The sequence below is a fragment of the Physella acuta genome, unplaced genomic scaffold (genome assembly GCF_028476545.2).
Source record: "Physella acuta isolate Inbredline_101_S28 unplaced genomic scaffold, ASM2847654v3 ptg000721l, whole genome shotgun sequence".
NCBI lineage: Eukaryota > Metazoa > Mollusca > Gastropoda > Physidae > Physella > Physella acuta.
Genome location: NW_026732239.1, coordinates 6536 through 294893, shown reverse-complemented (window position 1 = coordinate 294893; position 288358 = coordinate 6536). Strand labels below are relative to the sequence as shown.

Below are 288358 nucleotides of genomic sequence, written 5' to 3'. Positions count from 1 at the left end.
CCCCCTCGCTACGCTACTGCAGTGTCACTTATCGTCACAAAAAAAACAAACCCCACATTCAAAAATATGTTTTTTTTTATCTTTTAAAAACACCGAAAACACCGATTTCGGACTATCCCTTCATATACTGACGTCACAGGTGACCTACTCAACTCTACTTCGCCTGCCCAGTGTCCCGCCAAGTCTCAGACAACATGTTTTTATCGTTTAAAAAACGATTCCAGCCGAGCATGTCTCTGACCACACTATCTTTTCATATGCTTAGGACAAAGAAACAGATGAACTCTACTTCACCTGCCCTGTATCCTGCCAAGTTCAGATAGGCAACTTTATCATTCACATCTAAAAAAAAAACTGAAACAAAATATCATTGACATATTGGTCTAGAACCTGTGCCGCCCACATGAGAGCCGACTACACTACCAACTTAGCTATTTACTCGTGACGTCACAAGTGAATTTTTATACTATACTTTGAGACTCCTCATGCAACTTGATTTACGCGCATAGATCTAGAACTAAGTCTAGTAGCAGTGACTTTCAAATTAAATTTTATCTTAAATCAGCCAAACAAAGATTTATATAAAATAAAGAAGGTCTGAAATTATCTAGATCTAGATAGAATTATCTAGATCTAGATTCTACGACTCGTTTGCTTAAGTCTTAAGTTTAGTTTTTCTTGCTAGATCTAGAATCTAGATCTAGATCTAATCATTAGCTACACTAATAGGCCCGGAGCGAGCATTTCAAAATTACCATATTCCAAACAAAGATTTATATAAAATAATAAAGGTCTAAAATAGTTTAGTATATAGAAAATCATTATTAACTGAATCTAGATAGAATTATCTATATTTTAGATCTACGACTGAGCTATATTTAGAATTTACGTTTATAATTTAGCAAAATTAGCGGTATCGAAGCCGCGTATGAATCTTAAGCTACGCAAATAGGCCCGGATCCAGCATTTCAAAATTTGCATAGTCGAAACAAAGATTTATACAAAATAATAAAGGTCTAAAATATTTTAGTATATAGAAACTCATTATTATCTAAATCTAGATATAATTATCTATATTCTAGATCTACGACTGGTTTGCTTAAGTCTCGTTTTTTAGCGCAATTTCCATTCTGGAGAATTGCGTTTATTAACTCGTCATTTCTGGGAATGGATGAATCAATGTATGAATGTATGGATGTATGAATGTGTGTCCGGACTTTAAGTCGTATCTCCTCCTCAACGAAGCAATATCGATGACTAGTTACAAAAGCAATTATGTTAAGCAAGTTACGAGGATGAACATAGGCCATAAAAATTACGGGTTTCTTTCATGGATTTCCCGAAAAAGCCAAAAAACCTCGAAAAAATGCAGTTTTTGGCCCACATCTCGGCAACCAGACCACTTAGTGACTTGAAACATGTACCAATCGATTCCTGCCATAATTTAGAACAATATTGCCGAAGAAAGTTTTCAAAAATATCCTTTCGTTCGGTCACAAATTATTTTTTGAATTAATTAAAATTTGGACCGAATTAGTAGGCATTGTATGCAACCACACCACACGCGTCATCACGTTCAATAGCTGCGCCATCACGTTCAATGGCTGCGACGTCACGTTCAGTAGCTAGGCGCGCAATGGTTTTTAGTCATGTTACTCTATTGTAAATAAAACATGTAAAATACTGAAACATTTTTTAATAAAAAACGTTTTAATAACTAACCAATGGTTTTACTAACCCTGCTCTTGATTTACGCTAAGACAGAGCTATTTTTAGATAACACAAGGAAATTGCGCTAAAATTGTCACTAGACTTTTTTTAATTACTTGTTTTGGATTGTATTTAGATCTATAACTAATAAATCTTTTAGATCTATAACTAATAAATCTTTGATTTGACCTAGATTCTAGATCTAGATCTATAACTTTCTTGGACAGATTGTAGATCTAGAGAAATTTATCGTAAAACTAAATGAAAAAGACAGTTGAAAATTGATATAAGTGTTGGAACGTAATAAATACAGCAAACGGTTAAAGTTAAAGCCGACAGAAAATTAGCTTTAGAACGCGTTAAACATTGGAATGGGAACATAATCTTCTTCGATAGGCCGCCATTATTGATGTAAAAAAAATAAACACATCATGTGACGTCACTGTTTCCGTCGAGTCTAGTGGCTTTTCAAATCTTTTTAAAAAAATTGTGGTTAATCTACCTATGAATAAATCAAAAAATTAATTAACGTCTTGAAATAAATTTGTGATTTACAGTCTGTCTGCATTAAAAAATTATTCTCTACTTACATACTATTTTACAGCTCTCCAGATAGAGTAGAACTTATCACAATACTCGATCAGCCAAACAAAAAAAACAAACAAAAAAATAAATATTCAAACATGTAAATAAACTTGACTTTTAGTAGTATACTAGACTACCCGTTATCTAGTTAGATAACTGTGGGTTTCAGGGGGGGGGGGGTCATCCATAAATGACATCACGTCTGCCAGCCAGAGGCGTAGCGACCCTTCCCGGCGCCCGGGGACAAACTCTTCGATTTGCACCCCCCCTCAAGATTTTGATTTGCACCCCCCTCAAACTTTCGATTTGCACCCCCCCTCAAACTTTCAATTTACACCCCCCCTCAACCATTCAATTTATTTTTCCAACCCATTTTGGCGCCCCCTAAGGTCGGCGCCCGGGGACATGTGTCCCCCCCCACCCCCCCCTCGCTACGCTACTGCTGCCAGCACTTATCATCCCAAAATAACCAGACCCCACATTCAAAAAGACGTTTTTTATATTTGAAAAACTCTACTAAACTCTACTTCACCTGCCCAGTGCCCCGACAAGTCTCAGACATGTTTGCATTTTAAAAAAAAGATTATCCCTTCATATGCTGAGAACATAGAAACAGGTGAACTCTACTTCACCTTCCCTATGGCTCGCGAGGTCCTGATAGTCAGCCTTATCATTAACATCAGAGGCGTAGCGACCCTTCCCGGCGCCCGGGGACAAACTTTTCGATTTGCACCCCCCCTCGAGATTTCGATTTGCACCCCCCCCCCCCTCAAACCTTTCAATTTATTTTTCCAATCCATTTTGGCGCCCCCAAGCTCGGCGCCCGGGGACATGGGCCCCCCCCTATAAACTATTACTATAGTCAATGTTCTAAACTTTTATAATAAATGTGGTTAATCTACCTATGAATATATCAATAAATTAATTAACGGCTTTAAATTAGTTAGTAATTAACAGTGTGTTCAAGAAAGAACAATATTTACCACCCAAAATCCTATTTTACAACTCTACACATAATGCAGATTCTCCCCAATAACAAATAAAAAAAAACAAACAAAAAAATGAGTTATCAAACGTCACTATTCACTCAAAATTAAGCCATTGTTCTAAAACTTTAAAAAAAATGTGGTTATTCTACCTATGAATAAATCAATAAAAATCAATAAATTAATTAACTTCTTTAAATAAATGTGTGATTAACAGTCTGTCTGCAATAGAAATTGTTCTCTACCTACATACTATTTTACAGCCCCCCATGTAGAGCAGTTTCCTTACAGTACGAAATCAGACAAACAAATAAATATTCAAACATGTAAACAAAGTTGAGTTTTAGTAGTATATAGATAGATATCTGAAATAACTGAAATAATTCTCAAGTTATCGTGTTCCAGTTACTGGAAATAGTTGAAAAGTTTACATAAAACCGACGCATACAATTTAATAATTATATATATAAATTAAAACAACATAACTAAAATGGTACTTTTATTATCGTGTTAACAGACAGACGCACACAGACAGACAGACTCGCAGACAAATTACATAACTAAGTTTTTCCGACCCAGGGAGGTGTAAAACGTTGAGATTTATCAAAATATCTTTTTCGATTTTTGCACTATCACAATACTTTTTCTATACTCTACGAGACAGCAAAAAATAATAATGAAATAACAGGAGATAAGCATCTTCCAGGGTGGGTTTAAATCTATATCACAGCTTCTGACAATTAACAAGGTAAGATTTCAAAGTAGTCAAGATTAAGTGTGTTTTTTTTTTAAGTTAATTAAGCTTTAAAAAAAATCATTTTACTTTTCACCAGTACACTTTACATTAACGATATTTTAGTTCGAGTTATTTCATGCTTTTCATGCCCCGAATTATGTCAAAAACATGTAGACAAAATGAGCATGGGTGTCAAGCTCTGCCATATCTTAACACCTACACAACATTCTTGACAGAACCTGTTTGGTCATGAAGTGAAAGTCGAGGTACACAAGAACTGAATAACAGCGGCTTCTGATTACTGCAGGTAAGGCTCTGTGCTATTTCGTAAGAAGGTAAGGCTTTATGTTATTTCTTTAGCAGGTACGGCTTTGTGCTACTTGTTTAGAAGGTAAGGCTTTGGTTAGCAGGTAAGACTGTGCTACTTCTTAGCAGGTAGGGATATGTGCTACTTCTTTAGCAAAACAATTGAAGACACTAACGTAAAGTATACTGTTAATTAAATTACTAAACAACAATTGATTATATATAATTTAGTGAGAAAAGTTTGTTTTCATTTTGGTATAGCAATCATATTCTTTATTTCTCCTAATATTTAATTTCACTTTATATCTTTCGCAGCTTTGCTTAAATTGAAGTTAACTTTTATTTTTAATAGAATTATAATAATGGTATGGTATTTCTTAACATCAGTTGATTGAATTGTGAAATACAAAAAGTTTGCAAATTGTGAAAATAAAATAAAAAATTAGTTGATTTGAGAAAAAAACAAACAAAAGAAAACATATTTAACGGAGCGTAGATTGAAACACAAAAACATGAAAACAAAGCAAAACAAACACAGAATAGAACAAAAACAGCGCATCTAAAAACATAATTGAAAAGTATATCGGCCTGTCTGAACCAGCACATAGTTACACTAAGCGTTGTTATAAAACTAAAATTTGAAAAGTAGTTGCCTAGAGAATAGAACAAACAAAATATAACAGAAATGAACAAAATAGATGACAGAAAAGAAAAGTATATAATAATATACCAGAGCAGAACGGAACAGAATAACGGTCTGCGTATTAATACACAATGATAAATGGTTCTAAAATTTGAACAGAACAGAACAGGACAGAACAAAGAAGATCTGAACTGAACAGATCGGAACAGAATAAAACAAAACAAAAATAACTAAAAAAAAACAGTTAAAAACAAACAACAAACAAAATAAACTTTAATTAATTTTTTTATAACTAATTTTTATCAATGCTTCAATCGAACTTGAATGATTCACCCGGTTGTGTGCAAAGAATGTTTTTCTCATATTGATTGAAGAGTGCGTAGCTGTTCCTCGGGTTTCAGTCGATCCATCAAATGTACTTCCTGGGCGTGCGCTGAAGTTATGGGCGCGCGGTGAAAGTATCACTTTCAGTACAAAATATTGAACGGAGTCATTCTACCAGGTCGACTGACTCCAAGTGAACTACAATTCGAGAAAATTATCGAGTGCTTGAAAGAATGCGCCAAACATTTTTTTTATCTAAGGCATTGACGACAAAATTAAAACAACAATGTTCTCAACACAAAGACTAGGAGTCGGCATGGAGACTTAAATCAGTTTTAATTGTGTGAACACATTTATGAATGACTCAATAGCAATTTAACAATTCTGATAGCAGACATGTTGCAAACGTCATCATATTCGAATCAAACCAACATAACTGTTATAAAAAACCCATCTACGCATTATGATATGCAGTGCCGGCGCCATGTTATTTAGCGCCTTAGGCAAAACTTATTAAACGCCCCCTTTCACAAAAATTAATTACTAAAACATATGTATAAGAAAACAATTAATTAAAAGTGACATATTAATTTATTATCAATTGCATACACGTTATAAGTAGACATCAAAATAAAATTTTACTTGCCTCCTTCGTCTAAAAAATTTGTACTAATTCCTTCAATTCCAGTTTGCAAGCGTAATCACATTTTATTGAAATTGTTACTAAGTCCACGAGTCTACTTTGTACTTTACAACATAGTCCCCCTCCCTCACCCTTAATTTTTTTAAAGTGCTCCCCCCCTCCTCCCGGTGGTAATAAAGTCTGGAAAAAACCCACTAAAAAGTTCTTGTATTGTTGGACTCTCTGCAATCCTCCCAAGGTGAGTTCCAAAACGGAACATACCTGTTTTAAGCTTGACTGTCTTTAGTTATAATTGTAAAATGTCTATATTTTGTGACTATGTAACGATTTTTTTTCTGAAAAATAAAAGGTTATAAATGTTATTGATTCCAGCCTAAAATTGTTATATATAAATCTTTTAGGAGAGGGTTAAAAATATGAAAAGACAATTAGATGTTTAATTTACGACTAAGACTGTATGTCTACTAACATTAAGTAAAAGATTAACTAACTTACAAAAGTTGTTGAATGTATTTAAAACTTTTTGATTTAATAATAAACAAGTTAATAAAAAGTCTAGTGACAATTTAAGCGCACTTTCCTTAATTAATTTTTTGTGACCGAACGAAAGAACATTTTTGAAAACTTTCTTCAGCAATATTGTTTTAAATTATGGCAGAAATCGATTGGTAAATGTTTCAAGTCGCTAAGTGGTCTGGTTGCCGAGATATGGGCCAAAATCTGCATTTTTTTGAGTTTTTTTTTGGTTTTTCCGGGAAATCCAGGAAGGAATTCCGGGAATTTTTTTGACCCACGATCATCCTCGAAACTTGCTTAACATATTTGCTTTTGGAACTAGTCCTCGATATTGTTTCGTTGAGGAGGAGATACGACTTAAAGCTGCTAACACACATCCATCCATCCAGAATTTCGAGGTTTTTTGGCTTTCCCAGGAAATCCAGGAAGGAATTCCGGGATTTTTTTTGGCCCACAATCATCCTCGGAACTTGCTTAACATATTTGCATTTGGAACTAGTCCTCGATATTGCTTCGTTGAGGAGGAGATACGACTTAAAGCTGCGGACATACTGCGGACACACATTCATCCAGAAATGACGAATTAATAATCGCAATCCCAGTATGGAAATTGCGCTAAAAATCAGAATCTACTTGGTAGCAGCAACATTTTTGTATGTATCAGTTTAAAATTGCTGGTGAGAAATATTTTATTCATGGTTACATTTTATTGTAACTAATACACTGCTGTTCATTAGCAAAACTTGTATGACTTATATTCTTATATTCAGAGGTTTTGTGTTACAATGTCACATATGATATTGATATGTATGTATGTTTTTTAAATATAAAACAATATTACAAAGATACAAATATAAAAAGCAAATATTGAGAAAGAAACAACAAAAGACACCCCAAATTGAAATGTATTATGTACACATTGTACAAGTTAAAGGTTTTTGTTGAACAAACCGTATCGTTATTTGTAAGCGTGGAGAGGAAAGAAATTTCAGTTAAGTCAAAGCTTTAGTAGCATCTCTATCAAGGAGCAGCATAGGCAAAACGTGGTGTGTTAGGGCGCTTACAGCATTCTTCCTTCTGTAGTGGTTAGGAACTCAGAGCCTTCCTTCTGTACCTTTGTCGTTTTTAGGTGAAAAATATTCATAAAAACTTATAAACATAATATATTAATTTTTTATGACCAGACAACTAAACATTGAAGCTAATTTTAGTTGATTTACATTAGAAAGAAACAAAAATATACATTAGTGAAAATTTTTAACATTAAAGGCCTATGTAATAAACTAATTGAAAAAAACAGATTTTTTCTTTTAGATAAAGATCTAGTATTGTTTAAAAGATAATTATAAAATGTATCACAATGTTTTGATGAAAAATTAAATATGAAGTATACCCACCATTAGTAATTTCATTTGCATAAATCATCTTAATGGCATCGATTTCTTCATAGACTTCTTCAACTTGCTCTATTTCGTTATAAACATGTAATCAATCATGTTTTAGTTTAGTAATCTAAAATCAAAATATCTAGTTTTATAATTAAGATATAATGTATTTTATTTAAGGTACAGTAACATTAACTTTATGGATAGAAGGACTTCTATCCAGATAATTATTTTTAAGTGTTGTTTTTTAAAAATTGAAATGCATATGGTAAAATCATATTACTTTTCTGCTTTATAAAATTGGAGCCATCATTAGCATTGTGTACTTTTCATATAAATAGTATTAGCCTCTCCCCTCACTTTCTCTCTCTCTCTCTGTAATTATGCAGGCCTATGTACACACACACACATACACACACACATACACACACACACAGACACACACACACACACACACACACATATATATATATATATATATATATATATATATATATATATATATATATATATATATATATACATATGCAAAATGTAAGCATCTCTGTAAAGTTTAATGTATCTGTGGTATCCCCCATTTAATTATGTGGGTGTGCTAAAAACGTATTGAGACATTAGTTGGTGAAGAGAATATAGTTTCTTTAAACACACCTTCAGTGACGGAAGCCTCAGATTGATGGTTGATGTCCAAAAACCTGGCATACTTGTTAGATGATTCCCTAGCTGGACAGTCTCGCTTCAATGGCCTCGTCTCAGCTCTAAAGGAACACATTGAATACCAAGTATAAAAAAATGTATTAATACGTAGAAAACTGACTGTTTTTTTGGTAAGTAAAGTAAGGTGGTGCTATTTCCATCGAATTCATGTTTCCTGAAGGGATGGCGTGTTGAGCACTATGCCTATTCGCCTTTATTTTCCCCAATCTTAGCCAGGTACCCATCTTAGCTGGGTTGACTCAGTAACGTCCTAAAGTCACAAGTACTAACCTGGATCCAAACTCGATACGTTCGGGCTAGCAGCCAAACGCTCTACCATTCGACCACACTGTTTTTGTTTTGCTAAAAGTTGATTTGGTGGTTCCCTTTATACTGTCAGACCCCATGAAATTAGTTTTAAGAACCCTACAGGTTAGACTGTCCCCATTATGTTAGCACTTCTAGTACGTAAGTTGACACCGGCACAGATCTACTCCACCCACCTTATGTACTACACAACATACGACACTGCCTATACAACCCACCACATATAACGCTGTGTAACATTTTCAAACACCATCACCGGACTTATTCAATAAAATTTCCAGGCCATCATTTCCCCTCACAAAACCACGTCACAATTTGCTATTAAAAATGTAGGTATTTTAAGAATAAATACTGGGAATTATATCTGCGTGTTATTTCTTCGTTACAAATAATTTTAAGTCAGCCGCATTGGCGTAGCTAGGATTTTCGGGCCCCTATGCAAAAATAATCATCGGCCCCTTCTTCGTTAATTTGTAAATTTTGTATTTTATACGTCCTAATTGTGTTTTTATACGGTATTATTATGTAGTGCCCCGTAACGAAAAACAACTGGTAAAAGTATATATTATTCTCTATATAAATTCTATTTCGTTCGAGGGAGGGGGTAGGCTTTTTTGTGGGGCGGGGGGGGGGGGGGGTGACATTTAAGTAATCAAACACAGTGGCGTAACAAGGTGGGGGTGCAGGTGACACAGTTTAGGCGTGACACCATGACAAAAACTCACACTAAACGCACAGGGTGTTATCAAACACAAATTAAAAAAAAGTTGCTAATGCTTTATTTAGATTTGTTTTTCTTTCTTTTAAGTTTGCAAAATGATTTATATTTTTGCCAAATTAATTGATATTTACCTTGAGGTCTATGTTAGCTGGCCAAGTTACTGATCATAAGGGCTTATATCGTTAAAACAAGTATATGCGCCGTAGTGCTCACGGGAGAACACGGTGCTTATGCAGTTTGACAGTTCAATCTAGCAGTAACCCTGACCCCTTGTGCAGGACGCCCAATCAACTAACCTAAGGTACTAAGAAGGCAGTGGGGAAATCCGGGGTGGCGCTGCCCTCCGAACGAAATAATATATTTAATGGCAGAAAACGCTACAGAAGCCAGAGTTTCTTTCTAGCTTCTCTTCGAGTGGGAAGCACTGCTCCTCATGTGTAGAGGTGGGGTAGGAAATTTCACAGTCAGTTGAGGTTTATCTTGAGTATTCTAAACGACTTCCCAATGTTTCATGGCGATGTGGATGATTATTGTATTAATGCATAAAGGACAGGCAGACAGACAAACAAAAATATGTAATCATGGATGGATGGAATTTTGGGGAGGGCAGACAGTTTAGATGGGGATACAAGTTTGTGGGATATGGGTAGAAAATCTTCCAGTCAATTGAGGTTTGTAGCGATGCGTGTAAATTTTCGAGTGCCAGATGCCAATCTCACAAAGAGTCAAGGTTCAAGTTTATTTAAAGATTAATTCTCCCAATGGCTTGTACGACAATGTTATTAATACGGATGGGCACTGTACGAACCCCCCCCCCCCCCACCGCTGAATACCACTGCCTTTACAGTAAGAAACGACGGGGGGCCTTTTTGGAACTTTTGATTATTTCTAATATAGAAAAGAAACCGAATTTCCAATTAAAAAAATATTTTTATTAAAAAAAATATTAAAATTTCAACTTAAAAGTTTTCATTTTTTAAGAGGGTAAAGGGCCCCTATTTTCCTTGGGCCCATATGCCTTGCTTACGCTAGCTTTACGGTAGCTACGCCACTGGTCAGCCGTACCGTCGAAAATGTAAAGGTAAACAAATGAAAATATATTTTATACCACCACTACCCCCATTTAGCACTATATAGCATGCTGATTAATAAGACCTAACCTCTCTCACAGTGGATCATTTTTAATTTTACCTAACAGCAAGAAACACTCACGTATTTTTAGCTTTGATGCCTCCGCTGCTTATGTCGGCACTAAACTGTGCTCCACACGATTCCACGAGAAAAATTTCTGGTTTAGACGCTGAATCATTCTGCACACCACAAAAAAACAACACACATTGTTAATTAATTAACAAACAACATTGTTAATTAATTATGCCATTGAATTTTAGGTTAACATTTAAATCCGGTGAATATTCAGTTGGATGACATTAATGCAGTGGTTCTTAACCTGGGTTCGATCGAACCCTAAGGGTTCGGTAAGTCAGTGTCAGGGGTTCGGCGGAGGCCAAGACACACACCCGACTCTTGTGATTCACGATCAGATTTTGTCAGTGCGGACAGTAGAACTATACATGAAACTTGTGGGGTTCGGTACATTCAAAATGGTTGGAACCACTGCATTATTGTTTTTGTATTGCTACTTAGTTAATTCCGTTTCTTGCAATTTTCGTTTAATTGTAGCTACATATATAATGTATTGGTACTTTGATAGTTTGTTATGTATGTGATAATTTTCATTGATCATAACTGAATAAATAGTACTTGGTTTCTTTGTATGTTGCAATTTTCGTAGTATACATAAATGTTATGGATTTATTTTTTTTTTTTTTGTTGTTGCCTCAGACATATAATTTACAGCATCAGTTTGCCTTGCCATATCCGCTTTGGTATTATTATCTTCACTATCGGCTTGTGAGGACTGATACCGATTTAAAATTGCGATAATTCTTTCTGACAAGTAGTTTCATTCATTGAAAATGGTATACGTATACATAATGCAAACCACCTAATTTCAGTTGTAACATTCATATTTTTTTGTTTTTAAAACTTTTTTCAATTAAACTTTATTTTTCTTTTATGATCAACATCAACATAGAGATCTAGATTTCTATATATTTCGCATATTTAGAAAAAAATATCTGAACAGAAAGAAATGAAAGTAATGATTGTCACCTATATATTTAAAGCAAAGTGGTCGGGTGCTCGATAGGGCACTTTCCGGCGCCGATGGAGCGTCAAATTTGGCAGGATCCTGCCTTGGGTCAATAGAACACGAGGGCCGGTGTCGGTTGGCCGAAAATCCACGAAGACCTCTACTGACCGGCGCCTTATATGGGCTATATATCGAAAAAAAATTCCCAAGTGGGAACCTTTTCATAACTCCTAAGGTCGTAGACCGACCCTCGTGGGTGGCAAAAAAAATCATTATATGTTCCTGAAAATTTCCGGAAGACCGTTAGAACTGACTGGTCGAATTTTCCCTAAATAAACATTGTTAATTTTTTGAAAAAATGATGACTGTTTTCAAAACAATGTTTTGGAACTTTGGCTCTGGACATCTGGCTCCTTTTCTCCATACACCTGGGTAAATGAATCGGCCTTATGGATAAACTATTGGTAAGCTTCTGCTCGCGCGGCGAGGGCTAAAAAGTGACCGCGAGTGAAATTCTCCTTATATGAGCTGTATACCGAAAAAACTTTCCCACGTAGGAACCCTTTGAAAACTCTTGGGGGTGTACATCGGCCCCAGGAGGTCAGCAAAAAATATTGCTACCTTCGGGAAAACCCCGGAACAATGTTTTAACTGACCAGAGGCCATATTTCCTTATAATGCCTTATATAAACATAGTACCGTTTTTGTAAAAAGAAATACGAAAATCTGGACGTACAAAACCATTCGTAACTTCTGAGGTCGTAGAAGTACCCACTGGGGTCACTATAAGATAGGCGTTATCTTCGGGAAAACTTCGGAAGGACTTTAGAACTGACCAGTCCGAATTCCCTATAATATAAACTTTGTTAATTTGGTGAAAAAACGATGACTATTTTCAAAACAATGTTTTGGAACTTTTTCTCTGTACATCTGGCTCATTATTTGCATAGAGCTAAGAAAATGAATCGGCCTTATGGATATTGTATCGGGCAGCCTCTGCTCGCATGGCGAGGGCTAAAAAGTGACCACAAGTGGAATTCTCCTGATATGAGCTATATATATAAAAAAATTGCCGAATGATCCCCCTGATATTTTATGAGGTCGTAAACCGACCCTAGAGAGTAACAAAAAAACTTTATTCCCGCCAGAAAAAAACATTATAGTCGTTAAATATGTCCAGATGTCGTATTTCCTTATATAAGCATAGCAAAAAAAGTAAATAAATACCACGTCGTTCTTTCAATTTATAAGGGAGGTAACTTTTTTAAATAATTATTTTTAAAACTATTTTATACTTTTTTAAATACAAACAGAAAATGACGAAGTATAGCATTCATTTGATTAAGATTTTTGTTATAAATTAAGGTACGTATCCTAATTAAATTATAAGAATTAATTTTAAAAGTTAATGTAATATAAATGTTGAGTTAAACTATTCAGGGAACCTCTGTAGTTTTAATTACCTTTAGATTAATAGATTGCGAACATTCCATAATAGATTACAATTAGCATTTCTGTTTAATAAACCTAAGCACTCCACAAATCAGCCAATCTCTAATTAATCAAGCATTCCAATTCTCAAGCGAACACACAACTGACGCTGTAAATTACATGTCTGAGGCGGAAAAAAAAAAGATACCAATTCTCAAATGTTTTTTGAAAACCTAAGCGAAGCTAGGCAGTATGCCTAGTTAGAAATAAATATGACATTTTTGCTAGTGTTAAATTTTTGGTCCCACCATAACAAATATTTAAAACAAATCAAATAAACTCACCCGAGCAAACAGCTTAGACCTGTGAACATTTTTAAATTTTTAAATAAAGAAAACATTTGATGAGAGGCGTTCTACTCAAATAAAACCTGTATGCACGTTTATTGGAAAATACATATTTTCTTACACTTACCTCCCTTTGATGACATGTACAAGGGTAACAACCAGGACGAAAACAATAAGTCCACCACCAGCAGCTACAGGAGTAATGGCCCATGTTGGTAAAACCATAGGTTCCTTAAGTGAGGGTAGTCAATACATTTATGAATTAGAATAGAGGAATCTAAACCTATTTAAAAAAAAAAAAAAAAAAAATTAGTTATATGTACCGTGGGTTCTTGCTGGTTTGGCACCGAGGATCTGCTACCTGTAAGATAAATCGAAAAAAATACATAGGCCTATATATATATATATATATATATATATATATATATATATATATATATATATATATATATATATATGTATATGTATATATATATATATATATGTATATATATATATATATATATATATATATATATATATATATATATATATATATATATATATACACATGAGCTCCTCAAGGCTTAAAATTTTTTTAAACGCCGAAGAAAGAACTTGTTTTTTCCCCCAAGAAAGCCGATTAGGAAAAATACTTTTCATGTTGATTCCAACTGTAGACGTGCCGTAGCTGCCATTTGTTGTGGGCGTGACTGTCTGATTAAGCACTTGTTCACAGCTAGCGCCACCATGTTTCCCCACACACAAGCAAGTAAAATTTTCTCCGTTAGCTGAGCTGATTGAGGAAAAATATTTTATAATAGAGAAACAGGAAGAATAATAAACTTTCTCGAATATTCTTATATAAAATAACAGGGGATGGGAACTCGGGCTATAGACATGATTTTTAATCCATGTTAAATACTTAAAGTTTTAAAAATAGAATAAAATCTCGTAGACAAATTAATTGCACACCAAGTGAACGCCAAATAAAAAAGCGCATAATAGTGCGCAATATTATTAGTACTTCCGGTTATCGAAAATCGCTCAAAAGTTGATACGGATCTACGATTTTGATAAAATACTTATATATGAAATTTCATCAACCTAGCTGTAACGGTACTCAAGTAATCGTGTTTACACACGGACACACAGACACACAGACACACACACACACACACACACACACACACAGACATACGGACAAGATTGCAAAATTATGTTTTTCCGTATCAGTGAGGTGTAAAACGTCGAGATTTGTAAAAATCTCGATTTTTTTTTTTGCACGATTACAATACTTTCTCTATACTTCGTATATACGAGAAAGAAAAAAAATGCACGAAAGACGTTTTAATGACAAGCTTTTATGTAATAATGCACAAAAAGGAGAAAAATATATAATAATACTCTACTATTTAAATACCTGTAAAGAAAAGCGCGGGCCTCTCTGTAATCTATTGGATACCCTTACTATTATTTAAGAAAAGACCCACGCTTTTCTTTATAGGTATTTTAAATACACTAACAAAAGGCCCCCCCCCCCCCCTTGACCGTTAACAAAGTGAGAATTTCATTTTCATGAAGGTTGCAAATGAATCACAAATGAACCGCATTTAGTGTATTTATATGATTGTGTTAATATTACTTTGTTTCTCCACTAAGCTACTATACGTTTTCTTCATGCGTTCTTAATCTGATGACAGCTGAATCTGGCACTGGACAGATTTCTTGTTTACATAATTACTCACTCGCTGTTACAAAGTCCGCCATTCAAACATGGCTGACTGTCGCAGGGATTTGTCCTCGTCTCACAGTGATTTCCCTCCCACCCTGCAGGACACCTGCACAGGTAGGTGTACTCTGTGGGGTGGGCGTAGCAGGTTCCTCCATTCAGGCAAGAGGTTGACAGGCATGGGTTCTTCAACACTGAGCAGTTTTTTCCTTTGCAGTTATATTATACATACAGAAAACGCGTACATCATTTCATATATATATATATATATATATATATATATATATATATATATATATATATATATATATATATATATATATATATATATATATATGCCTATATATATATATGCCTATATATATATATATATATGAGAAAAATGGCCCGTTGAGGAAGGACACAACGGGCGCTAGGTTGATAGTGCTGTCTATTTTCTCTAAACTAAAACCAAAACCAAAATCATCACCTTAATTATATTTAAGCGGAAACGAAACATGACATTGAAAACGGATTTTTATCCAGAATCAGTACTTTATATTATACAAAATATAGTCATAGGCATATCCCTAAACCATGCACCTAATCTCATTCATGACAAAAGTTGCATTTAGAGTTTCTTTCAGGCAACTCTACTTGGGAGGAGGGGGCTCGGCCCCCCCCCCCACACCCCAAATCATATCTACCGTCCCATTCAACGAAATATAATTATATACTTTTTCCAGTGTCCACTCCCTCCCCGAAAAATCAACCCCCGCTCCCGAAAATTTCAAGTACCCCACCCCTCTCTGGGCAGGAAAAAGTCTGAAAGAAACACTGGTCGCATTTGTAGATCATGCAAACTAAAGAAAGAACCTGGGCGGGGCTTCACCCCTACCGGAAGAGATGCATGAAAAAAACTGTGCACGCTAAACACTTTTTAGGTTAGAAAAAGTTCCTCCCTCCGGGGAGAAAAAAGTCTGAAAGAAACACTGGTGTCGCGCTTAGCCATCACCCGAAGAATTGCATGAAAGAAACTCTGCACGCAAACCACGTTTTAGATTAGACACGTGAATTAGGCTGTAATTTTATTATTGAGTATCGATGACGACATTTCTTTTGAGTTGGGGGGGGGGGGGGTCGGCTTACGCGGGGCATGGGCTTCGCCCCTACCCGAAGAATTGTTTGAAAGAAACTCCTCACGCAAACCACTTTTAAGATTAGACAAAATTGGCTTTTTAATTCAATATTTACTCGAGAATCAATGACGTCATATTACAGTGTGCACTCTCCGGCTTGAGATTATTTTCTACTATATGTTTCAATGTGACGTCATATTTCGTTTCCGTATTACTATGAAAGTTTTTAATTTGCTTGTGTTTTCTCTAGAGCGTTCTTGTCAGATAGATACACAGATAGATAGACAGACAGCGAAACTATTAGTATTAATATATATATATATATATATATATATATATATATATATATATATATATATATATATATATCCACATTTCGATTATAGAACTACACTGATTCCAACAAACGCCTTTTAAAGAAACCCTAACCACGCCCCATAAAACAGACCCTAATCACGCCCCTCAACCCCTTAACTATTGATGTAGCAATTAAAACTAAAGAAGACAAAATGTTATTTGTTCACAATCAACAAGTTGTGAAGAAGATCAATTAAAATCACATTTCACCTGTGTAGTTTTGTGGGCAGGTGCACATGTAGTCACCAGGTAGATTAGTGCAGTTTCCCCTCCAACAGAACCCCAGGGTACACTCGTTTATATCGTCACTACACGACGTGCCATGCCAGCCTACACACACGTCATTACGACATGAGAAAAATTTTCTACTTAAATTCATTTCTTCATTTTTTTTTAAAAGAATCAACATGAGCTAAAATAATTTGATTATCACATGGACAATATAAATACATTAATATTTTATAAGTAACCAAATAATTGTAAAAATAACAATAAATGAATCAAATAATGACTTTTGCGTTTATATTTCCGTTGTGATTATGCTTGCGTTTATTTTTGCGTTTGTACTACTTCTTGCGTTTGTGTTTGCGATTATGTTTGCGTGAATGTTAATGTTTGCGTTTATGTTCTATTTTATGTTTCCATTTATGTTGTAATTACGTTTGCGTTTATGTTTGCGTTTATATTCGTATTTATGATTGAGTTTGTGTTCAAACGTTCATATTTGCATGAAGACCTTTAATTAAAAAAATTATAAATGTCCAAACCCCGGGGAGCGCAGGGTATTTGCTGCTAACTGAACACACAAGTCACGGTCCTTTACAGATAGGTTTATCTAAAATGTCAGTGCATTGCCTGGCCGATTCGGCTAGTGTATATATATATATATATATATATATATATATATATATATATATATATATATATATATATATATATATATATATATATATGGGAGAGATTGAGAGAGGGGTCTAATGTAACTGTTATATTGTTTATTTCCGTGTTTGTAAAAAGGTTCTGACATTCGTCTGGGCTTCAATTAGTCGTCACACAAAAGAAAATAAACCAGTGTTTCTAGTGCATTGATTATATGGCATGTAGCCCCACAAGCCCACCTTGCATGCAGATTTTCTTCCCTGTGCCGGCCTGACAGGTGTAGTGACCACTCGATGTGTTCTGGGAACTGCAGTTCACGTTACACGAGGAAGTGAAATAGCCTGGGTCACAGTAAAGGCGGATGTTAAATTCCATGCTGAAACAAAACGGTAGAGGTTTGCTGGCTGTTTCTATAAGAGTATTTTAAGTGGTGGTCGTGCAGGGGGGAGGTGGGGGAGATGTATTGAGTTCAGAGCTATGTACAGGTCATATTTTGGTGGAGCTGGGAGTTGTGTACATGTCATATTTTGGTGGAACTCGGAGCTTTTCCGGCTTTTCTTTGGTATTTATTTAGGCCGCAAATCGTTGTCGAACCTGTCCCACCCCTTCCTTTCACTATGACCAAGACGTCCTTAAATTAATTTCACCAGATGTTATATGAAATTGAGCGAGATCTTTACTTAGAGTACATTGCTAAACACCATGTCGATGTGTCGAAAGAGGATTAAGCTTGGATTAGGTTGGATTAGGTTTCAGTATCGGCGATCATGTTTAAAATGTGAGAATAAACTTACATTATATTGATGATTGAACATGAATCCGGGTCTAGCGATGGTTTACTTAGCTATCAATTTATTTTATTTATTCGTAGCAGTGTCGGGTGTCACCCGGTGCGGCACCTGATGGTATCACCCCCCCCCCCTCCGTAAGAATATATATATATATATATATATATATATATATATATATATATATATATATATATATTCCATATACACTTGTAAGTATGTGTATACGCATGTGTATTATTATTTAATTTTTTATTCTTCTGCTGCATGTATTTAATTTTTACCCCCCCCCCCCCATACATGGTTTAACATATAGCTTATTACGATTCTCAACCAAACCGTTTTCCTCAGGCATATATACTGCATCCCCCTCGCCACCCCCACGGTGATTGTTTTAAACTGTGCTCAGATAATACTAACGATTTGTATCTATATTCGGTTACACTTTCAGCTGGATGTTGTATGTTTTCTTTACCATTAGCAGATTTACGTAATGGTGTCCACTTTGCTCTTAAAAGACTATTTAATGCACTCTAATTAATCATTTAATTAAGTGAAAATATCATTTTTCTGTATAAATTTTGCTAATTTTTGCCTTGGTGTCACCCCCCTAAATGGTGTCACCCGGTGCGGCCCGCAACACGCCCCCCCCCCCCCTCGCTACTGATTCGAAGCCAGCTTTAACTTACGAATTCAAACCTTCTCTTAAAGTTTGGCTTGACCACTGAGCTTGGTTTTTTGATTGGGCTACTGTGACCGGGAATGAAGAGTAAAAGAGAACTATATGGTCATCTATCTTAAGGGTATCATCGTCATTCACATCCACCGCAATGATCACAGTGGGATCCTAGTTAAAAAATAGTTTTTTTTTCATTCTTTCATTTTACCAAATCTGGACAAACACGCTTTAAACTTTGGTTATTAAAAATTACAAAAGAAATGTGCACGAAAGTATAATACATACAAGTAAAATTTGTAAGTCATTTGCCAAATTTTAATAGCGAAAATCACGTGCTTTATAACCAAAATAAAATATTACATAGAAATTATCTGTAGTTATGATCCATGGGTTAGCAAGTCCACCGATACTTGTCTTGTCAGCAAGATAAAGATATTTTGCATCTGTATAGCTGGTACTCCATGGCGTCTTTCCATAGTTGCAGAAATAATCCTCGAAATATGTTCTGTGTGAAGGTTTTTAAAGCATTATTTGTAATGGTATTTGTATTTAAACATGGGAGCCCGGTAGCGAACTACCGACTGCAGTAAGAAATGGTTAAGATTATAAAATCAAACTGCTTGCTTTTAGAGAAGCCGTTACATATATCCAAGTGCATCTGGGGGTGTTCTTCCCACTAGGTATAACTACTTTCAGGTTGATTAACGTATTTATGTTGTTTTGTTTTAAACCCAAGGGGACCAACAAAACGAACACATCGCTTTATGAAAACTCCTTCTTAGAAAGCATTCAGCGTTCATTCCCAGAGTCCCACATTTATACACTAATTAACTTTGCAAAAGAAACTATTGTTAGGTCTTTTCAATTTAACACGACATATATTTTTGAAACATACAACATTGAACTTTATTGCCGAGATGCATAAATTAGAAGTAAGATTTTTAAATAGTAGTTACAACCATACGTGAAACGTCAATGTTTTCTTTTGCTTTTGGTATATTATAAGATTTTTACAAGCTTTTATTTAACTCACTGTCTCTGTCGTCAGTCTGTATGTCTGTCTAGATAGAAACGACTGTTTAGATGTTTCAACGTTGGCACGTGAGTCAAGACATAGAGACAAATCAACATGACATTAAATTTGACGTAACTGGTTGCCTAATTAATTTTCTTATGAATTAATTAATTTTTTTTCCAACTATTCCGCGCTATTTTACACGCGTCATCAAGTTCAATAGGTGCCAATGGTTTTTAGTCATGCAACTCTAGTGTAAATAAAACATGTAAAGTACTACATTTTTTTTTCATAAAAAAACGTTTTAATAACAAGCTTTAATGTAATAATAGACTAAAAAGTAGAAAAAAATTATACACTACTATTTAAATTACTAAAGAAAAGCGTGGATATCTTCCTAAATATTAGTAAAGGTATCCAATAGATACTAAAGTGACGCACGCTTTTCTTTATAGTAATTTAAAAAGTAGTGTATAGTTTATTTTCTACTTTTTAGTGCATTATTACATAAAAGCTTGTAATTAAAACGTTTTTATGAAATTTTAAAGCTTATTTTAAATATTTAACGTTTTCACAATCCTGAAACGACACAGATTTGTATTAGTATATTTTAAAAAAGTCAAGTATGAGAAAGTCTTATTTTAATGTAATAGCCATATAAGTTCTCTCTGTATATTGCGTTATGACCCATGGGTCGGAACACGTGACTCACCGAGCTGATTGTGGGCTGCCCATACAGAAAGAGAAATACGGGTCACACTCACTGTATGTGTCCTGTTCGCAGTTGCTTGAATAACTCAAAAACCAAACCTCAATCTGACCAGTCCCTACAATTTCCTGTATGTAATGCAAAACATTTTTAGTGAAATTTGTATCATACTTTTTATTTTCTCGTATACGAGTATAGAGGAAGTATTGTGATCGCACAACAAACCAAGAGCAATATTCCTTTACATCCCCCTCCCCGTTAGTCGGAGAGAAACGTAGTTTTGCAATTTTGTCTGTCATTTTGTGTGTATGTCTGTGTGTCTGTCTGTCTGTCTGTAAACAAGATAACTTGAGTACCGTTAGCTAGGTTGACGAAATTTCATATATAATATTAAATTTGTAGTTCTGTATTAACTTTTCATCGATTTTCAGTAAATGATAGTGGAACTTATTCTACTTTAAAAGTTTTTTCAAAAGTCTATAGCTTGAGTACTTTTTCTGCAAGATAAACGAAACTTATTAAAAATCTAATTTTTTTCCCTCAAATTTTGATTAATTTCTGGTGACCGGTAATAGTACTTTACTGATTTCTTAAAAACGCATTATAATTTATTTTCAAGTTGATTCCCCTTTTTATACTAGACCGAGTTATTTTAAACTTTTCGCGTAGGTGAAATTTTACATATTTAGATGATTAACTAACATTCAACGCATTTTAATATATAAAAGCACATGTGTGCAATTCTCTCCACCGCCGATCCCATATTTTCCCAAGCTATGAGATCAGTCTCTTAAGCAATATATAAAGAACTTTCTTCTTCTTCGTCTTCTTCGTACTTAATTTTAGATATTCAGAGATATGGACTTTTGGTGAAAATAATATGTAGGATGTATTGAATGTATAAATATTTTTTTATAAAGACGGAAAATAAAAATAAACGCATATTCGAATGTAGAAACACATTTTTAATTATGCTATTGGAGAAGTGTTTATGGTTGTGACAAGATCACTCTTAGAATATAAAAACTATCACTGACAAAAAGTATTAAGTCACATGAAACAAACAAAAACATATCACAAATGGCGTCATTGATTGTAGGATAAAAATAGAATTAAAAATTGAATATAGAAAATTACACACAATACCAATTAAGTCATGTTCAATATGACTCGCATCCCGCATCTTCCAATTTTAGAATATAAAGAAAAGAACTTTTTCATTCAAACTTGATTTAGATCTATAGATCTATTTATCAAGACGTACGACATAAAATTTATACAATTTTCTCGGTCAAAAATAAAAACATTGAAAATTTAAAAAAAAAAAAACAACCAAAATACCATTGAATAGCGGGTTTTTAACGGAATAGTTTAAGTCAACTGTTCGTTTGGGCATTAAATACGATTTTGCGTTGACTAGTAATGTAAATAATGTTTTTTTTTTCTAACGGGTATTGTTAGCCTATATTGTTACATTACTTAAACACACACAGGTCTCTAAGTTAACCTTGGTACTTTATTCCTATATACAGACAGCTCAGACGACACGTCCTGTCTCGGACTCTACACATCAACTACACATCACGGCTAACACAGTGAACACTCAAGGGACGTAAACTTAATACAAGGGACGTAACAATCACTAACAAGACATACTATAACATATATTATATTAAATGTGTCGGATTTTTAGCTATTTGGTTATTTTTTTTTTTGCTTTGTCCCTAATATTGTTAAACGTATAGTAAAGTACATTGCGTTTTAAGCAATAACTATTTTATAAAACATTTTGATCAAACATTTTAAAAATATAGGCCTTAAATTCACGTATAACGGGTACCGATAGCTAATAATATTATAGCGACCCTCGTTTTTCTTTCTAGTTATTTAAATAGTAGTTCATTATTCAATATTTAGAGGAAATCTTTCTTCTCTTTTCTCCATTTTGGTGCATTATTACATAAAAGCTTGTTATTCAAACATTTTTATGCCTTTTTTTCAAAAGCAATTTTTTCAATACCTTCAATTTTTAAATACAGAGGTTTTTTTTTTAGAGTTCCATGACGAAAAAAGGTTGTGTGAAACGGGGCGTTTTAAAAAGTTTTGCATAGGGCGCCAAATAACCAGGCTCAGGCACTGTAAACAAAATCACTGAACCGCACCCCACCCTTTCGAGTGTGATCGAATCGTTTGTGTAAGCAGTAATGACTGACTGCATTCACGCGATCTGGGTCATAATTAAAAGCCGAACCTTCCCGACATACATTTTCATCTTGCATCGAGATTTTTTCCTGTCGACCCACCAGAATTTTCCCGGTTTCCCCGCGGCCCAGCCCACCCAAGTTTGTGAGATGTGATGTAGCTTTATTACATCAAATCGGGGGAATGTGCTGGTTTGCATAAGATTAAAAACATACACATAGTAGAATAGTAGATCTATATTTCAGAGGCGTAGCGACCCTTCTCGGCGCCCTGGGACAAAGTTTCAATTTGCACCCCCCTCAAACTTCCGATTTGCACCCCCCCCCCCCCTCAAACTTTCGATTTGCACCCCCCATCAAACTTTTGATTTGCACCCCCCTCTTTCGATTACTTTTTCCAACCCATTTTGGCGCACCCCCCTGCCCCCCCCCCCCCCATTGCTACGCCGATGCTATATTTAAAGGTTTTAGAATATTATCTTTGTTAAACCCTTTAAAAAAAAAACTACAAACTTTGCATTTATTATATGTCAAAGTCTTAATTTAGTGGGTCATATTTAAGAAACTGTCAGCAATCAATTTTCCAAAAAAAAAAATCTTCAGAATATAACTTTAAGACAGTTACATTCATATTAGCATAGTTGTGCATTAGAAATATTTTTAAAATGACATTTCTAAACTGGCATAAAATATGAAACTACATGCTATTAGCTATTACATTTTCTTGAAATCTCATGTGGCGGAGTGCGTTTATATTTGAATACTTTTTTTTTTAAAACTGATGTTAAAAACGAAATTATTCATCTCTTTTTGTTTTCTTAAGACAGGTAAAAAAGCAACTTACAGGTACCAGGAGGAGCATCATCAGCAGACTTGTAGCAGAGAACATGGCACTTTTGGTAACGTAAAGCATTGAGGTGTTGTGGTTTTCTATCGTAATGTATGCTAAATTATCGTACTCTATTAATGTAAAGCATAGTTGTTATTCTATTAATGTAAAGCATAGTTTTTAATATGGTTATGGTTTGGAAACGTAAAGTATGCTAACATTTTATTCTATGAATATAAAGCATAGTTATTACTATGTTGTGGTTTAGAAACGTAAAATATGCTAGCATTTTATTCTATTAATGTAAAGCTTACTATAGCTGTTGTTTAGAAATGTATAGTATGCCAAAGTTCAATGTTCGTAATGTTGTATGCTAAAAGTGTAGTTTACATATCTGTTTGTGTTTTACTAATTCTCTGTATCGACTTGTCAAAAATTAATGTAAGTCTGGAAATATTGATATTTTAAATGTCTGAACAAAAAGCAGTGCCGCTATCTTACGTCTCTTAGAGTCTGTCGCCCAAGTGCAAATACCGTCTTTAATTTAGTTCTGGGAATAAATATCTGGTCGATAAAAGTTTGCGCTATCAGACCCTCCACCATGATAATGAGATCATGATCTCACCCTCCACTCCAACCCCGAGACTGAAGTATGAGTCATTCAGCTACAGCTCTCTGCTACCGATGTACACATTAATGACCGATACTGATATAGTCAAATTGAAGTGCAAAATGTATGTGTGTGTGTGTGTTTGTGTGTGTGTATGGGGTAGGGAGAGGGGGTAGGGAGTAAATCTTGTAGAATAAAAGCTTAGTTTAGGGGTTAGAGGTCATTAGAGATTTTTTAAAACAGCTTTGCTGTGGCGAGGAAAAGTATCAATCCATAGGTCAATTAGATGTTCCAAATCCCAAACTCATACTCCAGTCACCAAACCCCAGCAAGACGTCATCAAATCTTTTTATTGAACTTGTTACCCCTTTAGGAATCTTGTCAATAACTTTTTATCAGCTCAAGGTTGCAAGTAATTAATTAATTAATTATTAATAAGCAAACAAAATCTATAATTTAAAAAATAGAATTACCATTAATTAAAAAACTCGAATTGCATTTCCAAATAAATCGACGGTTTAAAACCCATGTAAGAATTTCAATTAAATTTGGCTGCCTGCATTATTGTATGACATTCATGTGTTTGGCTAGCTGCCAAATCTGGACTTTTCATTATTTAAAAAAAAACAATAAAAACAATAGAGGAAGTTAATTTTGATTTTATTCTGCAGCTCTATTTGTGTGTGTGCCGAGCTAAAGGGAAACGAGAATTTGATAGTTATCATTGATTTGAAGTAGATTCTATTTTTAAATAGCACTTAAAATTAAGAAGTTTAAAAGTTCAAAGACAATAAGGACATGTTTTTTCTTAAAACTTTAAGATAAAGAAAAATTCAGTTTAACGACCTTACTTTTTCTGTTATTGTGAACGGGTTATTTTAATTTTACGATTAATACATATTAAATAATAAAAAAAATTAAATAAAACCTTAATCATTTTTTTTTAAATGCACTAAAAATACAAAAGTAAAATAAAAAACGTTTAATATTAAAAAAAATAAATAAACCGAGACTGATCTCCCCTAACCTTTCTCGAATATTCTTATATAAAAAAATCAGGGGATGGGAACTCGGGACATAGACATGAATTTTAATCCATTTTAAATACTTTAACTTTTAAAAATAGAATAAAATCTCGTAGAAAAAAGAATCGCACACCAGTGAACGCCAAATAACATGTGCATAATAGTGCGGAATATTATTAGTACGCTATTAATACGCTATTTTTGATTTCTCAAAAAACGCATGTAAATTTATAAAGTACTAATAATATTGCGCACTATTATGCACATTTCATTTTGCGTTCACCTGGTGTGCAATTCTTTTTTTTCTACGAGATTTTATTCTATTTTAAAAAGTATTTAAAATGTAGTTCCCATCCCCTGTTGTTTTATATAAGAACTAGGCATACTGCCTAGCTTCGCTTAGGTTTTCAAAAAAGTTGAGAAATTGAATGATTAATTAATAGGCGAATGGCTGTTATATTAAATGTCTAAATTTATACAGTGGGGTACTTTTTTAGTACCCATAAATTGATAGAATATTCGCAACTTATTACTCGCAAGGTTATTAGAACTGAAAGGGCTTTCATAAAAATTATCAATCAAATATTATATTAAATTACTTTTGCAATTAATTTTACAATTACAATACAATACAAAACTTAATATATAACACAATATCCATTTAAAACAATGCTATACTTTATGATTTTTGTTTTTTCTTAAAAAGAGTATACAAAATATTAAAAAATTGTTACATTAAAAAGTTACCTCCCCTGCTCATAGACCAATTGACCAAATTTCGTATAATGAGAATTTCACTCGCAGTCATTTTTAGCCCTCTTCGAGGGCTTTAATGCTGACCAACAGGTTTTCCATACGGCCCATCTATCTATAGAGGTGTATGCAAAAAATTAGCCAGTTATACAAAGAGTAAGTACCCTAAAATTTGCGTAGAAATTACCCAGTTTTCCCCATAAAATACAAAGATTATATAGGGAAATACAACTGGTCAGTTTTGACCGCTTTACGAAGTTTTCCCAGATATGCCGAGTTTTTTGTGACACCCCTAGGTGTTCTTCTACCACCTCACAAAATATCAAGGGGGGTCGTCGGAGGAAATTTTTTTTCGTAATAGAGCTCATATAAAGAGAATTTCACTCGCGGTCACTTTTTAGCCCTCGTCGAGGGCTTTGAGTGTAACCGACAGTTTTCCCTAAAGGTCAAGCCATTGACCTAGGAGCATGCAAAAAATTAGCCAGATATACTGAGCTTAAGTACCCTAAAGTCTGCGTTGAAATGACCCTCTGTTTTTCCCATAAAATACAAAGATTATATAGGGAAATACAACTGGTCAGTTTTGACCGCTTTACGAAGTTTTCCCAGATATGCCGAGTTTTTTGTGACACCCCTAGGTGTTCTTCTACCACCTCACAAAATATCAAGGGGGGTCGTCGGAGGAAATTTTTTTTCGTAATAGAGCTCATATAAAGAGAATTTCACTCGCGGTCACTTTTTAGCCCTCGTCGAGGGCTTTGAGTGTAACCGACAGTTTTCCCTAAAGGTCAAGCCATTGACCTAGGAGCATGCAAAAAATTAGCCAGATATACTGAGCTTAAGTACCCTAAAGTCTGCGTTGAAATGACCCTCTGTTTTTCCCATAAAATACAAAGATTATATAGGGAAATACAACTGGTCAGTTTTGACCGCTTTACGAAGTTTTCCCAGATATGCCGAGTTTTTTGTGACACCCCTAGGTGTTCTTCTACCACCTCACAAAATATCAAGGGGGGTCGTCGGAGGAAATTTTTTTTCGTAATAGAGCTTATATAAAGAGAATTTCACTCGCGGTCACTTTTTAGCCCTCGTCGAGGGCTTTGAGTGTAACCGACAGTTTTCCCTAAAGGTCAAGCCATTGACCTAGGAGCATGCAAAAAATTAGCCAGATATACTGAGCTTAAGTACCCTTAAGTCTGCGTTGAAATGACCCTCTGTTTTTCCCATAAAATACAAAGATTATATAGGGAAATACAACTGGTCAGTTTTGACCGCTTTACGAAGTTTTCCCAGATATGCCGAGTTTTTTGTGACACCCCTAGGTGTTCTTCTACCACCTCACAAAATATCAAGGGGGGTCGTCGGAGGAAATTTTTTTTCGTAATAGAGCTCATATAAAGAGAATTTCACTCGCGGTCACTTTTTAGCCCTCGTCGAGGGCTTTGAGTGTAACCGACAGTTTTCCCTAAAGGTCAAGCCATTGACCTAGGAGCATGCAAAAAATTAGCCAGATATACTGAGCTTAAGTACCCTAAAGTCTGCGTTGAAATGACCCTCTGTTTTTCCCATAAAATACAAAGATTATATAGGGAAATACAACTGGTCAGTTTTGACCGCTTTACGAAGTTTTCCCAGATATGCCGAGTTTTTTGTGACACCCCTAGGTGTTCTCCTACCACCTCACAAAATATCAAGGGGGGTCGTCGGAGGAAAATTTTTTTCGTAATAGAGCTCATATAAAGAGAATTTCACTCGCGGTCACTTTTTAGCCCTCGTCGAGGGCTTTGAGTTAAACCGACAGGTCTGCCCTACGGTCAAGCCATTTACCTATAAACATGCCAAAAATTAGCCAGATGTAAACAGGGTAAGTGCCCTAAAATCCGTTTTGAAATGACCCTCTGTTTTTCCCATAAAATACAAAGATTATATAGGGAAATACGACTGGTCAGTTTTGACCCATTTCCCGATTTTTCCCGGACATGGCGAGTTTTTTGTGACACCCCAAGGTGTTCTCCTACCACCTCACAAAATTTCAAGGGGGGTCGTCGGAGGAAATTTTTTTTCGTAATATAGCCCATATAAGGCGCCGGTCAGTCGAGGTCAGTTTTGACCCCTTCTCCGTAGACTTTTCGGCCAACCGTCACAGGCCTTCGTGTTCTATTGCCCGAAGGCACCATCGTGCCAAATTTGACGCGCCTGCGGCGCCGGGAAGTACCCTATCGGGCACTTGACCACTTTGCTTTATATATATAGATATTCGAGAAAGTTTAGGGGAGATCACTCCCTGTTTATTTTTAAAAAAAGTTATGTAATTTAAATTTTAAAATAACTGTAATGCAGCTTGAAATAAAGTTATGCGGGAGTTATCTCCCCTAAACTTTCTCACAAGGTCGTGACTAACCGAGCGGTTTTCGAGAAAACGCATCGAGGTGGAAATTTCTTAGAACCTGCTGCTTTGGAAAAGAACAATATAAAAATATATCAATTAATATGGATTTTTGAGAGATCAGAAGTAGCGTAAAGTGTAACTTCCGATCACCGGGAATCACTCAAAAGTTTTACATAAACCTGTGAATAAGAACAGAAATATAACAGAAATGAACAAAACAGATGACAGAAAAAAGTACAAAACAGAATATACCAGAGCAGAACGGAACAGAATAACGGAGTGTCTGCGTATTAGTACACAAAAAAAATGGTGTTAAAATTTGAACAGAACAGAACATGACAGGACAGGACAAAAAAGATCAGAATTGAACAGATCGGAACAGAGTAAAGCAAAAAAATAAAAATAAATAATAAAAAAAAACAGCAACAAAATATACTTTTATTAATTTTTTTATAACTTATTTTTATCAATGCTTCAATCGAACTTGAATGATTCACCCGGTTGTGTGCAAAGAATGTTTTTCTCATATTGATTAAAGAGTGCGTAGCTGTTCCTCGGGTTTCAGTCGATCCATCAAATGTACTTCCTGGGCGGGCGCTGAAGTTATGGGCGCGCGGTGAAAGTATCACTTTCAGTACAAAATATTCGAACAAAATATTCTACCAGGTCGACTGACTCCAAGTGAACTACAATTCGAGAAAATTATCGAGTGCTTGAAAGAATGCGCCAAACATTTTTTTTTTTATCTAAGGCATTGACGACAAAATTAAAACAACAATGTTCTCAACACAAAGACATGGAGACTTAAATCAGTTTTAATTGTGTGAACTCATTTATGAATGACTCAATAGCAATTTAACAATTCTGATAGCAGGCATGTTGCAAACGTCATCATATTCGAATCAAACCAACATAACTGTTATAAAACACCCATCTACGCATTATGATATACAGTGCCGGCGCCAGGTTATTTAGCGACCTAGGCAAAACTTATTAAACGCCGCCTTTCACAAAAATTAATTACTAAAACATATGTATAAGAAAACAATTAATTAAAAGTGACATATTAATTTATTATCAATTGCATACACGTTATAAGTAGACATCAAAATCTAATTTTACTTGCCTCCTTCGTCTCAAAAGTTTGTACTAATTCCTTCAATTCCAGTTTGCAAGCGTAATCACATTTTATTGAAATTGTTAGTAAGTCCACGAGTCTACTTTGTACTTTATGACATAGTCCCCCTCCCCCACCCTTAAATTTTTTTAAAGTGCTCCCCCCCCCTCCTCCCGGGGGTAATAAAGTCTGGAAAAAATCACACTAAAAAGTTTTTGTATTGTTGGACTCTGCAATCCTCACAAGGTGAGTTCTAAAACGGAACATACCTGTTTTAAATTAAGCTTGACCGTCTTTAGTTAAAATTGTAAAATGTCTATATTGTGTGATTATCTAACGATTTTTTTGTTTTTGAAAAATAAAAAGTTATGAATGTTATAGATTCCAGCCTAAAATTGTTATATATAAATCTTTTAGGGGAGGTTTAAATATATGAAAAGACAATTAGATGTTTAATTTACGACTAAGACTGTATGTCTACTAACATTAAGTATTGCAATCTACAACGGCTACTGATGATTTTCAACTTGATAATGCTAAAAAAACCTACCAAACTATTTTGTTTAGAACATAAGTTAAGCTCTATATAATTTTTACAGTAGCAAATAATAACTTAAGGTTGTATTTGTATGTAAGCGGTCAACCTAAGGTGCAGGAATTTGAAATGAATGTAAGTTAAGCAACGAATTATCTCCCATTTGGAAATCCAAATAACACAATTTTATTCAAGGGAAATAACTTTCACAAAAATTGCTAAATTAACCAAGTGTAACTAAGCCATGTTTGAAAAACACAATAAAATGTTCTAAATTTCATTATTTAATATTTATAACAAATCTTTTTTATTATCTATGTAACCTTGTGAAAACAATACCTTTCACCTATTGATTACTTAACTGTATGTTTAGTTTGAAAGTCTAAAAACGGTAGCTTTATTATAACAAACTACTATTCAATTTTGATGACATTCATGTACTCATGGATAGGATGATCATTCATGCAATTCAAATATAAATATTGGATACTTCTGACACTTTCATTTGACCTTCACCCCTTTTACTGTCATCCTTTGCAATTTTTTTTTATAATCAAACGAGCCGGCCCGCGGCATAACATACGCCGCTATTTAGTTGTTTCTAATTTTCAATAATTCATAATTTGTGAATTCGACAGTACCAACGCTGACACTGAAAATATTTCTTTAAAACACTATAAGTAGCTCGTTAAGGACCATAACCCCCCCCCCCTTCCTTCCTCCCCCCTCCCCCCCCCCCCTACGTTTAAAATCGTTGGCTCTGCTTGTAAACATTTAGAGTGAACACAGCTCACTAAAACCATGTAGGGGTGGGGAGGTAGGGAGAGCGTTTGCAGCTTGTTTTCTAACGGCTCGAAGAGGAGAATTATATATATAGATACATGACATCATGTAAATATTCATTATGTACATTTGCAAAACCTTTCGTTTTCATTTGGTGTTCAAAATTATGTTAAAAAATTTGATGTTGATGTACTTGTTTTAATTGCAAATAAAAGTATTAAAAAAAAAAAAAAAATGGATGTCTTTCAAAAAATCAAACATGGATATCCCTTTTAGACATAGCTAGAATTATTTAGACATAGCTAGAATTATTTAGACATAGCTAGAGTTATTGATTAAATGTAAAAAAAAATAATTTGAAAAAAAAAACCAACAGTTTACAGTTTGTTATAGATTCCATCCTATTTAATAGATATTAATACGTTAAGAGTGGTAATATAGATTTCATAAAAAACTAAAGATTTTTCAACTAGAGAACGCCTACCTTTCTTTCTAGTGTGTTCCGTCCTGAATTTAAGTAATTTAGCTTACGATAAACTCGACTACTCGATATACTCTACTACATTCACAACACATATCAAACCTCGATACCTAAACATAACTAGACTCGATGCTCCAGAACTACGACACCAACTGGTTTACTTCACCAAGCTCTACAAAATGTTACTTCCAATCAACGATTTTACTGGACCTACTACTTCACTTTAACAGTCAATATAAATCGATACCTTAATACCATAAGAATCAATACTCCAGAACTATCATACTTCATCACCTGCATTCTCATTTCTCTACTACCAATCGGATTCCACTAGACCTTCAACAGCACAACAGCCAAATAAAAAATACGACACTTTAACACTTAGATACTTTATACCTACGAAACCATATAAGCAACAGCCTTCCGCCATTACTCCCAAATCTAAACGAGTCATCAAAACTTACCAAACAAGTGACAACACTTTGAACACCCGTCATTACAAAACTCTATACACCAGGACAGATTTCTAATTCAAAGTCAGAGAAAACGAGACTAAGGGGTCGTCCATCAATGACGTCACACTCGTAACAAGGAGGGGGGGTCCATAATTTTGTGACGGTGTGTGATGAGGAGGAGAGGGGGGGGGGGTTCAGATGGTGCGACGTCACACTTTTAGAAAACGAATTTTAGACATTAATTCGCGTTTTAGACAACTGTTTTAATAAATTGTAATAGGAATTTATTAAAATACTTTATTTTGACAGAGTTCAGACAAGATTTTGGAAAAATATCAATGTTTAAAAAAAATTCAACTGCAATTTTGAGGGGGATTGCAGGCTGAGGTGTGACGTCATTTTAGGAAGGGGGGTCTGGCTTTTTTGTGATGATGTGTGATGGAGGGGAGGGGGGGGAGGTAAAAATCGTCAAAAAAAGCGTGACGTCATTTGTGGATGACCCCTAATTTAAATTACGAACTTAAAAATGTAACGTTTTTGTTCTCGTCTATCAAATGTACTATTCTTCCTCTGTTACTCGCTCTCAGTCACAGACGATCAAAAATGATGAAGAATAAGTCGTCTTCTGCAAATTTTTGTTTGACTATCTTTCTTGAGCGGGAATTGTCTGTGTGTAGCAGCGCGCATAAAAAAAAAAGACTATAGCGCCAACACGCGTGATCGTTTCTTACATGTGACACCAAATTAAAAAGGCAAAGTGACTGGTAAGAAGCGCCCTGACCTTTCCAAATTAGGGAGGTGGGGTTGGATTTTTATCAAAGCGAATAAATATAAGCCTATATAGACCTAATTTGGGGGTGAGGGTGCATAATAGATAGTTCGTCCTGGGCGCCGAAATAGATCGCTACTCCTTTATAAAAGTTATTCATTATTAGGTACTTTTTGATATTAGCGATTAAACCTTTTGCGCCCCCTCCCCCAGGGATGGCGCCCTAGGCGACCGCCTAGTTTGCTTTATAGGTAGCGCCGGCCCTGATAATATGATAAAATGATACGTGTTCGACCATAAAAGTTGACGCTTAATATTTTAACCGATTAGTTATCCATCATGTATGATGTCTACAAATAAATAAATAAATAAATAAATAAAAAACTTCATTGTTCACACGCGACCACTTAGGGCGACACCTTCCCACTAACGATTTATACGTCCAAAATTGAAATAGAAAATATATAAACAACTTTATACTCCTAGGAGGGTAGGGGAAAGGGGGGGGGGGGGGGGGGGAATTCGATATTTCGTGACGATGTGCGACGAAAAGAGAGAGAGGGGGGAGGGGGCAAAAAAGTGCGACGACATACTTTTGCATTTAAAAAATTAATGTTAAAAAATGAAATGTAACCGTAATTTCACTTTTTTTTTTAAAAAAAGGCCTTTTTGATCTAGCTAAAAATATTTAGTATGAAATGGATTTTTAAAGAAAATTAAAGCTCTAAGGAGTAGGGATGTATGGTGAGGTGTGACGTAACGTTAAGGATAGGGGGTCTGGCTTTTTGTGCCGATGTACGATGATGAGGAGGGAGGGGCAACCCTTTAACTACCTTTAAAAAAACTCGAGCTCTGCTTTTGTACACATGTTACATTACGCAGTTTCAAATAAAACATAATAATTTGAAATGGAATTTGGCTGTTATACAAATACATTGCTAAATCTGGGCGGAATTTTTTTTTACAAAACACGAACTAAATGAAAAGCAGATTGAAAGGAAGATATTTTTTTAATTAGCAAAAATATAAAGGCCAAATTTTAATAAAAATTCAAATCAATTTCATTTTTGAATAGCATTTTATAGATTAAAATACAAAATAATAAAATCAATGAATTAAAAAATCAAGGATAAATAACTTATAATTTAAAAATTAAATAAATTAGTTCTAAACAATCTATTCGACTCAAATTTAAAAAGGTATTATTATTTTTTTGAAAAAAACTGAAAATCAAATTGAAATTATTTTCATTAAAAAATCACCACTTAGAGACAGTTTTCTACAATTAAAAAATTATAAAATATGGTCAACCAAGGCCGCCTTTCTCTTTGAGTAAAGAATAGGCTAGATCCAGAGTGACCATGATGGAAAACAGGATATATTAAATTAATATTAATTATACAAGTAATTTACATGTATATAATAAATGTATATATCATAACATTATTTACAAAACAAGTCAAAACAGTATTTTACATATATTGACTGAAGTGTAAAAAATTTACAGTAACAATTTTGACCCCATAACTGGAGATTTCATAAACGGTAATTACCAAGCTCATCTGTTAAGAATGGTTAGAAAAAAGATGTTATGGAATTTTGCAACCATCACCATTTTAGCATAGATCTAAATACCTTAAACAAAAACAAAAAGAAAACGACAACTAAAAAAAAGATCCTCTAAATTGACGTGACAAAGCTCCACTCAACCACCCCTCCCTAAAGTATAGCTAATTCCAAACGAAAAGTTTACATTTAAATTTTTAAGAATGGCACACTGTATGCTGAACACATTTTTATCCACATGCATAAAAAAATCCCTTCCCTAACCTCACTATTTCCAAGTCACAATGTGCATGAAACCCCTCCATTCTTAGAGTTCTTTTTTAAGTATAAAAGAAGAAAGTAAATAACCAATTACATGGTTTAGGCCTTTGAGGTTAACTTTGTCTCGTTTGAACAAACGTTGAACAACCCAAGTTTAGTGGTAAATTATAAGTTACGTCCCTTTACAATACTAATGATGTTGGCATTAACATAAGGATCAGACTAAAGCCCTGCTATTTCATAATTGTCAATAAACCATCAATACATGTGTTTGAATGTATGAATAAAAAATTGGAAGAATATTACAAAATAACGTTACAACTCATGTTGCTTACGAAAAATAAGTACATAAACATATTATGAATAAAAAATATGTACCTACACTACTTTATTTAATTAAGTAAGAATATATATATATATATATATATATATATATATATATATATATATATATATATATATATATATATATATATATATATATATATATATATATATATAAATGTCTTAAAAATAAACTTAATTTTAAATATTTCTTACTACATATTTTATAAGAACAATATCACCTGATCACTTTAATACTACACACATTCTTAAATAGCTAAGGACGTTCATTAGATAACACTAGGCATGCTGCCCAGCTTTGCTTAGGCTTTCGAAAACATTGAGAATTTGAATGCTTAATTAATTCGCCCGAGGGTCGGTCTACGACCTCAAGAGTTTTGAAGAGGTTCCTCCGTGGACATTTTTTTTCGATTTATAGCTCATATAAGGTACCGGTCAGTCGAGGTCAGTTTTGACCCCTTCATCGTAGACTTTTCGGCCAACCGGCCCCCGTGCTCTGTCGCCCCAAGGCAAGATCCTGCCAAATTTGAAGCGCCTGCGGCGCCGGGAAGTGCCTTATCGGACACCCGACAATCTAGATCTAGATCTAGAATCCTAATTGAATTTTTTTTTTAAGTTTAGTCCGAGCAAAATAAAAAAAAATACATTAACCAAGTTGACTTGGTGGGTCTCGAACCCGCACCACCTGCGTAGTTTATAGTACACTAACATCTCCGCTATTTAGGCACCTTATAAAATACAGAGAATGAAAGACGTATTTTAAAATCTTAACTTACGCGAATATGCCTATTCTTTCAAATTAATTTTTTTTATCCCAAATTAGCCAGTTCCAAACAAAGATTTTGTATAAATAAATGTTATGAGTTTAGGCCGGAAAAATTGTATTGTATACATTTCATAGTGTACGTAGATCTAAATCAAATTTGAATGAAATAGTTCATTTCTTTTTTATTCTTAACACGGCAGATGACGTCATTAGTAAGCAATAGTGACGTCACAGTTTCATGCGTTCTTTTTCACATCCATTAATGCTTTTCCGGTTGCATAAATAATACTGTTTCTCTACATTCGAATACGCCTTTATTTTTTATTTTTCTTCTTTAAATAAAATTGTGGTTATACATTTAAAACATCTAACATATTATTTTCAACAAAAGTCCGTATAAAGTTCTCCATATATCGCTGCCGTTTCTGACGTGATGTCCGGCGAAAATATTTTGCGGACAGACAGAGAGAGAGAGAGAGAAGAGCGCACACAGCCTTTTATATATTAGGATTATAAATAAATGGTTTTTGTAAAGTTTGAAAAATAAATTCTGAGTCAGCTATTTCAACCTGATTTATAATAAGGCATAAAATAATGTAAGTTATCTCACATCAGTGTATTATAAACAACAACAATAAATTTAAATCTGAGGTTTAGACTAAAGATTAAAAGGAATGTTTTCTTTGAGAAAATGTGGCCAAACAATAAATTTAAAACTTTAAATTAAGTTTAGAAAAACAATAAAATGAATGTTTTCTTTGAGATCGTAAGGTGGCTAAATTTAGTGTTTTTGTAGAAGTTTCTAAATCAAGTCAATTGATTTTTGAACCTCCTGAAAAATTTCGTCTCTATTTCTATATAATAATTATTCCTATTGATTAGCTGATTAAATTCCAGAATAAAAAAAACATGGAGAACAAATCCGATGGGTTTAGATATCTGTGTCATCAAAAGTGCTCAGTCTGACATGTTTGGGATCTGTTGGGTCATGGGGCAGATCATCCTCTGAAAATGGAGACAATAAAAGTGGTAAAAGTTGTGTTAGAAATGTGTAACTAGACAAAGATTGTTCAGAATTAAAGTGTTAGAAATATGTTAGCAGAGAAATATTGTTCAGAATTAAAGTGTTAGAAATATGTTAGTAGACAAAGATTGTTCCAAATTAAAGTGTTAGAAATATGTAACTAGACAAAGATTGTTCAGAATTAAAGTGTTAGAAATGTGTTAGTAGACAAAGATTGTTCCAAATTAAAGTGTTAGAAATGTGTAACTAGACAATGATTATTCAGAATTAAAGTGTTAGAAATGTGTAACTAGACAAAGATTATTCAGAATTAAAGTGTTAGAAATGTGTAACTAGACAAAGATTGTTCCAAATTAAAGTGTTAGAAATATGTTAGTAGAGAAAGATTGTTCAGAATTAAAGTAGAGAATGACTGCTTTACCAAGGTAAAAAATGACGGTGTATACAGAGGTTATAGTATAACATAGTTAAGAGGAAATAAGGTAGCTCAATTTACAGATTCTATATTTTATCAATTTTAAATTCAGCTCCGTTTTTTAATTACAATGAATAAATTTATACTAAATTAAATTAATGTAAAAAACTGTACTTTTTACATTGACTAATAAGGATTATGGTTGTAAAAGTTATAGCATGTCTACACTGTTTAAAAATATAATAAGAAGCCAATCGGACGTACTAGTTCTTTTTTTATACAAGTGACTGAAATTAATTAAATGGTTGGAGTGAAAAAATCTATAACAAAATATTTTGTGTGCCCATTTATTGTGCACTGAATAGCAGTTTTATAATTTATGAAAAGTACTTTATCTATTAGGTATTTAGTAATTGAATTGTCAATTGGATACCTTTACTAATGTTAAGGAAGACACCCAAGCTTTTCTTTATAGTTATTTAAATAGTAAGTCTATAATTTATTTTCTACTTTTTAGTGCATCATTACATAAAAGCTTGTTATTAAAACGTTTTTTATGAATTTTTTTTTCAGTACTTTACATGTTTTATCTACAATAGAGTTACATGACTAAAAACCATTGCGCGCCTACTGAACATCACGTTCAGTAGGCGCGCAATGGTTTTTGAACGCAGCCATTACGTGATGGCGCAGCTATTGAAGGTGATGACGCGTGTGGTGTGGTTGGCTAGACATGCCTACTAATTCGGTCCAAATTTTAATTAATTCATAAAAAATTAATTAGGCATCCAATTAAGTCAAATTTAGTTTCAGATTGCATTGTCTTCATGTCTTGACCCACGTGCCAAATGTGAATCGTATCGGTCAAGTAGAACTGTCCGAATTTTCACTCCTGCGTTTCCGTCTAGACTGACGACAGAGGAAGTGAGTTAAATAAAAGCTTGTAAAAACAAACAAAAAACCCAACCAATTCTCGAACATTTTACTCACCAGATAATGAGGAAAAACTTGAACATTTAGAGATTGTAGAGGAATCATCTTTGCTTTTGTCGATTTCTTCATATATTTTTTCTGTTTTGTGTTTTCAAAATGACAGTTATTTTCTCAACATAATAGCATTTGCAATCATATAATTAGAGGTTAAAATTATGTTTAAAAAAATGAAAGAATAAAAACAAGCAATAACAGGTATAACTGGTCGGTTTTCATGTTGAAATAATAATTATTCTGTTTAGGCCCTATTCCTATTGGAGAAGTTTTTAACTAACACGTAATAAAAAAGAGGGGTACACAGTACATTGGTAGCATTGCTCTACTTTCAATCAAGATATCAATACCAATATTTAAATATTATACTAGTCTTAGCCCAACAACAGACATTCCCTCTCCATACCCTAGCTATACTAGTGAACCCACTAACATCTGTAATTCTATACTGTGAAATTTTTGTGTGTGCCAGTGGTTACATTTGTATTAGTTCTATTTTTTAAATAGCTAGTGATTGGTCAAAAGCGAAGCCAAAATATTATATTCACAAACCTTCATTATATCTGTTTTGGCTGGCAATGTCATTTAGTGTAGTGTAATGGTTAGCTTCAGCTCTCACAGGTTTGGCTTGCAGACTTGGCACTTGTAGTGTGGGGGTACTGCTTGTTATCCTAGAGGGGCTACATACAAAATAAGATATATAATCACAAATGTTAAAAAAATAAAAAAATAAAAATCACAGCACACAAAGGACATAATTCTACTGTATTCCCCAAAAGAAATTCTCACAAAACTGGAACTTAAAATTTATATGCCAAAAAAATAAAAATTATTAAAATAGAGAGAGATAGAGACAGATTATGATTATTATTAAAAATCTAGATTTATATTTGGATTTTTTAAAACGCATTAAGAACCTAATGATATAATTCAGCAGATATTAACAGGGTCAGTATTTTATAGTGTAGTGTATCAGCTAGTACTTTAAGTAGGTATGTCAAACGGCCTTAAAAACGTTTTCGCACGCGTCACCCAAATGTAGTAGATTTTCACTTCATAGTTTCTATAATAAAAAGGGCTTGTATAGCAATAAGCTTGGTACGATTAGGAAATACATTTACGCCCTCTAATTCTAAGTGACTTTATTGTTACATAATATATCTCATTTACCGATTGAAAACTATCACCGAGATGATTTTTCAACGGCAGTCGAGCAACGGATTTTGACTTCTCTCCCTTTCAACTCGCGGGCATTTTTTTGACCATTCAACGTATTACTTTACAAATAGGGCTGGTAAGTAGGTCACCAACCAGTTCTACGGCTCAATAAAACCTGCATGAGCCACAGGACTGGTTGGTGACCTACTTACCAGCCCTATTGAGATTATGCTTTTACAGATATAACCTCTCATACATGGCACCTTTTTAGGGTGTTGAAAAAAAAGTTAAAACCAACTTTTAAAACGTCATAACGTTTTTACTACTTGAGGTATATGGACAAATTTAGTACCCACTATCTAAGAATCATGAGTTCTTGACATAGCAACTTAAAAAAAAAAGCTCTGGTACCATTTAAAAAATCATTTTGACACCCCTACTTTAAGTTGATACTAATGTAAAAAAAATATTTCATTACAGCTTACACGTGATGTTAATTAAATAAATGAATAAATAAATAAATACATACAGTTTTGGTGGTTTAGTCTCGTCAAATGTGTGAGTATAGACGCCAGCTTTAACATGAAATGGACTCAGTAAAGACAAGGGTGGTACAGGGGGTGGAACTTCCTGCACTCCATGGAAAAGATAGATATACAATTTAGATTTTTACATTTAAAAAAAAATAGGAGCTACTATATATATATATATATATATATATATATATATATATATATATATATATATATATATATATATATATATATATATATATATATATATATATATATATATATATATATATATATATATATATATATATATATATATATATATATATATATATAAAGCCAAAAGTTGCTTTGACACTAGTATTTTATGATCAGTTGCTTGGTCTAAACTCATTTAAAAGATTCTAGAGTAAGGTTTTGATAACAGATAATAAGATTTTTAAAAATCATCTTCCAAAGATGGCGAGGCTACTTGAAGATGAGGATTTGTTTAATAGTGCTATTTAAAACTGGTAGTTAAAACAACTGTATTCATAAGTCAGAAAGTGAAAGTCATAAGTCAGAAAGTGAAAGCTACTTACAGTTAATGTGTCATTTTGTCTTTGCTTGGACCTGTGGGAATTTTAATAAAATTTTATTGAACTATAGGTAAAGCAATAGTTTACTTTAAATATTAATTGACACTGTCTTCAACAACAACCAAAAATAAACTCTAATGTAAAAATCTCAAAAATGTGTTATATCTTGTTGTGTTGATACATAATGTGGTTAACCTTACCTCCTCCTGATGAAACAGAGGAGTAGCACCACGAGCAGGATAGCTATGAGACCACCAATGACTATCAGGGCAATGACCCACACAGAAAACTCAGATTGCTTCTGAAATTAATTTAAAAAGCTAGTTTGAGCTCAAATACATTATTTCATTTTAAATTAGTTAATAAATCATTTAGAATTGGTAGAAATGTTTTTATTTTGTTTTATTAAAATCATAGATTCGATTATTGTAAAAAAACCAAAAACACCTTAAGTTCAAAACTCTTAATAGTTTTAAATTTTTGCCATATAATTTAGTAGACTATTATCACATATTGAATTGTGCACAATTGTATTTACACTTGCAGTTTCTATAAAATAAAACTATTCGGGCAAGCTCTGATAAAAAAAAAAATTATAGTTTTTAAAAAATTTGTAATGGGATTTTTATTTAAGATTTATCTCCCATAAAAAATAAAGTCTTAACTCCCAAGTATATTTGTAATGAAATTAAGAACATAATATAGTCTATAGTCTAGGAAAAAGTAGTAGGCCTATGTGCATTAATTAATATGAAAGTTGACAAAAAGCACAGATGTGACCTTACCGTTGAGTAATGTTGTTCTGATAGTGAGCCTACTGAAGTGCTATCTGTGGTGGAAGATAATTAGGAAATAAGTGAAAGCAATTTATAATTTTATAGATATTTTGTAACTTTTAAGGCCATGAATTAGCTTAGATCTAGAGTAAATATTGTTTTGATTTTTTTTGCCAGCTTTATGGATTCAACAAATATTGCTTTGGCTTAATTATGACTCATACATTTGTATATACTTTAAATATAGTATTTAATTTTGTACTTATATTAAATAGTGATTTAAAGCCTTATAGAGTCAATTAAATTTCAGGTCAACTAATATTTTCAGTTTCAAATATATGTAAGTTTGTATTTTAAAAAAAAGGCCTACCCATATGTGTTGTGCTAACTATGGTAGGCAAGTTTGTAGTGGTCTCTAGGGTAGTGGTCTCTGGCATAGTGGTCTCTTCAAAAATATCTTCTGGTGTAGTGGTGTCTGGTGTAGTGGTGTCTGGTGTAGTGGTCACTGTGGTGGTTGTCTCTGTGGTACAAATAAATATGGTCTCTAAAATCAGTTCATGAATTCTCTGATATGATTGGGATTGCAAGTTTTTACTATACATCTTTATACATAATAGTTAATGCTATAGGCTAGAAGTTAAAACCTGAGTGTTCTTCAGAACCTTAAATATATCAATTATTCAAAGGGAGTTGTATGTATATAATTTTAAAAAAATCAAATCATTCATGTATTAAAAACTAGACTAATACGGCTAGTCCCCCCCCCCCCTCCCATCTTCCACTTTTAATATCTTGATTCAATTTTTAGAGTTATCTGAGTTGAGAAAAACAGAGACGTAGCTAGGGGAAGGCGGGTGGGGAGGCCGCTCCGGGCGCCGATCTTTTAATGGGGAGCCGAAAGGGGTAGGAAAAAATTTAAACTGACCTAGCTTTACGGACTTATTGAACTGTTTTCTACATTAGTTGTTTAACACCAACAAAAAAACCGTTAAAGGGACAATGACTGGGGGAGAGGGGGGGGGGGGGTTAAGTTCTGCCAATATGAATAACTATACAACGGGGGGGAGGGGGCTTTTTGCCAATGTGACTACGTATATGAATGGGCGGGGAGAAGGGAGCAAAGTTGATAGTTCATACTGGGCGCCAGAATAGGTCGCTACGTGTGTAATGTATCAAACTTTGAGAATTTGTGTGTAGAATGGGCCTCACACTGTCTTGTTAAATAAATCAAATATTCACTTGCCTTGAGGTGTGGTTGTAGAGGAACTCAGAGGTGTGGTTGTGGAGGTTGTCAAAGGTGTGGTTTTCAGAGGTGTGGTTGTAATTATAACATTTTCACACAACATTCCAGTGTAGGACTCCAGGCAGGTACAGGTGAAGGTAATTCTTGTTGGGCTGGTAGTATATATATAATGATAATAAAAGTGATTTAATATATATATATATATATATATATATATATATATATATATATATATATATATATAAACATACATATATACATATATAGAGAGAGAGATAGGGAGAGAGAGAGAGAGGGAGAGAGAGAATGATAAAGAGAGTAATTATAAACTAAATATATACTTTATATAAAATTTGCTCAGTATTTTATTGTGTTAACTTATATTTTGGACGTTATTAATTGAAGCATTCTATTTAATGGCAGAGTGGAGGTTCAATAACAATAAAATCATGACTCTTTTAGGCCAATCAAACACGCATTCAGTCTAAAAATTTCAGCTGTCAAAAGTGAATTTAAAAAAAATTTAATATTGACTTGCCACACATCATTTTCCATCGACTAAAGTACATGTATGCAATCTCTACTTTATGAATGCCTTAAATATATTAATAGAAATCCAACTCATTCTTTGACTCGTCTACTTCCAAGTTTCTAGTTTTTAATTGACCAAACTCACTCGCTGTTACAAAGTCCGCCATTCAAACATGGCTGACTGTTGCAGGGGTTTTTCCGAGTCTCACAGTGATCTCCCTCCCACCCTGCAGGACACCTGCACAGGTAGGTGTACTCTGTGGGGTGGGCGTAGCAGGTTCCTCCATTCAGGCAGGAAGTTGACAGGCACGGGTTCATTAATATTGAACAGTCTTTTCCTGCAGCAATAATTCATCAAGAGTGCAGGTTATTTTAAAATTTAATGTCACAGGCAACTTGAAAATGTTATATTATCCATGCAGCAGAAATAATAATAATTATATATATATATATATATATATATATATATATATATATATATATATATATATATATATATATATATATATATATATATATATATATTAATATAATATTATGTTCTTAAAATAATTAATTTAACAAAAAAAAAATTAGAATGTACAGTTATAACATCCTTTTATGCTTTAAAATTTTTTTTTAACGAAATTTTAAAATCTAAAAATAAATTGTAACAAAGGGACGCAACATATTCCAAATTTAAATGTATCTATTTAAATGATGTAGGCATATATATTTAACATAAATAATATTTTTACCTGTGTAATGTTCTGGACAGTCGCACCTGACGTCACCAGGTAGGTTGGTACAAACCCCCCTCTTACAGAACCCCTGCTGGCACTCATCAATGTCCTCATTGCAGTTAGCTCCCGTCCAGCCTGTGGTGGGGAATTGACGTTGCAATCATTTAAACTAATTGGTTTAAATTAAACACATTTGACCTATTCTACTAATGAAAGCATCTCTCTGATATTTTACACGTTAATGATCGCCAGTGTACACATTAGCAGCTAGGTCTGTCTACAAATTAGAATAATTAAAGCTCTGATGGGCACCTAACTTACATTAGGGAAATTATAATTATGCGGCTGGGCGCATTATCCCTTTATACATCGAGGTCACTGAAACAGGTGAGCTTTACTTCATCTGCCCTATGGACCGTAATGTTCGAAATGATACTCTAGTTGCTACTCGCAAATATTGAAAATTACAAAACAACTGTAGGTAAAAACATGCACGCATCGTCTTATTTTCGTTACAAATTGACCACTGCATTTTCGGTTTGGCCAACATTTTCCTACCTGGCAAACACATCTTTTTCCCTGTGCCATCCTGGCACGTGTAGTGGCCAGTTGATGTGTCTTGAGCCTTGCAGTACACGTCACAAGACCTGGTGTAGTAGTATGTGTCACAGTACAGACGGATTCTGAACTGTATCCTGTAGAAATTTGTCTTTCTGAATCAAACTACTTTAACACAAATGTCTTTGGTGGCAATTTATAAACTTTGTTTTAGAAGTTGAAGTAAAATAACTGTTAAGGCACAGTTGGTTTTATATTATAAAAATGGCTACACTTGTTAAATTTAAAAGTATATTTGATTGCGAATCACTCATCACTTAAATCTATATTTTTATACTAGCATCCAATATAGCAATTAGTCAACCCTACTTTGACCCCCTCCCCACCCCCGTACCCCACCATTACTTCAAATATGCAGGTTTCATGCATTTTTTCTCGGGGAAGGGGGGGGGGGGAGATGCGGAACGAACGAATGTTAAAGTACATATTTTCTATATAAACTTTATATTTGTTCTATTTCATCTGGAGTGGGGCCTATGACGTTCGCATTCCACCCCACCCCCCAGAGCGATACCAGAAAGTACAACAGCACCCAGGCGGTAACTTACGTGTAGCCGCCGCTACTCATCGTCTGCGAGCTCCACTGGGCCAACTCTTTGGTCGCCGCCACTGTGGGCCACACGGTCTGGCTCAGGGTTTGAAGGTCATCGTCCCAGAACGTGTCGTCATCAACAATCTTCACAACCAGCATCACAGACGTGTCCTGGGAATAAAGTTTTAATGTCATCTTTAACACACAACCAACTTCACAGACGTGTCCTGTGGATACATGTTTTAATGTCATCTTTAACACACAACCAACTTCACAGACGTGTCCTGTGGATACATGTTTTAATGTCATCTTTAACACACAACCAACTTCACAGACGTGTCCTGGGAATACATGTTTTTTTTTCAATTCCTAGACTCAGTGGCATTTTTAGTCCGGTGACACGGAATGCGATAACTAGTATAAGTAACAATAAACATGATGGCACCCATCTTGGAGAGTGTCAACGAGTATTTGAAGGTTTTTTTTACAAGTTTTAAAATAGTTTCATCATATTTTGTTCATGTTTATGTAAAATTGGAGGGGGACTATCTCCTTATTACGTGTTAACCTGTTGACTTCGACTTAAGTTGCTTTTCTTTTCATGATTTGCTTCAATAGTTTTTGTCCAATAAAAAAAAAATCACAAAGCAGCAGTTGCTTAATTTTTTTCCCTCCTATATGGATTGCTTCCCCTAATTACGAGCATCACTTGCTGAGATTCGAACACTGGACTTTTGGGCTTTACAATCATGTGCTTTCCTGCCCAACCACATCTTCCCCAGGAATAACTTCATGAATTTGAAAAAAAAAGCACATTTCCTCAGTATAATTAGAATTTGTACATGCTGTTGTCACCTCTCTAATGGTGCTAGCCTAACTCTTAACCGTTTCTTTGAGCGTCCTTGCTCGTTGACATGGTTCGCCGTAATTGTTACCATTAAACGGGTAAATAATGATAAGAATCGTAACTATGAAGCATAGAAAAAAAATGAATTGTAGAATAGAAATGATTTGAAAAAAAAACGGTCTTTGTGAATGTGATGTTCCTGTAATATAGCTACAAAAAATATAATTATTCACAACATTTGTTGCGATAATTAAACTTCCTCTTGGGGCGACATTTGACGTGGTTATCTGCCTTTATAACGAGATTTAATTATTGCAGTTGCGTCCCTTTGATGGATTTGATTAGAATTTAAATAAACTTGACACAAAAGCACGAACTCCTTCCCAATTCATTTGATTAACACGTTATTAAAAAAAAAATACAATGTTTCGTAAACCATACAGGTTCGAATAAAACGGTACCTATAATTCCTATAGAATGAGTGCTTAAAAAAACGAAAGACAAATGCGAGCTTACATAGAACTTGGGAGTGGACAAGATCCAAGGGTTGCTGAGACCACGAATGCTTCCCTGGTTCTCGAAGTTGATGTAGTTTTGGTCCTGGTAATGTCCACCCTGGCCGGTCAGTCCGTACACACAAGCAGAGGGACTCAGAGAGGGTCTGTGGACAATAGGACGTAGATCAGATAGGTAGATGTTAGTTTGTAGAAGGTTCGTAAGGAGTTCTCTCTCTCTGTATACAACGTCATGCGTCAGTGATTCTGAACTTGGGGACCATGTGCTACTTTAGGGGGAGGGGCAAGGAGGTTAAGATATCTGAAGTAGCATAAATTTGCCATTTGCTTAAAATAAAAAATAAATTTAAAAATTAAGATACGTCGTTTGAATTTGTTATTACTGTTATTATTATTATAATTATAATTTGGTTGGGGTGGAGGTAGATGTATGAGGGGGGGGGGGGAGGCACTAGGCATTGGTAGATGGGAGTGAAAGACTATGACAACCGCTTGACCCTTTGAGTAGGTGTAGGGTATATGTATATGGTTATGTTTAATCGTATGATAGAATTAAATGGTGCGGGTATAGGTTATTGAGTTACAGCTGTTTATAAAGTAGGCATAATGAAAATATTTTATAGATAATAAAATTCACATTTAGTTTTTAAGAATCTTGTAAAATATTTACTATGTTTATAAAGTAATCCTAAAAATGTTCAATAGGTAATGTTGGGGGGGGGGGGGGGTTGGACTAAAGTAGAATATAAGGTAGCGTTTGATAACTTCACATTTGAGTAAGAAGTGGGAATAAACTTGCCTATATTTTTGTTGTTTTTTTTTTTTGCTATCTTTGTCCTTAAAAAGTAGATCTCCTAGCTTAACTTTCTAACACTAAGTCTAATTTAAACCCTAATCCTAATCCGTGCCCTGATCCTGACTCCTTACCCATCCCCCCCAAATAACATTCAGTTGGCGTATTCGCCTATTTGTTTGTTTATTGTTTGATAACATTCTTGTAGCAACCGTAAAATAGTGGGTAAAAAAAAAAAGAAAAAAAAAACGAATTTCCCAAAATTAATAACAGCCATATTGATGCCTCAACGAAACATAGAGCATAGTCCTAGACCTCGAATCACCATTTGGCCCCCACCTCTCACTCCCCCTTCTTAGAATCGTCATTTCTATTTTAAGTTAAACTATTAAAACATGTAGGCCCTATCCCTCCCTCCTAGTATTGTTATGGATTAGGGCTAATAAATTTATATTTGACACGTAGCCTTGAATAGTAGCGCTTGTTTTTAATATTCACGTGATTTTACGAGTGAAAGTTCATACGTAGACATGTTTATGTTCCTCGTTTTCTACCCGTACAAAACAGATCTAAATATCCGTGTTTACTTGGTGGTAGCTATTGACGCGTTACTATGGACGCTAGTCAAGGACGGCAACTCGAAAACATTAACGTTAAAATGGGGCGGGAGATTTTTTTTTAAAATCCCTCGAACATGTTAAAAAAAACGCAAGAAAAACATATGCTCGATAACATATTAAAACTAGATATTTAATTATTTGATGGTATCTTTATCTATGTCATTTGTTCCGTTATGTGGATGCTATTACATTATTTGTAATTTTCATTTTAAGAATGTCAATTAGATCTAGTTCACAATACAGGAACCAGTGGCGTAGGCAGGGGAGGGGGTCAAAACCCCCCTCCCATAGACCTCTCGGTATATATATAAAAAGCATGAGGGGGGTGCTAATCGAAAGTTTGAGGGGGGGGGTGCAAATTGAAAGTTTGTCCCCGGGTAAAAATTGGAACCCCCCCCCCCCCTTGAGACGATCCTGGCTACGCCACTGACAGGAACTGATTGAGAATTTCTAAATAACATTTACCCCAATTATACATAAGCGTCTGATGTAAATTTCTCGTGCATGCTACAGTAAGACCCGCATAACGTCTTAATCTTTTTTTTCCACAGCATAAGCCTGAGATAATGTCTTGCTTTTATAATTAAAAAAAAAAAAAAAGAGCATTTTTGCCATACCATGCTATTTACTATTCACAAGAAGTCAATGTCTATCTATCTACTCCCCCCCCCCCACTCTCGTCCTTCTCCCCCGGGCGCAAGAGCCTGGTACGTATCTGATGAAGTTTGTTCTCCATCTTTAAGATATGAGCTGGAGACACTATCTCAGGTGACCTCTATCCCGGGGGTCAAGGGACGCTGGTTAAAGAATAATTGATGTCGTCTCTTCCCCCCCCCCCCCCTCTCGACCTCCTGTCATTGGGTGTCAAGAAAGAGTTGAATTCATCTTTTAATATTTAAACATTTATAGCACAAAACTTTAAAAAAAGCGACTCAAAAATAACAATAACGTTTCGATCTGTGTTTGTAAAACTTAACAGAAAAACTTGATAAGATTTGACTTTTGCGCTATACATTTTGTTTAATTTAACAAAGAGGCCGGGATGAAATTGTATTAACCTGTCTTTGATTCAAGTGAACTTTGTCAATATGGTCGCTGAGAAAACGGATCCCTAATTTACGACTGCGCTTTAGTAGTCGTACTGTGGGGAAATATATGGAGCCGGTGGGTGTTACACTGAGGTTTAGGGATTTTTGTCTGGGGTCCTTCAGTCGGGGCTGTAATTTTGACCATGGCGTAGAGTGTTGGGCAGATTTGTCAGCTCGTTTTGTCTGGGACGGTCTGGTGCGGGAGTTTAGACGGTGTCACATATAATAAACTGGTACAGCATATAATAAACTTGTACAACATATATAATCATCTTGTACAACACATAATCCACTTGTACAACATACAATCAACTTGTACAGCATATAATCAACTTGTACAACATAAAATCTACCTGTACAACATATAATCAACGTGTACAACATATAATCAACTTGTACAACATATAATCAACTTGTACAACGTATTAACAAATTGTACAACATATACTCTACTTATACAACATATAATCAACTTGTACAACATATAATCAAGTTGTACAACATATAATCAAGTTGTCCAACATATAATCAGCTTGTACAACATATAATCAACTTATACAACATATAATCTACCTGTACAACATATAATCAACTTGTACATCATATTATCAACTTGTACAAAATATAATCAACTTGTACAACGTATAAACAAATTGTACAACATATACTCTACTTGTACAACATATAATCAACTTGTACAACATATAATCAACTTGTACAACATATAATCAAGTTCTCCAACATATAATCAACTGGTACAACATTTAATCGACTTGTACAACATATAATCAACTTGTGCAACATATACTCAACTTGTACACCATATACTTAACTTGTACACCACAACACCATAACATCACGTGACTTACGTTCCGGGTCTGCCCAAGCAGAAAGTGAACTTGGGGTCACATGGGTTGTTGTTGATGTCCTCCCGACAGCTGGCGCTGTAGCTGATGAACCAGACCTCGCTCTGACCGGTCGCTGTCGTCTGCTGAGGGGAACCAAAAGTTGGTGGTGAAAACATTCATCATAGTATTCGGTTTTTTTTTTCAAACAGGGGAACCAAAAGTTGATAGTGAAAACATTCATCAAAGTATTCGGTTTTTTAACAGGGGAGATAAAGCAAAAGTTGGTGGTGAAAACATTCATCAAAGTATTCGGTTTTTTAACAGGGGAGATAAAGCAAAAGTTGGTGGTGAAAACATTTATCAAAGTATTCGGTTTTTTTTTTACACAGGGGAGATAAAGCAAAAGTTTGTGGTGAAAACATGCATCAAAGTTTTCGGTTTGTTTTTTTTTTACACAGGGGAGATAAAGCAAAAGTTGGTGGTGAAAACATTCATCAAAGTATTCGGGTTTTTTTTTACACAGGGGAGATAAAGCAAAAGTTGGTGATGAAAACATTCATCAAAGTATTCGGGTTTTTTTTTTTTTACACAGGGGAGATAAAGCAAAAGTTGGTGGTGAAAACATTCATCAAAGTATTCGTTTTTTTTTTTACAAATGGGAGATAAAGTATTTTTTGGGGTGATTGCCGACTCAATTAAAGGCATGATAAGTTATCGTTAAAGGAGACGCCCTTTGTCATGCTAGACCCGTATGCCACACTTTGTCAAATGCTTGGATATTATTTTACATCCAACGATTCTAACGGCCTTGAATAACAATACGAAAACATCATACCACACTGATAATGTTTAAAAATTCATTACTTCTTTGACCTTGACCCATTCTTTCCGCTTCTTAACACCTCCCTCCCCACAACCAACACGTCATATCCTGCTTACAGTGTCATTTCTGGTAAAATCAGGACTTCTGAGAGTTACGGCTGAGGAATTACCCTACGACAGAACGGAGGCTTCACACTGATGGCGCTTTTGGGACAAAACCTGAGAAAATCCAGTCACTATTGGGATTCCCCAGCTTGCTATATGGAAATTATCCAAGATTGTGAGCTTGGCGATCATATAGAGAAAGTCTCGTGGGCAGAGATTTTCCGAGAAACCAAAAAGATTTAACATCGGCTTTGTCAAACAACAAACTTTCTTTTTTTAATTTAAGAAATTCATAATTCACTCATATACTAATATGAAAAAACATAAATTTTAATAATCCAGAAAACATTTTGTTTAATTACCCACCGAGAGATAATAAAACAAGTTAATAAAAAGTCTAGTGACAATTTAAGCGCAATTTTTAATTTTTTGTGACCGAACGAAAGGATATTTTTGAAAACTTTCTTCGGCAATATTGTTCTACATTATTGCAGGAATCGATTGGTAAATGTTTTAAGTCGCTAAGTGGTCTGGTTGCCGAGATATGGGCCAAAAACTGCATTTTTTGGGAGGTTTTTTTTGCTTTTCCGGGAAATCCAGGAAGGAATTCCGGGAATTTTTTCGGCCCACAATCATCCTCGGAACTTGCTTAACATATTTGCTTTTGGAACTAGTCCTCGATATTGCTTCGTTGAGGAGAAGATACGACTTAAAGCTGCGGACACACATCCATCCATCCTTACAGAAATAACGAATTAATAATCGCAATTGTCAGTATGGAAATTGCGCTAAAAATAAGGACGTGGTTCTAAACTGCGCAAACCAGGCAAAATAAATGAACTTCGTAGATAATCGTGCAAACAGTACCAAATATCGGCTCACCTAAGGTACGGGGCTACAGTCCAATTTGGGCGGCTATGTTTACTAACTAGGCTGTAAGTTTTCAGCCAGGATTTGTTTTAATGAGGGTTTTATTTTTGGATCACATCGTGTCCATGTAAGTCTAAGTGTACCGGGCTGTTGTCAAGGAAGGGAAAACATGTTTTGGCGTTGTACCGACCTCACGATCACACAAGATTTCAGGTAAAGCTATGAGATGTAAAGCAGTTAGATGTAAAGCTATGAGATGTAGAGCTATGAGATGTAAAGCTATGAGATGTAAGGCTATGAGATGTAAGGCTATGATATGTAGCGTTATGATATGTAAAGCTATGATATGTAAAGCTATGAGATGTAAAGCTATGAGATGTAAAGCTATGAGATGTAAAGCTATGAGATGTAAGGCTATGATTTGTAGCGTTATGATATGTAAAGCTATGATATGTAAAGCTATGAGATGTAAAGCTATGAGATGTAAAGCTATGAGATATAGCGCTATGAGATGTAAAGCTATGAGATGTAAAGCTATGAGATGTAAAGCTATAAGATGTAAAGCTATAAGATGTAAAGGTATGAGATGTAAAGCTATGAGATGTAAAGCTATGAGATGTAAAGCTATGAGATTAAAGCTATGAGATGTAGAGCTATGAGATATAAAGCTATAATTAGAATTGTTTCGCAACAACGTTAGCATATTTTTTTAAATTTACGTTTTAAACGAGAATAGTTAAATTTTAAACTGCAACTAAACCTAGTACTAGTTAGTACATCCCACATTCGTTTCGTGCCTCAAATGCTTCTAAAAGTGCGTACCCTTTCGTCATATTTACAAATAAGTACAGTTTGGCAACGTGCCAGAAATTCTATAGAGCTCTCAGTCGATAGAACAGGGTAGGCTGAACACGTCTAGCCAAATATTTTTTTTTTGTTTGTCAGTCTTTACCTCGATTTGAAAAAATAAATAAATTCAAAAGACTTTTCGAACAAAGTTGTCTGTTGTTCATTGAAGAAAAAAAATAGCATTCCTTTACTACCTTTACATAACTTGAACATTTTTCACTGCGTCATGGCTGGCGCTTTGTGCCATGTCATTGGAGACTCACTCAACCGTAAACAAAAAACGGGAATATTTTTTTTTTCGTTTTGAAATTCCCGCATTGGTTGTTTCGGATGAGATCAGCTTTGCCCCCCCCCCCACCCTACCCCCCCCCCCCCCCCACACACACACACACGCACACACACACACACAACAACAACCATCTTTCCCACAGTCAAACACAGCTTATTCACGCCATAAAAAAGCCACCGAGGTTAACGTTTTGGTAGTAACCTTTGACCTTATCGTCAGTACCTGTACATCTCAGGTTTACATTATAGGCGATAGAGGGGCAACAACTCTCGCGAAAAAAACAATCTAAAGATACGATACCGCTGTGGTAATCTGACCACGATATACAATACATAAAATAAAAACATGGCATTGGTAAACATGACTTGTAGTACGATATAGCAAAACTTTAAGGCTTTACATGATTTAAGTGTGTATAGGAGAGGGGGGGGGGTTATTTAACGCCCAGAGACAGTGTTATTGTTTACTAGTGTCTTGCACTTTTAACCTCAGGGGGTTGATAGTTTGTATAAACACTTTTAGGATTTCAAATACAATTTTATGTGTCAACAACAAACACGCAATCGCCCAATCTGCACCAAACTAGTACTTTTAGCCTCCGTGGGGCGTATACTTTGTAGACACGGTTTAATGTTGTCACATACACTTTCATGTCTCAACAACAAGCAGTATGCACCAAGCTAGTACTTTTAGCGCTTCACGGATCTCAAGGTCACACCTCAAGTGTGGAACGTGATCAGGACAGGTGAGGCAGAGTTGACCTTTCGCAAGCCCTTACATTTTTAGGTATTCTTGGATATGACAAAGGGCCATTACATCTGTAGGTACTAAATGACGTTATAGGCAGACGATCATTATATATATATATATATATATATATATAGGTACTGAATGACGCTATCTACAGGCGACAATTACATTTGTATATATTTTAAGATACCGTAAAGAAACACTTACTTGAACAACTAGCGACATCAGCGTTAAGACAAGGAACATCTCGAAATGACGAAGACAGAACGCCATCGTTATATTTTGCTCGTTTTCAAGTGACCTGCAAAATAAAAGAAAGAAACATTAAACTTGTTCCAGTATAGCAGTTCGACCCCTGGGTAGATGGGGACAGCCACTCTTCTAGGAGAAACAACTCCAAAATCAAAACAACTGCTCCAAAAAGAAAAGCAGACTGCAATCGGAGTCAATGGCCTCAATGGCGCATAACCAGTTGACACGTAACGCTTTATTGTGTTGGAGGCGTGGTCGAGTCGGCAAAAAGCTCATGGTTGATAAATTCGAACAAAGTCTCGAGTTCAAACCCACTGGCAGATAAATCTCGATCCCCTTCAACACTAAAAATTAAGAACGAAGAAGAAGAAGAAGAAGAAGAAAACAACTGCTGCCCTGTAGTTAGTTTGTTCTTTATTGAGCAAAGGCTATGGAAGCAAATCCAAAAAGAAAAGCAGGCTGAAATTGGAGTCCACGGCGCACAACAAGTCGACACCATTATAACTTAATTGTGTTGTAAGGAATCACTTCCAACACTAGAATTAAGAATGAAGAAGAAAGTTCCAAAATAGCAATCGCAACATACCGATTTTCATAACATGATTATTGTTCTAACATAAAAATTGATCAAATGTTTAACCCTCAAGTGCATCCTGTTGCAGAGCTGCAACATTCATTACTGGTTATTTATTCTAACATGTAAAGAAACTAAAGTAACAAGGCATGGCGATCTAGATATTACGATGCGTGCACATGCCTAGCTCACCTAACCCTAACTCTAACCCTAACCCTAACCCTAACCCTAACCCTAACCCTAACCCTAACCATAACCCTAACCCTAACCCTAACCCTAACCCTAACCCTAACCCTAACCCTAACCCTAGCCCTAACCCTAACCCTAACCCTAACCCTAACCCTAACCCTAACCCTAACCCTAACCCTAGCCCTAACCCTAACCCTAACCCTAACCCTGTTAATTTCTGGCAAGCAGAACACGATCTGGGACATGTACACACCCTAATACACACCTACTGTCAAAATGAAACACATGCACATTATGTTTAAATGGTTAGATAATTAAATTTAAAAAAAAGAAGAAAAAAAAAGAAATTCCCATGTACTGTTTTTAGCTCTACTAGTTGGTGCAAGTAAAATGAGGATGAGGAAGTTGATAACAAAAGGGCGTGAGTTCTAATCTCACTGAGAACCTTGGGTCAACTACAGACACGGTAAGTCAAATACAATAATTTCCTTCCTCATCGCCCACACGTGGTTAGCCACACCGACTTGATACAAATCACAAACCGCCACACCGACCACAAGCCTAATATTGAAGTATTTAACACCACTAAGAACAAACATCACGACTATATCGTAAGTTGTATGTTTAAAGACCTGTGATTGAGGCTAAGTAAATCTACCTTAGCGGGTTTCCCCAAATGCCCAGTGACGTATATTTATTATCTTTTCTTGAAAGTCTACAGCTATAAAACAAAGGCAGATAAAAATAGACACTAGAAGGAAGTCGTATTTCCTCCTTGTCCATTTCTAACACTTTTAGACGGTCTAGACCTATATATAATTATAAAATACTTGTTTTGACACAAACTATTTCTTATAGCGAAATGCGGGGGTGTAATTAAAATGTTAAAAATGAATGTGTGAACAGTTTTTGTTGACCTTCATGGCGAATAAAATTACTACAAAAGTAAAAGTAAAGACGAATCCTAATTTTTATAATATAATAGTATAAAGACCACATCTATTCAGATTTACTTAATATTTATCTTAATACAATTGCAATTTATTTTCGTTTTTTTTTTAAATTAACAGCTTTTATCCAATCCAAAAAGAAAAGCAGGCTGAAATAGTCAACTGTCTTTCAGCGTATAACAAGTTGACACGTAATACTTAATTGTGTTGGAGAATATCTTCGAACATTAGAATTAAGAACGAAGAAGAAGAAGAAGCTTTCATGTTTTACCTTCAATAAGGGACGTAGTTAAAGCAAGCCCCAAAAAAAAATCAATTTAAAAAATTGCCGAAATCAATGGCACCAACTAATCTGAAACTTCTAGACTAAACCTGCCCGCCGTCTCACACTGCTAAAGATGGAATGATCAAATTTTCTATCTGGCTCTTCTTCTTTACGTGTCCAGTCAAGCGTAGAGCGTCATATTATTGTCACCTCATCACATTTTGTAGCATTCTGACAATTTTTCGAGAATTTCCTCTCTTGGGTTTTCCCTCAATTTGCATTTTTTTTCTAGAATGATGCATAGCTTAATCTTTGGGGGTGTGGGGGGGGGGGGGGGGAGGGGGTGGACTCTGACTAATTTATATTTTATATATAAATTCATTTTTATTTCGAGAGGGGCAGGGGGGAGGGTAGACTTGCTTCGGGGGGGGGGGGGGGGGGTAGTGCCCCGGAGGGATGGCTAAAAGAAAAATTATATCCTTTTCTATTTTACCCGGGGGTTGGAGAGGGGGGGGAAGGGACACTGCGCCGTAGAGTTGCTGAAGAAGCTGCATAGGATGGCGTTCGCGTAATGTTTTCTCGACTGAAGTATTGCGCCCCCCCCCCCCCCCACCTCGTAATCTAAGGACATAGCTGAAACTAGTCCTTAAAAATTGAAATATATTTATACTTGCAGCCGTTAAGTTTACACTATTTACGACAAATGCAATCAGCATGTTTAGAGCCTGGAAAACACAGCATGTTTTACAAGTGTAATAAATACATAACTAGGCAGGACACACGGAACTAGGCAGGACACACGGAACTAGGGGCCAAACTTCTTAAAGATATGAGACACAATAAAACAATATACGCGCTGATAACGAGGTATAGATCGTACATTACAGAGTACAAGCGGGATCCGATGTAGATGGCTAGGGACATAGGCCATAGGCAGTGGGGCGTCAGGGGCTATGGACCAAGGCCGTAGGCAGTGGGGCGTCAGGGTATAGGGACCCAAGGCCGTAGGCAGTGGGGCGTCAGGGGCTATGGACCAAGGCCGTAGGTAATAGGGCGTCAGGAGCTAGGAACCAAGGCTGTAGGCAGTGGGGCCTCAGGGGCTAGGATGCCTGGACTAAATTCAGAGTCTAGGAAACGATGCCTCTTTCCATTACCGATACCCGAAATGAAAAATGTGTGGCGTGTTTCCGGGTCACATGTGTCTTTATATTTAACATTGAAAAGTATTTTATGTCATAGAAAGAACTACTTTACACTCTTAAGTTAGTTATTAGTTGTATATAGGCATATATATATATATATATATATATATATATATATATATATATTATATATATATATATATATATATATATATATATATATATATATATATATATATATCGAAACCCCCAATGACTAATGCTAAGCATGGATGTCTGCAGAGATCAATGAAAATAACAGGGGATGAGACTCGCAGTATGATGTTTCACATGATAATGATATCAGCTTTTTCATTTTTCCCCACTCCCCCCCCCCTCTCCTAAAAACAACGATTAGATAAGACACAAAAAATAAAGAACACAGAGAAAGATAATTGGAGTTTAAGTGTAGGTAAGACAACAAGTTAACTGAAGTTGTTAAACGCCGAGGTTAACTGAAGATATTAAACCCCAAAGTTAACTGAAGATGTTAAACCACAAAGTTAACTGAAGATATTAAACCCCAAAGTTAACTGAAGTTGTTAAACTCCAAGTTAACTAAAGTTGTTAAACACCAAAGTTAACTGTAGTTGTTAAATAAACAACAAAGTTAACTGAGTTGTTAAACATTAAAGTTAATTGAGTTGTTAAACCCAAAGTTAACTGAGTTGTTAAACACCAAAGTAAACTGAAGTTATTTAACACCAAAGCTAACTAAAGTTGTTAACTGAAATGGTTAAACACATAAGGTAAACCGCAGCTGTTAAACACAAAAGTTAACTGAAGTTGTTAAACACCAAAGTTAACAGAAGTTGTTCAACACTTAAGTTAACTGAAGTTGTTAAACACCTAAGTTAACTGAGTTGTTTAACACCAAAGTTAACTGAGTTGTTTAACACCAAAGTTAACTGAAGTTGTTAAACACCAAAAGATAATAGCTGGTGTCAGACACTACGCTAATGTCAACACTAACATTGTAACCCCTCTTTCTTATAGCACGCGGAGGCAACTTGTCTTGTTTTGATTGTACGTGTTGGATAATAATTAGATTAATTTGAGCACGCTGCATTGTAACTTGTCACAAAAGGCAGACCCACCCCTCCCCTTACACCCTTGGCACATTTCAACCTTACACCGTTATAAATAGTATTTTTTTTAAAACGGCGATTTATTTTCCTCAAAAAAGAATTTTTGAGCTGGGTCAGCATAAAAAAAAACGTTGATAAACTTTGATTACAATCTACAAAAAGTTAATAAAAATGTAAGAAAACTGAGACCCTTCCATTTAGGGGTGTGACGATATGTATGCGTGACACCTTACTTAGAGAAAATGTCAACACTGTCCATCTTTTTTCATTGTTTTAAGATTTAAACTGGAGATACGTCACGCATCTTTACCCGCCATATCCCTCCTTATATATCCCCCCTACACACACACATACACACACACACAAAATTAGCCTTTCCAAAGCAGATCATGACAGATACCAGACACCCTCACCCTCCTAGCTGAGCTTGTTATGTAACGACGACCCATTAACAACAACAAAACAAGCAACATTAAACCCCCTCCCCCTACCCACGAGCAGGCTATCAATAGCTTTAATCAATTAAGTAGATTAACAATTAACAAACTTCGTCTTGTGTAGACCCACGTATTGATTTTTTAATTTCTAATTATATAATCCACTGATACAACCTACACTACTGAATTAAAAAAAAACAAAAAAAAAAAAAAACTTTACAAAACATTACATTGTATTTTTAAAACAACGTACCTACACTTTTAAAAAACATTTTCATGAAACAAACACATATAACACATCTATAGGTGAGTTAAGAAAATAACTTACCTCAATTTCTTTGTCGTTTATATCTAATACTTTAAAAGCCAACACAACAGAATGAAATAGAATTTCTAGCAGAATGTGTACCGCGTCTTCATCAATCAAGGTAGATAAAAAATAAACATTACGAGTAACGCAATGGGCCCACAGAGCTGAATGATAAAAGCTTGAAGTAGATCTAGAAAAACCTGTTGATACACAAGTTTTATAGTCTTAAAATGGTTCTTTCCCCTGGCGAGTTACCAATTCTATAAATAGCACGAGAGAGTGGTGACGGGAAATGAAGGGTGACGTCTAATGCAGTACGACTACAGGTAAAGATCTAGACACGGTCATCTGCGGACAGGGAATAATGAAAGGCCCTGGTTAAACACTTCAAACTTGGCAGAGTTTCTTTCAGAATTATTAAGCTGTACCTAGACCTTTATACTTACATAAACCAAGGTGTAGGCCAAGATAGATTCTATTCATGCAAATACCGCATTCTGTTTTCTTTAGGTCGCATTATATGATGTGTTTATGATGTAGGACCTACCTATCTATTGATATTGAAATACTTATAAAAACGTGTTTATTAATAGCATTAATGTACCATTCAGTTAGGTGGTGTAGTGGTAGCTCTGGGTTTACTGTCGATGTGGGACCATTGGCCAGAGGGCGTAACGGGGAGGGTGTGTGTGTGGGGGGGGGGGGGGTGCGGACCGCACAGGGTGACAGCATTTAGGTGGGTGACACCAAGGCGAAAAATAGCAAAATAAACCTATATGAAACAAAAGGGGATCGCAACTCGGGATATAGACATGCTTTTTATTCCATTTTAAATACTTAAACTTTTTAAAATAGAATAAAATCTCGTAGAAAAAAGAATTGCACACCAAGTGAACGCCTAATTATATATATATATATATATATATATATATATATATATATATATATATATATATATATATATATATATATATATATATATATATATATATGTATGTATATATATATATATATATACATACATATATACACACACAGCCAGTTGGTCGGGTGCGCGATAGGGCACTTCCCGGCGCCGCAGGCGCTTCAAATCTGGCAGGCTCCTGCCTTGGGGCAGTAGAACACGCGGGCCGGTGCCGGTTGGCCGCAAAGTCCACGAAGAGAGGGTCAAAACTGACCTCGACTGACCTATATTACGAAAAATACTTTTGCCGAACTACCCCCCTTGACATTTGTGAGCTCTTAGACTGATCTATGAGGTTAGCAAAAAATATTATTCCAATCGGAAAAACCCTTATGGTCGTTAGATTTGTCCAGATGCGGTATTTCTTATATAAACAACTAGATAAATGGCCCGTTGAGGAAGGGTACAACGGGCGCTAGGCTGATAGTGCTGTCTCTTTTCTCTAAACTAAAACCATCCCACCCCCCCACACACACACCCCCACCCCCACCCCCCCCACCACCCCCACCCCCCACCCCCACACACCTCCACCCCCCACACACCACCCACCCCCACCCCCACACACACCACCCCCACCCCCCACACACCACCCCCCACCCACCCCCACCCACCCACCCCCACCCCCCAAAAAAAACATGTCTACCGTCCCATTCAACGAAATATAATTATATACTTTTTCCAGTGTCCGCCCCCTTCCCGAAAATTCTACCCCCGCCCCCGAAAACCTCAAGTACCCCCACCCCCACCCCCACCACCCCCACCCCCCACCCCCACACACCTCCACCCCCCACACACCACCCACCCCCACCCCCACACACACCACCCCCACCCCCCACACACCACCCCCCACCCACCCCCACCCACCCACCCCCACCCCCCAAAAAAACATGTCTACCGTCCCATTCAACGAAATATAATTATATACTTTTTCCAGTGTCCGCCCCCGAAAATTCCAAGTACCCCCACCCCTCTCCGGGGAGGAAAAAGTCTGAAAGAAACACTGGTGTCGCGCTTAGCCACTACCCGAAGAATTGCATTAAAGAAATTGCAAGAAAACCACTTTTTAGATTAGACACATTAATTAGGCGGTAATTTTATTATAGAGTATCGATGAAGAAATTTCTTTTGAGTTGGGGAGGGGGGGGGGGGGGGGGCTCAGACGTTCTTACGCGTGGGGTGGGGCTTCGCCCCTACCCGAAGAATTGTATGCAAGAAACTCTTCACGCAAACCATTAAGATTAGACAACATTTCCTTTTTATTCAATGTTAACGCGAAAATCAATGACGTCATATAACTGTGAGCACTCTCTGGGTTTGAGATTATTTTCTACTCTACGCTAAATGTGTCGACGTCATATTTCGTTTTTCGAATTACTGTGCATGTTTTTATTTTGCTTGTGTTTTCTCTAGAGCGTTCTTGTCAGACAGAGCGTTCTTGACAGACAGAGCGTTCTTGTCAGACAGCGAAACTATTAGTATTAATTGATTGTGAAAAAGTAAACTTAGATTGCGTCATTTTGTACATGTACAGGGGAGGTAATTTTTTGAAGTAATAATTTTTAAATACTTTGTTTACTATTTTGAAGAACAAACAATCATCACAAAGTATAGCATTCATTTAAATAAATATTTCGTTTTAAATTAAGTTATGGATTGTATTCAAATTGTAAAAAATAATTGCAAAAGTGAATTTAATATAATATTTAATTTAATTTTTTAACGAAGCCTTTGCAGTTCTAATAACCTTTCGAGTAATAACTTGAGCTACATGGGTGATGATACTGATGCATCATAAGCGGCTACTCAGAATTTGTACCTGTTTAAAAAGGAACATATCTCCATATTAATGGCTGATAGGCTAACAATGCCTTTCAGAGAAATAGTATAGACATTGTCGTCTGTGATGCACCCTTTAATCTAAAGTATTTGTTGATAATTTACAAGGAATCTTTCTACATGCAGTTTCTTGGACATGCAGTGAGACGAGGAGGAAGGTGTGTAATTTTAGTAAGTCGAGACATAAAAAAAAATGTTGCTACTGCAGTTGCCACTCTCTGAGAAGTTTAACCAAGATAATGTAGAAGTCATTGGCCGAGCTCAAGAAGTTAACCATCAGTTGTAGCCTGTGGCTGTACTGTCTACTCACAATGTTAAACTTTGAGAGACTGAAACTTGTATTCTTGTTTTCAATAAAACTTAACTTTAAAAAAAAGGCCTTAAGCACTTCACATAAATGCCAATTTAACAATTTATTAATCATTCAAATTCTCAAAAGGTTTTTGAAAACGGAATCGAAGCTAGGCAGTGTGCCTAGTATATATATATATATAAACGGGGGGGGGGGTGGGGAGCGACACGATTAAGTGCCGCACCGGGTTACACCCAACCTCGTTACGCCACTGCTATTGGCATAGGAGTAGACATGGGGGGGGGGGCAGTGGGACAGTGACGCCTCTTCCGGAATAAAAAAAAAAATTACTCAAGCTCCGTCTACCTTTGAAGAAACTAGTACTCGGTTTTTTAAAATGACGAATTTGAAGCTGTCTAGATAATAGGCTGGTATGAATGCTCTTACGTTATAATTTAAAAAAAATATTATTTCACGGTATCTTTCTGGTATCTCCCCCCCCCCCCCCCCCGCACCATCGCCGTCCAACGCCCCCCCCCCCCTCCCCTAGGTCGAATTAAAAAAAAAAGTGTAATTTACATACAAAACATACATTTGACAGTGCTTCCCCACTGTATTGTTTTTTAAATGACACCCCCCCCCCCACCAGCAACGTTTATTTTTTAGTTTTGAAATATTTCTGTTTTTATTTTTGGCTTATTGTGTTGAGAAAACTGGTCTATATTTTTCTTTCATGTAATACAAAATAAACAAATGTGGTTGGAACGTTTAGAGAATACATCATCAGGTATCTGGTAGCTCTTGTCAGTCAACATTTGGAGGTAAAGGTTAGAGGCTACAGTTGGTTAGGTTTGTAGATTACGCTAGCTATAGTCAGTCAACATATGGGAGGGGTCAGAGCAGGTTCAAGCAGACTGAAGCTGTTATCAAAAACATACAAACTCTATTCTTATAAAGCAATGGCATTTAATGTTATTTTAGTATATACATACATGTCTTTGATATATATATATATATATATATATATATATATATATATATATATATATATATATAAATTTATTTCCTCACAAGAAAAATTAAAACCTGTAAAACAATACTAGTTTTAATCAAATGCAAAAAAAATGCTAGGAAAGCTTGAAGGTTGAAGATCAAAATATGTATTTATATGTATGGAAAATTTTATAGTTGATTATCATTTTGCTTAAAGTTTTATAACTGTGTATAACTGTGTTGTCAGATCTATAAGAGTTGTAATCAAGTGAAAAGGCACAAACTAACATTAAAATGACGTTTTTAGAAATGATCATTTATCACATTTTTGCTATGGATTACAATCAGTAAGTCCATATAGAAACTATTATATACATTAAGAAATACAATAAAAAAAAAACATTATATTATAGAAAGACTATATTTTTACGGACATATTACTTTTTCAAATGCTGAATAAAAAGACAATTTTTTTACTATTTTAGATGAAGACATAAGCTTTATAAAAACTTGGATTAGCTAACCTAAACATTGAATAATCAGTAAAACCAATTTTTAACATTCTATCTCTAACAAGTTATATACATTTTGTATTATTTTTAATTAAGTTCTGTCTTCTTTATCACAGAAGCTTGAAGTTTAACTTAACGTTTTGTGTCTGCTGAAGAATAACAAATTATCAAAATAAATTATCACACATTTAATAAAATTATTTCATTAATCACAAGGATTAAAATAAAACAGTTTTCTGAAAATTTTAAAACAGTTTTATAGACCTTCTAAAAATCCTATTCATCTTCTTTTACAATATAAAACATAAATTACAATCCATCCATGTTATTTACAATACATACATTTCAATAGTTTAATAGGGAATTATAAAAATCAACAAAGAAAAAAACAAAAATATTATGTATATTTTTGATTATGACAGGAACCTCATAGCATAAAACATAGCAACAAATCATCACAAAGTTCAATTATAATTGAAAAAAAACATCAATTGTTGTAGGGCAAGTCTGTGAAATATTTCAACAACCAACCACAACCTAGAATGTAATTAATAGCTGACCTAGTTATCAACCCAGGAAGACAGTTTTAATGAGGATAAAAATTGAGGAAGTATTTTGTACATTGAAAACCAATCCCTAGATTTCCTGTACAGATTGTCTATTCACATAAAACTCTCTCAAAATGCAGTCAGTTAAAAAAAAAACTAACAGAACAAGTATAGTCATAAAATTTGGATAGAGAAATACATTTTCTTGGGAAACCGGCCCCTTCTCATTTACCTCAAAGTTGAAATCAGAAGAAAACGAATATCATTTATATAATTAAAAACAAATTGTATACAGTTAAGATTTAAAAACCCTAAAAATTTAAAAATTGGTCTTATATTGTTCAATCACAATATTTGAGATGTTCAGATAAATAAGCTGTTTTAACTATATCAATTTATAAGATAGCTCTTCATCCCCAAAGTTTAAATTTTAGATTCCCCTTCAGTTGCATGAAGATTTATCAGGGCATCTTGAACAGATTTCTTGAGCTTGGCTAAATCTTCCTGGTCATTATCACTGGAGTCTTCCTCCACAACATCACTGGTGTCTTCATCAGAGAACTTGGCCCAATCTTCTTGAGCTTCAGGTATACAGCCTTTGCTGTCGATTGTAGAGTAAGCTGCTTCAGCCTCTACTGGCAGATGTTCACTGGCTGTAGCGCTTGATCTTTCACTGGGAGGATAGTCGTAGGTGTTGGCTGGTGTTAGGGTGGGTGCTCCGCTGGAAGGGTTGTTGTATATGTTAGGTGGCAGAGGGATGGGTCGTTGTAGTCTGGGAGGAGGATCTGCCAGGTTTGTTGGTGGGACGTCATAGACATTTCTTTTTGGCGCTGTCAGAAATTTTATTTGGATTACATAAGGATTTATTGCATTTTGTGTGTAATTAAGAATAAAATTATTATCGTACATGAAAATTGTGAAAGAAAATTTTTATTGGTTACATCTATTTAAAAAAAATATTTTGGTTGAGCTGAAGATCACACGATAATAAACCCAAGAGGTATGAGTTTAAATCTCAGATTTAGCGCATTTTTGGCTGAAGATTTCTAATTTATACACAGTTTTTAAAAATATTTTAAAATAGTAGATTCCAACTTTTTAACATGAGTGTTGTTTTTTTGTAGTTAATGTAGATTTCTCAACCTAAGTCCCTAGGTCAATGCATTACAAAATATAGTAAACTTACTCAGGGCATGGGTAAGCTAAAGATGGAGGTTCACAGGCTTATCCTTGCACAATGAAATATGGTAGGCAAATCAAAATGGATTTTTATAATTAAATTCTCTTAACTAACCTGGGATGTCCAAGTTGACTGAATCAGTTGAGATGTTCTCTGTGTACAGATTGCTGTTTGCTGAGGCCATAGCGGCATCGATGCTGTCTAGATCTTGGTACTCTGGGTCATTGCCACCTGGACAGCAACATGTAACATACATTATGACTGACCCAGACCAACACAAAGACAACAACATGTAACATACATTATGATTGGCCAAGACCAACACAAAGACAGCAACATGTAACATACATTACGATTGGCCAAGACCAACACAAAGACAGCAACATGTAACATGCATTATGATTGGCCAAGACCAACACAAAGACAGCAACATGTAACATACATTATGATTGGCCAAGACCAACACAAAGACAGCAACATGTAACATACATTATGATTGACCAACACAAAATACCCTAATTAAAAATAAATTTCTACAAGCAGCTAAAAGAAATAAGACAAATCTAACTTAAAAACTAATTTGTAAGCTATTTTCAACTGCATCTAAATTGTAAATATAATAAGGTTACTGGAATATCTGAGCATACAACTATGGAGAAGTATTTATAAGGAATTCATTTCAAGCTTAAAAAAATGCATTTATCTTTTGATCCCTAAAACAACTTATTTTGGCTGCTTTAACTATTCCAAACTTTGCCAATTTATTTTTTTAAAGTAAAATTATAATGTTAATTATAAGAAGTTTTAAAATACATTCTTTTATTATATTAACATAGATGATATTTAAAATTTAATAATAACTATTTATATTACTGTTTATAGAGTTTAAATTGTGAAATATAAATAGACCTACAAATAAGCAACACATAAATCAAATGAAGCACAAAATATTAGTGTTATGTTAGCTACAGACCTAATGATTCGTTAGAGTTAGCTGCCTGGGCCTTGAGGGTTTTAAAATCAGCATAATTGTTGGTTAGTGCTTTCTCACCATCTGCCTTGGTCAAAGTTTGCAGGTTGGACCACCGAGCCTTGGGCTCACACTCAGTAGATTTGTTCTGCGTCTTTTCATTTCTGAGGATACAAGGATAAATTGAACTGAAACTTGTGTATTAGGGCTTTTTGTGTGTAAATTAAAGTAGTCATAAAAGAATATTAACTTTATATTAGTCTATTTCTTTCTTTTGTTGTAGTTCTTTTTTATTATTTCAATTTTGTAAATTAAGCCAATATGAAGAATTGAGCGAACTGTGCTTTGCATTGCTTTTCAAAATTTAAAAGCTTGTATCTAAGTCTTGTTATTTATTTATACTGAAACTTATCACTGCTAATAAAAGTTTTGTATTAAAATTGATGTATATTTGCTAGAAACTTACACCCTCATTTGACAACATCCACCAACAGCTCCTACTGCTGTCTCATCTACTTGGGCATAAGTTGGGTTTAGGGCATTTTCATTCACATTTACTGGAGGCACGGAAACAGTGGGCACAGGGGGAAGTTCCTGAAGCCAAAACATATACACATAGATCAGTTCTTAAATCAATATTTAAAGTTCCTATAGCCAGAACATATTCACATATATCAGTTCTTACATAAATCTATATTTTAAAGTTCCTATAGCCAGAACATATTAACATAGATCAGTTCTTACATAAATAAATGTTTAAACTTGATTCTATTTAAAGCGTGGTATCTGTATTTTTAAGATTTTAAATTATCAGTGCAAATGTTTGTTCTATAAAATATTTTTTTTTAATAGATCATGTTTGTAAATTTTCAGAATATTTAATATCAGTTGCTTAAAAACTTGGACTTACTCTATTCTCTAGAGCTTGATTGGTTCTGTTATTATTGTGGTACATGCTGTTCTCAAAACTTAAACTTTCTCCATTGAACATAACCGATGGAGCAGGGCTGGGAAGAGAACTGCCACTAGGAGACTTTTCAGATCTTCTGTGAATAAAATTGATAATTGTGTTATTCATAAAATAATTTTAATTGCACTGATCACTGTTCATTAAGTTTACACACAATTTGACACTTATTTGTAAACAGGTTTAGGCGTAACTAATACATTTTCTGAACTGTAATAAAGTAAATTTTACTTGTTTGTCTATGTTTTTTCTGTTGTATTAAAAATGTATTAGCTAAATCACATATTGAAAAACATCCCATGTAACTAGAAACATGTTCTAGACTTACCGTCGTCTTCTCATGACAAAACAAATAATGATGACAACAACAGGGATGGCAAGGCAAATGGCAATAACAGCGCCATACCAGCCTTGGAATGATGACTCAGACTGAAAAACATGACGAGAAGAAAGTAGATATAATTTTTTTGTAAATATGATGATTATATGTTATCTAATTAAATCAACAACAAATATCCAATTTAAAAAAATAACAAATTTTAAAATTTTAATTTTATAATATTTTTTTTTACATTTTTAGTGTTACTTTTATGTTTAAACAGTACAAAAGCATTTGTTTTGCTAAATAGTGTAACAATTGTATTCTAATTAAAAAAAAGAAATCAAATGTTGAACAGAACTTACAATGTTTTCTCTCAAATGTTCTGACTGAGCTGAGTCCAAAGATCTGTTTTCTGCAAATAAAATAATTTAAAAAGCTGAATTGGAAAAATTCATGCACCTAAATTAAATGTTCATCATTAATATTATCATGCATTTGAATTAAAATATAAAATTAGATATTGCAATATTCGTCTGTTTAATTCAAGTTTTTAATTTTTATTTTGAACAAAGATAAATGCTAAGATAAAGCTTTTGTTTTAGTGGATAACTACATCATATCTAATTTAAAAACTTTTTCCTGCTAATTAAATCAGCATTATAATTAGGTTCTTGTATTCTTAGCAAGCTTTTTGCCATCTTTTGTTGACTAATCATTAATAGTGCTAATTGCTTGTGATAATTAAAACTAAAGTGAGTTGTGAGTTTAAATTAACTTGTTAGTACAAGGTACAGTTAGTAAAAATGTAAGTGCTGTTAGTTTATTTCATCGAGGCTCTAGATAGTGTACAGTAAATTTGTAAAAATTACTTTATTGAATCCAGTTTACCAAGATGGTTTAAAGGAAACATGCATGTTAAAAACTTTATTTAAAAAAAAAAAAGGGATGCATTATACAAAATAGTATGGCTTTACAATAGGAGTGGCATCATTAGGTTGGGTGTCAACCAGTGTAGAAAATCAGTGTTCCTCCCTTCCTCATATGGTTTAGCATTTTTGGTTTGGTTTCACCCCATACTATTGTATGTTGTAACTGGATAAAGCATTGTTTTTTGCAGTAATTTTTACTAGTTTTTCAATTTAGTATCACCGTTACACTGTGTAACAGGCAGACCCAGTCCAAGCCTTTTTACAAAAGTAAAAAAAAAACATCCTTCTTGTTTAATACATTTTGCAAGAAAGTTGTAAGATAACATAAATTTTAACAACATTAAGGAGTAACTGTTTGAAGCTACAGATGATAAACTTAGTTCAAAATAAAAAAATTTCTTAAGCTTTTGTAGTCTTAGTCAGTACACTTTTCAGCAAGAATTGGGTTTTGGGGTGTCAATAAAATACCAAAACCACGTAGTTATGTATTGAATTATGTTTTAGAAAAGCAGGAGGCTGGTCTTTAAGTAGAAGCAGTAAATGTGAAGTGGCCAAAGCAGGCAGTTTATGTGGAGAGGGTGGCCAAAGCAGGCAGTTTATGTGGAGAGGGTGGCCAAAGCAGACAGTTTATGTGGAGAGGGTGGCCAAAGCAGGCAGTTTATGTGGAGAGGGTGGCCAAAGCAGGCAGTTTATGTTAAGAGGCTGGCCAGGGATGCTGTAGTGGGATAAGCCATTTTTGCCATGCCAGCGTACAGGAAGGATTGTGAGATATAAGAGACATGGAAACCTTTAGAACCTGGAGGTTTTGGAGAAGTTTGAAATATTTGATCCATTGTGGGTTTAGTGGGGTTAGAAGTAGTAGAAGTAGTGGTAGTAGTGGTGGTGGCGGTAGTGGTCGAGGTGGTAGCCTCTTCAGTTGTGGTGATTTCTGTTGACTCAGTTGTTGTTGTAGGTATAGCTGGTACAAAAATTCAAACAAAACCATTTTTCTCACAACATGCTATAATAAAAATATAATACATTCATCCTCCAGTGTATGATTCTTTTTTTAGATTAGGTATAAAAAAATAACATGCAGTTTTTAGATGATTAAAAGAGTTATGTTAATTAGATCCCAATGGAGGTGTAAACAATTGACAACATACTTGTGGAGGTGGTTGTGGTGGTGACTGTTGTTGAGATGACATCACACAGATGGCCAGTGTAGGGGTAGCTGCATGTGCAGTTGTAAGACAAGTGATCAATGCTGGAAATAATACATGAATTTTAGTTAAAATTATTTGAAAAGGCAATAGGACAATGACTATTCAATTCCAATAGCTAAATTAGTTTTACTTGCTTTCATTAACATTTAGTAATACAAATAGATGTAGATGTATATTGATTAATGTGTTTTGCAACCCAAATAAAATTTAATGCAGTTTTTTAATATGAAGGCTTATTATCAAAATATTGCAAAATAAATTTATTCAAATTGAGTTTAAATATTTATTTAAAAAAAACAACGAACTTGCTGTGGCAGATGCCATTGTTTAAACATGGCTGACTTTTGCAGGGGTCAGCCCTTGTTTCACAGTTATCTCCCTCCCATGCTGTTGTACATCTACAAAAATATGTGTGCTCAGTGTTGTGGGCATAGCAGGTCCCTCCATTGAGACAGGGTGAGGAGCGGCATGGGTTCATCAACAAACTGCAGTTTTTGCCTAATTGACACAAACAAGTTTAGCATAAGTTTAAGATTTTGGGAAAACATCTTTGGATTTAAAGTGCAGCATTTTTATGCTTTAAGTCTGTAACAAAGCAGTGTTTAAAAACTAGGCTTTTACGTTATAAAATATTTGTTTTGTTTTTATAAACACTTGATAAAAATTGATGTTAACCTCATCTTTGATTAGGCTATATAAATTGCAAGACACTGTTAATATGCTTATATTATAGATATAACTTTTGTGTTGATTCATGCATATCAAATTTCACAGCACAATTCCCTGAAAACAAAAAGTAGCGCCCTACATTTTAAACTTTACCTGTGTAATTTTGAGGACAGTCACAATTATAATCAGCAGGTAGATTAGTGCATGCTCCCCTTACACAGAAGCCCAGAGCACATTCATCAATGTCTTCATTACAGTTTGTACCTTTCCATCCTGCATTCAGATGTTACAAAGTTTTAAATTAAGATTAATAGTCTACTTCAACTACACCCACAAAGGTATATTACAACACTTTATAAAATATTTCTTAAAATTCAATATAAAAAACACAGAAAATCAATCAACTTTTCATTATAAAGCAAAATCAAATTTAACTTTAAATATTTAGAGAGAGACATACTTTTTTCCTTTTTAAATAGTTCTTGAGAATTTAAATGGATACACTTCTATTTCCATATTAATCTACAGGCTTATATGCCAGATTTTAAAAAAAAAAAGAATTACCTGGCATACAGATCTTGTTCCCAGTGCCACTCTGGCATGTGTAGTGGCCAGTTGATGTGTCCTGGGGCTTGCAGTAAACGTCGCAAGAACTGGTGTAGTAGTAGGGGTCACAGTACAGGCGGATTTTAAACCGCATTCTGAAATATTTTTATAAAACACATTAAGTCATAGGTAACCTTAGTATTTGTAGCATCTCAAAAAATTATTTCAACCACAACAGCTTTACTTTAATCTGGAGTAATCTTCCAAATATCTCTATGAATTTATGAGTTAAAATAATTAAATATAGCTTATATTATAATAAAATAGTTTGTTGAATTATTTTTCAAGCTTTTTATGATGTAGTAGATTGTATTAATTTGAGTAAAAAAATAAATTTACATTTAGATAATTAGCAATCAAGAACTCAATTTATACTTCATATCAGTTTAAGGAACTGTATAGCTCTTGACTATCTACATTAACAGATAATGGTACAGTACTAACTCATGTCCACTACTGCTCATCACATGAGATGACCACTGGGACTCCTCCTTGGAGGCTGCAATGGTTGGCTGCACCCTTAAGCCCCACGTAATCAAGTGGTCATTAGACCCAAACGTGTCATCATCGACCACCTTGACCACCAACATGATGGCAGACTCCTGAGGAAATGAGTCGATGCATGAACAAGACTTGTCTGAGTATTGAAGTCTATCATGTTACTACTAAATGTGTATGTGTCAAATGGACACCACATAGGTGGAACCTACTGACAGACAAGACACCACTTACATGGAACCTATTGACAGACAAGACACCACTTACATGGAACCTATTGACAGACAAGACACCACCTACATGGAACCTATTGACAGACAAGACACCACTTACATGGAACCTATTGACAGACAAGACACCACTTACATGGAACCTGTTGACAGACAAGACACCACTTACATGGAACCTATTGACAGACACCACTTACATGGAACCTATTGACAGATAAGACACCACTTACATGGAACCTATTGTCAGACAAGACACCACTTACATGGAACCTATTAACAGACACCACTCACATGGAACCTATTGACAGACACCACTTACATGGAACCTATTGACAGACAAGACACCACTTACATGGAACCTATTGTCAGACAAGACACCACTTACATGGAACCTATTAACAGACACCACTCACATGGAACCTATTGACAGACACCACTTACATGGAACCTATTGACAGACAAGACACCACCTACATGGAACCTATTGACAGACAAGACACCACTTACATGGAACCTATTGACAGACACCACTTACATGGAACCTATTCACAGGAAAGACACCACTTACATGGAACCTATTGACAGACACCACTTACATGGAACCTATTGACAGACAAGACACACCTTACATGGAACCTATTGACAGACAACACACCACTCACATGGAACCTATTGACAGACACCACTTACATGGAACGTACTGATAGACAAGACACCACTTACATGGAACCTATTGACAGACAAGACACCACTTACATGGAACCTATTGACAGACAAGACACCACTTACATGGAACCTATTGACAGACAAGACACCACTTACATGAAACCTATTGACAGACAAGACACCACTTACATGGAACCTATTGACAGACAAGACACCACTTACATGGAACCTATTGACAGACAAGACACCACTTACATGGAACCTATTGACAGACACCACTTACATGGAACCTATTGACAGACAAGACACAACTTACATGGAACCTATTGACAGACAAGACACCACTTACATGGAACCTATTGACAGACAAGACACCACTTACATGGAACCTATTGACGGACACCACTTACATGGAACCTATTGACAGACCAGACACCACCACTTACATGGAACCTATTGACAGACCAGACACCACCACTTACATGGAACCTATTGACAGACCAGACACCACTTACATGGAACCTATTGACAGACAAGACACCACTTACATGGAACCTATTGACAGACAAGACACCACTTACATGGAACCTATTGACGGACACCACTTACATGGAACCTATTGACAGACACGACCCATGGGTTACTGAGACCCTTGATGCTGGTCTGACCCTCCAGGTTGATGCTACCCGTGTCCTGGTAGTAGCCACTCTGCCCAGTTACCCCATACACACATACAGAGCTGCTCAGTGTGACACTAGAACATAACACACATATTTTTTACTTTATCAAAAGAATAAATTGATTAAATGAAAGCTAACAATTTCATAACTATATATATATATATATATATATATATATATATATATATATATATATATATATATATATATATATATATATATATATATATATACTATGTTACCCATAGGCCTACATGCTGAATAAATGTTTTGTTTGCCTATTTGGTGCACTAAAGGTTATAACAGACTAAGTGATGACAGGGCTATATGTGTCAGCGTGTGACATGAATGGAAGATTTCAAGTATCAGGAGTGAGTACAAAACCTTACCTCCCAGTTTGGGGTCGACTAAGACAAAATGTAAACATGGGGTCACAAAGAAAACTTTACCTCCCAGTCTGGGGTCGGCTGAGACAGAATGTAAACATGGGGTCACATCTGTTGTCATTGATGTCCTCCCGACAGGTACTGGTGTAGTAGGTAAAGTGGACCTCGGCGTGGCCAGTGCCTGACGTCAGCTGGGGATTGGGTTAGAAGCTAATTATGGCGTGGGTTTGGATCTTTTTGGCATGTATAGGTTTTGGTAGTTACTTTTATCTTACGCTCTCAATCTCAGCAGAGTCCTCTGACTCGACATTTATTTCTACACCTCAGTAATCCTAATCCCACGATAAATAGAATGGATAAACAAAGCTGCTATTGAAAATTAAATTATTAATTAAATAACAAAAGCTGAGAAAATATTACAATTAAACAACGACTTTAAAAACAAATTACTAAAGATGTGAGGATGGAGGAGGAGATGGGCTAGGCTACAAGGTCAACGGACTTAGTTGCAAGACCTGACAGCCTGGCTTTGCCTTATGATTTATAATACTAAATTAAGTTTTTAACCTAAAAGGAAAAATCAGAACTTCTCACAGAGGCGTAGCGACCGATTCCGGCGCCCGGGGCGGACTATACATTTTTGCGCCCCTCCCTCCCATTCTATATATAATTATTCCTGTCTCCGAAAAAGCACCCCCCCCCCCCCCAAATAAATAAATTGGAAAGGTTTGTGGAATTTCTTAACAATGACTATCCCATTAGCTTTTCTATTTCTGTGCCACAAAATTGATATAGAAAACAGTTAAATCCGTGTGAAAAGCCTTGAAGTCGATTATTTTCGTAACTTTGACTGTATATAATTTAATACTTCAGTTTAAAATGTGCTTTTAAATTAATTTTTCTACCCCTTTTGTGCACCCTTAGGGTCGGCGCTCGGGGCGGCCGCCCCACCCGCCCAACCCTATCTACGCCACTGCCTTCTCATTAAAATTAGCTGTATTTTGTTTTGGTGTCACCTACTTGGATGGTGTGAAAAGTGCGTCCTTTTTACACCCCCCCCCCCCCCGCCCCCGTACACACCGCTAATTTCCTGACTTGCTTGTTAGGTTTAAAATAGCGGATCATCAATCGTCTGCTAAACATCAGGTCTAGATTTGACCTGACTTCGATACGCCCAGCCCAGTTGAACTAGCCCAGTCCTGCTGGGTTTGATGGGGAAAAAAACAACTTCATACGGAAGTTCACATGCTGTGAAAAATTCAGCCATCTTTTTTTTCTATTGCTGAGATGAAACTGGATGTTACACCATCGTTTACCGTGTTTAGCTTGTTTTTTTTTATATTTTTTTCAAAAAACTAGACAACACTATGCACCGGTACTATTACAAAATATAATACCGAAGAAAAGAAAATCTGGAAACCAGCTTAAAACTGTCTGGCTAGTTATTAGATCTAGTTGTTGTTAAGATAATCAGCATTGAAATAAAGATAAAATAATGTAGCATAAATATATACCTCATTCCATACAGGGAGCTTGTTAAATCTTTAAAATTACAATAAAATTAGTACTGGAGCAGTAGTTCTTAACTGGGTTCGATCGAACCCCAAGGGTTCGGTGAGTCAGTCTCACGGGTTAGGCAGAGGTCAAGACACACACCAGACTCATATGATTCACGGTCGGATTTTGTCAGTGCGCACGATAGAACTATTAAATAGTGTTCAGTGACAGCGCGTGTGAAACTGGTGGGGTACGGTACCTCCCAGAAAAATTTAGAACCACTGTAATGGAGTAAGGAGGCTGCGTCTAAAAATATATTAAAAAAGTCCTAAAAATGCATCACGATAATGACAGTCGTGTTAATTTATTTCCCCGGAATAAGTTATGCTGATTATCCTGCAGATAATGTAGGCTGGATCTAAATCAGTAACAATGATGATTCACTATCTTTTTAAACGGAAGTAAAAAAATATTTCTTATAGAGACGGGATACGGAAATGGCGGAGAACAACGTTCTACCGGAAATGGGTGAGACATGACCTCATTCGTTACCTGCACGACGCAGCCCAAATAAATGCAACATGAATGGTGTAAAACATTTTGATTTCGTGGAATCAGGAAATCATCTCTCGTCAACACGTCATTGATGATGTCAGTGCGTAAATAGGCTCACTGTCAGTGATAGGCTAAGGCGGTCATATGGTCAGGCTAAATATAGACATAATCTGATGCCGTTGACTTTATCTAGTGGTCACGATATTAACTAAACATCGACACGTTAGTAAGAGCTGCTGACTTGGTCTATGATGCTAACTTGGTCTAGGTGCTAACTTGGTCTAGGATACTAACTTGGTCTAGGTGCTAACTTGGTCTAGGTGCTAACTTGGTCTAGGATACTAACTTGGTCTAGGTGCTAACTTGGTCTAGGTGCTAACTTGGTCTAGGATACTAACTTGGTCTAGGTGCTAACTTGGTCTAGGTGCTAACTTGGTCTAGTGTGCTAACTTGGTTTAGTGTGCTAACTTGGTCTAGGTGCTAACTTGGTCTAGGGTGCTAACTTGGTCTAGGTGCTAACTTGGTCTAGGTGCTAACTTGGTCTAGGTGCTAACTTGGTCTAGGTGCTAACTTGGTCTAGGTGCTAACTTGGTCTAGGTGCTAACTTGGTCTAGGGTGCTAACTTGGTCTAGGTGCTAACTTGGTCTAGGTGCTAACTTGGTCTAGGTGCTAACTTGGTCTAGGGTGCTAACCTGGCGTGTCGAATTCACAAATTATAAATCGTTGATGAGTAGAAAATAAAACAACTAGATAGCGGCGTATGCTAAGTCGCGGGTCCGCTAGTATTATAAATTATAATATATATATATATATATATTATAGAAACGTTCGAGGTTCACCCAACCAGAACTCTCACGACTGTCAATAGTTGTATGAATAAGTAAAGCCTATGCTTATCTATACTTAAAAATGATTCAATGTAGAGTGTTGTAAACGGTTTGTTTAGCTTCGTTTTATACTCGCTCATTATTAAATCATAATGGCTTGGATGAAATAAAAAAAAATCGTATTTTGTTGATATTTTAGTGTTGAGTATAATAGCCGAGAAACCGAAGTTTACATCACTGGGCTTTAAAGGTTGGACTCGAGTGAGGTCACTGATTTTACCGATGTGATTGAGGGTTTCTTTCAGACATTTCACCGCGGCAGGGGAGGCTAACAATTGTTAAAGTATATATTTTCTATTTAATGTAATTTTTCTATCAGGTCGGGGGCAAGGGGGGTAGGTGGGCCTCTCCCCCCCCCTCCCCCACAAGAGATGCCTGTAAGAATTAATATTAGTGTATGTTTGGGAATGACATTTTTTTGTGTAACAGAAAAATTCGGTGGTTGGGGAACTCATAAAATGTTGTGTTTGAATAATGACTGTGTTAAAGTATGAAAAAGGGTGAAAAAGGGTTCTTGTAGATACAACCGAAAGAGTTTCCCGAGTTTTGTTTAGGTCGTCAATGTATGTTGATGCGTCGACAAGTTTTTTTTGTTTGATCGCGTCCTCTGTTGCTAGGCAACAAAACATTGAGGTAAACAAGATCTTCGTGGTTCATTCTCACCCGCATGTGACTTCCTGAAGATGTGAGGACGGTGGAGATGATGGACCTGGCTACAAGGTCAACGGGTTTAGCTGCAAGACTTGACAGCCTGGCTTTGTAAATCACTAGAGAAACCCCACAACCGTGACGACCAGTGTAATTCTCTTCTCACTTCAGCCATCTTTCTTATGCATTGTTGTTTGTTTATGTTTTTATTTTACTCAATAATTTTATTTCGTCGGTCACGCCTAGGCGTGTAACCCAAGTCACAAATTCTGTTGTGCTGTAATTATTCTAGCCACATAGACCGCTATCATTATTTGGTGATAATAGTGAGGTTGGCGCACAGACGAGTTATCTGTCTTGCCGCTACAAAATGAGTTGTGTCCCTTCCTGTGTTTGTCGTCAGAGCTTTGTATAGTGTGGGAATATTTTAAAACCTCGGCTGCATTCTTTGAGAGGGTAGTCATTAAATTTATCTTTTAAAAGTTTGTAAACTCTATCCGCAGGTCAGTCAACGGACGAGACATGTTTTATTGAAGACACATGTAAATCTGAAGCTGTCTACAACAGGTAAACGTAAATAAAAAAACAATACACAATCATTTCATTCAACTTGGCCTAAAGCTGAACCAAACACACGTGACACCCCCCTCCCTACTCCCTACTATTCTACTTGTAAACCCCATATTATACATCGCCCCCTTGTAGTGAGTATAGCTGAAGGAAAAAATGTAATGATCGCTTGTTTAGGGTTGTGAAAAGAATGAAGTTTTGGCTGTGGGTTAAGCGATTTAGCAGTTAGTTATGTGGGAGATTGTCCATATTGTCACACGTTAATGTATTAAACGTCTCTCTAAATACAGACATCAATATATTAAACGTCTCTCTAAATACAGACATCAATATATTAAACGTCTCTCTAAATATAGACATCAATATATTAAACGTCTCTCTAAATACAGACATCAATATATTAAATGTCTCTCTAAATACAGACATCAATATATTAAACGTCTCTCTAAATACAGAGATCAATATATTAAATGTCTCTCTAAATACAGACATCAATATATAAAACGTCTCTCTAAATACAGACATCAATATATTAAACGTCTCTCTACAGACCTCAATATATTAAACGTCTCTCTAAATACAGACCTCAATATATTAAACGTCTCTCTCACCACATACATCAATATATTAAACGTCTCTCTAAATACAGACATCAATATATTAAACGTCTCTCTAAATACAGACATCAATATATTAAATGTCTCTCTAAATACAGACATCAATTTATTTAACGTCTCTCTAAATACAGACATCAATATATTAAATGTCTCTCTAAATACAGACATCAATTTATTTAACGTCTCTCTAAATACAGAGATCAATATATTAAACGTCTCTCTAAATACAGACATCAATATATTAAACGTCTCTCTAAATACAGACATCAATATATTAAACGTCTCTCTAAATACAGACCTCAATATATTAAACGTCTCTCTCACCACATCAATCAATATATTAAACGTCTACCTATTAAACCCACATTTTACTTAATTAACTGATCGATTTTTAAAGTTCACAATTCAATCAGAAAGGAACATCAACAGATTATACAGCATACACGTTTTGTCCCACGCGACGTTATAAACTGTAATATAACACACTACACACCGTATAACTGATAAACCACCACCACCCCACGCATTCGTGTTCAATGATGCTCACGATCCCCACATGTTTTCATGTGACTGGTTTGATTACCATAGCCGTATGATTTTTGCATGATTTGTGTTTTGTATTTCACCGTTCTTTGTTTTCTGTTTCCTTTCATGTTTTGCTAGATCGTGGTTTGTTTCCTTTCAAGAGGCGGACCATTTGTAGTTTTTAAAAATTGAAGTCAAGACCGTATTCTTTCTAACAGCTTTTCTGTTTCGTTTGTTTTGGTATACTTTTGTATGCCCTTTATATTGTTTTTTTTATATTTCCAAACGCAAACGTAAAAAAACAAGAAATCCTCTAAATAGTGAAACGAAAAATTGACAAGATATGATATAAAAATTGTCTACAGTGTTATTGTTATTGTGTTGTTTTAATTTCAGCTTTTGTGTTTATTTAATGCAAGCGGTGATTTTTTTTTAAAACTTTGCACCAATTTATCAATTTTTGCGTAATAACCCAATTAACCTTTTGATTTACATCAACAGCGTTAATTAACGAGGTAGACTTATCTAAACACTGACTAATTATAGTAATTAAAGATGGCCGTGATGCGACAGACCAACAAACAAAAAAGGGAAACAACTCACCCGAACTTGGCAGACTATCAACAAACAGGCGGCTAACCAAACAACAACAGCAGAAGTGGCGTCCGCCATGTTGAATCTGCGTCCACAGTTGGGGCCTCACGACGTCGTGACCTTTGTAACAACCGTTTTCACACAACCTGTTGAGACACACAGGAGGGGTCAAAGGTGTGTGCTGGTGTGCCCGTACCGACACGCGTGAGGATGGGGGTGGGGGGGGGGGGATGGGGGGGCTGTTGGCCTAAATTAGGTTCATAGCGGTTTGGTATAAAAGGGCCTATACTGTATACAATTGCAGAATTATAAGAAATATTAGATGCTAATTTGGTTTGTTGTGAAAGTAAAATAAATCCACGAATTCCTTCTTGATTTAGGTTCTCACACAACATCAGAGTAGCAATAGAAACATAAGAAATATTTAAACTAGTTTAACGTGACCATTGAATGAACTGCCCATCGTGGATATATCTGTGGCCCCATGTTTAGATTTTCTCTTAGTGCTCAATTATGTCTAATAGGATCGTCCATAAGTAACGTCACACATTTGAACTGGATATCCACTCTCCCAACAACGTTACAGGCCGTCACAAAAATCCAGAATCCACTGGATATGACGTCACGGTCTTAACAACTCTCCATCACTGAACCACCCCACTCCACCCATTATTTAATAAAAATATGTTTATATCAATTTATCTTTAATAATATAAAAATAAATGCACACTTCTAATAAAAGCCTTTTTTAAAAATCCTGAACAACTTCTACACCTATAATCCCTGGTGACAAGCGGTTTTAAAAATATTTTTAAAATCTTGTTTTTTTTTTTAAAGTCTGCACTCGGATTTTATCTTCAAACCTCGGTAATCATTGAGGGCCTGACACCGCAAAGAGAGAAAAATAATTTGGTGAAAAGAGAAATTAATGAGAGCTTAGAGATGCTGCACATACAAATAAATGTGATATGAAATTAACGAATGCAATGCAAACATGCACAATAAAAACGAATATGATATTAACAAAAGCTTTACGATCATGCATACACAGATGAATAAGATTTGAATTTAATTAAGGATTTGCGATCATGTACAGTGTACAGGAAAAAATAACTATTGTAGATCTGTAATCCTTGTCGGTTAATGACATATTGTAAATGTAATTGTTAGGTGACTTCTGCAGTCGACACCCGCAGTTTGTAAGCTGCAAAGTTCTACGTCAGCAAGACTGACAGGTGGGCGTGGCTAGCAGGGAAAACAAACACGCGTGGAGAATATAGGCTAAGTAACAAACATCACAGGGTAACGTAACTAAGTTACGTAACGAAGTAAATCTCACGTACTGAGGTCATGAGAAGTTTATTTTTAGTGTTGTAAGCTAACTATCAATCTCAATTAAAATTAACAATTCAGAATGTTTCCTTGTTACAATGAAGAAGGAAATTAATCTGCGTGTGTTGAATAAACTTAAATAAAGAACGTAAATGATTGTAGAGAAATCCTTGGTTGGGATTACAAGGGCCACTACTGTCGGGGTGAGTTGAGCTGAGTTACGCAAGGGCTATAACTCAAGGGATAGATGGTTTAAGACCGTCGAGTTTTAGGATAAAGTACATACATTTAGAAGAGTAGTAAACTTTTTCACACATACAAGATTCGCCCAGGGCCTCTTACCTCCCCCCACCCAACAACGTCACAACGTCACTGAATGGAAATTGGACTTAAATTTAACTGACAGTAGATGGGCATAGATCTAACATTCTCAGATCAAAAGATTTGTTAGGTAGGTCTAAAATGACCTTCAATACTTAATATTGTTATCTCAGTGAGGTCTGAAATGACCTTCCATACTTAAAATTGTTACCTCTGTGAGGTAAAAAATGACCTCACAGAGATAATATTGATTTCTCTGTGGGGTCTGAAATGACCTTCCATACTTAAAGTTGTTACCTCTATGAGGTAAAAAATGACCTCACAGCGATAATATTGTTATCTCTGTAAGGTCTGAAATGACCTTCCATACAAATAAAACAACAAGTTGGTTCCTGTTTGTGGGTTCAACATCTCACCCACCAATGTATGTCTTCACATTAGTACATTGTTATTTGTATTGGCCAGTGTTGGTTGTATTTAATTAGTTGTTAATTAGCAGTTAATTACTCTAAGTCTCACCTCATCCTGTTTAGGTGGGTTTTTGTATTGGTGACTTAAACTTTAAGTTAAAGCTTAGTATTTTTTTGTCTCTCTTGTCGTTACCGTAGTATATATGACCTGATATAAGGTCTCGGGGGTGTCATTTAGGGAGGGATGTCATGTACGGTGGTATGTCATGTAGGGAGGGATGACATTTAGGAGTTGATGACATTAGGGGGATGTCGTTTAGGGAGAGATGTCATATATGGAGGGATGTCACGTAGGCAGGGATGTCATTAAGGATGGATGTCATTAAGGAGGAATGTCATTAGGGAGGGATGTCATCTAAGGAGAAATGTCATGTAAGGATGATGTCATGTAGGGAGGGATGTCGTAGGGAGGGATGTCATGTAGGGAGAGATGTCATGTAAAGAGGGATGTCATGTAAAGAGGGGATGTCAAATAAGGAGAAATGTCATGTAAGCATGATGTCATGTAGAGAGGGATGTCTTGTAGGGAGGGATGTCATTAGGAATAGATTTCATATAGGGAGGGATGTCATGTAGGCAGAAAATCGAATGTTCCAACAAAAACATATTTAAACTCTAATATGTTGAGATTTACTAGCAGATATATATATCCTCCTGGTTTTTAAGTTTTTGTGTATTTTTAGCATAAAGATCATCAGTGTAAAACGTAAGGGGAAGTAATAAATTAGACATTCTGTTAAAGGGTGGTAAGCAATAGAAGCCATCACCACAGTAGCCTACACTGGGATATATTTTTGTGTTTGTGAACAGACACACTGAGCGTAGCCAATCGTGTTAACACTTTTTTTCTGCGGCTTATTGGAACGTGAGGTTTAAAGCATAACGGTGCGTTAAGAGTTGTCCTCCCACAAACTGCGTCATGGGAGCTGCTGAGATATAGGCAAGTCTACATTGTTAATTTTGGCGTTAGATGACCCCATTTATATTCGCATAAAACTGATGAAGGTCTTACATGCAATTATTATTAACCTCAAATTTAAGAAAACATACCATGTAAACGAGAAAAAAAGCAAAAAGTTAATATTTCTGTACAATTTTTTTTAAAAACAATATACATAGACCTTAAATCTATCCACACATCTACCATGGCTTTAAGTAAAGCCCTAAAACTTAAATATATCCACACATCTACCATAGCTTTAAGCAGAGCCCTAAAGCTTAAATCTATCCACACATCTACCATAGCTTTAAGCATAGCCCTAAACCTTAAATCTATCCACACATCTACCATAGCTTTAAGCAGAGCCCTAAAACTTAAATCTATCCCCACATCAACCATAGCTTTAAGCAGAGCCCTAAAACTTAAATCTATCCCCACATCAACCATGGCTTTAAGCAGAGCCCTAAAACTTAAATCTATCCCCACATCAACCTTTAAGCAGAGCTCTAAACCTTAACCTAAAAAAATAACTAAACTGACTTGTGATTAAACCACTATATCCAGCAACAATTGAAGATACAGACTGCACACGATATTGATCCCACCACCCTCAATTACATAAGATCGATCAATCGATTCCCACTAGTGTCCATTATTTATTACGGTATTGGTGAGCGTGTTGAAGATTCTACCTTACGGTAAGATTAATACCACGTTCGTTACATAGAAGCCAAGCTCAACAAATATTTCTATCAAATAACATCAGAATAGTTTTAAAATAAACAAATATTTCAACAAACTTGGCTTGTACTGACAAATATTCTGAATCTTACTTTTGTCTTAGTACATTATAATAGCCTTTCAAGGCGTAAAGGACTTGCATATATACATATTAAGTATGGGGTAGTGTGGTGGTTTATGTATTCATCATGTTGTGTTGTATGTGATAGGGGGTGGAACAAAGCACGCTCCATAACACTTATGTGCTTATTGGAGTGGTTTGATGGATTATTTGATAACACACTTTTTTTACACTTCCTATGTAGAGTAATGTGATTCCCTTATTTCACATAGAAAGTAAAAAAAAAATATTTTGTAGTACATAATTAAGTCGTCGGTGTTGTATTAGTGTTTGTGTGTGGTGTTTGTGTGTGATGTTTGTGTGTGCTGTTTGTATATATGTATATGTGTTAATTTCAATAAACTTAAAATACTAAAATAAAATAAAAAACAGAATTTCATTGATACTTACTAAATACATGAAACACAAAGCAAATTAGCGATGTGTGTTGAATGACAGCTACTTTGTTTGAACAAAAGTAGCAGTAAAAAAACTGTTTTCTGCTACACCGCACACCCAATATATATTTCACTTTAATCAATTTACATCCTAACCTTTTGTTTTTTCACTTTCCCAAACAAACATTTCAAATCAAAAGAAGAAACAAAATAGTTAAGCAACATAATGAAGCCTACCTTAAAGCTTTGTTAAAAAATATGAAACTGTAAGGACGACGAACCTTGTGTGCATAGAGTTACATCCCTGTACGCTTCAATGTGCTTGTTGATACTCGAGACTCAAGCGACGCAATACCGTCTTCAGCTTGTCAACTGTTTTATACCTGGCCTGTTGTGTTTGCCCAAGGGGACGTAAACACGTTCAAGGGACGCAACTGAAGAATTGAAACTGCTGGGGAAAACAGACAATTTTTAAAAATAAAAAAGGAGAGCCTACTTAGAAAGTGTGTATTTTAATTTCTTTTAAACTGGAAATGATCCTTGTATGTTATGTACTGAAGGAAATGAAACATATAAGTCAAGGGCGGCACAACTTTATCAGTCACTAAAGTTGAATCTGACCTACATAAGGCTCACGGGCAAGTTAGGGGAAAAAAAAATGCGTGTGTATGGGGTGGAGTGGGGGTTATTCGGACTATAGATAACGTCACAATACACAGAAAGTACCGGTAAGTAAGATTCTGGAATGGAAAACAAATATCATAACAGACGTATGTAGAGAAAATGAGTTTAAAATAAAGAAAAGTATTAGCATCCAATTATATATATATATATATATATATATAAGTGTGTGTGTGTGTGTGTGTGTGCATGTATGCGTGTAGGCCATATTTAGCCGTAAATAAAACATTATGGAAAATCATGTGAGTGAGGTGAAGTAGAGGTGATCTGAATCTACCACCTTGCCAAATAAAATGATTTTGCCCAAATGCCCCAGCTTTCCCCGACTTTAAAATCAGGTACTTATAAAAGCTGAGTGGACTCGGGGAACACCCTCAGATTCTTATCCAGGAACTGTACATTTTTCAACTCGACATATATATATATATATATATATATATATATATATATATATATATATATATATATATATATATATATATATATAATATATATATATATAATTTTTAAAGTCGTAATGAAGTTCTAACACACTAAGACTTAGAAGTGCTACGTTTAGAGAACATGATGCCGACTCTTTTATGGAGTTGTGTCGTCGTTAGTGTGCACACTGACTTAATACTGGTGTGTTGATCTGTGAGTACACTGCCTCAGTATAAGAGACCATCAGTACTGGTGTTGTATCAATGTGTACACTGCCTCAGTACAACAGTATAAATAGTCTAGAAATGTGGATACGTGTGTATTGATGCTACGTGTGCTTGTTGCGTCTCTTGAAGGTATAGCACTCGCGTTGCTGATTATGGAACATTGTAATCTACTTAAAATTAAAATTAATTAAAAACACAACTCACAGCAACCGGAAACACAGCTAAAACCACAGATACAGAAACAACCATCAAACACAGCAACAACCACCAAACACAGCAACAACCACCAAACACAGCAACAACCACCAAACACAGCAACAACCACCAAACACAGCAACAACCATCAAACACAGCAACAACCACCAAACACAGCAACAACCATCAAACGATGAATGTGGAGATGCTCGTCCAGTGTCAATGACTTTAATTACAGTCATCTTCCTCTCAATTAGCTCTTGTGATCCAGCCAATCAGAGTAATGTGTTTGTGTGACGTAGACCCACGGAAATTTTACACACACGACGGAAATGTTGTGTTAGACCATCAAGTAGGTCTAGATGCAAATTTCGGTTTCTGGGCCAAAGCAATTTTTTTCCACCTCTTATGATGCAACAGTTAAAAACCAGAAATACTTAAGTCAAAAATACTTAAGTAAAAAATAAGTAAAGTAAAGTTCCTTTTCAAACCTGACGGTCTATAGGGCGAGTGAAGTAGAGTTCACTTGTTTATGTGACCTCGGCATTTGAAGAGATAGTGTGGTCAGCACTAAGCCCAGCCGCCTTTACTTTCCCTAACATGTGTTAGGTACCCATCTGAGTTGGGTGGACTCAGGGACGGTCTATTGACTTGAACCCGGATTCGAACTCGAGACACACGGGTTAGCAGTCCAGCTCTCTACCGCTAGACCACTCCGTCAAAAATACTTAAGTCAAAAATACTGAACTGCTAGTCATATCTTGTTGTCCTAGAGCGAAACATGCTCTGTTTGATAGCCAACTATTAAGCTATTCGAAAAGATTTTGTGTCACTGAAATAATGTTTTTTCGACTCTAAGTTACTCAAAGCAGTCCAAGGAGATGAACACAACAAAACAAAACAAAAAGAAAAGAAAATAAATACGTATTCTTCCATATATTTTCCAGTCCATCTGAAGTTTTTTTTTTTTTAATTTAACCCTCTGGGTGAGTCAGTGCAAAATCATTCTAGCGCAAAAATATCCCCCCCCCCTCCTAAAAAAAATCCAAAACAACACGACGGACACGCTGAACACGACAATGCAGCAAACGTTGGCAGATAGGATGGCTGACACCTATACTTATTTGTTACATAACATGTCATTATTAATTTACTAGCTTAACTGTAGGAATCGGCGCGAAGATATTCACTAACAAAGCCTTTCAACGTTTAATAAAACAAATATAGCTAGTATAAAAAAAAAACGCTTAAGGGCCCAATACAAATAAGCCATAGATTATTTGCGCGTTTTAAGCTTTCTAAATTTAGATCGGGATTAACCGGCTGTGTAGTTGAGACAGTTGCATGAACCATTGCCTTGTGGCAGTTCAGATAGTGGACACAGACTGGTATAGTTAACATGCTGGGCATGCTACATGCTGACCTTTGATTATTAGTGTAGTTGAGACAGTTGCACGAACCTTTGCCTTGTGGCAGTTCAGATAGTGGACACAGACTGGTATAGTTAACATGCTGGGCATGCTACATGCTGACCTTTGATTATTAGTGTAGTTGAGACAGTTGCACGAACCTTTGCCTTGTGGCAGTTCAGATAGTGGACACAGACTGGTATAGTTAACATGCTGGGCATGCTACATGCTGACCTTTGATTATTAGTGTAGTTGAGACAGTTGCATGACCTTTGCCTTGTGGCAGTTCAGATAGTGGACACAGACTGGTAGAGTTAACATGCTGACCTTCGGTTATTAGTGTAGTTGAGACAGTTGCTTGAACCTTTGCCTTGTGGCAGTTCAGATAGTGGACACAGACCGGTATAGTTAACATGCTGGGCATGCTACATACGGACCTTTGATTATTAGAGTCAAGTACTACATGTAATCTGGACACTATATCTGTAATCTGGACACTATATATGTAATCTGGACACTGTATCTGTAAGGTCTTAACAGCATTATTTGAACTTGCTCGTTTGAAAAGATGTGATTAGTAAAAAAAAACCTGTTATTTTGAAATCAATCCATACGAAATTTTTAATCACAAATTTTACCAAATTCCCGTGTATTGTTCTACTTTAGATGAGTATTATTTTATTTTATTTTTTGCCTAATTTTGTTTTTTTGTTCACAGCGTTTTTTTTTAGGTCAAGTTTAGAGAAGTGGAATTGGGAGGTTGATTGCCTTCAATTGGCAATGTTTCTTTAGTTTCGATCACGGAAATTGAGGTTCATTAAATTCTATACACCCCCCCCCCTAAATTTCCTATTTGTGGAACAAGAAAAAAACTGGCCATAATGTAGCGGCCACCGTCTGCTCGTGGTTTCTTCTGATTCCCAAATCTGCTACCTCTAGCCGGGGACCACGTGATAGTGACGTAGTTTCCCCAATTATAGACACAGGTAGGCGACACGCTGTCAGATTGTATCACATGACAGATGGGGTTGCGTGAGGAAATATTTCGAGTGAGGTGACCTGTCCGTTCTAATATCACGTGATAACGGTCAGTGACAGATCAGTGATGTATTGGTAGATGTGTGCAGGGAAAAGTTTTTGTGTAGGACACAGACGGCAACATTTTTTAGAGAAAATACACATTTTAGAACTATTTTATCTACCGGCATAAATATATTTTACACTTAACGTTAGAGTTTGGGCATGTGATTTCGATAAAATAAAAAAATAAAAATACTGCAATAAAAAATGACCAGAGTTTTCTAATATTTTTTTTAGAAACAGGTGTGTATGCCTTATAATAAGGGGGTCATCCATACATGACGTCACGCTTTGTTTTGGTGATGATTTTTACCCCTCCCCTCACTCCTCCGTCACACGTCATTACTAAAAGCCAGAACCGCCCCCCCCCCATTAAAAGACTCTCACGCCAGCCTACAACCCCAACACCTCCCGCCCCCTCAAATTATTTTTATGTGAAGTGAATCAATCAATTTCTATTTCAAATTACAAAAACTGTTTTTAAAAAAAAAACGCGAAATAACTGCAACAATTCAGTTTCTAAAATTATTTTTTTTAAATGGAAAAGTTTGTGACGTCAAACCAACTGAACACCCCCATTCCCTTCTCATCACACATTGTCACAAAATGACGGACCTCGCTCCTCCCCCCAACCCCCCCCCCTCAACGATCGTGATGTCGTTTATAGATGGCCCTTGAGAGACGCTATTCGTTCGCTAAGACGCTCTGTTAAATCAAAGAGCCGTTTTACTCGTCAAAGAGCGCCTCTGGTGTTTAGAAATTTAAAAGTTTCCGAAAAAATATACAAACCGTCCCTGGGGCAAAAACTGAAAAAGCCAGATCAATTATTAGATTCGTATTTTCTTTGGTTTGAAATGGGAAAAAAATTCCAAAAGTTTTCTGTCGTAAATAAACCGTCAACGAAACCTCCACTCGAATATTAAATTCCGCAGTTTTGGTTTCATATATGAATCACGCGGCTGTTCGCACAGAAACACTTTACAACCAGTGGTTAGATCTTATCTGTGGGGGCGTTTTTGGAAAATATATTTTGTTGAGTTAAATTATTTGCATTTAGATTCCATAAAAGTGTCAATTTACACGTAAACACATATACACACGCAGGTATGTTTGTATATATATATATATATATATATATATATATATATATATATATATATATATATATATATATATATATATATATATATATATATATATATATATATATATATATATATATGTGTGTGTGTGTGTGTTTGTGTGAGTGTGTGTGTGTGTGTGTGTTATGCATACTTATCGATAAGACTGAGACTAAACTGATGGGACTGCCCCACCCAACAAGTATCGCAGCTCTTCAGATCTTGATTGATACATGTTTCCTTTGCTCACCCATACAACCAATATTTAGGGATTGTTGTAGGTTGCCCATACACTTCTGCACAACAACTAAAACAACTGTCACGGCGTCACTTTTTTCACCACCCATCTCCAATGGGACGGCGTGGTCGAATGGTAGTGTATACGACTGCTAACCAGAAAGTCTCGAGTTTGAACCCGGTGAGTAGAACGTCCAATTGTTCACCAATTGTTCACCAATTGTTCACCCAGCTCTGATGGGTACCTGACTATAATTTAGGGAAAGGAAAGGCGGCTGGGTATAGTGCTGACCACACTATCACTTCATATGCCGAGGTCAGAGAAACAAGTGAACTCTACTTCACTTGCACCATGGACTGTCAGGTCCGAAAGGGGTCTTTACTTACTATCTCCAACGTGTGACTAGCAAGATGGCGGCAGTCAATACACCTGTCAGACACGTGACCTTGATATCGAGGGACCTGGCTGGGTACACCGTAAACAACTGAGGCTATTTACCCCGTGTAATTGTTTACCACAGGTGTAGGCCACGGTTGACGGCACCGTCAAGATTGGAATCACTGATAACATTGTCACAACATTGTCACACTCACAACACCGTTAACATTGTCACACACCACCGTTAACATTATCACAACAACACCGTTAACATTGTCACACCACACCGATAGCATTGTCACAGCACCATTAACATTGTCACAACAACACCATTAACATTGTCACACCACACCGTTAACATTGTCACACCACACTGATAGCATTGTCACAGCACCATTAACATTGTCACAACAACACCATTAACATTGTCACACCACACCGTTAACATTGTCACACCACACCGATAGCATTGTCACAACAACACCATTAACATTGTCACACCACACCGTTAACATTGTCACACCACACCGATAGCATTGTCACAACAACACCATTAACATTGTCACACCACAGCGTTAACATTGTCACACCACACCGATAGCATTGTCACAACCACACTATTAACATTGTCACAACAACACCATTAACATTGTCACACCACACCGTTAACATTGTCACACCACACCGATAGCATTGTCACACAACACCGTTAACATTGTCACACAACACCGTTAAAATTGTCACACAACACCATTAACATTGTCACACTCACAACATCGTTAACATTGTCACACTCACAACACCTTTAACATTGTCACAACAACACCGTTAACATTGTCACACTCACAACATCAATAACATTGTCACAACACAGACAAGTTTGTAACTCGTAGAAAATCTGACGACACATGGCACATTAGTTAGAGAAAAGCTGAATCTTCTGTGTGCAGAAATGTAGGCTACCTTCTCTATACATATGAGTGATTTTTACATTGTATGTTATGTAATACACACCAATTTATCAGAAAAAGTGTTTATTTAATATATAGGCCCTATATATATATATATATATATATATATATATATATGTATATATATATATATATATATATATATATATATACTGGAATATTTCGTCCTTGTTATTCTTATGGAGCTTACATCACCACACTCTAAGTAAAATATTCACGAAAATAAACCAGAATGAAATAGTCGCTTAATGTGATACAGTATGTTCTAATCATAGACATGTGCAGATATGTATGGGTTGCTAAATGATTTTCTACAGGCAAAAAGTTATCCTTTTGGTTAGCATGGATTCGCCTTGTATCCACAAAGCTTCTGGTCATAAAATACATTATTTTTTAACACTGCCTCAGACATGTATTTTACAGCGTCAATTCGTCTTTCCACGGTCGCTTTAGTATTACAGTTTTCATCATCGGCTTGTGAGGACTGATACAGATTTACAATTGTAATACTTCTTTCTTAAATGTAGCCTCTTTTCATTCAAGGTCTTGTCATTGCATTTTTTTTCCAAATATAGATAAAGTCTTTATTGTATTTAGTTAAACAATAAATTTATAAGCACTACTCCTTTCTTTTTAGAGTAAACCTGAAAGGATAATTAATTAAATAAAATAGAATTTTCAATTACTTGCACTTGGATCCGGGCTCTTCTTGCACTTTGAGAAAGTCTTCATAAGATATCATCTGTTCTTCGCCATTCAGTGGCTGTGTGTGATGTTTGTCCACTAAAAACCAAAGTTTCTGAAGTTCATCATTGTTTAGTAGTTCCCTACTCCTTCTTTGAAGAAATAAAGCTCTAGACTCTTCTCTTGGTTTCATAAGCAATGGTTCATCTTCAGATGGAAGTTTTGAATATAGACTAGGTATATTTTTGTGGTCGCTGTTTGTTTGTATACATTTGTAAACATTTCCAATTCTTCTTTTGTAGTCTTAGTTTGAATTTTATTTTGTTTATTTTTTTTAGAAAATCCCGTAATATTTTTTTTTTTTTTTTGTTTTGTTTGTAGTAGTTCTTTTAATAAAATCTTCCAATTGTTACATTTGTAATCTTTTAAAGATGTATTTGTATGTTCATAAATAAAATCCTATGTATAGCAAAAGTACAAAATAAAACTGTGTTCACTGATGTAAGTGCACAAGATCCAAGCATGCATGCATATTTACAATTTACAAAGTTATGTGTAGTGTAGAGCATTGGAAGAAAGATGAGTTTTTTTTTTTTTTTTTTTTTTTTTTTTTTTTTTTAACAATGTCAACAGTTATCTTGATTTTCACCAGCTATTCAGCATTGACTTGATCAAAGATATTGGCTCTTTATATGGCAAACTACTACAAATTGAGTATTTAATCCAACTAATGGTTTTCTATTCATAATAAAGTAATTTTATTGTTCTAAAATTATATACAGTAGGCAAATCGTGCTACTGAAATTATAATACTCAAGTTAACTATAATAATAAACACAAGTTATCATTTTTTTTAAATTTATCAAAACTATATTTTCGGTATTTTAACATTTTGGAAACATAGGCCAGTCGTCTCCCTTTGTTAATTTCTTTTTTTTTATAAATTAGAAGTAGTAAACTCACTTTTAGAAAACAAGGTCTGGCGTCTAAGAATCAGAGTTTCTTCCAGGCATCTCTTAGGGGGGGGGGCAAAGCCCCCCCCCCCCCCGAAATTTTTTTATCGCCCCCCCCCCCCCGAACGAAATGAAATTTATATAATTTACGCTAATCTATATATATTTCTGAAAGATGTTTCGCTCCTCAAGATCTGGTACAAATCCCCATAAAATTGACTCAAAGATAGAACACGTTTTCTGTTTTGATCTAAATGAAATTTAAATATTTGAAACTTTCTATATATAAAGGGAGATAATCGCCGGAAATAATTTATTTTTAAGGTATAGAAAGGTGATAGCCCTTTTGAAACGAATATTAAACCCACTTCAGTGACAATAATATTGAAATGTGTAAAATAAAAATAAATTATAACGATATCATAGAAACTAAATTTACTTTGCCACTACACACCTGAATAAACTGTTTTGTAATTATTTATAACATAACTTTAAAGGCTACTGTTGTATCATAGTTGTATGCTTCCATAAAAATTGTTGTATGCTTCAACAACAGGCAGTGTCAGGTGTAACCTAAGTATCACTCACAAATAGCATCTGATGTATGCTATGACCACAACAAGTTAGTGATGTATTTTCAAAACATACAAAATTACTCATGTGCGCATCAAACGTTGGTGAATCTATCTTCCAATGAGGATTGAGTTTTATTGAGTTTTGTTACTATTAATGTCATTGTAAACAAGTTTTAAGTCACGTGGTTACAGATTACGTTCAAGAATGAGTTACCTAAACAATGTTGTACATGCGGGGACCACGAGAAGACGTCTTTATTGAGCTACTGTACGGAAGGTTGCAGATACTGACGTCTTTATTGAGCTACTGTACGGAAGGTTGCAGATACTGACGTCTTTATTGAGCTACTGTACGGAAGGTTGCAGATACTGACGTCTTTATTGAGCTACTGTACGGAAGGTTGCAGATACTGACGTCTTTATTGAGCTACTGTACGAAAGGTTGCAGATACTGACGTCTTTATTGAACTACTGTACGGAAGGTTGCAGATACTGACGTCTTTATTGAACTACTGTACGGAAGGTTGCAGATACTGACGTCTTTATTGAACTACTGTACGGAAGGTTGCAGATACTGACGTCTTTATTGAACTACTGTACGAAAGGTTGCAGATACTGACGTCTTTATTGAACTACTGTACGGAAGGTTGCAGATACTGACGTCTTTATTGAACTACTGTACGGAAGGTTGCAGATACTGACGTCTTTATTGAACTACTGTACGGAAGGTTGCAGATACTGACGTCTTTATTGAACTACTGTACGGAAGGTTGCAGATACTGACGTCTTTATTGAACTACTGTACGGAAGGTTGCAGATAATGACTACAAATGGGTGCCTATTCTTTTTTTTAATGAGCTTCAATATCCTCGCGTTCCCCTACCCATGCACGCCCCCCCCCCCCCCCCCGCTTACGTCTATCACATGTTGCAACTAGGAGTCTGGTTTATTAGACATTTAATTAGTACGAATCTCTCTCTTTTCCTCCTCCTCCGTTGTTGTTGTTGAGAGAGATCTCTCTCTTTTCCTCCTCCTCCGTTGTTGTTGTTGAGAGAGCTTATTGATTTTGTGAGAATCTGTGTAGGCCTAACCAATAATACGATATATGATATAGAGTATATCAAATCAACATATGTAAAAGCAGGCATCACAGGCGGAGTTTCTTCCCCGAACGAAATAGAAGTTATACAGAAAATATATGCTTAAAACAGAGTCCGCCCCCACCCTCCACCAGAGAAAAAAGTCTGGAAGAAACACTGGCCAAAGTAACGTAACAGATCAGTCGGTGGCCAGCCGTTTTGGACATTGAAAAAAGATTTTATTTTCAACAAGGTCGCTAGTTTAAAATGTTGGTAAAGAGGACAGCAGTGTTTTCTCCGGGGGGGGGGAGGACTTGAAATTTTCGGGGGTGGGGGCTGTCTACATTTTCCAGGGGGGGGGGGGGGCGGACACTAGTAAAATTATATGTTTACTATATAAATTCGATCTCGTCCGGGGGGGGGGGGGTAGACTTTCTTCGGGGAGGGGGGGGGGCTCTGCGCCCCCGAAGAGATGCCTGGAAGAATCTCTGGAGGACAGTATTAATTTTTATTTATCATCAATAATCCATAGTTTGATTATTTGAATGACACGAATACAGTATTTCGAGTGGCACACTTTTTTCTTCATAAAAAATGAAGATAAACTAAAGTATCGAGTCTCGTCAAGATACTCGATTTAATTACTTTAAAAACTCTGAAACCTACGGAACCTCGTAGGCCTGTGGGCTTTGTACACCACGCCACTGGTAGGCTTATTAAATATTAAAGAAAACACCGGATTTTTCGGTTAAATCGCTGTTCAAGGAAATAAATAAAAGAAACCATACCGCGGATAATTGTGTAAATAGACTTTTTCCTTAGAGCATTTTAAAACAAATATTGATTTTGAATTAAAGATTTATTGAATAAAAATTCTATTTCAAGCTTGTAAATATTAAGCTTCTAAGCGGTGAATGATATGGTATTAAACTATTACAGACATTTATTAACATTTTATATCTGATGCTATTTACACGTTGATGAAAACAACCCAAAGTAAAAATGGCGACCACTAAACAAAATACTGGAATGTCGGCCCCAATGTTTTCGCAGAAACAACATGGATCTGGATCAAGTGGAATTGTTGACGACTTCATGTATGGATCTAATGTGGCGTCGGCTCATATTTATATTCGAATGGGTAAGAAAATGTTCTTTTTAGAATAGGTTATTATAAAAAGATCTACAATCTAGGATTCTAGTGGTGGCCAATGCAATACCGTTTCAACGCCACTGCCACTACTGACACAGCTGAGTGATGGCAGTGGACCATCAGCGATCACAGATGGCCCATCAGCATCACATCATGATGAAAAAGAAAACGGACAGGTGGATGATTATAGATACCAGTGTCCGATAATGGAATCTTCTTTTAAAAAGGGGTGTTGGGTTGTTAGTTTGTTAGTAGGCCTACTGAGTAGTATTGTAATCTCGACTAATTTTAATTAAATTTTATGGTTAGAAATTAATTAGGGTTAGTTAGATAGTTAGGCGTATCCAGGGTTGGGGTTAGGGTTAGGGACAGGGTTAGCATTGACATTAGCCAGCCAAGAGTCTATTTAGTTAACTACCAGTAACCTAACACCCTTTTTTTTAAAGAAGATTCCATTATCGGACACGGGTGTAAACATTCTCCCCAGGTTTTTTTTAAGGGTTTTAAATTCTAGCCACATTCTTCTGCCACTTTAGTTTAGAATTTTACCTTCTCCCCAGACAGGTTTGACGCGAAGTGTCTCTAAAGTCTAAATTGAGTCTAAAAAAAAAATCTAAATCATACTAGCTCTAATACTAAATGTCCTAAATGAAAGGTGCGGGTTCAAAACCATCAGTTGCCATATCTTTTGACACTTAATTTTTATAGGTACCCCTATCATCAAAACTTTATTTTTTTCATGTTATTCATGAAAGGGTTACTTTTGTAACTTTTTATTGTTTGTTTGTTTGTGACGTAGGCCTAATTGCTGGAATAATTATAAAAAAAAGGAACTGCCCCTTACATTTTTTTGCTAAGAGAAAAAACTACTTGATAAAAGTCTAAAAGTGTGATGGAAACTGAATTATAGCTGATTCAAAAGGACATCCTGTTTTACCTGATATTTGTTCTATGTGAATTTTAAATGGTAATTGACAGTTGAATAACGATGTGAACTACTAACAAACTGATACATAAATAATATTATTTATTTAAAAATTACTAGATATGTTAGACTTGTATAGGTTTAATTAAGAGTACATAATGATAATTGATCATCTACGACCTACGTAGCAGATATGAGCCTAAAGGCTAAACTAAACCTAAACTATAGTATTTTTTTAATAACAATATAACACAAAAAATAGCACTGCTCTCTTAATCTAAACCTCACTCCCCAGTCACAATAAATGCTTTTATTATTGTAAGATATTATTCCCTGTTGTATTTAGCATGAAATGACAGCCGACTGGGAATAGCCGTATTGGGGCTATTCATAGTCGGCTGGGAATAGCCCCAATACGGCTATTCCCAACCGGCTGGGAATAGCCTTCAGCAGACTAAAAAGAAACTAGCTAACTAGCTAAAAACTATTTTAAAAGTTTTGCAATTGTAATTGTCTAGAGCATGGATTCATTTCAAAATTAAAATGATTTTATTTTCCAACCATTTTTTAAAAGCCCTTCCTTAAGGTAAAGAAAGTTTTTACCTATTTTTTAATCCTCAAAACTCAGTGACCAGTTTTTGTAAGCAATTTCTAATCCTTCCATATAATTACCATTTTAACATTTGCTATTTTCCATGTTTTTTAACCAGGGTTCATGCGCAAGGTTTTTGGAATTCTCACCGCACAGCTCTTTGTGACAACACTCATGTCAGCAGTTTTTATGTTGAGTGAACCAGTGCAAGAGTATGTACAGACCAAGTGAGTGGTGACTTTGTTGTTGAAACAACTTTTGTTGCAATAAAAATGTCAATACTGATGTTTCTCCTTATACCAGGGTTCATGCGACCTCCTGAAATTCCAGGAGGTCTTGGAAAACTCATAAAATTTTAAAAAAATTGTAAAAACCTCCTGGAGTTCTCATGAAATTTTTAAAAATTGTAAAAACTCCTGGAATTTTCATAAAATTGTAAAAATCTCCTGGAATTCTCATGAAATTTTAAAAAATCTCTTGAAATTTCGAATTTTCCACTGATGTTTTCATTTAAATATTTTTGCAAAAAATTGTTAAAAAGTAGATCTATTATAAAATATTGCCGTTCTTTGAAGGACAAATACATCAGCTGAGCCCGGTTCGTGTTTGATACAGCTTGTTTTAGGAAAAAATAAAAATGACCTCACGGACAATCTTAAATAGCAGTGTTATTACTGCTGTGACGTGCGCTCTAGGCCTACTATATTCTGACCTCAAATTAGCTCACTGCGACCTTTGTACCATTTCTTGGGGGTGGGGGGTAGATACCATTGACACATTGTAAAAGCAGTGTACAGACTCTACTACTACCATTAGGCTAAAAGCATAAATAAAGATGTGGTTTGGTTATTATCAAGGTGGTAATTTTTGGCTCCAATGTTTTTTCAAGTAGTTCCTAAACACTGCTTAAAATAATTAGTAGACCCCTTATAATTTAAGCTTATCTGGTCTAGGTCTTAACATTTTCCATCACATGTACTAATACTTTCTTAATTTTAAAATCACCTGGAATTTATTTAAAATTTCTGGAAATCTCATGGAAAACTCATGGAATTTATTTTTAGTTTTGGAGCATGAACCCTGTTAAAATAAAATGAATAGTTGACACTGGTAACCATAAACATGTAAAATTATATATATTATATATATATAAACATTCAAATTATATAAGCATGGTTATCTTTCTTTCAGCCATTGGATGCTTACTGTCAGTATTTTTGGAACATTTGGCGTTCTGCTGGCCCTGATGTGGAAAAGGCAAGAGACTCCCACAAACTACATTCTGCTGGGAATATTTGTAAGTGCACCCAGCTTGTTCAACTGTTTTATTACAGCCACACAGAGACAACTCCAAAATCAAACAACTGCTGCCTTGTAGTTTGTTCTTGGTTGGACAAAGGCTATGGAAGCAAATCCAAAAAGAAAAGCAGGCTGAAATCGGAGTCAATGGCCTCAATTGTGTTGGAGGCGTGGTCGAGTCGGCAAAAAGCTCATGGTTGATAAATTCGAACAAAGTCTCGAGTTCAAACCCACTGGCAGATAAATCTCGATTCCCTTCAACACTAATAATTAAGAACGAAGAAGAAGAAGAACTGTTTTATAGAAAGAGAAAGCTGAATTAATATAAATTTCTAGTAGTTTATCAACTTGTATTAACACTACTCAGTTCTCTGAATCTGTGTTTAATCATCATAAAATTCATAAAAATAGTTCACTTGTGAAAGCACAAGTAATAATATGACTATAAGACTGTTTTTGTATGTGTAGTTTTTTTGTTAGTTCTAAATAATATAGCCACCAGCAGTGTCATATTTACTGCTCTATGATAATGAAATGTTTTGGTAGAAAAAGTAATTGAACTACTTTAAAAAGTCTAAAAGTTTTTGTTTATGGCCCCTTGTCAACCCTTGCAACTATTTGACATTTTCTTTCTAGACTTTGATGGAGTCCTACGCCATTGGTGTTGTAGGTGAGATGCTTGCTTTTTGTTCTTTTAAGTCTGTTTATAATATATTGTATTATAATCTATAAGTTCCCAGCTATCTATAATTAAATCATTTATGATTATATAGTTCAAAATATTCATGGTATACTTTATAATATTTTTAAAATTTCAAATTGTTGGCATTAATGTCATACATGTCATTTACTTGTTTCTCTCTTCCAGTGACATTCTACAAAGTGCCTTCCGTCATTGAAGCCTTCCTGCTGACCATTGGGCTGACCATAGGCTTGACCTTGTACACTCTACAGAGCAAGAAGGACTTCACATCCTGGCATGCACCGTCAGTATTTGAATCATCTCTTTAAGTCTACTGTTTTACTGCCCCGTCAGTATTTAAATCATCTCTTTAAGTCTACTGTTTTACTGCACCGTCAGTATTTGAATCATCTCTTTAAGTCTACTGTTTTACTGCCCCGTCAGTATTTGACTCATCTCTTTAAGTCTACTGTTTTACTGCCCTGTTAGTATTTGAATCATCTCTTTAAGTCTACTGTTTTACTGCCCCGTCAGTATTTGAATCATCTCTTTAACTCTACTGTTTTACTGAAACTGTTCTTTTCAATGTACAGCTTTACTGTAGCAGGTTTTTTTTAAACTCCAATTGGAGAATACACAATTAAGTCATTTTCTGGTATAAGGCATTGGGAAATGTAATAACTGCACTGAATTAATACAGCCTATCTGGTATCTTGACAAGAAAAAATGAATCAAAATTGACATTTGAAATGAAAACACAAGTTTATGGAATTTAAGCTTCATATCTTCAGTTTTATTAGAAACTCATCAACCAAGCCATTAATCAAAACATCCTTTATTTGATCCAATACAGAGAATTACTTTAACTACACAGTTTAAAATAAATAATAAATCATTATAAGTAATACAAGTCCTCTTTACAAATGCTGCAAATTTATTTCTAAAGTAGCTGGTAGAGTGAGGGAATATTTAATATGTATATATGGCATACAGTAATAAGATCAAATGTTTCTTCACAGTGCTGTCATGTGCTTGTATGTTCTACTGTTGGCTTCCTTGATTCAGGTAGGTTTTTCTGTTTATCAATGAGAAAAGTACTCTCTTTTCTTACCTGTTAAGTCTAGTGCTCTCTCCCTGATTGTTAAGTAGTTCAGCTTAAATACCTGATCTCATAAATAAGATTTGACCATTTTATTTAGTGTGAACAATTATGCAAGTAATATCTTTGGGATAATATTTCTGATAAAATAATGTTGGAGTTTGTGACTCAAGCGATTACTCTGTGCCAACTTGTGAATGTTTGACCTAATGTTCCAGATGATTCTACCAATTCCAGCCGTCCACATGGGGATAAGTGTGGCCGGAGCTGTGCTGTTTTGTGTTTTTATTGTGGTGGACACACACATGCTGATGACCAAGCTCTCACCTGAGGAATACATCCTGGCCGCCATCAGTCTCTACCTGGATATTCTCAATCTCTTCCTCTACATTCTGCGCCTGCTTGGAGAGAGAAAATAATTCTCCGTCATTACAAGCCGTAACATCATCAGTGGCTGGAGTAACTTGTTCTTATTTCAGTTTTTATTTGTGTGATGGTATTTAGAGAAATGGGCTCTGTTGGGATAACCTTTTCTTTTGTTTGTTTAAATCTACTGAAACTGCTAGAATAAAGAAAATGAAAAAATCAAATTCCAATTACCTAACCTTCTAAGCAACAGTTAACAAAAATTGAAGGTGATAGTTTAAAAAAATGTCATCATTCCAACAGTTTGAAAGCTACACTGCACTAGTAATAAAATTTCAATCATCTAACCTATACGGCAAGCAGTTTTAAAAAATTTCACTGTGATAATTAAAACAGTTATGATTGTGATAGCCTTCTTGACTATTTCTATTATTTTACTATGTTGGTTCAATTATATTTAGAATTGATTTGTTCTTTTTAATCCAACATATTACTGTTTAATGTTTATTATCCTTTAAGTTCTATTTGCAGTCCAAAATATTCTTTAATCCGTTCAATACCTTATATTAGCCAGGTAATCAGGTGTTTGGGTAGGTTTTTATTCTTTTGTATAACATTTTCATCACATCAAAAACAAATGCACTCGGTTGGGATAAATAAGTATTAAAGCTCATGACTTTAAAACTTTAAATATAAGTTAATACATTTCTTTAATTGGCAGTATGATTTGTGCCAATGTTGCCTGGTTAGCCAATCTGCTGGATTGTTGGTTTCCTCCAGACATTACCTCCTCCATCTTCCAACATGTGTTTGCTTCATGCACTTTTTAAACATTTATTTATTTGGTTTGTTGACACACAACATCATTAAAATATGTTGCACACAAGTTGGCTTCTGATACAGACTAAAGCAACACAAACTATTATTTATTATGTAATGCTAAGGGGTTTTTTTATATAAAAAAATATATCTTTTGTTAAAGTGAAGAAAGTAGAATTTTAATAATATTGTATTGAGACGTATGTTTGATTTGGTGAATGCAGTGGCAGTAGTACTATAAGGTCAAAATAAACATTTCAATTTCATTTTTTAAAATTTGATACAAAAAATATTAGTTCTTTCTCAGGAAGAAAAAAATTGCAACTGTTTATTAAGTATAATATTACTGTGTGCATATACACCAATTATAATGTTTCAGAACTACTTGTGTACATTGCTTGTTTTTGCTTGTTTTAAAAGCCATCACATTTCATTCTGATGTGATGACGTGGGCAAACTCTTTTTAAAAAAAAAATAAAAAATTGCTCTTTTTATCTAGCTAGTAAAGCATTAATATGATACAGTTTTCAAGATTTATTTCTATATTATACATATAAATATAAATGTCTTGTTTAATGCACTGTGCATAATTTTGGTGAATTAAAAGTATTAGTTAAATCATTAGCCGAGTTTATTAAAATTTATTTAATAAAGGAAACTATAGTTGACAAAAAAAAAGCTGTGAATTGTACCTTTACAACGGTTTGAATAAGAAGTAACATCTGCAAATTATGTCAATTTTTAAGAGAGGGTCATTGTACTGACCAACTTCCTTTTCACAGCCAAGTGGGATTCCATCTGCGTACTGGTTTTACCTGGCATTTTCATTTCTCAGTGAAGCGAGTAATTTAAATTTTTAAGGATTTCCAGCGTTAAGGTCCCATTATTGTAGTTAATGCACCATTATCATCCAATTCTCTGCGATCATGACAATCATGATTTTGCAATTAGGAAAAATAAAGGTTGTTGACAGCGGCATGCTCGTTATCTCACAGATTAGTTTCAAATGAGTTTTTTATTTTCATAAGGTGTTGGACATGTCCTTGAAAGAAAAATATCTTGAGGGCAAATATGTTAAACATTGTCCTTGTTGTATAGTGTTAACATAGTCCTATTGTGTTAAAGATTGTATTGGTGTTTGTATAGTTTTAACATTTTCCATGTGCTGGTGTGGTGTTAAATATAAATCAGATATTGATGTGATGTTAAATACTGTCAGAGTAATGATATATAAACGCTGAGCCATGCAGTCTAACATTCTTTGCTCAGAAAGCTATTTTTACCTGAAAACAGATTTTCTCTGTAAGGATTATTTATTTATCCTTTTGTTTTCATTTATGTTGGGGAAAAACATTCTTTTTGCCAATTTGTTCTTGAAACCTTTTCAATGACTTAAAATTTAAATTACTTGGGGATGATTATTTTCTTGGAAATCTAATTAAAATTTTTGCAGAGTAAACATTTGGGTTTTCCTCCTCCATACATTAGGGCGTTGGTCCTGAAATAACGCCATCATAAGGGTTGTGCCCATCCAAGACATTGCGGGAGGCGGACCTGTTGAATTAAATTAACCAACTTTGCTGAACGTGGACCTGTTAGAAACAATATTAACCAACCTTTTCGAACTCTGAAGACATGTCTAAATTTATAAATGTAGTTTGGCTGAAAATGTTTCTATGTATAAATAACTGTAACACAGCCAGTTGCCTTGTCATAGCTGAGAAAAAGATGACCAAACACACAAAAACACTAAGACAGCTACTACAAACACATATACAACTAAATAAAGTAGGTAAGAAGTAATTAAATCCAATGTGCGTTGTTTTAATGCTAACAAAATATTTTATTGTAGTTAAATTTACTTCTGTACTTATATCAACATGAAATATTTTTTTTTCAAAACATTTTTTTTTGTTAAATTCTCAAACATTTTCAAAGTCATATCCTAGTAAATTTAAAAATGTATTTTAAATGTTGTCAATCACAGCTTTTCTGTGATCTTGAAGGCCAGCTCCAGGTTTTTCGTTCAATTCCTACTTGTAATCGATCTAATATTGATTTTATTTATTTTTCTTACATTTTCTTTCATATTCTTTTCAGTAACTTAATTATACGGTTTTAAACTAGTTGCTGTTCCTGTAAGAAAACTTTGGGAATGACTGCTCTATATATATTTTTTAAGACTTACAATCTCTCCCAAAATACATCCAGTTCGGTTTTCAAATGGTCGTCTCATTAGCTAATAGGCACTGATAGATATGGCCTACTTTCATAATGGAACAGCCTTTGATCCACCTGCGTCTGATGTTTCCAACTCTCAAATAGACTACTCTTTCTTTCAACTTGTTGCTCCCTCCCCAAGTGAATCTCAACATTTGGGCGTGAGGGGCATTTCATTAAATCATCGCGAGGGGCAGTTCATTAAATCATCGCGAGGGGCATTTCATTAAATCATCGCGAGGGGCAGTTCATTAAATCATCGCGAGGGGCATTTCATTAAATCATCGCGAGGGGCAGTTCATTAAATCATCGCGAGGGGCAGTTCATTAAATCATCGCGAGGGGCAGTTCATTAAATCATCGCGAGGGGCAGTTCATTAAATCATCGCGAGGGGCAGTTCATTAAATCATCGCGAGGGGCAGTTCATTAAATCATCGCGAGGGGCAGTTCATTAAATCATCGCGAGGGGCAGTTCATTAAATCATCGCGAGGGGCAGTTCATTAAATCAGGGACGACCTATAGTTCCTCTCCCCAGGCATCTCTCCGGAAGGGGACATTATTCCCCCTTCCCCCAGACGAAATAGAAAACCAAATTAAAGTTATATATAAAATATAGATTAACTTAACTATTCCATGTCTAAAAGAGAGCCTGTCATATCTTATCGCTGGGAGTCTCACGGAGATTAGGTTGTACGAATTTGAAGGGTCACCAATTGGTCGTAGTTCTCTGCTTCAGCTGGTGAAGATCAGTTGTCTTTTTAAAAAATTATACGTAATAGTTCTTGGTCGCACACGAACACACGTTATTGTGTGCGTGTGTTGAGGGTGACACGAATACCATATTCCACAGTTCTTGTATGTGTAACATCGACGTCATTCGGCAGCGAGTTCCAAACTTAACTGTTTGAATAACGTTTGACCAATCATACAAACATAGTAAGTGACCTCATAGACAAGACCTCCAGACTGGTTAGCCACTTGCCACACAATTCCCTGTTCATCTATCCACAGATTAAGAGTCAAATAATAATGTAGTGTGTATAATCCTTAGTTCTAATATAAAACAAGCGAGTCCATGATGAACATACATATCAAAGTGTTACAGAGAGGGTATAGCTGCACCAGGAGAAATGTTATTTACTATAGCTCTAAACATAGCACTGCCTACTTGAGTTTTCTATTTGAAGCCTGCTCTAAAATCTACCTGCGATTTTTTTGTTCTAATCCATGTTTTATTAAATGGTGGTTGAGGCGTGGAATCGGAACTCTAAACCCGATTAAATAGGTATAAATTATTGCTTTTACATTTAGTTTTTCTAACAAAAATATAAGTAGAAATGTGCAATCCTGTTCTGTTATTAAAATACTGGTGTAAAAATCATATAAATTTGATAAATAAAGTATTGTGTGAAGTCGATGACACATGTCTAGTGCAGTCGTACGTGCTGCGCCGGGTCAAAGGTGACCGGCTGACCCGTGGGTTAAATAGTCTGGTCGGACGACATGCTCTGGAAGCCTGACGTCACCGTGCTATCGCTGCCCAGCTCGGTGCCGTCCTTGTGGATGGACCCCGCCAGGATGGGGAACGTCTCGTCGTACTGGGAGTCGCCGCTCCCGCCGCTGTAGCTCCTGACGTCAGCCTCGCCCAGCTTGTGCCGCGCCGTGCGGTACTGGTAGGTCAGCTGTTTTTTAGACCGGTACACAAAGTCCAGCGAGGTCACTTGGTCGTCCATGTCCTCCGGTGTGAACGGAAGTGGGTTGGAGGTTTTCAGGCCGTGGAGGTGAAGGTCGATGTATTCCTGAGACCAGAAATATAGTACATGAGTGTGAGTGGGTAGATCTATATAATATATATATATATATATATATATATATATATATATATATATATATATATATATATATATATATATATATATATATATATATATATATATATATATATATATATATATATATGTCTTTTAATTATTAGGATTGTAAAGAAATAAGGATACGGCTGTTTTTATATACTTAAACGTAATTAAACGTAATTCTCAAGCACTGATTAAAAAAAAAAGTAGATTTGTGTAAAGATCGAAATGTGTAAGTATGAAACCAAAGAGTGTTGTATGAAAGAAGGAGAGTGCCGGACTGTCCGTGCACCCTATCTACTGACACTGACCACTTCTTTTGTCTTCTGGATGAGGTTGTCCAGCGTCTGCTCCAGCTGTCTGAAGGAAGGCCTCAGTCTGGGATCTTCTCGCCAGCACGCTCGCATGATACGGTACCTGGTGGGGCGGGGATCAACAGCACTTACATTAGCGTGTACACAGGGGGGATGGACTACACATTAGCATGTACACACGGGATCAACAGCACTCACATTAGCGTGTACACACGGGATCAACAGCACTCACGTTAGCGTGTACATAGGGGAGGAGGGACTAGTAGCATGTACACACGGGAGGATGGACTACACATTAGCATGTACACAGGGGAGGATGCTCTACACATTAGCGTGTACACAGGGGAGGATGGACTACACATTAGCATGTACACACGGGATGATGGACTACACATTAGCGTGTACATCGGGGAGGATGGACTACACGCATTAGCATGTACACACGGGAGGATAGACTACACATTAGCGTGTACATCGGGGAGGATGGACTACACGCATTAGCATGTACACACGGGAGGATGGACTACACGCATTAGCATGTACACACGGGAGGATAGACTACACATTAGCGTGTACATCGGGGAGGATGGACTACACGCATTAGCATGTACACACGTGAGGATGGACTACACGCATTAGAGTATACACGGGGGAGAATCGACTACACACATGTACACTCGGGGGGAGAATTGACTACACACAACATGTACACACGGGAGAATAGACCACACATAACAATTAACATGTACACAGGTGATAATTTACTACACATTAAGATATCACTTATTAAGTGTGAAGTAAATCAATTAGATTTAAAACGTTGAGCTTCTACTTTGGACCTGTCAATAGGGCAGATGAAGTAGAGTTCAACTATTTTCATGCCCTCAGCATAAAAGGGAAATTGTCGGTTGTATACCTAGACATTTGTACATCACAACCATGAGCCAGGTACCCAAGAGAGCTGGGTGGACTCCGTCCAAACTAGTAATCCAGCGCTCTAGCACCGAACAACACCGTCACATTTACATATATGTCTATGATTTGGGTGTTGTGGAGTCGGGTTTGTGGTGTGGTCTGAAACCATTGGTCAAGCCCAGAGGCATAGCGGGGCAGGGGGGGGGGGGGGCGGGGGGTTCGGACTGCACCGGGTGACACCATTTAGGGGGGTGACACCAAGGCAAAAAATAGGAAAATATATAGAGAAAAATTTGAGAGGGGGGGGGGTACAAATAGAAAGTTTGAGGGGAGGAAGGTGCAAATCGAAAATTGAAAGTTTGTCCCCGGGAAGAGTCGCTACGCCTCTGGGGGCGGGGGGGGGGGGGGGGGGGGGTTGACACCATTAGGTGCCGCACCGGGTGACACCCGACCTCGTTACGCCACTGGTCAAGCCCCACATCCCCCGCCCCCCATCAAACACTTACAGCTGCTCTGGACATGCGGGGGGCTTGGACATCCTGTAGCCGTATTCATGCAGCTCTCGGAGCTGTTCTGTGGGAGAACAAGCAGGAGACTTTAATCACTAATTACACACTAATTACACACTAATTACACACTAATTACACACTAATTACACACTAATTACACACTAATTACACACTAATTGCACACTAATTACACACTAATTACACCCTAATTACACACTAATTACACACTAATTACCAACTATTTTCCATCGATCGACAAATAAAATAATAATTTTTTTGGACATATTCTTACAACATTACAAAATACCAAATTTTAATGCTATTCTTAACGGTGAAAATTCAATTGTTTAATTAATTGGTGTGTCGATAATGTATGGAAGAAAAATTTGATGGATTTTTATTCAGGGGTGGGTTTATATCGCATTTAGCTTAGAATATTAGCAGATTATTCAAACAAGAGGATACATTACATTTAGGTAACAAGTTTCGCTTCTCTACAAATTTAGTTTGTAATACAGCGTAAAGTTTTCTGTTTATACTAGAGCAGAGGTTTTATTCTAATTATATATTAAGTATAATGGTTTAACAAAAATCGTGCAAAGATTATTACACCTTGGTTTAAAAAATAAATGGCACGTTTTTAATATTTTCTCTTTTGTGTGGTCTTAATTTTTCTACCTACTACAGTTTTTAAGGAAACATCTTATAGGTTGTCTCCCTTGGCTCTTTCAAATTAATGCAAGTGACGAAGTAGCAAATGTAAATGTTGGAATTTAAAATAATTAATAATATATTTTATTTTTAAACTTTTCAATTTTGCTGAAGTGATTAACTAGTGATGTAATACATTATTATAATGTAATATACTGATTTTACTTTCTCGTATACAGAGTACAGTGGACGTATTGTAACCGTGCACAAAAATCACATGTAACTTTTTAGTTTTACACCTCAGTGTACTTCATCATATACGGAATATAGAGGAATTATTCACAATTCTAAATCCAAATTGATCAACATCTCGGCGTCTTACACGTCATCGAGTCGGAAAAACTGAGCGTTGCAATTTTGTCTGTGTTTCTGTGTGGATGTGTGTTTTTCTGTGAGCAATATAACTTATTACCATTACAGCTAGGTTGACAAAATTTCATAAATAAATATTATGTCAAACTTTAGAACTGTATCAACTTTTCAGCAATTTCCGGTAACCGGAAGTTGAACTTATTCTACTTTTCCGATTACTCAAAAATGCATATGAATTTATTATTTAACTTGATTCGTCCTACATGACCGAATAATTGCGAGCAAAATTTTAAACACTTCCACCGGACCGAGTTATTTTAAACTTTTTGCGTAGGTCAAGAATCGAAGACAATGTGTTGTGACATAACATGTTACTTAATTCGATGATTAATCAACTCTTTGAAAAGAGTACTAATGTTACGTACATATTGTTTGCTGTTCATTCTGTGCGTAATTTTTTTTTCTACGAGATAGGCCTACTGTTATATTAAAAAAAATTAAGCATTTAAAAATTGATTAAAAATTATTTCTATATCCCGAGTAGCAATTCCCCGTAGTATTATATTAGAATATTCGAGAAAGATTGGGGGGTGGGGGGGGGGAGAAATCATTCCCGCTGTATTTAACGTTACAATTAAATAATTTAAATATGTATGTATATATATATATATATATATATATATATATATATATATATATATATATATATATATATATATATATATATATATATATATATATATATATATATATATATATATATGAGAGAGAGGAGAGAGAGACTAAATATGTTGAAAAGTAGAATGTAGTTGGATGATCTTACCTGTGGTCACCTGAGGATATGGAGTGCCACCAAACGTATAGAGCTCCCACAGCAAAATACCAAAGGCCCACACGTCACTTTTTGAGCTATACTGGCCCCACAGTAGAGCTTCAGGACTCAGCCATTTGAAGGGTACCCGGTCCTGTGGCGTTGGAGAGATAGGTGAAGTAGAGCTTAGGTTTGTGGGGTGTGGAGATTGGAGATCAGACGTAGAGCTAAGCTTTTTGGTGACATCAGGTGAAGTAGAGCTAAGCTTTGTTGGGTGGGGAGATCAGATGAAGTAGAACTTAGGTTTGTGGGGAGATCAGGTGAAGTAGAGCTAAGCTTTTTGGTGACATCAGGTGAAGTAGAGCTAAGCTTTTTGGTGACATCAGGTGAAGTAGAGCTAAGCTTTTTGGTGACATCAGGTGAAGTAGAGCTAAGCTTTGTTGGGTGGGGAGATGAGATGAAGTAGAACTTAGGTTTGCGGGGTGGTGAGATCAGGTGAAGTAGAGCTAATCTTTTTGGTGACATCAGGTGAAGTAGAGCTAAGCTTTGTTGGGTGGGGAGATCAGGTGAAGTAGAGCTTAGCTTTGTGGGGAGATCAGGTGAAGTAGAGCTTAGGTTTGCGGGGTGCTGAGATCAGGTGAAGTAGAGCTAAGCTTTGTTGGGTGGGGAGATCAGGTGAAGTAGAGCTAAGCTTTGTGGGGAGATCAGGTGAAGTAGAGCTTAGCTTTGTTGGGAGATCAGGTGAAGTAGAGCTTAGCTTTGTTGGGAGATCAGGTGAAGTAGAGCTTAGCTTTGTGGGGTGGGGAGATCAGGTGAAGTAGAGCTTAGGTTTGTGGGGTGGGGAGATCACGTGAAGTAGAGCTAAGCCTGGCTAGTTATTTATCTAATGTTTATTTACAATTTTCATCCAAGCAGTCGTGTCACAAAGGTTAGATAGGAAAACATTTTGTGCGGCACAAAGGGATTTGTTGATCCTTCTAGCCCAGATGTCTAGGAGCAGTAGACATTTATAATAGTAGAATGTGTGTTGAGTTCATATGTGTGTATGTGTATTGATTAGTGTGTCTAGCATGTGGAATGTGATGCGTGTGTTCATATATGGTACGTGTGTGGATTCGTTTGTGTGTTCACTTGTGTGCGTTCATGTGTGTGTGTGTGTGTTCATGTGTGTGTTAATGTGTATGGGTGTGTGTTCAGCGTATGTGTTCATGTGTGTGTGTTCATGTGTGTGTTCATGTGTGTGTGTTCATGTGTGTGTTCATGTAGTGTGTGTTCATGTGTGTGTGTGTGTGTGTGTGTGTGTGTGTGTTTACCTTTTGAACCCTCTTGTAATGACCGAGCTCGTAGGCGTCCTTGGAGAGACCAAAATCCGATACCTTGGCTATGGGACCTTTAGTCAGTAGACAGTTCCGTGCGGCCAGGTCCCGGTGAATGTACTGCAGGAGACACAAGCAAAACATTGACGTTGATAACAGAACATGGTGGCCTTAAGGCAGGGGTTCCCAACCCCGTGTCCGCGGGCGCCATGGCGCCCGCCGAACGATTCGGATGTGCCCGCCTCTCACTTTTCGACAGAGACAGAATTTTTTTCATAAACAGTATTGAAAGGTTGAAGGGGTGCAAATCGAAAAGTTGAGGGGCTGGGGGTGCAAATCGGAAGTTTGAAGGGGGGTGCAAATCGAAAATTTTAGGGGGGGGGGGTTGCAAATCGAAAGTTTTGTCCCCGGGTGACAGGAAGGGTCGCTACGCCACTGGGTGCCCGCGACCCTACCGATAATTTAGAATGGGCTCTAGAGTAAAAAAAGGTTGGGAACCCCTGCCTTGAGGTATGTACAAGTAGGCTCGGTATTCTACAAGTAGGTAAATATACGTAGACGTGGTACTTTACAGGTAGATAGCTAATGTATTCGTAATGTACCATCGAATACAATAAAAGAAAACCAGAAATGGCAGAAAACAACATCTACATTAGTTTTGTCTTTTAGGATTAGAAATACAGAAGCCGCTAAGGACATTCTTAGTGCGTGAAACTAGAGATTAATTACGAATGAATTAATTAGAAACTGATAATTAACGCATAACACGTTTTAGTGTCACTGCCAATGTTCCCTGTCAGTTGCACGGTCGCGCCGTACTTGTAAACCTGCCGCGCAGTCACTTTGTAAAATACAAGTTAAATCGATTGACAGCATAACACACGCAGAATATATTTAGCACGCGAGCACTTGCTTCGTTGATGGAATGTGGATCACAGTGTAAGTTCAATGTATAAAATATTGCCACGGTCTGAAAATCAAATTCATGCGTGGAAATCCTTGTTACAACACGAGTCGATTTTTTTTTTGTTTCGTTTGTTTTAAAGCTCGTTTAATTTTCATGTCAAGTTTCTGTATTGCAGCTACTAACAATCGACTGTTCTTGCAAACACGTCAACTATTCCCTAATGTATACGAAAATCCCGAGCCTACAGTTAACCGTTCCCCCAATGCAGTCGGAAGCCCTATCTCATAACGTCAACAATTCCGCGATGTAAACAGACGTCCCTAGCAGAGAAGGTACAGACGAGCTATGCCACAGCGTCAACAATTACCCGATGCATCTCCAAATGCCCCATGCCCAAACGTCAACAGTTACCCGATGCATCTTTAAATGCCCCATGCCCAAACGTCAACAATTACCCGATGCATCTCCAAATGCCCCATGCCCAAACGTCAACAATTACCCGATGCATCTCCAAATGCCTCATGCCCAAACGTCAACAATTACCCGATGCATCTCCAAATGCCCCATGCCCAAACGTCAACAGTTACCCGATGCATCTTTAAATGCCCCATGCCCAAACGTCAACAATTACCCGATGCATCTCCAAATGCCCCATGCCCAAACGTCAACAATTACCCGATGCATCTCCAAATGCCTCATGCCCAAACGTCAACAATTACCCGATTCATCTCCAAATGCCCCATGCCCATAACGTCAACACTTACCCGATGCATCTCCAAATGCCTCATGCCCTTGGCTATCTGCCATGCAAACATCATCAAATTGGCGTTGTCCTCCGTCTTAGGGGCGCTCTGCTCCACCATGCGCCCGTCGCTCCCCACACTGACGTACTGCAGGGGGAAGGTGCACTCTGTCTTTAGGTAGGAGAGGAGGTCCCCCAGCTCGGCGTACTCCATCACGATACAGCACTGGCCTGACGAGATACACACAAGTTGTGGGAATAGGATGAAATGTATTGTACACATAAGTCGTGGAAATAAGAGGAAATAAAATATACACGTAAGTCATACAAATAAGAGGAAGCTCTATTTGCACACAAGTCCTACAAATAAGAGCCTATTGTCACATTAAAGTCGTATAAAAAAGAGAATGTTCTAGATCTAGACGTACACAATTCGTAGAGATAAAAGGAAATGAAAGATACACAAGTCGTACAAAGAAGAGGAAGCTCAATTAGAACTAAAGTCGTACAAATAAGAGCCTATTTAAGTTACCTTAAGGTCGTTTAATAATAGTATGTTCTGGATGCACACAATTCGTACAAATAAAAGGAAATGAAAGATACAAAAATAGTCATACACATGAGAGGAAGTTCAAGTTACACAAAAGTCGTATAAAGAAGTTCTAGATACACAACTTTCGTACAAACAAGAAGTAAAACATACAGTGGCAGTAACGAGTAACCGATAACCTGAATTTGGTGCACACTAACAGAGCCATAATAAACACAAAGTGTTGACTTGAACCCACCTTCAAATATCGTGGACCCGTACAGGCCTATAATGTTGGGATGTGGACCCACGTTCATCATTTGCTCCAGTTCATCTCGCAGATTTCGAATTTCGTCATCTGTTGCCGTCTCTTCAAAGGCAACAATACAAAAGATGTTGATGTTTTCAATTGTAAAACAATTTTTTTCTTATATCTTTATTCAGCCCCAACCGATTTAATTTTTAAAATCTTTTCTATTCATAGACGTTATATTTTCAGGGTTGTTTATTTTCATTACAAATTGCTTTTTAAGTCAGAAATCAGAAATATTGTTTGCTTCTGACGAAGACTATACAGCAATACTTTTGAAATGTAGCCTACGTATTTTTTCTATAATGTTTTTAAAATATATTTCCAATTGTATATATATATATATATATATATATATATATATATATATATATATATATATATATATATATATATATATATATATATATATATATATATATAATGTATAATTTGAATTGATCCTTTATACTTGAAAAAAAATGCTTGAAGCTTTCGATCCACCTCTTGCTTAAAATAAATAAATAAATTAACTAACAGAAAGAATTGTTTTTCTCGTTGAAAAAATTCACCTTTCAATCTTTTGATGGCGACTTTGACCGGGTCCCGATCGTGTGAGTTCAGGTAGGCGTAGGCCTCATAGACCTGACCAAAGGCCCCTCGGCCGATCATGTGACCGATGTCCTTGATTCGCAGGCTGTGTCTGGCACTACACCGGCACTCGACGGATGCGGGGTTGACGTTTCCGCTCGAGAACTGGACCTCGTCCTTCGTCACGTTCATGATGCTGGACCTTGTGTTCTAGAGGTGGGGAATACTTAGGTCAGGGACCTTGTGTTCTAGAGGTGGGGAATACGTTAGGTCAGGGACCTTGTGTTGTAGAGGTGGGGAATACGTTAGGTCAGGGACCTTGTGTTGTAGAGGTGGGGAATACGTTAGGTCAGGGACCTTGTGTTGTAGAGGTGGGGAATACGTTAGGTCAGGGACCTCATGTTCTAGAGTTGGGGAATACGTTAGGTCAGGGACCTCATGTTCTAGAGTTGGGGAATACGTTAGGTCAGGGAGAGATCTAGAGGTGGGGAATACATTAAGTCAGGGACCTTGTGTTCTAGAGGTGGGGAATACGTTAGGTCAGGGACCTTGGGTTGTAGAGGTGGGTAATACATTGGGTCAGGGACTATATTCTAAAAAGCCAATGACCTTTGATTTAGTTTTAGATATGCGGAATGATGGTTTTTATTTGTTTGAAGAATAAATTATAACCAATATATTTGTTTCATAAAAAATAACTTAGTAGAGGACACACCAGATGACGACAGAATAGTTGTGTATTATCGCCAAATATCTACCCATACACCCCACACAACAGCTGTATATCTCCCACACGCCTCCCACAACGTTGCATATTTACCCACACACCCCACACAACGCTGCATATTTCCCCACACACGACACACAACGCTGTATATCTCCCACACGCCTCACACAACGTTGTATATTTACCATTTTCCCGTTGTACCTCTTCAAAAGTCGTCGCTTTGTCCTGTAGTGTCGACCAAATATGAAGAGGATGACGAAGACACAAACGATGAAGACGATAGAGGCAGCCACAGCAAGCGGCACAACTGTCAAACCAACAAGAAGAGAGCGTTGACATTTGTATCACTTGTGTTAAAATGTGTGTGACAAAAATATTTTAAAAGTTCAATTTTGTTACGTAAGTGGGTGTACCTGTCACTAAGATCGAAATTTCTAAATGTGATAATAATCAATGCTCATTATCTTCATTAAGTGTAGTATCTACTGTAGTCTCATTACTTCTTAGCCTGATAGTTTGACAGAGATTGGACCTGGTGTCTTGACCTGAGTGCCCTGTTCTGATTGCCCTGACCTGGTGCCCACAGTGTGTACCCCAACCTGGTGCCTAAGGTAGGTGCCCATGAACTAGTGCTTGGGACTGGTGTCAGAATAGTATAGTTGTTTATATTTCGATAGAGCGAAACTCAACAATCTCAAATAAAACCTTTAGATTTAAATCCTGATAAATTCGTCCCTCGGCCCCTGAAGTTAAATCCCCCTCCCCTTTTGGGTTTATAAAAATGTAACGAGAAATAAGATTTGTCTTATCTAGATATTACATTTCTTAATTATTAATTTTAATGAAGGATGTCGTTTATTTTAATCCCATGTGTTGGATGTAAAAAAAAACACAAGATTTAATTCCATTCTTTGTTAGACAAAAGAGCTCAAGGGGACATCACCGTAGGGTTTTGTTGTGTTCACATTGATACACATCACAGGTGTAGGAGACTAAACACCACGTACACCAATCACGTCGCGTGACACACCGCTACATCCCAGGTGTAGGAGACTAAAACACCACGTACACCAATCACGTCGCGTGACACACCGCTACATCACAGGTGTAGGGAGTTAAAACACCACGTACACCAAACACGTCGCGTGACACACCGCTACATCCCAGGTGTAGGGAGTTAAAACACCACGTACACCAAACACGTCGCGTGACACACCGCTACATCCCAGGTGTAGGAGACTAAAACACCACGTACACCAATCACGTCGCGTGACACACCGCTACATCCCAGGTGTAGTAGACTAAAACACCACGTACACCAATCACGTCGCGTGACACACCGCTACATCCCAGGTGTAGGAGACTAAAACACCACGTACACCAATCACGTCGCGTGACACACCGCTACATCACAGGTGTAGGGAGTTAAAACACCACGTACACCAAACACGTCGCGTGACACACCGCTACATACCAGGTGTAGGGAGTTAAAACACCACGTACACCAAACACGTCGCGTGACACACCGCTACATCCCAGGTGTAGGAGACTAAAACACCACGTACACCAATCACGTCGCGTGACACACCGCTACATCACAGGTGTAGGGAGTTAAAACACCACGTACACCAAACACGTCGCGTGACACACCGCTACATCCCAGGTGTAGTAGACTAAAACACCACGTACACCAAACACGTCGCGTGACACACCGCTACATCCCAGGTGTAGGGAGTTAAAACACCACGTACACCAAACACGTCGCGTGACACACCGCTACATCCCAGGTGTATGAGACTAAAACACCACGTACACCAAACACGTCGCGTGACACACCGCTACATCCCAGGTGTAGGGAGTTAAAACACCACGTACACCAATCACGTCGCGTGACACACCGCTACATCACAGGTGTAGGAGACTAAAACACCACGTCTACCAATCACATCACGTGATGGATGGTGCACACGGTTCAAATCAAATTCGTGACATTTGTTTTTGTCGTCCAACAAAAGTTTGGACTACAAAAACTCACAACTTTAAAACAATCGTTGCTGCGTATGTTTAGTTAAAATGAAATTAGGTCCTGGCTATCCAAGATAAAAAAAAAAATCAACGCTGCATAATGGATTATTTACGTGACATCGCATTAAAATATCTCTTTAAATATTTACATTTTTACTTTTGATTAACATTTTTGTCTACTTCTCTAGGTTTGCTTGTCCGTAAAACTAAAAAGTTTTTAATACATTTTGAGGTCAAGAAATTTTTTTAAAAATAATATAGCGTTGTGGTGAGTGGGGAGGACGGAAAGAGGGGTAAGAGGGGTGGGGTGAGGAATTGATTCCTTTCTTTTTTTTTGTCCAGGCATTTAGCCCACTGGGTTGGCACTAACAGGTCAATGCTGGTTTTAATAAGCAGACAAACGATAAAGAAATGGTAATTACATAACAGCTTTACCGAGCTTGTTGATTATGTAACAGCTATTTTATAATGAGAGCGTAACACGAACGTAGTGATGTTATTGTTTTCCTAATTGTTTTTATTACAAGCTTTTATTGAACTTGCTTTCTTGTATGTCTGTCTGTCTGTCGTGCTTAATGTTTCGTTTTCAATCGAAACTGTCGAGCGAAATTTCGAACACTTTTAACCGACACATTTCTACGAAACTTGGCACGTAAAATGCAATCTACATGAATATTGACTTTATGCTTGCTTAATTTTTAAAGAATCAATTAAAGTTTCCTATATCAATAACTATTTACCGTGCGATTATAATTATAAGACTTTTTTCGTGTTCATTTAGTGCCCAACTGTTTTTAATCATGCAATTGTATGATATTAAGATTTTTAAAGCTGACTTACAAAAACCCCCATAAAAAGCGTTTAAATAACAAACTTTTATGTAATAATGCACTAAAAATGAAAAAATAAATTATTTTCTTTAAATAATGCACTACTATTTAAAGAAAGAACTTTTTAAAAAGCGAGGTTCGCTTCACAAATTCTAGCGCAGGTATTCAAAACATAATAATACGACCCAGGCTTTTCTTTTTAGTTATTTAAATAGTAGTTCATTATTATATATTTAAATTAAATAATTCATTTTCTCCTTTTTAGTGCATTATTACATAAAAGTTTGTTATTAAAACGTTTTAATGCTTTTTTTAAAAGTGTATCTGTGATTAAAAATAGATTCAGCTTACACAACTCAGTGTTGTTTCGTGGATGTCTCTCAATCAATTTGGAATCGTTTTCTGTGGAGGAAGAGCAGAGAATTACAACCTGTCTCATATGTCATGATATGTCATGATATGTCATAATATGTCATGTGCGCCGCATACTGTCATTCTAGCTGTAATAAAAAAATAATAACGGGTTTAATCAATATATACTCGTAATTACTTGTAATTAAGATATTCTATATTTATAAGGTGCATGGTAACAAATTCTGGACAACAATTTAGATTTAGAGATAATTATCTTTTGTTAATGAACCTCTCGATAGCCGTAAGACATACTACTTCCTCGTGTACATATCTTATCATGGCCTTCAAACTTTTTTTTTTCAAGAAAATTTGTTTGACAATACATTTGCAAGATTTTGCATTCAAGCAATAAATCGTGTATGTAGTTATGGAATATCAAATGTAAATTTATAAACCCGATGCGTGATTTAATATGTCGTGGGAATAGAACGGCAATCATCTGTTTAAAAACGTAAAAAAAAAAACGTATACAGCCGTAAAATTCCCTAAATACAAGTTAACGTTAGACAACAGCTATAAATGAACTAATCATAGAACATGTTGGAAAATAGCTGGAAATACTGGAAAACAACCGCAAAAGTAACAACAGAATTCACAAACCTCCGTAAATTGACGAAAAAATCATCTCTAAAACAATACTCAGACATGTAAACATGAATAATAAGAAGGTAACGGGTATCTTTGAACTGACAGTACATCTGTACGAGAATGGCCTTGACCTACCTTTGTTCAAGTATGAGCACTGCTCGGCGTGCGAGTGGTCGACGGTGCAGGGGGAGCAGATGCCGACGCCGGAATAGCTCTTGTAGGTGCCATTAGGACATTCTGTGAAGGTGTGGAGAGTCTAGGATAACTTCCGGTAGGTAAGCAGTAAATTGTTGAACAGATTTAGTATTAACTCACCGCCCTTATGATTATTATAAAACAGCGTGGCCTAAGTGGTAGAGCACTAGGCTGCTAACTCAAAAGTCTCGAGTTCGAATCCGGATTTAAGTCAATATAACGTCCCTGAGTCCTAAATCGGCTCGGCAAAGTGCTGACCACACCTTCCCTTCATATGCCGAAGTCAAAAAACATATGAACTCTTCTTCATCTGCCCAATAGATCGCGAGATCTAAAGGGGATTCTTAACTTATACTTATTCCAGAATACAATCTCCTAAAGGTACAATCTTCTTTTCATATCTCCCAAAGGTACAATCCTATTTTCACAACCACCTAAAGGTTCAATCTTGTTTTCATAATCTCCTGATAGAAACGATTTTTTTTCCTAATCAAATTTACGGAAAGACAGACATTTACAGATACAAACTGACTTTCATAATATCCAACATATACTATATGTTAGCACAATCATATACAATCACAATCTTGCTTGCACAGCCCCATACAAGTACAATCTTACTTTCACAAGCACATACAAGTCCAATCATATACAATCACAATCTTGCTTCCACAACCCCATACAAGTACAATCTTACTTTCACAAGCACATACAAGTCCAATCATATACAATCATAATCTTGCTCTCACAACCCCAAACAAGCACAATCTTACTTTCACAAGCACATACAAGTCCAATCATATACAATCAAAATCTTGCTTTCACAACCTCATACAAGTACAATCTTCCATCCCTAACCTCATACAGGTACAATCTTCCATCCCTAACCTCATACAAGTACAATCTTCCAGCCCTAACCTCATACAAGTACAATATTCCAGCCCTAACCTCATACAAGTACAATCTTCCAGCCCTAACCTCATACATGGAAACTCTTACTTTCACAGTCCCCTTGTTTGTTTGTAAAGTACCCCACCCCACAAGCGCAGATGGGGGCGGGGCCCTTCAAGATGGAGCCACCAGACGAACAAAGGCGGCACCGGTCGTTCCCGGGGTGGGGCTTGTAGTGCTGCTGGGGACAGGCTGTCAAAAGAAACAAAATACACTGACATTTGTTTTCACCTGAAACCCTTTCACCTAAAGCAGTAGTATTGTACCACGAAACTATGAATTAGATATGTAGCAGTAGTATTGTACCATGAATTAGATATGTAGCAGTAGTATTGTACCACGAAACCATGAATTAGATATGTAGCAGTAGTATTGTACCACGAAACCATGAATTAGATATGTAGCAGTAGTATTGTACCACGAAACCATGAATTAGATATGTAGCAGTAGTATTGTACCATGAATTAGATATGTATTTAGGACCTGTGCTGACATACCTAGACATTCGAAGTTTCCGTGCCCGACCCCTTGTCCCATGTACGTCCCCTCCATACAGACACAGCTGCCTTTGACCATCCTGTGTAGCGGCTTCTGGTGACAGTTGGTGCACGTCGAGTCTCGACAACCTAGGGTAAAGTTTGGTTGGCTGTGGGGGTTAGACTACACACATCCGGGTATGACATGCGACATATCTATATATATAATTCTCTTCTGGGATACGCTAGAAAACAAGCTGTAAGCGCGCTCCCTACCACCCCACCCTACATAGTCTGGTGAGCTGTGGTTCACGCTAAATGTTTACAATCGTAGAGCCGGGTTTAGTGACGGCTATTAGGGGCAGATAATTTAGTTTGAAACTTAGGGGAGGTAACTAAGAGGAGGCTGCTGTCACGGGGGGAGGGGGTGTAGGGTAGGGGTTGGGGGAAAGGAGGGTGGGGGTAGTATCGTCATTAACGACATACTGATAGTGTTTTAAAGCAAATATTTTCAGTGGCAGCATTGGTACTGTCGAATTCACAAATTATGAATTACTGAAAAGTAGAAAATAAAACAACTAAATAGCTGCGTATGATATGCCGCGGGTCGGCTCGTTTAACATATTGTATTAGTGGGGATATAAGGACGCGTGCAATAGTTTAAATGGGGACGCCTCCAGGAATTAAATATTTCGATGCTACTGATTTTTCCGGTTAAGAAAGAAACAAAACTGCATTTTCTGCTAATTTGGCACCCTAACTTAATAGGTTTTATTTATTTATTTTTTAATTTTTTTTTTCAAAAATTATTTCGAGTCTAAACCTAGCTGCGATACCGAAATTTAATCATCGATACGATACTGTGCAGCTTTAACCGCCCTCATAGAAGTCACATTTTCTATGGCCAGTTAAAAACTGTCTATTGTTTTCTTGATTAAAACCAGTTTTTACAATTACAAAATCTTAGCTAAGTGCGACATAATTTGTTGCGCTTGTCGCGTATTAAGACTTTAATAAACCGGGAGTAATCTCCCCTAAACTTTCTCGAATATTCTTATATAACACTACGTGGGTTGGCAACTCGGAATATAGACATGATTTTTAATTACTTAAACTTTTAAAAATAGAATTTCGTAGAAAAAAGAATTGCGCACCAAGCGAACGCCAAAACAAAATGTGCATAATAGTGCGGAATATTATTAGTACTTTATAAATTTACATGCGTTTTTGAGAAATCGGAAATAGCGTAAATTACTACTTCCGGTCAACGGAAATTACTCAAAATTTTACAGAAGGTAGAGAATTAGATCTTTTACGTACTTGTGAAATTTCATTTATCTATCTGAAATTGTACTTAAGTTATAGGCTTTTGAAAAATTCAAAGAAAAAAAAGTACCACTTTCGGTTATCGGAAATCGCTCAAAAGTTAAAACGGATCTACGATTTCAATAAAATACTTATATATGAAATTTCATCAACCTAGCTGTAACGGTATTCAAGTTATCGTGTTTACAGACACACAGACACACACACAGACACACACATACACACAGACATACGGACAAGATTGCAAAAATATGTTTTTCCGACTCAGGGAGGTGTAAAACGTCGAGGTTTGTAAAAATCTCGATTTTTTTTTGCATGATTACAAGACTTTCTCTGTACTTCGTATATACGAGAAAGTAAAAAACAACAACTCAATCTACAACTTAATATTTCTATCATTCTTAGATCATCTAATGAGATTAAACTCCCTATCTACTCACCATAATTAAAATTTTTAAAAATTGTAATGGATTTAAGTCAAAGTCAAGAGAAATTAAAGTATAATATTTTAAAAGAGAAGCAAGAGACGCCCATCAACCTGATAAACACCCCACGCAAACAGATCGCGTGGCGCGGTACGAGCTGGAATATGATATTTTAAATTAGACGGCACTTTATTTGTTTATATTTCAGGACGCTCGTCTAGAACCTCATTAGGGTCGCTTCCTTGTACATTTTCTTGAGATCTTATTCCATAACATCTTCCCTCGCTACAAGAGCAGGTTGGTTTATCAAAAGCGTCGAGGGACTTTATTGCAAGATGGAGTGCCTTCACCGGTTTTTATTGCGCGCCGGTTATGCGTGGGCCGGTTAGATGCCTGTTTATGTTCTACTTATGAGGGTTGGGGGTGTTAAAGTTTAAACAGTACCCCCCCCCCCCCACAACTAGATACGCCCATGTTTAACTCACCCCTCCCCATCCCCTCCCTCACTGCCACACTTTTAGCTTAAAGCCCACCCGTTCTTATGCAAATTGAGGTTTAAAAATAGAAATCTGGGCTACCTTTATAGACAGGACACGTGATGCTTCTTTCATTAATGGCGGACATCCGGATGTGCTGCGGGGCTGCGCAGGACGTATTAGTGTTACCAAGAGTCGAGCTCTTCACAAAGTGAATCAGAAAGATCAGATGACAGTCGCAGCGCCAGGGGTTGTTGTCCAAAGTCCTGAGAGACAAAAATTACATTGGATATGGATGCAATCGAATGCTGGAAAACATTGGATATGGATGCAATCGGATGCTGAAAAACATTGGATATGGATGCAATCGGATGCTGAAAAACATATTTATGCCAATATTTTTAACCAACACCTACGCGAAGGAAAAACTATAAATTCTGTCAATAGCCAATTTTGGCGATGACAGTAATTATTCGAAATTTCAGCTGTTCTTATGTAGGACTTCTAGAATTTCTGCAGTAGTGTGACTATCAATTTTAGAGCAGAGTAGAACTTGATGAGACTTATCTAACAAGGGCAATTGTTTATTAGAATATCACCCCCCCCCCCCACTCTCGCCCAACGCCACCCTTCTCTAATAGAGTTTATGTCCAACTATGCGGCAACGTCATCATAGACTGTATGTTCAGTATGTAAATGTCCCATCAACCTCATATGTCACAGAAAATCGATTTGAAATTCCCAAAAAAGTTTTAAAACAAAGTGATAAACATTTGATAATATTCAAATGGAACATGGCCTAAAAAAATCAATGCTATTAAACTGACAATTTAATACATTAGAATGTTGCAGATGTCAAATATTACAGGACGAACTTTACAAGATAAATAACACAGACGTAACGTTTGGTGAATTAAATGATAAGCTAAACACAACAGATTTTACATGAAGCTTTTCATGTTAGGCCAGTGGCGTAGCGAGGTCGGGTGTCACCCGGTGCGGCACTTAATGGTGTCACCCCCCAGAGGCGTAGCGACCTTTCCCGGGGACAAACTTTCAAGTTTTCGATTTGCACCCCCTCCCCATCAAACTTTCGATTTGCATCCCCCCTCAAGTTTTCGATTTTCACCCCCCCCCCCTTAAGTTTTTCTCTATATATTTTGCTATTTTTTGCCTTGGTGTCACCCCCCTAAATGGTGTCACCCGGTGCGGTCCGCACCCCACGCCCCCCCCTCGCTACGCCCCTGTGTTAGGCATAGCAAGTCTTAAGGAGACACACATTGAACGCAAGACTTATGTAACATATTTCAGACGACAGAATTAAGAGTTTCAATTCAATGCAAAAACTGAATGAAAAAATGTGCTTTTAGTTTTAAAACATATTTAAAAAAGTGAAATAGATGAAATCAATGGGATAATTGTCTACTTGACGTCACTTGAGTTCAATTATTTCCTATTTCGATTCTGACATATCAAGCAGCTGGATTGAAGACGTCCTTAGATTGGGGACGTCCTTAATTTGAGACGTTCTAAGATTAGAAACGTCCTTAGATTGGAGACATCCTTAAGTTTAAACGTCATTAGATTGGGAACGTCTTTAGATTGGAGACATCCTTAAATTAAGACGTTCTTAGATTGGAGACGTCCTTAGATTGGAGACGTCCTTAGATTGGAAACGTCCTTAGATTGGAAACGTCCTTAGATTGGAAACGTCCTTAGATTGGAGACATCCTTAATTTAAGACGTCCTTAGATTGGAGACATCCTTAATTTAAGACGTCCTTAGATTGGAGACATCCTTAATTTAAGACGTCCTTAGATTGGAGACATCCTTAATTTAAGACGTCCTTAGATTGGAGACATCCTTAATTTAAGACGTCCTTAGATTGGAAAAGTCCTTAGATTGGAGACGTCCTTATATTGGAAACGTCCTTAGATTGGAAACGTCCTTAGATTGGAGACATCCTTAATTTAAGACGTCCTTAGATTGGAGACATCCTTAATTTAAGACGTCCTTAGATTGGAAACGTCCTTAGATTGGAGACATCCTTAATTTAAGACGTCCTTAGATTGGAGACATCCTTAATTTAAGACGTCCTTAGATTGGAGACATCCTTAATTTAAGACGTCCTTAGATTGGAGACATCCTTAATTTAAGACATCCTTAGATTGGAGACATCCTTAATTTAAGACATCCTTAGATTGGAGACATCCTTAATTTAAGACGTCCTTAGATTGGAGACATCCTTAATTTAAGACGTCCTTAGATTGGAGACATCCTTAATTTAAGACATCCTTAGATTGGAGACATCCTTAATTTAAGACGTCCTTAGATTGGAGACATCCTTAATTTAAGACGTCCTTAGATTGGAAACGTCCTTAGATTGGAGACATCCTTAATTTAAGACGTCCTTAGATTGGAGACATCCTTAATTTAAGACGTCCTTAGATTGGAGACATCCTTAATTTAAGACGTCCTTAGATTGGAGACATCCTTAATTTAAGACATCCTTAGATTGGAGACATCCTTAATTTAAGACGTCCTTAGATTGGAGACATCCTTAATTTAAGACGTCCTTAGATTGGAGACATCCTTAATTTAAGACGTCCTTAGATTGGAGACATCCTTAATTTAAGACGTCCTTAGATTGGAGACATCCTTAATTTAAGACGTCCTTAGATTGGAGACATCCTTAATTTAAGACGTCCTTAGATTGGAGACATCCTTAATTTAAGACATCCTTAGATTGGAGACATCCTTAATTTAAGACATCCTTAGATTGGAGACATCCTTAATTTAAGACGTCCTTAGATTGGAGACATCTTATTCTCAGACACGTAACGCCGCCAGCCGGAGACAAACATGTTAAAGACAGAAGGGCTGCCGCCAATCTCGTGTCCGTCACTTACTTAGACAGCTCCCGCAGGTCATGTTTCTCTTCCGGGTTCACGAGGTCACGCGCATGACAGCCCACGTGTCAACAAACATCCAGCCCATTGATGTGGACGTTAACCACGTGATTACTCCATTACAGCACGTGATTGTTCGAAGATTTCCCTAACTGCCAGCCGTTTTATCGATCTACATTACAGCTTTTTCTGACTTACAGCGCAAGCAAGTTTTGATATTAGAAAGAATAATTTGGAGGAATATTTTGTAGTTAATATTATTGTTGTTTTTAATTATTTTAAAACCTTTTTTTTTCGTTTTTTGATTGGTCAACAAATGATGTTGGTCCATCCATCATGGATGACGCAACTAACAATAAAAGTCAGCTATAAGCTTGGGTTGACAGAATCTTGGTTGTAGAAGTATTGTGGTTGACAAAATGTTGTGGCTGACAAAATGTCGTGGTTGATAAAATGTTGTGGCTGACAAAATGTCGTGGTTGATAAAATGTCGTGGTTGACAAAATGTCGTGGTTGACAAAACATTGTGGTTGACAAAATGTCGTGGTTGAAAAAATGTCGTGGTTGATAAAATGTTGTGGCTGACAAAATGTCGTGGTTGATAAAATGTCGTGGTTGACAAAATGTCGTGGTTGATAAAATGTCGTGGTTGACAAAATGTCGTGGTTGATAAAATGTCGTGGTTGACAAAATGTCGTGGTTGATAAAATGTCGTGGTTGACAAAATGTCGTGGTTGATAAAATGTCGTGGTTGACAAAATGTCGTGGTTGATAAAATGTTGATGTTGACAAAATGTCGTGGTTGACAAAATGTCGTGGTTGACAAAATGTCGTGGTTGATAAAATGTCGTGGTTGACAAAATGTCGTGGTTGATTAAATGTCGTGGTTGACAAAATGTCGTGGTTGATAAAATGTCGTGGTTGACAAAATGTCGTGGTTGACAAAATGTCGTGGTTGATAAAATGTTGTGGCTGACAAAATGTCGTGGTTGATAAAATGTCGTGGTTGACAAAATGTCGTGGTTGATAAAATGTCGTGGTTGACAAAATGTCGTGGTTGATAAAATGTCGTGGTTGACAAAATGTCGTGGTTGACAAAATGTTCGGGTTGATAAAATGTTGTGGCTGACAAAATGTCGTGGTTGACAAAATGTCGTGGTTGACAAAATGTCGTGGTTGATAAAATGTCGTGGTTGACAAAATGTCGTGGTTGATAAAATGTCGTGGTTGACAAAATGTCGTGGTTGATAAAATGTCGTGGTTGACAAAATGTCGTGGTTGATAAAATGTCGTGGTTGACAAAATGTCGTGGTTGATAAAATGTTGTGGCTGACAAAATGTCGTGGTTGACAAAATGTCGTGGTTGATAAAATGTTGTGGTTGACAAAATGTCATGGTTGATAAAATGTTGTGGTTGTAGAAATGTTGTGGTTGACAAAACATTGTGGTTGACAAAATGTCATGGTTGATAAAATGTTGTGGTTGTAGAAATGTTGTGGTTGACAAAACATTGTGGTTGACAAAATGTCGTGGTTGACAAACGCTGCATCCACCTTGTAATACACAATACATGTCAGCTAAATGTTCGGGTTGATCAAATGTGCTTTTCAAGTCGAGTGGCTGTCTTTATTTTTTTTTTTTTTTAAAGTTTCTCCAGTTATTTTGTCAAATAAAAGATCGATTAGATGCGCAAAGTGTCGTATTAAAGCTAAAAAAGAAATTGGCAAGTTGAAGCTAAAATTAGCCACACAAATGTGAGAAAATCTCATTTTCCCAGCATGCGCTACTCTGATCACGTGTCTGTGAAGGTCACCACTTGTCTGAAAACGGTGCCGTCCGCTACTTTCGCTTTTCTGTACTTCTTTCAGTCGATGGATCCCCCCTGATGTAATTATCGTGACGTCATATCCGTGACGTGACGTAGGTCCCACCATCTCACCCCCCCCCCCCCCCTGCTGGGGTAATTGAATCGCTGTGGGCGTACGACGGGAACTAAAAGGTCAGCCTCACCGTGTGAGGTCAGCTCATGTGTTTAGATAAGGTCGACCTGTTCTTCGCTTCCCACCATAAAATGGGTGTTAATGGAGCCGGCTGGGATTGAAAGAAAACCGAATCGAATCAGTCTGGGACGGAGACATTTAATGAAAGTGGGCAGTGAGGCTGGAATAAAACTCTCCACTGTACTGTATAGGTGGTACACAATGAGTAGAGTGGTCGAATAAAAAAAAAAGATTCCTCTTTAGACCTAGCGATCCATTTGGCAGGTGAAGTAGAGTTCATATGTTTCTTGACCTCGGCTTATGAAGGGATAGGTAATATGGTCAGCACTATGCCCAGCCGCCTTTACTTGTTCTAACATGAGTTAGGTACCCATTTTAGCTGGGTCGACTCAGGGAAGTTTCACTGAATTAAACTCGGATTCTAGCAATCTATCGCTCTACCGCTAAGCCAAGCGGTCCCACGGGGTGGTCGAGTGGTCAGGTGATACACTCTCTCATGAAGTCTCTACATGGCAGAGATCTCCAGGGGTCCATCCAGCCAGTAACACGACAAAAGTTGGAACTTGTATAATCTCTAACTGTAGAGGCTAACGAGGCATTTACCCCGGCTTAGTCAAGATGTACCATTCTGATAGGTTTCTCTAGTCTGATGGGGTCCGTCAGTCATTTGACAGGCCGTGAAATGTCTAAAGACCGTAGCAATAGAGGCCAGTGTATTCGGCCTCCCCCGAGGATCATCCTGTCTAAGAATGTACTGTAGTATACTGGCTTCTATACATAGAAAGACAACGTTTTAAAAGTTAATGTATAACCTTAGTTCAGCTTTGATCTGCTGGGGACGTTTTTCAGTCCCAAAAAAGAAGTTCCGCGTTTAACTATTTGTCCGTAATACGACAAACCATTTCGTTTGTCAACCGTTGTAGCGAATTCTTAAGCAAGTAACTCCCATTAGATGTAATGTTCCTGGGGCTGCCTCACTATTCAGTTATTGACTGAAAGAAACAGTTCCAAGTTTCAACTTTTGACCTTTTGATCGTTGTAGAGCTGGCTGCGAGTTAAACGGAAGTTCGCCGAAGCTTCTAGAAAAGAGATTAAGTCTACAGGCTTTGTGGCTGCCCGACTGTATTGAGAAGCTCCCCCCCCCACCCCCACCCCCCTCGCTGAAAGATTTGCCTCCACGTGGTTCGATACCTGGACATCATCAGCGTCGACTGAGTTCCGTGATGAAACGCCGACACCGCGATTGGTGCCGCCTGATGAGACGTTTAACAGCGCATGCGCACACCAACGAACTTCTACATCATTCGCTATTTGAATCTTCTAAACCCTAATTTTATTTTTAGTTCAAGTGTCGTGTTGTGATTCTGTGGGTATGAGAAGTGGCTTAAGTAAAAATAAAACTACGGTAAACGGAGCCAAAAGGGGAATAGTTATTGTAGAATAGTTCAAAGAAGGGCGGTAACTAATAATGCAGCAAGGAGGTAACTAATAAAAGAATTTTATTTTTTGAAATTTTGAGGAAATAAATAAAACTGGAGATACTGAACAAAAAAATAGTCAAATTATTTTTTGAGATTTTGAGGAAATAAACAAAGGGGAGTTAACTGATGAAAGCAAAATAGTCTAATTTATTTCTGGAAATTTTGAGGAAATGAATAAAAAGGGGGGTAACTAATTAAAGAAAAATAGTCAAATTATTTTTAGAAATGTTGGAAAAATAACCGTAACAGGGAAGTAACCAATAAAGATTAATCAGTCATTCTATTTTTGTTTTTAAAAAATTATACTATTATACTATTGCAGGAAAACCCATAAAAATGATTTCGTTTTTGTGAAATGGTGTAAAAATATTTGTTTCTATTCAGGGTAGGGTATTCAGAAAGTAGGCTATCTTCAGAGAGTATTTTAAGTAAGACAGATGGTAACTCTATATCTCTGTAGCATACGCAATCCTAAGCTTGAACTGCTGGGATAATAATCTTTTCTATCCATTTATTTACAGGCAAAAAAAAAATCTTTCATGCAGGATGAAGGACGAGCGTCCTTCATCTTAATATTGTATTGTTTCAAATATTTAATTCCAACTGCGCTCTAATTACACCAAGACATTAATAGCAACTGATAATTTTAACCCTGTGCCTAATTGTTTGCAGTTTTCGCCACTCAAATCTCGCTCAGTTTTTTTTTTATCTTTTCAACCCAAAAACATTGGAACATTTTGCATCAGTGTATGCAAGAAATCTCCAACACAGCCGAAAATGTGTTTTTAAACGTACAAAAACACGTTAACGTTTCGTCTTTCTATGCGGGTTTGCGATCTGTAATGAGGTCACACGTCTGAATGGAGGTCTCGCAGTCGCGATCATAATAGAATCATATGAGGTCACGAGTCACAAAGGGATCACGACCCATAAAGGGATCATGACGTATAAAGGGATCACGAGCCATAAATGGATCATTACGTATAAAGGGATCACGAGCCATAAATGGATCATGACGTATAAAGGGATCACGAGCCATAAATGGATCATGACGTATAAAGGGATCACGAGCCATAAAAGTATCACGACCCATAAAGGGATCAACCCGTAAAGGGATCGCGACCCATATTTGAAGATGTAAAGACTAATGTACTCACACATTTTTCATGCTGTTAAGGTGCAACTGGGTCATCATGGGAAGCGACTCCAGCCTATTGTTGCTCAGGAAGCTGTGAATCAGGGGAGATAACAATACTGTGATTCAATTGGGTTGTGAACATAATAAAATAGAATGGATTTCTAAAAAATAAAAACGTTTGTGATAAAAGGAATTTTATTAAATATTTCAAAGCGCATTTTAAGGAATGATTTCTTTTGTCTTACAGATTTGTTAAATCAATTCCGTCCAATGTTCCATCTTCTAAAACAGAAATATTGTTGGCATAGAGTGCACTGAAATAGAAAAAAAAACAGCTTTAGTTTACTATGTTTAAAAATTACGTTCAAAAGTCATTTGCGAATAAAAAGTTATGATTAAAATTGTTTGATTTTTTTATGGCTATTGTTATTAACCATTTTATAAAGGAAAAAAAATAAAAACAACCTTTATAATAATAAGCCTTCTAATGCACTGAATATAAGAGAATACAAAAAAACTTGCCTTCTTCAAAACAATCTTAATTCGCTCATGAGATATCTAACATAGTTTAGCGAACAAAACTTTTTCTAAAGAAACCAAGTGCTTGTCATCTTACTTTCAAAACATTTAAAAGATTAACGGGTTTTTATATTTGTTTTATTTATTTTTCAGATCATTGAGAGCTTTTGCTGACTTCCAATCTTTCGTCTGTGAATATGTTTGTATTTATGTGATAGGTCAAAGTGCGGGGGTCAATATCCCCACCCTAGCAGTGAGTCCCGCACGTGTCTACATACAGAGTGAGTGCACACACAACATAGTGTGAACTCACAGTGAGGTTAAAGTCCTCGGCAAAGACCAACTCCTGGATACTCTCGTTATTTGGTTGAACTCAAGAAATCTGGAGAATAAAATATACAAATGGTATTCTACGAATCTCAAAACAGAAGCTTCGATACGTAACTTAGCTGGTTGAACTCGAGAAATCTGGAAATAAAATATACAAATGTTATTCTACGAATCTCAAAACAGAAGCTTCGATACCTAACTTAACTGGTTGAACTCAAGAAATCTGGAGAATAAAATATACAAATGATGTTCTACAAATCTCAAGAGAGAAGTTTCGATACGTAACTTAGCTGGTTGAACTCGAGAAATCTGGAAATAAAATATACAAATGTTATTCTACGAATCTCAAAACAGAAGCTTCGATACCTAACTTAACTGGTTGAACTCAAGAAATCTGGAAAATAAAATATAGAAATGTTATTCTACGAATCTCAAAACAGAAGCTTCGATACCTAACTTAACTGGTTGAACTCAAGAAATCTGGAAAATAAAATATAGAAATGTTATTCTACGAATCTCAAAACAGAAGCTTCGATACCTAACTTAACTGGTTGAACTCAAGAAATCTGGAAAATAAAATATACAAATGATATTCTACGAATCTCAAAACAGAAGCTTCGATACCTAACTTAACTGGTTGAACTCGAGAAATCTGGAAAATAAAATATAGAAATGATATTCTACGCATCTCAAGAGAGAAGTTTCGATACCTAACTTAGCTGGTTGAACTCAAGAAATCTGGAAAATAAAATATAGAAATGTTATTCTACGAATCTCAAGAGAGAAGTTTCGATACCTAACTTAGCTGATTGAACTCAAGAAATCTGGAAAATAAAATATAGAAATGTTATTCTACGAATCTCAAGAGAGAAGTTTCGATACCTAACTTAGCTGGTTGAACTCGAGAAATCCGGAAAATAAAATATAGAAATGATATTCTACCAAACTCGAGACAGAAGCTTTGATACCTAACTTAGCTGGTTGAGCATCATAGTTCTCCAAAGAAATTATTCATTTTTGTTCACATTAAGCTTAAAATTGTAACTTGTAACTGTGAAAATAAAATAGAAGTTTCGGTGGTGAGGTTCATCCTGTTTTTGATCCAGCAACACCTGGAAGGGATCTTGTTACCAGAATGTCAACTGAAAATCTCCAGTATCTGGCTTAAACTCGGCTGTTATTTATATCTTGACCTTTCTCTTCTAGGTCAGCTTGACAAGAAGGCACTGATGTAATGGAGGTTTAATTACATAACTCCTGTGTTTATCCAAATTTGAATTTTAGCTCGAAATTTCTTAAAGTCTTAAGTTAAAAAAAATTCAATCCAAATTTTTAAAAATAAGCAACGTTTATACATTAAAGTTTCTTTTTTTTTTTCGTTAAAATGTTTTCCCCTCGATTTGCAATACGCGTCATATTAAAAAGCTACAATGCCTTGATGTTGTGACGTCAAATATTTTTTCTTACCTAACTTTGTGATGTTGAAATTTCTTTATGGTTCAATTCTAGAAGGCGTATAACTTATCCTGTTTACTTTGTGTTGCAGTATAGCTTTTAATATTCACTTTGATGTTGTTTTGCGGTATTGTATTTTACTTTGATGTAGCAATGTGGCTTTTGATGGTTATTTTGATTGCGTTGTTTGGCTTTTGATGTTTGCTTCACATTGTAATTTAGCTTCAATATTTTGTGTCATTGGAAAAAAAACCTTGCTTTAAAATTAGAAATCCGAGTGTTGAACATGTTTTGGTTTAGACGTCTTTGACATGAGTACTCACCTAGAACATTTACTCAACTCTTCAAGAAACACGTGTACGCCTACAGAAAAGAAACATGTGTACAGAAAAGAAACATGTGTACAGAAAAGAAACACGTGTACAGAAAAGAAACACGTGTACAGAAAAGAAACACGTGTACAGAAAAGAAACACGTGTACGCCTACAGAAAAGAAACACGTGTACGCCTACAGAAAAGAAACACGTGTACGCCTACAGAAAAGAAACACGTGTACAGAAAAGAAACACGTGTACGCCTACAGAAAAGAAACACGTGTACGCCTACAGAAAAGAAACACGTGTACGCCTACAGAAAAGAAACACGTGTACAGAAAAGAAACACGTGTACGCCTACAGAAAAGAAACACGTGTACGCCTACAGAAAAGAAACACGTGTACAGAAAAGAAACACGTGTACGCCTACAGAAAAGAAACACGTGTACAGAAAAGAAACACGTGTACGCCTACAGAAAAGAAACACGTGTACGCCTACAGAAAAGAAACACGTGTACAGAAAAGAAACACGTGTACGCCTACAGAAAAGAAACACGTGTACAGAAAAGAAACACGTGTACGCCTACAGAAAAGAAACACGTGTACGCCTACAGAAAAGAAACACGTGTACGCCTCCAGAAAAGAAATACGTGTACGCCTACAGAAAAGAAACACGTGTACAGAAAAGAAACACGTGTACAGAAAAGAAACACGTGTACGCCTACAGAAAAGAAACACGTGTACAGAAAAGAAACACGTGTACAGAAAAGAAACACGTGTACGCCTACAGAAAAGAAACACGTGTACGCCTACAGAAAAGAAACACGTGTACGCCTACAGAAAAGAAACACGTGTACGCCTACAGAAAAGAAACACGTGTACGCCTACAGAAAAGAAACACGTGTACGCCTCCAGAAAAGAAACACGTGTACAGAAAAGAAACACGTGTACAGAAAAGAAACACGTGTACGCCTACAGAAAAGAAACACGTGTACGCCTCCAGAAAAGAAACACGTGTACGCCTCCAGAAAAGAAACACGTGTACGCCTCCAGAAAAGAAACACGTGTACGCCTCCAGAAAAGAAACACGTGTACAGAAAAGAAACACGACGTTTAGGGGCCCAATCCGACCAAAAAAAACAATGAATTTTTATTTTATAAATAAATTTTTTTCGTACACCTAGATCGTGGTTTTGTAAATAACAAACAGATCTACTACAGTAGTGATGCTATACAGTAGCTAACACATGCTGTTGCGTAAAAAAATATATATACACATGAGCTGTAGTGTGAAAGATATGCTAACGTTCAAACACCTTCCATGACTTATTTCCCTTTTTAAAATAGTCAAATAGGGGTGCTCATAAGACTTAGTTCTTTTTAATAGATTTGTACTAAACAAAATAAAAAGCAATTACTTCTCCTATTATTAGTTTAAATTTTTTTACTAAAGAATGACATTGTAAAAAACGAAATGTATTTAAAATTAATAATAAAAATACAAAAAAAAAACATAAAATAAGCATAACACGAGACACCATTACTTATACAAAACTTTCATGCTTTATATTCTTTTGACCGACATTAGGCCAATGGAACTTTTAACAAAGATAAAAATTAATTAAACAAATTTTCAAAACAGACATAATCACTCACACACATGACATGTTGTAATTTGTTTTAATAAAATAACAAAATTCTGTTTAAACTTGACATGTTGTAATTTGTTTTAATAAAAAAACAAAATTCTGTTTAAACTCGATCATCAAGAAATGAGTATCCTACGTTCGCATTTTGTGTTTATATATAAATGCATATATATATATATATATATATATATATATATATATATATATATATATATATATATATATATATATATATATATATATATATATATAGGGGCCCAAATTTTTTTCTTGCGGGGTGGCCCTTTTTTTCTAGTTCCGCCACTGGTTATAAATCCATCCACTCTTACTAGACTCTTAGCTTACTCCAGCATTGACCAAAACTAGGACGAAGACTTTGTTGATGTATAGACAATATACATATGTGTATACAATCTACACATGTGTCAGACGAAATATTTTGATTATGGACGTGTCCATAAGTAACACATATGTAAGATAAAAGACTATGATTATGGATGTATTGATAACTTACAGATGTGTGAGACGAAATACTTTGATTACAGATGTGTAGACAACATAGATGTGTAGACATTACAGATGTGTACATAACTTACAGATGTGTAGACAACATAGATGTGTAGACATTACAGATGTGTACATAACTTACAGATGTGTAGACATCATAGATGTGTAGACATTACAGATGTGTACATAACTTACAGATGTGTAGACATCATAGATGTGTAGACATTACAGATGTGTACATAACTTACAGATGTGTAGACAACATAGATGTGTAGACATTACAGATGTGTACATAACTTACAGATGTGTGAGACGAACCAGATCCTCAAAGGCCTGGTCTGGTATGGCTGTCAGTTGGTTGTATGACAGATCTCTACAAGAGAAAACAAAATGTTAGCACACCGAAACATACCGAAACACACCGAAACACACCGAAACACACCGAAACACACCGAAACACACCGAAATAAACCGAAACACACCGAAACACACCGAAACACACCGAAACAAACCGAAACACACCGAAACACACCGAAACAAACCGAAACACACCGAAACACACCGAAACACACCGAAACACACCGAAACACACCGAAACACACCGAAACACACCGAAACACACCGAAACACAACAACCCACAGAATTTCAAGACGCCACGAAAACACAACATCGGAAAGACAAACACACGACACAGCTTATAAACATTCAATAAAACAAAACTGTAAACCTGGAGCCTTCAAGTAGAATGTTTTAGATATTGACTGCCTTATTGATAAAACTACGGTAGTGTTTGTGTATTAATTTGTAGCAGTGCTGTTAATGGAGATATTTTATATAAGTTAAATAATATTACTGATGTATCGCATCAAAATTTGAAAATTAAATAAAAGTACTAATAGATTTGGATAATCTTGAAATTGAAATCAAATATTTTAAATAATTTAAAAAAATGAAACCAAATTCATTTTGATTTTGTTTCCAGTTTATTTGTTCAGTGATGTGGAGATTGAAGAAGATACGTGTGCATTGTTTCTTCCAGGCATTTCATCAGTGTGTGTGTGTGGGGGGGGGGGGGGAGGGAGGAGAGCCTACCGCCCCGAACGAAATGGAAGTTATATCGAAATTATATCCTGTGAACAGTGTTCACCCCCCTCCCCCCCCCCCCCCCCCCGGAAATTTTAGTCCGCCCCCTCTCTCGCCGAAAATTTCAAGTGCCCCCCCCCCCCCCCCGAGAACGTGTGTTTTCCCCCAAAAACTATTTTTAAAAAATATAACTGTTCTCCAACCAAGATAATACCATTTAATATTTTTTCTTTCTGAAATTCGAAAACTGCTACGGATATTTTTCTTCTTTCTATTTCTAACCCAAAACACGAAATAAAACTGATATGGTTTACACCAGAAAACGATAGAAAAATCTGGACACTCTGAGTAAGCAAATGTAAACCAATGAAAATGTTTGACACAATTCAAAGTCAACCAATGAAAACTCGGCTCAGTACTTACAATGTACCCAAGTTTCTCAACCCAGCGAACGTCTGCTTGTCCAACACTGAGATGCTGGCGTTCCTGAGTGACCTGTAATTCGTACAAAGGTCATTATTCAGTGTGCCGGGGGGGGGGGGTAAATTATTAAACAATTAGTAGGTAACTTGAGTACGTATTGTTTTAACAACAGCGGTTGAATTCTCCGATCAGACTTGTAGCAGATGAAGTAGAGTAACTCTGATATAAAAAGATATTTCAAACAGTAGGTGAATGTGTAGCTAGTATAGTGACCAGTTGATCCTACATGTCCTGAATTATGCCAGGTACCCGCCATAGCTGAGTCTACTCAGACAGGGCCTGGTTTAACGAAACCCCGGCCCAGTGCCGTGATAATGACATATCGCTTCAACTCAGCTGTTAAGTACCTTCGATCGGATCAGTTAATACAAAACGCTGTTTGCATTAACCTGTTGTTGGGGGGGGGGGGGGGGGTGTTGTAAGGCAGGCTAACAATGGCCAGGACGGTTATTTCCCTTTACGCGAACAATTCACTTACAGTATTGAGAGGCCGGAACAAGGGGAGAAAACTCCATTGTTTACAACAAGTTGATCCGTGAGTCGATTGTGAGAAAGGTCCCTGCAAAAGAGATCGTAATTAATTTTAAATACAACTTAATCAAATTATTTATATTTTTAATTACAAGAAAATGATTAATTATTAAATTTATAATTAAAAAGAAATTGTATATTCAATAGAAAAAAAGCCCTCGATAAGAGAATTGCATAGTGCATAAACATTGTCATTTCTGATACTAAAGTAATGATTCAGAATGATTGGTCGAAATTATTTACTTTAAAATTAGTTATGTGTGTATCCTCTTCGAACATTTAAATTAATTTTGGTATTGAATGTCCAATGCAGGGGTCGGCAACCTGCGGCTCGCGAGCCGCATGCGGCTCTTTTGATATCAAGATGCGGCTCTCCAGCTCCTTGAACAAATACTAATAATATTAATAAAAAAATAAAATATTTGAAATAAAAAAATGTTAGTGGCTCTTTAAAACCAGGGGAAATTTTGAAAATTGTAACTTTTGGCTCTTCCGCTTCAAAAGGTTGCCGACCCCTGGTCTAATGAATTCTTGTATATAATTGTGGTTTTAATTTTCGTATCTTTTGTAGATATACTTCTCCCTTTTACGCGTTTCATTTTATTAAGTAGGTTTTTTTTTCTTCTGTTATATTAATCTATTTATTTCTTCATTCTTTTTTTAACATCAACATTTATCATCCATATTTTACATCATCAATCTATCGTTTACATTTTTAAATCCACATTTAAAACTGACATTTACAATCCACATCCAACATCCAGATTTCTCATCCACTCGTTACTACAACATCCTTGTGTGCGAAAAAAACTGGTTGGAATTCCAAAACCTTAGGGAAGATCGGAACACTAATAGCCAGATTTTGTAAGCGCTCATCACATTTCGTATTTGTGCCCCAACACCTCCCCCACACCCTCTTGACCTGTCACTGTGGTATCCCCCACCCCTCACTGTCCACTCTGTAACTCTGTAAATATCAGGCACGGCATCTCTCAGTCCCAGAGGAATGCCACGACTTTCAAAAGCATTAAACGACACTAGCGCTGTCTAGCGGGTGTTTTATACTCAGCTTTATTTGGACGTGGGGTGGGGGTGAGATGGGGGGGGGGGGGGGGGGCACACACTGCGCTAGTGGGTAACTGACGTCACTCATCTGGTTAAAAGAGTGGGTGGGTGGGGGTTGTTGATAGTGGCGATTTAATATTGCATACGATTTTTTTTCCTCTGTTTTAATATGGCGAAAATGTGTTAATTTTGGTAAGAGTTAATTATTTTAGATAATAGGTGGAGTTTTACAACGTTTATCATGATACTAGGAGCAGCACTTTGTGACATTCGTCTCTTCTGACGTCATATGACGATAGAAGGGGGCGGTAGTATATTAATCTATAAATAGCCTAATGTTATTTATTGGCAACCACCTCTCCCGTCGGAATGAACTAGTGCCCAGTCAGGTACTATTAATGTTTCACAAAAGTTTACCGAATGTCACTAGCAGTTTAAAAAAATTAACTGAGAAGAAAATCGACAGCGAGATTTAGTAGCTAAAAATCGAATGTTCAAACACAAAAATTCTTTTCATTTGACTGACTTCAGCATTTGATAAGTTTGTCAAAACCAAATTTATTAATTAAAACATATAGCTGTGACATTACTTGTGACAGTGAGCTATTCTGTTCTTTTCCAAAGGTACCTTTAAATAACAATGCCTAATATTTTTTCCAACAAAAAAAAATGGACACAAAAAACAAACAACAAACGCGCAGACAAAAGACACTGTCTGTAATTACAAGGGAGAGAACTTGAAAACCATCAGAAATCAGAAAAGATAGTTGTCCATTTCTCTTCCACTAAACATCCTGTCTCAATGACTGATGTATCCTTGTCTAATACGACAAAACTGGAATCCAAACTTTCCGGCGTTATTATCAAGTTTAAAACATCATGTGAGTACATTTGATGTTGTGGCGAGCCCATGAAAGAGAGGATTTGTGCAAGAGTGGGTCAAGTCTCTGAGGTCTGAACATCTTTGATATACAATGCTGCTGCTTTTGCTTTGAAAGGTTTTTTAAAAGTTTTGTAAAAATGTCAAGTTTTGTTACTGGATCAGAGAAGTTTCAGGTTGTCCTGTTTGTAGGTCAAGGTCACTGGTTATGACAAGCTGTCGGTCGCTTGTTCAATTATTCAAGGGAGGGAGACAAGGGTGGGAGATAAGGGAGAGGGAATGGGAGGGGCAAGGGAGGGGGGCAAGGGAGGGGGGCAAGAGAGAAATAGGGGGGGGGGCAAGGGAGTAGCGATGACGAGAGAGAGAAAGAAGAGAGAGAGAAGAGAGAGACAAGAGAGAGATAGAGAGAAGGTGTACAGGGATTATGTGTCTGTGTAACACGTCACATTTTGAAACCACGTGACAAGCACCGTCGAATTGGCACCTTGTGATAACTGCATTATGGCTGACACTACTGGTTGTGATTCGATGACGTCATCATTATGGCTGAGCCCTGTATGTGTCACACCAAAAGTCAATGTGTTGGAGCTCAAACATCCCTTTCAGCGTCCTTTTGAGTCAGTCATTAACGTGTCATTAATGACAGTAGAATAAAAGATGATATTTTGTTGACGACATCATGATAAAAGATGATATTTTGTTACCACCAGCATAAATTTAGTAAATTCGACTTTACTCCTCCCTCAACAAAATTATAGACTATATAATATCTACATATATAATTCTCTACGTCGCCCAACCATACGGTAAACCACGCACGCACAGCGACCCTCTAACCTTCCACCCGCCCCCTCCCTCGCTCTCCACGCATGCGCAACAGAGTGTACCCACCCACCCTATTTGGACAAGTCTTTCAGGAAGTCTTCACCCGTCACTAAATAGTAAATAGCGGCGAATGCTAGACCGCGGGTCGGTTCGTTTATTTGAAAATGCTCAAATGTAATTAAAAGTGGACGAACGCTTCGCCAAAAATATTTTTAATGTAATATTTTCAGCTCAATATTTTTTCACAGCGCCTACGCCTATAGAGCAGATTGAGAATTATTTTTATAGCCTTTAAATAACTTGGCAGAAAATGTGAGGCACTGTATGACGTAGGACTTCATCACTCGTTTTAGACTTTGTTCATGTGTAAGCGAAAGTAGGAAAAAAAATAAAATAACTCTTTACAACGGATGGTTATTTTTTAAGTCCCTTACATTCAGAGCTGAATTTTAAATACATCACTACAGATGGTGGTATTTTTACATTAAGCTTCCTACGGTCAGGTTAGCGAGTAGCTGCTAATTAAGCAATTTCCTAATGTCGCACAAATTGCATACACTTAGGGCCGAGTATGTATTCACATTTTTAATTCTGTAATGACGATTTTGATAAAAACAGGCAGCCGCTTTTAAAAAAAAATGTGCAGAATTACGGATATTTATATAATTTTTTTTTTCTGGAGAAGGCTTAGCTCAGTCGGGAGCTTAACTTTGCAGCTATATGGGACACCGATGAATAGATTAGCTTTAATCATAGCTTAGCACTACTGTGTGTTATTGAGTGCTTAACTGTTCAGCTACAAAGGGCACTAGTGAATAGCTTAGCTCTAACAATAGCTTAGCTCTATTGTGTGTTATTGAGTGCTTAACTGTTCAGCTACAAAGGGCACTAGTGAATAGCTTAGCTCTACCAATAGCTTAGCTCTATTGTGTGTTATTGAGTGCTTAACTGTTCAGCTACAAAGGGCACTAGTGAATAGCTTAGCTCTAACAATAGCTTAGCTCTATTGTGTGTTATTGAGTGCTTAACTGTTCAGCTACAAAGGGCACTAGTGAATAGCTTAGCTCTACCAATAGCTTAGCTCTGTCAATAGCTTAGCTCTGTCAATAGCTTAGCTTTACAGAGTCTTGTTGAGTGCTGTCGAGTGCTGTTGAGTGCTGTTGAGTGCTCCGAGAGAAGTGATATGGTCTCGCCTAGGGAATTTAGCTCGTGTGTAACAACAACAGTTCACGAAACTTCAACTGAATGTGTTTTCGAGAGAGTTGCTACCTCTAGAAATAGATCATTCCAGAAGGGTAACAAGAAGTCCTGCAGGGTGCGGGGTGTGTTTAGTAAGAACAGTGACCTGATTATGGCCTAAATTAATTACCCACCATTTGTAAGTAATTTTTGTAAGTACATCAGTTGGGTAGTAAATGTGTTATTTCGTTTGGCTTAGAATTTCTTAGGTAACAAGAAATACCTTTTAAGACAATATGTTAGTAATGTAGTAGTGGGCGTCACAAGGGACATAATCTGGGGACAGTCGTGTTATCAAGTACAATCTTGTTATAGGATTGATGGACTTTGTTTTTCCTTTAGGTCAGTACATAACGTGTGGGTGGAGCTTTTTTTTTTTTTCTTTAGGTCAGTACATAACATGGGGAGGAGCTTTGTTTTTTCTTTAGATCAGTACATAACGTGTGGGAGGAGCTTTGTTTTTTTTCTTTAGGTCAGTACATAACGTGTGGGAGGAGCTTTGTTTTTTTCTTTAGGTCAGTACATAACATGGGGAGGAGCTTTGTTTTTTCTTTAGATCAGTACATAACGTGTGGGAGGAGCTTTGTTTTTTCTTTAGGTCAGTACATAACGTGTGGGAGGAGCTTTGTTTTTTTCTTTAGGTCAGTACATAGCGTGTGGGAGGAGCTTTGTTTTTTTTCTTTAGGTCAGTACATAACGTGTGGGAGGAGCTTTGTTTTTTCTTTAGGTCAGTACATAACGTGTGGGAGGAGCTTTGTTTTTTCTTTAGATCAGTACATAACGTGTGGGAGGAGCTTTGTTTTTTCTTTAGGTCAGTACATAACGTGTGGGAGGAGCTTTGTTTTTTTCTTTAGGTCAGTACATAACGTGTGGGAGGAGCTTTGTTTTTTTTTCTTTAGGTCAGTACATAACGTGTGGGAGGAGCTTTGTTTTTTCTTTAGGTCAGTACATAACGTGTGGGAGGAGCTTTGTTTATTTTCTTTAGGTCAGTACATAACGTGTGGGAGGAGCTTTGTTTTTTCTTTAGGTCAGTACATAACGTGTGGGAGGAGCTTTGTTTTTTCTTTAGGTCAGTACATAACGTGTGGGAGGAGCTTTGTTTTTTCTTTAGGTCAGTACATAACGTGTGGGAGGAGCTTTGTTTATTTTTAGGTCAGTACATAACGTGTGGGAGGAGTTTTGTTTTTTCTTTAGGTCAGTACATAACGTGTGGGAGGAGCTTTGTTTTTTCTTTAGGTCAGTACATAACGAGTGGGAGGAGCTTTGTTTTTTTTTCTTTAGTTCAGTACATAACGAGTGGGAGGAGCTTTGTTTTTTCTTTAGGTCAGTACATAACGTGTGGGAGGAGCTTTGTTTTTTTCTTTAGGTCAGTACATAACGAGTGGGAGGAGCTTTGTTTTTTTTTCTTTAGTTCAGTACATAACGAGTGGGAGGAGCTTTGTTTTTTCTTTAGGTCAGTACATAACGAGTGGGAGGAGCTTTGTTTTTTTTTCTTTAGTTCAGTACATAACGAGTGGGAGGAGCTTTGTTTTTTTTTCTTTAGGTCAGTACATAACGTGTGGGAGGAGCTTTGTTTTTTCTTGAGGTCAGTACATAACGTGTGGGAGGACCTTTGTTTTTTCCTTTAGGTCAGTACATAACGAGTGGGAGGAGCTTTGTTTTTTTTACTTTAGGTCAGTACATAACGTGTGGGAGGAGATTTGTGGCAAATCAGGATAACTTGGTTCATCTCGCCTACATGCCATGCTATAATGTCATTCATTACCCTATTTTTGTCTACACGAGCTATGAAACAAGAAAAGTAACAGAGGCGACCGATCGGGGTGGGGGTGAGGGTGGGAGAAAAGTAAAGTTACATTGCAAACCTGACGGCAAATGAAGTAGAGCTCACCTGTTTCTGTGACCTAAGTATATGAAGAGATAGTGTGGACAGCACTATGCCCAGCCGTCTTTATTTTCCCTAGCATGTGTGTTAGGTACCCATCCAAGCTGGGTGGACTCAGGGACTTTCAACTGACTGACCTAGATTCGAGGTTGGGGGAAGTTCGAGGTCAATTTTTTTTTAAAATAATTATTTTACTCTAATAATAACTGCGTTGTATTGTCAAAATCTATTTTAGTCGAATTCCTGGCAATATTCATATTAAGTTGGAGCAAAAAAATGCGTCTTTTAACTTTCTAGAATTGGAAACAGGACCCTGTCGCTCCAAATACGCCCCACCCTTCTTCCCCCACCCACCAGTTGTGATGTTGCATGTGATCACTAGCTGGTGAGTGCATAGATCGTTGCACGTGCAGTGGACAGACTGACCGCTACTGGTCGCATGTTAGGGTTAGCGTCAGAGGGTGGTTTAAAGTTTAGGTACATGCACAAATTAACCACTTAAATCTGCTATTTTCAATAACGTCTTTTTGTGAGTGAGTGATGATTGGAGGGGGTGGGGGGAAGGGAGTGCACAGATGTGCTAGGGTAGCGTGACTTTATTTATGGACAACAGCCTAGTCAACCAGAAAACATGACTTCGTTAGCATGACTGCACTTTATTCTTTGATCGATACTTGAGATAAGCGCTTGGTATCGAAACTTAATGTCGGCATTCTGTATCGAAACTTGTCTTCGTTCTTGGATAATTATTAGCGCTAGGTATCAAAACTTGGTATAATTATAATGTATCGATACTTGAAATTAGCACTTGGTATTGAAACTTGGTATTGCGCTGTGGTATCGATACTTGAAGCTGGCAGGTGCATCAAAACTTGGTATCGTGCTGGGATATCGATACTTGAAATTGGCGCTTAGTATCGATACTTGGTATACCTCTAAGATATCGTGTCATGGTATCATAAAACGGATATCCTGACTAGCAGTGGGACGAAAAGTTTTCAGTACCGAGAGTTTAAAAAAGTCAGAGAGTCTAAATATAATCTCCTCCACCGTGGAGCATAGCGCTCAAGTTTTAACAGTGCAGACATTAATGAGATTCCCTCCAGCGGTCCATGTACATGTTTTCGGTAATTTAAAAACCGGAAAAGTACAAGCCTTGCCAAAGTACATTCAGAATCTCACGTCTGCCATACGTCATCGTTAAATTTGTGCGAGCTTCGGGGTGGAACATAAATTTCAATTCATTCTCAAAATAAGATAATGAACCCAATCCTTAACTGAGCATTAAATAGCTTTCAATACATTGGTTTCATTAAGATATTTATCATGAACGAAAAGCACTGTTTATACGCATTAAGATGTTTACAATTGTATAATAGATTCAAGTGTGTTTGTATAAAGTGGATTGAAAGTGCATGACGTAATTATGGAGAGGGAGGGGGGGGGGATTTGTTTGTTGAATGTTAGTATAACTGTGTGACTACTTCAAAACATTATATTTGCTAACAGATGTCAAAATTCATTATAAATATAGTCTGATTATGGATAAAAACATTATAAATATAGTCTGATTCTGGATAAAAACGAAAAAATAAATTGAATAACAATGCTCAGAGGGCATACGTAGAATGTAATACCCCGGACCGGTGACCCGTCTATAAGCCAGATAAAGTAGAGGGAATGTGTTTATGTGATCTCGGTAAATGGGGAAATAGTACAGTGGAGCTCACATAGAGATTGGCTGGACACAAGATGTGTGTCCTGTAGAACTAAGGCTGGACACAAGTTGTGTGTCCTGTAGAACTTAGGCTGGACATAAGATGTGTGTCCTGTAGAACTTAGGCTGGACACAAGTTGTGTGTCCTGTAGAACTCACTGAACGTGCGTCAATATCAAGTGTATAGCTCTAGAAAAGTTTTAAAATATAGACAGACCAACCTGGTCTAGAGAGCCAACCCCACAGACTACATGCACATGAGAACCACACAACCCATAACAACCACACAAACACACCCCTTACCCACGACAACCACACAAAAACGCATGCAGTTGCCAAACACACAAACCACCATCCAATGGCAACCAATACACCACATGCATTTCGACAACCACACACCACATGTCCATAACAACCTCACACAACCATCTCAAGACAACCACCACCAACCCACCAACGACGTGATAAACAAGACTTACAGTTTGAAGAGTTTAGTCAGGCCATTAAAGGTTCCATTCTCCAGCTCGCTAATACGATTTCTGTTCAACCGCCTGGGGAAGACAGAAGATACACATACATCTTTACACAAGGACACACATACATATTTACAGCTAGGGTAAGGACAGAAGGAACACATACATCTTTACAGCTAGGGTAACGACAGAAGAAACACATACATCTTTACAGCTAGGTAAAATACACGATCTATCCACAAAGCTATAATCTAGTTGGAAGGCTAACGAGCATCACATTTTCTGTAGTTTATTTTCGTTGTTTTGTAATAAATCTTCAATTTTCTTTTATTAAATCGTTTAATTTGTAATGCGTAGGTTTTTTTTTTTTAAATTTAAAATTTTGTTTTTTAAAAATGTTTATAAAAATTAAGGTTAGCGTTTCTTCCAGGTATCTCTTCGTGAGGGAGGGGGGGGGGGGGCGTGTCCACCCGTAGTAAAAAGTCTGGAAGAAACACTGATTAATATCTATATATACTACTAAAAGTCAAGTTTGTTTACATGTTTGAATATTTATTTGTTTGCCTGATCGAAAATTGTGATATGTTCGACTCTATCTGGAAAGCTGTAAAATGGTATGCAGGTAGAGAATAATTTTTTAATGCAGACAGACTGTTAATCACACATTTATTTAAAGACGTTAATTAATTTATTGATTTATTCCTACGCAGAATAACCCATTTTTTTTTTAAATGTTAAAACCTTGACTAAACTTTGTGGGAATAGTGACGTCACAGGTTTTTGTTTACTCTTTAGTACAATAAAATGGCGGCGTCTATTGAAGAAAATTGTGTTCCCATTCAAAAGTTTAACGCGTTCTAAATCTAATTTTCTGTCGGTCATAACTTTAACAATACGTCCGTTTGCTGTATTTATTACGTCCCAACACTTATATCAATTTTCAACTGTCTTTTTCATTTAGTTTTACGATAAATTTCTCTAGATCTAAAGATCAGCTATCGAAGGAAATTTATGAATCTAGCCTAGATCTAGATCTAGCCTAGATGTAGGTCACTAGATTCAATGTAAATTCTACATCTAGAATCTATTTCAGGCCTTAATTATTTTATATAAATCTTTGTTTGGCTTATTTAAGATAAAATTTAATTTGAAAGTTAGTACTACTAGACTTATTTTTAGATCTAGATCTAGAATCTATACGCGTAAATCAAGTTGCATAAGGAGACACATAGTATAGTATAAAAATTCACTTGTGACGTCACGAGTAAATAGCTAAAATGGTAGCGTAGTCAGCTCTCATGCAGGAGGCACGGGTTCTAGACCAATATGTCAATGAAATTTTTTTTTCAATTTTTTTTTAGATGTGAATGATAACGTTGCCTATCTGAACTTGGCAAGATACAGGGCAGGTGAAGTAGAGTTCATCTGTTTCTTTGTCCTAAGCATATGAAAGGATAGTGTGGTCAGATACATGCTCGGCTGGAATTGTTTTTTAAACGATAAAAACATGTTGTCTGAGACCTGGCAGGACACTGGGCAGGTGAAGTAGAGTTGAGTAGGTCACCTGTGACGTCAGTTTATGAAGGGATAGTCCGAAATCGGTGTTTTCGGTGTTTTTAAAAGATAAAAAACATATATTTGAATGTGGGGTCTGTTTTTTGTGACGATAAGTGACACTGCAGTAGCGTACCGAGGAGGGGGGGGGGGACGGTAGGGGAGGGGAGGCGGGGGGTGGGGAGGGGAGGCGGGGGGTGGGGAGGGGAGGCGGGGGGTGGGGAGGGGAGGCGGGGGGTGGGGAGGGGAGGCGGGGGGTGGGGAGGGGAGGCGGGGGGGAAGGGGGGGTGGGGAGGTGGAGGGGGGAAGGGGGGGGGGACATATGTTGGGGCGCCAAAATGGTTTGGAAAAATAAATTGATAGGTTGAGGGGGGTTCAAATCGAAAGTTTGAGTGGGGGGGGGTGCACATCAAAAGTTTGAGGGGGGGGGGTTCAAATCGAAAACTTTGTCCCCGGGCGCCGGGAAGGGTCGCTATGCCTCTGAGTGACAGACGTGATGTTTTTTGATGGATGACCCCCGAAACCCACAGTTATCCAACGGATGACGGGTATTCTAGTATACTACTAAAAGTCAACTTTGTTTACATGTTTGAATATTTATTTGTTTGCCTGATCGAAAATTGTGATATGTTCGACTCTATCTGGAAAGCTGTAAAATGGTATGCAGGTAGAGAATAATTTTTTAATGCAGACAGACTGTTGATCACAAATTTATTTAAAGACGTTAATTAATTTATTGATTTATTCCTATGCAGAATAACCCATTTTTTTTTAAAATATTTGAAAAGCCACTAGACTCGGCGGGACCGTGACGTCACAGGTTTTTGTTTACTCTTTAGTACAATAAAATGGCGGCGTCTATTGAAGAAAATTGTGTTCCCATTCAAAAGTTTAACGCGTTCTAAATCTAATTTTCTGTCGGTCATAACTTTAACAATACGTCCGTTTGCTGTATTTATTACGTTCCAACACTTATATCAATTTTCAACTGTCTTTTTCATTTAGTTTTACGATAAATTTCTCTAGATCTAAAGATCAGCTATCGAAGGAAATTTATGAATCTAGCCTAGATCTAGATCTAGATCTAGCCTAGATGTAGGTCACTAGATTCAATGTAAATTCTACATCTAGAATCTATTTCAGGCCTTAATTATTTTATATAAATCTTTGTTTGGCTTATTTAAGATAAAATTTAATTTGAAAGTTAGTACTACTAGACTTATTTTTAGATCTAGATCTAGAATCTATACGCGTAAATCAAGTTGCATAAGGAGACACATAGTATAGTATAAAAATTCACTTGTGACGTCACGAGTAAATAGCTAAAATGGTAGCGTAGTCAGCTCTCATGCAGGAGGCACGGGTTCTAGACCAATATGTCAATGAAATTTTTTTTTTCAATTTTTTTTTTTAGATGTGAATGATAACGTTGCCTATCTGAACTTGGCAAGATACAGGGCAGGTGAAGTAGAGTTCATCTGTTTCTTTGTCCTAAGCATATGAAAGGATAGTGTGGTCAGATACATGCTCGGCTGGAATTGTTTTTTAAACGATAAAAACATGTTGTCTGAGACTTGGCAGGACACTGGGCAGGTGAAGTAGAGTTGAGTAGGTCACCTGTGACGTCAGTTTATGAAGGGATAGTCCGAAATCGGTGTTTTCGGTGTTTTTAAAAGATAAAAAACATATATTTGAATGTGGGGTCTGTTTTTTGTGACGATAAGTGACACTGCAGTAGCGTACCGAGGAGGGGGGGGGGGGCGGTAGGGGAGGGGAGGCGGGGGGTGGGGAGGGGAGGCGGGGGGTGGGGAGGGGAGGCGGGGGGGGGGAAGGGGGGGGGGTGGGGAGGTGGAGGGGGGAAGGGGGGGGGGGGACATATGTTGGGGCGCCAAAATGGTTTGGAAAAATAAATTGATAGGTTGAGGGGGGTTCAAATCGAAAGTTTGAGAGGGGGGGGGGGGTGCACATCAAAAGTTTGAGGGGGGGGGGTTCAAATCGAAAACTTTGTCCCCGGGCGCCGGGAAGGGTCGCTATGCCTCTGAGTGACAGACGTGATGTTTTTTGATGGATGACCCCCGAAACCCACAGTTATCCAACGGATGACGGGTATTCTAGTAGTTTTTAAAAATATTGATACTATAAAGGGCTATGATACGTAGCCAAATCAGTCAATCGTTTTCAGCAAATAAAAACTTAATGTTACCTTTTGTGTATAAACTAGTTGGAATAAGCTGTCTCAAGTTTGGGATAAACTTGGGATAAACTCAGGGATATAGTTTGGGAAACTTACACAGTTTGTAAATTTGTGTTGCTTTCAATACTTACAGAGTATCTAAATTCGTGTTGCTTTTAATACTTACAGAGTGTAAATTTGTGTTGCTTTCAATACTTACACAGTTTGTAAATTTGTGTTGCTTTAAGTACTTACAGAGTATGTAAATTTGTGTTGCTTTCAAACAAATTTTTGGTCAGCCGAGTCAACATGTTGTTCTCCAGTGATCTAAAAATAGATGATCGGATGATGTCAGCTATTTATTAAAGATGGTAGGATGGTATCATACAGGCCTACATATTAGAGAGAGTAGGATGGTATCATACAGGCCAACATATTATAGATGGTAGGATGGTATCATACAGGCCTACATATTAGAGATGGCATCATGTATTTTTAAAGACAAAACTATAAAGATGGACTTACAATATCTTTAGATCAGGAGTTTGTGAAAAAACGTCGGACTGTAGTTCCTCAATTCGGTTGTTGGATATGTTACTAAAAATAGAAAAAGCAGGTTAATATTTAATACAGACGAATCAGGGCTAATCAGAAGAGCGATGACTAAGACAGACAAACCAAGACTAAAACCAACGTACCATAGATTAAAACTAACGAACCATGACTAAGATCAACGAACCATGACTAAGACCAACGAACCATGATTAAAACTAACGAACCATGACTAAGACCAACGAACCATGATTAAAACTAACGAACCATGACTAAGATCAACGAACCATGACTAAGACCAACAAACCATGTATAAAACCTACGAACCATGACTAAGACCAACGAACCATGATTAAAACTAACGAACCATGACTAAGATCAACGAACCATGACTAAGACCAACGAACCATGATTAAAACCAACGAACCATGACTAAGAACAACGAACCATGACTAAGACCAACAAACCATAATTAAAACTAACGAACCATGACTAAAACCAACGAACCAAGACTAAAACCAACGAACCATGACTAAAACCAACGAACCAAGACTAAAACCAACGAACCATGACTAAAACCAACGAACCAAGACTAAAACCAACGAACCATGACTAAAACCAACGAACCAAGACTAAAACCAACGAACCATGACTAAAACCAACGAACCAAGACTAAAACCAACGAACCATGACTAAAACCAACGAACCAAGACTAAAACCAACGAACCATGACTAAAACCAACGTACCATAGACTAAAACCAACGAACCATGACTAAAACCAAAGAACCATAGACTAAGACCAACGAACCATAGACTAAAACCAACGAACCATGACTACGCCTAACGAATTATAAATAAAACCAACGAACCATGACTAAGACCAACGAACCATGACTTACATTTGCTCCAGTTTCTCGGCCCCATGGAACACATCAGCGTCCAATGACGTCACCAGGTTATTCCGCACATACCTGTGAAAACAGATTGATATTGAAACCAGAGAAGCTAATGTCTATCTTGTCTCCAGAATTTACAATTACTGTAATTAGCATTTAGTGATAAATTTTACAAGAAGAGTAACATAAGCATCCCCTATATCAGTGCATCTTATTAAGAATTGCACATAATCAGGCGTGATAGCACTATATATATATATATATATATATATATATATATATATATATATATATATATATATATATATATATATATATATATATATATATATATATATATATTTATATATATATATATATATGAGTAGCCTGCAACAAGACTGGTCACAAATTCTTACATAATACATGCTTCTCCTACTAATATATGAACACTTACAAGCTCAGTAACTCCGTGACGTCAAAAATTTGGAAAACAGCCTTTAAGTCCTTGACATTGGCGTTGTCTATGTACCTGCCCAGACATGAATATCGTGAGTACAAGGTATTTTTGCTGACGTTTTCAACAATAAAGAAATACATAAAAAAGAAACGGTTCAACTAATGAAAGGCAGAGGCGATTGTGACATCAGTAGCGGGCAAGTTGCAGCACTATCCAAACTGCTAGAATGCATAGTATGCAGAGGCTATGCTGGGCTTAAAAGGGGGCTTATTTTAAGTATGTGTATTGTAAAAGGGGATGGTTACAAGGACTATGGGTTATGTTCCTTAAGTCTAGAATTTTTCGGTCCTTAAAACATGAATCGGAAAACAGGTTCCTATGGTGAAAATTAGCGCCGCATGAATGCCATAGAAACAGGCCAACTATTTTACTTGATGTTTGTAGAGTATCGCCTGTCTTTAAAAGTCCTATGCGATTATTTCCTCGTCACGATATTGTGAAATTTACAAGGTGTAATAGCGAGTTTGTCAGGTACCTACTTCCAAGCTGTATTCGATCTCCAGTCAATGACCAATAGGGCCTATTTTATTGCCGCTGTATATTGGGCTCATCATTTCTTCTCCGTCACACACCCCCCCCCCCCCACCCCACTGTCTTCTTTAAAAGCTTTTACTTCCGGATCAAACTGGGCGTCTTTTCGCTCAAGAGCATGAACTCTTTTCTGATTTGTTAAAAACTACACGGACATATTCTATTTTTAAATATCTCTTCCTTTCCCCTATTTCACCCCCTTCCCGACCAGGAATTAACTTTTGACTTCTGGTAAGGTCAGGACAACCTTCAACTTTTGACTTCTGGTAAGGTCAGGACAACCTTCAATACCCTAACGGACCACCCCACAGTTCCAGCTGAGCAAATTATTTTAGAGGTTCCTGCTGGGACCTGTAAATAACTGAGTCTTGTAGAGAACAGCCGAGGGATTTGGATAATTGCTAAACAGCTTTTCAAAAACCAATAACAAATCACATCATCTTTAACCGTTTCTCCTTGGTGATTTTTTAAAGGTATTTTCCTACGAGTTACCTTGACTTTCGCCCTTGTTCTGAAGACAAGACAAAATATCGTCTTTGAGCGTGAGCGGCTGATGTTAATTTAATTTAGAACACGGGGAAAAAATTGTTTTGAAGAAGGACAGTTTGGGGAAAACAATGTTCGACAGATTTCAAAAATCAGTGTTTGTCTGTTATATATTTTCTTCTTCTTCTTCGTTCTTAATTTTAGTGTTGGAAAGGATCCCCTTCCAACACAATTAAGGATACGTGTCAACTGGTTATGCGCCATTGAGGCCATCGACTCCGATTTCAGCCTGTTTTTCTTTTTGGATTTGCTTCCATAGCCTTTGTCCAACCAAGAACAAACTACAAGGCAGCAGTTTTTTTTTTATTTTGGAGTTGTCTCTCCAAGAAGAGTGGCTGTCCCAAGCTAACGAGCCTAATCTGCCCGAGGGTTCGAACTCGTGACTTTTCGGTTTAGCAACCATGAGCTTTACCGACTCTACCACGCCGACCCCTTGTTATATATTTGAAAATCAGCGTTTGATTGTCATAATTTTTCTATATTGTGTACACCAAATATTTAATCGATGTTAAACACGAAGGTTAGTGCGACGAATCAAATAAATCAAGTACTAAAACAGTTTTTAAACGTGGGTCTGTTCGCCTGGAGAAAATTTGAATTTCGAAAAGTTTTTCAGTTATTCTTGCTAGTATTTCCATTGAAGTTTAAAACTAGTTTATGATTAGATGTAGACATTTGACATTTGTTTTAAATTGTACTTCAGTATGTTCAATATTTGATGACCCTAAGTATTAAGATTGTACTTAAAGCTGAGATGTTTTAACCCTTTTATATAAATTCAAGATATGCATATTTGATGGTTTGAAATTATGGTAAACTTTAAATACAAAATACGCTCTTACCCATGCAAATCACACCCCACCCCGAACCCCATCCCCCCCCCCTCTCTCCCCCCCCCCCCCATTTTAGATGAAATGTCGGCTCTCCGACTAAGCTGACACATTAGTTAGCTACCGACTTAAGCTCAAAACACTAATCGGTTAGTGAGTTAAGTTCACTGAATGGGCGGGCCTTGACTTAAGCTCACATATCGTATAGTGAGTTAAGCTCACACAATAGTCGGCCATTGACTTTAGATAATCCGCTCACGGCCGAGCAGGTCCAACGAGACACTTATTGTAATGGCCGTCTATGGGGATTATCGCGATAATCCCTTTTTAACCTTTTTCTCGTTTCGCAAGCTTCGAGTGCTGAGATTATCCAGTCTCCATTTGTAGCGTCATATAGTTGGACTGTGGCTTTATGAACGCTCCAATACCTGGCACCAGTTCCAATCGTGACTTTTATAAGGTCCTATGACGTGTGTTCCATTCACAAACCATGAAGTATTAGAGCAGAATTTCTGAATCACATTCCGAGCTAGGTGAATACTAGGTCTTTTCTTTAGAGATAACATCAGGGCTGAATCTATACTTTGAGATAACATTGCGGGCTAAGTCGATACTCTGGAATAACATTGCGGGCGTAGTCGATACTTGAAGAAGTCACGATGTTTTAACCGCTGACGTCACTTCCTGAAAGTGAAAGGTCCAAGTGTGGCCGGAGCGTGGAATGTGATCGTTGAGAGTTAATGAAAGCTTTCACAGAAACACTGGTCGTTGAGGCCACACATATTCCACTGTACAGCTAGACCAATAGACTAGAGCAGTAGATGTGTAGGCTATGTGCTCAGTGCAGCGGTCGATAAGCAAGTACCAGGGGGGGGTGAATTAAGCTCGTACTTTTTGAGTGGTTTAAGAGAAGATGGGGGGAAGGGGGGTTACATGCACATTTTAATACCGTTTCTACGTCTAAGACTGTGACCTAGAACATCTGAAGGTCCTGAGTCTCTGACTTAACGCAATGTTGCCAGCGGGTGCTTTAGGTGCCCCATGGTGACAAAATACGTGTACGTCTATACGCTCTGTCTGCCTTGTAGGATCAAGCTATGTGAAAGACACGTGTGACGAGAGATGAACGGCCGTGCACTAGCTGTACCTAGCGTCGTTTCTAACTTCAGGAATAAAATGACAGTCTAACCCCCTCCCTCCCTCCCCCCCCCCCCCACCAAAGCCTCCACCCTCCCCCTTTTTTTTCAACCCAGCCGGACACCCACGGGTCAAACGCCAGGCAACATTGAGCGGGAAAGTGATGGATTCTACATGTGCTTGAGATCTGCCTGGCTTTAAGGCATCACGAGTACCGGCAATGTCAGTGTTAGAAGAAATGTTGAGAGGAGAGTAGGTCATATTCATTAGGTGACAAAACAAGGCATCCAACAATCCATATGACATCCAGCAACCCATCTGCCATCCAGCAAGACATCTGCCATCCAGCAAGACTTCTGCCATCCAGCACGTCATCTGTCATCCAGCAACTTATCTGTCATCCAACAAACCACGTGTCAGACCCTATGCCATTGCGACAGACAGACTATTGTAACCACGCTAAACTAGATTCCCTAATGTTACAGTGTTGAACAATTTGGTCAAATGGTTAAGACTAAAGAAACAAAAGTCAAAGTATCAAAGACTAAAAACAAAAGTCTAAGTATTAAAGACTAAAAAAAAGTCTAAGTCTCAAAGACGCGATACTCACAGGTTGTTGACCTTAAGTGATGACGTGTTGATGAGGATCTGTGAGAACGTCTGGAAGTTGGTGCCGGACAGTGACCTGCAAGAGAGGGAAAACATGAGTAGAGGGTGCTGGGGGTAGGGTACGTCTGTGTGTGGGGGAGGGCTAAAGAAGAGAGGGGAAAGGTGGGTACAGGGTCCTGGGGGGAGTAGGGTAGTGTGTGGGGGGATGGGTGTTTAGAGAAGAGAGGGAAAACATGAGTACATGGTCCTGGGGGGGGGGGTAGGGTACGTGTCTGGGTGGATGAGAGGGGGAAGCGGAGAAGAGAGGGAAATCGTGAGTACAGGGTACATGTATGTGGGGGGGGGCTAAGGAAGAGAGGGGGGAGGTGAGTACAGGGTCCTGAAGGGGTAATGTACCGGGGGGTGGGGGTCTCAACAATGAAAGAAGAATGTGGTGGGTGTGGGAGCTAAATATGGGCAGCAGAACTACCCTGAGAGTGGGGGACTGAGCTAAGGAGGAAGGGCAAGGTACGTGTGGTGAGGGTACTGAACTAGTCGGTTTGTCCTGTCCTAATGTCCTATATAAGACCGATTGGGCCGTCTGCAGGACGTATAAAAGACAAATACACTTCGATATTTTTCTAGATCCGTGAAACGTCTGATTTGTAAGACGTCACTGAGATTACAGGACGTTGATAATGTAGGACGTCTCGGTGTAGCTTCACTCAGCTCTGAAGAATACCTTATATACATTTTAGCCGATACAGGCGGATAGGCAATAGGTTTGTCATTCAATTCCTCGTTTAAAATGCTTTAAGGCTACAACTTTTGCATTATGGTGGGAACCATATGTACTTTAAAACTTCAACCGATCACAATGGCGATTAGTGTGTTCGTGAAAATGTGAAAACATTTCGCTTGGGGCAAGTGAAAAAACATTTTCATTAGTTGCTTCAGTGAATGTGGGAAGGTGGTGGGGGTAAAGAGGGTATACACAGTGGGGAGAGACTGCGGGCGAAGAAGGTATAAAACAGTAGGGGGAAGGCTTGTGGTACAGAGGATTTAAAACAGTGGGGGGAGGCTGGGGGTTCAGAGGATATTACATTAGAGTTCACAGCAACTAACCCAAGGAGATTATTAAAAAAACCGAATCGATTCTCTTTTGTTGTTACCCTAGTCACAGGATGACCTTCAAAACCCTCTGATGGAATTTTTTTTTTCAATCTTCACTTTCCAATAGTTGGATCTAATCACACTCATGTCTAGACGGTCAGTTTTCACATTTTAAATGGCAGATCTCAAAAACTGTACTCGTAAACTGCGACTTTTTAAAAAAATGCCTAGTCCCCCTTCACCGATACCCTCACCCCCCCCCCCCCCCCCCCCTCACTAGCTATTAAAACAACATAATGAGTTTTGGATCTCGATTATCTTTCAAGTAAATATGGCGGCTTCAAGACGGAAGTGACGTCAACTAGTAGCTCTGTCGGGTGAGTAATCAACAATAGAATGCACTAGGCAGTGTTGGAGGTTTAACTTCTGAATACTTGGGAGAACCAAAATAGTGTTTTATTAAGATTCCATGTGAGTTAGATGCAATACAGTGGATAAATAGCTGTGGTGCCGGTTTAATTAAGTTTACAACATAAATATTGTCGTTTTTAGAACATCTATAATATCAATATTGCTGTCTTAATAGCGTCTACAACATCCATATTGCTGTCTTCATAACGTCTACAATATCAATATTGCTGTCTTGATAGCGTCTAGATTAGAATATCAATATTGCTCTCATCGTAGCGTCTACATCATCAATATTGCTGTCCTTCTAGCGTATGCAATATCAATATTGCTCTCCTCGTAGCATCTACATCATCAATATTGCTGTCTTGATAGCGTCTACAATATCAATATTGCTCTCATCGTAGCGTCTACAACATCCATATTGCTGTCTCTAGAACATCTGCAACTATAATAAAATCAGCAAACTACAAATAACCTTGAGTATCTCTCCATGGTGTTCGCCCTCTCTCAACAATATGTACACAACTCTCTAAGTCTCTCAACAATATGTACACAACTCTCTAAGTCTCTCAACAATATGTACACAACTCTCTAAGTCTCTCAACAATATGTACACAACTCTCTAAGTCTCTCAACAATATGTACACAACTCTCTAAGTCTCTCAACAATCTGTACACAACTCTCTAAGTCTCTCAACAATATGTACACAACTCTCTAAGTCTCTCAACAATATGTACACAACTCTCTAAGTCTCTCAACAATATGTACACAACTCTCTAAGTCTCTCAACAATTTGTACACAACTCTCTAAGTCTCTCAACAATATGTACACAACTCTCTAAGTCTCTCAACAATATGTACACAACTCTCTAAGTCTCTCAACAATATGTACACAACTCTCTAAGTCTCTCAACAATATGTACACAACTCTCTAAGTCTCTCAACAATCTGTACACAACTCTCTAAGTCTCTCAACAATATGTACACAACTCTCTAAGTCTCTCAACAATATGTACACAACTCTCTAAGTCTCTCAACAATATGTACACAACTCTCTAAGTCTCTCAACAATTTGTACACAACTCTCTAAGTCTCTCAACAATATGTACACAACTCTCTAAGTCTCTCAACAATATGTACACAACTCTCTAAGTCTCTCAACAATATGTACACAACTCTCTAAGTCTCTCAACAATCTGTACACAACTCTCTAAGTCTCTCAACAATATGTACACAACTCTCTAAGTCTCTCAACAATATGTACACAACTCTCTAAGTCTCTCAACAATATGTACACAACTCTCTAAGTCTCTCAACAATATGTACACAACTCTCTAAGTCTCTCAACAATATGTACACAACTCTCTAAGTCTCTCAGCAATCTGTACACAACTCTCTAAGTCTCTCAACAATCTGTACACAACTCTCTAAGTCTCTCAACAATCTGTACACAATTCTCTAAGTCTCTCAACAATATGTACACAACTCTCTAAGTCTCTCAACAATATGTACACAACTCTCTAAGTCTCTCAACAATCTGTACACAACTCACTAAGTCTGTCATGATCAAAAGTTCAGAGTTTGTCAACATGGACGTCTGAACCTAAAACTCTGAGATTGTTTGCTGAAGTGTTTTACTCTGAACTACTTTTTTTGAACCCGGATTAAAATCTTTAGAGGAAACTTTTATTGGAGTATTGAGCTTGCCAGTCCATCGGGGTAAAGAAAATGGGTTTCTTTTTTTTTATTATTTTACTGGAGATTCAACAACCCGAAAAGTTTCCAGAATGATCGGTTTTACGGTGATTAGTAAAAAATTTGAATAAAAATCCAGAATATTGTAAGGATTCTATTCACATGAAAACAAATTATCTGTGAAGGTCTTTACTACACTCGAAAACAACACTACTTACATTTTATAATAAAAAAAAACAACAGTTTTTGGGAATTCCCTCTTAAGACCTATTTTCTACTTTGAATCCTTTTTATAAATTAGTTTTTTGTCAGAGCTTTGCCTTTAAGCGAGTCTAAAGAAAGGAGTAATACAAGACTAGAAAAACCACGAGTATTTTGTTTATTAATGTATATGTCAGGGGATTATTCTGTACTTTATGCGCACTCAATCTGCTTGAATACTGCTACAGAATGGTAAATCTCGCATCTATTCATCCTAATGCACGGATTATATTTTTTTATTTATCTGAAACTCAAAGGGAGTTAATAGCCAAGAAACCATGATAAAGGGAAATAACTTTTTTTCGAATAAAAAAAAACTTTCTTATTTTATTATTTGGATTGCAGATTTAGTTTTTGTGTTGTTCCTTTTTAGAAACGTTGAATAAACTAAAATTGTATAATTCCTGTACATTAAGACAAGGTTACAGAAGTATTGAAATACGCTAAGGGTTCTATAAAAGCAATATGCGTGTATCATAGAAGTTTTGATAGTGTGCTCAACAAAGACATCTTTTCATAATGTTAACTGAATGGCGAATAGGGGCAATGACAAAGATTACAAACATGGCTTACGGTAGTACAAACAAGACTTTTTGAACATGGTGGGTTGGTGCAAGGACAAGTCTTTTCAAATCAGAATTACGGAGCAGAATAGCAAAATGAATATATCCACTTTTCATTTACCATCCACATTTTCCTCGAAAAAAAAAGCTAAATTGCAAAGAAGGAAAAAAATCAGAGCTAAAATAAAATATACGAAAAGCTCAGAGCTTAATGACAAAGTTCATACAGCTCTGGCTTGAGCTCTGTGCTCAAGTACATCCGAAAGCTAAGAGATAACGAAAACAACTTTAAACTCCGAGAGCTTACATTTGAGGATCTGAGAGCCACAGAGAGGAGCGAAGAGAAGCGGAGGAGAGCTTATGTTATCGGATAGATTTGTTTGAGAACTGATGCTACATCAAGATTTCAAGTAGGATACACTGGTGCATTTAAATTTAAATAATTGGATGTCATACAATCGAGGTGAAGATGTGTTAAAAGAAGCAGGGACGTCAAACATTCCAACACAGAGAAGGTGTTAGAACAGGGCCAGGGACGTCAAACATTCAAGACGTCAAACATTCCAACACAAATGTGTGAGAACAGGACCAGGGACGTCAAACATTCAAGACGTCAAACATTCCAACACAGAGGTGTGAGAACAGGAGCAGGGACGTCAAACATTCAAGACGTCAAACATTCCAACACAGAGGTGTGAGAACAGGACCAGGGACGTCAAACATTCAAGACGTCAAACATTCCAACACAGAGGTGTGAGAACAGGAGCAGGGACGTCAAACATTCAAGACGTCAAACATTCCAATACAGAGAAGAATCAAGGACGTCAAACATTCCAATACAGAGGTCTGAGAACAGGACCAGGGACGTCAAACATTCAAGACGTCAAACATTCCAATACAGAGAAGAATCAAGGACGTCAAACATTCCAATACAGAGGTCTGAGAACAGGACCAGGGACGTCAAACATTCAAGACGTCAAACATTCCAATACAGAGAAGAATCAAGGACGTCAAACATTCCAATACAGAGGTCTGAGAACAGGACCAGGGACGTCAAACATTCAAGACGTCAAACATTCCAATACAGAGAAGAATCAAGGACGTCAAACATTCCAATACAGAGGTCTGAGAACAGGACCAGGGACGTCAAACATTCAAGACGTCAAACATTCCAACACAGAGGTGTGAGAACAGGACCAGGGACGTCAAACATTCAAGACGTCAAACATTCCAATACAGAGGTCTGAGAACAGGACCAGGGACGTCAAACATTCAAGACGTCAAACATTCCAATACAGAGAAGAATCAAGGACGTCAAACATTCCAATACAGAGGTCTGAGAACAGGACCAGGGACGTCAAACATTCAAGACGTCAAACATTCCAATACAGAGAAGAATCAAGGACGTCAAACATTCCAATACAGAGGTCTGAGAACAGGACCAGGGACGTCAAACATTCAAGACGTCAAACATTCCAATACAGAGAAGAATCAAGGACGTCAAACATTCCAATACAGAGGTCTGAGAACAGGACCAGGGACGTCAAACATTCAAGACGTCAAACATTCCAATACAGAGAAGAATCAAGGACGTCAAACATTCCAATACAGAGGTCTGAGAACAGGACCAGGGACGTCAAACATTCAAGACGTCAAACATTCCAATACAGAGAAGAATCAAGGACGTCAAACATTCCAATACAGAGGTCTGAGAACAGGACCAGGGACGTCAAACATTCAAGACGTCAAACATTCCAACACAGAGAAGAATCAAGGACGTCAAACATTCCAACACTGAGAAGGTGCGAGAACAGGACTAGCCAGACAACCTACGAAAACTCCAGGAGAGTGGATGTCAGCCTGATACTTTTATCAACCCATCCAGCGCCAGATGATTGGAAACATGAGATCTGAGAAAAACGTAATCAAATATTGAAATGTGAGACATGGATTCTCGACTCCATGATATTATTTGCTTGGGTGAGTCACACGACTCGTGGCGTCTTGAGACTCGGCGGTCGTTGCTCGGGGGTGGGGGAGGTTACAAGTTGTTGAGTATGATAAGATGATTCTTATGCTGGAGCGGGATGGTCGAGTGGCAGAGCTCCAAACACTAGATTTACATTGGGTCAGCTCAGCAGAGATATGGCAGGTGGCGGTGTGCTACGTGACAAACTAGTTCTTCGTTTTTCAAAGTCCCGCTTGTCATCGTATATATATGTATGTGTATATATATATATATATACATATATATACATATATATATATATATATATATATATATATATATATATATATATATATATATATATATATATATATATATATATATATATATATATATATGCAACAAGCAGAGCAGGTATTTAACTCAGTTCAGCTGTACAATGGTGGTCTAGTACATTCCCTTTTAATCTAGTCTGAACTTTGATTCTGGTCAAGTCTGCGTTTACTGAAATATTTGCTGGAAATTTTAATCAGACTTTGTTTGTTGAACTTACACGCTGTAGAGATCCCGGTTTATTTGATCATACAAAGAGTCTCTTGATGGTTTCATACAAATAGTGCCTTGTTCAGTTGCTTTTAAGTTAAAAAAAAAATCTCCCCTTTCATTTTTATACACGAAGTTTTTGCTTTTTAAAAATAATTTAAGTAATTCACAAATTTTAATTAGCTGAAAAGTCACCTAAATTAGGATAAATTAAAATAAATCACGAGACAGAACAAAAATACAACTAATTAAATCTCCAATTAATTACAGCTCCAATTAAAAATGTTGAAATTGTGAGACGTATCAAGGCTAACTTAATTATTCCTTCATCAAGTCTCAACCTTACACCGGAAGTTCTAACTCTGACGTCATTGACTTTGTTCAAATTTATGTCAACCGTTAACCAAATTAAAAGAGAAAAAACACATTAAACCATAGTCGCCGAACTACAGATCCTCAGCCTACTTTTTTCCCAGGGCATCTCAAAACAAACGCAAGGCCCCCAGCATCAGAGTACGTTGGATATTGTAGCATTACAAAGGTTTGGAAACCATTTTTACTCAATGTTTTGTAAACTAGTATACAAATATGTCATAATTAGTTAGTATAATTTATGTAGTAGTCTAAGTAAATATATTTTAAATTTTTAAGAGTAAATAAAAGATTTTGTAGACATTCTAATGAATGTGACATACTCTTTTGAGGATTACAAAAGGTAAATAATCTATTATACGCTTTAAAACAACTCTCTCTCTCTCTCTCTCTCTCTATATATATATATATTTATATATATATATATATATATATATATATATATATATATATATATATATATATATATATATATATATATATATATATATACAGATATATAATGAGTAATCCTGTGTGTTCTTTATCCAAATATTTTAGAGACCCGCTATGATGATTTGTTTAAGTAGAATGTCTTTAACGTCCCGAACGTCTCAAAACCTTTTTGTTGGGTTATTAAAAAAGAAGGAATCATTTTTTTTTTATCAAGGACACACGGAGTACATACTGGCACTAAAGTTCAACTTATTTTTAGAACAACTTGTCCAAAGTAATAGTCCGCACGTGCAATAAATTAGTGAGTCAACGTGTTTTTTTTTAACTGGGAACACAGGAGTAATTACGAGCAGGAAAGGGGAATAATGGTAGACCTATGTGGCAGATTATGGTGATACCTAGGTGTAATTAAGTACAGGAATGGGGTATTATGGTATGTGGCAGATTATGGTGATACCTAGGTGTAATTAAGTACATGAATGGGGTATGATGGTAGGCCTATGTGGCAGATTATGGTGATACCTAGGTGTAATTAAGAACATGAATGGGGTATGATGGTAGGCCTATGTGGCAGATTATGGTGATACCTAGGTGTAATTAAGAACATGAATGGGGTATGATGGTATGTAGCAGATTATGGTGATCATCATCATCATCATCATCACTCCTTTATGGCCCCTGGGGAGCAAAGGACTGCAACCACACATCTCCAGCGGACTCGGTTTTGGGCTGCTCCTCCGATCTGTGCCCATGAGAGCCCAGCTGTTCTTGCCTCTTCCTCAACCGTTCTCTTCCATGTTTTCTTTGGCCGGCCCACCCTCCTTTTCCCCTGGGGATTCCAGTCCAATGCATGTTTTGCGATGTTTGATTATGGTGATACCTAGTTGTAATTAAGTACAGGAATGATGTATAATGGTATGTTCCAGATTATCTTGATACCTAGGATAGTTGTTAAAGTCATGTTAGTACAATTGATAGGTTGGTATGTAGGATGTTTCGAGGTAATGAAATGTCGTATAAGGTCCAGATATTGTAGTTTGGTGATTTGTACTTCCGGTATGGTAGCACAAATATTAGGTAAGGTAATACAACGGTAAGACTATGTGATACTAATGTGGTAAATCAGATATTTGGGTGATACAAAAACTATCTGAGATAATACATTGCCAATGTGTGGTGATTCAGAAATCATTTAATGTTATAGGCGTACATTGTTAAAATACAAGGGTTGGTCACTGCTATCAAAGTGAATAACGCAGGTGTTTAGTGAAATTACACAGGTGTTTAGATAAATAACGCACGTGTTTTGAAAGTAAAATGTAGTTGTTCACTTGCTAACCTGCGTATCTTCCAGGCATCTATATAGAAAATATATACTTTTACCAGTGTCCACCCCCCCTCCCCGAAAATGTTGACCGCTCCCCCCCCCCCCCACCCCGAAAATATCAAGTTGCTCCACCTCCCCCCCCACCCCCCGGAGAAAAACGTCTGGAAGAAACACTGTGTCTAACTTATATGTTACATAACTACCACAGTGATCAGACTTGTGTTTATTCATCTGAAGTTGTTTCAAATGATCCACCAACAAAACGGAAAGACCGAGGTCAGTTAAAATAATGTGACGCAAATGACGCAGCTAATTAGGTCACTGACCATCCGGTAGTTGACCTGTTGCCCACTGAGACAATGACCTTAAGGCAACTCGGTCAAATACTAGTGACCTGATCGAACTCCCGTGGAAACCAATGTTTCTTGCAGTCGTGTTTCAGCATTAATTATCAATTTTTTTTTGTTTTCATTTTTCATCTTACAATGGTTGGCTGTATTAGGACGTCAGGCATTCATCATTCGAAATGGTTTTCTAAGAATAGCTTCAAAATATAATAAAAATATAAAGGCTATTCTTAGATTGAGAAAAACCTTTTTTAAATCTGGCCAAATGGTTTTCGGGCCATTGCCTGAAAGGACGATTGGTTAAACTGAACGTGCACTGAAAGGCTATGTTAACCCACAGAAGTGGAACATTCTAGATGGCAGATCACACGTTTCGTGACAGCGTCGTACCAACAGGGGGGGGGGGGAGTGGGCGGGGGGGGGGGTCAAAAAATATCTGGACTTGTAGTTACTTTTGTTAGAATTGAAATTCATTTTGTTAGAGTTATATCAATATAGAACAAAGTTAGCTGCGCATATTTAGTAAAAAATTCCAATAGTAATAAATTATTAATAAGCTCAATTACAATATTGCACTTTCATCGCACTTGACTGCATTCCCCAAACAATTGTGGTTTAATGGGGGTGGGGGGATGAAATAAGTGACTTGTTATTCTAAGGCAAGGCACTTATCCTCTCCAAAACAACTAGAACACGTGCATGATCGTTTAAATTAAATAAAAGCTAAATGTCAAATTTAATTGCTGTATCAAATAATATAAAAAAAACAATCGCTCAAAAATCAATTAGCTTTAATTAAAATAGTTCCGTATAGCCGTGACGGTTGTCCATTGTTTTGAGAGGTCCTCTGCTCTAAAGATGGGATATGAAAGATGGGATATGAATAACTACACCGTGTGCAGTGGAGCGTGGTGACGTCTGCTGACAATCAACAGCCGCCCAGCCAGTGCCAATATATCGATCCGGTCTCAAGAACGCCGGAAGCCGGCAGACTATTGTCCGGCAGACTATTGTCCAGCCGGCTCGCGCATGGGATCTGAGTGGTCATTGAATGGGCCTCCATTTTCTCCAGCGGTCTACGTCACTCATTAAAACGGTATAGTCTTGGTGAGATTGGTGTCCTTCAGAGCACGTTCTTGTTGTGCGTCAGCTGACTCCTGCATTGACCCAGAGGGACTGGACCCTGGTTGGAGTCCCTTTATATCACGTTCTTGTGCGTCATCGGACTCTTGAATTCAATCAACTGGGCCAGGTAAAACGATGGTTTAAACAAATTAAAATCATTTTATGCACACACAAAATTGTCGGCAGAAATGTTTAATGTATTCACCTTCTAATGATCACTTTTTGAGATAACATTTTAGGTAGCATGTTATTGCCAGGTGATAGCTTGGTGATAGCAGTGTGCAGGTAGTTGAGTAGTGTTGGGGTAGCAGTTAGGTAGCTTTACGGTGGCAGTTGAATAACTGTGATAGAAGTTGGGAGTTTTATGGTAGCAGTTGGGTAGCTTTGTGCTAGCAAATGTGTAACGCATTTGATCATTTTTCAAATCGTCCAATGGGTGCAAAGATCGGCTCCATGTTTTTAAATATCTTACCTTTGGTCAAATATTGTTGTTAAATATTTCTCATAGTCTGACCTTTGGTCAAATATTGTTGTTAAATATTTCTCATAGTCTGAACTTTGGTCAAATATTTTGAACTATTTCTCATGGTCTGAACTTTGGTCAAATATTTTGAAATATTTCTCATGGTCTGAATTTTGGTCAAATGTGTTGAAATATTTCTCATTGCTTGACCTTTCCCGAGTTTGATCGACGGCTACCCTCCCACCAAACAAACAGAATATGCTATTCAAAAGCTGAAAACAAAACATTCCAAAATTAAAATCCTCCATTCCCTCTTCTAGGATTAAGCTGAGCCGTCTGCTGCGCTAATCTGGCTTCCAAAGTCAGCCATTTTTTTTTATTGGCTAGTGTCAAAACAATTTTTTTTAAAGAAATATCAACGCCATTTTTTTTTGTTAACATTTTTTTTAAGATTATTGCCATATCATTGTGTAAATATCTTTACTTTTTTTAAATATCCGAACTTTAATTAAATTTAGAATTGGAAATTCCCAGTTTACTGTCGACAAATTAACTAAAGCTAAACGCTACAACAGACAATATAAGAACTTTCACTTCTGTAGGGTGATCACGGTAAGTAGATCGTACATTAACTGCCGTGGTTTTAATTATCAATCAAGGATATAGTTTCTAATTCCAGTTTTAAATTTATTTCAGGTTAATCAACTCCAAGGTTTTGAAAAGAAAACAGTTTTTTTTTAAAGAAAGTAAAGAAAAATGCTTCAAAGAGCAGTAAAACCTCTCTCCTCCAGATTCCCCACTTCACATCCTTTCTTACACACACACACACACACCCCCCTTCACAAAGGGATTGGAACATTACTGACTCCATTATTAGACGGGTATTAACCGCGGCAATTTTCTTTAGTGTGTGTGTGTGTGTGTCTGTGTGTGTGTGGCGGTATTAGTTTTAGAATATTTTTTGAACTATCTTCTGATGTAAGATTGTGTGGGCAGATTGTGTTTTAAAAACATCATCTGATGTAGGATTGTGTGGGCAGATTGTGTTTTAAAAACATCTTCTGATGTAAGATTGTGTGGGCAGATTGTGTTTTAAAAACATCATCTGATGTAGGATTGTGTGGGCAGATTGTGTTTTAAAAACATCATCTGATGTAAGATTGTGTGGGCAGATTGTATTTTAAAAACATCATCTGATGTAGTATTGTGTGGGCAGATTGTGTTTTTAAAACATCAACTGGTGTAGGATTGTGTGGGCAGATTGTATTTTAAAAACATCATCTGATGTAGTATTGTGTGGACAGATTGTGTTTTAAAAATATCATCTGATGTAGTATTGTGTGGGCAGATTGTGTTTTAAAAATATCATCTGATGTAGGATTGTGTGGACAGATTGTGTTTTTAAAACACGGTTCTCACACCGCTGACCTGATGTACCCCTCTCACTGGCTTGCTGTTTGTTCCCTACAGACTGGACCGAATCTCCAAAGTGTGAGTGTGGGGGACGGGGCAGTTGGGCCCTTAAGTTCAGGCATTCACGTGCTTGGTATTACCATATATGGAAGTTAACTGGACCAGTTACAGACACCGGTTAGTATAGACCGGTTATCAATAAGGCTTACCCCGGACCACTTACTTGAACCGGTTATGCCGTACCGGTTACTAACAAGCTATTCATGGACAGGTTAGCATAGACCGGTTACCTGCACCGGTTATTCCAGACCGCATACTAACATGGGTTATCATGGACCGGATACCTGCACCGGTTATCGTATACAATAGACAACCTGCCAATCTCAAATACCCAAAACTAACGAACCCCCATCTAAAGACTTAAGATCGACGCCTACAACCACAGGTGATCAACTACACCTGCAACCCTGAGCAGTTACCTACACAGGTGATGACGACCCTTTATCTACACCACTAATCCCTAAAGGGCAATCCTTGTGAATGTTGAATCATTGACCATAATAAGCTGCGCATGCGTGACCTTTGACCTCTAAGACAATTAAGACTGGCCTATTTATCAGCATGAATTAGGTCTATTAGTTAGTTAACCGGAGAGGTTAAACCGGTGAAGTGACGTAGGTGCCGGGTCCGGTTGAGTGTCTGGTTTGTATTAACACTAATCCAAGATTTGAGACTTTGAGTCACGTGAGCTGGGTTGTGGGTCATCTTAAATGTGACAGTCGGGTCAGTCATAGAGGGTCACATCAGTCACACTGTGACAACTTGGTCAGCTTCGCCGAGGGAAAATTCAGAAACCCAAAACCAGGATGAAAGTTAATTCAAAGTCTTGGGGAAAAAAACAAAATGGCGGCTTGGACTGATGGGATTAAATTAACGTAATAAAATAAACGAGGACTATTTTAATTAAGTCATCTCACGAACATGACGCACTCTTATGTAGTTTAACGTGTAGGTTTAACGTGTGGGTTTAAAGTGTGGGTTTTACGTGTGGATTTAACGTGTGGGTTTAACGTGTGGATTTAACGTGTGGGTTTAACGTGTGGGTTTAACGTGTGAGTTAAACGTGTGAGTTTAACGTGTGGGTTAAACGTGTGGGTTTAACGTGTGGGTTTAACGTGTGGGTTTAACGTGTAGGTTTAACGTGTGGGTTTAAAGTGTGGGTTTTACGTGTGGATTGAACGTGTGGGTTTAACGTGTGGGTTTAACGTGTGGATTTAACGTGTGGGTTTAACGTGTGGGTTTAACGTGTGGGTTTAACGTGTGAGTTAAACGTGTGAGTTTAACGTGTGGGTTAAACGTGTGGGTTTAACGTGTGGGTTTAACGTGTGGGTTTAACGTGTAGGTTTAACGTGTGGGTTTAAAGTGTGGGTTTTACGTGTGGATTGAACGTGTGGGTTTAACGTGTGGGTTTAACGTGTGGATTTAACGTGTGGGTTTAACGTGTGGGTTTAACGTGTGAGTTAAACGTGTGAGTTTAACGTGTGGGTTAAACGTGTGGGTTTAACGTGTGGGTTTAACGTGTGGGTTTAACGTGTGGGTTTAACGTGAGGGTTTAACGTGTGGGTTTAACGTGTTGGTGGATTTAACGTGTGGGTTTTACGTGTAGGTTTCACGTGAGGGTTTAACGTGTGGGCTTAACTTGTAGGTTTAACGTGTAGGTTTTCTGCATGGGGAGGCGGGTGGTATGGAGTGTCATCTATTTCCTCCCTATTCAACCCCAGAGATCGACCGCGTGAATCAATTAAAATGTACTTCCTGAATGTAAATCTATAGAGTACGCAAAAAATTGTTTGTACAAAGGTACTATAGAATGTTGGTGTTTTTAATCAATAAATTGTCACCTGAGATTTAAGTACCTGGCTAAATAAACACGGAGAGTTGGAAAAAAATTACCATTCGTTTTAAAGAATTTAAGTCGTCCTTTACCTGAAGGCCATAGGGTAGATGAAGTAGAGTTCTACTGTTTCTGTGACTTGAATGAAAGGGTAGTATGGTCAGTTCTATGTCCAACCCTCTTTATTTTTCGTAGAGTTCGTTATCATTTAGAGCTGAGTGGACTCAAGGACGTCCTTCGGGGTGCGAATTCGAGACTTTTGGTTTAGATGCCGTACGCTCTGCATGGTCAAGGTCAACTAAGAAACAACATGTACAGTACACACTTTTACACGCTCTCATACATTTGAGAAAAAAGCTTTGAAAACACATTTCTACACTCGAAGGTTACCTGTATTAGATGTACAGCCTACACTTTCAACAATATTTAAATGTAAGCAACGTATGCGAAAATAAAGTGTATACAAGAATTGTTGGAAATATTTTAAAACCTGTTGAGTGGCGTGTCGACGTGTTTATCCTTAGACTTGTAAAATATATTTTTATCACGTTTGTTATATTATGTTAGGTAGAACGAGATATAAAATAAATAAATAAAAACTGCGTTCAATAACAAGTTAAAAATGTGGATCAGGACGTGGCGGTTGGTGTACGACTCAGCTCTAATCAGTTCCCAACATCGATTGGAAACGGAAAGTCCAAATGCAGTCGACATGAAGATTAAAGATCTATTTCATCAACCTTAATGCTAATAAGTGTCCAATGTGTTTAGGAAATTGACTGTCTTTTCGTGGCTATATTAGTCCCCCACCACCCCTCCTACATAAAGTAAAATTATAAACTGATTGCTAATTAATCTATATACTACTAAAAGTCAAGTTTGTTTACATGTTTGAATATTTATTTTTTTGTTTTTTTGTTTGTTTGTTTGTTTGCCTGATTGACTATCTCGCATGGTTGCACTCATCGTGGAAAGCTGTAAAATAGTATGTAGGTAGAGAAAAAATTTTGTTTTAAGACAGACTGTTAATCACACATTTATTTAAAGACGTTAATTAATTTATTGATTTATTCATAGGTAAATTAACCGTATTTTTTAAAAAATGTTAATACATTGAATAAACTTTGTGGGGATAGTGACGTCCCTTGATGTGTTTACTTTTTGGTAAAATAAAAATGGCGGACTCCATCATAGACTTTGTGGCCCATTCAAAATTTTAACGCGTTACAAAGCTAATTTTCTGCCGGCTATAACTTAAACAATACGTCCGTTTGCTGTATTTATTACGTTCCAACACTTATATCAATTTTCAACTGTCTTTTTCATTTAGTTTTACGATAAATTTCTCTAGATCTAAAGATCAGCTGTCGAAGGAAAGTTATGAATCTAGCCTAGATCTAGATCTAGCCTAGATCTAGGTCACTACTAGACTCAATGTAAATTTTAGATCTAGACTTAATGTAAATTCTACATCTAGAATCTATTTCAGGCCTTAATACATCTAGAATCTATTTCAGGCCTTAATTATTTTATATAAATCTTTGTTTGGCTAATTTAAGATTAAATTTAATTTGAAAGTTACTACTACTAGACTTAGATCTAGATCTATGCGCGGAGACTCAAAAGTATAGTATAAAAATTCATTTGTGACGTCACGAGTAAATAGCTAAGTTGGTAGCGTAGCCCGCTCTCATGTGGGTGGCACAGGTTCTAGACCAATATGTCAATGATATTTTTTTCAATTTTTTTTTTTTTAGATGTGAATGACAAAGTTGCCTATCTGAACTTGGCAGGATACAGGGCAGGTGAAGTACAGTTCATCTGTTTCTTTGTCCTAAGCATATGAAAGGATAGTGTGGTCAAAGACATGCTCGGCTGGAATCGTTTTTTAAACGATAAAAACATGTTGTCTGAGACTTGGCGGGACACTGGGCAGGTGAAGTAGAGTTGAGTAGGTCACATGTGACGTCAGTATATGAAGGGATAGTCCGAAATCGGTGTTTTCGGTGTTTTTAAAAGATAAGAAACATATTTTTTAATGTGGGGTCTGTTTTTTGTGACGATAAGTGACACTGCAGTAGCGTAGCGAGGAGGGGGGGGGGGCGGGAGGGGAGGCGGGGGGGGGGAAGGGGAGGCGGGGGGAGGTGAAAGGGGGAAGGGGGGGGGGGGCGGTGGGGGACATATGTTGGGGCGCCAAAATGGTTTGGAAAAATAAATTGAAAGGTTGAGGGGGGTTCAAATCGAAAGTTTGAGTGGGGGGGGGGGGGTGCACATCAAAAGTTTGAGGGGGGGGGGTGAAAATTGAAATCTTGGGGGGGGGGGTTAAAATCGAATAGTTTGTCCCCGGGCGCCGGGAAGGGTCGCTATGCCTCTGAGTGACAGACGTGATGTTTTTTTATGGATGACCCCCGAAACCCACAGTTATCCAACGGATGACGGGTATTCTAGTATGTAGATAAAAGCGTAAAAATTAATGTCATTGCCGCCTTATGAAATTGTATACCAATTACTTACTCCTACCACTGACTAGTATCTAGTCTTTAGATTATAAAACAACGTGGTGCCCTCCCTTTGATCACACTCACTGACATTCGTGTACTTAGCCTCTACTTTATTCAACCACTTGCTCAACAATCAACTCACTAATTAAACACCAGTACAACCAACTCACTTATTAAACACCAGGACTGACGACTTATTGAACCACCGTAGCTAAATCCCAACCCGCTAATTCCAATCGGGACTGGAACCCAGGTTTCAATGACATGTACTTTAGTTGTCTCAAATTATCGCGTTAATCAGCGAATCTCTTGCAAGTGACCGGCCTACCCAGACGGTAGCCGGAAGGACGGCTAGAGTGCCGGGCCCTTAACAATCTAATTAGCGAGTGGTCAAGACTTGACCGAGGAGAATTTAATAGAGAAGTGAAGCTCGGGCTGTCAGGTGAATATTGTGTTGTTTACCATGGGACTTGGGTAACAGTACAGTACTGTGTGGGTAAAATGTGGGGGTGTTGGTGCGTGTGTGTCTTCACAGTGTGTGTGTATGTTTGTGTGTGTGTGTGTCTGCGTGTGTGGGGGGGGGAATAAATGAGGATTACGCCAGATCGTGTAATCAATTATTACTATTAACGACTGCAATCAAGCTGGTAATGGGTTCTAGATTTAGTCGTCTGGAAAGAATATTCCAATTTATGGCTTAGAAGAGAATTCCACTTTATGGCTTTTGATTTAAAAAGAAATATTCGTGTTTTTTTGTGTAAATTCTTCTAAAAGGCTTGAAACTTAAACTCACCGATAATCAATAGACATAGACATAGAGTATTTAATATTTTGTAAAATAGAATTGGTAAAAGCAGGATGTCAAGTATCTACAATATATTATCAAAGATTATATATATATATATATATATATAATATTCTCAACCACTTTGACCAAATGATTCATCACCCAGTTCTGCCCAATGAATGAAGTAAGATCGCCCTCCCATATAATCCCAGCCGACCATTGAAAAGGTTTCCCTCTAAATATTTCTTTTTTTTTCCCTTGATCAATTACTACTTTCTTCCGGCTAAAGAAATCTTACATAAATAAAAAGGGCGAAGTAAAAAACGGGGAGCGGATATTTTAAATGAATCGTCCTTTGGCTTGGCACTTCAGTATTCTAACGGTCTTTCAATACGCTCAAATAGGTTAAAGGTTACAGCATTAATCCTAATGTACTTAACCCACCGTTAAAGATTAGTCTTAAAAAGAAAAAAAAATCAGGCCTTGGCATTTGAGACTTAAAACGTTTAATAAGAAAAAAACGGTATGTTATTAAAGCATACTTTTTTTTTTTTTTTTAAATCAAGCGTTATGAACGTTTTATATCACACGTTAAAACTCTAGTCTCCGGTAGTAAATTGTGATTGGCACTACAATTTGATCAAACGTTAGTATTTATTAGCTTCATGGTATACAACATCCTGGAGTAGCCTACTTTAATCTAACCTCGGCTTGTAAAAAATTATATCTATCATGTAGACGACTTTTACGTAACCTTATTTTTATTTTGTCTTTATAGAGTTTCATGTACTCTAGCCTTAAGACCTTGCTTTGGTGGCTCAATACATAAAGAGTACAGCAACCTTTGACCTAACAAACTCGTGTCATGTCAATGGATTAAATTTACCTCTCTGGTCTGACGAACCTCAGGTAAACTGCTTTCTTCTTCCTCTTCGTTCTTAATTTTAGTGTTGAAGAGATCCCCTCCAACACAATTAATATACATGTCAACTGGATATGCGCCATTTAGGCCATTGACTCCGATGTCAGCATGCTTTTCTTTTTAGCTTTGCTTCCATAGCTTTTGTCCAACCAAGGACAAACTACAAAGCAGCAGTTGTTTGATTTTGGAGTTGTCTCTCCTAGAAGAGTGGCTGTCCCCAGCTATCGAGCCTCATCTGCTCGAGGGTTCGAACTCGAGACTTTTCGGTTTAGCAACCACGCCGACCACCTCAGGTAAACTGATAATCATGCTTAACCTCTGTGGCCCGACGACCCTCAGGTAAACTGATCTTCCTACTTTCTTACCTCTAGAGGATTGCGTATTCCCGGTCACGTCCAGGTGAGGGGGGTGGGGGCGAGGGAGGAGGAACATCCAGAAATAAACCTCAGTTAACTACAAAGTGTTCTATTATTCGACAAGACAGGCTGAAATTGTTTCGTTTTTATAGAATTTAACCATCCTCTCACCAAGCCTACAACAATCTGCAAACTACCTCCCTTTTCCACCCTCATGAATGATGACACCAATGATGACATCAATGATGACACCAATAATGACATCAATAATAACATCAATAATAACATCAATGATGACATCAATGATGACACCAATGAAGAATTAACCGCCTGGCCGAGTTACTTCCCTTTGACCAAGTTCTTTCCTCCCTCCGCCTCCCCTCCCCCGCAGTGGCAACATATCTCTAATGGCCGTCTGCTAACAACACCATCCCCTCCCCCTCCCACCCCACACCTCCCCCGCAATGTTAACACTCCTCTGAAGTCTGTCTGCCCCCAACACACACAGTAAGACAACAGGGTTTGGTCAGCCCGTCCGACACGAAGCCCTTGTGACGTGCACTTCTACGGCCTCTGCTACATACCCAGACCACATCTCCTTACATTGACATATTTCCTTACAGATAGCTGAGGGGTGGTGAGAATATCCGTTACACTTTTCAAGGACGTGTCCGAATTTTCTATACACCAAGGTCACGCCTCCATTCTCACCCAATACGTCTAGTTTAAAAATAAAAAAAACGTTTCCTACAATTTTGATTTGCACGACGTTTTGTTAAATTTATCTGCCACGATGTTTTGTTAAAATTTATCTGGCATCTTCAATATTACCTTGCCGTAAGAATGCATTAAGCGAGCTTCTGATTATTTATTTAAAGCTCAAAACGGAATTGAGTTTCGTATGAAAGCATCGAACCTTTTGTTGAAAGCTTATCTTGGAGACCTTGATGCACTGAGTATTTGAAAGTAAATAGGAGTACTTGTGACGGGGGGGGGGGGGGGGGGGAGTGCGATAAATAATTTTCCGAGTTATGAATATTTTTTTATTACTTATATGTGTAGATTATTTGTTTAATTATTTCCAATAAAAGTGGGGCATTTTCGACTTGGTATTTTATAAAATTACATCTTTATGCAAATTACCAATGGCCTTGAGATATGAACGAATAAAAACCTAAAACTAAATCGAATGCAAACAAAAATAACTCAAAGTTAAAATAAATTGTGCAAGTAATCTGACAATGGCCAAAACCTTAGAATTTACTAGACAAAGCTTTCATTCTTTTATATATGTATCATAACAAATAAATAAAAAAAAACGACGACAAAAAGAACAAAATTTGTATTTTGATTTACACTTTCACTCAAAATGTAGACCTATATATCTTGCAGGATTTTTGTTTCTATTTTAAAATTCCAAAGCGGCCAATAATAATTGCTGACCGCTTTCTTTGGCGCTGGAATATTTCGTTACTTAAGGCCTTGGGCCAGTTTTGTTTCCATTTATTTCTCAGGATAAATTGGCAAGGACAGGGCATCGACCGTTAAAACGTCTGCGAGGATTTCATAATTTTGTCTGGGGCAAGTACAAGATGTGGGCTGTTGCCGTCTGCTTAGTTTGCTATCTTAGTCTCTCTCTCTCTCTCTCTCTCTCTCCCTCTCTATATCTATCTATCTATCTATTTATCTCTCTCTCTCTGTCTATATATATATATATATATCTCTTTCTCTCTCTCTATCTATCTATCTCTGTGTGTGTATCTCTCCCATACACCCCCATGCTATTGGATCTTCTCAGACACACACACACATATATATATATATATATATATATATATATATATATATATATATATATATATATATATATATATATATATATATATATATATATATATATGCACACATGCTAACATAAACATACTAACAAACATAAAAACATAGACACATACATACAGACGTTCACACCGACAAACACACATAAACACACGAGGATGCACGTTCAAAGACACGCAGACACATACTAAAACTCATTCACACATACAGAGTATCACGCACACATACCCACACACATGTTACAAAATTTTCTAAACTTTAAATCTTGTTTGACACCCACTTCATGAGTATAGTATGACAGACAATGAATGAACTAGCCTGAAACTGCTATACTGTGCGCGGTAATTATCTCTTCATATTACTGTTAATTATTGTCCGCTAATAAATACAAATTATTAGTCCAATCTACTAATTAAACTCAACACTCGAATGTTTTGTTTTTGCAGTTTACGCAACGAAACCAAACAAAAACCTTCCCAATTTAAAAATTGTATTGTTGGAACTTCCAACCGAAACTGAATTAGAAGAATTAGATTGCTCAAACTTTAAAGCTTCTAGAACTGACAGCCATATTGAAATTCTCTTGAGATTTCTTCGAGCAGAAATAATTGTTTTCACTGTACGGAAAAATAAAAACATTTAAAAAGTTGTTATATCTTTTTATCAGGACTGTACAGTATCAGTGTCAGACCAATAAATGTTATTGTAGTACAGACTGGTACAACTTTCTATTTTAATTTCTTTTGCTTATTTCGTCGCGGTGAATGTTCAAAAATGTGTTAACGAGCTTCTTATTTTATACCTTGATTATTTTGCTTAGTTCTTCCCGGTCAAGTTTTAAAATTGTGCCACCGCCGGTTTAACAGCACCTAAAAATGAGCAAACCACGAGTTTAACAGCACCTAAAAATTGATACCACGACACAGAAATAAAACTGTGGTAACTTTTTTTTGAACGAGATTGGACGCTTGACAGCATTCATCTCATCTTCACCAAATATACCGTAGACAAATAAAATCTAAATTGACTTCATTTTAAACAAAGAGAATTTTAGAAACTGTATTGGAAATTACAGGGGTCCTAGAAAGTAGGACCAAAGTGCTAGTAGAGACACAAAAACCTAGCAACGCTGTATATTTCTTTAGATACAAAAACTTAGCAACGCTTTATATTTATTTAGACACAAAAACCTATTTCTTAAAGCAAAAATAACAAAAACATTGGCAATGGAACTAAAGACAGCTGACGTTGGGGCACTGACGATTGAGGTGGCAGACAAGGGACAGACGGAAGAAGAAAGCAATGACGTCAAAGTGCGGCATCAGCAACTGGAGCCAACGACTGGGCCAGAGGTTTTCAAAACTGAGCCTAACCAATCATACCAGGTTGTAGAAAGTATTTCTTGCACACAATTTAAATAGGGTTTAAAAAAACAACCAACATGCCAGGTTGATTGAAAAACTTTCTTGCAGACATCTTTTGCTGGTAACAAAAAATCCTAGCTCTCATCATTGAACTGTTAACACTTTCTAATATCTAACAGGGTGATTGTGTAGTGCTGAAATGTCAAGCAATTTTTTGTTTTATTTGTGTTGTCTCAGAACACTTAAACTTTTTTGTATGTGGCCACATTTTAACTCGCTACATTTAGATATTCTGAGATCTAACTAAACAAAAACGACAGCTACAACATTTAGTTTTTATCTTAAACAATTTTTGTCAGGTATAGATTTTAAAATGTGTTGTCATTTTGTAGTTGGTGACATATGGCGGAGGTTGTATTATTTCTGTCATACTTTCTTATACATGTCATAACTTTTGTTGTTATACTTTCTTGTAAATGTTATACAATTTGTTGTATTACTTTTATGTACAAATTACGACAGTTGTTGAAGGTTATATTTCTTCTATAAGACGGCGTGGTTGGACGGTAGAGCACACAGCTGCTACTCTGAAAGCCTAGAGTTCGGATCCTTGACTCCGGTCTATCGAATGTCCTAAGTTCACCCATCTCTGATGGGTACCTGATTCATCTCAGGGCAAGTAAAAGCGGCTGGGCATAGTGCTGACCACTCTATCCCTTCCTATGCCGAGGTCACAGACACAGGTTAACTCTACTTCATCTGCCCTATGAACCATCATATACTTGAAAAGGTACATTTTAAACGCTTTGTTTTAGTATTATGCAAGGTTATATAATTTTTATAATTGTAATTTTATAAAATAATTAAACTGTTAAGCCCGTTGAGTGCGTTAAATATTAATATAAAAATGGCAAACAACTAAATAAACGTTTATAATCCTACGCATGCAAATCTAGTATGTCAGTGATTATCTGGTGTTTGATAATAGTCTATAATATCCTATCAACGCATTAGACAAAATATTTTTCTCACATTTCAAGTATTAGTCGTGAAAACTTTGCAAGTAAGATGTTGTTCATGCTAACTTTGGAAGTAAGATGTTGTTCATGCTAACTTTGTAAGTAAGATGTTGTTTATGCTAACTTTGCAAGTAAGATGTTGTTTTTGCTAACTTTGCCAGTAAGATGTTGTTTATGCTAACTTCGGAAGTAAGATGTTATTTATGCTAACTTTGCAAGTAAGATGTTGTTTATGCTAACTTCACTCAACTTTCTCAAATCATCCTAACCTTTTCTCTCCAGACTCTTCACACGGTTGAATATCAGTAAACTTCTTTTCTTAACCATTAACCAATCAAGACGGACATTAAGATAAAACGCGAGAAATCTATTTAAAACAACTTCCTGGTTTTTCAGCCAATCGAATTGCAGTCTGGTGAGTTATTTTTAGCTTAGTGTTTTTCATTTCACGGCAATAACAAATCACCCACTGATCAAGTGTCTTATCCACATTGTTTATCAAGAGACAGTTTGGGTTTTCTCTAAGATGGCATATAGCAGATCAGTTGGTTGAGAAATTCAAAATTTAAAGTCGAATCGCTTTTATGTTGATTATTTGACAAAAATTTGACAGTTGTAAAAAATAGAATTTCGCACTTTTAACAATTTTTTTTTTAATTTATAAAACCGCTCCTTTGATTTTAAGGACAAAAACAATATATTCAGATTTCACAAATTTTTTATGTAATAGAAAAACACGACAACTGTTTTATTTTTTCTCCCATTATTATCCGTCAATGCCCATTAAACCGCTCCCAGTATTATTGCCGCCGAATAAAGTCGGATAAGATCTCTGTGACGTGGAAATCTTAAAGAAAAAAAAAACTCCTCGTCTTTCCCAAAAAAACTCTAAAGTCCATTAAAGACCGGCCTGTGCTGTCTCTGTCAATGTCGCCCCAACCTCCACACAAGACTGGCAGTGTTTCACCAGCTTACAGCGGGCTGTCTCTGCCAATGTCGCCCCAACATCCAGACAAGACTCGCCTCCCTTCACCAGCTTACAGCAGAAAACCCCATAATCCACGGACATACTTGTATCGAGTTGTATTATTGTATTCTCTCCTGATCAAAGTTGTCCCTCAAGGCGGGAGATTTGTGTTCGATGTACGATCTGACATTGTTTAGTGATCGGAAATTTACCCTAATGTTTTCTAGGCTTCAAATAGAAAAATACAACAGTGCTAGTAGTGTGCCAGTCTGCACACAGATCCTTTCTTTAGAGTTGTACCACCACATACAAGTTTAACCCGTTTCACAACCAAGTTCCATGTAAAAAGAAATATTGTGTATTAATTGAAAATGTCTTTCCCAAATGCAATACAACAAATAGGAATTAAGTAAGGAAAGGCAGAGGGGCACCTGGGATAATCCGTGTTCTGATTAAACAAGTGGGCGTTACATTGTATTTACTCGGGTCTTAGCTTGAAATTTTGGGATTTCCCTTAAAATTGATTCTTCTTTATTTTCTACGTTCAATTCATTCCCAGCTCGTACATAGTTGGTAAGAACACACTGTCCGGTTATATTTGGACCGTATCCTGATGTTCTCGTATATTGGTCTACTTGCATCATGTGGTCTTGTTGTATATTACCCTGACTGTCAGATGTACAACTTGATATCAAGTTGCAGAACAGATCGGATATACATTGGCCCCCGGCTCAGTAAAAAAACAAGTTAATAAAAATTCTAGTGACAATTTAAGCGCAATTTCCTTATGTTATCCATAACAATTTTTAATTTTTAATTTTTGTAAATATCATGCTATAAATATAAACTCCTACACGATGCTCAGTTTAAATCATCTTAGGCCTACACGATGCTCAGTTTAAATGTTCTTAATTAATTTTTTGTGACCGAACGAAAGGATATTTTTGAAAACTTTCTTCAGCAATATTGTTCTAAATTATGGCAGGAATCGATTGGTAAATGTTTCAAGTCGCTAAGTAGTCTGGTAGATATGGGCCGAAAACTGCTTTTTTTCGAGGGTTTTTTTTGGCTTTTCCGGGAAATCCAGGAAGGAATTCCGTGAATTTTTTTGGCCCACAATCATCCTCGGAACTTGCTTAACATATTTGCTTTTGGAACTAGTCCTCGATATTGCTTCGTTGAGGAGGAGATACGACTTAAAGCTGCGGACACACTGCGGACACACATCCATCCATCCATCCATCCATCCATCCAGAAACAACGAATTAATAATCGCAATTGTCCGTATGGAAATTGCGCTAAAAATATTTAATTCTAGCACAGATCTACAATCCCAAAACAAAGAAAATAGTTTTAAAGAATTTGTATTAATTTTTAAGGTTATAAAGATCTACAATTAAACCTAATGAGTTTCCACTCATCAAACTTGTCTTTCCCCCCACAGGGCTGTAGACATCTCCTGCTACTAATTATAGAACATGAGTTGGTCGTGTCGGCTCCCAATGGTTTCCTTTGTGAATAATTCCCTCCCTCGTCTGACAATAGAACAGATTGATCACGTTCGTTCCATCATTTTACGGTCACGTTACTAGTAAAACAAAGTTCGCATGGTAGGATAATGAAGCTATGGCTTAAGGCGAATGGACGAGCTAGGTGGGTGTTGTCAGTAGTTCTATGGACCAGCTAGGTGGGTGTTGTCAGTAGTTCTATGGACGAGCTAGGTGGGTGTTGTCAGTAGTTCTATGGACGAGGTAGGTGGGTGTTGTCAGTAGTTCTATGGACGAGCTAGGTGGGTGTTGTCAGTAGTTCTATGGGCCAGCTAGGTGGGTGTTGTCAGTAGTTCTATGGACGAGCTAGGTGGGTGTTGTCAGTAGTTCTATGAGCATCAGTGGTTGGGCAAGTAACGACAAATTCTGTTTATGTGTGGATGGGGCGAAGAGCTCTATAGTGGGATAGAATTGAGAGCGTTAGTAAAGTAAGCATTGGAAAACAGAAAAAAATATTAAGGATATCTAAGATAAGTAAATAATAGATTTTAGATCTAGAAAAAGACATTAATTTACTTATAAAGAAAATGCTAAAGTAAAAATTTATTGTGGCCGTTGATACGTGTCCGCCCGGTAGAAAAAAATAAATTTGTTTTGTTTTTTGTGAAGTGACATTTGCTTTTTGTGAAGTGACATTTGTTTTTTTGTGAAGTGACATTTGTTTTTTTGTGAAGTGACATTTGTTTTTTGTGAAGTGACATTTGTTTTTTGTGAAGTGACATTTGTTTTTTGTGAAGTGACATTTGTTTTTTGTGAATTGACATTTGGTTTTTTTTTGTGAAGTGACATTTGTTTATGACTCGGCTCAAAACATTTAGTAACAAGAATTATTTGACCTGCTACAAAAAAAAAATAGTTATCGTTTACTTGGCTGCACCAAGTTTACTGGTCCTCCCCCCCCCCCCCTCCATCCTCACTCCACACAAGGAAGACCGTAAAATTCAACTACAAGAAAGTGGGGACTGAATTTTGGGACGAATAAACCAAGTTGAAACCTATACGATGTAGTGGGTGTTGATCGTTCACAAATCAAACAATGAATTCAGAGGCGTAGCGACCCTTCCCGGCGCCCGGGGACAAACTTTCGATTTGCACCCACCCCTCAAACTTTTCATTTGCACCCCCCTCAACCTTTCAATTTGGCGCCCCCCCCTCAGGTCGGCACCCGGGGACATATGTCCGCCCCCCCCCCCCCCGCCCCCCCCCCCCCCCTCGCTACGCCTTTGAATGAATTAAACCTCAGTTTATTTATTATAATACATCATGTATGTACACGCAAAAAAACAATTAGCTCCGATAAAGACATTTTATAAAACCAAAAGTTTACGCGTGTAGATTGTAGATGGATGAATTTCCTGCAAAATTTGAAACCCAATCAATTTTCAGGACCGTTTATTGCGTAATCTAATAGCGCCAAAACAAGATATTTAAAACCATCTATCACCTTGTAACACGTGAAAGATATAATGGGGGACATCTGTTCTTTTAAAACATTTTTAAACTGCTGGGGCAGACATAAACATTTTAAACTGCTAGTAGACATGTAAATAGATTTTTTTACTGCTAGCAGAGGAAAATATTTTAAACTGCCAGTAAAGATGTGAATATTTTGAAGTGCTGGTGATAACATTTTTTTTACCTCTAGCCGATATGTGAACATATTTTTTTACTGCTAGCAGAATTGTGAAGATTTTAAACTTGTAGTGGAAATAAAAGTTTTATTCAAATTATTCTGATAGCAAAGATTTAAACGTTTTAAACTGCTAGCAGAGATGTGAACATTTTAAACTGCTAGCCGAGAAGTACACAATTTCAACAGCTAGCAGAGATGTAAGCAGCTAGCTCGTATAACAGTTATAAACATTTGTAACACAATATGTTGTGATACATCAAGTTAAATGATTATCTGACATTCAACACAATTTGGCTATTCAATTTTTAATGAGCTGTTGTCAGTAGTTTTATACACTAGCCTTGTGGCTCAATGTTTTATCGTGAGACATGTTTTATAGCTCCACGCCGATTTTCTATCTGTCTGACACACACACCCACACACACAAATTATTTGTTAATTATCACTTTGCTCGTTAATAATCCATACTTCTAAAATAAAGATTTACATACAACATAACGCTCTCTAACAATCTAACTTGTACCTTAAATCAAACAAAAAAAAAACAGGGTTTTGTTTTTAAACCCAGCAACCCACGGCATTTTCCCGTTGATTATTTTTCTCCATGCTTTAGCCGGCTATGAATAGAGACAAACCATTGGCTTCAGATGCTGTATGACAAAAAACATGAATTGGGTAAAGACCGAGAATAACTCACTAGCAGATATACGCGATGTATGTAACAGTCAGCAACACAAAGTATGGGGGGGGGGGGGTAGGGGTGTGTGTGTGTGGGGGGGGGGGGGGGGGGGGTAGGAATACAGAAGTAACATCATTAGGTCCTGAGGTCTATAGGTCAATACGTCCGTCTGAACTGACTGACTGTGTAATCAATACAGCTGTCCATTAGCGGGGCTTGTGGGAAGTAATGGGGATTTTATATAAGCCAGGTGGTTGGTTGATCTATAGGGTTGGTTGGTCAATAGGGTTGGTCTGTCCAGGTGGTTGGTTGGTCTATAGGGTTGGTTGGTCTATATGGTTGGTCTAGCGAGGTGGTTGGTCTGGCGAGGTGGTTGGTCTGGGTTGGTCTGTCCAGATGGTTGGTCTGTCAAGGGACAAGGTGCACTAGGGAAAACGTGTGTTTCGGACCAGGTGCATTAGAGACCAGGTGTGCTAGGGACATATCTGTATATGGACGGGGCCTCTAAAAGAAACAATGGATCATAATTTATTTCTCCACACGCAATATAACACAAGCATCCAATAGTAAACAAATATTGCCCTCCAATAGTAAACAAATATTGTCCTCAACAGTAAACAAATATTACCCTCCAATAGTAAACAAATATTACCCTCCAATAGTAAACAAATATTGTCCTTAACAGTAAACAAATATTGCCCTAACAAGTTCTCATTTTGCCTGTTGTACTTTAGCAGTCTAAAATTAGATTCCCCGCCATATTGAAACTGTGTCAGGTTGTCATAACTGGCCAAAAACACGGGTCGCTTTATCTGGCAACATCCGCCCTTTTACGCCCCGGCTCTGATTGGCTCACGTCATCTTGTACCGCGAGCCGGCTACTCTGTCACGTGACTAATATTTGTTGACGTGAAATCAACAAATCAGGTCACGTCTGACATACCGGATGTGACGTTTACATTCACCGTGGGAGGAGGGGGGATTATGGTTAGATAATAGTCAAATGTCGTGGACGGATTTCACATTGTCACGTGATTGGCAGGGTAGGAACTCTCGTTGATTCCCGTAACGAGATGTTGCTTTCTGGGGCACCGTGACACAGATTTGTGTTGTGGTGATTGAAGAACAGATATTAGAAAGTACATTGCTGCTTGATATGGGGGGGGGGGGGGAGGGGGGCGTGGTAGGGTTGGGTGCAGTGTGCAGATGTAGGGTGATATGGGGGGGGGTGGGATGGGGGTAAATTGCGCAGATGTAGTGATGTGGGGTGTATTGCGCAGATGTGGGGTGTTATGTGGGTTAATTGCGCAGATGTAGGGTAATACGGAGGGGGGGGGGGGGTAAATTGCCCATACCGTTAAGATTGCTAGCCTTTAAAGATATCCTGAAATATATGATTAAAAACCTTTTGCTAGCCTTAGCCTTAAGATATCCTAAAAGATATATGGCTAAAAACCTATTGCTAGCCTCTAATAATATTGAACTTAAAATTGAGCACCCTGAAGATTATCAATCTTCACCTGTGACTAGAGCTCTAGGAAATAATCCCCTTGTGCGTTCTCGATTGCTGGTGAGAAAGGGGGGGGGGGGGGTGATAGCGCTACTGCCTACTATTTAATGTTGTCGCGAGCTTCTGACTCTGATAGAGTTGATCGAAAGTACGTTTGGGTGCCAGCCCTTCTATAGCATCTGATTTATTGATCTAGATCTCTGTGACATGGCGGGCAGCACCGGGCATCACAGGGCAGCAAACAGATTATGCCAGATCGCCCTGCCCAGGATCACCCGTGAGGAAAACTACGATGACAATGTACAGACCTATCATGGCGTATCACGGCTTATCATGGCTTATCGACACATTTATCTATGTCGCAGACGATGGCCTGCCTGCACTAAATCACCCACACCGTCTGGGTGAGCAGAGAACGGTTGGCCAAGCGTTTTTTCTATCACGACAAAATAAGCTGGTTAATGACGTCATCAGACTACCGCTTCCGGTTGATGGGGTTTTTATATGCAGGCCAATCTAAGGGAAGCTACTCCACGCAAAAAGTGATGTAAGAAACGGAGAAATTCTGAAAATGAGATATTTTTTTTAAATATATAGTTTCGTTGTGTTTTCGGCTTTTGTTTTTACTCATTGTTTACCCTGTGTGAGTCTAGCAAAAAAAAAATTGTTTATTTTACACGTGCAAGCAGATTTTAGTCGTGATAGGTAGATGCGGGAGAGGCGAGTCCAAATCTCGCGAGTCCGAATCTCGCAAGCAAGTATCACTCCTTCATTGCAGGGTTTTGTTGCCCGGTTGGGCGACTGCTGAGATCCTACGCTGGGCTGGAGGGCTGTGGGTGTCGGATCTCGCATACGTGTCGGTGTAGACGTCCGTGAGGTGTAGCTGGCGCTAGATCTCTGTCTGTAGGTGAAGGTCGCTGTAGTGCTTGAGTTGGCCAGCATCGCTAATCTCGCTCAAAATGGTGTCCTTGACACCCTGACACCATACACCATACACCAACACACTGACACAATACACCAACACCCTGACACCATCACACTGACACCATATACCAACACCCTGACACCATACTCCAACACCCTGACACCATACTCCAACACCCTGACAATATACACCAACACCCCGACACCATACAAAAACACCCCGACACCATACACCAACACCTTGACACCACACCAACACCCTTACACCATACACACCAACACCATCTCACCAACACCCTTAAACACCTCAACTACTCCGGACGCTACTAAAAACAACAAAATACAACTCAATTTTTTTTTATTTCAACCCCCCCCCCTCGTTACCATTAGACGGACCTCCTTTACGCCCCTGATTAACCTGCCCACCCACACAGCTAAACGTACATTGTTCCTCACAATAAATCCCACACGATTTATGGCTACAATAAAATATAATCAATTTAAAAGAACGCAAAAGTAAAATAAATCTTTCGTGCTGTGTGAGTGATCTCAATAAACTGCATGCAACGAATTTTTTTACGACATTGGTTTTTGTATTATAAAGCAACCTTGGATCGTCTAACTAAAGCAACTCAATCTAACGCCCACCACGTAAGTAAAAATACCGTATAGGATCATACAGTCAGTGGGATAGTGAAAGTAGAGTTCCTCTGTTTGTATGGCCTTGCCAGTACGCGGACCTTTGACCACAGGTGGTTTGGCCACAGGTGGTTTGAACCTTTGACCACAGGTAGTTTAACCACAGGGGGTTTGGCCACAGGTGGTTTTAATTTTATCCACCCATTGTCGATGCTTTAGCGTCCCCACCACAGTAGTAACCAGCCAAGAGTCAATTCTTTAGCCCCCCCCCCCCCCCATAATGTAACCAGTCAACCACGAGTCAATTCACTAGCCCCCCCCCCCCCAACAATGTAACCAACCTACCCCTAGTCACATTATTACCTCTCCCCGCCACCCCCTCCCCACTGTAACTGTCAACCCCTAGTTAATTCATTACCCCCCCCCCCTTCCCAAACACCCTTCACACACCCAACTATTACAACCGAAAACAAGAAATTTTCGTACTTTAAAAAAATGAACTCTTACGCGTGACGTCACAGGTTTTCATTACACCGAGAAAAACATGGGCGCTTGCGTTACAAATCAATCAGAAACAGAGTAATGATACAGTGGTCGTTCTTTTAACGAGGGCTAGTCCTGGGTTGTTGGCCCTGATCAGTGCATCAATCATGCCAAATTTGTACCCAGCGTATGATGGGAGGGGGGAAGTATGGGACAGTGACAAACATTGCGTGTCACTTTGTCTAAAGGGCACATTTGGTGTGGTGCGGGCTTAGCACAGCAGATGGTGATAGATCAATTCATGTTTTTAAATAATTCGCTTTGAAAGGCTCATTTTGACCCATCAGTTGTGTTAACATTTACTTTTAAATTTAAAATGTACCGTTAATTTATCATAATATTTTGTCCGACTATTTAATTGGAAACTGAACTGACCATGACATAACCTTTGAAGTGACCTTTGAAGTGACCATTCAACTGACCATTCAACTGGATTGGGCGTCGTCATCAATATAACTATATTTTAAACTAGTTATCCAATGGTGACGTATATAAAGTTTAATTAATCGACTTAACCTAGGTCAGACTATGAATGAATCCAGAGCTACTACCTCTAAAAAAATTGTTTTCTTATATAAATAAAATTTGTTAAAATCACAGTTTGAAACTACAATGCTTTCCTTAAATTTTTTTAAACGCATTTTAAATGAACCAGGAGTGATCTCGCCTAATTTTTTCTTGAATATTCTTATATAACTTGGAATATAGACATGATTTTTAATTACTTAAACTTTTAAAAATAGAATAGAATCTCATAGAAAAAAGAATTGCGCACCAAGCGAACGCCAAAACAAAATGTGCATAATAGTGCGCAATATTATTAGTACTTTATAAATTTACTTGCGTTTTTTGAGAAATCGGAAATAGCGTAAATTAGTACTTCCGGTCAACGGAAATTACTCAAAATTTGATAGAAGGTAGAGAATTAGATTTTTTACTTACATGTGAAAATTTCATTGATCTATCTGAAATAGTACTCAAGTTATAGGCTTTTGAAAAATTCAATGTAGAAAAAGTACCACTTTCGGTTATCGGAAATCACTCAAAAGTTGATACGGATCTACGATTTTGATAAAATACTTATATATGAAATTTCATCAACCTAGCTGTAACGGTACTCAAGTAATCGTGTTTACGCACAGACACACACACACACACAACCAACACACACACACACACAGACACACAGGCATACGGACTAGATTGCAAAGTTATGTTTTTCCGTATCAGTGAGGTGTAAAACGTCGAGATTTGTAAAAATCTCGATTTTTTTTTTTCTTTTTTTGCACGATTACAATACTTTCTTTATCTAATATATAAAGCTCAATTCTGTAACGCATATGTTTGTCGTTGGCATTTCTACGGATTTAAGTGTTAGATCAATTATCGTGCGCGTTTGTCTAAATTTATGAGTTAAAAAATTACTATTAAAAGTGTTGGGAAATCATTTTCATTTTTCAAATTATAGTAATAATTGTCGGCATGTTCATTAAACACAAGTTTTAAAAAAAATATCATCTTTTACAAAAATTCTAATTATGTCTTTCTTTAGTCCTATAGCGCTTACTTCCCTTTGATAAATTAGGCAAAACACAATTACTTCCCTTTATAAAACCATTGCATTAGTTGAAAAGCATTTACTTTTTAATTACTTTGTTTTGGTGTTGGGAAAAAAATAATTACATAATTAGCGGGGATTGATCAAGTGCAAATGTTGTAGGTATTTTACGGATAAGCTTGGAGTATTATAATTGTTCATTAAATTGAAACAGGCGCGTTCGTTTAAGTGAGTGCAAAAACTATGAATAAGTTGGGGTACTATAGTCGTTTATTAAGCTAAAACAGGCGATTCTGCCCCGGGCGTTTATGTTCGCGTTAGTGTTTTCTTTGTGTTTAGGTGGGTTTGCGTTAGTGGTTGCGTTTTGATTTGGTTCGTTTTTGTTCTTTCTTTTTTCGTTTTTGTTTTTTTTTGTTTGGGTTTGTATTTGTGTTTTTGGTTGGTTTTGCGTTTGGATTTGGTTTGTTTTCGTTTGCTTTTTCGTTGTTTTTTTTTGGTATTGGTGTTTGTGGTTGGGTTTGTTGTTAGGTTTTTGTTTTCGTTTGTTTTTTCTTTGTGTTTGTATTGGTGTTTGTGGTTGTGGTTGGGTTTGTTGTTAGGTTTTTGTTTTCGTTTGTATTTCTAATTGTGTTAGCGTTATGTTTGCGTTTTGTTGTTTTGGTTGGTTGTGGTTTGGGTGGGCAATGCCGGGTTTATGATGATTACTAAACACACAGGTAATGGTCTTTAACGGAAAGGTTTTTCACAGAAGCCAGAGCAGGGCCTGGCCGGGACGGCTAGTACTTCGTATATACGAGAAAGTAAAAAAAACGACACCTGCGTTTTTTAATTAATTATTTTAAATTAGCTCCGCGTGAGTTGTAAAGTGTGTCCACATCGTCACATCAGCACGTGAGTAGGGGGGGGGGGGGGGCAGCAGAAGCCATTTTGGTGGGATTTTCATTCATTGTTGCAGACGTTACGCGGTGTAACGATTTATTTTTTTATTTGGAAGAAGGCGCAAATGGGACAAATTAATGGCGGAATATCTCCCAATTAAAGTAAAGAATGAACCGGAAGTTCGCAGGCGTCCATTTTGTGTTGGGTTATCGCTCTTGGTAAACAAGTTATTTTTAAACTCCCCTATCGGCTTTCTTCTGGGTCTTATAATCTATTTTTTTTTCCTATCTTCGAGATTATTAAAGCTAATCTAATCACCGGATAATGTAAATCCTTCTCTAAAGAGAAACAAATTTCTAAATTTTATGATTCATTTCTCTTGAACAACACCGAGGGCATACGGGCTTACACGGCAAACACGTACTGCCTATTTACACACACACACACACTCACTCACGCACACACACACATGTGTTTATTTAAATATATAAATTCCCACCGCATCGCCCTAATTATCACCTCACCTCATCCCCCCCCACCCCCAATCACTCGGCTTCCCCCGATCACCCACCCCCGGCGCCTCTACTTCCACGCCTGTAGCAACTCTACATTCATCTCCCCTGATGTATATTTGTGCAGAAAGAAAGAACAATCAAACCGCCCACTCCGTCCCACACACCCACCCACCACACAGCCACCAACCACATATTGTCAATGTTCCCACACACCCACCCACCACACACACACACCCCAAACCCACCTACAACACACTGTCAATGTACACCCCCACACCCCCTCCACCACACACCCACACACTGTCAATGAACCCACACAAATTAGAAACTTGAACACCGAATCAGTCGATTAATTCTAAACATATCCAATTCCGTTTGTTGCATTATAAATTATTCAACACCTCTTTTGTCTATAAGAGACGAATACGTATCCAATATATGCCTTTCATTGCACATACATATTTTAAACAAAAACTTATTTACAACGTAGTGGATCAATCGTCTTTATGTTGAGTTGTTTTTTTTTTCAATTATTAAAATCTAAAAATTTAATGCTCCACATATATGTAACCAGAATTTAAAAAAAAACCTAAACATGTATTGCTCATGAAATACGTAACCAGAATTTCAAAAATCTTTTGTTTATAAATATTAGTTACAGTTGTCCTCTGACGTGAGTTTCATTGGTTTTTGTATTGCATCCATTGTTTTACAAGACATTTCTAGCGGCAAGGTTTCAATGATGTATTTTAACACTAGCCACCATCGGGCCCAATCAGTCTGTCTGTCATGCTAGCCGTTACAGGCTGTGTGACGACAGAAGGACCGAATCTGTCTTTGGCAGTGTTACTTCCATCTTCCAGACTTTTTTCTCTGGGGGGGGGGGGGGGAGGGGGCACTTGAAATTTTCGGGGGGGGGGGGGCGAACACTGTTTAAAGTATATATTTTCGATATAAATTCAATTTCTTTCGGGGGGGGGGCGGTAGACTTTCCAGAGATGCCTGGAAGAACCTCTGGTCATTGGCAGGATGACGTCATGTACATGACTTCCGTCCATTGACCGTAAGTCGACACCAAACGTATGTTGATGGGGCGGCTACCTTTATGTCCACCCCTTGATCAAATTTGAACAAAAACCTATTTGATCATCCAACGAGGAAATATTTTTATGTAACCGTAAACCTATCAGATTTCATCTTTAAACCTACACCAGCCTTGATGGCTCAAACCTCCAGGACGATTCAAACGAGCTGATCAGCGCAATGTCAATGACCTCTAGATCTAGGTCAAGGCCGTCTCTAAAACAAATTTTCTTTTATAATTAAAATTAAAGTTCTTATAGCTAATAGTTTTTCTTTCACACACATTTTGCAGCCTCTTTGTGAAAAGCATTATGGACATGAAACTTTGAAAAAATATCTAATACATCCATTTAAATAATTTTTCTTTTCATTTTTAATGAAGGTATGCTTAGCTGTGTCACATTTAATAAGGTTGATTAAAAAAAAACAGTGAAGATTTAGAAGAACCTAAAGAAAAACACTTAAATAATGACGTTTCGACACTAGGTCTTCGTTAGAGTAAACAGATAATGTGTTGGCATATCGTCAGATACAAGACAAGAAATTATAAGATCTGAACAGTCACATTATCATACATATGGGGGGATGTCTTTAAATGACGTCACTCTCATTGAAGAGAGTGCTATGAGAAAGTAGAACTCAACGACTTCATTTTATGGCGCTTGACCTTTTGCGAGAATATATGACGATACGGAAGGGGTGGGGTGGAAAGTTTGAAGAGGGATAAAAATCACCTTTTACAATGTGACATCATTTATGACAACCAGATCATAAATATATATATATATATATATATATATATATATATATATATATATATATATATATATATATATATATATATATATATATATATATATATATATATATATATATATATATATATATATATAAGAAACCGAAAACACATAACTCCTGTTTAGTGAGCCCATAATCTGATGAGATTTACCAACTCCGGTTTACTTTCGGTAACTTAAGCCTCGAATGTCTTAGCACCCTACCGACAAGGTCGAAAGTTGGACCTCGATGTAATCCAATATCTCTTCGTGTGAGGTCCAGGTGTGCGCCCCAGGTGAGGTTTCACCTCTATAGGCTCAACCACTGTCTGACAAACTAAAGGAACCATAAACTGTTAACTTTTAGAAGTGTTAACTTTTAGAAGTGTTAACTTTTAGAACTGTTAACTTTTAGAACCGTTAACTTTTAGAACCGTTAACTTTTAGAAGTGTTAACTTTTAGAACTGTTAACTTTTAGAAGTGTTAACTTTTAGAACTGTTAACTTTTAGAAGTGTTAAACTTTTAGAACCGTTAACTTTTAGAACCGTAAACTTTTAGAACCGTTAACTTTTAGAACCGTTAACTTTTAGAACCGTTAACTTTTAGAACCGTTAACTTTTAGAACCGTTAACTTTTAGAACCCTTAACTTTTAGAACCGTTAACTTTTAGAACTGTTAATTTTTAGAACCGTTAACTTTAGAACCGTTAACTATTCTAACCGTTAACTTTAAAACTGTTAACCACTAGAATTGTTAAACTCCCTCTACCAAAAGAGAAAAAAATGAAAATGTCTTCACTTGAAGGAAATTCGACCTCTATCGGCGTAGGCGTCTCTGTCAGGTTTGTTCCAATTAAAATTCGCCAAGTCAGGTGAACGATCACATTCCCCGACTAAAGGGAAACAATTTCAATCAGACAAGTCAGGTGAACGATCACATTCCCCGACTAAAGGGAAATAATTTCAATCAGACAAGTCAGGTGAACGATAACATTCCCCGACTAAAGGGAAACAATTTCAATCAGACAAGTCAGGTGACGATCACATTCCCCGACTTAAGGGAAACAATTTCAATCAGACAAGTCAGGTGACGATCACATTCACCGACTAAAGGGAAACAATTTCAATTAGTCAAGGGCGACAATTAATTCCATTGTGTCTGCTACCCATGCTAGGATCTCCTGTGTAAAATAATTAGCTAACACCGTGCCCGTCAGGAAAATAAAATCACCCCCTCCACGTATCGAGTTCATGTTCTAATCTTCTCATAGAACTTCTTGAACCCACAAAGTCAGCGAGTAATAGGGCTGGTAAGTAGGTCACCAACCAGTTACATGGCTCATGCAGGTTTTATTGAGCCGTAGAACTGGTTGGTGACCTACTTACCAGCCCTATTTCACGGCAGGAGGTTTCATGTAGGGACAACCACGGTCAAGGTCGTGTTTGATTGTTACTAAACGTTTGAAAATAATTCTTAAAGCACATATGCTTTAAGAGATGCTATTTTACAGAGAACCATACTGATTTTATTTCATTTCTACCCATATTATGCCGAAAGGTACTTGTATTGAGATATGTGTCCTCACAAATTGTTTGATAAAGTGCTTGTATTGAGATATGTTCACACATATTGTGCCATAAAAAACTTGTATTGATATATATTTACACATATTGTGTGATAAATTGCTTGTATTGAGATATATGTTCACACATATTGTGCCATAAATCAATAGCTGTCATCTCTCAGTACCGAAGTTCTCATCACATCAAACCCGCTAACACCGCCCTGCGGCATAATTCTCGCGAGATTTCATCACGCGGGGGTGTGAGAAGAGCTCCTTTTATTCTTGCTTTTGTTTTGGTTTTCATTTCCTCCAATCAAACGTATCGTTAACATGCCGACAGATACTGGGAAATTTTTTTATAGAAAGCAATTACCATTGGTCTTGGCGTCCATTAATAGAAGCCCCTCCCCCACTTCCTGATATAACATACATCATGGCCCTGACCTGGAGGAATCTACTAGAACGTGTACGTTGGAGAGGTCTAGTTGAACCCTTAGGTTCAACAAAAGGTCATGTGAATGATGATGAGGATTAGACGTTCTAGGATAACGCCTGTCATACGTCTTCAGTATAACGTTTATCATTTACGTCAGGGGTCTCCAAACTTTTCAGCCCGAGGGCCGCATTGACTGTCAAAGTTCAGTTCGGGGGCCAGTTTCTTCCAGGCATGTCTTTGATTTTTCTGGGCAAAGTTCCTCAGCTATCACCCACAAACGTTTTTTCCGTGGACAAAAAGTTCTCCGCGGGCCGGATGAGAGGACCTCGCGGGCCGCATCCGGCCCGCGGGCCGTAGTTTGGAGACCCCTGAACGTCAACAATTTAATGTCCACTGTATAATGCCTGTCGTTAGATACCCCCTTTCACCCCCACTCCCTTTCACCGCTCCCCCCCCCCCCCCAACTCCCATCTAGAGCTAAACTCCATAACGCCCATTGCTATACATCCTATATGACGTCACTGTGATACGCCCCATCAAAACACCACATGCAAACTACCCCACCCTCACAAACGATGATTACAAACTAACAAAAAATACCCCTGCTTACAATGATGTCGACGTTTACAAACTGCACACAGCATTCAGCTCAAGAAAGACATCCTTCTTATTTTTTCTTTCTTTTTGAATTACTAAACATACAAATTTTTCTTCTACAGAACAAACAACTTGTAAAAATAACTAGGCCCAAGTTTTGCTAGACCACTGTGGTAGTTTTATTTAGTTTTATTTTTTTTTAAATCTTGAGTGGGAGGCAATTAAGTTTGTTGAGAAGGGTGGATGGGAAAGGGGGGGGGGGAGGAATAATTATGTTAGCAGTTCTCAATTGAACAAACTTGTGATTTCATCTTCTCATTTTTAGTGCGTTTTATTTGCTGATTCTTGCCGCTGGCTATTTTCATGTTCTTGCCGATCATTATTTGCCGAATCTTGCCGTTAGTTATTTTCCCATCACCTAATGGGTGCGAAAGGAAATAATTCGGTTAGTGGTGTTTGATTTAAGACCACGGTGTAATTCGAGTACAAAAATCAGGTTTCTTCAGAAGTTTTGTTTGTTGCTTTTTTTTATATTCTCGCCTTCAGCAGTCTCCAATCAACCGGTAATTTAAAATTAATTGTTTTAGATACTGGCCAGGTATATTTAAAAATAGATCAGTGAAATGCTTTGGATATTTTTAAAAGTTTGAAATATGGGCAGTTAGTTTAACGGTGAATTTATATATATGTTACGGTCAAAGCCCGAAGTGCGGCCAAACCCCGGATTGGCCGGCCAATGCGCGGATTGGACGGCTCTCTTGGCCAAAGCCCAAAGAACTTAGAACTAAGATCGTATTTCGTAGATTGGCCGGCCAATGTTCTATCTATACTAAGTTGTGATCGCGTTTTCATTATTCAGGGTGCGGTTTCATTGTGAGTAACGTATTGTTTAGCACTTGTTTGTGAATCAAGTTATTTCTGAACTAAAGAACATGTGGCCTGAACTTAAACTAGTTCACGGAAAACCAAGGCATAGCCAAAGCCAATGTTCAATCGAACTTGCCAACCAAGATGTTCTAAACATGATGATGACATGGATGCAAACAAATGAATCAGCTCATTGGGCTGAGAGTCTCAAATTCATTCAATTTATGAAAAATCGCTCTTTTCTTCAAGGAATCCAACAATCACCATACGAAGCCTTGTTTGGATGCAAAGCAAAAGTAGGACTTAGCACTTCAAATCTACCAAGAGAGGCTCTCAATAAAATGTGGCAAAGATGTCCATGCTATTTGTGGAGTACCCAATGAAGCAGACGAAGGGTACGGAGGGAACATTACCTGCAGATTGTGCCACAACAAACAAAACATCATGGAACACAGGTCAGCAGCTCATACTGGCTTGCTAAATCAAGGTACTAAGATGCTTAAAACATCAAATACAAAATTTAAAGATGGTGAAGTGGGTGACAATGTACGCATCCGTGTTCCAGATGTCGACAGAGGTCGCGGTGATTCCCGAAGCGTGATTGCAGTTGTCATGAGCGTCGAGGGCGGTTTCTACAAATTAGGAACGGAACATGGTGTTCTAAAACAACTGTATGCTAGAAGTGAGTTTTCAATTCTTCACGAAAAACTGCTCTTATTGTCGTCAGTTGGCACTGAGGAAAAATCACTACAAACCATCGCATCTTCACAATCATTGACTGGGGGCCAAGGCTACACTCGCTGCAATTGCACAACCAAGTGCACAACAAATCGCTGCAAGTGTAAAAATAACAAGCTGCTATGTAATTCTAAATGCCATAAAAGTTCAACTTGTTGTAACAAATGATAATATTGATTGATTGAGACTATAGTACAGTAAAAAATTTGAATGTTTCTGTCATTTACTTTAATTAATAATCAATAAAGACTTAATTTCAGGATCCTTACGGCATTAAAAAACCCAAAATCTGCTCATGATTTCCTAATTCGGACTTTGGCCGGTCGTCCCTAGCCAGATGATCTTCTAATTAAGACTTCTAATCAAGCAAAGTTTCGGACGTTGACCGACTTATGGGAGGCGATATTGGCCAATGCGCGGATTGGCCGGCCAATCCGCGTATTGACCGACTTCGGGCTTTGACCGTAACACATATATATATATATATATATATATATATATATATATATATATATATATATATATATATATATATATATATATATATATATATATATATATATATATATATATATATATATATATATATATATTAACATTAGTGTGTGTCAGAACAATTAGGGTTTTACAGTGTAGCCTATCAGTGTTAAAGATTTTTTTTTTATTGCGTTAGTTTTAGCGTAATACTGGTTAATTATTTTCTACAAGCGTATATACTTAAAAAACAATAGTTTTACAGTAAAATCTTAAAGTTGGCCAGTCGGTATGTATGGCTTGTATAAGGCAATACAATTTTACTGAACCGACAGACGCGTTTTTTGTCTTAAATATCCCAATTCAAGCGAGATGAGGCTTTTCAATTAAAGCTAGCAATTAACTGGAATGTTCGATAAAACTTAGTTTATATTAAACAAAAATCAAACATAAAAACAATAGCTGGTATGGAATAAATCGTTTTTTCGTTTTTGCTTGATGAATTTTCAAAAATGTGGTGTAGACAAGTTTGAGCAGTCAGAAGTTTTAATGTCGACAGACGTGGGATCTATAGAACACACGGTCACGTGTCACTAGAACAAAAACATCAGCCAATCAGATTTCTCCCGGCATCCTCTCCACATTGTGTTTATGTCAAGCTGAAGGACGGAACATGACAGTAATCAGCGAAAAGCGCAAAAATATTTTTTTATGTAAATTCTGTTTTTGCTGCAAAACTTTTAAATTGCCTTATATGGCAAGATGGATGTGTTTTTATGGTTGTAATTAGCTAATTGAAAAATTGAAATTTCAAGTTTTAAATCACTAGTTTTATTTATTTTTAACAGAGTTGTTTGCGAATGTTGAATGTTGGAAATGTGAAGAAAATTCTTAACAACGATATCTGGCTCAGGGGCCTCCTGCGGCTCTATAAGTTTCTGTATAGATTTATGTGGCTCTTTTAGTGCTTAGACGCGGCTCATGGAAAAGATATGTGGCTCTTTGGGAGCGAATTCATGTGACTGTTCGCTTAATACATGCGGCTCTTTGATTTAAAAAAAAACATTATTGAAAAGGTAGGATCTATCTCGTAGTAGTATTATAAATGCAGCTTATGGGTAAGTCACTTGAAATTAAATGTAAGATTCAATACACCATCTTGAGTTGAAATAATGTGGCTAACGGCTTTTTTTTAAAATAGTTGCCGACCTCAGTAATTAAGATTACGTAGCTGGTCGTACATTTGTGTAGCTGGTCGTACATTTGTGTAGCTGGTCGTAAGTTTGTGTAGCTAGTCGTTAATTTGTGTAGCTGGTCGTAAATTTGTGTAGCTGGTCGTAAATTTGTGTAGCTGGTCGTAAATTTGTGTAGCTGGTCGTAAATGTGTGTAGCTGGTCGAAGGTAGCTGTAGCTGGTCAAGCTAGATTTCTGATTTGCTAGCGCCGTGCTGATGCTAGTGTGAGCACGTATAGAATACACGCTACAAGAGTGAACTGCTCACACGCTACTGGAGTGAACTGCTCACACGCTACAAGAGTGAACTGCTCAAAAGCTACAAGAGTGAACTGCTCACACGCTACAAGAATGAACTGCTCACACGCTACAAGAGTGAACTGCTCACACGCTACAAGAGTGAACTGCTCACACGCTACAAGAGTGAACTGCTCACACGCTACTGGAGTGAACTGCTCACACGCTACAAGAGTGAACTGCTCACACGCTACAAGAGTGAACTACTCACACGCTACAAGAATGAACTGCTCACACGCTACAAGAGTGAACTGCTCACACGCTACAAGAGTGAAATGCTCACACGCTACAAGAGTGAACTGCTCACACGCTACAAGAATGAACTGCTCACACGCTACAAGAGTGAACTGCTCACACGCTACAAGAGTGAACTACTCACACGCTACAAGAGTGAACTGCTCACACGCTACAAGAGAAAACTGCTCATACGCTACAAGAGTGAACTGCTCACACGCTACAAGAGTGAACTGCTCACACGCTACAAGAGTGAACTGCTGACACGCTACTGGAGTGAACTGCTCACGCGGAATGATTGCATTGTTTCACGCTCACACGCTTCACAAGTATCCAAACAAAACATTAACTTTAAAAATTTGTTTTAATGTTGGGAAAAAATTTGGAAAATCCATTAAACTACAATTTTTAAAAATGCTCTTCATAACGTTTTTTGTAGCTTATTTTTTATTTTAAATCCATTATTATTTAATCATAAATATTTTGAAAATTTAATTTGAAGAGAATGCTTTTGATAAACACAACGATTAAAGAAATCCACAGGAATTAAAGGATTAGAAATTACTCAACAAGAACAGAGCTCTCTAAATTTAAAAAAAAAAAATTAAAAATTACGAAGATGAATTTTTAAACGCGTTTGTCTATACGGAGTTATATTTTAACCCTCTAAAATTAATAGTTAATAAGGGGATCGAATCGTTCTAGATAAAAGACACAGCCTACATAAACAACGAAAGAAATAACGTCTTTGGTTTATTTCCGATAGAAAAATAGTTCTTCCCAGAAGTCTCCCCAAATTTCCAACATCCGATGTACGGTTTCCGGAAAGCCCTACTTATCGAAATAGTTTTGAAGAAATTTAAAAGTGTAGGTAGGGCCTACTAGTACTAGAAAGTATCTGGAAAACCCGGATCATTGACGCTAACAGTGGCTGGCACAGATTTTGGAGATAAGACCCTCTTGTTGCTGGGGTTGGAGCTGACCGTAATGGAACATCCGGTCAATTTGCTTTTAGATGATTGGTTCCAGAATCTGTACCAGGGATTAATAAAGCAAGGGCCTTAAATGTGTCTAATACCTTTAAACAATTTTTTTTTTAAATTGAAGACCGCTTAAACGTTGAACTTTAATTAAAACGTCTCAATTATTTTTTTTAAATATGTTTATTTTAATTCTGAAATTATTCTTATTCTATCTTTAGTTTGGCTTTTTTAAACTGGAGAAAGCAAACAAAAAAATAACTCGATTCAGCTTTTTTCTGGAATGATGATAAAAAAAAAGAAGTTGCAAAACACCTGTGTTCAAGACTTTGTCTTTGATGTAACAAAGTATTTTCCCATGTCAACATACAGTCATAAGACCTATGGAGTTGTTCAGCTTGGAATAAACATAGTAGATATTTTCTCTATGCTAATTCTCACAAAAAACGATTTTGTTGTATGCAACTAAACGCATTTAAAATACATTGTTCTATATTAGATTAACCAGATTAATATACTGTTCTATTTAATATGAATTCAATTAATTTATAGTATAATGGAGAAGCGCCCAATTAATATTCTGTTAGATGAATCCAATTATTAAATTGTTCCATGTGAAATACACACCGTTACTATTTCTTCCATGTGAAATATGTTGTTCTGAATCACAGACCTCACAAAACCGGAAGTGTCAAAGACGAAGTTTAAGAAAGTCATTTCCCCCTCTGCTTGAGATCATCGAGCCAGCAGACGACAGAAAAAATAAAACCGGAATAGCAGACGGCAGAAAAAATAAGACCGAAATAGCAGACAACAGAAAATAACACAGATTTTTGCAGACAGAAAAAATAAAGGGTAGTGAGACTAGGTGGAATTTTAAAGAATTTAATATTTACTAAAAATACTTTCAAACTGTTCTATTCGGCAATATTTGGTTTGGGTTTTTTTTTTATAATTTGCTAATTAAAAAGCGTGGTAGATAGGTTGTCTGTGTGATAAGATGAGGGTTGTCATTGTCAGGTTTTCTGGTTGTAAGGGTTGTTATAGTCAGGTTGTCTGTGTTGTAAAGATTGTTATAGCAAGTGTAACATACTGTACTTTTGGTATTGTTTATTTATATTGTATTTAGCATAAACTTGTATGAAAGTAGATTATCTGGCCAACGGAAGGACTGTATGAGCGACTAGTCATGTTTTTCCATGCTTTTTGTCATATCGCTCACTGACGTTAGGGGAGAGAATAAAGGGGAGCGTAAGGTGGACTAGTGTGTGCCTGTATAAAAGAATATAAGCCTTTACCATGTCACTATGTTCGTGGATTGTACTTGGATTATTGTTATTCTTCTATGGATTTATTATCATTATACCTTATCGCTGTAAATAAAGTTGGAAAATGAAAGAACTGTTCATCGTCTCTATTGAAGAAAAAACTCACAATAACAACGTATTGTCACATCAACAATAATAATCATTAAAAAAGTTAAAAAAAAACCCACGTTTTCTGATTGAACTAAAAAGTAGAAAATAATTGCTATACATCACAATAATGCAAGCGATCACTCTACTATAAGCGATGAAAAACGTGGGGCGCCGAAGTAAAAGTTATATTACTATTGATTAGATAATACTATTGACTTTTATTAGGGAGCTTGTAGAGAGTCAACAGTATTAGAAACTGTAAGAAAATCACGGCGCCCCACGTTTTTGATCGCTTATAGTAGAGTGATCGCTTGCATTATTGTGATGTATAGCAATTATTTTCTACTTTTTAGTTCAATCAGAAAACGTGGGTTTTTTAAAACTTTTTTAATGATTATTATTTTCTACTTTTTAGTCTTTGTCTGTTTGTTTGCATTAAAATCTTGCTATCGATTTTATCTTTTCACTTTTTTTTTGGGTAAACGAAGACAACTCGTAAAAAGACAACTCGTAAAAAACACGTTGTGTGAATACGTTACTGACTAGAACACATAGATTTGAACCCGTGTCGAGTGGGATAGCAATCGTGTGCCCAACCACTCGACCATATCGTCTCCCCCATTCTGGCCACCAGTTGTTACGGTTGTTTGTACACAAACACCGCGTGAACACTACTCAGTAAGCAAAGAGGGAGAGTACCGAACCTTGTTTTCATCAAATTACAGTTACTGGGTTATGTCCCTTTTTCCCCACGTTTTTACTACAATTATATAGCGGTCTAAAATGCTCAATAAAATGTTTCCATGGATCAATTTAGTAATAATAACAATTGAATATTCTATGGTCATCGGAAACAAAGCTTCCCTGAAAATTTCAGCGCGCTAGCTAACTGGGAAGTGCCCGAAATATCGATCGCAAGATTTGATTGGAGAACCAAACAAACAGACGCGAAAGCAAGTTAAAGAAAACGTGGGAAATACGCGTTGTTACAGAAAGGTTGTGTGTTGTAAGAAGAGGGTTGTCATAGTCAGGTTGTCTGTGTTGTAAGAGGAGGGTTGTGATAGTCAGGTTGTCTGTGTTGTAAGGGGAGGGTTGTCATAGTCAAGTTGTGTTGTAAGAGGAGGGTTGTCATAGTCAAGTTGTGTTGTAAGAGGGGGGTTGTCATAGCCAGGTTGTCTGTGTTGTAAGGGGGGGGGGGGTATTGTAACCTAAACACAATATAACCTGTAAAACCATTTTGTTTTCTACATCACTGCACGACTTATCGATGTCTGTCAAGGTCGACGCGGAAGTTGAAAACACATTCCATTTCATTTTCTTCATCTTTTTCTTTTTGTTTTGTTTCAGACTAGGATTACGAACAGATGAAATTTTCCAGACATTCATTATATTAATTAGGTTAATTATCCATCACAGGTTAAGATGAAAATACAGCCCTTTGATTTATGTCTTGCAGTTATTAAAAAAAATACAATTATGTCGGCTCTTAATAGGATATTACGGCGTAAACATTAATTAAACAAGTGCTCTAATCAGGTTGTAAAGGGAGATATATATCGAATATTCTTGATTGAGCTAATTCGGAATTAGATTTAACAGAATTGTATTAAGGCCATTAGCGTCCTAGCCTAATTGTTAGATACTTTTGAGCGTTTGGGGCGGGAAGGGGGGGGGGCAGACCTTAACGCCTTTGATGATCTCTATTGTAGAAATATTATAGAGTGAGGTGAGGGGGGGTTGAGAGGTGGGTAGGGGGGAGAGGGGACAGGTGTGGTGGTGAGAGGTGTGTGGGGTGGAGGATGAAACAGCCTGGGATGATCTCGAGTATAGAAATATTATATGATGAGGTGAGATGGGGGGGGGTGGGAAGTGGGTAGGTGAGAGCCGCCCTTCAAACATAAAGCGACACATAAAGCTTTCAATGTCTGCAGAGTTGTCAGGAGGGCGAGTTTGCGGACTGGGGCAAGTGTGTTTTGTGTGCTAGGTCAAGCAGACTCAGGGGAGGAAAATTAAATATTCCGTGAGTGTCCTGCCAGGATATTTACACAAATTGTAGGCCAAATTATTTTTCACGATTTGATTGCCGTTACATTTTTTTTTAAAACAAACCTTTCGATATATTATACTAATAAATATAATTTATTACAAATGATAGTGATGTTTTGATGTCTTGGGATGAGTTTAGATTGAAGGGATGGTTCGATGCACTGAAGGTATTTTTGTATTCAATGTAAATTGGGTGCCAAATGTACAGGTGCAAACATAAGCACCAATGAGTACTGAGTACATGTAATGAGTCCCACGATGTATTGAATTCCAACATGTATTGTGTCAACATGTACTAAGTACCCACATTTATTGAGTGCCAACATGTACCAAGTACCCACATGTACTGAGTGCCAACATGTACTAAGTACCCACATGCACTGAGTGCCAACATGTACTAAGTACCTACATTATTGAGTGCCAACATGTACAAAGAACGAAAGTACTCACATGTACTGAGTGCCAACATGTACCAAGAACAAAAGTACTCACATGTACTGAGTGCCAACATGTACCAAGAACAAAAGTACTCACATGTACTGAGTGCCAACATGTACCAAGAACAAAAGTACTCACATGTACTGAGTGCCAACATGTACCAAGAACAAAAGTACTCACATGTACTGAGTGCCAACATGTACCAAGAACAAAAGTACTCACAGTGTCTGAGTGTCCAGGACGAAGAAGCGATGACCAGCAGGCACGGCGTCAAAGACGGCCCCAGTACAGTTGATGATCTGGTACCAGCTGCTGGTCAGTGGTCTGGTCGAGCGGCACAGCGTCGTGGATATGTCGTGGACTTGCCACACCCCGTCATCAGAATGGACGCGTCCGGGTTGCTCTGTAGCCGCCGTGGGCGATTCCATGTTGAGGGGTGACATGTCGTATTTGGTGTCTCCTGATTCAGTGTTCGAGTCTTGATATTCGGAATGTTTGGTGGTTGAGCTGGTGGAAGGGGACGTGTAGAATAATAGGTCACGGTCAGGGTGACCTTTGATGATCCGCTTCTCGCGCGGATTAAATCTTGTGTTCTTGTTAAGGCGTTTGTGATCTTCTCTGTTCAAGGCTTCCGGTTTTGGATGAAAACCATTTCCCGTAACTCCTGACAACTGTTTGTTGCCGTAGTTGTTTCCCTTGCTTTTGGTGACCCCGACGGTGAGGGGCTGGTTTGGGCTTTGTGATGTGACGTCAGCAAGTTGCTTCACACCAGGGGTCGCTTGCTGGTCAAGGTCAAGGTGGTCAGTCTCGGCCGAGGACAAGCCGCGCACGTCTGCACTCACGCGCACATGATGTGGCAGGTGTGTGTGGGACAGGTCCGTTACCTGGGGCGCGTGCTTTGACCTTTGACCCAGGGCGAGCTGCACGTGGAAGGCGACGAGGAGGAGCACGGGCGCCAGAACGACGAGTTTGGTCACGTGTGTCGTCTGGCACCGCTCGAGAAAGATTGTATCCAACATGGCGGCTCAAAATGTCCTCAGAAATTGACAACTCTTTCTTTTAAACAATAGGGTCAGGTAGGAAATTATTCAAATTCTGCAACAATAAAAAAATACATTTCGTTAGCTTTAAAGAAATGCAGATGTATTCAAAAATAGAATAAAAGAACAATGTTTGTACAAAAAATATTATGTTTACAATGTAGCCTACATTATTTTTTATTTTATTTTATTAAAAACATTTACAGAACACATTTTTGTATAACTACATTTTAACTTTTTTCGTATACAGAGTATAGAGGAAGTATTGTAATCGTGCACAAAAATCACATCAAATTTTGACAGTTTTCACTTCGTCATATACGGAGTATAGAAGACGTATTTTAATCGGGCAAAAATTATAAATCCAAATTTATCAAAATTGTGGCGTTTTATGCGTAATCCAGTCAAAAAAACTGACTGGGTATTGCAATTCTTTCCGTGTGTGTTTCTGTGTGTGTGTGTGTGTGTGTGTGTGTGTGTGTGTGTGTGTGTGTGTGTGTGTGTGTGTGTGTGTGTGTGTGTGTGCGTATCAGAGGCGGAACTAGAAAAAAAAGGCTCCCCCGCAAAAAAATTTTTGGGCCCCTATATATATATATATATATATATATATATATATATATATATATATATATATATATATATATATATATATATATATAAATTTATATTTAAATAGCCTGCTTCTCTAAATTTTAAATAGTCGATTACCTGAGTATTTTGATCTATTTGATTGCAATGTATAACCACTCTGAGATAACGAACCAGACAAAAATAAGTCCGATTTCATTTCGCGCCCGAAATAATCGTGTTTTACAAAAGTTTGTATTACTTTCATGTTAACCGAAAATTGTGAAAAATAAAAAGTAAATGTTTTACAAGCTGGTCCAATTTATATAAACACTAAGCTTGATTTGTGCAATGGTTTCTCGCGTTATGTTTATTTTTATGATTTTTTGTATTTATATTATTAGTTTTGAATACATTCATTTTTATAACTCTAGATTTCTTCAGTATACCTTATTCAAATAATAATTAAGAGAATAAATTACTTTTTAATTTTCATAGTACAAAACTATTTAAATTAGCTTTATGGGCACCCTGTTTTAATGAAGTGCAGTAAGTCACGGAAGTAGTCTGAACATTTGACTACCTTTCAAAGTACAGCTCTTGTAGATTTTATAATTTTCTACGCAACAGTGTGTGTTAGTTACTGTAGAACAATCACTGCTATAGTTGACCTGTTTGTTTTTTACAAAACCACTATCAAGGTGCACGAAAAACATTATTTATGAAAAGAAACTTTATTGTTTTTTTTGGTCGAAATTGGGCCCCTAAACGTCGTGGGCCCCCCCGCATTGCGGGGTCTGGCGGCACTGTAGTTCCGCCCCTGGTGCGTATGTCTGTGAAAACGATAACTTCAATACCGTTAAAACTAGGTTGATGGAATTTCATATATGAGTATTATAGCAATTTTGTAGTTCTGTATCAACTTTTCAGCAATTTCCGTTAACCGGAAGTGGAACTTATTCTACTGTTTGTTTTACAAAAGCATATAACATGATTACTGTTTCAGATTGATAGATTAGATTTCACATATAAGTGAAAGATCTAATTCTCTGCTTTGTGTCAAATTTTGAGTAATTCCCGTGTACCGGAGGGAGTAATTTACGATATTTCCAATTTCCCAAAAAACGCATATGAATTTATAAAGGACTAATATTCCGCACTATTATACCCACATTGTTTGGTGTTCACTTTATGCGTAATTTTTTTTTACCATGTTCTATTGTATTTTTACAAATTTAGGTAATTCAAAAATGATTACAAATCATGTCTACATCACGAGAGTTGTCCTTCCCTGTAGTCAAATGCAAGTATATTCGAGAAAGTTTTAGGGAGATCACTCCCGCTTTATTACAATATTATTCAAGATTTCTTATTGCGTGCTCTACAACGCAGTGGAAAATTTCACCGAAGGCGTTTTGTGGGTTAACTGTGCAGTAAATAGACAAATGTGTGGGCTTTATCCATTATATGCCTGTTGTCTACACTAGTGAGTAAATCATAATCTTTACAAGGACATCGGTTGTTTTCTAGCGATTGTCAAATGTTTTTTACTAAATGAAAACCTCCTGATTTAGTTCAAAGAACAGAGCTTTTAGTGTTTTTTTTTTCATTTGACTATGGAACATTTTTTGTCGTACAAAACAAAGCTTTTATCTCCCTCTTCATGTGAGCTTCATCTTTGTTTTAACATAACAACGCGGATATTACAAAGAGGCTACATTAAATGCGACACAGAAACAGCAAAAGAAAACAAAACTGCATTGTCGCATTGTGACATTTGTTAGATGCACAAGTTTATGATACGTTTTTTAGATTAACATGTTTACGCTAAGTTTTTAAAATGCACATGTTTACGGTAAGTTTTATTTTTAAATGCACATGTCAATGGTATTGTTTTTTTTTTTTAATACACAAGTTTACGGTAATTTTTTTTTAAATGCACATGTTTACGGTAAGTTTTTTTTTAATGCACATGTTTACGGTACGTTTTTTTTTTAAATGCACACGTTTACGGTAAGTGTTAGAAAAATCTGAGTTTACACCAGACTAAACAACATACCTGACCTATTTGGGACAACACTAACGCGAAGGGCAAACGGCCTTCGGGCAAGTGGCTTTCGGGCATTTGTCGCATTCGGGCAAGTGTCCATTCGGGCATTTGTTGCATTCGGGCAAGTGTCCATTCGGGCGTTTGTCGCATTCGGGCAAGTGTCCATTCGGGAAATCGGCCTTCGGGCAAACGGCATTCGGGCAAGTGTCTTTCGGGAATTCTTCGTAGATCTAGACCCGTTTTCTTGAGTTGTTTTTTGTATTCTGTTTCTACAGCTTTTAATAGATGTGAACTATGCCTTTCCTCGTGTACTTCTCCAAGACTTCGTGTTGTTTAACAGTTTCGGGGACAGTGGGAGGAAGAGTGAGAGACGTGGGTGTAAACATGAAGGGGGGGGGGGGGTCGGTGGGGGGTGAGTGTGAGAACGAGATTAAGAATGTGGCGGATATTGTGGCATCTACCTTGTAAAATATGTCCTTTGATTATTGATTCAAATACACGGATATTGATTCTAATTAAAAGTCTAGGCAATCACATTTTTTAAGCGATTTCTGTTTAATTACATTTTTTTTTTACTTGTGATTAACAAACTCTAGTAGGCCTTTAGTAAACTTATCATTAAAGTAACAGAAAATAGTGAACACGATTTTGTTTAGATCTGTCATGTAAATAGTCTCACAAGTCCACTCGTTTAATCTCCGGTAGATATCCTAGTTCATGGTCCCGACTTTGGACCCAGCTCTGATGGGTACCTGGCTCACGTTTGTGAAAGTAAAGGCGGTTGGGCATATTTCTGACTACTTTTTCCATTCATACGCCGAGTTCAAGAAACATGAACTCTACTTCATCTACCCTTTGGAAAGTTAGTTCAGGATGGGGTACTTTACTTACCGTAATAAAATTACTGTTATAAATAATCTTCAAACATATAAAAGCATCTTCTACTTCCTGGATTTTTTTACTGCTAGAGGCTGTGTTAAACTAAATTTTTAAAAAAATGATTGATGTTATATATGATGATGTATTTCGACGAATACGAATTAGAACAAATGAATTTTTGTGGTAAAAAATGTATGGCCTTTAGGCATATTTAAAAATTGCTGACAAATTAAATATCTTTGTTAATCTAAGCTGGAAAATATATATTTTTTATCGATGACAATTTTTTTCTATATTAAGCGTGCACACTTGTGTTAATTAAAACGTACCGCCCTAAGCGCATTAGGATTTTTATAAAAATGTTTTTTTTTTCAGAAAAAATCTTTTAAAAATTAATCTTTTATATTTTTTTAATAATTTGATGTTTAATTAAATAACGGATAGAAAAACACTTTATTTATTTTGATGGTTATTTAAAAAAAAATGTTTGCAAGCAATTTACACATTTATTTTTACGGCCGTACCACTGCCAGTGAATAGACAAACAAAATAAGTGTTGGTGTTTGTCAGGGGAGACTATTCAAAATAAGGGGAAATAATTGTTTATATATTTCAAAGAGAATGGTCAATTAATTATCGCTGTAATGGTTTTTTAGTTCGATAACTGATCTAAACGGTATGATATATCCATAAATCAGACGAAATAGATACATTTTAAACGACAGAATATAATAGCCAGTAGACCAGTTGGATAGTTTACACTATGTATTAGCTTCGTGTGAGTCATCACCACTCAGTGATAAAACTATGTAGATCCAGGCTCTGGCATAAAAATGTTGTGTGTGATGGATCAGCGTCAACGTCAAGCTATACACAGTCTCGTAGGAGAAAATCAACACTTTAGTTTGATAGAGCAGGCACAGAAGTGGCGCTTAGTTCTCATAGCAGTTTTACACATACACACATTTTATATATATATTTTTATTGTATGTATATATATATATATGTATGTTTATATATGTATATATATGTATGTTTATATATGTATATATATGTATGTTTATATATATATATATATATATAACGGAAGAAAAAGAATAAGTGAAAACAATGCGCAACCGGAAACAAAATACCATCTCCCCCCCCCCCCCCCCCCCCCCCACCCCGGCAATGCCACTGACCTCTCTAAGATCAAAACAAAAAGATAATATTCAAGATATAACTTCCCAGTTTTACACGAACATATACAATGCTCTATCGTTTAATGAAGCTCGAATGGTTTTCTGACATCTGATATAGGCAACGTAGATCAGATCAGTTACATTAATTTTGTTTCGTTAGATTTCCTGCTTGCGGTTTTGTCTTAGTTCATGGAGATTAAGTTCAGGGGTCGGAGGAAACTTCAGCAATGGAAGAAAAATGTTAAGAGCTCACCCACCTACAATCCAGCGCATATAGGCCACATATACACAATGTACGGAACAAAGTATAGGAATAGCATGCATCCCCCCATATACACACCTACAGTAGAAACATGCAAGACCCGTATAGTATAAGTGTACAGCCCCCCCCCCCCTACACCTATATACATTAGAAATATCTAGACCCCTCCCCTACACCCGTATAGTATAAATTTTCAGCCCCACCCCTACACCTATACAGTAGAAATATCTACCCCCCCCCACACACACACACCTACACCCATGAAGGTAGAAATATTCAGGGCCCCTTACACCCTTTTGGTAGATAAAAGCCCCCTCCCCATCACCATTCTAGTAGAAGCATCTAAAGCCCCCCACAGCCCTACAATAGAAACATTCAGAGCCCCCGAAAAAAAGCTGAATGCTAATAAAGCAAAACTATAACTTTACATTTTATACACATGTACTCGATAATAAAATATTACATACAGGTTGTTTTTTTTCCATTAAAACCATCAAGACCCTGTAAATCCTCCCTCACCCCCCTCCCTCCCTCACACAAACACACACACACACACACACACACATTCAAACACTGTCAACTCGTCAGTTTTTTAATCATGTCTTTTTTCTTCATACACCGTTTGATTAAATTTTTTGTCCGCCTTCAAGCGATATTTTACCTTATAAAAAACTAATTCAAAGAATCAAGCTGCACTAATATTTTGCTGTATATAGCACAAAATCACAGACGCTGGGGGGGGGGGGGGGGGGAGGAAGAAGCGATGAAGATTTCTTGATTTGTCTTCATTTTACGTGTTACAATAACAACTTCTCTCATATTTGGTTAACATCAGTGTCTAAATCAATTCAAACTGGTCTTAAAGCTTCCTCAAAATTTAGTTTTAATCATGTAACGATGTTTTTTTTTTGTTTAGACTAGTTTAGATTTGGTCAGAACTAGATTAGATTGGTGTTTTCTTTAAAGCGATTCTCAAAGATTGTATAAGACAAAATAAAAAATTCGTTACGTCTGTGTATAATAATTTAATAATGTATGTTTATTGAGCTTAAGTTTGAGCTAAAGTTAGCAATGAGAATGGATTAGAACTTTCAGTTATAGATTGCCTGATATACGTACACGTTTTTACACTTTTCCCAAAATCCTTCACATATTTGCACTTTTCCAAATATTCTCCACATTTTTACGCTTTTTCCAAAATCCTTCACATTTCTACACAACGACGAAAATCCTTTAAATTTCTACACACTGACGAAAATCCTTCTCATTTTTACACTTTTCCCAAAATCCTTCACGTTATTAAACTTTGATAAAAATCCTTCACAATTCTAGACATTGCCCTAAAATCCTCCACATTTCTTCACAGTGAAACAAGACAAATCGCCATTGATTCTGTTGTTTTCTCCCGTTTTTTAAACCCCCAAATCACATTGACCAGTAGAGAAGCCGTCAATAAACGTCCATCTACTACACTCAGACGATACCCCTGGCTCTAAGCTCAACCAGCGTGTGCATTCAACATTTTAAACTGGCGTTTGATGGGCGTGGCCGTCGATTGGATGGGTCTGGATCACCCTCCACCCCCATTGTGTTTATCGTGAGTGGACGTTCGAGTCCAATGAAGGCCTTGCGTCGAAACATTAATTGTGTCCGATTTAATCTATAAGTTCTATTCTTTATATTATTTCTTATAAAGATTTTTCTCGTTTTAAAAGAATATAATGTCATTGCCAAAAAAGACGATTTTTCAAGTTTTACATTCATATTGTATATAGCACCCCCCCCCCCCCCCACAAATTGACAGGCATGCGCAGAACACTTGTTGGAACATCCGCTCCACCCTCCCTTGAACGCCTGTCTGTGGTCATGAAGGTCTACATCACATGTCCGTCGTGCTAGTTATGTTAGATGGCTGACCACAGACACGCCTTTGTTATATTACTAACCACATACATGCGAATGCTATGCCACTTACCACATCCACGCCAGTGTTATATGACTACAACATACCCACCAGTGTTATATTACATAACTGACCACATACCCACTAGTGTTACATTACATAACTGACCACATACACGCCAGTGTTTTGTTACAGAACTGGTCACGTGCACTTACGTGAGTACCATAGCACACACGTCACCACACCGGCGTCAGTTAGAGAACTGGTGAGTCGTGACCTTGACGACTCAAGGTGATGCCAGACACTAATCTAATTAGCAGGCTTTATGTAATTAGCCCCAGCACCTAGACAACGGCAAGATTTCTGGGAGTTACTGAACGTTGGATGAGTTATCTCCCCTTGAAAGGTTGCATAGACTTCCAACACAAATACAAGCACATACAATTCACACACATAATCACACACAAGCATACATACATATACACATAAACTTACATACCCGCACATAAGAACGATCATATACACATATAAGCAGCACAAACACAAACACATACTAATACAAGAAGCACAAAGCTCGTATAATTCACACAAAATCACACACAAAGGTACACACAAATACACATAAACATACATACACGCACATATGTACAGTCGTGCACACATATGAGCAGCACACACATTCAAACACAAGCACATACACGCATATAGACGAACACACACACACACACACGCACACATTGACGTGAATACTGACACACTCATGTACTCTTACAAACATAGGCTCGTAAATATATATATTAACGTTAATACAACGCTACTTTCAAATCATCTCTGATTATTTACATCTCTCCACTCCAATTGTCTTCTCATATGCCCATCCATCTTTCTCTCACACCCCCCCACCCCCCCCCCCCCCCCACACACATTAACATCAATTTCTTAATGGATTCTGTTCTAGTAAAAATATTTTTGTAATCATTTTAACTTTTACTTTCTACTGGAGTATCCGGCTAGTAAATATCCATTGGATAATTCAATGGGTTTTTGTATATCCATCGTCAAATGTGTTTTCTCCACTTCTCTAGAGTATATCAATATTCATAGAATTTTATAAAACGCAATTATTTATAATATATTAAAGGATATCGATATTGTATACTTGAATACAGGTATAGTTATTGAAAGTTTTTTTTATTCCTATTCTATATAGTTGATTCAATTTGTCTAAAGTATCTTATTACAAAGATTGTGTTCAGCAAGAAATGAGGGTAGCGTATCACATTCAATCAGTATTTTATTACAAGGATTGTGTATTGGTAAAAATGTGGCTAGCATACAATCTTATTCATCGTTTAAAATGAGATTGGAACGTAAAGAATCATGCTTTTCGAATAAAGCCCTTATACCCTCGGTAGGGTGCTTAGCGACAGACGCGCATATTTCCATTTCTTAGCTCCATCTATCAGTATGTTATTACTGTAAGGTCTACAGATTTCATTACAAAAGTTCTTAACATTAAAAAAAACAAGTTAATGTTCTTTGACAGCGCTTAGTGTGGATGACGCAAAACGTGCTACTGTAATAAAAACGCATGCCTTTTCCGTACCGTAAAACCCATCTCCACACACGGTAGTAAAACTATTTAACAAACGCGGAAATGCGAATCAAGTTAACTACTTAAAGCAGCATGTTCCAAAAAACACCGAAATAGAATCACCGAGTCAAAGCAATTCACTCCCCTCTAGAAAGAGTCGCTACAAAAGGGCTATAACTCAGGACATTTCACCCGGAGAGTAATGGTTCCTAATGGCAAGGTCGACAAACCCGCTAGCGTTAATTCAATAGATGTGGAGTTGCCAGTTACATTACATAACAAAGGCACGTAACTCGGGAATGTATGGGTTGCCTCCCGTCTCACTAACAAGGTGGTGGCGGGTCTGCTGTCAGACTGTACATCTGGGGGTAATCGCTTACATCAGTCAGACCGGTCAATAACGGCCTGTCTCACTTAACGCTCACCTTTGGCCTCGTTAACACGTGGCCCCACGCGCATGCTCGTCTGTAGCGTGGCCCTAGTTCAGGTCAGTATTCACACACACGCATACTCTCATGCATTAACATTCACACACACGCACACACACACACACACATTATATATATATATATATATATATATATATATATATATATATATATATATTATATATATTATATATTATATATATATATATATATATATATATATATATATATATATATATATATATATATATTTAAAACGTTAAGAAACAGATGAACTACAATTTTTTTTGTTAGATAAAACGTTATTTCTGAGTCACATTTCACACCGAGTAAATTATAATTTTTTTTAACAAAGTGAGTTTTTCAATTTTCCAAAGTAATTACTTTAAAATTTCCCATCAAGTAAATTTAAAACCCACCAAACCCAACCGAAGAAAACAACTGGATATTTTCTGCGTGGGAAGATGGCGTCTTTCAAAGATCGCTACTGTCACATCACGTGTGATTAAAGATGCCCACAGCAGACGTGAGACGTTCGCCGACGATATTCATCAATCCGGGATATGTGCGTCATCACAATGTCTGTTTCAGGCAGACATTTTTTTTCTGGGGTAACTAGATCTCAGCAGGCGGGGACATGTGGGCTACCAGGACTCGAACCCACGCCTTTGGATTTGAAGTACATCATTACATTCGTTCAGTGCTGACTGTGATACTTGTCATAAATAATTTAAACACGCTGTTTTTTCTGTTTAAGTAAAACTACGCACGTCTTTATGCCAAGATCCGCACATCTTTATGCCAAAATCCGCACGTCTTTATGCCAAAATCCGCACGTCTTTATGCCAAAATCCGCACGTCTTTATGCCAAAATCCGCACGTCTTTATGCCAAAATCCGCACGTCTTTATGCCAAAATCCGCACATCTTTATGCCAAAATCCGCACGTCTTTATGCCAAAATCCGCACGTCTTTATGCCAAAATCCGCACGTCTTTATGCCAAAATCCGCACATCTTTATGCCAAAATCCGCACATCTTTATGCCAAAATCCGTATATATGTATCTTATACCACCAGCACGTGCATTAGTTTACCACTGTATATGGTAGCGAGGTATGACGTGACATCCAATAAAACAAAACAGTATCAAGAATAAAACGTCACCGTCAAGATCTAGAAGCAACTAAGCTGCACCTTAAATAAACTAGTCACAAGATGAACCGTTCTGGGGGCGGTGGGCGGATGACCGGGGGGTACTTATAATTTAAAACATCAAATCAAGAGCTCGTCCTATTAATAGCTACGATAACTCTGGTAAGGGAAGACACAAATGAAAAGGTCGTTGGATCGAAAATAAATTCTCGTCCAGGAAAATGCAGTGCACTGGAGTGCGCGGATGTATCTCCGGTAATCTCACTCACGGTAATCCGTGTCATGGAGTCGCCATGTTTCTATAATTACATATTGCTATTTCCTGGGCCGGTTTAGGGGTAAATGACGGGGATTTATAAAAAAAAAACGGAAATATCTAGAATAAATGGTATTGATGGGTAATTGTGTGGATCTGGGGGCGGAAAATATCACGTGATCGAACATGGCAACTGTTAGATAATCTACACGATAATGTGGATGCATGATACCAGGTTCTGTTGGCTTACAGCGTAGAGGATACTGTTCTTGTTACACAGCGAGCCCAACATAGAGGATACTGTTCTTGTTACATAGGAGGCCTAGTGTAGAGGATACTGTTCTTGTTACATAGCTAGCCAAGTGTAGAGGATACTGTTCTTGTTACATAGCGAGCTCAGCGTAGAAGATACTGTTCTTGTTACATAGCGAGCCCAGCGTAGAAGATACTGTTCTTGTTACATAGCGAGCCCAGCGTAGAAGATACTGTTCTTGTTACATAGCGAGCCCAGCGTAGAAGATACCGTTCTTGTTACATAGCTAGCCATGGGCTGTTCCACTGAGGGAGAAGCTATAATTGTAAAGATGACGTAGACAGGGCGTCTTGGCAACTGTACAACCCACATAAATAAGTAGACGGGTGTCGTTTAACGGGCGCCCTAATGACTGGTTCAACCACACCACTATAAAGCGACCTAGCAACTAACCCACAACGTAAAGGGCGCCCTATCAACTAACTCACCTATCTAAAGGGCGCCATAGAAACTAACTCACTTGTCAAAGAGCGAGACTGACCCACCACCTAAAGGGCGCCCTAGCTACTTAACCACACACCTAAAGGGCGCCCTATCAACTGACCCATTCACCAATCACTAAAATAACACCATACAAGGTCCTCTACCATGCAACATGTAGCGACAAGTTCGATCAAACTTAAAAGATTGATTTATGTCAAGTTTACCAGGAATATATGAGTTCCTGTAAACTTGATCCAACACGGATCAAAAAATTTGTTTTGCTCACAAGGTCTCTCGGCCTTGACACAATCGGCGTATAGATATTTCACGCTAACAAAAACCCTGTAACTGACAGCAAACAAAATATGGTCTGACAAAAGCATGTAACGTCCAATTTTTTTAAAAATTTGATACAACAAAACCGTGTAAAGGACAGCAAACAAAGCATGATCTGTGGCCGAAACAAAATCAATAATCGATAATACTTGAACATTCTCCGGGATGATAAGATTGAACTGCAGAGCTGGATAAAACATAAGATTCATTAACTTCTCTTTAACCTACACACACTTACCTCCCCTGACATCTATTTTTCTGACGCTCGTACAATAGACAGAAAAAAAACAACATGTTGCAATAGATTTTTAACAAGAGGAATAATATTTTTTTCTTCTACTTGGGCTAGCCGGATGCAACAAAAAAAGAATTGTATGTCGGGATTGCTTGCCGCCAGAACTACATGACCTTTTGAGTTAAATTCAAGACATACAGATGTGAATTCCACAGGTTTCCTTCCACAGTCATATACAGAATTTCTAGATTTTCAGTCAATAATATTAGCAAAATTTCATGATCTCATCTATCGAATTCATTTACTAAAAAATGTACTAATATATATATATATATAGGCCTATATATATATATATATATATATATATATATATATAGAGAGAGAGAGAGAGAGAGAGAGAGGGGGGGGGGCTATATAAATATACGACATAACGGGAATACAGGATGCATACTAGCCTTGCCTCACATTTATTAATATTTTAACAAGTGAAACTATAAGGATGCTATTAAAACTTGACCTCTTGAATTCCCATTTCTCACATACATAACATTTTTTAAAGTGTGTAGGGGGTGGAAATTCCCCTTCTAGCAGTATAAAATGTGAACGAATACTTTTAAAAAAAAAAAATTTAGCTCTTCCCGGAGCGACAACAACAGATTGGGGTGAACCAAATTCGATTATCTTTTCATTATAACGGGAAGATGTGTGGGCTTTTGTTTTTGACGGAAAGACGTTTATACAGGGTTTTTTTTTAATCCGAACTCAAAGGGTTTTTTTATCTTCTTTGAAAACGAAAGGTCAAATAGGTTTACTATTTAAAATATTTAAAGACACCAGTGTAGGCGTGTGATAGAGAGATTTGGTTATTGCGTTGATGTCTCATAAAAAGAATTCTCCGGGATTCGCTCGTTCGACGGCTCGTTAAGTCGTCGGTATGGATCCTGGTTTTAAAAGATTAGTTCCAGATCAGAACCATGCCAGTGAGGAGAGGATGGGAATAGGAATTCTTTTGTTGGGGGCTCATCGTCCAGTTTTACAGGGGCGTGGGCTTGTGACACCAGGCGTCAGGGGTCAAACTTTCAAGTCAGTGGAGTCACTAGGTCGGGCATTGACTGATGCGGTTTTACATAGGGGTCAGTAGGGTGTCACGCCAGGTACAATGATGACAGGAAGATCGTTTACCAGACAGTAGGGTGTCACACCAGTTATAAGGATGACAGTAGGGTGTCACAGAGGACTTAAGGATGACAATATAATTTGTTATTAGATGTAATTGTAAAGGTGTTGAATATGTGTTCTACCAGACACTCAGTCTCAGAGTTTCTTCCAGGCATCTCTTCCCCCGACATTCTGTCTGCACATTCTGTCTGCACATTCAGTCTGCACATTCAGTCTGCACATTCAGTCTGCACATTCAGTCTGCACATTCTGTCTGCACATTCTGTCTGCACATTTTTGTCGTTCTGTCTGCACATTCTGTCTGCACATCCTGTCTGCACATCCTGTCTGCACATTCTGTCTGCACATTCTATCTGCACATTCTGTCTGCACATTCTGTCTGCACATTCTGTCTGCACATTCTGTCTGCACATTCTGTCTGCACATTCAGTCTGCACATTCAGTCTGCACATTCAGTCTGCACATTCAGTCTGCACATTCAGTCTGCACATTCAGTCTGCACATTCAGTCTGCACATTCAGTCTGCACATTCAGTCTGCACATTCAGTCTGCACATTCAGTCTGCACATTCTGTCTGCACATTCTGTCTGCACATTCTGTCTGCACATTCTGTCTGCACATTCTGTCTGCACATTCTGTCTGCACATTCTGTCTGCACATTCTGTCTGCACATTCTGTCTGCACATTCTGTCTGCACATTCTGTCTGCACATTCTGTCTGCACATTCTGTCTGCACATTCTGTCTGCACATTCTGTCTGCACATTCTGTCTGCACATTCTGTCTGCACATTCTGTCTGCACATTCTGTCTGCACATTCTGTCTGCACATTATGTCTGCACATTCTGTCTGCACATTCTGTCTGCACATTCTGTCTGCACATTCTGTCTGCACATTCTGTCTGCACATTCTGTCTGCACATTCTGTCTGAACATTCTGTCTGCACATTTTTGTCGTTCTGTCTGCACATTCTGTCTGCACATTTTGTCTGCACATTTTGTCTGCACATTATGTCTGCACATTCTGTCTGCACATTTTTGTCGTTCTGTCTGCACATTCTGTCAGCACATTTTTGCCGTTCTGCCTAAGGTTTCCCTAGCAATTAAAATCCCATCCGTTATTGGATGCAATTATCAATGTCCCACGTCATAGGGCGTTGACCCCAGAACCTGGGGAACTCGAGGAATGTCGGCCACGGGGGGACTCCTGATTGGACGGGCATGCCAGGAATAACGTCACATCCGGTCACTGACCTGTCCACTGGGGCGTTTGGGGAGGGGATAGGGGGAGGGGGTAACTCCTTTTTATCCTACTCGGATTAAAATAGGCTAATTCCGGTAGCAAAAGCAGATTAACATAAGACAAAATGTCTAGATTAAGTAGAGTGAGATCGAATAATACAAAATTTTTCGAACAATGCAAAACTGGGGAGACTAAAATACATTTTAAAATGAAGAGTGTGTGTGATGAATTGGTCGATTCGCTGCTGACCCGATCAACATCATCAAGAGTTCAAATCTTCTTCGATTTGTTATTCAACTGCAATGCTGAAAAACTGATTTACAGAAAATATTTGCAATAAATTGCAATAGCTGCTTCAATTACATATTGCACAAGTTTAATGTTAAGCCATTTTTATAGACTTAAAAATTGAAAATCTTGGAATCCATCCAATGTATACATAGAGGCCATAAATCCAGGGGCCGTAACTCAGGTTAACTACCTTATGTTCTAGACAGGCCAGGCCTCAATTATGCGCCTGGTCGTAAAGTGACGAAATGATTTCTACAACATGAATGGAAATGTATGGTCTTTATTTAGCTTCGAATACTTGCATTCCTTCAATCTTCCTATTAAAAACAAGGGCAGTTAATCATGTTAATGGCTGCAGTAGTACACACGATTAGCCTCCCCTTGGTTAGATTATCTAATTTTATTTCTGCCATCATTTGTGATAACTGTCTCAGGCAATCACCACATTCCCTACACAACACAAATCTATTCACTGCTGTTTATTTAAACCGAACAAATTACCTCCCCTGTCATTCATCATTGCAGAATTAATTTATTACCTCCCTTGTCACTCTTCCTAGCAAAATTCCTTTAGAGAAAAACTTAAAAGTACTATTTGATTTGTTTCTTGTCCTTGAATCCAGATTTTTAAAAATTAATCTGTTTAAAATATGCCCAGTCCTTTTATAATGTGTGTTCATCTAGTAAAATAAAATACTTAAAAAAAACTTTTTAAAAAACCACGTTTTTCTTGTGGACTAAAAAGTAGAAAATACCTATTTACATACATTTGATGACAAAAAACGTGGGTACGTTCACCATCAAATTTCCCGACCCATCTGCCCGACCCACGTTTTTTGTCATCAAATGTATGTAAATAGGTATTTTCTACTTTTTAGTCCACAAGAAAAACGTGGTTTTTTAAAAAGTTTTTTTTAAGTATTTTATTTTCTCCTTTTTAGTCCGTTGCTACACATGAAAAACGTGGTTTTTAAAAAGTTTTTTATATAGTTTATTTTCTACTTTATCTAATCACTTGATTAAGTATGACTTGACTAAGTGTTTTTAAATACACGGACTAAAAAAATCTTGAGCGACCGATACGCTTTAAACAGAGAAAGGGTGTAATTTACGTTGCTGGCGTGGAAATCTACTCGCGAATCACGTGATCAAATCTCCCATAAAAAAACAAATAAACGCGAAGCTGAGTTAAGGAAAAACGTGTTTATGTGTATTTTAGCATGCCCAGCGTACCAACCGTGTCACCGTTAACAATGTGTTACCGTGTCCGTTCTCCTTTTTAGTCCGTTGCTACACATAAAAAACGTGGTTTTTTAAAAAGTGTTTATAAATACACGGACTAAAAATCTTGAGCGACCAGGATTCGAACCTGGGTTGTCGCGGCCACAACGCGAAGTACTAACCACTATACGATCACGGCCAGCGCGCTCACATCGATTGGGGCCGAAGTAACTGTGTCAATAGGCCTCAAGTCTTGTCGGTATCTTTAGAAATCATGTCCTCAATTTTATGGTCCTTGGGGCGTAATTAAATTAAGCTAATTACGGTCACTAATTGCTAGTTTTTATGATTGCATCTGAAATTGTTAGGCGAAAGTAGCATGCATGCCAAATTTCAGGTCTCTAGAGCAATCAGAAGTGGGCTAATTTTCGATGTCAATTTTAACAACAAACATCCAAACAACCAAACAACCAAACAAACAAACGCGAAGCTGAGTTAAGAAAAACGTGTTAATAAAACTATTTCGGTTGGAAAATTAAAGTACTCGATTATTTCATTTCCAGTCCATTCGCTCCAGCAGATTTTTTTACATGGGTAATGGGATTAGATAAACGTGGACAGTGGTCAGGATATTTGGACAAGCTGGTGGTTTATAAATGGTGCTGGTTTCGTTGGGGTGTCTGTTTAATTTGCCATGAAAATTTTGTTTAGAAAGAATGGATTTTTTATGCGTATGTTTTGTTTGTTAAGTCGAGTGTTTAACAGTACAAAGTAAAGAGAACTACAAAAAATATGAAAGGCAAAATACCCGAAAAAGATTTAACAAAAGTAACGATAAACTTTTTCAGAGAATTGAATTATAAAAGTATACAGCTGAAGATGGAAAATAAATATGAAAGTCAAAATACCGATGACAATTTAACAAAAGTAATAATATACTTTTTAAGAGAATCAAATTATAAAAGTAAATATGAAAATGGAAACGCAAAATTCACCTAGCTTATGGAGCCATAATGGAAATAGTTAACATAAAAACATAAGTAGACTTGCATCACTTGGCACTAAACACAGTACGTAGATCTATCCCCTACACCCGTTGTTATCACAAAGTCTTTTACTCTGTCAATACGATCAGAATTTTTGAAAACTTCCCGCGCTTCTTTGTCTGGATAATTTGTACTGTTAAGGTCGCTTTCTATTCAAGATGATTCAAACTGTTTAGTCCTTTATTACCCTCCATACTTCACACTCTCCAAACAACACACTGCAAGCTATCTACACACACGCTAAGTCCCATCAATACAGTTCACACCGATTTGATTTTATCCCCATTACACCTCGGGGTAAACACAGATAAACACACGGGGTTAACTCAACTCACAGATGTACAACCCCCCCCCCCTGGCTTTTAGACTATTCTAATAAAACCTTCAAAATGATCAACAACATAAACTGTCTCCGTTACAATAAGCTATCATGCAAAAATTATATTGTTGGCGTTGTGTGTCTTATAGAAGTGAGTTAACTCTAACGAGCCGACCCGCGGCGTATCATATGCCGCTATGCGCTATTTAGTTGTTTTATTTTCTACTTTTCAGTAATTCATAATTTGTGAATTTGACACTACCAATGCTGCCACTGAACATATTTGCTTTAAAACACTATCAGTAGCTCGTTAAGGACGATAACCTCCTCTTCCCCAACTTCTTTTCCCCTAACCCCTACCCTACCCCCCCCCTCCCCGTGAAAGCAGCCTCCTCTTAGCTACCTCACCTAAGTTTAAAATCGTTTCAAACTAAATTATCTGCCCCTAATAGCCGTCACTAAACCCGGCTCTACGATTATAAACATTTAGCGTTAACCACAGCTCACCAGACCATGTGGGGGTGTGGTGGTAGGGATATGCCTAGAGAGGAAGAGAGAGAGGGGGCTACTCAATGCGCTTACAGCTTGGTGTTTTCTAGGGTATCCAAGAAGAGAATTTTAATGTGTTGACGGAAACTTGTCATGTGTTCTCATGGTTACCCTCACAATCTCTGCCTCACCTCACGGTCAAACAAATACACACATAAAATATATATATATGTGACTAGGGTAGGCCTAGCCACTAGTTACAAATCTGATAACGAACGAGAAGCCGAGACGCAGTGTTGCAGTCTGACGCAACACAACAGGTGGCTTATTGGGTCGGGCTGATAACAATCTCAAAGCCAACGCGTGCTATTTTGGGAAACGGTACAAGGAGATTCAGACGGCCTGTCAACTTTGATTGATGGGATGCAGATGTTATTCCACGGACTGTATGTTAGAACTACGCAACTAGTGGTCGGAGACATCGAGTACAAGTATCGATTACGGAGGAATACAAGTACGGAGACGAGTACGGATACAAGGCATAAATAGGAGGGGACGACTGAACTCGTTCTCTTCCGTCGTCGTCGCTTGCTTTAGATCAGTCAGTCTGTGTGACATACTCAAGTTGGTTATATTGTGTTAAGAAGGACAATAGACATGTGGATTCAGTTATATGAAGCCTAGTGAGGACTGTTAGGGGGTCAGTTGATTCAGACTATTATTGTGAAACATCTCTGTTGATTCATTGTGTTATATTGAAACATTTCTTGATTCATGTAATAAAAGGATCAATAGCGAACCTGCATCTTCGAGTCTTTCTACTGTAGTCGATGTTGTGTAGCATGAGTGGTTCAACTCGTTACAATTGGCGTTGTCGGGCAGGATAGACTCGGGAAAGGTCACATTGGGCGTTGCGAACAGGATAGATGCAACTAGCCTAGGTCACATTTGGCGTCGTCGGCAGGATGAATTCAACTAGACTTGCCGATTTAGGCACCCATAGTCAACCTTGTGCATAACTGTGTTTTGTGTGTATGTGAATTCGGACATTCAGGAACTGTGAAAATCGAGGAAAATTTTTTCATATACACACGGTAAGAAAGAACTCTTTTGTTTTACTTACGGGATAAAATGTCTACTCTGGACGAGAAGCAGACCCATATAGTGGTCCTACCCAGAGAGTCCCACATTAACAAATTTTACGGGGACGGTGATCCCACTTTAACCAACAGGTTCAGTGAAGAGGTCAAAGCGGCCTGGGCCTCGAGAGGCATGTCACCAGAGGAAAGATTAAGACTGCTGATGGGCAGCATAGGAGAGACGGTTAGGGCAGAGGTTAAATGCCACGATAAAACCATCCAATCAGATCCGGATAAGGTGCTGGATCTGATTATGGAGACCTTTGGGGAGAGACGGTCGGGATCGCAACTGCTGGCAGGGTTCGTAGGCTTAAGGCAGAGGTTGGCGGAGAGTGTGATGGAGTACTCACACCGGATGAACAGTGCCTTTGATTCGGTAAAGGTCAAAACACCGGACATTGAGGTGCGCCTACTGAGGGACCATTTCATTGAGGGGCTGGCAACCCCGATCCTAAGAAGAGAGTTGAAAGAGGAGGTCCACAAAGACCCGCAGTTGACCTTCCTTCAGGTCAGGAACTCAGCGATCCGCAGGTCCGAGGATGAGGACCAATCGAACTGTTCGGTGGACAAAGTCTCGGTGCCTGAACAGAGACAATCCCCACCCACAGGGGCCGACACGATGGAGACCATGATGGCTCAACTGTTGGCCCACCTAGATAAGGTTGACCAACGTTTGGAGAGGTTAGAAAGCAGGTCAACAGCTGAGAATCGGGAAAAGAACGGGACAAAACAGGGACGGGTTGGGCGGCCGCGTCCTGCCAAGCCATCACTCCAATGGACGGCCGACGGTCGACCAATTTGTTTGTCTTGTTCACAACCCGGACATATGGCACGGTACTGCCAGGGAAACGGTCGTCCTCTGTAAGGCAGGGCCAGGCTACAGAGGGGCGAGGGTATGGCCCAAGAAGCAAAATGATGGGAGTCTGTCCCGAAATGGTGATTACGATTGGGGACATCGCGGTGAAGGCAATTGTGGATACAGGCTCCCAGGTGACGACAATCACGGAAAATTTTTACACCAAATGGATGAAAGGAAAAGACCATAGGTTGAGGTCGGACACATGCATGCGCCTGACGGCAGCTAATGGACTAACCATTCCATACTGTGGTTATTTTCTGGCGGATGTCGTGGTGGCAGGACATAGGTTGAAGCAGGTTGGGGTGTTCGTTACGAAACACAACCTAGAGACAAATGTGTCAAATATACCTTGCCTGTTGGGCATGAATATTCTTGGCCAGTTGCCAGAATTTCTTACAAATATTGTCGGATCGACCACACCAGGTCGGGGATCCAAGTTGGCCAGGTTTGCCAAGACCAGAGGAAGGACAGCAGTCCCGGCAAACACGGTCAAGGCAATCACATTACAAATTGGTGATAGAAGCGTGAATGGTGATGTGATGATAGAACCATGTGGCGCCGCACTGAGGGCAGGCGTCGTGCTACTGCGGACATACACATCAGCGGAAAATGGACTAGTTCAAGGATTAGTGGCAAATGTTTTGGATGAGGAAATTTTTATACCACCTAATACTCTGGTAGGAGTACCACAGAACGTCGAGGTACTAAGGTCGGCACAGTGTATCGAACTGAGCAATACCAGCAGTAATGAAGTAACAATTAGGTCGGTCAATGTGACGGCCGAGGTGAAGAAACAGGATGGCCGATCATATACATTCCCGGAAACTGAGGACCCAAAACTAAATGAATTGCTGAATAAATACAGTGATATATTTGCCTCGTATGAGGGTGATTTGGGGTACACGGAAGTAATAAAACACCAGATACCCTTACTACAAGACAAGCCGGTGGCGCAACCTTATCGAAGATTACCACCGAGTCACTACTCGGCGGTGAAAGCACACCTGAATGATCTACTAAAAAAGGGAATTATTACAACCAGTACGAGCCCGTATGCGGCACCGATAGTAGTGGTAAAAAAGAAGTCAGGGGAGATAAGACTGTGTTGTGATTACCGGAAATTGAACAATATCACAAGAAGGGATGCATTCCCCTTGCCTCGTATTGATGAATGTCTTGATGCGTTGGGGGGAGCAAGATTTTTTTCTACCTTGGATTTGGCTAGTGGCTACCACCAAGTGGCCATGCACCCCAACGATCAACATAAAACTGCATTTATTTCTCCACTGGGACTGTACGAGTGGACCCGTATGCCGTTTGGTCTAACTAATGCACCTGCTACATTCCAGCGAGTAATGCAGAGTGCTATGAGTGACTTTCTATTTCAAATAATGTTGGTGTATTTGGATGATATTCTAGTTTACTCAAAAACTTGGGAGGACCATCTAAAAAGATTAGAACAAGTGTTTCTCCGTCTTAGGGAGATAGGAGTAAAGCTGAACCCAGACAAATGCTGCTTTGGTTTGAAATCGGTACATTTTTTGGGTTACGTGATTTCGTCGGATGGCATCGCCACTGACCCAGATAAAATTGCAGCTGTTAAAGAATGGAAACAACCAACAACTACAGTAGAGGTCAGATCATTCTTGGGTTTTGCCTCCTATTATAGAAAATTTGTACCTGGTTTTGCAAAAATTGCCGCACCATTGCATGACTTGGTAAACAAAATGACAAAGAAACACAGTAAGGAGAAAAAGAAAGGTAGAACATAACTGATAGGTGAATTATGGACTGATGAATGCCTGAACTCGTTTAAGCTATTGAAAAAGGCTTTGACAGAGGCGCCGATATTGGGATACGCAGACTTTGACAAACCATTTCGGCTAGAAATTGACGCCAGCTCTAAAGGTCTGGGAGCTGTGCTATCACAACAACAAAAGCAAGGTTTCAGGGTTATTGCGTATGCAAGTCGAGCTCTGAAGGGATCAGAGAGGAACATGACAAATTACAGCGCCATGAAACTAGAACTTTTGACATTAAAATGGGCTGTGACTGAAAAATTCAGGGACTATCTATTAGGTGCTAAATGTGTGGTATACACTGACAATAACCCCTTGAGTCACCTAAAGACAGCAAAGTTGGGATCCATCGAACAGCGATGGGCAGCAGAATTGGCACTCTTTGACCTAGAGATAAAGTATCGCCCGGGGCGGTCCAATGGCAATGCGGACGCCTTATCAAGGAATCCTTACGAGAGACCGGGTGATGAGGAAGAAACACTGACAGGAATATGTGAGGTCAGAGCGTCAACAGATATCCCTCATGGGGTACAAGTGATGCAGAACGGGCAGACCGGGGTGGAGCACATATCCACGGAACCCGGACATATGGACAATAGTGATTTTAATTGCCTTAATCACCAAAAGATAAGAGATGCCCAGAGAACGGATAGTGGCTTACAACCGCTATTGAAATACGTCCAGGAACAAAAATTCCCAGGAAGAAGGGAAAGAGAACAATTTGGTCGAGAAACAAAGAAAATACTGAGTCAGTGGGACCGTCTCAGTATAGAGGATGGTGTTCTCATGCGGAGAATTCATGACCAAATTGATGGGACAATACACCAGGTGGTGGTGCCTGGACAGTTAAGAGAAGAAGTGCTAAGGTTGGCACATGACAGGGCAGGACACCAGGGTCAGGACAGGACGCACAAGATATTACGACGGAGGTGTTACTGGCCCAATATGGAAATGGAGGTCAAACGCCATTGTGAGGCTTGTTTGAGGTGTCAGCATGCGAAAATGCCAGTTGTCAAAATGAGACAGCCATCAGGACACCTACTAGCGACAAAACCACTAGAGATTGTGGCTATGGACTTTACGTCGTTGGAGCAATCATCGGATGGGACGGAACATGTGTTGGTAATGACTGATGTATTCACCAAATGGACTGTGGCGGTGCCCACGCGAGATCACACTGCCAAAACAGTGGCAAAGGTCTTAATAGAACATTGGTTCATCAAATATGGCATACCAAGACAATTACACTCTGACCAAGGAAGGGCTTTCGAGTCAGAAGTAATTAACCAACTGTGCAGCCACTACGGGATCAACAAATCTAGAACAACCACATTTAATCCGAAAGGAAACGGACAGTGTGAACGGTTCAACCGCAGCATGCATGATTTGCTGCGTACGCTAGAACCTGAACAGAAAAAACGTTGGCCTGATTTTCTCCCAGAGTTGGTATATCTATACAACTGCACACCCCATGCCACAACCGGCTTTACGCCATACATGTTGCTGTTCGGACGGGAGGCTCGACTCCCTCTTGATTTGTTCTTAGGAAAAAAGGAGAGTATGACTGGCTCATACACCGCACTGGAATATGTGAATGAACATATGAGAAGAATTAGAGAAATGTACAGGGTAGTACAGGAAAGACTAGAACATGAAGCACGGCGAAGGGAACCGCCGGTACAGACAAAGGACCCGCCACTCAAACTGAATGACAGGGTATTACTGCGTAGTCACCCGTTAGGCAGAAACAAAATCCACGATCTCTGGGGACAGGAGATATGGCAAGTCGTGGAGATGCCTAGAGTAGCAGGTGGCCCCTTTAAGATAAGACCCATCGATCACGCCAAACCGGATCGGTGGGCGAATATTGCTCAATTAAAGAAATATTGGAATAGGCAAGAAGAGCAAGTACACACAAGGAAATCCAAGACAATTAGGGAACCGGAAACTATAACGGAAATTCACATACCCATCCCGGAACCATATCACCATCATCAGAACAACCGCGATACACAAGTGGAGGATAACGGCAACAAAGAGGATCCCGTTCCTTCCAGAAGCAGAGAGACAGTAGACCATCAGATAAGTGGTCCGCGGAGAAGTTTGAGGAACAGAAGGAAGACGAAATTTTTTGTCAGCAACCATCAAGTCTTTCATGGTCGCGCTGGTATGAGAACAGACTGTTCAAAAAGCTATAAAAGTGAACTGGTGAAGGCACCAAACGAAAAGGGTGGATGTGAATTCTAGAACTGTTTTGTGTCTCAGGAAGACGATGTAGACACAGTTGAGATGTGAAATAGGTATAACTGTCAATCGTATACGAATGGGACGTCGTGGACAGTGAGTGGAACAATAATATTTTTTTACGATTATGCGATTGACTTTGAAGGAGTGCACCTGCCAGGCGTTGTTTGTGGTTGAAAACACACAAAAAAAGGCAGGGGTGGATGTGACTAGGGTAGGCCTAGCCACTAGTTACAAATCTGATAACGAACGAGAAGCCGAGACGCAGTGTTGCAGTCTGACGCAACACAACAGGTGGCTTATTGGGTCGGGCTGATAACAATCTCAAAGCCAACGCGTGCTATTTTGGGAAACGGTACAAGGAGATTCAGACGGCCTGTCAACTTTGATTGATGGGATGCAGATGTTATTCCACGGACTGTATGTTAGAACTACGCAACTAGTGGTCGGAGACATCGAGTACAAGTATCGATTACGGAGGAATACAAGTACGGAGACGAGTACGGATACAAGGCATAAATAGGAGGGGACGACTGAACTCGTTCTCTTCCGTCGTCGTCGCTTGCTTTAGATCAGTCAGTCTGTGTGACATACTCAAGTTGGTTATATTGTGTTAAGAAGGACAATAGACATGTGGATTCAGTTATATGAAGCCTAGTGAGGACTGTTAGGGGGTCAGTTGATTCAGACTATTATTGTGAAACATCTCTGTTGATTCATTGTGTTATATTGAAACATTTCTTGATTCATGTAATAAAAGGATCAATAGCGAACCTGCATCTTCGAGTCTTTCTACTGTAGTCGATGTTGTGTAGCATGAGTGGTTCAACTCGTTACAATTGGCGTTGTCGGGCAGGATAGACTCGGGAAAGGTCACATTGGGCGTTGCGAACAGGATAGATGCAACTAGCCTAGGTCACATATATATATATATATATATATATATATATATATATATATATACAGCATGTACAACCCGCAAAATAGAGCCCTCTCCCCTCCATACCATTCACGCACCCCCGATATTAAACTACTACGTAATCCCTTGTAAGAGACAATAACTAGATCAAACGACTGTAAGTCTAGTAGGTTATGAAGACCGAGACTTGTCAGTTTATCGTGTCAGTCATTTGGTTACTATCTACTATCTACCCCCCTGAACGAAACGGAATTTATATAGAAAATATATGCTGTTAACAGTGTCCGCCCCCCCCCCCCCCCCATCCCCCGAAAATTTAAAGTGCCCCCACCCCCTCAGAGAAAAATGTCTGGAAGAAACACTGCCCCCTTCCCCCCAGAAAATTGTAATCTGCCCCCCCCCCCCCGCCCTAAAATATTAAGTGCCCCCCCCCCCCCCGGAGAAAAAAGTCTGGAAGAAACACCGACGCCCACTCACCCCATTTCAAAAAGTCTCAAACAGCTACTGCTGGTTTTTTCCACTTTTGTCTCGTCTCAAATTTCCGGTTCCGACTTTTAAAACAAAAACGGATCTCGTTTCATTGGCTACGTCTGTCACATGACTGCTTTTAGATGTGTCATTCTTTCGTCAAGGTAATGTGGACTGTGGTTCCTTAATTAAAGTAGGCCATTTAATTAGCGAAATCTAAACATTCTCTGGGGATATTCCAAGGACATAATTTTGTACTGAAAGAAAAAGATGCAAGGTCTGCAAAAGTGTTTATTGTATAAGATAATGTTTCTAAACCTTTAGAGTTATATCTACCTAAGTACCAATGGTACAGGTGAAGAAGAGTTTATCTGATTTTTTTTTAATAACCTAACTGTATGAGCTATATTTTTAGACAATGTTATAGTAAAAATGTAACAACTCATACCCAAGTTTTGTAGTAAATTTTTAAGTCATATAATACCGCGATGTTTTTTTTGTGAAATAACTAGTTAATATATAGCAAGAGAAACTACAACAAGTAACTAAAAGCTTCAAAACGTGAGTGCCGTGTGCATAGATATGAGCGTGTGCAATGTACTCACACAGTCACTGCACTTCCGCACGTGCGCATGTTTCATGATGTTCAAGGAGACAGTGAGTTATCAAAGTAAAATATTCACGGCCACTTATGTAGGCTACTCATTGTCGTTTGTAGAGTGATTGATTTTTAGTTGTAATCAGAGTTGTAAGCTTCGGTGGGGGGGGGGGGGGGGAGAGAGTTGAAGTGATTGATGTAAAAGCCCAAATAAAAAGGATTGTAGTTTTCAAGAAGGTATGGTTTACTGGATAACTACTTAACGATAAAGATGACTTGAAGATGTACATAAAGACCATACTTTTAGATAAAGATGACTGGAACGTACTTAAAAACTATACGACGTTTAGATAAAGATGACTTAAAGATGTACGTAAAAACCATACGACGTTTAGATAAAGATGACTTAAAGATGTACATAAAAACCATACGACGTTTAGATGAAGATGACTTAAAGATGTACATAAAAACCATACGACGTTTAGATAAAGATGACTTAAAGATGTACATAAAAACCATACGACGTTTAGATGAAGATGACTTAAAGATCTACATAAAAACCATACGACGTTTAGATAAAGATGACTTAAAGATGTACATAAAAACCATACGACGTTTAGATAAAGATGACTTAAAGATCTACATAAAAACCATACGACGTTTAGATAAAGATGACTTAAAGATGTACATAAAAACCATACGACGTTTAGATAAAGATGACTTAAAGATGTACATAAAAACCATACGACGTTTAGATAAAGATGACTTAAAGATCTACATAAAACCATACGACGTTTAGATAAAGATGACTTAAAGATGTACATAAAGACCACACGACATTTAGATGAAGGTGACTTAAAGATGTACATAAAGACCATACGACTTTTAAATGAACCATTATATAAACCATTCATCAGGCTAAACCGAATAGCAGAAGTCTCATGACGCACATGTATATGGCAATATGAGAACGCAGTGTTTTGTTACATATGTCGAATTAATGAGGTCTAATTAAACACGAAATCTAATTAGCAAAACAAAATCCATTATTTGAAATCATCCCTACATCGGGGGAGGAGGGGGGGGGGGGGGTCATGATTGGACAGAAGAGTGTATGAATACTTAATTCAGAAGTCCCGAGTTCGAACCCCGGGCAGATGAGGCTTGCTTGCTGGAGACAGCAACCCACCAAGGAGAGAAAACTCCAAAATCAAACAACTTCTGCCGTATAGTTTGGTCTTGGCTGGACAAAAGTAAATCCAGAAAGAAAAGCAGGCTGAGGTAGGAGTCAACGAGCCATATGACGCATACCATGTCGACACGCAATACGTAATTGTGTTGGCGGAAATCCCCGTCCAACCTTACAATTAAGAACGGAGAAGAAAAAATAACTATAGGATAGTTTAAAGATGTTAACTGTTGTTAAAGTTTGTTAAAGGTTGTTATTTTTTTAAAAACTATGGTTGGTTGTAGGCATAGTCAAATCTTCGAAAAGAAAACAACCAAACAAAATGATGAAGTTGAGAAATCATCTCAGTACAACTGCTTAAACCAGTACAACTGGTTAGACCGTGGTGTACCCACACAGCTGGTTGTACTGGATTAAACCGGTACAACTGGTTAGACCGTGTTGTACTGGGTTAAACCAGTACAACTGGTTAGACCGTGTAATACTCGGTTAAACCAGTACAACTGGTTGGACCTTGTACCAGTACAGAATGTTGAGTGAAACCAGTACAACTGGTTGGACCTGGTTAAACTAATACAACTGGTTGGACCTGTTTAAACTAATACAACTGGTTGGATCAGGTTAAACCAGTACAGCTAGTTAAACCTAGTTAAACAAGTGGTTGGACAAGGACTGCTCTCATGAGCACCAACGCTCAATACCAGTTAGCCGTGCGTTGACAAGCCATTGTACTCAACATTTCTACCTGAAGTACTTGATGGGCTTGTCAATATCTCCACCATCAAGTACTCAACCCATCACGCAAAGCTTTTCAATAACCGTTTTTTATATTCTGTATAACATGAATCTTTGGCTCTTTCATTCACCCAAACAAAAATCTTTATAGAAGGTTATATACCCACATAACTAAGCTGACAAAAGCTTTGTCGTAAATTCAAATAACAGAAACGTGATTTGATTGGTTAACTGCCTGGGGGATACAGCCAATCATCGCCAAGAGGGTTTTACCGTTGTAATGGCGACCACTCGAGGTAAACATAATGGTTTCTGTTACCTTGAGATAAATAATGCAGGACTCTGGCTGAAGTTGGGTGGAGAGGTAAATTACAATCAAATACACCAGTGAGTCGAGGGTTCGATGCTTGAGCTGACTGTAATGTATGGTGCCAGGAAACTTTGAATACCAGACGCGGTTGAAAATATTGCTATCCTGCTAACAACGTGGAACCAGCCATCGCCTGAGGCCATGTATGATTACACGTGTGTGTGTGGGGGGGGGGGGGGGGGAGGGGGACTCAGTCGACCGCTGTTTGTACAATCGCAGCTCTAAGTGGTTTTCTGGTGCCAAAATGGCAATAGGTTACGGGTCGTGTATTTAGGTTTAAGTATCGACTGAAAGTATCAAGTGAAAGTATCGAGTGGTATCGAGTTCTAGTATCGAGTTGAATTATCAAGTGGAAGTATCGAGTGCAAATATAGAGTGGAATTATCGAGTTCAAGCATCAGTAGAGGTATCGAGTGGAAGTATCGAGTACTAGTATCGAATGATATAATTAAATATTATTGGACGAAAGCATCCTGTAAAGATTTTAGCCGGTAATATTTCTTTTAGGTATCGAGCTCGAAAGTAGCTGTTTGGGTCAGAGGCGTAGCGAGGGGGGGGGGGGGGCGGGGGTGCGGACCGCACCGGTCGACACCATTTAGGGGGTGACACCAAAGGCAAAAAATAGCAAAATATATAGAGAAAAATGATAATTCCACTTAATTAAGTGATTAAATCGAGTGTTAAATAGTCTTTTAAGAGGTGCAAATCGAAAGTTTGAGGGGGGAGTGCAAATCCCCTGGAAGAGTCGCTACGCCTCTGGGGGTGACACCATTAAGTGCCGCACCTGGTGACACCCGCCCTCGCTACGCCACTGGTTTGGGTATCGTTTGGAAATATTGGCGTGTGTGTTAAAGAAAACAAGAAGAAAGTACGGATTGCATGTATCGAAGACAAGTATCGACTTGTATAGGTCAGAAGAATTAGCTGATAATGTCGACAATGAGTACTGGTAAATATCCAGCAATAATACGGACAGTGTATCGGCCGGGAAAATGTCAAACCATCAGAAGAATATTCTGGAGTATTTGGCTACCGTCGTGGTCCCGTCGAATCGGCTGAAAGTATCGGCTAAAAGTATCGGCTGAAAGTATCGGCTAAAAGTATCGGCTAAAAGTATCGACTAAAAGTATCGGCTGAAAGTATCGGTTAAAAGTATCGGCTGAAAGTATCGGCTAAAAGTATCGGCTGAAAGTATCGGCTAAAAGTATCGGCTGAACGTATCGGCTAAAAATATCGCTTGTGAAATGGTGAGGAGTATCTATTTAAAAAATATCGCTTGAGAATGGCTATGAGTAACCAGGGGCGTAGCGAGGGGGGGCGGGGGGTGCGGAACGCACCGGGTGACACCATTTAGGGGGGGGGGTGACACCAAGGCAAAAAATAGCAGAATATATAGAGAAAAACTTGAGGGGGGGGGTGCAAATCGAAAGTTTGAGGGGGGGGTGCAAATCGAAAACTTGAGGGGGGGTGCAAATCGAAAACTTGAGGAGGGGTGCAAATCGAAAACTTGAGCGGGGTGCAAATCGAAAATTTGAAAGTTTGTCCCCGGTAGTAAGGGTCGCTACGCCTCTGGGGGGGGGGGGGGGTGACACCATTAAGTGCCACACCGGGTGACACCCGACCTCGCTACGCCACTGTGAGTAACTATCAAAAAGTATCGCTTGAAAATGGCTATGAGTATCCGTCGAAAAGTATTCAAATTGGTTGAAAGTATTGTTATAGATGTATGGATGTAGTATATAGATGTATGGATGTAGTATATAGATGTATGGATGTAGTATATAGATGTGTGGATGTAGTATATAGATGTATGGATGTAGTATATAGATGTATGGATGTAGTATATAGATGTATGGATGTAGTATATAGATGTGTGGATGTAGTATATAGATGTATGGATGTAGTATATAGATGTATGGATGTAGTATATAGATGTGTGGATGTAGTATATAGATGTGTGGATGTAGTATATAGATGTATGGATGTAGTATATAGATGTGTGGATGTAGTATATAGATGTATGGATGTAGTATATAGATGTGTGGATGTAGTATATAGATGTGTGGATGTAGTATATAGATGTGTGGATGTAGTATATAGATGTGTGGATGTAGTATATAGATGTGTGGATGTAGTATATAGATGTGTGGATGTAGTATATAGATGTGTGGATGTAGTATATAGATGTGTGGATGTAGTATATAGATGTGTGGATGTAGTATATAGATGTATGGCTTAAAGAGATGTCGATGTTAACTAGCCTATTCAGCCCATATTAGTACCTGAACTAAATTGGGGAGGTGGTTATAGCCGACTATATCAAGTGCATAAGATAAGAAAACGTCAAATACATTTTTTAAGTTTTTAAGAAACAAAAAGCGCCTGATATAAGTCATGTAACATAGGCTACATTTTTTTTTACAAGACAGTGAACTCTCAGAGCATCAAAATAAAAAGAAAAATGTGAACTAAATATAAATTTTAAAAAGTTTTTCTTTCGGATTTTTTTTTAAATAAAAAAAAGCTAAAATAAGTATAGCAGACCATCAAAAACATCTAAGATGGTATGATTTAAAATATACCGGATGATATAAGTCCAAAACTGAAAACGGTCCGATAAAAAACGACAAACAAAGCAAGACCAAAGCAAGAACAAAGTAAAATAGACCTAAGCAAAACACCACAAAATTTGATGAAAGTGGAAACCATAAAAAGAAGCCTCTGAACCGAGTAAAAAACTTCAAAACAAAAAAAAAATTAGACAAACAATAACAGACCAAGAGCCGACACCTAACCAGCGAAACAAAACAACACCTTGAAAACAAGCCAAAAAAAAACAGGCCAAAATAAAACACGCCACAAAAAAAAAAGATCAAAATGAGCAAATCATAAAAAGACCAAAATATAACTAGCAGTTTTAATGATCACAAGACACGAAAAAAACTGGACTAATTAAATTTTTTGAGACGCCGCCTCCAGATGAGAAGAATACATCGATCAAAGATATCTGCATCATATGACCATTATACACGGGGACTAACTCCTACAGGATTAACTGGATTAACCTAATCCTAACAGCCTCACTTTTTAAAAAATCTCCATTATCCTCTCTTTAATCAGATCTTCATTTTTCATGTAAATACAATTTTTACAGTCAACGGCTCTACATTTTAAAGAAAATGAAAATACGTAATTAAATTTCACGGAGTACGCTAAACTACATTTTCAAAATCAAATTATTTTTTTTAACCGTATTAATTTGATCTGCTATTTTGTTGTTCGCGACTGGTGGCTAAATAATGTATCTGTATCTTATCTAACGCCATATATGTTCAAACAATAGAGGGGTCAGATCTAGCACGATGACGTCATTCTTGCAGACAGAAGCATCTTCTGTCAGATCCTGAGGTCAACGACCTGACCGTGATATCGTAGACAAACGCCTTGGGAAGTGCCAAAAAAGTTTCTAGAAGCTGTGTGATTGTTTTATTTTTTAACGAGATGTTAATCACACGTCTGTGAGAACGCTAGAAAACAAAAAACATTTATAAGGAGTTTTAGCTGAATAAAAAATATTATATTTAGTTTAATCAAATTTAACATTCGACGGAGGAATCATTTTATTCATTAATTAAAATCTGATGACATGAGAAAATAATTATGTGATCACTAATGTGTAGGGGTCATTTAGAACTTTTTAAATACAGAACCTATTAATGAAATAAGTTACGTCAATACCATAATTAATCACTTGATTAAATTAAGTTGTAGAGCTCAGGTGGTCAATCAGAGTTGTCTTCTTGTATGATAGCACCAGTGATATTTCTCGTGATCCTCGGTGTCCAGAGCTTAAGACCTTATGTCATTCCCCGACCAAATCATGTGCTGGCCAGACCTTACACCCCCTCCCCGACCTAACCACGTGCTTACGGTCCCACCCCACCAGTGGCGTAGCTAAGGAAGGGCGGGTTGGGCAGCCGCCCCAGGCACCTTCCCTAAGGAAGCGCCAAAATGGTAGAAAAGTAATTTAAAAACTATTTTTAAACTGAAGCATTCAATTATACACAGTGAAAGTTACGAAAATAAACGAGTACAAGGTTTTCTATAACAATTTTGTGACACCGAAATAGAAAATGTTACGAGATAGTAACTGGTAAGAAGCGCTACAAACCTTTCCAACTGGGGGGGGGGCGCTTTTTTTTACAGACAGGAGTAACTATATATAGAATTTGGAGGGAGGGGGCGCAAAAACGATAGTCCGCCCAGGACGCCTCTGCCCCCCCACCCCCCCCACCCCCCCCCCCCCCACACACACACACACACACACAACCAAACATGGGTTGGGATCCCCACTCGGGGAGGAATCAAAAACCGAACTTGTCAAACAGCTGGCACCGTGGGTGAGAGAAGTTCTGGATTCTTAAACCTTGTTCCAGTCTGTCTGGCTAATGAGCGATAATTTGGGCCGGTAATGATCTTATGCGAGGGAGGAGGGAAAGGGGGAGAGATGGAGAGAGAGAGAGAGGGAGGAGGGAAAGGGAGAGAGATGAAGAGAGAGAGAGGGAGGAGGGAAAGGGAGAGAGAGATGGAGAGAGAGGGAGAAAGAGGGGGAGAGAGTGTGTGTGATACTACTAATGATATTGGTCATCTCCTCTTGTATGATATCAACAATATTACCAACGTGTCGTACCATACCAACATTTTATCAAATCTATATTAGTATTATTAGCTTGAAGTCTATGTTCTACATCAATAACTGCAGCTCTCGTAGAAAGAAACAAGACTTCAATTTTTTAAAAACCCACGGCGTTTGAGATTGTCTACGCATTAACGACGACTTAAGAAAACACTTGTACCGTCTGCTTTTTGTTTTTCAATCAATCGCGTTCAGACGATAATATGTTTCTGAAAAGGGGAGGGGAGGGGGGGGGGTAGAAATGTAAAGTGTGAAGACACGTCACACTTTATAAGAAGGATACATTTCGGTTTTAGAGGCATGACGTAATTTATAAGAGGGATACATTTCGGTTTTAGAAGCGTGACGTAATTTATTAGATGGTGACATTTCGGTTTAAGAAGCGTGACGTAATTTATAAGATGGTGACATTTCGGTTTTAGAAGCGTGACGTAATTTATAAGACGGTTACATTTCGGTTTTAGAAGCGTGACGTAATTTATAAGATGGTTACATTTCGGTTTTAGAAGCGTGACGTAATTTATTAGAGGGATACATTTCGGTTTTAAAAGCGTGACGTAATTTATTAGAGGGATACATTTCGGTTTTAGAAGCGTGACGTAATTTATTAGAGGGATACATTTCGGTTTTAGAAGCGTGACGTAATTTATTAGAGGGATACATTTCGGTTTTAGAAGCGTGACGTAATTTATTAGAGGGATACATATCGGTTTTAGAAGCGTGACGTAATTTATTAGATGGTGACATTTCGGTTTTAGAAGCGTGACGTAATTTATTAGAGGGATACATATCGGTTTTAGAAGCGTGACGTAATTTATAAGAGGGATACATTTCGGTTTTAAAGGCATCGTTATTTATAAGAGGGATACATTTCGGTTTTAGAAGCGTGACGTAATTTATAAGATGGATACATTTCGGTTATAGAAGCGTGACGTAATTTATAAGAGGGATACATTTCGGTTATAGAAGCGTGACGTAATTTATAAGAGGGATACATTTCTGTTATTAAAACGTGACGCAATTTATAAGAGATAAATTTCGGTTTTAGAAGCGTGACGTAATTTATAATCCACCTACCCACAATCAGCGGTTACATCCACTTATCCATAATATGATACTCAAAATTAGGAGCAATCCATCTCCAATTATTACCCTCATAATTACCATTCGATTACATCTAATTGAAACATAAAAGTATTTCGCATTGAATTACCATTCGACTACATCTAATTGAAACATAAAAGTATTTCGCATTCAATTACCATTCGATTACATCTAATTGAAACATAAAAGTATTACCCTCATAATTACCATTCGTTCACATCTAATTGAAACATAAAAGTACTTCGCGTTGAAAATCGAATACTGTTTTTATTTTAAACTAAATTGTGAGTACAGTATGGGCTATTTTAATTAACATTTCAACACGCACAGCAATACTTTTAAAAAAAACTGTAACCAATTCTTAACGAATATTTAGCCGCCTGAACTCATAAAAACAAATATTGACGTCATTCTTATTAACTCCAATCGCGGATTAAAATAACTCGGTCAATACAATATAACGAAGACAAATTTTTTTCGCTTCTTTGGAGTTCACTTCCTGCTTTTTCTCTCTCATTAGAAATACCTTGTTGTTATTTTTAGAACCGCTGCCATCTTGCTTGTAGCCTATCATTATTTACATCATGTAGTTTTGTTTTCCCTTGTCTGTTTTAATAAGATGTATGCGAGCCGTCATTAATCACACAATATTTTTAAAACCCGGAAGCTACTTGTAAACAAATAATCACCTGTCTGGATTAATTTATGGGAAGATTGGATCGCTAATAACAGGAATTGTTTCTGATATTTAGATCAAAGTTTATCTTTGTCAATAGTGTAAGATAGTACTTTGGTTGTTTGTGGTCTGGGCATATTTTAATTAATTAAGCTTGACCTTTGTGTACCGCAGATTAATTAGCGGTAGAAAGTGATCGTGGATTGTTGAGAAACAATCTATTTATAGAACAATTAAAATGGCGGCTGCTTACAGCGCGGAACAAATTTTTTTTGACGACATATTTAGAAACATGGGAAAGTGAGACTCGAGCCGGGACTGGTGAGATGGAAACTAGAGTGAGACTAAGTAAGACTGGGGTGAGACTGGGGTGAAAGTGAAGTGAGACTGGGGTGAAACTTAAGTGAGACTGAAGTGAGACTAAATTGAGACTGGAGTGAGACTAAAGTGAGTCTGTAATGAGACTGGAGTGCAACTAGAGTGACACTGAAGTCAGACTGGAGTGAAACTTAAGTGAAACAAGATTGAGACAGGATAGAGACAGAAGTGAGACTGGAGTGAGACGTGTGAAACAGGATTGAGACAGAATAGAGACAGAAGTGAGACTGGCCATGAATGAGACGACTAACGCAGTGAATAACCTCGCGTCTGTAAAGGTCAGCTTGACCTCTTTGACTCTCTCTCTCTTTACACTAAATTAGCTCTATTTACACCGGTACCCCCGGGAGTTGTTTAAACCAAGTCTTACTGTACTACCCCAGACCGGACATGGGAAACCTCACTCGTATCATTAACTCCTTTAATAAGCTGTGTTGGCTAGTTGTTTCCCTTTAGTCGTATTTATAGTGGTGTTTGTTTTGTCTCTGGACTATACTATGTAAAAAAAAAATTAATGTCAGCTAAGAAAACTGATTTTCTAACAAATTATTGGAACAATGTTTCGAATGACGAGAATTTGTATGCCGGTTATCCTAAAGCTACATTTATAATTACAAAAACATATCCGTGAACTATTCGAAAGGGACAAGTGCAAAACCTGACAATAAGGGGGGGGGGGGGTAAATAAAACCTAATCTACTTCTATTAATATTAATCTACTTCTATTGTTATTCTAAAAATAACAACAAGGTATTTCTAAGTCTGCGTAATCCCTAATCTTAATCTTGATAATCTAGACCAGGGGTCCCCAAACTTTTCAGTCAGAGGGCCGCATTAACTATCAAATTTCAGTTGGAGGCCAGTTAATTCCAAACATGTCTTTGATTTTTCTGGGCAAAGTTCCTCAGCCATCACCAACAAAAGTTTTTTCCGTGGACAAAAAGATCGCCGCGGGCCGGATGAGAGGACCTCGCGGGCCGGATACGGCCCGCGGGCCGTAGTTTGGGGACCCCTGATCTAGACGATCAACTAATTATAGATTGAATCAAATGAAAAAAAAAAATCGAGATTTAAAAAAAAAACATAATTACCAATTTATACCACACCTAACGATAACTAAACATTCAGAACGCAAAAAAAAAAAAACAAATCAACAAAACACCCTGTCGAAACAAGTCACAACACACACGCTTTAATCTTATCGTTTAGGTTTACATCTGTCCTATTTGTTCCTAGTCACACAAAAAAACAACTCTAATAGTCAATTATCTTCTATAGCACTGCTGACCGGAAGGCCTACGTACACAAACTTCCGTACACAAAAAAAAATCGCAAAAGTACGATAAAACGAAATAAATTCCACCCGCTAACACCAGAGAGTGTACATTATTAAAGCTCACTATTTTGGTTATTGCGTAATAAAAGCTAATTGCGCCATCCACTTTAGATGAATATTTATGTCCGTGGTATTGGAGATTATTTTTTTATTTTTAATGCTTCACGCTGTTCCTGTTTGTTTTAACCATCACCCGTCAATACGCGAAATATGTGATTGTCGCGAAATTGGAAATAATCAGTCATTTAAACCATAAAACGTCATCGTGTCATTTTTCATTAACAAGTAGCAGTGGGGAAAAAAAGAAGAAAATGTTAAGGAATTTCTCCAAAACATTCTCAGTTGACAAAGAATTTTTTTTACCAAACTTTTACATTTGACCACGAAAGGGAAAAAATGTTTGGACATTTTCCCAAGCTCTTTTTAGCTGTCTCAACTATCAACATAAAATGCACCAATGGTGCACACAAATGATACGAATGATATGCTGCAAAACAATGACATTATTTAAGGGCAATGACGTCACAATGATCGGGTGAAACTTTGAGTGGGACAAGGGCTTAATCCCCCCCCCTTTAAAATATGTAATAAAACTAGACAATTTGCTGTCACCTCTATCCCGAGTGGTGTCAACTTTATCCCGGGTAGTGTTATCCTGCGCCTAATGGGATTTCTGTACCTTTATCAAGTTGTAAAAGTAGACGAAAAAAAATTGGATTCTTTTTTGATTGGACGTCACCCTCTAGTAGGATGGTGTCATCCGGTGCGGTCCGCAATTCCCCCCCCCCCCCCCCCCCACCACCACCACCATCATGCCTTGTGATACTACTCTAGAGCCAGAAAAAAAAACGTACTGAAAAAGTAAAGCTCCTTGAAAGAAATGATAGCCTCTGGGAATCTTTCTGTTGATCCTATAATTTTAGCACATCAGAGACAAGCAACCAAACCACGTCTCGCACAGGGTGAGCAGTCCTTGACAACCTTTGACCTCTACAATACTCTCTGGGCCGCTAAGCTTGATGACGGCGGAGTCTTGAAGGACAAGGACGTGGGTACTCGTGTCCGAGTGACGTATCTCTCCGGGGGAGCGTGTGAACTATGTCACATGATCCGGGCTGTGATCTACGTCACAGGAACTTGAATTCGGCCACGTGAGGACAGCTGTCATTTCTCGTGTGCTGAGACAATTTTTAACAACTATTGCCGTCTACATCTAAGGCTTCGTTCCTCTTAAAATATCACTTCTAACCACTCCCCCACCCCTTATGGCTGAGTACACATATTTCTAGACGACCCTTGCAGAGAAAACAATTTTCTGATTACATTTGGAGCACCGGGCAGACATGAAGACATCACCAATGACAGCTAAAGTAGCCACATTTTTTTACTGTCACTATCATCATGTCATGGACAGACTTTAGGGAGATTTTTATTTTCAGCCTCCATTTCAACCCTACTTTATACACCATGCTTTATTTGTGAGGTTAACAGTGTATTTAGAGTGTGTGTGTGTACGTGTGCGAGCGTGTGGGTGCGTGGGTATGTATGCGTGTGCGTACGTGTCTGTCTAAAAGGCATGGAGAGATGGACGGAGAGATGGATGGAGAGATAGATGGAGAGATAGATTTAATAAAAGCGTATAGAACTCGGCCTGATTTTCGCAACATTTAATGAGCTTGTTCACAGATCAATCGTCAACTCGTTTTCTTGGAATTCCCCATTTGTCAGTTTGTAAACATTAACCAAGATTTGAATTCGCTTTGAATGTTAATTGTTTCCTGGCAAAGCTGGTCAGATTGACACGATCCTTCCAATTATTTTTTTCTATTTAATGACTTTCTTGTCACGTAAAGGCTAATTTAGCTTTTATTTTTTGTTTTCTTTGAATTGAACGTTAGTGTTGTAGTAGCTGCTGTTTCATACATGCTTGTGTTTTTGTTATAGTGTTGATCCTGTTATTGTTGTAATTTTGTTGTTATAGTGTTGTTGTTGTTATTATTATACTTTTGATGTTGCTGTTATAGTTTTATTCTCGGTGCTGTTATAAATGTATACTAAAGTTTATTAAAAAGATACATCCTTTCTACTCTAAGCGATACGTTCATGTTACAGTTATAAAGTTGTTTATTCTCGATAGAAAGACTCATAGTGCTTTAAAAAAGAAATATTTGGGTTACAAAGAAACAAAACAAAGATAATTGTGTACGCTCGTCATGTTGGTAATCATTTCACAGGTAAGGTTATAGACCAGACATTAAATTACCGAACACATATTTTACTTATAGCGCTCAAATATGTGGTTATAAAGCTAGAGAAAGAAATATAAATTATGCCCATACAAAAATCGTTATCAGTTGGTAGACGACTTTAGTAGACTGGGAAAGGTAAAGGCGGTTACTCAAAAATTAGAACTGTTTTGATGAGATCAAATATGACGCTAAAACTAAAATGCAAACTTCAGCGACGCAGATGTAATATTTTATTGTCAGAGTTCCACAGGATTTAGAGGACCAGACCAGCGCCAGCAAGGGGTGACTTTGTGGCGGGACACCGGTAAAAATCCCCATGACCAGTTTCAGTGCTGTATCTGGCTTATCAATAATTTTTTTTCTTTAATATCTATTTAATTAACCTTTCCAATTAGTTTTGTTGTTGTTGCTGTTTAAATTATTGTATTGCAATTTGTAAAGTGACCCGTGACTTTGTAGCCATGGGCCTCGGGTTTGGGTGTAAAAAGAAATTGCATTAGGAAAATTTATTAAGTCGAGAAGTCGCTGCTTTTATTCGTTTCGCTGGCCGCTCGGACATAGCCAGTCACTACATGGAATCTACATACACTTTTTTTTTAATTTCAATATCAGTCCAGGTAGGTAACAAATACCCAGAAATATAATGAACAGAAAATGTAGGTTAAAATGGTACCCGAAGTAAAATTGTGTGCTAGTTTTTTTTTTACTAAATGAGTATGGAATAAATTTAAAAATGGCTCCGAAGATAACCAAATTCTATAAAGAGTTAGATATCTCCTTGATTGTGACATTAACATTTGGATGAATCAAGTAATGTGAGAATAATATAAACAACTTATAAATTAAATAGAGAAATTGAACCAAAATTTGTTTAAAGTAAAATGTTGAAAATTTTGAAAACATGTTTACCTCTATCGCCATCAAATATACACATCATCCATTACATCATCCTCTAGCTATTTACTAAGCTGGAATAAATCTGATGACATCCTTACCCCCGCCACCTCCTCCCTCCCCCCCCCCCCCGCTTCCTTATACCTTTACACAGAGGAGGTGATGGAGCAGCCATTGATCCCTTGACCACCCCTGTGTTGTTATGAACCTTGACCACCCCTGTGTTGTTATGAACCTTGACCACCCCTGTGTTGTTATGAACCTTGACCACCCCTGTGTTGTTATGAACCTTGACCACCCCTGTGTTGTTATGAACCTTGACCACCCCTGTGTTGTTATGAACCTTGACCACCCCTGTGTTGTTATGAACCTTGACCACCCCTGTGTTGTTATGAACCTTGACCACCCCTGTGTTGTTATGAACCTTGACCACCCCTGTGTTGTTATGAACCTTGACCACCCCTGTGTTGTTATGAACCTTGACCACCCCTGTGTTGTTATGAACCTTGACCACCCCTGTGTTGTTATAAGCAGGCACATCTGTAGACCAGCAGCTTTATAAGTCCGCGATACGTACCGATATAAGTACATTGGGATTTATGTTTAAGGTAATACAAGGAATGTATATCGGGTTCTGGGTCAATCACTTGGGTCAAGTGGCTATTCGGAAGTCGACCTTTCCGATTTTTAGGACATCATGACATACGGATATCCGGAAAGTGACCATATGAGAAGTTGGCCTTCGGGCACTAGGCCATTATGGCAATCAGGCATTCGGATCTCTTTTATTTAGTCATACACTTTAGTATGTATAGAGGTGGCCGGATAAAGCAGGACAGTGCGCAGTTGTGTGAGCTAAGGGTTAGGGTCAGCGAGGGTCAGGTGTTGGTTGAAAAGCTGACTCTTTTATTTACAGGGTGTCCGTGTCAGTGGAGTATGGGGGGGGGGGGGGATGATCCAATAGAGAAATCAAGAACGGTAACTCTTAGCTAGGGGAGAATAGACAACAAGAACGGTAACTCTTAGTAAGGGGAGAATAGACAACAAGAACGGTAACACTTAGCCAGGGGAGAATAGACAGCAAGAACGGTAACTCTTTGTAAGGGGAGAATAGACAGCGAGAACGGTAACTTTTAGCAAGGGAGAATAGACAACAAGAACGGTAATTCTTAGCCAGGGTTTAAATCATCAATAAAGAAACATCTTGTATACAAGTTTTAGAACTGGCTACATTAATAAAGCAGCTTGTGGCCAAATTGTATAACTGTTTTATTAATAAAGAAATGGCTTTTGACCAATGTTTCTGTTTTTATTAATAAAGAAATGGCTTTTGACCAATGTTTCTGTTTTTATTAATAAAGAAATGGCTTTTGATCAATGTTTATAACGGCTACATTAATAAAGAAACGGCGTGTGGCCAATGATTATAACTTATTTCATTAATAAGGAAGTGGCTTGTGCTTTGCTTTATTAGAAAGGTTCAAACAAACCGCGCATAATGAAACAGCTGGGACCAGGGCGTGAAACAGATAGAGGACTTCACGGTAGAGCTGGGGGAGTGTAGACTTGGGGGGGGGGGGCGTCAGGGCGTGGGCTTAATTAAAAACTGATGTTTACGAGTTATCGTAAATTAAGACTAACTAAGGTTATTAAATGTTTTTATGTTGTATAAAGGAATATGTTATAATTTTATTACGCCTATTAATAATATGTCATTACTTATAATAGTGCATGTAGAAAAAAAATAGAATATAGTGGGCGAATCAATGTAGAATGTCAAGGGTACATTCGTTCCATGCAGACTTTTCTACATGAATATTGAAAGGGAACCAGTGAAATACAGTTACTTCTCATTTAAAAATTAGGCGCAGTAAAATCGAGATTCCGCTGTATAAAATATACTTGTAGTCAAGTTTAGAGGTTGACCGATGCTCGTTTATTTAAATATTTAAAATAAAAAACATCGAATAAGTTAATTGTATTTAAATATTAAAAATAAATACACTGAATAAAGTAATTTTATTTTACTCACCTCAACACGGTGGTCAAACTTTTTTTAAAACTAATAAAATCTAATTAATTTATCTAGCTAATCAAATCTTTTCTAATCCTGCATTCAGTAATCGTATTATAATTGAACTTGTTGCTTATTTTCTTTTAATAATTTTTGTTCTGTAGTTATAACTTTTTTCATAAAAAAAATAAAATAAAAACCTGTCCGTTTAACGGAATAATTACAGATGAAGGCTGTCTTAGTCACATGTCTTTACAAAGTTAAAGCTCCCCAGGAATATATATCGGGTCGCCGTGAGCCGATGACTGGCACCTCGCTCGCGTCCTGTCGGCGCACGAGCTTAGGCGAGCACTACGGCACGACACGAGTAACCGATATTGAACGGGCCGGGGAAGGTGAACCTTGAGGGCTATAAATAGATTTTTGAGTACCAAAATACAAAAGGGGAATCCCCGGCGTAAATCTTACTAAACCTTGCATTAATGCTGGGGTTAAAACGAGTAACTGGTTTTAAATACGATGATGGTCTGGGTCTGCTGACGTCTATGTCAGCGGAGATGAGGGTGTGGGCTGAGGGTGGGACAAGATTTTGTTGTGGGTTGGTGTTGGGTTACTGGTCACATGACCAGGGGAAGCGAGACCTACTTGTACAACGCAAACCGTGACCCTAACGTTACCATCTCGGCGTGGTACGGTTCTACCAACGGTTCTACCACCAGCACGTTAGCTAACCCGAAGTTCTCGAGTTCGGTTCCCTGGCAGTCTTTGACTTATCCCATAGAAACAGATGAACTCTACTTCATCTGCCCACTGACCATCGTGCCTGAAAGATTACTTTTTACACTTCATTACACGTGTACTTAAATTATATTTAATTTAACTGGAAACTAAAATAGAAAAAAATGGGGGGGGGGGGGGGGGGACTGTAATAAAAAGTGTGTAAACCCCTGCATGAGGAAACATAACTACACACAGTGGCGGAACTAGTAAAAATGGGCCACCCCGCAAAAAAAATTGTTGGGCCCCATATATATATATATATATATATATATATATATATATATATATATATATATATATATATATATATATAATGGGATCCTATATACGAAAATACGAAATACGTACATAGAATACTCAATACGGGCTTGACCGAAATTCGAAAAATAGTAAAAATTCTTAGTTTTAATTTAGATTAAAATATGTTAAAACATCACATAATTTGTGTGTGTGCTATTGGCCTGCTTTGAAATTCTCTGTTTTAATGTCTGACAAAGTGCCGTGTAATATACAAGTCGGTCAAAAGTATATGATGCAGAAAAGCTTTGTATGTGTAATGGTTTCTCGCCTTATGTTTATTTTTATGTTTTTAGTATATATATTATTAGTTTTTAATACATTTCCTTTTTATACTATGTCATTTTCATTATGTGTTTAAAAAAATAATAATTAAGAGAAGTAATTGCTTTTTAATTTGTTTAGTGCAAATCTATTAAAAATTTCATAAGAGCACACATATTTAACTATTTAAAAAAGGGAAATAAGTCATAGGAATGGTTAGAACGTTTGCCTACCTTTCACACTACAAGTCATGTAGCCTATATATTTTTTTCCTTTACGAAATAGCATGTGTTAGCTACTGTAGAACATCACTACTGTATTATAGATCTGTTTTGTTTTTACTAGAAAATTATTTTTTTAACTATAAAAAAAATTGATTATGGTCAACTCTGGGCCCCTAAACGGCCTGGGCCCCCCCGCATTGCGGGGTCTGGCGGCACTGTAGTTCCGCCCCTGACTACACACGTGTAATGATGTAATTATGTAATCTTCCGATGTAATCACGGAGCGTGAGCACTCCATGAGGTAAACCCAGCCTCACCTTTGGAGTAGAATGTCAACATGATGCCCGCCCCTGGGCCAGCCCCTCCACGGGCAGGTAATTACACGGGATATGACGACGTTTGCTTGTGTATTACAAGACGTCTTCGATCATGGCGTCTTTAATGCGGGGATAATTAAGGGAAGTATCAAAACATTGAGAAAAGGGAGGGGGGTAATTAAAGGAAGTATCAAAACACTGAGAAAACTGGAGTTGGTTTTGTCGCTTCCACCGTGTTGATCCGTAGCGTATGCCGAAGTAAACATAGAGATCTCAGGGTTTCTTTCAATCTGCTCCCTGGAGGGACATTGTACCCCTTACTCTCGGATGAAAAAGATAAAACAGTAAATCACTGTGCTTGACTACCAATGGTAACTGATAATTATAGATATATGACAAAAGATAATGACAAAAGATAATGAAAACAACAGATACAGTAAAAGGTTAGTATATGCGGATATTTTTTGTTATATTTTAAAGGCTTTTATTGCTTGCTCAGTATGTTTGTGATTGTGTGTCTGTGTGTGTTTGTGTGTCTGTGTGTTTGTCTGTGTGTGTGTGTCGGTGTGTCTGTTTGTGTGTCGGTGTCTGTGGCTCCACAAATCTTGGAATCTAAATTTAACCCACTTCCCATTGTCCGATTGAGCAGAAATTTAGCACCATGGTAGATCCTGTCTGACAATAAAAGAATATCCCTTAGATGATCCACTATTTAATTAAGACAAGATTACTTAATCAAAAAAAGACTTAACGTTGTCTAAGACTATTATTAATTAAGTTAACATTTACTTGTGTTGTTTAAAACATAGGTTGGGGGGGGGGGGGGCGTTAAATCCACTTTGGCAATTACCAGGAAAGGTGTATCAGTGATAGTGACGGCATCCACATGAGCAATGTTTGTCCGTGTTAGCTGAACCTATGTCCAATCTTATAGGATAAAGTAATATACGTGACAGAACAAGGGAAAAGACTAGAAATTGTTTCTTTTTTTAAAATACAGATGAGGTTCGTCAGATGGGGACGGCAACCTATCTAGGAGAAAAAACTCCGATATGATTTGCAACTACGTTTTCCTTTCAGCAGCTCCTGCGACATTGCTGATTCCAAACTGTACAGGTAACGTCATGTCCCTTGGGTCGGTCAGTTGTGTGTGGAGAGAGGGGACCTGATGCATAGACAACATCTGGCTCTTCTTAACTTGAGCCCCAGGCTTTGTTGTTTGGATTTCCAATGCGCAACCAGCCAATGGTCTATTAGACTAAGGAACCATATTAGAAACATATGTTGGCAGAAAGATGTGTTGATTAAAATTAAACAATCGGACTGTGTTAACTAAACACACAAAACACATGTGTTAACATTCCACAGTTAACATTATCTTTAGTACATTGGGTATTCACGAACATCATGCCCTAGTGATCCAAAGCGTTTTTAGCAAGCGGAAGTCGCTAATGGTAGCCAGTGACAGCTACTGTAGCCAATAACGGCTATGTGTATTTGTCTCCAGCTAGGCCAGAGAGTGAAACGCCTTTTACGCTAATTAAAGCAAACTGTTACGATTTGTGTTGTTTCTGTTGAGTTGTTTTTCTTGGCAGAAATAGCCGGGTGCTTCAGTCCTCTTGAGCTGTCAATCTATCGTGCTGGTGAAGATTTGAAATCTAATTTTAACTCCACTAACGGAAACTAGGATTATGTTCCAAGGTATTGGGGAATGTGTGTCGTGCTTTAAAAATACTCGCACGCGATAAGATTCAAAATACATTTTTAAATACGTTAAGTTTTGATTTTTCTTCTTTATGTAATGTATCAAAGCAACAAATCCACGTGAGACATATGTTGTTTTATTTCGTTCTATTTTTTTTCAATCGCATGTAGGAGATGTGTAACTCCCATAAACCCTAACCTGTTTTTTTGTTTGGCGAAAACTGTTACAAGTAACTCAAGTTATTCGTCGAGATTTGACCCCAGAACGTTCAAACTTTAAACTCGTGAGTAATCACAAACTTGTAACAACTGGAACGGTGTGATTTGATGGTAGGAGAAAGCGGGGCTGGGTGGGTGGGGCTAGATGGGGCACACTCTGCGAAAAGTTCACCCAAAAGTCAGGCGCTGGAGTGGAACCCACAGGGAAGACGAAAGAGACGCCGCCCGTGACAGACCTGGAGACGGAGTCTTCTTGATGAACTGAAGACGGCATGGATGTCTTGGGAGACGACAAAATCCACAGCTGGGGACGGGACAAAACGGAAGGGTATGCATGATGTCCTGCACTACACAAACATTCAGTCGAGATCAGATGGTTAAATGTATGACCCCGAAATCTTGTGTTCAGATCCCGGGCTAAATTCCGCAGGGGGTCCCTGAGTCCACTCAGCTCTAATGGGTACCTGATTTACGTTTGGGAAAGTAAAGGCGTCCCTGAGTCCACCCAGCTCTAATGGGTACCCGTTTTATGTTACGAAAAGTAAAGGCGCAGACCACGAAACCTCTTATATGCCAAGGTCACAGAGAAAGGTAAACTCTACTTCATCTGCCCCATTGACCACCACGTTTTGAAAGGTTAACTTAACTACAAAACATCTCTTTACAACCTGATAAAACGTAAGACAATTCAGTTAATAATGTAATCAAAATGAGCTATCAAAATCGCTGTTTAACCAAACAAAATATGCAACAAACAAAATTAAACAAAGCATAAAAAAATCGTATAATAAAAATCTAAGCCTCTTATTCGCTACTAAACTAAAAAAAACAAATTTACATTACTTGTGCTGTTGTTCTTAGTGTGACAAGAAAGTTTTACGGTAATCCACTTCGCTCCCCAATAGACATTTGCTGTGTACTATTGGATACCCTCCCCTTGCTTAATCTTAATCTCATGGACAGCCCTGACAGACGTCCACAGCACAACTACGAGGGTTGGATGAGCATCGTTGACTGTAGAAAAATACGGTGGAATATTTCCAAAAAACCAGTGCGGGCACAGGGTCCACAAGGTGGGGAAAAAATTTACTTCAGCGTACTTTAGAATAATCCGTTGTAGCTTAAGCGAGATTGGATATAGATCAAAGCTTAGTTCGAATGTCTTGACGAACATTCGAATGTCTGTTTTCGCTGAGGTTTTTTTTTTCTTTTGCACAGCAATAGTACAGTTTGTCTTTCAACACTAAAACTAGATCCAGTACAACACATTTCCCCCTACTTTAAGACTAGACCATTTACTATGTCAACGACACAACAAAACAACAACAAAACAAAACAACAACACGACATAACAACAACACGACATAACAACAACACAACATAACAACAACACGACATAACAACAACACGACATAAAAACAACACGACATAACAACAACACAACATAACAACAACACGACATAACAACAACACAACATAACAACAACACGACATAAAAACAACACAACATAACAGCAACACGACATAACAACAACACTACATAACAACAACACAACATAACAACAACACGACATAACAACAACACGACATAACAACAACACGACATAAAAACAACACGACATAACAACAACACAACATAACAACAACACGACATAACAACAACACAACATAACAACAACACGACATAAAAACAACACAACATAACAGCAACACGACATAACAACAACACTACATAACAACAACACAACATAACAACAACACGACATAAAAACAACACGACATAACAACAACACAACATAACAACAACACGACATAACAACAACACAACATAACAACAACACGACATAAAAACAACACAACATAACAGCAACACGACATAACAACAACACTACATAACAACAACACAACATAACAACAACACGACATAACAACAACACGACATAACAACAACACAACATAACAACAACACGACATAAAAACAACACGACATAACAACAACACAACATAACAACAACACGACATAACAACAACACAACATAACAACAACACGACATAACAACAACACAATCCAACAATACAAGCTTACAACACACAAAAATCAACAACGACGACTGAACAGCATTACACATCACAATAAAACCAACATCACAACCAACCAGCAACAGTGCACCACATCCCCTATACTAACATCAGACAACACAACACTATACATCACAACCAACCAGCAACAGTGCACCACATCCCCTACACTAACACGACAGCATATTATGACGTGGAGTTGACCTATGACGTGTTTGCCCACATAAACTGTCTGACGCTAGTAATGGCTTCTAGTTAAAGTACACCAGGCTGGGATACTCTACTCATAAGACTCAGCACTGTTGTTTTCATGTTCTAATTATGTTTCCAATCATCTGCACCGTCATAAGTCGGTTCTTGTTTGTTTTTGTTTTTTATATTTTTCAATTTTCACACGTTGACTTCTAAGAGTATTTTTGTAAATATTTTGACAGCTGTGTTGTGAGAGTCTATTTTTGGTGGTATTTTTAACTTAACATATTTTTTTTTTTAAAAACAAGAAAAAAAGCAGGTTTTCTTTGAAAGCTAGATCAAAAGGCACAAATATGGAGTTGAACTGCCGGTCAAAGTTTTATTTTGTTAATCGGTTTAACTCTAAGTTCTGTAAAGTTAATGGTTTGATGTTGTTTTTTTTTTTTTTTTTTTTTTTTTTTTTTTTTTTTTTGTGTTTTCTTGAAAAAAAAATGAAACTTCTGAAAAGTCTGAAATGTTTTGTTGATTTTGTTATAAGGCAAACTGTTAAATATTTCAGTACAAAAAATGTTAAAACCCGTTCTTCTTCTTCTTCGTTCTTAATTTTTAGTGTTGGGAGGGATCGAGCCTTATCCGCCAGAGGGTTTGAACTCGAGACTTTTTTTTTTCGAATTTATCAACCATGAGATTTTACCGACTCGACCATGCTTCCATCACAATTAAGGATTACGTGTCAACTGGTTATGTGCCATTAGGCCATTGACTACGATTTCAGCCTGCTTTTCTTTTTGGATTTGCTTCCGTAGCCTTTGTCCAACCAAGGACAAACTACAAGGCAGCAGTTGTTTGATTTTGGAGTTGTCTCTCATAGAAGAGTGGCTGTCCCCAGCTAACGAGCCTCATCTGCCCGAGGGTTCGAACTCGAGACTTTTCGATTTAGCAACCTTGAGCTTTACCGACTCAACTACGCCGACCTCCTTAAAACCCGTTGAATTCGAATGATATAAGGATTTCCCCTCTAAAATAACAATTTAAAACTGAATGCACTCTTTAAAACCAACTTTACGATAGAAATCATTCTAATTTTTTTAAGTTCCAAAACAGAATATCCGCTTATGGTTAATTCTAATAAAATATTTGCAACTTGCAGATCTTTATGGGGAGAGTTACGTAAAATAAAATTTCGAGAAATTTCCCAATGTAGTTTTATTTTTCCTAACAATATGTCCCCACGTTGTTTATGAGTCTGAGACATCTTTTAAAAACATCGATCGGAAATTTTAAACGAGCTGAGGAAAAGGCCAGTTCATTTAACACCCACGTGAATAGACATTTCTATCCTTAAGCCTCGCCCATTAGCTAGACCTTTCTGTCCTGAAGCCCCGTCCATTAACCTCACGCCCACATAGCTAGACCTGTCTATCCTAAAACCCCGTCCATTAATCTCACGCCCACATAGCTAGACCTGTCTATCCTAAAACCCCGTCCATTAACCTCACGCCCACATAGCTAGACCTGTCTATCCTAAAACCCCGTCCATTAATCCCACGCCCCCATGACGAGACTCATCTGTACTAAACCACCTTCATTGTTTTTGTTTTGCCCTAAATCTGCCCATACTTTTGTTTTTGTACAATTTTAATCATTTTATTTTCATCGAGTAAAAAAAACATTTCCCCATAATAAGTAAAAAAAAAAAGACATTTCAAGTTTAATTAAAAAGTAAATTAGTCTTTGCTTTTTTGAAAAAAATAGTAAAATTATTATGGTCTTTGCGGATATGACATAACAAAAATTTATTTATAGGAGTTATTTTTTAAACGTTTTAGATTAATTATTTTGCCCATAACTGAAAAGGTAAGTAAAGTTCCCTTTTCAAACCTGACGGTCTGTAGAGCAAGTGAAGTAGAGTTCACTTGTTTCTGTGACCTCTGCATATGAAGAGATAGTGTTGTCAGCACTATGCCCAGCCGCCTTTACTTTCCCTAACGTGAGTTAGGTACCCATCAGAGTTGAGTGGACTCAGGGACGGTCTACTGACTTGAACCCGGATTCGAACTCGAGACACACGGGTTAGCAGTCCAGCTCTCTACCGCCACTCTGTCTCAACTGAAAAGTGCAGAAAACAAAAACTGTTCCAAGTCATCGATAACCTGTAACTATAGTACGATGTCTTCACACATGTACGCAGCCAACTGCATAGTGTCTTGACACATACACTGCAAATACTCTTTTACGGTGTACATGGACATATAACTACCCTATTATGGCTTAACATATACGTATACTGTTTGTTGTCTTTAAACATGTAATTACTCCATGGTGGATGTACACACACATAAAGGGAGATAATCTCGATGTTTTTATCTTTCTTTAACCAATACAATAACTTGTAAGGGGACAGGGGTTATATTTATTTACATCTGAAGGGAGATAATCTCGATGTTTTTACCTTTCTTAAACCAACACTATTACTTGTAAGAGGGGATAAATCTACACATCAGCAGGGAGATAATCTCAGTGGTTTTTTACCTTTCTTTAACCAATACAATTATATGTATGGGGGGATTAATTCAAAACACCAGAAGGGAGATAATCACATGTAAGGGGAGATAAATCTAAAAAGATAATCTGAGTATTTTTACCTGTCTTTATCCAACACAATTTTTTCGAAGGGGAGATAATTATCTCCGCTCGACGGCAGATAATCTAATAAATACAATCACTTGTACTCTTCCTTCATGTTCTCTGTGGTAATGTGGGCTGGTCCCAATATAAGCAAGTCAGTCCTTGACACAGCTGTAGGACACGACCCTCTAGGCCTGGTCGATAGGATCTGATTAGTGGACAAGTTTCGTTGGCCAGATGGCGGCTGAGTCCTTGGCCTAGCGCCTAGGGTGGGTTACTGTGTTGGCTTGGTTGGGATCTAAGGTGAGAGGAAGGGGATTGTTATGTGGGCAATATTACTTGGGCCACATTGAGTGGGCCACATTGAGTGGGCCACATTATATGGGCCACATTGAGTGGGCCACATTATATGGGCCACATTGAGTGGGCCACATTATATGGGCCACATTGAGTGGGCCACATTATATGGGCCATATTGAGTGGGCCACATTATGTGGGCCATATTGAGTGGGCCACATTGAGTGGGTTACACTGAGTGGGCCACATTGAGCGGGCCAGATTGAGCGGGCCACATTATATGGGCCATATTGAGTGGGCCACATTATTTGGCCACACTGAGTGAACCACACTGAGTGGGCCACATTGAGTGGGCCACATTGAGTGGGCCACACTGAATGGGCCACACTGAGTGGGCCACATTGAGTGGGCCACACTGAGTGGGCCACATTGAGTGGGCCACACTGAGTGGGCCATATTGAGTGGACCACAAAACAAGATACATACATAAAAAGCCTCAAAGTTTGTACTTAAACCACCATAAGGTTTAAAAGTGTTAACAGTTAACATAACCCTATCCGAAATTCAAATATTTCCAGTCTTCTTCTTCTAGTTGGGTTTATTTAATTCACTGCAAACATTGACAATATAATGATACATTTGGTCTTGACACGTAAGTAGTATATATTATATATGTATATATATATATACATATATATATATATATATATATATATATATATATATATATATATATATATATATGTGTGTGTGTGTATATGTATATATGTATGTATACTAATGAGGCGTGCTAAATTTTAAGTAGACGAAAACTTCAATTTGATCGGCACTTTTCTCACGGTTTTATAATAGCCTTGACCTCCCCTTCCCCCCACCCCTTACACCCCCTATTTTTATGATTGGCCACACACGGACGCAACAAAAAATCTGCCCCGTTTTTCTCATGAACATACACATCCATACAGCAATTCACTCGCTTCTAATCCTTGCCCTCTTCATCCAACTTCGATAAATGCGTCTCATTTTCTTTTCTAGATAGCTCTTTTCGAGGTCTAAAAATAGAATAAAGGCGGGATAACGCTGGTGGTTTAAACTTCAGACGGATTTTCCCGGGCTATTTTTTTTTTATTGTTTAAAAAAAATCTATTGTGGAAAAATTCTATTAAACTTGAAATATTTATTTTCTTTAACAGCTTTTTTTTTCCTAACTTCCAACTGAAGAGAGCCCTGGCGTCTACGAGTGGAGTTTCTCTCTGTAAGTTTCGACAACAACATCACGAAGCCGACGATATCGGCCATTATTATCAAACTCTCGAGGAGTAAATTCAATGTGTGGGACGTGGTTTTGTCAGCGGAAGGGAAATGACCTTCAGAGAATCTATGCTTCTGGCTAGCCTTGACCTTAGCTTATCTTTTCCTATATCAACGGCTACAGAATAGAAAATGTGAAATCGACGGCTCACAAAATGGGAAACCGAAAAACAACGGTAAATAATAGGAAACGGGAAGACAACGACTAAATAATAGAAAATGGGAAACAACATTTTTCGATTTAAAAACAAAGTCTATCTCTGATCAAATCCGTAATGAGAGTTCCTAGTTTCGGGTGACTAATTGCCTCGTGATTTTTCTCAGACAAATAATTTCTCAGATATAGACTAAACACACAATACTTTCCCAGATATAGACTAAACACACAATAATTTCTCAGACATAGACTAAACACACAATAATTTCTCAGACATAGACTAAACACACAATACTTTCCCAGACATAGACTAAACACACAATAATTTCTCAGACATAACCTAAACACACAATAATTTCCCAGACATAGCCTAAACACACAATAATTTCTCAGACATAGACTAAACACACAATAATTTCCCAGACATAGAGTAAACACACAATAATTTCTCAGACATAGCCTAAACACACAATAATTTCTCAGACATAGACTAAACACACAATAATTTCTCAGACATAGACTAAACACACAATAATTTCTCAGACATAGCCTAAACACACAATAATTTTCCCAGCTGTAGCCTATACAAATAATAAATTGAATTTTAATAATTTTATTTACAAACTGTCCAGCAAAGGAAATCGATTGGCAGTTCTCTCTTCCTGTTAAACGAAATCGCCTTGGGGTTTCAGTACAATCTCACTAGGGTAATACAGTAGTTGAGTTCGTTGTTTTTGTCAGTGTTGCTGATTGAGTCAGATTTGAAGTTAGGATCATCACTAGGGTTTGGATTATGGTAAGGGCCAGAATAAGGAAGAAGGAAAATGCCGTGATCATTTTTGGGACAAGTATTAGGGTTAGGTAGCGATGCTATAAAAAATTATAAACGACACAAGAGCATATATAGTCTATGTAGTATATATATAAATATATATATATATATATATATATATATATATATATATATATATATATATATATATATATATATATATAGCGATATAATCTCCAGTTTACAAGTACACAATTTACGTTAAGGTAATCTATTAACGCTTTTTGGTGGTATTGAAATAAGATTAAAAAGAAAAGAAAACTTGTTTAATTGCATTTATTATTATTATTGCAGCCACTAATTTAGCGTCATAGAATGTCTGGTTTAAAGGGCACAATTAATTATCGGTTCCATTTGTTAAGAATTATCTTTTGTTTATCGATACAATTCACGTTCACGTTTGTGTGCCTTTATTGCTTGTTTTATTAAATATGCAAACAGATGCATTTATTTTTGGGTTTTTCAATTTCTTTTTGTTTACATTTAGCACGTCGCAAGAAGAATGAAACTTCTCACAGCAAATTTGGCCAGAAAAAAAGGCTCCTTACAGGCCACATGTAAACCGTGTTTACTTGGAGGTGAAATTCCTCTTTCTGAAGCAACTCATTCAAGACTTTTTTCATGTATGTAATTACGATATAGATAGTTTTATGTATGTGTTTACGACATGTGATAGTTTAATACATGTGGTGACGATGTGTGATAGTTTTATGAATGTGATGACCATATTTCATAGTTTCGTGAATGCGTTCATGTGATAGTTTCATGTATGTGATGTACCATATATTATCGCTTGTTATATGTGGTGGCGTTATGTGGTAGTTTCATGAAACCTTCACACGTTGAGCAACGTTCCTTTTTTCATAATCTCCATCTCTTCTCCCTGCTCTACGTAACTCACTTTTATCAGCGGCCGTTTTCAAAATCTTGAGAGTCCATGGTTTTTCATCACTTTTACAGCGACCTTTTCGAAATCTTGAGAGTCCCTGGTTTTTCATCACTTTTACAGCGACCTTTTCGAAATCTTGAGAGTCCCTGGTTTTTCATCACTTTTACAGCGACCTTTTCGAAATCTTGAGAGTCCCTGGTTTTTCATCACTTTTACAGCGACCTTTTCGAAATCTTGAGAGCCCCTGGTTTTTATTTGTATTCCGTCCAGTCAGCCTCGATCACGGTTAGAATGCTGTTTATTGTGGACGGTCAGAACAATAATGTGCTAGAGCAATGAACGGGAATAAAATAATTAACTGCTTAATTAAATTGATCATATTTCTCTGAGCGTTTTTTAAGTTAAATTAAATTCAATGCAAACGAGAATGAAAAATCTATTGTTCTATAAAATTGTTTTGAGACATTGTATTCCTAGACCGGCTTTTGCTATGTTTTTAAACTTAGAATTGTAACTTATATTATAGGTATACAGTTCAGTTTTTGTTTTGCTTGACCACTGGTGCTTGTGACTTGCCTAGGTAAACTTTTTAGCGCAATTTCCATTCTGGAGAATTGCGTTTATTAACTCGTCATTTCTGGGAATGTATGGATGGATGAATGTATGGATGTATGAATGTGTGTCCGGGCTTTAAGTCGTATCTCCTCCTCAACGAAGCAATATCGATGACTAGTTACAAAAGCAATTATGTTAAGCAAGTTACGAGGATGAACATAGGCCATAAAAATTCAGGGTTTCTTTCATGGATTTCCCGAAAAAGCCAAAAAACCTCGAAAATATGCAGTTTTTGGCCAGTGTTCCCTCTAAGCTGCGCGGCTGCGCGGCCGCTCAGTACTTTCAAATGTGCCGCGCAGACATTTTCTGACCCCGCGCACAGATTATCAGAACGTCCGGCGAGCCTTATTTACAAGGAAAATTGTGGTCAGTGATTTGAATTAAGCGACATTTTTAGAGCCTGTTTTGTTAAACGAACAGTCTTTGTGTTTTGGGGTATAAACAGAAACCATGGTATCACTGACTGGGGGGAGGGGGTGACCTCGGTTGTCATAGCACAGGTCTAGTTTATGACTTAACTCTCACCTGAGCGGTGCTGTGTGACACTCCCATTGCTTGATTTAATGGTTTACCCGAAAACCGACCGGAGCTGACATCTAATACCTGCGTTGTATTGTGAATTGAAGCTGACCCTGCAAGTTTTTTAAATCGTCGCTGCCCCCCCCCCCCCTCCCCCTCATCTTGAAACTTTGACGATTAAGCCAAGTCAGATGCAAGTTTTACGTTACTTAAGGTGGATGTTTTTTCTCTGTTTGGTTTAAAGATTTATATATTATATATCTGATTCTTGGGATTATTACGTGCATGTGGATCGAAATGTTTTAGTACGCACACACTGCTTTGGTAAATCAGGAATAAATGTCCACTACTGTGTGCTATTTGAAAATGTTGGGGAAAAATGTGTGTAACAAGCAGTACAACAATGTGGAATGTGGCACCAAAAAAGCTATAGATTCCTTTAAACTGGAATGGCTCAAAGTTAAAGTAACAACCGATACGCCAGGATCAAAGAATGTTTCGGTTGAATTAGAAAGCATCTACAAATATTCAGATGAGATTGGACTGCTAGCACTTGTAACAAAACCAACAAGAGCAACGAATTGGTCACAGGAAAACTCTGGGAATCATGGGCGCTTGATTACTGTAAACGTCATTTATTGTCTCGTGTTCACGTAGGAAATGTTGCGATTTCGTACAACCGCTCAAATGGGACTGGTCTTAAACGTCTGCTGGTTGAAACTAACCATGAGCGAGGAAAACTAATTGAGCAAAACTAGCGCCAGCGGTCAAACGAGGTTCAAGTTCGAATCCTAACGGATAATGTTCTTCTCACCATAAGGATGAACGCCTCGATGCTGTCGGTACAACTGATTCATAACAACATGGGGAAGTATGTTTCTATACCAGACAGTTGGCGAAGTAAGAATTACACCTTTGAGTTTGTTTAAGTAATCAACGAGGTTGTTGTAAAGAACATACTGACAGAACTTCGAGCAGCATCATTCCACACGCTTATAGTTGATGAAAGTACTGACATAACAGTACATAAAATGCTAATCCTTTATTTTAAATTTCGTCCAGTCAATTCTGTATTCTACCAAATCGTATTTAGTGGAATAACTCAGCTCTGAAAACAGCCGTAACAAAGCACTACACTACATTAAAGCCAAGAAAAGTGTGAGTTAAACGAAAGAATCGACACAAGGCAAACCACACAGTACATACAATCAGTCTGCGACCATTAAATGTTAGGTTTCCAGGGGATGAACTGCAGTTTTGGGTATCTTTTTTTATTCTACAGGTTTAAAAAAATGTGCATTTGAGTTTGGCGTCAAAGATATCAAAGAACTGTGCGTAAAGTACAAAGACCGGTTACGTACAACAAATGATCAGTTAATTACCACCCAATACAACGACTCCAAATTTCGATAAAGTGAAAAAACTCAAATCTGTTTCTGTAAATTATATGTCTGAATATGCAAGATTTGTCAAAACAAAGAACAATTTAGCTCTCTTGCAAAGTTAAGTGACATTATTGTACCTTCCAAGCATGCAGTGTTGATTACGAACAAAGTTTTAGCCTTAATAACATAATAAAAGTGCAAGCACGAAATAGACTTGAAGCCACACATTTGGAGAATCTAATGCAAATTAAATTATATCTCAATGCTGGAGAGGATGTGGATTTAAACAAAGCATATAAGGTGTGGAAGCAATGCAAGGTTAGACGTGAGGAATTGCAATAAATGTCCCTGAAAGGTTAGCTAATATTTGTTTTTAAGTCAGCTTTATTAAATGTTGCATATGTTAAACTATTGTGTTTGTATTACCGTTATGGTATTAGCATTATTACCATATGACTGTCTTACTTTAACATAGTAAGTCGACCATATAACTTGTTGTCTAAGTATACCTCTGAAAGTTTTTATTATTTATTTTTCATTTTGATGGTATTCGTATCTCCATTTAATTGCTTACGTTCCATTAGTCACACACATTATACTATTAATTTATCAAAATCTATGCCTTCATTACTCTGCTTAATTGCAAGCCTAAACATTAACTTGCCCAAGTCATTTTTAGCACCGCGCACACAACATATATTTTGCACACACACTCTTGGTCCTTAGAGGGAACATTGTTTTTGGCCCATATCTCGGCAACCAGACCACTTAGCGACTTGAAACATGTACCAATCGATTCCTGCCATAATTTAGAACAATATTGCCGAAGAAAGTTTTCAAAAATATCCTTTCGTTCGGTCACAAATTTTTTTTTTTAATTAATTAAAATTTGGGCCGAATTAGTAGGCATGTTTTTCCAACCACACCACACACGTCATCACGTTCAATAGCTGCGCCATCACGTTCAATGGCTGCGACATCACGTTCAGTAGCTAGGCGCGCAATGGTTTTTAGTCATGTTTCTCTATTGTAAATAAAACATGTAAAATACTGAAATTTTTTTTTTAATAAAAAACGTTTTAATAACTAACCAATGGTTTTACTAACCCTGCTCTTGATTTACGCTACGACAGAGCTATTTTTAGATAACATAAGGAAATTGCGCTAAAATTGTCACTAGACTTTTTTTTAATTACTTGTTTTAAATGGACTGAGTAAAACGTAATCAAGATATCAAAAACGTAGGAGTTGTAGTGGCACCAAAATATAAATTGTATAGTGACTAGTAAAAGCGCCACTTACCTTTTCAACGGGTGGGGAGGGGGGGGTCACCAACATAAATAACTATAATATAATTGGGGGACACAAAATTGCTAGTTCGCCCCGGAGACCCGAATGGGTCGTTACGCCTCTGAATGCTGGACGGACTTATTTATTTTTTGTTGTCTAGGATGGAATCTCTTGTTGACTGAATCCAGATTTTGTTTAATGAAAAAGTTTTCAATCCTTTCCGTTTAGACAAGTTCACGTTGTCCAGATTAATAAGAGAATCGTTTTTTTTATCTATGTATGTAAAGAAAAGGTTTTTTTGGTGGACCCTTAAGAAAAGCATGAAATTATTTTTTAAATTGACGAGAATGTTTTCATGTTTTTAAATACTTGGTTAGCCACGCTTACGGCGATATACAACAACAACCGTTGGCCATTAATAAACGGCTTTCATATTTCTTCCAGCCTGGAGGCCAGATTTAGTTTTTGTTTAGCGGCCAAAATGGTTGCACCAGCTGACAACGGATGTGACGTCATTTCTTATGACGTCATTTTTTGTATGACGCTAACAGCAGCGATTTAGTATAGACTTTGGGGAGAAGTGCTATTGTTAGTCAATATGATTGAACATGGGTGTTTTATTTTTTTGTTGATTTTTGTTGTCAAGCCAATCAAAAACATTGACATATTCCCCCCTCTAATGACGATAGTGTAAATATAGAAAACACTGAAATGCATGATGACGTCACCGGGAACTGATCAATGAAATGAGGTATTCACAGTTGCTATTTTAGTACATTCATAATTTTTTTTACTTTCGTTTTAAAAACTTTGTCTGAATTTCTTTATACGCTTTTTATTAAAAACTAAAATCTGGGGACAGCAACCCATCTAGGAGAGACAACTCCAAAATCTAACAAATGCTGCCTTGTAGTTTGTTCTTGATTAAACAAAGGCTGTGGAAGCAAATCCAAAACAAACAAAAAAACAGGCCGAAATCGAAGTCAACAGCCTATATGGCGCTTCTCAAGTTGGCACATAATACTTAATTGGTATTTGGTGGCTAAAATAGTTAAGATGTCTCTTGTACAAAATAGTTTTATTTTCCTATTTTCAGTGCATTTAAAGACTTTCTGGCTGCGCCACTGCTAACCTTATGTACAAGATATGCCATTCACAGCGCCACGTACGTATTCATTTCACTTGCATACTAGTCTGTATTTTAAATATTTTATGAAATCGCATATTAGATTCAAGACAACAGAGACATTTACAACTAAATATTTCAGACATATTTTGTCTCAAATATCGATTTTTTTTTTTTTACAAAACAAAAATCTAAAGCCCGTACATGACACACGTAGATATATAACTTATATATATATATATATATATATATATATATATATATATATATATATATATATATATACAGAGGCGTAGCGAGGGGGGGGGGGTCGAGGGGTGCGGAACGCACCGGATGACACCATTTAGGGGGGTGACATCAAGGCAAAAAATAGCAAAATAAATTGAGAAAAACTTAAGGGGAGGAGGGTGCAAATCGAAAGTTTGAGGGGGGGGGGGGCGGGGGGTGCAAATCGAAAATTTGAAAGCTTGTTCCCGGGAAGGGGTCGCCTCTGGGGGGGTGACACCATTAAGTGCCGCACCAGGTGACATCCGACCTCACTACGCCACTGTATATATATATATATATATATATATATATATATATATATATATATATATATATATATATATATATATATATATATATATATATATATATATATATATATCGTTAATTTGTTCCAGTGAACTTGTCTGCATGTTGGGTATGTTTAATCTTACATGAGATAACCTTTGTCAATTATCAGCCGACTCCTGCCAGATATCTGTCGAGAAGATAATTTGTATCCACTCGGTGCTGAGATAATGAGAATATTCCACAAATCTGTGGACGTTTTATGCACGTAATATCACATCAATCACTTTTATGGGACTTTTTTGCATATTCTGTTTAAAATTTAAAGACACGTGATCGTTGAATGCGAAAAAATTTATATATATATATATATATATATATATATATATATATATATATATATATATATATATATATATATATATATATATATATATATATATATATATATATATAAATATGTATATATATCAATATATACATATGTATATGTATAACTTAAAAATGTTTCTAGTAAAATCTTGCAGCCTTGTAGTTTTTTCCACACTGAATGAACCCATGACCCCATATTGCATCGCCCACTTAGTCCGTAGTTGTTGTTGTTAATCTTTTAATATAATGATCAGAGCGTGGTACGAAAAGTGTGCACTCTTGTTCCAAACGTCACCCGTCTTGGATGAAGTCCTGTCTAGCTGTGACCCCAGGCCGCATAGGTTAATCCTCATCTGGGTTATAAACAAGGATCTCCCTCTTAAAATCTCTACCACACTTTTCACATCTCGTCATTTATCTATAACCCTAAAACTCGAAATATAGGTCTATCTGTATGCTACATCACGTATATATATATATATATATATATATATATATATATATATATATATATATATATATATATATATATATATATATATATATATATATATATAAGTATATATATATATATGTATCATACGCCGCTATTTAGTTGTTTTATTTTCTACTTTTCAGTAATTCATAATTTGTGAATTCGACAGTACCAACGCTGCCACTGAAAATATTTGCTTTAAAACACTATCAGTAGCTCGTTAAGGACGATAACCCCCCTCCTTTCCCCAACACCTACCCCTCCCCCCCCCCCCCCCCCCACCCCCTTCCGTGAAAGTAAACTCCTCTTCGTTTCCTCCCCTAAGTTTAAAATCGTTTCAAACTAAATTATCGGCCCTTTATAGTCGTCACTAAACCCGGCTCTACGATTGTAAACATTTAGCGTGAACCAACGCTCACCAGACCATGTAGGGGTGGGAGGTAGGGAGCGCGCTTACAGCTTGTTTTCTAGCGTCTCCAAGAAGAGAATTATATATATATATACATATATATATATATATATATATATATATATATATATATATATATATATATATATATATATATATATATATATATATATATATATATATATATATATATGAATTTCTATCTAGACAGACTGACGACTGACGACTGGCGACAGATGAAGTGAGTTAAATAAAAGCTTGTAAAAACGTTTTAATAACAAGCTTTTATGTAATGATGCACTAAAAAGTAGAAAATAAATTATAGACTACTATTTAAATAACTATAAATAAAAGCGTGGGTGTCTTCCTTAACATTAGTAAAGGTATCCAATAGATACTAAAGTGACCCACGCTTTTCTTTATAGTTATTTAAATAGTAGTCTATAATTTATTTTCTACTTTTTAGTGCATCATTACATAAAAGCTTGTTATTAAAACGTTTTTTATGAATTTTTTTTTAGTTATTTATTTTGCTTTTAATTGTAGATATAGATCTAGCTATAGGAATAAATGTAAAGAAATACTGGTCAACCATCTTTTCATTAAACATTATATTAATGAACGTGGAGTAGATCTATTTGTTTCAAGTTTCAATATTTTTAGGCGTAAAATCTAAAATATTTAAATAATTCAATCTACTTATACTAGTCTTATCTTTTATACTAATACTAAGGTACACTACTGATGCCGATAAGCGTTGGAAACTAAACGACAGTGCTTTCCCTTATCAACCGGATACACAGACGAAAATCCTTAGAAAAAATGGCTCTGACAGAAGACAGCAGGACGCTATGGATCGGAAATCTTGAAGATAGAGTGACAGAAGAGCTGTTGTATGAGCTGTTTTTACAAGTAAATGCTTTTATATAACCTATTCCTCATAATTACACTATAACCGCCCACTTACAAAATATTTGAATATTAGAACCGCCGGTGCCAATTATCGAGAATAGGTAATCACCGTAATGTTTGCGTTGCAGTTGCAGTGGTTCATTCTTTTCTTTATGAGCTTGTTCTAAAATCTAGATACAGAATCTAGTTAGATCCTAGAGATTAATATATCTTGATCTATATCTCTAGTGCCGGCAAGGGCGCCTCGTTGAATTTGTATTGATTTAATATTTTCTGTATAGGTCTACAGCCTACTTTGTACTTGTTCAATTTTCATGATTTGGAGAGTCTAGAAGTAGAAATCTAGACTAGATCTAGATCTAGAGATCTAGTCCCAAAAACTAAAAACTATTTCAGGTAGCAATTCTCATAAAAATTTAATTCGTCTACCCTAATTTGACCTATTCCATTGCAAAGTATATTTATTTTATTAGAAGGGACTAAAATAAGGCAGGAAACAGATTAGTACCGCAAAATGCATATTCGATCTTCGCCGTTCATAAACTTTCTAACCAGACATCGGTCGGGGATTTTGTTTATACTAATAAATAGAGCTATGTTTTTACAAGCTTCGTTAGCAACATTTTTGTGGAATACGTTTTTTATGACATTTTGTGCCGCGGCGAAGGATGCGAAGTATGCAAATCTAGACGGAATGGATCTACTTGGAAAAGTACGTGTACTGCACTAATAAGGTAAGAAATAATATTTTGTAAAAATAACTATTATTTTTATGGATTTTTCATTAGAAATGATTGCTGTAAATTATGAAAGTAAAAAAAAGTATATTTGAATGTGTTTTTTACTTTAATTTGAACAAAGTGAATGGCCATAATTACGACACATCGGCGTCGTTGAAAGCGGGGATTTCAGTTAATTTTTTACGGATATAAAATTGTATTTTTTTCCTCCGAGGCATGTATTTAAATAACAGTTTAGTTAAATGTATTTAATTCTGTAAAATATAAGTATTATTTTGCCGTAGATACTTAAAAAAAAAATGTTTATGATTTTCTGTCGGGGAAAATCGATATTCGCACCATGCACGTACACGTAGTAAAACTAGACTTATCTTTAAAACACGAGAATCTTGAGTACACTGCGAATAACAAAGTTTTTAAATTTTAGTTTACTTTTGACTTTAAGCCATTTGTTTTAAATCGAAATTAATTGATAATGTAATTATTTCAAAGTAAAAATTGTCCGTCTGAAATGGGTTCTAATCTTCGCCCACTGAACCAGCCTACGCACGACATTCGCGCGAGTCTGTTTCTTCGCAATAGTCTGTATAGTGTCGAGGGCTAATTCTAAAAAGAATCGAGTCCTTACTAATCCAATGTTTATTAAAATTAGGTACAATTGTTGGAACGCATGAGAAATAACAAATTAATATTTCTTTAAATCTATAGCCAAAAGAAAGTAGAACTTTATAGCTCTGTAAATTATGAATCGAGTGACGGCTGTCGTGAAAACGGGAGCCATTTTACTCTTTTTTTTAGGGTGACCTACTTTTATTATATAATTTTAAATTTCGTCGTTTTGATAAGCAGCCGAGTAGCTGACTACGCATGCGATATGGCTGGCACGTTTTGGGATAGGGATCGAGTACACAATAGAATTTTTTTTTTCTTAGAACTAAGCGTATTTTTTTTTTAAATCAAAAGATACTTACATATCAGTTGTTGATTTCAATTTCATTATAGAGCTAGATCTAATCACTAACTTCAGTTTTTAAAAGTGATTTTGCATCTAGATCTAGATATAGCGTATTTTCAAAATTACGTAAATCTAGATCTATTTTTTAGATCTAGATCTACTTACTATTTGACAACCGTGTCAGTAAAATGAGGTCAGCGCTTCCAGATTCTTAGGTTTTAATTATGTTTGTCATTTTGATCTATTATAAGTAGCATTAAAACAACTGCATCTATTATCAACATTGTTTTTATATGTCAGTTCTAATTATACATTCTGTTCATTACCAATTCTAATGAAATCGTATCAGGCCCTAACACCCTGTTCACCTACACTGACATTACACTTGAAAGATGCCACAGAGAGTCGTAACTTTAAATTAATGTTTTAAGTACTAAACAATTATAATTAGCCATGTAAATGCTGCAACTATATTAAAAATTGGCATATAGACATATTTTATTAATTATGTTTTTTTATATAGACCTTCTATATTTAACTCTGTTATTTTTTTCTTCCTCAGAGTGTTTCTAAAAGCCAGAATTTTAAAGGGGAGGGCGGTCGTTTTTTTTTCTCAAGAATAATTATAGAAATAAGCTATAAACTGGTATATTTTGTAAAGTTTGACATAATTACAAATAAATGTATGCCTAAGTGACATTTCTGTGTAATTATATTGTTAATTTTGTGAATTTCGTGGATTTTTAGACCTCACTACATTTAGATGTAAAAAAAAATCTCAGTTGAGTGAATGTGGTTAATCTACATTTTGAACGTGATGTAAATGTCTAGTGCTATTAATTTTTATATTTTTGAATTCCTCGATTGTTAAGCAACAAAATTGATATATAATATGTCAATAATTGTTACTTTGAAAATTGGCGAAAATCGACCCTAAAAGTAGATGCTTGAGGGTTGAATCTGTTTCCTGCCATAATTCATTTTTAAAAACGAAATAACTACCTATGTGGAGCAAACTGCTTCAATTTTCATGATTTGGAGAGTCTAGAAGTAGAAATCTAGACTAGTCCCAAGAACTAAAAACTATTTCAGGTAGCAATTCTCATAAAAATTTAATTTGTCTACCCTAATTTGACCTATTCCATTGCAAAGTATATTTATTTTATTAGAAGGGACTAGGCCTAAAATAATTCATTTTTAAAAACGAAATAACTACCTATGTGGAGCAAACTGCACATCGCCTAGTCTTCCAAAGGCCCTATGCTAGACAGAGAACAAATATGAATGTGCATGCGCAAGCGTTCCTTTGCGTATGACATTTAACTTTTCAACGTTGTGATAACCCCATTGAGATTGTCAAGGTGGTTGCGGATCAGTCAACTTGATTTCATGGCATCGTTCCATTCCTTTTAGCTCTGAGGTTTTGTTTCTTTCCTATTTCACTTAGGAAATAAAGCTGTTGTTGAACTTTTGAAGGTTTAGGGACAGTGTTTCTTTCAGACTTTTTCTCAAGGAGGACACGTAAATTTTTTTTATAGTCTCACCTTCAAATCAAGTAGACTAGTAAGAAAAGAATTTGTATTGGGAAAATTTGTCTAAAATTAAAACCTCAAATTCTGGGGTAGCCTATTGCTGTAAAAATTAAGTCTCACATTAAATTAGTCAAATATTCAATTTTGTTATTTTCTAATGTTTATATACTAAAATGTTTCTTTGGTTGTATATTATATGTGGTTGAAATTCTATGTCATTCTGTCTAATACACCTTATTTTCTCTGTTCCTTAGTGCATCCTGATTTTGAGCTTATTTTACCCTAATATATGCAATTTTTTAAGTAACATTTTAGATACAATCATGAATTTTGTGGTTTTTCTTAATTTATGACATTTCCAGCTTCCTAATCACATGAAATTGTTATAAACTTACTGATTTCAATTTGGGGTTTCAACCTCCCCTTAAGTCGATCAAATGTAACTAAAATTTTATTGCCCTTGTTATGATTTTTAATGAATATTATCTTTTACTTTTGAGGTCTGTTGTTGATGTTTTCTTTTATCTATAAAAAATGTCAGACCCATCTTACTTGTATGCAATATTCATCATCTTATCAGATTAATTAATAAGTTTTTAAAGTGCCTGAGTGAAACAACTGCCTCTTATTCCAAGCCAATACAAAAAAAGCATCATTTAACAATAAAAACTGTTGTTAGCTCAGTGACTGTCTGCTTACTATTTTAAAAATATTATTAATAAAAGCTATTTTGTGTTACAATAAGATAAATAAATTTTAAATGCCTATCCTTTTTTGTGCTGTGTAATTATGGCGTTTGTGCTATCAGTTTTGTATGCATATTGTTACTTATTAAGGGGTGATAAAAAAAAACGCTATTGGAAAATTATATTCTTTTATTTTAATTTGATAAAGCCTCTGATTATTAAACTACTTGAAACTAGCCAATTAGACCGAAACTGGTTCACTGACATTTAATTAGTGAAAAGTTTACCATATTTAATTTGTAAATAGGCTTGTAAGTTATTTTGTGAAATCCTGGTTCATTTGTTCTTAATTCTTAGGATGTCTTCAACCCCTACTCACTCTTGTAATAGGCTATTTTAATGTTCCCAAGACGTAACTACTCCAGACAATATTTATAGCGCTGTAATACAGTGGATGAAAATTCTTACAAATTATGTTAGCAAACAAAAACACCTCTCCTATATTTGTAACTAACTGTTAACACCCTCCCTTACCAGTACTTTGCTGTATTTTTCTACTCTATACTTTATGCATCGAAGAGCCTCAGTTAGTTAGCATTTGATTATCATTATAAATAAACCAATTTAAGTCATTAACAAGCCATTTCTTTCACAGACAGGTCCCATTGAAAGGCTGATCCTCCCCACTGAAGGTGAAGGTGAGGAGAAGAAACATATGGGGCATGCATACGTTGTTTTCCAACATCCAGAATCTGTACAGTATGCCTCACAGGTAAATCTTATTTTATATATATATATATATATATTTAATCTTTTGTGTTTTAACGTACACTATTTTCATTTTAAATGTTACTATTCTTACTTCCAACTTCCATGAATCAATTTCTTACCTTTCTATTTAGGTAATGGAGGGCTCATCTTTATTTGCACATCCCCTTGCAATCAAAGCTAGGGCACTCCCAGCCAATTATAAAAAGACAAACCTCAATGCCCAGGCCAAAGGACGATATGACAACAGCTCATTACGCGGGGGCATGAACAAATCGAGCACATGGCATGGAGGAAATGATTTTGCACCACGGGGTAGGGGCAACTTTAGGAATAACCGTGGAGGCGTTTCAAATTATGCCCAGAACACAACTTACAACACAGGCTACAACTATAACACCACAGGAAGTCAGGTTGGTACACTCAACTAGCTTATTTAGTCCTCAGATAGAGTAGTTTACAAAACAATGCCAGGTCTTTTTGTTGTTGTTGTTTAACAAAAGAAGTTATGGTTGTTTCAAATTGTTTTCTGCATATGATTTAATTTACTAAGATGTTTTTCCTTTAAATTTCATATGCATCAAATAGATATTTAGGCACTTCAATAAAAAGTATCACAACAACTGATGTTTCAACCAAAGGCCTGTGTCAAATTAGTATAAAAATAAAATAAAAAACAATAAGAATGTTGATTGAAAACAGGTGTGTATTAGCTCCGTTGGTTTAACTTGTAAACGAGTTAATAACTCTACAGTTAAATATTTATTACTTGGCTCATGCAAATTCTCTGAGCAGCGTTTGCAGTATCCGTAATGTCCTTTGACTTTTCAGCTAGCTAATTCAGGGTACTGGATGACTGGTCAGCAGCAGGCAAGTACAGACACAACCCAGACCACGTACAGCACGTCCAACACCTCCCTGGACGACAAGAGGCAGAGGCTGTTGCAGCAGCAGAGCGCGACGCTGGAGGCCCACCGCCAGATGCAGCAGGGCGTGATGAACATGTACATGGGCCAGAGCCAGTGGAACAACAGTGGCTACAGCACGGGCACGTGGAACATGGGCGGGGACACCACAGGTTACCAGGGATACACGGATCAGTACGGGACATGGTACCAACAGTAGCGCCTGGCTTAGGGTGAGAGAGTATTGGCAAGTGCTGGATTTGTGCTGAGTGAAAGGTTCTAGAGAAGTTATGGTACCTACCATACTACTGTCTGTAGAAGTTGTGGTACCTACCATACTTGTGGTTCCTTGAGTGAATGGTTTGGCTCAGTTAAAAAGTATGTTGAATTTGAGAGTTGCCGAACTATCTGGTTGTTTTGTTAATATGGGGCATAGCCAGGATTCCAAGGCTTAGGGGGAGGGTGCCAAAGGTAAAGGTTAATAGTGGTAGGAGACAAACATGATAGGTGAAGATGTCATTAGGGAATAGGGAAGGTACCTTCAGTGGAATTTGAAGCAAAGTCATTAGATTTTTTTTATTATCAAATTACATACAGCAGAACCATAAACTCAACTTTAAAAAATTAGACATTTGAATTTAAACTATACAGAGAGTATAGAACTACATACTAGATTATACAGAGCTATGTAAATGCAAAGTTTTATATAATACAATGATAGCTTGTTTACTTGTAAATATCAAAGTAATCTGGATATTTTTGGTAGGGATTTATGGCTGAATAACCTCCCTTTTCTTTCCCTGACCCTTGGCTATGCCTGTAAGTAACCAAAAACTTAGATAACTAATAAATTCTGATGTTTTTTTATAATACTTTGCCTACATTTAGTATTATAAGGTTTAATTTTCTCTGTGCTTTTGTGAATTTTAGTAGTTCACTTTAAAAAATAATGAATTGTAAATAATCAATGGTTAAATCCGTTGGACAACTCATTAATTTTTATGACAGCAAGTATGCAGCTGTTTTAATGAATTAGATGTTTCTGTATATTTTTGGTTTAGCTAGACATTAAGATTTGTATTGCTATTTTGATTTTGCTGTACACAGAGTTATGATTTCTTACTGATATGGCAAATGATTGAATATGATTGAATGTGGTTCATGTGAAAACACAGTAGAACCTCTTCTCCATGTGTCTGTTCAGCAGAATATTTCTTGTTTATTGAAGTGGTAGTAAGCATTTGCACTATTTTTTATTATCCTACAGACAAAAATAAATTAGGGCTTTGATTTTTTTTTGTTATTAAAAACTGGAGTAGGAAGACAAATGTTAAGTGACATCAGCAATTTTTGTACAATTGCTTTGGTGATGACTTAGAACTACTTAAAAGCATCTGTCGTCATGTCATTTTGCTTACACTTCTACCATAAAAGTTCTTGCTATGCTTACATAATTTTTGGGTGAAAAAAAGAACAAAAATCTGATCATGTTTGATTCTATTTTATAGCTCAGCCTCTGACTTGAGTCACACCATTTCTGTACCAATAGTTGCCAATGATCCAGGCAATGGTTCTATACACGTAGCTTATGTACTGTGAGGGAGTGGGGTGTAACTAAGGTTCTACTGTGTCTCTTCTTTGTTGTATACACAATTTTTGCCTGCGTGGTCAATTATTTCACTGAATATGTTGTTAAACATGTTTCCATTTTCTGTAAATAAAATGTTTCCACTCACCTCAACATTGTTGTGTGCTTGTAAAAATGTGGTGTGTTCATAACACAACCATCAGTGCTTGTGGTTAGATTGGTTCAAGTAATTTCTATTCAAATAATAGCACTTGACAGTAGAAAATGGAAGCTGTACCAACCATGTGAGATGATTCTGTCAATAAATATAATGCTAGGGGAGCTGCTTGGCACTTCTAGGTTATTGTAACACTGTAAAAGAAGTGGTACTATCACTTCAATATCAAGAATTAACAGTTCTATAAAGCACATAGAATTGTTACAGTTATGCTCTGAGAGAATATCTCATGATGGGATGGTGTACCTTTGGATGTCAGACACATTTCATATTGTTGATGTGGCTGAGCAGGGTGCAGGCCTAACTACACATGCATAGGTCATAATACTTCACCCCTGCAGCTAACTTACTATTTGTTTGAAACATGTCTACACATGCAGAGGTCAAAGATCATAATTCTTAACCCCTGCTTTGACTGGCTATGATACTCAGTATCAGAACATTTTACCAGATAATAATTAAAGACTGTTTAGGGTGTTGTCTGTGGTGGAGAAAATGTTTCCTTTAAATACATCAATTTGACATTATGCAAGTTAAAGGGCCATAACAACATCACATGTAAGGGCTGATGTAAAAAAATTTACGATTACATATATCAATTTGACATTATGCAAGTTAAAGGGCCATAACAACATCACATGTAAGGGCTGATGTAAAAAAATTTACGATTACATATATCAATTTGACATTATGCAAGTTAAAGGGCCATAACAACATCACATGTAAGGGCTGATGTAAAAAAATTTACGATTACATATATCAATTTGACATTATGCAAGTTAAAGGGCCATAACAACATCACATGTAAGGGCTGATGTAAAAAAATTTACGATTACATATATCAATTTGACATTATGCAAGTTAAAGGGCCATAACAACATCACATGTAAGGGCTGATGTAAAAAAATTTACGATTACATATATCAATTTGACATTGTGCAAGTTAAAGGGCCATAACATCACATGTAAGGGCTGATGTAAAAAAAGTTACGATTACATATATCAATTTGACATTATGCAAGTTAAAGGGCCATAACAACATCACATGTAAAGGCTGATGTAAAAAAATAGGATTACATATATCAATTTGACATTATGCAAGTTAAAGGGCCATAACAACATCACATGTAAGGGCTGATGTAAAAAAAATAGTTACGATTACATATATCAATTTGACATGCAAGTTAAAGGGCCATAACATCACATGTAAGGGCTGATGTAAAAAAATTTACGATTACATATATCAATTTGACATGCAAGTTAATGGGCCATAACATCACATGTAAGGGCTGATGTAAAAAAAATGTTACGATTACATATATCAATTTGACATTATGCAAGTTAAAGGGCCATAACATCACATGTAAGGGCTGATGTAAAAAAAATAGTTACGATTACATATATCAATTTGACATTGTGCAAGTTAATGGGCCATAACATCACATGTAAGGGCTGATGTAAAAAAAATGTTACGATTACATATATCAATTTGACATTATGCAAGTTAAAGGGCCATAACATCACATGTAAGGGCTGATGTAAAAAAATTTACGATTACATATATCAATTTGACACGCAAGTTAAAGGGCCATAACATCACATGTAAGGGCTGATGTAAAAAAAAATAGTTACGATTACATATATCAATTTGACATTGTGCAAGTTAAAGGGCCATAACATCACATGTAAGGGCTGATGTAAAAAAAAATGTTACGATTACATATATCAATTTGACATTATGCAAGTTAAAGGGCCATAACATCACATGTAAGGGCTGATATCAATGTAAGGGCTCATCTTTAAAAAATGGTAAGAAATCTCATTGGCTAATATGTTTAGATGTAGGGGACGTTACTCGGTTAACCCAGCTCCTGCGGTGGCAATTAGCTGGGGGGGGGGGGGTGTACTCTACTTTATCTACACCTACCATCTGTGGAAAAGGCTGCAGTACAACAATATGAAATACAAACGTGTTGGTTATATTACGAGATCCGACATCACAGGCCTAGCTATAAAACGCTTGGCTAGCAGTCTGACTTTTTTTTCTCGGGAGGGAGGGGGGGGGGGGGGGGGCGGACACTGATAAAAGCATATATTTCTATAACAGTTCTATTTCATTAGGGGGATGGGGAAGTACCACAGTAGTGTGTATTACAACATATCAGATGTATTGTATTCATGTGTGCGATATATACAACACGTCAATTGTGTTCGATACAAGCGAAATATGAGTTGTGTTTTATTCATGTGTACGACCATAACTCAAAATTGAACTTCATTCAACGTGGTCGTCACGCAAAAGTTTGCAACATACAACGTTACCGTCAGAATAGTACTTAATTCAGTGTGATTTCTCCCCCCCCCCCCCCCACCCCCCCCCCTTCCCCCTCCCCCCCCCTCCTCTCATCTCTCACCCCCCCCCTCCCCCTTCTCTCACCCCCCCCCTCCCCCTTTTCCCCCCTCCTCTCATCTCTCCCTCCCCTTTCCCCCCTTCCTCTCATCTCCCCCCCCCCCCCCCCGCCTTAAAACTGTTCATTATTTAACGTGATTGTCACTGAGAATTGTACCTGATTTAGTGCTTTCGCCATTCAATGTTGTATTCGGTGCAACCATCACTACTACAAAAAAAATTGCCTGTAACCCTCGCCCATCCTCCCCTCCTTTCTTCTAAATCCTAGTCGTTATGCCGGCTATGTTGATCCCGATAATTGAAATAGATGAGTTATCTGCCCCTCGCACTATCCTTACCACTCACATCTCAAAGTGAGGAGTGGTTTTTTTTTTCTCCTGATGAAATATGGTCATATGCGATCGGTTATTATAAGATGATAAGGGTGATTAAGGTATGAAAGAAAATCGATCCAGCCGCCCATATGGTGCAGCTATACTGCTCCTTGGATATTGATTGCACGGGGCTCAAGTTTTCAATCGATGGAATGGTTCGATCTTATCACACTAGATCGATGGCAAACATTTGCAGTTTTTTTTTTTTAAAGTTATATATGGTCTATATCAGACCAATGGCGAACATTCGCTGTTCTTTACATAGGTATACGTGCTATATACCAGATTATTGGCGAACATTCGCAGTTCTTTACATAGGTATACGTGTTATATACCAGATTATTGGTGAACAAAACCTTAGCAATGAAAAAAAACACATAATTTTTTAGAAGAATAACTGGAAATGGAATAGAGAAGAAACAATGCTTAGGCCTACTGTGCAAAATTGTTCTCATCAACGAGTCTATGAAACCTTCAAAACTAATACATCATTTTGAGACGAGTTATTCGAAACACAAAACAATATATGGAGTTCTTTCGTCGGCATTAACTAGTTGCAAACGTCAGATACTTGATTGAACAGGAAGTTTTCACACAGCATTAGTGCAAGCATCATATGAAGTCGCCTTAAAAAAGCCAATCAATAAAAAAAACTCTCACATAATAGGAGAAAATCTCATCAATGTTGAAGGTGGTGAAATTAATTTTTGGGGATTTCAGTGCAGTAAAGATGCAACAGATATTTTCTGTCTAATAATTCTATTCAACGGCTTATAGCACACATGTCTGTAGATGTTAAAGGATACGTTTTAAATAAAATCAAGCTGGCACCATTGTTTTCTTTTCGAGTTGATGAATCAACAGCCGTGAATTGTGAAATATATTCATTCAGATGATAGTAAAGAAGAGAAAGAAGAGTTGTTATTATGTGAAGATATCATGGAGAAAATAAATACGTTTTTTTTTTTTAAAAACTGGATGATTAAAAATGGGGAAAACGGCTGTGGGTTTGTACGGATGGTGCGCCATCTATGTTTGGGTCAAGATCGGGCTTTCAGAAAACAGTAAAAGATTTAGCTCCCTAACCAAGGGGAATCCATTGCATGATTCACCGGTACGCCCTCGCCAGCAAGACTCTTCATACTCCATTGCTAACGCTAATGAAAGTCGTAAATTATATTAAATCTGGAGCCCTAAACACCCGTCTGTTTAAAGAACTGTGCAAAGATATGAATAAAGATCACGAGCAGAGTTTCTTCCAGGCATCTCTTCGGGGGGGGGGGGGGGCAAATAAAGTCTACCGCCCCCCCCCCCCCCCCCCCGAACGAAATGAAATTTATATAGAAAATATATACTTTTAACAGTGTCCGCCCCCACCGCCAAAGAAGGTCTACCGCCCCCTCCCCCTAAAATTTCAAGTGCCTTTCCCCCCCCCCCCCCCCCCTGGAGAAAAAAGTCTGGAAGAAACACTGATCACGAGGTTATGCTTTTCGACATTAGAGTACGCTGGCTGTCAAAAGTAAGTTGTGAATCGTGTTTTTGAATTGACATATGAAATCAAGTTGTTCTTGGAAATGCAAGGGAAACAACACCTTTTGATAGACTTTAACGACAATGAGTGGTTGGAGAGAGTAGCACACCTAGCAGATATAATCAACATAAGCTTAACCTGAAGCTTCAGGGAAAATGAACGAATATTATCTCTTTTCATGATTATCAAAGCTGCAAAATTGGCGAAAAATAAATCTTGGAAATATCGCCATGTTTTGTGAGTATGGCTGTGATGTAAATACAAATTTGAAAGAGCAGATTTCTGGGCATCTTGAATCTCTTGGCAACGAACTGCGGCGCTATCCATGCAGTTTTACTCATCGTATTAAAACAGTTAAGTCTAATTTTAGTACTGATTGATTTCCTTACTAATTTCGACTTTTCTATGGGGGTCGCGGGTCACTTAAATTTTATAAAAGGGGGTCGCCATTAGAAAAAGTTTGGGAACCACTGTTCTAGATGGTTCGCCTTTATCACGAACACGTATACGCCCAGTGGTGCCGTGTTATCATGTTATTTGATTTTCTCTAGTTTTTCTTTCTCGTAATTAAGGAATTTATTTTTCTTAAAATACTTTTATTTTCAATTAACACAAGTAACATCAACATGTCCATTTGTCTGTAGTTACCATTAAAAAAAGTTTCATTCTAACACCATGTAAACTATTTGCCTGGAAAAGTAAGAAATTTAAGTATTTGAATATATTTAAAGGTTCTGATCTATAAAAAATAGCTTTCTGTTTTGGAAATGCATATTACTATGTAATCAGTGTAATATTAGTTTGTGGTGATAAATGTATATTTAATAACCAAGCTTTTAGCTTTTTATAGTCTGCACGTAAAAAGTTATACCACATAATTATATTGTAAATAGTTATATCTTATATATTTTGTAAAGAGTAGATCTCTTATTCATGTCAAGAGTTATGTCCCATATACTATGTGTATTCGTGTAGCCTCTATTTCTCGTTTTGTCCGTCTCCGTGTTTTGTTTGTAACACGTGTATGCCCAATGTTAGTTATGTAACCATATATATGGGATGTATGAGTACTTACAGCTCTGGTCCACATACTGTGAACACAGATTTACTGTAAAACCTCTGAGATTTTTTAAAATTCAATTATTCTTAACATATCGAATAACTGTGTTGATAATTTTTTAAGTGTACACCCAGTAGCCATAGTGTGCTCAAGTTTAATGGTGGCAACATGTGTAGCATACGCCCTAACGAGGCGGGGAGTTCTGGGCGAGTAACAAGGGGGAACACACGTGATAGGAATATATGCGAACAAGCAGTTGGTATGGGTTGGGTGGAAAGTATGTGAGATGGAGGGGGGGGGGGGGGGGGGGAGAAGTGATATGTGCTTATGTGGGTTAAATGGATATTAATGGATTTGTTTCTTTAGGTGTGTGTATGTGGTGAGAGGTTATGTATGTTTGGTGTACCTGTAAGCGAGTATTGGTGTCACGTGATTATAGTATGTGGTGTGTTTTTAGTTCCATAGGTGTTTAGGTAAGGAGGTATTAGTTCCATAGTTGTGTGTGTAAGGAGGTATTAGTTCCATAGTTGTGTGTGTAAGGAGGTATTAGTTCTATAGTTGTGTGTGTAAGGAGGTATTAGTTCTATAGATGTATGTGGAAGGAGCTATTAGTCCCATAGGTGTATGTGTAAGGGGGGTATTAGTTTTCATAGGCGTATGTGTAAGGAGGTATTAGTTCCATAGGTGTATGTGTAAGGAGGTATTAGTTCCATAGGTGTATGTGTAAGAAGGTATTAGTTCCATAGGCGTATGTGGAAGGGGGTATTAGTTTCATAGGTGTATGTGTAAGAAGGTATTAGTTCCATAGGCGTATGTGGAAGGGGGTATTAGTTTCATAGGCGTATGTGTAAGGAGGTATTAGTTCCATAGGTGTATGTGTAAGGAGGTATTAGTTCCATAGGTGTATGTGTAAGGAGGTATTAGTTCCATAGGTGTATGTGTAAGGAGGTATTAGTTCCATAGGTGTATGTGTAAGGAGGTATTAGTTTCATAGGTGTATGTGTAAGGAGGTATTAGTTCCATACATTGAGTTGTACATGTAAGGGGATATCAGTTACATATATGATATACAAGAGGGGATTAGTGTCATATATGTATGGACATGTAAGGGGGAATTTATTCCATATATGTATATGTATGGGGTTTTTAGTTATATAGTTGTATATGTAAGGGGATATTAGTTACATAGGTGAACGTGGGTGGGGAATCAGTCACATAGATGTATGCGTAAGGGGGGGGTATTAAGTTATTAAAAAGTGTTACTTTAGTGTTAGTACTAAATTTATGGGAGGGGGTTTTCGTATATATTCTCAGTATTTTAATTTTAAAATATATGTTGAAGAGAAGGGGTTAAACGAATAGAATTCTCCCCCCCCCCCCCCCCCACCGCCTTTAATCTTTTCCCCCACCCCGCTGTCACGTGCGACAGCTGAAAACGGTGACATCTGCTGGGCCGGTCGACAGAAACTTCTCGAATCTTTACAATCGTCATGAAAGGGTTGTAGCAGTTGGATAAGATTGAACCAAGTTTTTGGGCTCGATAGATTTTTGTTGATTTAGTTTCAATATTGCCACCCCAGTTGAGCTAGGTTTGCTGTCGAGCTTAGAGCTAAGGCTTAGAGTTTTCTAAGCTTGGTGTGCCAGCTTAAGCTCAGAGCTAGTGTATTGATTATGCTCACATATTTACTCTATTGTGTAAGGAGAAATTTAAGAAAGCAAGTTATATGTAAGCATACATTGACAGCGGCTCTGAAGATCTAAAGTATCCCTTTTACTTTACAATTCAAGCTAGACGTACATTTCTTATCAATTATGCCTGTAAAACTATCAGATTCCAACGAAACTCAACATCAAGTGTGTATTCAACTCGCCATCAAGTACTTACAAAAGTCGCCATCAAGTATTTACAAAACTCGCCATCAAGTACTTACAAAACTCGCCATCAAGTACTCACAACACTCGCCACCAAGTAAACTCGCCATCAAGTACTTACAAAACTCGCCATCAAGTACTTACAAAACTCGCCATCAAGTACTTACAAAACTCGCCATCAAGTACTTACAACACTCGCCATTAAGTACTTACAGCACTCGCCATCAAGTACTTACAACACTCGCCATTAAGTACTTACAAAACTCGCCATCAAGTACTTACAGCACTCGCCATAACTTCAATTCGCCATCAAGTACTTACAAAACTCGCCATCAAGTAAACTCGCCAACAAGTACTTACAGCACTCGCCATCAAGTTAATTCGCCATCAAGTACTTACAGCACTCGCCATCAAGTACTTACAGCACTCGCCATCAAGTACTTAGAACACTCGCCATCAAGCCCGTACACAACCAGCATCCTGTTGTATCAAATAGGCAATTTCGCGCTCGGCTCTTTGCATAATTGATCGTCGGCTGTTGAACACAGGGTAATTACACAATGCATTGGTTCTGTGGACCTGCACAGTTTGTTGAACACAGGGTAATTAAACAATGCATTGGTTCTGTGGACCTACACAGTTTGTTGAACACAGGGTAATTAAACAATGCATTGGTTCTGTGGACCTACACAGTTTGTCTGTTGAACACAGGGTAATTAAACAATGCATTGGTGGACCTACATAGTTTGTTGAACACAGGGTAATTAAACAATGCATTGGTTCTGTGGGCCTACACAGTTTGTTGAACACAGGGTAATTAAACAATGCATTGGTTCTGTGGACCTACACAGTTTGTTGAACACAGGGTAATTAAACAATGCATTGGTGGACCTACACAGTTTGTTGAACACAGGGTAATTAAACAATGCATTGGTTCTGTGGACCTACACAGTCTGTTGAACACAGGGTAATTAAACAATGCATTGGTGGACCTACACAGTTTGTTGAACACAGGGTAATTAAACAATGCATTGGTTCTGTGGACCTACACAGTTTGTTGAACACAGGGTAATTAAACAATGCATTGGTTCTGTGGACCTACACAGTTTGTTGAACACAGGGTAATTAAACAATGCATTGGTGGACCTACACAGTTTGTTGAACACAGGGTAATTAAACAATGCATTGGTGGACCTACACAGTTTGTTGAACACAGGGTAATTAAACAATGCATTGGTTATGTGGACCTACACAGTTTGTTGAACACAGGGTAATTAAACAATGCATTGGTTCTGTGGACCTACACAGTTTGTCTGCTGAACACAGGGTAATTAAACAATGCATTGGTTTTGTGGACCTACACAGTTTGTTGAACACAGGGTAATTAAACAATGCATTGGTTCTGTGGACCTACACAGTTTGTTGAACACAGGGTAATTAAACAATGCATTGGTGGACCTACACAGTTTGTTGAACACAGGGTAATTAAACAATGCATTGGTGGACCTACACAGTTTGTTGAACACAGGGTAATTAAACAATGCATTGGTTCTGTGGACCTACACAGTTTGTTAAACACAGGGTAATTAAACAATGCATTGGTGGACCTACATAGTTTGTTGAACACAGGGTAATTAAACAATGCATTGGTTCTGTGGACCTACACAGTTTGTTGAACACAGGGTAATTAAACAATGCATTGGTTCTGTGGACCTACACAGTTTGTTGAACACAGGGTAATTAAACAATGCATTGGTTCTGTGGACCTACACAGTTTGTTGAACACAGGGTAATTAAACAATTCATTGGTGGACCTACACAGTTTGTCTGTTGAACACAGGGTAATTAAACAATGCATTGGTTCTGTGGACCTACACAGTTTGTTGAACACAGGGTAATTAAACAATGCATTGGTGGACCTACACAGTTTGTCTGTTGAACACAGGGTAATTAAACAATGCATTGGTTCTGTGGACCTACACAGTTTGTTGAACACAGGGTAATTAAACAATGCATTGGTTATGTGGACCTACACAGTTTGTTGAACACAGGGTAATTAAACAATGCATTGGTTTTGTGGACCTACACAGTTTGTTGAACACAGGGTAATTAAACAATGCATTGGTGGACCTACACAGTCTGTTGAACACAGGGTAATTAAACAATGCATTGGTTATGTGGACCTACACAGTTTGTTGAACACAGGGTAATTAAACAATGCATTGGTGGACCTACACAGTTTGTTGAACACAGGGTAATTAAACAATGCATTGGTTCTGTGGACCTACACAGTTTGTTGAACACAGGGTAATTAAACAATGCATTGGTTCTGTGGACCTACACAGTTTGTCTGTTGAACACAGGGTAATTAAACAATGCATTGGTGGACCTACACAGTTTGTTGAACACAGGGTAATTAAACAATGCATTGGTTCTGTGGACCTACACAGTTTGTTGAACACAGGGTAATTAAACAATGCATTGGTTCTGTGGACCTACACAGTTTGTTGAACACAGGGTAATTAAACAATGCATTGGTGGACCTACACAGTTTGTCTGTTGAACACAGGGTAATTAAACAATGCATTGGTTCTGTGGACCTACACAGTTTGTTGAACACAGGGTAATTAAACAATGCATTGGTGGACCTACACAGTTTGTCTGTTGAACACAGGGTAATTAAACAATGCATTGGTGGACCTACACAGTTTGTTGAACACAGGGTAATTAAACAATGCATTGGTTCTGTGGACCTACACAGTTTGTTGAACACAGGGTAATTAAACAATGCATTGGTGGACCTACACAGTTTGTTGAACACAGGGTAATTAAACAATGCATTGGTTTTGTGGACCTACACAGTTTGTTGAACACAGGGTAATTAAACAATGCATTGGTTCTGTGGACCTACACAGTTTGTTGAACACAGGGTAATTAAACAATGCATTGGTGGACCTACACAGTTTGTTGAACACAGGGTAATTAAACAATGCATTGGTGGACCTACACAGTTTGTTGAACACAGGGTAATTAAACAATGCATTGGTGGACCTACACAGTTTGTTGAACACAGGGTAATTAAACAATGCATTGGTGGACCTACACAGTTTGTTGAACACAGGGTAATTAAACAATGCATTGGTGGACCTACACAGTTTGTTGAACACAGGGTAATTAAACAATGCATTGGTTTTGTGGACCTACACAGTTTGTTGAACACAGGGTAATTAAACAATGCATTGGTGGACCTACACAGTTTGTTGAACACAGGGTAATTAAACAATGCATTGGTGGACCTACACAGTTTGTTGAACACAGGGTAATTAAACAATGCATTGGTGGACCTACACAGTTTGTTGAACACAGGGTAATTAAACAATGCATTGGTGGACCTACACAGTTTGTTGAACACAGGGTAATTAAACAATGCATTGGTGGACCTACACAGTTTGTTGAACACAGGGTAATTAAACAATGCATTGGTGGACCTACACAGTTTGTTGAACACAGGGTAATTAAACAATGCATTGGTGGACCTACACAGTTTGTTGAACACAGGGTAATTAAACAATGCATTGGTGGACCTACACAGTTTGTTGAACACAGGGTAATTAAACAATGCATTGGTTCTGTGGACCTACACAGTTTGTTGAACACAGGGTAATTAAACAATGCATTGGTTAGGTGGACCTACACAGTTTGTCTGTTGAACACAAGGTAATTAAACAATGCATTGGTGGACCTACACAGTTTGTTGAACACAGGGTAATTAAACAATGCATTGGTGGACCTACACAGTTTGTTGAACACAGGGTAATTAAACAATGCATTGGTAGACCTACACAGTCTGTTGAACACAGGGTAATTAAACAATGCATTGGTTATGTGGACCTACACAGTTTGTCTGCTGAACAGATTTTTTTTTATTTTAGAACTCGTCCCATTTCTGTGATGCACATAAGGGAAAATTTCACGCAAAATTAGAATTACGCCAACTTAGAATTGTGTCTAACTAGATCTGCGCCAACCTAGAATTACGCAATCTAGAATTGTGCCAAATTTGAATTGCGCCAACTTAGAATAGCACAAACCTACATTTGCACATTCTCGGTACACACACGTACAGACAGACACACACGCAAACACATACAAACAGAATTTTACTGTCTTTAAATTCTGAGTCTTGACCTTGTGCTCGTGAGTCCGTCTAAATTTAGATTAGGGTCAAATGTCTTTATCAAAGTTATTTTTTTTAATCTGGCTAAGAGTTTAATCTTGTTTTAACGTTAACCGTTTAACGCCTTATGTCGCTAAATATCTACTTTTGGTCAGTTTAAATTAGTATCAATATGGTCATTCTAATTAATACTTGTCTCTGTTGCATGACAATGAATCCATTACATGCCTTACCTGAGGAGGTAACTGTTACCTTTCTTACCTTAGGAGGTAACTGCTACCTGAGGAGGTAACTGTTACCTTTCTTACCTTAGGAGGTAACTGTTACCTGAGGAGGTAACTGTTACCTTTCTTTCCTTACGAGGCAACTTCTACCTGAGGAGGTAACTGTTACCTTTCTTACCTTAGGAGGTAACGGTTGCCTCTATTCCCTGAGTAGGTAACTTACCTGGGGAGGTAACTCTTACCTGCATTACCTGAAGGGGTAACTTATCTGAGGAGGTAATTCTTACCTGCATTACCTGAGGAGGTAACGGTTACCTGTATTACCTGAGGAGGTAACGGTTACCTGTATTACCTGAGAATCCAACTCTTACCTGCCTCGGAAGGCAAGAAGTTTCGAGGAATAAGTTACCTGATACAACAGTTATTATCGACGAAATTAAATTAAAACTTTTAACATAAAAACTTGTACTTATCTGGTAGATTAAGTTGTTTAATGGTCAATTAGCAGTAATTAGTTCTTACTGCCATACCACCTACAGCGAGGTGACTTGTTGCATCAGCTGTTGCTTGACCGTGTCTACAGTTCAAATTTCAACCCAATAAATCTGGATTAGAATGTGGATAGGGGACGTCCACACATGACGTCAAACATGCATGACAAATGGGGGGGGGGCAGAGTTTTGTGACGTGCTACCTAATCGCAAAGGGATGACGGTAAAAAAAATAATTTCTAAACCCTAACCAATAATTTGTTCTTCTTGTTTTTTGTTGTTTTTTTTTTGGGGGGGGGGGAGGGGGGGCGGGGGGATTTTGGTTCAATTTAGGGAATTGGGGTGGTAGGAAAATTTGAGTTTCGAGGGAAATATTTTATATTTGGGGGTATAGTTGAGCAGTATTTCTTCCAGACTTTTTTCTCTCCCAGGGGGGGGGGGGGAGGGCGTGGACCAAATTTTCCGGGGTGAGGGGGCGGACACTGATAAAATAGCATGGCATCGATTTGCATGGCATGGCATAACATTAAATGGGAGAGACTTTTACCTGTGATGAGATACCTGTTAGTGTTAAAAAGTAGAGCCCAATAGCATTAATTTAAGAAAGAAGTATATTGGTTGTTAGTTCCCTATAGGTTGTGTTGATTGTGTGTTTTCTCTAGTAATTGTAATTGGATAACTTGGAGGGGTTACTAGCAGTGTTTCTTCCAGACTTTTTTCTCCGCGGGTGCACTTCAAATTTTCGGGGGAGGGGGGTCGGACACTGTCAAAAGTATATATTTTCTATATAAATTCCATTTCGTTCGGGGGGGGGGGGGGGGGGGTAGACTTTCTTCGGGGGGGGGGGGGTTCAGAGGCGTAGCTAGGGAGGGCGGCCGCCCCGGGCGGCGACCCTAGGGGGGCGCCAAAAGAGGTAGAAAAAAAATTAAAAACTCATTTCAAGCTGCAGTTTTGAGTTATAAACAGTCAAAGTAAAGAAATTTAACGGCTGAGAGCCTTCCTTTGCATACTGATTTAACTGTTTTCTATCTTGATTGTGTAACTGTAAGAAACAGTGACCGGAAAAACTGCTTTCCAGCTTTCCTAAATGGGGGGGGGGGGTGGCGCTTTTTCGAAGACTAAAATCGGAAAAATTCACAACGGATTAAGGAATAAATAACCGATTTTACTCAGAAAAGATACCCATTGAATTAAAGCGTATTTTACGATTGTGTAACATAAAAAAGAGTTAGTGACGTTTTAAATCTGCTCTACCATTTTTGTCCAAGATGGTGGGGCTCTTTTTCACTAACAAAAATCGCAGGATTTGTAATGGATCGGTTACTAGATAACTCTTTTAACACTTAGAAAAGAAATCAATTGTATTAACACTTAATGTACGATTTCACTACCCAGTTTTGCTAATTAATAACGCGAATACTTCTTTGTACGATTCTTACGATTCTCTCAACTTGATCGTGAGAGATCAGATACTTTTACTTGATTGCATTACATCTTGCCTGGATCACTGCATTAAAGAAAAATAAATATAACGGATTCTTGTATCTATCCGATCAGTAAAATAGCAGACTGTTGGAACGGGTGGATGGGAAGCTACACTCTTTCCCCAAAATTTTCAGAGAGAAGAAAATTAGTATATTGTACTGATTATTACTTTGTTCAACCTAACTGATAATTAAAAATTGCAATATTGGCCTACTATTATCGAAATTGTTCTAAAGACACGACCAAAAGTAGACCAAATAAGGCTTGCACCTTCTACAAAATACACTCTAAAGCAGTGGTTCTTAACTTTTTGGAGTACCGAACCCCACCAGTTTCATATGCGCAATCACCGAACCCTCCGTAATAGTTGTATCGTCCACCATGACAAAATCCGATCGTGAATCATATGAGTCGGGTGTGTGTCTTGACCTCCGCGGAAGCACTGAGACTGAATTACCGAACCTCTCGGGTTCGATGGAGCCCACTGTTCTAAGCTCTTTTGATTTTCTACTATTTATTCGTTTCAACATCTTAACTTAAGGGGGAATTTAATTGGCGTCCAGTGAAGTTTTAGTGAACGACAATCAGCGTAATTGTTAATTTTTTTTTCCAGACTGTCGCACACACAAACACACACGCATATAGGTATGTATATGTATATGTATATGTATATGTATATGTACATGTATATGTATATGTATATGTATATATATATATATATATATATATATATATATATATATATATATATATATATATATATATATACATGGGGGGGGGCGCCAAACTGAAGGTTCGCCCCGGGCGCCGGGAGGGGTCGCTACGCCTCTGGGGGGGGGGGGGTCCCCTCCCCGAAGAGATGCCTGGAAGAAACTCTGGTTACTAGGAGAAAGTAGTCACTATGACAAAGGGGGCACTTTACCTTTCCCTGGTTGGTCTATACTTAGTACTGTACTGCAATTGTTCTATTAGGTAGACTTTCTAAAGTCTAAAGTATATTTTTCGCTACTGAAAACAAATGTTATACCCCCCCCCCCCCTTCCCAAACCACGATAACAAGTTTACAGCCCACTTTTTACATTACACTCGAGGTAAACTTTTCAACGACTGAGGCAGGAGCACGTGATATGCACTAACCAATCTGTTACTGCCTCTAGGAACAATTGATTAAATACGTCAAAAATTAATTTGATTACTTAGTTGTATTTAGATTTTTTTTTTATATACAGCAAGCTACGTCTCGGTCTTTGATCGCCGTTTTCACATATATCTTTTCTCCCTGCCCACGCCGAAAAGGAAACATGCCACACATATTTGATTTGTATTATCGTATGCGCGTGGCGAGTGCGCAGATTTCCTTTTGAATTTGTCCCTTTCGTAATCGATTCGTCGCAAAAGAAAATTTTAATCGCAGGTTCATCTGTGACCAAAAATCTTTAAACTTAAGCCGAAAGTAATAGCTAGGAGAGAGGCTTAGATTAAAATTGACCATAGCCGAAGCTGTTACCGTTCGGCTTAATCCAAGATGTGGCCGAACAAAAAAATAAAAACTGCAACAAACGAAACAAACACTAAGGAATTTCATGTTTTTCATCGCGAGATCTACTCTCTATAGAGGCCATTGTTTGCCTCGCTCCCGCGCGAGACATTTGGGGATCTAGGCGACATCCATCGGAGGAATTAAGAACGATTTTTATGAAAGTTTAAATTTAAAGATGGGATTAAAATTTTATAAAATCTTAAAGGGATTATTTCAGTGACAGCGGTTTTTGAAATTTTGGGGGATCAATAAAATATGGTGTTGGTTTTATTTTTTTATTTTTTTTTTATGTTGGTCGATAGTTTTATCAGTGAAAGTTTTACTTTCGATTTCAATTTTGAATTCGATGGTTTGGGGTTCGGGTTAGGGTTTCCTATCTAAGATTAATGGGCGGGGGTGACATTTTAATCCGACTGTAAGGATTAAAGTCTGGCTTGAACATACAGAAGTTGTTAGTGTTGGATAGAAGTGGTAGAGTTATAAATCTGGAACAAAAAGTCATTGAAGAAAAAAAGAGACTTTATGACGGAGAACCCACTACACTGATATACTGATAGAGTGAATGACGACAGTTAGAGCTGAGATATAAAGTTCCATGCCAATTTTCTTCCACATCGCATACACTTACATACACATGTTCTGCAACAACAACTACACGTACATGTTAAAGTTCTGAAGCAAGACATACACTTACATACTAAAGTTAATTTTACTTTTTATTCTCGTATACAGAGTATGGAGGAAGTATTGTAATCGCGCACAAAAATCACCTGAAATTTTGAGTTTTCATCGTTTTACACCTCAGTACTTCATCATATACGGAGTATAGGGGACTTATTTTAATTGGGCAGAAATTCTAAATCCAGATTTATCAAAATTTCGGCGTTTAGTAATTCTGTCCGTGTGTATGTGTGTTTGTATGTATGTCTGTAAACACAATAACTTGGATACCGTTACAGCTAGGTTGATGAAATTTCATATATAAGTATTATATCAAATGTGTACTTCTGTATCAACTTTTCAGCGATTGCCGATAACCGGAAGTGGGACTTATTCTACGTTTAGTCTTTCAAAAGCCTATAACTTAAGTACTGTTTCAGAAAGATAAATGAAACTTCACATGTAAGTAAAAAAAATTCTAATTCTCTGCCTTCTGCCAAATTTTGAGTAATTTCCGTTGACCGAAAGTAGTATTTCCGATTTCTCAAAAAATGAAAATGAATTCATAAAGTATTAATACTATTCTGCACTATTATACACATATTTTTTGCCATTCACTTGGTGCGCAATTCTTTTTTTCTACGAGATTCTATTCTATTTCAAAAAGTTTAAGTAATTAAAAATGGATTAAAAATCATGTCTATATCCCGAGTTGCCATCCCCCGCAGTGTTGTACAAGAATATTCGACAAAATTTAAGGGAGAATACTCCCGGTTTATTACATACTAAAGTTACTTTTTTTTTAGACTGAACATCCAATACCGGTGTGTAACAACACATTCCGATGAGACCTACAGGCTTAAATTATAAGCGTCGCATTGAACACAATAAATGTCAAATGGTTTTGTAATAGCATATTGGATGTAAGCTTTAAGGCGTCTTTTAAATTTCTGTAGATATACACGTAATGGGGGGGGGGGGGTTTCAGATTTTTTTCCCAGGACGTCATAAACGGATGACTGCTATTATTACATGAACTTTGACATAATTAAATGCAGACCAATATAATCACGCGTATAAGTTTGTGGGCATCGCTCTTCTTATAGCTGTTTTCTTTTTTGAGGGTTTGATTTTTTTTTTTTTATATTTGGGACGAACTACTATTTGTGTTTTTTTTTACTTGCGTATTTCTAAAGTGACTAAAGAGATTCATCCATCTTAGTATTAAACTGGAAGTCATCACCTTTATCATCACCACTATCATCATCATTATCATCACCATCATCATCACCATCATCATCACCATCATCATCACCATCTTCTCCTGGTCGAGCCCCAGACACACGGGCAGATGAAGTTGAGTTTATCTGTTTTAATCGGCATAAAGGGGGATAGTGTGGTCAGCACTATATTTAACCACCTTTGTTTTCCTAACGTGAGTTTAAAGTATCCATTAGAGTTGGGTGAGCTCAAAAACGTCCTACAGAGTCGAGACCGAACTGGAGACTGTCAGGCTGTCAGTCGTAAGCTCTAACCATTCGGCCACGCCATACTTAAAAATATATTTTGAAATTGTAAAAAAAATCGAGGTCTAAAATGAAACTAAAAGCAGCTGAGATACAAGATACACACACATAATAATGTGTAGTGTTCTAATGGATACGTATGGTTTACTTAGGGGTTTAATCATTTACGTCAGTAAGTCATTTTTCGACCGACTATAACTATGGAGATGTAAAAATGATCCAATGTGGCAAGCCAACCGGAACTATTTAACTTTTGGCCAGCTTGTTGTTTTGTTTTCATCTCAAAATGTTTTAATTTTGTTTTCTATATCGTTTTTTACTACAATCGTCTGTTTGTAAGCCTTGCGTTGTGGTGGTTTTGGTGTTTGTGATGGTTGTGGTGGTTGTGGGAGTTGTGCTGGTTTAATAGTTTGATGGTTGTGGTGGTTGAGATGGTTTTGATGGTTTGATGGTTGAGTGGGTTGCGATTTCTGTGATGGTTGTGATGGTCGCTAAAATATGTAAAAGATCTCATGAGCGACCAAATTTTCTTTTAAAGAAAGCAAATTGTTCTATTTTATTACATTCGCTGCGATTAAAAGCTTTTATAACAAGAGTATTTTTTTTGTGTGTACGTTTTGTTTACTTAGCAGTGCGTAGTGTAATATAAAGGAAGACCACTCCTTAAGGATATTTTTACAAAATGGTTTTTATATTCCAATATGTCTTACAGTTTTATTAACTTTTTAAACTAAAATGTGTTATTTCACATCACTTTAATTAGTAGATTTATCTATTAATAACTAATACTTTTTCGAATGTGATGGGGGTGTGTGGGGGTAAACGTCTTTGTTTTTTTTCCTGGACGTAATAAATGGATCAGTTTCCGAAGCAAGACCAATAACAGTCACTGAGAAATACACTATTATGTAATGAACCCAATCTTACTCTGAAGTTTTTCAATCTAACGAGCGGATAAGTGCAAAGCGGCAGATATAATACTTTTTGCTTTCAATAAAATAAAACTTAGAAATAGACACTAACTTTTGTCCGACAAGGAAGGAGTGTCCTTGTAAATTTAAAAAAAAAGAAATATTCCTTGACTGAAGTTAACAATATTATCTCCCCTTTCTCAACATTTTTAAATGAACATTATTCAATATTAATTCAGTTCGAATCTCGATTTTATAACAGTTTCTAAAACTAAAATAATCAAATCGAACACATAATTAATTACAACGAGGATTGCATAGCAAGTGAAATTGAGGTATACTCAATACTTCCCCGTCCCAACAATGAGCGACCTCAAAGTAGATCTCCTATAGTATTTGCTATTTGTAGACCCATACAAAAAACATAAAAAGAAACGTTTTAAAATTCCTTCTACATAAAAAATAAATGTGTTTAACTAATCAATTGCTTTGAGAAAGGCTTGGAGCAGATCCTAAAATTTTTTTTATTTTTTAATGTTATTTTATTAAAATACTAAACCTAACGCCCAAAACATCGCAGTTAGACTCGGCGTAGTTCATTGTTCAATGAGACGTTCAGACAGACCTCACTTTTTAAATTAAATGACTCAGTCAACTGACACATCCAAAGTTATTAGTATTTTTATCTAGTGTCACTTCCCCTTCTCTTTCTCCACACACAAACACCCACACACCCACACAAACATACACACACATGCACATACAAACATACACACACATACACAAACATACACACACACAGCGGGGGTGACCGCTTTGTACTTAAAAGAACTTTATTTCTAATTAATCATTAATTAAACATTAAGTGAACTAATGAAAACCTTGTTTTTTTATATTTTGCTTTTTTTTTTTGCCCTGGTGTCGCCCCCCCTCCCCCCCCCCCCCCCTCTTCTCTCCCCCCCCCCCCCCCCGGTAAATAATGTCACACAGTTCAACTAGTTCAAGATCCAACAATAATTTAAAGTAATGACAACAAGATATTTGCTTATTTAAAAATTAATACAGATTCGTCAAAGGCTGCTTATATATTTTTCTATTTATGGCAAGATTATTGAGCCAGCTAGTATTGTATTGTTGCTGGTGGTAAGAAAAATATACACCTAGCGCTGGGATTTTAAAAACTTAAAGCTCTACACGTGTGTTGAGTGTTTCGGAAAAACAAACCATCAATCTATACTGAGGTTTGGGATGGGGGGTGGGGGTGGTGGGGGCTACAACGGCCG

At 37.3% G+C, this 288358-nt stretch overlaps 7 protein-coding genes and 1 long non-coding RNA gene across 14 annotated transcripts; 3 read left to right on the top strand and 5 right to left on the bottom strand.

The window, feature by feature from the left end:
- Positions 1-10786: 10786 nt before the first annotated feature.
- LOC131949949 (delta and Notch-like epidermal growth factor-related receptor) lies at positions 10787-17933 on the bottom strand. The gene is made up of 8 exons (XM_059311913.1): positions 17816-17933; positions 16908-17027; positions 15239-15431; positions 14147-14286; positions 13835-13872; positions 13639-13742; positions 13509-13527; positions 10787-10888 (listed from the first exon to the last, which is right to left on the bottom strand). Exons 1-8 carry the CDS (start codon positions 17820-17822, stop codon positions 10787-10789), a joined length of 723 nt encoding a protein of 240 aa, XP_059167896.1. The 5' UTR covers positions 17823-17933.
- A 1116-nt stretch (positions 17934-19049) lies between these two features.
- LOC131949948 (uncharacterized) lies at positions 19050-24319 on the bottom strand. The gene is made up of 5 exons (XM_059311911.1): positions 24299-24319; positions 23813-23928; positions 20771-20895; positions 19404-19548; positions 19050-19211 (listed from the first exon to the last, which is right to left on the bottom strand). The coding sequence occupies exons 2-5, from the start codon at positions 23879-23881 to the stop codon at positions 19050-19052; spliced, it is 501 nt and encodes a 166-aa protein (XP_059167894.1). The 5' UTR covers positions 23882-23928; positions 24299-24319.
- A 10737-nt stretch (positions 24320-35056) lies between these two features.
- LOC131949951 (delta-like protein B) lies at positions 35057-58616 on the bottom strand. 2 transcript variants are annotated; one of them, XM_059311915.1, is made up of 17 exons: positions 58409-58616; positions 53352-53445; positions 49481-49602; positions 46112-46256; positions 44765-44919; positions 44157-44293; positions 43614-43733; positions 43022-43214; positions 42346-42497; positions 41473-41622; positions 41112-41155; positions 40527-40627; positions 40330-40360; positions 39766-39866; positions 38631-38758; positions 38082-38162; positions 35057-36657 (listed from the first exon to the last, which is right to left on the bottom strand). In XM_059311915.1, the coding sequence occupies exons 2-17, from the start codon at positions 53415-53417 to the stop codon at positions 36584-36586; spliced, it is 1800 nt and encodes a 599-aa protein (XP_059167898.1). In that variant the 5' UTR covers positions 53418-53445; positions 58409-58616; the 3' UTR covers positions 35057-36583. The 2 variants fall into 2 exon arrangements, with proteins under 2 accessions (XP_059167898.1, XP_059167899.1); XM_059311916.1 differs by having other exon boundaries at positions 49481-49599.
- A 3934-nt stretch (positions 58617-62550) lies between these two features.
- LOC131949955 (delta-like protein D) lies at positions 62551-83451 on the bottom strand. Of its 6 annotated transcripts, none has more exons than XM_059311921.1 (18): positions 83320-83451; positions 78746-78882; positions 72954-73034; positions 72847-72893; positions 72387-72531; positions 70828-70985; positions 70342-70478; positions 69931-70050; positions 69414-69606; positions 69049-69149; positions 68691-68861; positions 67337-67386; positions 66981-67081; positions 66596-66731; positions 66152-66279; positions 65689-65849; positions 64830-64946; positions 62551-64365 (listed from the first exon to the last, which is right to left on the bottom strand). In XM_059311921.1, exons 2-18 carry the CDS (start codon positions 78812-78814, stop codon positions 63959-63961), a joined length of 2322 nt encoding a protein of 773 aa, XP_059167904.1. In that variant the 5' UTR covers positions 78815-78882; positions 83320-83451; the 3' UTR covers positions 62551-63958. The 6 variants fall into 6 exon arrangements, with proteins under 6 accessions (XP_059167904.1, XP_059167907.1, XP_059167908.1 ...); XM_059311924.1 differs by having other exon boundaries at positions 66596-66728; XM_059311925.1 differs by having other exon boundaries at positions 68700-68861.
- Positions 83452-94009: 10558 nt separating this feature from the next.
- Positions 94010-100608, top strand: LOC131949954 (protein lifeguard 4). Its single transcript, XM_059311920.1, has 7 exons — positions 94010-94193; positions 95841-95949; positions 96914-97019; positions 97658-97691; positions 97890-98007; positions 98723-98768; positions 99021-100608. The coding sequence occupies exons 1-7, from the start codon at positions 94055-94057 to the stop codon at positions 99219-99221; spliced, it is 753 nt and encodes a 250-aa protein (XP_059167903.1). The 5' UTR covers positions 94010-94054; the 3' UTR covers positions 99222-100608.
- Positions 100609-102861: 2253 nt separating this feature from the next.
- Positions 102862-200592, bottom strand: LOC131949953 (receptor tyrosine-protein kinase erbB-2-like). The gene is made up of 27 exons (XM_059311919.1): positions 199727-200592; positions 152254-152328; positions 148537-148611; positions 148104-148175; positions 147177-147248; positions 146907-146978; positions 142931-143002; positions 134788-134868; positions 134250-134321; positions 133044-133115; positions 128801-128869; positions 128214-128282; positions 127988-128059; positions 120543-120706; positions 118235-118363; positions 117786-117929; positions 116727-116828; positions 115941-115991; positions 112920-113041; positions 111989-112217; positions 111387-111497; positions 110621-110829; positions 108947-109069; positions 107646-107787; positions 105797-105863; positions 104373-104478; positions 102862-104007 (listed from the first exon to the last, which is right to left on the bottom strand). The coding sequence occupies exons 1-27, from the start codon at positions 200521-200523 to the stop codon at positions 103690-103692; spliced, it is 3687 nt and encodes a 1228-aa protein (XP_059167902.1). The 5' UTR covers positions 200524-200592; the 3' UTR covers positions 102862-103689.
- A 60710-nt stretch (positions 200593-261302) lies between these two features.
- LOC131949957 (uncharacterized) lies at positions 261303-268741 on the top strand. The gene is made up of 4 exons (XM_059311928.1): positions 261303-261423; positions 265992-266108; positions 266239-266517; positions 266936-268741. The coding sequence occupies exons 1-4, from the start codon at positions 261334-261336 to the stop codon at positions 267227-267229; spliced, it is 780 nt and encodes a 259-aa protein (XP_059167911.1). The 5' UTR covers positions 261303-261333; the 3' UTR covers positions 267230-268741.
- LOC131949958 (uncharacterized) lies at positions 261941-263816 on the top strand. The gene is made up of 2 exons (XR_009388262.1): positions 261941-262157; positions 263681-263816. It is a non-coding gene; the product is annotated as an uncharacterized LOC131949958 (long non-coding RNA).
- Positions 268742-288358: the final 19617 nt, after the last annotated feature.

What these genes read in the sequence shown, in the direction of transcription:
- LOC131949949 (XM_059311913.1), bottom strand. An exon ending in AGTTGGAATCAACATGAAAA is followed by an intron (nt 13,873 to 14,146) that starts GTATTTTTCCTA and finishes TTTATCTTACAG; the next exon opens with GTAGCAGATCCTCGGTGCCA. An exon ending in CAAACCAGCAAGAACCCACG is followed by an intron (nt 13,743 to 13,834) that starts GTACATATAACT and finishes CCCTCACTTAAG; the next exon opens with GAACCTATGGTTTTACCAAC.
- LOC131949948 (XM_059311911.1), bottom strand. Translation starts at nt 23,881, where the DNA reads ATGCTTTACGTTACCAAAAGTGCCATGTTCTCTGCTACAAGTCTGCTG. An exon ending in TGATGCTCCTCCTGGTACCT is followed by an intron (nt 20,896 to 23,812) that starts GTAAGTTGCTTT and finishes CATTACATACAG; the next exon opens with GAAATTGTAGGGACTGGTCA. An exon ending in TAACTACAGATAATTTCTAT is followed by an intron (nt 19,212 to 19,403) that starts GTAATATTTTAT and finishes TTTTTTAACTAG; the next exon opens with GATCCCACTGTGATCATTGC.
- LOC131949951 (XM_059311915.1), bottom strand. Translation starts at nt 53,417, where the DNA reads ATGGCGTTCTGTCTTCGTCATTTCGAGATGTTCCTTGTCTTAACGCTG. An exon ending in TGATGTCGCTAGTTGTTCAA is followed by an intron (nt 49,603 to 53,351) that starts GTAAGTGTTTCT and finishes GGTTCCCCTCAG; the next exon opens with CAGACGACAGCGACCGGTCA. An exon ending in CTGTCCAGAACATTACACAG is followed by an intron (nt 43,215 to 43,613) that starts GTAAAAATATTA and finishes TTATTGCTGCAG; the next exon opens with GAAAAGACTGTTCAATATTA.
- LOC131949955 (XM_059311923.1), bottom strand. Translation starts at nt 78,814, where the DNA reads ATGGCGGACGCCACTTCTGCTGTTGTTGTTTGGTTAGCCGCCTGTTTG. An exon ending in ATGAGCAGTAGTGGACATGA is followed by an intron (nt 70,479 to 70,827) that starts GTTAGTACTGTA and finishes AAAATATTTCAG; the next exon opens with AATGCGGTTTAAAATCCGCC. An exon ending in AATGGCATCTGCCACAGCAA is followed by an intron (nt 69,150 to 69,413) that starts GTTCGTTGTTTT and finishes TATTATTTCCAG; the next exon opens with CATTGATCACTTGTCTTACA.
- LOC131949954 (XM_059311920.1), top strand. Translation starts at nt 94,055, where the DNA reads ATGGCGACCACTAAACAAAATACTGGAATGTCGGCCCCAATGTTTTCG. An exon ending in CAAGAGTATGTACAGACCAA is followed by an intron (nt 95,950 to 96,913) that starts GTGAGTGGTGAC and finishes TCTTTCTTTCAG; the next exon opens with CCATTGGATGCTTACTGTCA. An exon ending in TTCACATCCTGGCATGCACC is followed by an intron (nt 98,008 to 98,722) that starts GTCAGTATTTGA and finishes GTTTCTTCACAG; the next exon opens with TGCTGTCATGTGCTTGTATG.
- LOC131949953 (XM_059311919.1), bottom strand. Translation starts at nt 200,523, where the DNA reads ATGTTGGATACAATCTTTCTCGAGCGGTGCCAGACGACACACGTGACC. An exon ending in CGGAAACTTCGAATGTCTAG is followed by an intron (nt 117,930 to 118,234) that starts GTATGTCAGCAC and finishes TTCTTTTGACAG; the next exon opens with CCTGTCCCCAGCAGCACTAC. An exon ending in AGAGGTACAACGGGAAAATG is followed by an intron (nt 112,218 to 112,919) that starts GTAAATATACAA and finishes CCCCACCTCTAG; the next exon opens with AACACAAGGTCCAGCATCAT.
- LOC131949957 (XM_059311928.1), top strand. Translation starts at nt 261,334, where the DNA reads ATGGCTCTGACAGAAGACAGCAGGACGCTATGGATCGGAAATCTTGAA. An exon ending in TGTATGAGCTGTTTTTACAA is followed by an intron (nt 261,424 to 265,991) that starts GTAAATGCTTTT and finishes TTTCTTTCACAG; the next exon opens with ACAGGTCCCATTGAAAGGCT. An exon ending in ATAACACCACAGGAAGTCAG is followed by an intron (nt 266,518 to 266,935) that starts GTTGGTACACTC and finishes TTGACTTTTCAG; the next exon opens with CTAGCTAATTCAGGGTACTG.